Here is a 288358-nt window from a genome sequence, read left to right on the forward strand (position 1 = left end):
TTGGCCCGCTGGCAGGATTTGAGGACTGGCACTGGCCCTAAGGTAAATTGAATTTGAGACCCCTGATATAGACAATGACATTATTTCACCGAAGTTTAATCTAAATGTTAATATTTCTTTTTGGTCTCTGAATTAACAGAATCCAGCCCTGGACAGGAACTGTTTGGTTACATTGTTAATCTCTAACAAGCTATAGGTAAACATAGACTACTACAATCACTGTTTTCTTCCAATTCTTTAACAATACAAGTTTACATTTCAAAGTTCTAGCCTATTAAATATGGAATGGCCCTAGTTACCATTTACATACTTTTCTAACATGTCTCTAAATGTAGAATTTGGATCATTTACCGTGCTAGTTGCTTAACCCTTTCTGGCCCAGCGTCAGAATCATTCAGGAAAAGAGGGCAGGTGAGAGCTGCCTGGATTAGCCAGGAAAATGGGCAGGCTGTCTGTCGTCAGGAGACTGGAAGAAGTTCTTGAAGGAAGCTGTAAGAGGTTCCTGGGGGAAGGCTGAAGGCAGAAGAGCAGCAAGAGGGGTTTGCTAGCTGATCTTCCCAAGCCAGTGAGGCATGGCTAAAGACAAGATAGCAATAGAGCAGGGGTGGTAAATCTGAGCTTGAGAAGGAGCCAGAATTTACCAATGTACATTGCCAAAGAGCCACAGTAATATGTCAGCAGCCCTTCATCAGCTCCCCCAGCCCCACTCCCAGCGCCTCCCTCCCACCAGCAGACTTGCCAATCAGCACCTCCCTCCCCGCACCTCCCGATCAGCTGTTTCGTGGCGTGCAGGAGGCTTGGGATGGGGGGGAGGAGCAAGGGCATGGCAGGCTCAGGGGAGGGGACGGGAAGAGGTGGAGTAGAGGCAGGGCCTGTGGCAGAGCCAGGGTTGTGCACCCCCTGGCACAGTGGCACAGAGCAGTGAGTACCCCCTGGCACATTGGAAAGTTGACACCTGTAGCTCCAGCCCCGGAGTCGGTGCCTATACAAGGAGCTGCATATTAACTTCTGAAGAGCCACATGTAGCTCCAGAGCCACAGGTTGGCCACCCCTGCAATAGGGGATGGAGAGCTTACTTTTAAACCAGAGAGTTGAAATTGAGGGCTGGAGACGGCTGAGCTGGATGGTCTGCTGGGTGAAGATAGCCTCCCAGCAGAGAAGCTGTGGCAGTTTCTGCTGGGAAGAGCAGTGTTCCACTCTAGCTGGAAGGGCTGGGGTGGCTATCCCCTGGGGCATGCTTATTGGGGTTCGGGGCTTTGGTTCTGTCAAAACATCTATCTATTACCTTGTAATCCTCACCTTATCTTTAATAGGTGTCAGTGTGTCCCTGTATCATCATTGGGGAGTGTGTTACACCATAACTTAGTATCAGGGTGTCCTGGTACCACTCTTCTGGAATGTGTTTACATGAATAACCAATGCCTAGTATTTCTTAGGAGTGCTAGTGTTTTTGCAGCATCAGCCCTGTTCTTGCCAAGTTCATGTATTGGATAGTGAACCTGCGAGCAGGGATCTGCTTTGTAACAGGTCCTGACTTTTGCTCATAGTCTGACTCTTACTAATTTTGCCTTATATCAGCAGGGCCTGACTTTTGTTTGGATCTTAGGCCTTACACCAAGGCCCTTATACCAGGCCTCATGTCTCAGGCTCTCTGTTTCTGCTACATTACGAACTATATACAGGAGATGATAAATTTTGGGAATTTTGTTAAGGGCTGTTTTGCACTATGTTTTCTAACAAATGGGCCCCAAGGAGGGATATTAATTAGGCAAGAGAATTACTTGGAGTAGAATTACTGGGGACTCAGAAGGGAACACTATGCACCCACTATGCTGTTGGCTGCTACCGGAGGGCACTCAGACAGGGTCCCCTATGACAATGAGATTATAAATTTTGTTGCAAAAGGTAAGGGCTGTAGCCCATGAAAACTTATGCTCTAATAAATTTGCTAGTCTCTAAGGTGCCACAAGTACTCCTGTTCTTTTTGTGGATGCAGACTAACACAGCTGCTACTCTGAAACCTGTGAAGGTGTAATAGACTTTTGTAAGGCCTTTCACTTAGTACCACATGACATTCTGATTAAAAAATTAGCACTATACAATATCAATTCAAAGAGAACAAACTTTTTTAATGCAGTTACAGTTGACTGGTGATAAATTGTGCACTTCCAGAATGTTGAGTTCAACAGCACTCAGACATCTGAATACCAGAAAATGAAGAGTTAAGGTATACGTGCTCACTGTCATGATAACTGGGCCTACAAATTTACCCTAATTGTGAGCTCAACTGTAAGAAGTGAATGAATGTTCATAAAATGTCACAATAACCTAAACAACATATAGTGATGGGACAAGGTGCAAAAAGAAGGAAAGACTGAATTAGTCCAAACAAAAAGGACTAATGACATAACTCAAGGATTGTGTTAAGATCACGCCTGAAAAACAAGGAAAGTATGGAGTTGGAAATTAATGAACCAAACTTCATGTGCTGGAAATTAAGCCTAATCAATGAAAGGATAGGCTGGTGCACCCATAACTTCTTTCTGGGGTTCTGTACAAATTAATTAATATTAATATAGGGTACCACCAAACACTAACTTAACCATAAATTCCTTTATTAAATCCAAAGTCCGGATGATATTTATATCAATGCTCTAAACATGTCTGAAAGCCTAACTAATAACCAATTAATACATTCATTTAGTAACACAACATTTATAAGGCTTCAACTTGGTCAGGCAGGTATTAGCAATGGACCCTCTAAAAGTTCACCCTTTTATACCCTTTAACAAACAAAGGATGCTGCTGTCTGTTGCTAACAATTAAAAAACAGGATTTTCGCTGGATTGGTGGTCATTGCTGTTTCAATGCTCTATCTTATTAATTACCTTTTAGGTCCAGTTTTTCAGTTAAATCCCATTCTTTCAAGGTCTTCCCACAACTGATAACAGACCTGCACTTTACATGCCCTACAGAAATAAGGTCTCTGAGTTGCTGACAAGACTGTGTGCTTGTTTTTTTCCAGAAGTGGGTACAAGTGAGTCTCAACGTCAGAGACAGGAGCTGCATATTCTATCTCTTCTTTTCTTTTTTTTTCTTTTCTTTTCCCTTTGTGTGTTTGTCTTGTTTTGCCGTCTAGGAAATGGGATTGTCAGAAGCTGAGACTGGATCACTTGATAAATTGCCCTGTTCTGTTCATTCCCTTTAAAGCATTTGGCACCATCCACTGTTGGAAGACTTGGTACTGGGCAGATTCTTACGTTCTTATGGACTGGACTTTCACAGTAGCAGCAACAACAGATCCAGCCCATCTCAACTAACTTCTCTTTTCTCCAAAAAGCCATTTATTACCATCTTTTAAGACCATCTAAGAGTCTGTCAAATGGGGGTTTCTTTCTAAAAACTCTCTCCAGCTTAAGGGAAACGGAACAAAGGATGTTGTTAAAATGAAAGCCTTACTTAATACTTTACATCTCAAATGTTTTAACTCTTTTCTCTGTATCTTTAATAAAAGGTTAAAAGGATTTTTAATGGTATGTTTGTCATGGTACTAAGCATGCTGAGGTCTATTACAACTGTTTAATGGTGGACAGTTTCAGGGCCATATTAACATCTTTGACTCTTTGGGTCCATATATTCCACCTACATTAATACACCACTGTGGAACCTTAAGTTAAGCTCCATGCTGGAGCGGGTAATAGCCACTGGGAGCTATCTGCATGAATTCCAGTTGCATTCACTGTGTGTATTAAATGTTGAAGTAATCTGATGGAACAGCTTGGAAAAGTTGTGACTGAGATATAAGGTGATGTGGAGGGTGTAGTGAGGTCTTATTGGAATCCTGGAAGGTGGGCAGGCCCAAGCCCGTCCACATCTAAAGGCCCCTCCCCCAGCCTTGCGGGAGGGACCACTGGACTTGGGAACCAATTGAATACGGGAGGGGACTAATGAATAACAGGGTCAGGGGTGAAGGTCACAAGTTCAAAAACTAGGGATCCAGACGGAGACTCCAAGCAGACAACCCCGGACAGTGCCCACTGCTCCTCAAAGCTGTCTAGGGAGCCAGCGGATGTCGCCCAGAGGAACTCTGTCCGGATGCGTGAGACCGGGAAGGAGCGGAAATAGGTCCCACAGTCACAGAGCATCCCTTGTCTAGCATCCTCCTCCTGGTGTTGAAGATGACCACTTTGCCAGGGCCAGGAGGAGATTGATGAGAAGGTGTCACGACTTCGTGGTGCCATGGACAGAGTGTGCAAATGTGAACAGGTGTGGGGAAAAGTGCAGCCAGAACCTCAACAGCAAGTTCTGGAGGAGCCGGAATAGGGGTTTCAACCTGGCACATTCGAGATAAGTGTGCACCAGGTTCTCCCTCACACCATAAAAGGGGCAGGCGTTGGGAATGGGGGTGAACCATGCCAGGTACGCTCCAGTGCTCATGGCTCCATGGAGGAGCTGCCAACTGATATCCCTGGCGGGCCGTGAGACCAGGCTGTGGAACAAGGCTGTGGGACTGGGGTTCCTTACCCTCCACAGGTGGTAGATAGTCCTGCCATTTGTTATGAGGGTGGGACACAAGGATGAGGAAGTGAAACGTGTGTAGCATGAGTGTGTATAGTTATTTCCTTGGCACTCTTCGGAAGCGAACCAGCTGCAGGGCATGCAGCTGGCTCGTATTGTGGAAGGGAGGGGGCTGGGAGGGCTCATAGGACAGGGGGCTGATTAAAAGGTCCGGAAGTCCTGGGGTGAATGGGGAGTGCCCTATCGCAGTACCTGCTCAAGGAAAACCTGACAAGGCTGCCCCCATCTCCTGCAGCACAGGTTGGGGGGTCAGGAGGGTGGAGAGCCCCAGGCATTGACTGAGCGCTCAGGGATCCACCTAGTCCCCCCTGTCACAGTCCAGGAGGTCTCCGATTATGGTGGTTTCTGCCAGGACCAGCCTCTGGCGCACCGAGGGGGACTCCGCCACCTGCACACGAAGGTAGGGGTTGTGTAGCAGGGGCTCCAAGAGGAGGTCTGCCCTCTCGGTGGTCACAATGGACCTGGTCGCCAAGAACAGCTTCCAGGTCTGGAGGAGGTCCTGGTGGAAGACCAACAGCTCAGAGAGGTCTTGCAAAAGTACCAGTGCCCTCCCCTGCAACAAGAGGCCTCGGAGGAGCCCTGTCCATCTCTGCAGCCACTCACCCACCCTGGCCTCCAAATCCTGCCAGTTCTCTAGCGGAGAAGGATGCATGGCAGAAAGGAAAACGCTGAGATAGAGCAGTGGACCCACACTCCACAGAATGGCTTGAAGTGAGGGTGGGAGGGAGCTCGTCTGCCACCCTTCTCCAACCATCAGGCCAGAGTTCTTGACCCAGTTGACCTGGGCGGAGGAGGCCGCCAGGTAGATCACCTGACAGGCCTCCACCCACACCAGGTCACCTGGGTCCTGGACCACGTAATTGTCATATGCCAATAGGACCAGCCACAACTCCAGCTCATGGAGCACGCACTCTGTCAGCCTCCAATGGAGGAGACAGAGGAAGGGCTCGATCACCACAGCATACAGCTGGCCTGATGCACCCCCCATCCGAAGCTGACTGGCTCGGTCAGGGTCCAGTTGAGCCTGACCAAACACTCCACGGAGGCGTATAGCACCTGGAGAAAACCCACAATGCCAAACACCTGCAGAGTGCCCAGGAGATACCCGTGGTCAATCCTGTTGAATGCCTTCTCCTGGTCCAGGGACAGGAGGGTGAACGACAGACCATCCCTACACCTGAATTCCAGGAGATACCAGACCAAATATAAGTTATTAAAGATGGTGCAGCCTGGGACACTGTAGGTCTGGTCAGGATGGACCACATCCACCAGCATGGATCCAGCTGCAGCAAGATGGCCTTCTCTATGACTTTGTAGTCCATGCTGAGGAGCGAGATGGGACGCCAGTTCTGAAGGTCGCGGAGGTCCCCCTTCTTGGGTAGCAAGGCGAGCGCAGCTTGCCTGCATGACAGAGGGAGGACCCTGCTCTCCAAGGACTCGGCCCAGACGGTGACAAGGTCCAAACTGAGGATGTCCCAGAACATGCAGTAGAACTCCATGATCCGCCCATCCATGCCTGGAGATTTATTGGTAGGCATGAGACGGAGGGCTTCTGAGAACTAGGCCAGAGTGAGAGGCAGCTCCAGCTGGTCCCAGGTGCCCACGCTGACCATTGGGAGTTCATTCCAGAGCACCATGCAAGCATCAGAGTCGGTCAGATCCGAGGATAAGAGGCTGGCATAAGAGGCCCTGGCCCTTCCATGGATATCCTCCGAATCTGTGAGGGGGCGCCATCCTCTGCCTCTCAGTCCCCCACCCCTCCTTCAAAATGGCCCTCACAGCCTGGAAGACGAGATGGAAGTCCCCCGAACGCTGAAGAGCGAGCGGCACCTTACCCTTGAAGCTACTGGTTTCCAACAGGAAGCAGTGCAGCTCATCCTGTAGCGCAGCAGGGGATGAGGTCACGGACCTGCTGCTGTCCTCTGGCTGGGTCCCGGCAACAGTCCCACAGCTCATGGAGACGGGCAAACAAAGGTGGAACCCTGTAGCGGTGCCTGTAGCGGTGGCGCCGCACGACCCATCTCCATCTCTGGTGGGGGATGGGTCAGCGGAGGGAAGAGAGCAGCCCCTAGAGCAGTGGTCTCCAAACTTTTTTGATCGTGCACCCTTATCAGTAAAAAATTTTTGAGCATGCACCCCCAATATGTATATTTATTTATGTATAAATTACATACATATACTACCGTATATAATATATAATAATACGTACTAATATATTATGTACATTATAAACATACACAAAATAGAAATTAAAAAAGATGAGATAAAGATGAAATAAACAATATTTTTAAAATAATTTTTATTTATTTATTTATTAACGGTACAAAAATTTTTGCTCTGACTAAAATAATTATTAATAATAATATTTTTAGTGAGAGCAATGTGATTGATTATGCTTCATTATTTTTCAAAATCTTGGTTTAACACTTTGTGATACAGCGATTCGAAGGTCTGGTTCTAAGTTCAATTTATTTCACACCTTGGTTTTAATGGCTGTCATAGCTGAAAAAGATGCCTCACAAAGATACGTAGATCCAAATGGAAGAAGTGCATTGTTGGCTGCGCTTACTAAATCATGATACTCATCTTTCAGTCTCATCCACCAATTATGCAAAGGTTTTTGTTGAAATTCGGCTAGTAAATTTCCATCTTCCCTGATGTCAACCAGTTGTTCTTGCAAACTAATCGGAAGGTGTTGCATTTTTATATTTTTAACAAATGGGTTCAAAACCCACTGAAACTCTTTGTTTGGAAGATTTTTAAACAGGTTAGCAAATTCTGTTTCCAAGTTTTTTAAGTGTGCAGATATGAGAGTTTTTATAGGTGACACACTTACATCATTTTCGGCAACAAAATCACATAACGATGGAAACATTTCCAAACATCCGTTTTCAAAATGCTCTCACCATATCATGAGTTTCTTTCAAAAAGAAGGTTTCAGAGTAGCAGCCGTGTTAGTCTGTATTCGCAAAAAGAAAAGGAGTACCGGTGGCACCTTAGAGACTAACAAATTTATTAGAGCATAAGCTTTCGTGAGCTACAGCTCACTTCATCGGATGCATGATGAAGTGAGCTGTAGCTCACGAAAGCTTATGCTCTAATAAATTTGTTAGTCTCTAAGGTGCCACCGGTACTCCTTTTCTTTTTTCAAAAAGAAGTTACTTTCTCACTCATTGTTAAAACGTCACCTTTACCTTGAAGGGACAGATTAAGTGTGTTTATTTTTTCAAAAATATCTGCTAGGTAGCATACTACTGACAGCCACTTCTCATCACAGAAAAGGTTAGCAAATTTGGAACACTTGTCTTTTTGTAAAAGACAAATACGTAAATCATCTTTAAGTTCGACAACTCTTTTAAGTACTTTGCCACAAGATAACCAGCGAACCTCTGTGTGGTACAAAAGATTTTAATGGTCACTCCCCATCTCATTTCAAAGTATTGTAAAAATTTTACTATTTAAAGGTCTTGTTTTTATAAAATTAACCACATCGATGCCATCCTGTAGCACTTTGTGCACTTCTGGCTACAACTTCTTTGCTGTAATAGCTTGTCTATGAACTATGCAGTGAATCAATTTCACATGTGGTGCTATCTCTGTAACCTCACCCCGGAATCCTTTCTTTATTCCAGTCAAAGCAGCCACTCCATCCATGGTTACACTTACACAGTTTTTCCATAAAACATTGTTTTAAATAAGTCATTTACTGTTGAGAATATATCTTCTCTGGTACATCTTTCCTTTAGTGGCTCACAAAAAACATAGTTCTTCGTGTATTTCATTATTGAAACAGAATCTAGCAAATACCATAAGCTGAGACATGTTAAAAACATCTGTATTTTCATCCAACTGTATAGCAAACCTCCCACACTGAGTAATTTGTTCTAATACTTGTTTCTTCAAATCTTCAGCAATGTTTTCTTTGAGTCTTCCAACAGTATTTGCTGACAAAGGAATGCATTTTAGTTTGTCGCCATACTGTTTTCTGTGTATTATTTCATTCATTTTTACTGCGGCAGGAAGAACAAGTGTTTCCTCAATGGTATGTGGCTTTTTGTCTTTCACTATAAAGTAAGAAACCTCAAAAGAGGCTTCTAAACATTTATCATTTAGTTTAGTGAAATTTTGTAAAGCACTAGATTGAGTACCACATGACTTTGAACATCGCTGAAAAAATTGTAGAGGTTTGTCTTCATGTTCTGGATGCTTAGTTTTTAAATATCTTGCTAATCGTGATGGCTTCATACTATCATTAGCTAATATCTCAAGGCACAATATACACTTAGGGCGAGGTTCATCGTTAACGATAGTGGATGTAAATCCATATTTCAAATAGTCTTTTAGATAATTTGGAATTTTTTTGGCCAGCTTCTTGTCAGATCTGATAATATGGCTGACAAAGAGCTCGTACTAGGAGTAGGAGAACTGTCAGCTCTGCCATTTTCTTGTTGTTCGCTTGTGCTCGCATTATTAGTATTATCTTCAATCCGCGGTTTCTTTGCAAGATCTTTTTAAGCCACTTGACAATTTTGTGAGGGTTAGTTTAATTAAAACTAGATAATATAATCTGTAAATACACTTAACCAGGCACACGTAAACTGCAATATGTCGCAATACGCTGAAAGCGAACGAATGAGGGGGCCACTGTCAACCCCTCTGTGTTGTGGAACTCCCACTCTTCCTTCAGGATACCTCGCAGGGCCATCTCCAGGGTAGGAAGCACGTGCCTGGGGCGTCACACTGTAAGGGGTGGCACTGCCCCGTCACACTGTAAGGGGTGGCATTCTGGCCAATCTTAGGGCGGTTCTCCTCTGGCCGCCTCCCCCCCCCCTTTTTTTTTCATCCGGCGGCGCTCCTCCTGCCACATCGTCCTTTTGCTCTGGCGGTGCTCCTCCTGCCATGCCCCTCAATGGATCGTCTTGCGCACCCCCTGGGGTGTGCGCACCCCACTTTGGAGACCACTGTCCTAGAGGGTCAGGGATGGGAGACATGAAAACTGCCCCCTGAGGGTTGTTCGAGGACAAGGGAAACTAAAAAACATCGGGGGCGGCAGTGAAATGGGGGATGGAGGGGAAGGAGCAGGCAATGCGTCGCCGGGGGTAGGAGCGGGGCTGGTGTCAGGACCAGGAACAGAGGCAGGGGTAGGGAAAAAGCGGAAGCAGAATCCCCGGCGGCTATGTCATTGGGGTGCAGCACCTCTCGACCGGATTCAGGGGCCGAGGGAGCGGGGATGGGAAAGGGGCCCTCACCAACGCTGGGCTTGGGTGCTTCAATGAGCTCAGTGCCCTCAACCACAGTGTTGGCCATGGTGGCATCAGCGGCAAGGCCCCCAACCGGGAGGGGAGGCAGCTGCCTCGCCTCAAAAAGGGGTGCACCCAAGAGCTCGGGGCCTGGCTGCTTGGCACCGGCCATCGCCACCAGGGTCTCAGCGGCCAAGAGCAAGGTCCAGTCTGTGGCCAGACAGATGGACGAATGCAGGGGTGCCCCAAGGTCGAGAGCAGGGGCAGCCACCTGGGGCAAGGGGGAAAGAGGAGGAGGGGGTGGCGTGACTAAGCTGCCGCCTAGATTGAGGCCCATTGGCAAAGGGTCATCCACCCCCATGGTGATTGGGATCAGACTCAGGACCACGATCTCCTCAAAGATGGAGGTGAAGTCTCCCCACACCACCCCAGAGTCCTCCCTGCCATCAACCAAGGCAGCAATTGCTCAGCACTGACGGGGGACTTGGGTGACAAAAGGGCTGGGGGGGCTCCATCTGAGGTTCCCTTGGGGAGAGACTCTGAGAGGGGGGTAATCCTGTCCTCCCTCCGCTACCATGGCATTCCCGACTGACTCCACCTGCTGGACTCTATCAGGGGGTGCGGTGGAAGACTCGGCAGCGGCAATCCCCCTCATGGTCTTGCGGGGGGCCTCCCCCCCTCCGCATTGAGGGGGTGGTTCTGAGCTCGAGACTTCCTTTTGCTGCGCTTTCCCTGCACAAATACCCAGCCCTCCAAGGTGGAGGTGGAGGGCCAGCCAGCAGGGGTTGGGCCAGGGGGCAAGGGCGATAAACTTGGGGGTTCAGGAGGCAAGGAGGGGACAATGAGGGGAAGGGAAACCTCGCCCTGGGAAGCGCCCTCTCCCGTGCCCAGCAATGGCCCTGCTGCCCTCTCCTCCATGGGCCCCGCTGGACCACACACGATGGAGGTGGGGCCCACCCCCTCATCTGGGCACAGTGGGGGGCTATCCCTGGGACCCCAAGCCGGAGCGATGGAAGAAGGAAGAGGGGTGACTATGGGAGCTGGGCCACCAAGGTCACCGGCGATGGCAGGGCCTGTACCCTCCCGAATCTCGGGGGTCCAGGAGCCCCGCCATGCTGGGCCAGGGGGCAGTCCCTCCCAAAGCCTGGACTCCCCTGAGGAGTAGTGCACCCGGTAGTGGGCCTCCTGGTAGGGCACCAGAAAGGATCCCTCGAGTGCCACCCTGCCACGCACCGCTGGTGGCAGTTGGTTGGACCTGCTGGCGGAAGGACAGGACGTGATGGAGCACGGGGTCCTTGCAACCAAGTGGGAGAGGGCTGATAATGCAAAGGGGCTTCCCCAGTGTGGAGAGGAAGGGTAAAAGGCGCAGCGCATGGAGCCCCTGTGGCCACCTCTGCACCTAGGAGCCAGAGGGAGATGCTGGCTGCTTCCAGGAGCCATACAGAGTCGGGCAGGCAACCTGCCTGCCCCAATGTGGGCGGCCAAAAGGATTTTTAACGGCCCAATCAGCGGTGGTGGCCGGAGCCTCCAGGGTCCCTTTTTGACTGGATGTTCTGGTTGAAAACCAGATGCTGGCAAACCTAGTGAAGACTTTCTAAACAATTACTCTAGCTCAAATATGGGTTTGGGGCTTAATACTAGGCAATATTCTATAGCCTGTGTTATGCACCAGATCAGACTAGCTTATCCTAATACTCTTTTCTGGCCCTCCAATATTAGGGTTGCCAAACCTCCTGGATTGGCCGGGAGTGTCGCAGAATTAGCCTTGATCTCCCATTGGCTATTGAAAGCCATCTGGGAGATTTTAATAGGCCAAAAGTCCAGCGGGTGGTGCAGCAGGGCTAAGGTAGACTCCCTACCTGCCTTAGCTCCGCGTGGCTCCCAGAAGTTACCAGCATGTCCCTCTGGCTCCTAGGCACAGGGGCAGCCACGGGGTCTCTGTGTCCGGGAACAGCAGCCAATGGGTTGCACTGCAGAGCCGCCTGGCCACCCCTGAGCCTAGGAGCCAGACATGTCGGTTGCTTCTGGGAGCCACCTGAGGTAAGCGCCACTCAGCTGGAAACTGCATCCCCCTCCCACACTCCAACCCACTACCTCAGTCCTGAGCCCCCTCCTGCACCCAAACTCCCTCTCAAAGCCTGCACCCCACACCCCCTCCTGCACCTCAACCCCCTGCCCCAGTCCTGATCCCCCTCCCATATTCCAGAACCCTTGGCCCCAGTCTGGAGCCCCTTCCTGCACCCACACTCCCTCCCAGAGCCCACACCTAGGGCTGCCAACTTTCCATTGGCACAAACCTAACACCCTAGCCCCGCCCCTTCCCTGAGGGCCCGACCACTACATTCCCCCTCCCTCGCTGGTTTGCTCTCCCCCACCCTCGCTCATTTTCACTGGGCTGGAGCAGGGGGTTGAGATGCAGGAGAGGGTGAGGGCTCTAAATGGGCATGTGGCCAGAAATGAGGGGTTCAGGGTGTGGGAGGGGGCTGTGGGTTGAGGCAGTGGGTTGGGGTGTGGGAGGGGTGAGGGCTCTGGTTCTGGGGTGGGGCCATGAATGAGGAGTTTGGGGTGCACGAGGGGGTTCCAGGCTGGGGGGTGGGGCTGAGGGATTTGGAATGTGGGAGGGGGCTGTGGGTTGAGGCAGGGCTCTGGGCTGGGGGTGCAGGCTCTGGGCTGGGGCCAGGGATGAGGGGTTTGAGGTGAAAGGGGGGGGCTCAGGGTTGGGGTTGAGGGTTGGGGCATGGACTTACCTTGGGCAGCTCCCGGTCAGTGTTGCAGCAGGAGTGCTAAGGCAGGCTTCCTGCCTGTCCTGGGACACTGCGCTTGTGCCCCAGAAGTGGCCAGCAGGTCCGGCTCCTAGGCGTGGGGTGGGGTAGGAGGCTCCATGGTATGTACTGAGCTGTTGCTCACAAAAGCTTATGCTCAAATAAATTTGTTAGTCTCTAAGGTGCCACAAGTCCTCCTTTTCTTTTTTGCTCTCTCCCGGAGGCACTGCCCCCCCCCCAGCTTGACCAATGGCAGGGAGGAGCCGGTGCTCGGGGCAGGGGCAGCATGCACCATGAGCCTCCTGCTTTCCCCCCAACCCCTGACTAGGAGCCGGACCTGCTGGCTGCTTCCGATCATAGAATCATAGAATCATAGAAGGTTAGGGTTGGAAGGGACCTCAGGAGGTCATCTAGTCCAACCCCCTGCTCAAAGCAGGACCAATCCCCAATTTTTGCCCCAGATCCTAAATGGCCCCTTCAAGGATTGAACTCACAACCCTGGACAGGTAGGGACTAGCTTGACTTGGCATCGTAGCACCGCCGACCGGACTTTTAACAGCCTGGTCGGTGGTGCTGACCAGAGCCACCAGGGTCCCTTTTTGACTGGGTGTTCCGGCGAAAACCAGACACCTGTTCACCCTACCCACGCCCCCAACCCCTCAGCCCCATCCCGATGAAAGGAGGCGGGTGGAGTGAGGTTATGCCATTAGACAGTTGGTAATGGTGAGCTGCACTATGGAGTCACAGGCGTTCCCGGGGCGCCCCCTGAAGCCGAGAGACGCCTGCAGACAATGGGGCGCACTCATGGTAATATTTGTGGGTTTAACGTTTTGCAACAGCCGACTTGGCAAACGCTAGTTGTGTGGACGCTGCCCCGCGGCAGGGGGCGGGGGAGCCGAAGAGCGGCTCGCGAAGCAGCGAGAGGGCGCCCCTGGAGTTGGTTCGGTGACCCAAGAGCCCGCAGGACTTCCCACACTGGGGGAGGGAGACGTTTTGCGCATGCGCGCACGGCACCCCGCCCACTATTTCTATGGCAACAGAAATCAACAGGCCCACTTGCGCTTTGGGTCCCGGCCTGCACCTCGGCGGCGGGGTCTCCCGCCCATTCCCCACGTTCAGTCGTGTCGTCAGCGGGCTCAGTGAGGGGAGCTGGCTGGCGCGGGCCGCCGGGAGACTGAGGGCGCCTCAGGCGTCAGCCGCGTCTCCGCTCCGGACCCTCGGCTGTGAGCGACCCCGGGGCTTGAGAGGGTCCCCGCTGGCTAGGCCTGAGGCAACATGAGCGTGGCGGAGGTGGAGGAGCTCGTCTCCCAGAAATACGAGATCAAGAAGCGCCTGGGCAAGGGGGTGAGCGCGGCCGATGCCCCGCGGGGTAGGACCCCCGGCGCCTTCTGAGCGCGAGCGGCTGGCCCCCGCCCTAAGCCTCAGGGAGCCGGAGGGAGGGATTGAAGCCAGGCTGCCTCCTGGGGTGCGGCGTTCGCAGGCTGCCCCTCGCCGCGGTAACCGGGGGCTGTGGGGGCAGAAACGCCCCTTCCCCCCGCTGGTACCTGGGCTTCTGCTGCCCGGGAGACGGGCTGCGGCGTTGTTCGCGAGCTGCGCGCCGCGGCCGAAGCCCCACTGCTCTGGAAAAAGTCGGACAAGCTAATCCTGAGGCGGGGAGAAAGGGCAACACAAGCAAGTGGAGTGGGAAGCTTGGAGTGGCTCTGCCTTCAAATTTGTCAGTGATGTTTAATGTTAGAGCAGCCCAGTCACTCGGAAACAGTGACCATGTCAGTCCCTTTGCTGTCAGCCCTGCTCAGGCAATTCATTAACTAATTTATGTTCGTGCTGTGCTTTCTAAATGCTAACTCTTAATATTAGGCAAGCAAACACAGGAAAAAGTAGAAGAGAAAAGGAGGACTTGTGGCACCTTAGAGACTAACAAATTTATTTGAGCATAAGCTTGTGTCTGTGAGGGACAACCGGTTCTAAAAGGGCTTCTAAATTTAAGAACCGGGTAAAAGTGGCGCTTTAGGCGCCGACTCCGTGGGTGCTCCGGGGCTGGAGCACCCACAGGGAAAACTTGGTGGGTGCAGAGCACTTACCGGCAGCTCCGCACCCGGCTCCAGCTCACCTCTGCTCCGTCTCCTCCCCTGAACGCGCCGCTCCGCTTTGCTTCTCCACCCCCAGCTTCCCGTGAATCAGCTGTTTGCATGGGAAGCCTTGGAGGGCTGAGAAGCAAGCAGCAGCTTCGCGCTCAGGCCTAGGGAGGCGGAGGTGAGCTACGGCAGGGACGCAAGGTGGGCCGCCCGCACCGCAGCAGGTAACCCGGGGGTGCAGAGGAACTGCTCCTTGCCCCAGCTCGCCTCCACGGGCCTGAGGGCAAAGCCGCCACTTATAGATTCATAGATACTAAGGTCAGAAGGGACCATTCTGATTATCTAGTCCGACCTCCTGCACAGCGCAGGCCACAGAATCTCACCCACCCACTCCTATGAAAAACCTCACCTATGTCTGAGCTATTGAAGTCCTTAAATCATGGTTTAAAGACTTCAAGGAGCAGAGAAGCCTCCCTCAAGTCAACCATGCCCCATGCTACAGAGGAAGGCGAAAAACCTCCAGGGCCTCTCCAATCTGCCCTGGAGGAAAATTCCTTCCCGACCCCAAATACGGTGATCAGCTAAACCCTGAGCATATGGGCAAGATTCACCAGCCATATACTACAGAAAATTCTTTCCTGGGTAACTCAGATCCCATCCATCTAATATCCCATCTCAGGGGATTAGTCCTATTTACCCTGAATGTTTAAAGATCAATTACTTACCAAAATCCCATCATACCATCTCCTCCATAAACTTATCAAGTAGAATCTTAAAACCAGATAGATCTTTTGCCCCCACTGCTTTCCTTGGAAGGCTATTCCAAAACTTCACTCCTCTGATGGTTAAAAACCTTCGTCTGATTTCAAGTCTAAACTTCTTGGTGGCTAGTTTATACCCATTTGTTCTTGTGTCCACAGTGGTGCTGAGCTTAAATAATTCCTCTCCCTCTCCTGTATTTATCCCTCTGATATATTTATAGAGAGCAATCATATCTCCCCTCAACCTTCTTTTAGTTAGGCTAAACAATCCAAGCTCCTTAAGTCTTCTTTCATAAGACAAATTTTCCATTCCTCGGATCATCCTAGTAGCCCTTCTCTGTACCTGCATCCACTGTATTTCCTTTATCTAAAAAATCTGCTCCTTTTTCAAAAAAGGAGATTATGTTGGTTTGGCACGATCTACCTTTTGTAAAACCATGTTGTATTTTGTCCCATTTACCATTGACTTCAATGTCCTTAACTAATTTCTCCTTCAAAATTTTTTCCAGGACCTTGCATACTACGGATGTCAAACTAACTGGCCTGTAGTTACCCAGATCACTTTTTTTTTTCCTTTCTTAAAAATGGGAACTATATTAGCAATTCTCCAATCATTCGGTACTACTCCTGAGTTTACAGATTCATTAAAAATTCTTGCTAATGGGCTTGCAATTTCAGGTGCCAATTCCTTTAATATTCTTGGATGAAGATTATCTGGGCCCCCCGATTTAGTCCCATTAAGATGTTTCAGTTTCGCTTTTACCTCAGATATGGTAATATCTACCTCCATATCCTCATTCCCATTTGTCATGCTACCATTATCCCTAAGATCCTCTTTAGCCTTATTAAAGACTGAGGCAAAGTATTTGTTTAGATATTGGGCCATGCCTAGGTTATCTTTAACGTCCACTCCATCCTCAGTGTTAAGCGGCCCCACTTCTTCTTTCTTAGTTTTCTTCTTATTTATATGGCTATATAACCTTTTACTATTGGTTTTAATTCCCTTTGCAAGGTCCAACTCTACTCGACTTTTAGCCTGTCTCACTTTATCCCTACATGTTCTGACCTCAATTAGGTAGCTTTCCTTGCTGATCCCTCCCATCTTCCACTCCCTGTATGCTTTCTGCTTCTTCTTAATCACCTCTCTAAGATGCTTGCTCATCCAGCTTGGTCTACAACTCCTTCCTATGAATTTTTTCCCCTTTCTTGGGATACAGGCTTCTGATAGCTTCTGCAGCTTTGATTTAAAGTAATCCCAGGCCTCCTCTACCTTTTAGATCCATAAGTTCTTCAGTCCAGTCCACTTCCTTAACTAATTTCCTTAATTTTTGAAAGTCAGCCCTTTTGAAATCAAAAACTCTAGTTGCAGATTTATTTTTGTTAATCCTTCCATTTAGTTTGAACTGAATTAGCTCATGATCACTTGAGCCACGATTGTCCCTTACAACCATTTCTTCTATGAGGTCCTCGCTACTCACCAAAATTAAATCTAAAATGGCATCCCCTCTAGTCGGTTCAGCAACTACTTGATGAAGGAATCCATCAGCTATCGCATCTAGGAAAATCTGAGCCCTATTATTATTACTAGCACTGGTCCTCCAGTCTATATCTGGGAAGTTAGTCTCCCATGATCACACAGTTTCCATTAGTATTTACTTTATTAAAGACATTAAAAAGGGCTCTATCCATATCCAAATTAGATCCCGGAGGTCTATAGCACACCCCAAGCACTATCGTAGGAGAGGCTTTACTAGTTTTTCTTCCCCAATGTAATTTTTGCCCAGACGGACTCTGTCTTATCCATTGCATCGCATCTTATTTCTTTACATTCTACCTCATCATTGATATACAATGCTACTCCACCACCTTTACCTTTGTTTCTGTCTTTCCTAAACAGCACATACCCTTCAATACCTGTAGTCCAGTCATGACTACTATTCCACCAAGTTTCTGTTATCCCTATAATATCTTGTTTCACTTCCTGCACCAGTAGCTCTAGTTCCTCCATTTTGTTACCTAGGCTCCTCACATTGGTGTATAAGCATCTTAATTTTTGCTGTTTGGCCTCGCTCACATTTTGTACCCTATTAGGCACAGTCATTCTACGGCCAGTATAACTTATTAGACTAGTATTCACACCGCCCTCGTTCCTTGTATACGTTCTCCTACCCACGGCTGTATCCTTTCTTACTTCATCGTCTTCCCTCTCAGTGCTAAAATCTGGTGTGGAGATTTCCTGGACATCTCCCATCCATCTCCCCCCCTAATTCCTAGTTTAAAGCTCTTGCTTTAAAAGCACTTGCTTTTCAGCCCTCCCAGGCTTCCCGTGGGAACAGTTGATTCGCGGAGGGGGACGCGGAGAAGCAGAGCGGGGTGGCGCGTTCAGGGGAGGAGATGGAGCAGAGGTGAGCTGGGGCCGGAGGCGGGGCAGGGAGCTGTCGGTGGGGACTCTGCACCCACCAAATTTTCCCCATGGGTGGTCCAGCCCCGGAGCACCCACGGAGTTAGTGCCTAAGGCGCCACTTTTGATGTGATCAGTGGGGGGAGCAGCTGCTCCCCCTGGTTCCCCCCCAGCTATGCTACCCTGCCCCTAGGAGCCAGAGGGACCTGCTGGATGCTTCTTGGGAGCCGCCCCAAGTAAACAATGCCAGGACTTCCTACCTCGCCCCCCCGGCAGGTCCCTCTGGCTCTTAAGGGCAGGGTGGGCACCCACTACGGTGGTCCACGAGATCCTCCTTTCCGGTTCTGGGGGCAGACAGGGGAGGGGGATGGATGGGGCAGGGCCACGACCCCCTCGTGGGGTGAGGAGGGAACTGGTGGTTAAGATTTTGGCAGCTCATCGCTGCTTATAGGTGCCTGTTGGATTGGGTCCCATTCAGAATCGAAGAGGAGGAGCTGCTTCCAACCTTATAACTTGTAGCCCAGTGGTTAGCTTATTCACTTTGTATATGGGAGATCCAGATACAATTACCCCATTTGCCAGAGATGGGATTAAGATTTGTCCAGGGGTCTTCCACCTCTCAGATGGGTGTTCTAACCTCTGTGCTATGGGATATTCTGATTTGGAGCTCCCTCAATCTGTCCTGTTGAAGCTATTCCACTGTGGATAGACACTAAAATAGTCATTGGGTGAGAGAGAATGAGTGTGTGGGAATGACTCTGTAATGCAATGATTAGGATTTTGATGAGGTGGGAAAGCCCAGGTCCAGTCCTCCTGCTCAAACCATTCTTTCATTACTATCCCCCATGAGACAGCTTCAACAGGAGAGATTTAGGGAGATCCGCATCAGAATATCTCATAGCTCAGTGGTTTGTGAATGCTCTTGAGATGTGGGAGACCCCTGTTCAACTGCCCCCGGACAGCCGTGGGGAGTTGAACCTGAATTTTCCACATCCCAGGTAAGTGCTCTAACTAGTGGGCTACAAGTTATACCCTGCCATCTCCTCTGGTCATTTTGTGTGGCATGAGGCAGGCACCTAATTCATTCTCACAAGGAATTCCTTAGGCACCTAAGCCAGTTGGAAGGTGCTTGTTCATGAATTGCCTAGCAGAGCTAGGCACCTCTCTACAGCCCAGACTTTTAAGTCGCCTGTGTCCAAAAGAGGGACAGGGCTTAGCACACCCACCTCTTGTTGGCATTTCCCATTAGCTAGCTTAGACCGCTCCCTGCTTAGTGCCCTGGCTTTTGAGGATCTCAATCTAAGAGAGTGTCTATGCTGCAATAAAACACCCACCACTGGCCCATGTCAGCTGACTTGGATTCCTGGGGCTCAGCATGGATTTGTCAAGAACAAATCGTGTGAAACCAACCTGATTGTTACCCTCTCAAAGAAAACTATCTTTGTGGATGGGTGGGGGGTGGTAGATGTGGTATATCTTGACTTTAGTAAGGCTTTTAATACTGTCTCGCATGACCATCTCTTAAACAAACTAGGGAAATCCACTACTTTAGTAGGGAGCTACTATAAGGTGGGTGCATAACTAGTTGGAAAACCATTCCCAGAGAATAGTTATCAGTGGTTCACCGGGACGCTGGAAGGGCATAAAGAGTGGGATCCAGCAGGGATCAGTTCTGGGTCCAGTTCTGTTCCATATCTTCATCAGTGATTTAGATAATGGCATAGAGTGTATACTTATAAAGTTTGTGGATGATACCAAGCTGGGAGGGGTTGCCAGTGCTTTGGAGGATAACGTTATAATTCAAAATGATCTGGACAAACTGGAGAAATGGTCTGAAGTAAATAGGATGAAATTCAATAAGGACAAATGCAAAGTACTCCATTTAGGAAGGAACAATCAGTTGCACATGTACAAAATGGGAAATGACTGCCTAGGAAGGAGTACTGTGGAAAGGGATCTGGGGGTCATAGTGGACCACAACCTAAATATGAGTCAACTGTGTAACACTGTTGCAAAAAAAAGCAAATATCATTCTGGGAGGTATTAACAGGAATTTTGTAAGCAAGATGCAAGAAGAAAAGGAGTACCCGTGGCACCTTAGAGCGGCACTGCGATGGGTACCCTCATGGCCCCACAGTATGCCAACATTTTTATGGCTGACTTAGAACAACGCTTCCTCAGCTCTCGTCCCCTAATGCCCCTACTCTACTTGCGCTACATTGATGACATCTTCATCATCTGGACCCATGGAAAAGAAGCTCTTGAGGAATTCCACCATGATTTCAACAATTTCCATCCCACCATCAACCTCAGCCTGGACCAGTCCACACAAGAGATCCACTTCCTGGACACTACGGTACTAATAAGCGATGGTCACATAAACACCACCTATATCGGAAACCTACTGACCGCTATTCCTACCTACATGCCTCTAGCTTTCATCCAGATCATACCACTCGATCCATTGTCTACAGCCAAGCGCTACGATATAACCGCATTTGCTCCAACCCCTCAGACAGAGACAAACACCTACAAGATCTCTATCATGCATTCCTACAACTACAATACCCACCTGCTGAAGTGAAGAAACAGATTGACAGAGCCAGAAGAGTACCCAGAAGTCACCTACTACAGGACAGGCCCAACAAAGAAAATAACAGAACGCCATTAGCCATCACCTTCAGCCCCCAACTAAAACCTCTCCAACGCATCATCAAGGATCTACAACCTATCCTGAAGGACGACCCATCACTCTCACAGATCTTCGGAGACAGGCCAGTCCTTGCTTACAGACAGCCCCCCAATCTGAAGCAAATACTCTCCAGCAACCACACACTACACAACAGAACCACTAACCCAGGAACCTATCCTTGCAACAAAGCCCGTTGCCAACTCTGTCCACATATCTATTCAGGGGATACCATCATAGGGCCTAATCACATCAGCCACACTATCAGAGGCTCGTTCACCTGCGCATCTATCAATGTGATATATGCCATCATGTGCCAGCAATGCCCCCTGCCATGTACATTGGCCAAACTGGACAGTCTCTACGTAAAAGAATGAATGGACACAAATCAGACGTCAAGAATTATAACATTCAAAAACCAGTTGGAGAACACTTCAGTCTCTCTGGTCACTCGATCACAGACCTAAGTGTGGCTGTACTTCAACAAAAAAGCTTCAGAAACAGACTCCAACGAGAGACTGCTGAATTGGAATTAATTTGCAAACTGGATACAATTAACTTAGGCTTGAATAGAGACTGGGAATGGATGAGTCATTACACAAAGTAAAACTATTTCCCCATGGTATTTCTCCCTCCCACCCCACCCCCCACTGTTCCTCTGATATTCTTGTTAACTGCTGGAATTAGCCTACCTTGCTTGTCACCATGAAAGGTTTTCCTCCTTTCCCCCCCCTGCTGCTGGTGATGGCTTATCTTAAGTGATCACTCTCCTTACAGTGTGTATGATAAACCCATTGTTTCATGTTCTCTGTGTGTGTGTGTGTGTGTGTGTGTGTGTGTGTGTGTGTGTGTGTGTGTAAATCTCTCCTCTGCTTTTTCCATCAAATGCATCCGATGAAGTGAGCTGTAGCTCACGAAAGCTTATGCTCTAATATATTTGTTAGTCTCTAACGTGCCACGGGTACTCCTTTTTCTTTTTGCGAATACAGACTAACACGGCTGCTACTCTGAAAGGTGCAAGAAGTAATTCTTCTGCTCTACTCTGTACTGATTAGGCCTCAACTGAAGTATCGTGTCCAGTTCTGGGCGCCACATTTCAGGAAAGATGTGGACAAATTTGGAAAAAAAATCCAAAGAGCAACAAATATGATTAAAGGGCTAGAAAATATGACCTATGCGGGAAGATTGAAATAATTGAGTTTGTTTAGTCTGGAAAAGAGAAGACTGAGGGGGGACATAAGTTTTCAAGTACATAAAAGGTTGTTACAAGGAGGTGGGAGAAAAATTGTTGCTTTTAACCTCTGAGGATAGGACAAGAAGCAATGGGCTTAAATTGCAGCAAGGGAAATTTAGGTTGGATGTTAGGAAAAACTTCCTGTCAGGGTGTTTAAGCACTGGAATAAATTGGCTAGGGAGGTTGATGGAGATTCCATGTTGGAGATTTTTAAGAGCAGGTTAGACAAACACCTGTCAAGGATGGCCTAGATCAGGGGTGAGCAAACTTTTTGGCCTGAGGGCCACATCTGGGAACAGAAATTCTATGGCAGGCCATGAATGCTCAAAAAATTGGTGAGGGGGTGCTGGGGTGGGGCTAGGGATGAGTTTGGGGTGCAGGACGGTGCTCCAGGCTGGGATCGAGGGGTTTGAAGAGCAGGAGGGGGATCAGGGCTGGGGCAGGGGGTTGGGGGCGTGGGGAGAGGCCCAGGGTGTGCAGTCTCTGAGCGGCGCTTACCTCAAGTTGCTCCCAGAAGCAGTGGCATGTTCCTACTCTGGCTGCTACGTGGAGGCACAGCCAGGCGGCTTTGCACGCTGCCCCTTCCACAGGCACCGCCCCTGAAGCTTCCATTGGAGTGTGTAGGAGCAGGGCCATGCTGCAGCTTCCAGGAGCCGCGTGGTGCGTCCCCCAACCCTGCACCCCAGCCAGAGTGGGGCTGAGCCATGTGGTGTGGCTCGTGGGCTGGCTTAAAATGGCTTGTGGGCCAGATCCAGCCTGTAGGCCGGCCGTAGTTTGCCCACCCCTGGTCTAGATAATACTTAATCCTGCTATGAGTGCAGGGGGCTGGACTAGATGACCTCTTGAGGTCCCTTCCACTCCTATGATTCTATGACTGTATAGAAAGCCTAGGCACCTAACTCAGCGTTGTGGATCTCAATGTTGTTTTTGGATTTTCTAGGCAACTAAAAGTTAAGCACCTTGACGCTCAGCATTGCAATGCTTGAGTCCTTTTGTGCATTCCAGCTCTCATGCCTACTGCAGTTCAGTATTTTGCCCGTATCAGTACCCTTTATTTAATCTCTTAGCCAATTTCAATTTCAAATTATTTAATATTTCTGTGCTTCAGTTCATAATATGTAAAATGGGGATAATACTTCCTTTCTCCTACTGTTTGTCTTGTGTATGTATATATTGTAAGCTCTTTGAGACAGAGACTGTCTGATAGTATGTAAACACATAGACCCAGATCCACAGATATTTAGGCTTCTTAGGAGCCTAAATACTTCTGTGGATTTGGGCTATACATAGCATATAGTACAATTGCATCCCATTCTCAATTGGGGTCACTAGGTGCTAATGTAATAAAATAATAACTATATGGGTAATGAGACTGTCTAGAATTACATTGGATAGGATAACTTTTTTTTATAAGAGGTATAAAGTATAATGCTTCAGTGTCTAAGCTGATCTCTGACAAGGGTTAGGAAGAAACTTTTCTCTTATGGACAAGATTTTCCATAACTGTCTACTGTGGGGTTTCTTTCACCTTCTTAAGCATCTGATGCTGGCAGCTGTCAAACAGGATACTGTACTAGAAGGACCTCAGTAGTTTGATCCAGTGTGACAGTTCTTATGTGACAAAAATATTGCTATTTTTATTTATTTATTTATTTTATATTTTTAAAATCTAGCAAGATTTATTCTTTACAGCCCTCAATCCTAACAGTGCTTCTTATTGATCCTGGTCTCTTTACCCTTTAGATGTTTAGTGATATTTTATTTTTTTTTTTTCTGTTAATACCTTCTACTAAGAACATTTCCCCCCCAATCTGGTCCTAACTGAATCTAGGGACTGAAAGGAAATTTGGTGTGGGTGATATAACTGGTGGATCCATCTATCCTTTTCCTCTAGGCCTATGGAATTGTGTGGAAAGCAATTGATCGCAGGACAGGAGAAATAGTTGCTGTCAAGAAGATCTTTGATGCTTTTAGGAACAGAACAGATGCTCAGGTAAGGAACTGTTTTACCAATGTGTTCTGAAAGACCTGCATGGTAAGTTCAGGGGTACTTCGAAGAGTCGCACATTGACCTAGATGGGTAGAGCTCTGAAACTTGTTGCCACAAGATATTAAGGTTAAGAGTGTAGTAAGTGATTTGACATTTATATGGGCAATAAGAATATCACGCTCTACAGCTTACACTAGTTTGGCTACCTCTTACACACTTTTATCTTAACTTCATGTGTCATGATGTAACCACTGACTGGCTGATGTTGAGAAGAAACTTCCTCCAAAGACATGTAAATATTTTCATGTTACCAAGCAATTAGATTTTTCCTAGTCTGACCCCCACACATGGTACTCCACTCCTTAATAAATGGGGTTTAACCATTGCACCGGGCAGTCACTTCCTCTTCCATCTATTATCTTATTGCTATGACAGAAAATATTTTTGTTTCTTTCTAGAGAACGTTCCGGGAAATTATGCTCCTGCAGGTGAGTAACACCTGTCTTCTACCCTCTGATGTATCCTTTAGCTTTCCTTTGTATCTCTTCCAGCCAGCATCCACTTCTTTCCTTCTCATCCTTTAGTTATAGTGCAGTGACTACTGCCACTACCTCTTTTCTGTGTTGTCAGTCTCAGCAGTAGCAATCAGTCTTTCCATGCCTTTTATTTATTTATTTTATTTTTAAACTAATCTGGTGGTGTTCCTCCCAGAGTGTGTCCATCTGACTTGTCTGTGGCTTCACTACTCTTTTATCTTCTTAACTATGTTCCTGTCATTGTTTCTGATCTATAATCAGTCTCACTCCCCCTGCCTTCTTTTTTCTTTTTCTTTTCTGCACACAGCCAATATCCTGCACACAGCCAATCCTTGGTTTTAGCTCTTGTGCATTTTATTAGATGCTCTGGTAGGGAGGTCATGCTGTCAGGTTTGGAAGTCCTTGTCTGGGGAAGGAGGACATGTGGTGCTCAAGACCAGAGGCCATGGTTGGGTAGGGAAGAAGGTGAAAGATGTTCCTTACCTCACCTGTGAGGGAGAGAGCCTGATCACCTGAAATAACCAAAACTTGACAGAATCCTTTAAAATGTATTGTAAGGAGCAATTCTATACATAGATTCGAAGGTCAGAAGGGATCATTGTGATCATCTAGTCTCACCTCCTATATTATACGGGCCACAGAACCTCCCCAAAATAATTCCTAGAACATATTTTTAGTAAAACATTTCAACTTGATTTAAAAATTGTCAGTGATGAACCATCCACCACAACCTGTGGTAAATTGTTCTAATAGTCAGTTACCCTGACTGTCAAAAATTTAGGCCTTATTTCCCGTCTGAATTTGTCTACTTTCAACTTCCGGTCACTGGATCATGTTATATCTTTCTCTGCCATTGAAGAGCCCACTATTAAATATTTTGTTCCCCCTGGAGGGGCTTACACATTGTAATCAAGTCACTCCTTAGCCTTCTCTTTGTTAGACTCAGAGCTCAATTGATTTAGCTTACCCCACTATAGGGCAAGTTTTCTAATCCTTTCATCATTCTCGTGGCACACTAGCATAATAAATCATACAATAAATTTAAGTCTCAGCAGCATTAAAATCAATTCCACAGGAACTCAGCCAGCCAGCCAGCCACCTTGCTACTGCCTTCATCATTTATGAAGCATACCTTCTCCAGAGACACTATCAAACAGAACTGATACTATTAGGCAGATGAATTTATCTTTGTATATAGCATTGCTGCGACTGATACTGCAATACTATATCCAGTTCTGGTGTCCACATTTGAAAAAGGATATGTAAAAATTTGAGAGGGAGCAGAGAAGAGCCAAAAATTACTTAATGAGAGAGTTAGGAGGCTCAATCTGTTTAGTTTTTAAAAAGGCAACTTGATTACAGTGTACAAATACCTTCACTGGGAGAAAATACTAAGAATTAAGAGATTCCTTAATCTATCAGAGAAAGACATAACTTCCAGCCATTGGCTCTTGTTAAGCCAGACGAATCCAAATTAGAAATAAGGCACACACACTTAATAGTGAGGATGATTAACCATTGGAAGAAACTCCCAAGGGAAGTGGTGTATTCTCCATCTTGTAAAAAGAAAAGGAGTACTTGTGGCACCTCAGAGACTAACAAATTTATTTGAGCATAAGCTCAAAAATACAGTGGGGAGATTTATATACATAGAGAACATGAAACAATGGGTGTTACCATACACACTTTGCATAATGACAGGTTTCAGAGTAGCAGCTGTGTTAGTCTGAATTCGCAAAAAGAAAAGGAGTACTTGTGGCACCTTAGAGACTAACAAATTTATTTGATGCATCCGATGAAGTGAGCTGTAGCTTAGGGTTGATGGTATCCCCTGAATAGATATGTGGACAGAGTTGGCAACGGGCTTTGTTGCAAGGATAGGTTCCTGGGTTAGTGGTTCTATTGTGAAACCTCTCCATCTTGTGAAGTCCAAATCAATTCTAGATGCCTTTCTGGAAGATACACTTTAGTCAAACACAAGGCTTGGGACTCAATACAGGAGTAACTTGATGAGATTCTATGGCCTATGTTATACAGGCAGTCAGACTAGATAGTGTGATGATTCCTTCTGGCCTTAAAAATCTATGAATCTGAAAAACTAATTATAGATGATGCAAGTAGTGACCCCTATATTAAGCTTGCTTAATTCTTCCTTTGAAAACCCCTTATTTGCAGTTGTTTATTTCGTTGCTAAATTTAAACTATTTCGGTTGCAGTTTTCCATGCTTGGGCTCTGCCTCAGGTTGGATTTTTTTTTTTTTAAACTTTTAGTACAAATGATGCAGCCATTTTTAAGATTAAGGTGGTAGTCGGGGGGGTGGGGAGGATAGGAAGATTTTCCAGTATAAGCCACTTTCTCTGACCAGTTTTTGGAGAGCTCAGGCATTTCAAAACTTTAGAACAGGAAATTGAAATTTGGTCAGAGGGTGGTAGTTGGGTCAGAGGAGTGGTTTTTTTTTTTTGCTATTCCTGAAAAAATGTGTTTAGATCTTGCCATGTAATAAGAGAAATTGCTTTTCACACATGTACAGTAGAACTTGTTGAATGTTTTGTGCTTAATTTTCTGAACATTTTATCTGAACTGTGCATGCTCTACTGCATCATTGAGCTTCTGACCTCATTCTGAAGTGAACATACAGAGCTGACTCTGTGTCTGTTTCGCATCCAGAATGGTGGTGCTAATATTACAGAATTTGGAAGATGTATAATGAATGAGTCGGAGGACTGTTGGAAGAGAAAGGATGGTCCTGAAGTTAGGGCAGTTAGTTGATTGTGCCCCATGAAAACTGAATTCTGTCCTGATTCTGCCTTAGATGTCCTATGTGATGGTGGGCAAGTCACTTAAACCAAAACTTTCACTACTACTGCTATTCTAGGTGGTCAGTTTGAAACGCCTACAGCCTAATTTTCACAAGAGCAACACACTCACAAATGCAGTTAAAAGCAATGGGTACTGCAATGGCTTAGCACTTCTGAAAAATCGGGCCCTGGCTCTCTTCAGTAAGGCATCCAGTCATCGAGGAACCCAAAATTAGTGGTCACTTCTGAAAATTTTGGCCTTAACCTTGGTATGCCTCAGTTCAACATCAGTAAAACAGGAATAATAGTATCACTCACTTCATAGGGATGTTATGCAGATAAATTCACTGTTTGAGGCACTCAAACTATAATGTTGAGCACTATAGAAAAGGAAATTACCAATTCTATCTTTATTTCAGAGTTTGGGTTGTGAGCAGTAAATAAGGAATGGGGGCATTTATTGAATAATCAGAACAAAGAAGACTAATGCAAACCTTTAACATCTGTAGTGTCATAGCAAATTAACTTCACAAATTCATGGAAAGTATGACAATGAGCTATGCTGATGTGTTTATGTAGTTGATAAAAAAGCATAAGAAGTCACTGTTAAGGCTTTCCATTAGAGTGTGAGTTTAATGAAGTTGGAGTGAATTACTTTTGGGTATCTTTTTTTTCAGAGTCGCAGCCGTGTTAGTCTATATTCACAAAAAGAAAAGGAGTACTTGTGGCACCTTAGAGACTAACAAATTTATTAGAGCATAAGCTTTCGTGAGCTACAGCTCACTTCATCGGATGTTCTACCACACAACAGAACCACTAGCCCAGGAACCTATCCTTGCAACAAAGCCCGTTGCCAACTCTGTCCACATATCTATTCAGGGGACACCATCATAGGGCCTAATCACGTCAGCCACACTATCAGAGGCTCCTTCACCTGCGCATCTACCAATGTGATATATGCCATCATGTGCCAGCAATGCCCCTCTGCCATGTACCTTGGTCAAACTGGACAGTCTCTACGTAAAAGAAGGAATGGACACAAATCAGACGTCAAGAATTATAACATTCAAAAACCAGTTGGAGAACACTTCAATCTCTCTGGTCACTCGATAACAGACCTAAGAGTGGCTATCCTTCAACAAAAAAGCTTCAAAAACAGACTCCAACGAGAGACTACTGAATTGGAATTAATTTGCAAACTGGATACAATTAACTTAGGCTTGAATAGAGACTGGGAATGGATGAGTCATTACACAAAGTAAAACTATTTCCCCATGTTATTTCTTCCCCCCACCCCACCCCCCACTGTTCCTCAGATATTCTTGTTAACTGCTGGAAATAGCCTACCTTGCTTGTCACCATGAAAGGTTTTCCTCTCCCCCCCCCCCCCCCCGCTGCTGGTGATGGCTTATCTTAAGTGATCACTCTCCTTACAGTGTGTATGATAAACCCATTGTTTCATGTTCTCTGTGTGTGTATATATCAATCTCCCCTCTGTTTTTTCCACCAAATGCATCCGATGAAGTGAGCTGTAGCTCACGAAAACTTATGTTCTAATAAATTTGTTAGTCTCTAAGTTGCCACAAGTACTGCTTTCCTTTTTGGGTATCTGTTGACATGGAAGTGAAAGCCTTGTGGAGCATTGTATTGTATTATCAACAGTGTTGTAGACAGTATGAAGGTGGAAAGGAATGCACAAGTCATTTCACTTAACCTTAAATGCATGGAAATAAGTTTTTGGTGGATGGAGTGTATCCTGCTTCAACTTTAACTGTCACTAAACATAGGATTTTTGTAATAACAATAATGATGGTAATGCTTAACATTTATATATGTTCACCATTATTCACACTTCTATAATCAAATAGTTCTTTGCTTTAAATACTAAGTGTGTGGATTGATGTGGATATTCAGGTTTTGCAGTTATTTTGTGTATAATGCTTTTTGGTACTAACGTGTGAGGAGGAGTAACCTGAGAGCCAAGTGGGAGGGTTGTGTAGCTTAAGTGGCAGCTCATACTACAGAACAAGGTAGGCTTTTTATTTATTCCCTAAAAAAAAGTCTCTATTTTAGTAGAGGCACAATGAAGGGAATAATCTCCTGGTCTTTATTTTGGAGTGTAATCTTACGTATAATAGGTTCAGTCACTTGACTCTGACAAGTGGGTCTTATTTCCCTGCAGGAATTTGGAGAACATCCAAATATCATCAAACTGCTTAATGTCATCCGAGCTCAGAATGACAGGGATATTTACCTGGTTTTCGAATCTATGGGTGAGACCCACCACTGCTTCAGCTGTTTACATTCTTTCTCTCTAAAGAGTGAATTTCATTCACTGCCTTGAAAGTAGCAAAATAGAAAGTAATGAGATAAATGTGAATGTTGGTGTAGCTAGATGGAAAAGTGAACCAGCGAATGTGGTGAAGTTAGTGGGGAAGCAATTGCATAGGAATTGATTTGGAAGTGGGACAAAGGCAGGCAGATTGGGAGGGATAAAGTGAATGGGTGTCCAGATGCAATTTTGGGGTAATGAGGAGAGTGGGACAATAAAAACAATTTAAGAGAATAAATGAATGACTATAGATGGGTGAATGTAATGTAGGATGTGAGTGGAACAATAAGTCCCGCTGTAATTTTTCAGTTACTGTCTAGTCTTTGCTTTCAGTGAAGTATTTTTCCCTGCCCTAAATGAAGTTCAGGAAATAGGGCTGCAGTAGTTCAGGAAATAGGGCTATAGCAGGTACAACTTTTTCAACGGCTGTCTTGCTGAGCTTCTGTTTAAAAATGAGCTAGAGCTTAGGGTTCAGAGAATAGACTTGTCGCCCTAGCTTTGGGTTCCTTTCACTCCCAAACAATAATTCTCTAATGTTCTATGTTAGAGACAGATTTACATGCTGTGATCAAGAAGGGGAATTTGCTGAAAGACATCCACAAGTGTTACATCCTCTACCAACTCCTGAAGGCAACCAAATTCATCCACTCAGGGAATGTCATTCACAGAGACCAGAAGGTACATTTGCACTCACTAGTCCTTACCTAAATGGAAAGATTTGTCCTCCATTCAAGACTGGAGTTAAATGATATGTAGGGGGTGAAGGGAGTGAAGAGAAAAGAAAATGACCATAGTGTCACATGACCTTTAGTAGATCATATATACCTTTTGTTTCGGTTTCCTCCGAACACCCCTAAAAGCACTCTGTCCCTGGCAGGGGGAAATGCAGCCTGACATGGGTTTTTATTGCCTCCCTTTCTGCCCTATACAGAGAATAAAGAAATTTTTATAAATGTTTGTGTTCAACTACAGCCCTCAAATATCCTGCTGGATGCAGACTGCTTTGTTAAGCTTTGTGATTTTGGACTGGCTCGCTCCCTTTGTCAGATCCATGAGGACCAAGGCAGCCCTGCACTGACAGAGTATGTGGCAACACGCTGGTACAGAGCCCCTGAGATCCTGCTTTCCTCTCATAGGTAATTGAAAGACTGGGAAACAATCTGCCTGATGTCTCTGAGATGGGCTATTTTGAGATGGTTTGGGAACCCATTTTTGGTTTTATTATACACCCTTGAAACACTGTAAAGAAAACTTAACGGTTGAGGTAAAAATCTTATAGTCTACCCTTACCACAAACACCAACACATGCAGTCCCTTGTCCCCAGTTCTCTTCACACATACAACCATACACACCCGAACTCCCTTCTCTACACTGGTCTCTTGCGCACCAGACAGCCCTGCATTCATCTGCTCTCAGCCCCCACCATTCGCTTGACTTTCATCCAGTTCTTCCTCACATATACCAAATTCATCTTTTCTCTTCCTACCTTTACAAAATTTGGAAAATGCCTCAGCCTTTCTTTTCAAGTCTGGCCTTAAGTGTTCCCCAATGGCACTTATCCTTTCTCCTTATCTCCTGGCTGCTCCACTTGAAAAACTGCTTCCCTAGTCCCTGTGAAGGGGCTCTGGGGGCTTTGCTCTGTCAATTCTCTTGGTCAAGGAGAAACCACTGGAGCTGATAAGACTTTTTAAATCCCACCTAGGATGTCATCTGTTCCCTTCACTAGGCTTAGGAATAGGATTGCTAGAGCTGGATGAAAGCTTCTTTTCACCCCTAAGACACTGGCTGTATGGCAAGAGACTTTTGAGCCTAGCCTCAGCCAATTTTAAGTGAGGAGGAAACAAACCTAGCCCAAGGAGCAGGAGCCTAGAGGAGCTGCTGATCTTTACTCCCATTCAGGGGCCGTAACAATTTAACTAGGGCTGTTATAGTTACTCTTCCACTTGCTTTGCTGCTGAAGGAAGGCAGAATAATTAGAGTTCCTGTTCCATGATGTGATGCTTTTGCACACAGTCGAACATTTATAGCAGCCTTTCTTTGCAAACTCGTATCTAATACGCTGCTCAATTTAAGTATCACACCTCATGGTGATGGACTCAGTACAAAAACCTAGATAGATAAGATTTCACTCTTCAGTATCTCAATTAGCTATTTTTGCTTCCAGGGTTTCCACTAAGGTTCAGTGTGTTAGATTTTCTCACAATGTGTATTAGCTGCATTGGTCCATATTAAATCTCATTTTGCTATTTTATGCACATATTTCTTTCCACTGGTGTTTATTGCTCCTCCTAGTTTAGTATGCTCTGTACATTTTTAATAACCTGTTGTAAACACCCTCTTCCATGGGATTAATTCATAGTCATAGATTCCAATGCCAGAAGGGATGATGTGGTTCATCTAGTCTGACTTCCTGTGTAACACAGACAAAAGAACTTCCTTAAATAACTCCTGTTTGAGCTAGAGCATATCTTTATAAAAAAAAATCCAATCTTGATGTAAAAAACACTAGTGATGGAGAATTCACTACAACCTTTGGTAAATTTTTCCAATTGTTGATTATCCTCACTGTTAAAAATTGACACCTTATTTCCAGTCTCAATTCGTTTAACTTCAACTTCCTACCATTGGATCTTGTTACACCTTTATTCGCTAGATTCAGTAGTCCATTATCAAATATTTGTTTCCCATGTAGGTATTTACAGACTGATCAACTCACACCTTAACCTTCTCTTAGTTAAACTAAATTGAACTCCTTGACTCTATTGCTATAAGCCATGTTTTCCAACCCTTTAATCATTATTGTGGCTCTCCTCTGAACCTCTCCAAATTATTATCATCCTTCTTGAATTTTGGACACCAGAATTGGACCCAGTATTCCAGCAGTGGTTGTACCAGTGCCAAATACATAGGAGAAATAACCTTTCTATTCCTACTCAGGAGTTCCCTGTGTATGCATTCAAGGATTGTACAAGCCTTTTTAATCATACAGTCACATTGGGAGCTTATGTTCAGTTGATTATCCACCATGACCCCCAAGCCCTTTTCAGAGTCTGTTTCCCATGATAGTCCTCATCTTGTACATTCTTGTTCCTAGATGTATACATTTACACTTGGTCATGTTAAAATACAAATGGTTTGCTTGCGTTCCGCTTACAAAGCGATCTGGATCACTTGATGTCAGTGATCTGTGTATGTAATTCAAATTTGCAGTAGACTTGCCACCAACCCACGTGGGTCCCCAAAACTTGATATGCTTGTCATACATAATACCACTTCTGTTTAGGTCCTGCAAACCAACTTTTAATCTGTGTGGAGGCATGATATCCCTGCCAATTTGAATTAATTATTGCAGTTAGATTTCATGAGACATAGTTTTAGATTTTAATACAGTATTTGATACTATCACATCCACTGCATTCCCTTTATCAATTAATTTTTTTAATTATAGCTACCATCTAAAAAGGCTATTATATTTGACTGGAAAGATTTATTTAGCCACTCTTCAAGTGGTTCGTTTGTTTTTAATATTTGGTTTATTTTTTTATTAGTAGTTTAAATAATTAAACATATATATTGGGTTAAGGAGTATGAATGTTGACAAACTTCTATATCCTTCTCCGCATTGTTTCCCATTCACTCTGCTTAAGTAATTTTAACTGATTTTCTGGATATCTAAGATCAAGAGGTTTTGTCATTGACCACGCCACGTCAGTTCCCAGAAATCAGCTTGTGTCTTGATTTTTAGTCATACCAGTACCCCAGATTTTTATTATCCAATTACCATCTTCATCTTTTAATTGTGTAATGAACTTCCTCTGACTGCTTATTTCAAATAGGCCTTGACAAGAAATCCCTCAGGTGATTGCCACATCCATATTTTCTTTGGCTTCCCTTATAGCACCAACCCATCAACACATCTCCTGTGGGGCTATTAGACATGTTTGTTTTCCTTGCAGGATGGTCAGAAATAGAAGGGGGTCTCAGGGTTACAAGAGCATATTGGTGTGTCCTGATAAGTCTCTTCTTTCTTGTAGCTACACAAAGGGTGTGGACATGTGGAGTATTGGCTGTATTCTGGGGGAGATGTTGCTTGGAAAACCTCTTTTTCCTGGAACATCCACAGTGAATCAGATAGAGCAGATCTTGAGTGTCATTCCTGCCCCATCCCAGGAAGGTGAGTCTTTTCCATGAAGGGATGTATTAGCAGCCCAGTTGCTAAGCTAATGACTCGTAATTGACATTCTTGCTCTCTCCCAGGAACTCAGAAGACTGAGTGGTAGAATGTTGGGGACAGCATTGAAAATAAAACCTTAGGTGCTGTGATACAGCAGGGCCAGGGAGCAGTAGAAGAGAGGAGATATATAAGCCTTAGGCTAATTAAAGTGTGGTTCCCTGTAGACTAGGGAAGGCTGCTACAGGATAATTGGAGCACCTGTAGTCAATTAAGGCCCTGTCAGGAACCTAATAAAAAACCCCTGCTTCAGGCAGAGAGGGTGGTGTGAAGAAGGAGAGAGGACTGGAGTTTGGAGGTGTGTTGCTGAGAATTGAAAGACCAGAGGAAGGGAGACCTGCCCAAGCACGGCAGGGACACTCCCTCCCCTAGTGTCAAGGATTGAGGGTAAACCTACCCAAGGGGGAAGAAGGTAAGAAGCCTGCAGGAGTTGAGAAGGGCTGGGGCTCAGAGTGAGGAGCAAACCCAGACACTTCCCTCCTCTACCACCTTTCTGGGCCGCTAGCGGGGCCCTCGGTGCTTCAAGAGCAGGGGCAAAGAGTGGTGTCCTAGGTACCCCCCAAGAAAAGCACAGGACCCACCATACCAACATGGGCCATTTTGTCACCATGAACAGATGACCTAGATAACATGCTGCTTCTAGCATGCATGGAGGTGGTTGATGACAGTTACATATATTAAGGTGATTGATGTAATGTCAGTCAGGCTCCCTGACCTGAGGATGTCACATGAGCCACAGCTGTGTGCTGATCGGGCCGCGGGTTGAGAACCACTGATCTAAGCTGACTGTTTGCATAACACAGGTTATAGAATTTCACCCAAGAATTCTTGCATCAAGCCCATATGTTGTGGTTGAGCTAGAGCATGGTTTTCTAGAGAGAGAGCCAGTCTTGATTTAAAGATTTCAAAGTGATGGTGACTTGACCTCATCTTTTGGCAAATTGTTCCAGTGGTTAATTACACTCATTGGGGATTGTCTATATGAACATTTAGTAAATTTATAGCATAATAGTGTGCCATGCATTAACTGGCTGTGTGGATCCTGCTACAACACATTAAAAGTTCCATCGTGCACTTTGAACTACTCCCGTTTCTAAGTGAAATAAATCAAAGGGACTAGGGCACTTCTAGTGCAAAGCAGTTGGGTCCATACAGCGAGTTAGCACACTGGCCTGCCGGGCACTGTAGACTTGCACCCCAGCTAGCCATGCACTAACTGTTCATATAGACAAGCCCACTGTTAAAAAATCAGCACCTTATTTCTAGTCTGAATTAATCTAGCTTCAATTTGCAATCTTATTATCTCTTTAATCTATCAGACAAACAGTCCTCTACTATCAGAAATATTCTCCTCCATGCAGAAATTCCAGGATTATAAACACTGCTCTTCCACTTACTATCTCTAGAGCACCTGCTATGGTGTACAGGAATCTCTATCTCTCAACTGCCATCTGTTAAATGGGACTCTTGCTTATAATACCTCATAAGGTGCTGTGTTCATTAATGTATGTAAAGCAATTGAGGTTCTCTCTTGGAAAACATTAGAGATGAGCAAAATATTATTGAATCTTCTCTACCAAAATTAACTCCTTAGGTTCAAATTCAAGGTTTTGAGTCACAAACTGCATGGCTCTTGGAATCCTGCCCATAGCATTCACAAAATCTGTTTTCTGTTGCAGATATTTTAGCTATCCATTCGGACTACAGAGCCTCTGTTATTAACCGCATAAGTTCCAGGTAAACCTTTTACCTTGTGTCACTAGCAGAAACCAACAGATGTTGATATAATGTGGGAATAAGCTCAGCAACCAGCTTGCAGGGATCTCTGTCTACAAACTCACTTAGTCATCCTCAAGGCAGTGACATTAGATAGAAACAACTGAAACAAAAAACAGTGACCGCTCATCATTCAGGACTAATATTAAAGTTGACCTGACAGCTTTTTACTTGCCATGGCCCAAATTCCAGGCTTTTATGTTGTGATGTTGTCAAAAGTAGAACATTCCCTTGTATTCTTTGTGCTGGTTATACTTTTGAGATAATGAAGTTGAGGATAGCTGGTTCTCTCTAATATGTGTGTTTTTGTTTTTTTTTTCTTTAATTCAAATTTATGAAAGTTTCTTTATGTATTTTATTAGAATACCTGATTTTCTTAGAGAGAGCCCACATTAAAAATTCTATATAGCTTAAGATAGAAGATTCAGGACTCCACCCTTGTTGTAAGCAAAATTCCACTTTTATTACTACTTATTAAAAACAATCAATAAAAATGCAAGTCACATTACAACACCACAGTGCACTTCTTTAGCTCATACATTGCACTGTAAAACTAACCAAAGTGTACATTATGGGGAGTTTTACCTTGCATTCATTTTAGTTACAGGAACAGGTTTACCTTAGGCAAACATTATTTTATTATTATATTTGTTTTAAGAAAAATGTTAAAACTTTAAAGTTACTTATTAGAAATGGTTTTTCTTCAAACTGCAGGGGTTTTCAGATAACTTAGTCTACCTTAAATCTGGGTAAAAATCATGTAACGTATACAATCTTAGATGTTGTTCCATTTAGGCTTTTAATACTTGTGTGGAGTAATGCTTAATTTCTGTCTGGGTGTAGATACATCTCCAGATGGGTAAGATGAAATCTTACAATTCTTTAGTTTGCCTTGACACAGTTCTCCCATGGACTAGTTTTGGGTACTAGGTGCATGGCTAGTCTACTTTGGATTCAGTTCTCTGCAGGAGCTGGTGAACAGCTTTGTATGTCCTAAACAATCTTCTTTTAGGTAGAGATGTTCTTTGACCTGGGGGTAATTCTGCCTCGCGCTAAAATATTGAATTGTCAGTCCTCAGCTTCTGCTGACCAATGTCTCAGAAGAACTTAACTTCCATCCTGGTGCTTTCTTTGAATATTTTTTGTAATTACATATTGGCTAGTCCAGTATCTGGATTTAAACCTGTTAATCTTAACCTCACACTTACATTCCATTTTCCTTCTGTTTCTCCTTTTTTGAGAGAGGTGCAAATGGCTTCCTCTTATTTAAGAATATTTTGGTGGTTATACTTTTTATAGGATGAGTTGATACACTTTGTTTTTGTTATAATGTGACACTGTTTTAGTTTTATCTGACAAAGTGTAATTTTAGCTTTAACTTTTTGTTTCAACACTAGGTATTTGTACCAACAGCCTATCATATGTTGCTTAGTCTAAAACAAGTGACTACAAGTATCACCTCCTTGGACTTTAGGCTTTTCCCCTTCTGTTCACAGCCCTTTGCGACACCTTAATGGGAGGAAAAAAAACGAGGAGTACTTGTGACACCTTAGAGACTAACAAATTTATTTGGGCATAAGCTTTCATGGGCTAAAACCCACTTCATCGGATGCATGCACTGGAAAATACAGTAGGAAGATGTATATGGAAAAAATGGGTGTTGCCATACCAACTGTAACAAGACTAATCAATTAAGGTGGGCTATTATCAGCAGGAGGAAAAAAACGTTTGTAGTGATAATCGGGGTCGCCCATTTCAAACAGTTGACAAGAAGGTGTGAGTAACAGTAGGGGAAAAATTAGCATGGGGAAATAGCTTTTACTTTGTGTAATGACCCATCCACTCCCAGTCGTTATTCAAGCCTAATTTAATGGTGTCCAGTTTGCAAATTAATTCCAATTCTGCAGTTTCTCTTGGAGTCTGTTTTTTTAATTTTTGTTGTTGGAGAATTGCAGCTTTTTAGATCTGTCCTTGCCCTTCCTGACTGATTCTTTGCGTGGGGGTTGAAGCTTCAGAACCTCCTTAACACAAGTGCTGATGGTTAATAATGGGGTGTGAAGGGTTATCACCCATGGGGTGCAGTCTGGGAGTTGTGGGCACCGCGGGGCCTCTCTAACCACTCAATTGGGTTGGCCCTACTCACCCTGGCTGGGGACACAGCGAGCCTAACCCAGGCCCTGTTATCACCCAACATGACAGCAGGTGGCACTACACATGCAAACTGAGCTACCTGAGAGAGCAGCTTCATGGAAGCCACTCAAATACATGCAGCAGACAGCAGCCAATTTCCAGCTTTCCAGACTCATCTCCTTCTTCTCTCCCCCCCCTCCCCCATGCTGGAGTATAAACCCAAAATTATACTGTCTGGTGCTGCACAGGGAACTGTACAGCGTAAGCTCATAAAATTCACCCCTTACCCTAACGTGAAGAGGAATATGCCACAGCCTTTGCCCCTTGAACTAAGATTCCCATACACTTCACTCCAACTCACTGGTTTAGAGCGAGGTGGGCAAACTTTTTGGGCTGAGGGCCGCATCTGAGTGGGGAAATTGTATGCGGGGCAGGGGGTTGAGGTGTGGGAGGGGGTGCAGTGTGCAGGAATGGGCTCAGGGCCAGGGATTGGGGGAGAGGAGGGGTGCAGGGTGTATGAGGGGGCTTGGAAGGGGGTTGGGGTACAGGAGGCGTGTGGGGCATGGCAGGGGGTTGGGGTGTGGCGGGGGTTCAGGGCAGGGGGTTGGGGGGTGGGGTGCAGGAGGGGTTCAGGCTGCAGCCTAGCACCACTTACCTAAAGCAGCTCCAGGGTGACAGTGGCACGTACTGGGGCCAGGGCAGGCTCCCTGCCTGCCCTGGCCCCACACCGCTCTGGGAACCGGACGGAACCACATCTGTGTGTGGCCCCTGCGGGAGCAGAGACACAGGCTCCATGCGCTGCCCTTGCCACGCCTCCAGATACCTCCCCCAAAGCTCCCATTGGCCGCAGTTCCCCCTTCCCAGCCAATGGGAGCTGCAGGGGGCGGTGCCTGGAGGCAAGGGCAATGCCCAGAGCCCTCTGGCATGTCCCCCCTTCCATCCCCTAGCGATGTGGTGCCAGCCACTTCTGAGAGCGGCGCAGGGCCTGCAGCACCACGCGGGGCAATCCCACGGGCTGGATCTGGCCTGCAGGCCGTAGTTTGCCTACCCCAGATTTAGATAAACAAAACAAGTTTATTAACTACAGAAGATAGATTATAAATTATAGCAAACAGATCAAAGCAGATTACTTAGCAAATAAACACAAACTAAGCTTAATATACTAAATCGACTGGCTATGAATAGCAGATTCTCACCCTAAGAGATGATACAAGCAGGCTGCAGATTCTTAAGGGGCAAGCTGCACTTGCTTTACAGCTTGGAATCCCCAGGTGTCTCATTCACAGGCTAGAAATCCCTTTAGCCTGCGTCCAGCACTTCCCCCCAGTTCAGTCTTTGTTCCTCAGGTGTTTAAGAACATAAACATAAGAAAAGGAGTACTTGTGGCACCCTAGAGACTAACAAATTTATTTGAGCATAAGCTTTCGTGAGCTACAGCTCACTTCATCGGATGCATTTGGTGGAAAATACAGTGGGGAGATTTTTTTACACACACACACACTATGAAACAATAGGCTTTATCATCACTCTCCTTACAGTGTATATGATAAAACCTATTGTTTCATGTTCTGTGTGTGTGTGTGTGTGTGTGTGTGTGTGTGTATATATATAAAAAAAAATCTCCTCACTGTATTTTCCACCAAATGCATCCGATGAAGTGAGCTGTAGCTCACGAAAGCTTATGCTCAAATAAATTTGTTAGTCTCTAAGGTGCTACAAGTATTCCTTATCTTTTTGCGAATACAGACTAACACGGCTGCTACTCTAAAAGAAACATAAGAACGGCCATACTGGGTCAGACCAAAGGTCCATCCAGCCCAGTTTCCTGTCTATCAACTGTGGCCAATGCCAGGTGCCCTAGAGGGAGTGAACCTAACGGGTAATGATCTAGTGATCACTCTCCTGCCATCCATCTCCACCCTCTGACAAACGGAGGCTAGGGACACCATTCCTTACCCATCCTGGCTAATAGCCATTAATGGACTTCACCTCCATGAATTTATCCAGTTCTCTTTTAAACCCTGTTATAGTCCTAGCTGTCACAACCTCCTCAGGCAAGGAGTTCCACAGGTTGACTGTGCTCTGTGTGAAGAACTTCCTTTTATTTGTTTTAAACCTGCTACCCATGAATTTCACTTGGTGGCCCCTAGTTCTTATATTATGGGAACAAGTAAATAACTTTTCCCTTGTTTCAGAGTAGCAGCCATGTTAGTCTGTATTCGCAAAAAGAAAAGGAGTACTTGTGGCACCTTAGAGACTAACAGATTTATTAGAGCATAAGCTTTCGTGAGCTACAGCTCACTTCATCGGATACTTTTCCCTTATTCACTTTCTCCACACCACTCATGATTTTATATACCTCTATTATATCCCCCCTTAGTCTCTTCTTTTCCAAGCTGAAAAGTTCTAGCCTGTTTAATCTCTCCTCATATGGGATCCGTTTCAAACCCCTAATCATTTTAGTTGCCCTTCTCTGGACCTTTTCTAATGCCAGTATATCTTTTTTGAGATGAGGGGACTACATCTGTACACAGTATTCAAGATGTGGGCGTACCATGGATTTATATAAAGGCGATAAGATATTCTCCATCTTATTCTCTATCCCTTTTTTAATGATTCCTAACATCCCGTTTGCTTTTTTGACTGCCGCTGCAGTTCCTAATAAATCTAAACTTCTCCTCTCTACACCACCATCTCATCCACGCGTTGAGACTCCGAAGCTCTACCTGGCCCTGTACGTGGAACTGGTGGCATTTCTGAGAATGCCACCATAGAGGTCCTGGATTTCAGTCTCTTTCCTAGCAATCTAAATTTGGCCTCCAGTATGTCTCTCCTACCCTTCCCTATGTCATTGGTACCTACATATACCATGACCACCAGCTCTTCCCCCAGCACTACACATAAGTCTATCTATTTGCCTTGAGAGATCCGCAACCTTCACACCAGGCTGGCAAGTCACCATAAGGTACTTCTGGTCATCACAAACCCAGCTATCTATGTTTCTAATGATCGAATCTCCCCTTACTAAAACCTGCTACTAGTTTGCTACAACACAGACCCAGGTCTGCTCCATGCCCCTAAAGCTGCACATTTTAACCAAAAACTGCTCAGCAAGTCACCTATCTCCAGCACCCAGACACCCAGCAGGATCCAAACCCCAAATAAATCCTTTTTACTCTGTATAAAGCTTATACAGGGTAAACTCATTAATTGTCCGCCCTCTATAACACTGATAGAAAGAGAGATGTACAGCTGTTTGCTCCCCCAAGTATTAATCACTTTGGGTCAATTAATAAACAAAAGTGATTTTTATTAAGTATAAAAAGTAGGATTTAAGTTGTTTCAAGTAATAACAGACCGAACAAAGCAAGTTACCAAGCAAAACAAAACAAAACACGCAAGTCTAAGTCTAATGCATTAAGAAACTGATTACAGATGAAATCTCACTCCCAAAGATGTTCCAATAAGCTTCTTTCACAGACTGAACTCCTTCCTAGTCCGGGTCCAGCAATCACTCACACTCCCCGTAGTTACTGTCCTTTGTTCCAGTTTCTTTCAGGCATCTCTTGGGGGTGAAGAGGCCATCTCTTTAGCCAGCTGAAGACAAAATGGAGAGGCTTCCAGGGCCTTTTATATTTTCTCTCGTGTGGGCAGAAACCCCTTTGTTCTTCTGTGTGAAGTCACAGCAACAGGATGGAGTTTGTAGCCACCTGGGCAAGTCACATGTCCATGAACGATTCAGCTTTTTGCAGTCCAACGCCATCGTTTACATGTTAATTTGAATGTTCCCAGGAAAGCCCAGATGTGGATTGGCGTCTGCCAAAGTCCAGTGTCAGTTAAGTGTTTGGTTACTGTAACGATGCTGCCTTTGGTGGGACGCTTCTGAGAGTATCAATTCAGGACAAATTGCTTAGAGCAGGGCAGTTACAGCCTAAGGCTGGGGTTTCTCCACTTCTAAGGCACACCAAACCAGCCAGACAAGGAGGACTTTGATTTTACTTCACTGGCTAACCATAAGTCATACAAGCAATGCCCTTAGACAGTCCAGTTTCCTAGTATCACACTAGTGCCACTTGTTATGGGGACAAATGGTTATGAAAAGCAATACCCCAGTGAAAGGAAAAAAAAGATTCTCCTGATCCCAAAGGACCAAGCCCCAGACCCAAGTCAATATACAAGTTGTATCTTACCCACAAATCATGCTGTTGCCAGTCCTTTAGAATCTAAAATCTAAAGGTTTATTCATAAAAGAAAGAAATCTAGATGAGAGCTAAAAATTGGTTAAATGGAATCCGTTACATACAGTAATGGCAAAGTTCTTGGTTCAGGCTTGTAGCAGTAATGGAATAAACTGCAGGCTCAAATCAAGTCTCTGGAATACATCCACAGCTGGGATGGGTCATTCAGTCCTTTGTTTAGAGCTTCCATTTGTAGCAAGGTTCCTCCAGAAGTAAGAAGCAGGATTGAAGACAATATGGAGGAGATGCAGCAGCCTTTTATAGTCTCTTGGCATGTGGCCTCTGCTTTCTTTGTTTCAAAGACAAGCTCTCCAGCACGTGGCATGGGAAAAACTTAGAGTTCTGTCCATAGGCATGTCCCTGCCTGCCTTGCTGAGTCACAAGGTGTATATACCTTCTCTCAGTGGGTCAGTTGTATAGCTGATGGTGCTTAATGGGCTATCAAGCAGGCTAGGCAGTGCTGATACCAAATTGTCTGGGGGTATCACCCGGAAGCATAGCACAAGTTTGAAATACAGTCAGTATAGAGCCAATACTTGTAACTTTAAATGCATAAATGAAACATGCATACAGATAAGGTTATGGTTTTCTGGTTATAATTATGTTGTCTTAGACACCTTATTTGACCCCCCCCCTCCCTCCCCATACAAGATTTGGTGCCACTACAGGATCTTGGCTGCAACAATGATCTTTACGATCCCAGTTCATATTAATAACGTCACAGGCACTTACTGAGAATAGTTCTTTCTCAAGAAGCTGACCAAAGGCTTCATTGAGGCTACTTAGAATCAAACATGTTGAGATACAACTACATAGCCAATATTCATAACTTCAAATACAAAAATGATACACACAGACAGCATAATCATAACCAGCAAACTACAACCTTTCCATAGATACCCCACTTGACCTCCTCTGTACAAGACCTGATGCAACAATAGGACCCTGGTTGAAATAATGATCTTTATGGTCACAGTTCATGTCAATAATGTCACAGTATAGTCTTTTATAGCAGAAGATCTCTGCTTGAAAGTCTTAAATCATAGTAAAGATGGTATTAACTGTCCCTTTTGGGGGAGAGAAAGAGAGAGAGTTAAGATGGTCTTTGGTAGTTGTTGTTGAAGTCCAATCATCTTTTCTTTAAGACAAAGCCAGACAACTTGCTGAAAAAGGGAGAGAAAAGATCAGCAAAGATAGAAAATGCAGCTTCTGTCTCTAACACTTTATTTCCCTTGCAGTCCAGGTGCTGGGAAATGATAGGCCCAGCACATGGTCTTATCAGCCACTCTTAAGAGTTGGCAAACCAACTCTATACCAACTCAATACCAGCATTGGGCTATTTAGGACATTACTTTTAGCTGCTTGCCTGGTCACAGCACTATTACAAAAGGTGGAGTTTTCTTGGAGGCTAAATCAGACTCTTATCAGACAAAAAAAAGATAGGAAAAAGGGTGGGGAGGGAAAATGACACTTCCGGGACGGGGTGACAGCTGGAACCTAGAGTGTCAATTCTAGGTGGTGGTCAAGATTTAGTTGAAGCTGGTGGATGTGGTAATGTCCTGACCAGATCAAGCCAGAGATACCTTTCAAGATCAGGATGATAAAGTCTTAGTGGATCCCAGGACACTGGGAGACTGGTAGCAGCCATGATGGTGAAACTTCCTCCTAATTCACTGTCCTGTTGTCTGTCACAGTGGCCCCTATATAAATGATGTCCAAGGAGAGATGACAACCATATTCTGCTGAAATTAACCAGTTTAAACAAACAAGTTATTTCAACTATAAATATTTCCTCCCGTTTTTAAAATCTTTTATCTAATTGTCATGGCAATCCATGACACTTCCAGGAACTTGAGGACCTCTTGTTCCGCTTCTTTAACTTAAGCAATCCAGTGTGTCTCCAAATTTTGCTCGCTTTCATAAACAATTTTGTATAATGCACTGAATTGACTTCAGTTCCTCCTACTACTAATTGGATATTGCTAGCTAGTCACCTTGAGTGGGATTCATGCATACAAGGACTCAAAGACGAAGGAACAGTTACTTACCTTATAGTAATTTGGTTCGTAGAGATATTTTGTTCATGAGATCCCACGATCCACCCCCCATTCCTATTTCTGAGTCTTATCCTAATAGGGTTTCTGAATTAGGGAATTGAAGGGCAGGGGAGAGGCACAAAGATATGCAGGGTGCAGACATGCCCCGATAGACACTGCTGGTCAAAAATTCTGACCTCTCATTCGTGAGGTACATGTGTACCTTGGAAGGGATCCACACAGATAAATCGTCTCAAACCACAGTTATTGTAAGGTAAGTAGCTGTTCTTTTCCTTTGCAACTTTAATTCTGACTACTATATGTGTGTGTCAAAATCAAAGTATCACATTCATTATATAATATGAATCATTATGTTCAAAGAACACCATAACCACTAACCATCCCTTTCACACAACAAAAACAGATAAATACAAATAAGCAGAAGGACGTGTGACAAATGAAGAGATGATACAGTTCAGTATCCAGTCTAGAGGTGATGGATTCTTCCTAGAAGAAGGGGGCACAAGGCCCCGCCCCTGCCATGGCTCCGCTCTTGCCCCTCCTCTTTCCCACAAGGCCCTGCCCCCCAGCCAAGCTGGAGCTGGGTCAGGGAGCTTGGGCCCCTCCACCTTCCTGGGGTGGGGGCAGCTGAGAGTAGCCCCCTTCCCATGTCCCCACCCCTTGTACCCCCCACCCAGGGCGGGTGGAGGGTCTGCGGCTCCCCACGGGTGCCTGCGCAGCTCTTACCCCGGCCTAGCTCTAGCTTCCAGGCTGGCTTGGAGGAGGGGTCCCGGGGACTAAAGAGCAGCAGCTAGGCCATGGTAAGAGCTGCTCGGAGAGCTGTGGACACTCCACCTGCGCTGGGCAGTGGTGCCAGGGCGCAGGGACATGGATCGGGGGCTGCTCTTGGGAGCCCCCCTACCCTGGGCTGGTGGAGGGTCCACAGCTCCCCACAGCTGCCCGGGCTCCAGCTTCTGGCCCAGCCGGGGGGTGGGCCCATGGGAGGAAGAAGAGGGGCAGGGGGCTGGGCCAGGCCTGTGGCAAAACGTGGACTGGCCAGACCTGTCCACTTTCAAAAGTAGGAGGACCAACATGGGCTCTTCACCTCCCCTACTCTGGCACTCCCAATCCAGTCACCCAGAAGGTCATTACCATGACATTGCCACATAGCTAAAAATAGTGATTTTATTTTTGTAATGAAGGTTTTTTAATTTGAACTGACTTTTAAAAAATTTATATCAGTTTTTATGTATGTGTTCCTAGCAGTTTACTTCTATCATAAATTCCTAACAAAGATATTTTGCTCTTGTTTCTTTGCTTAGTTTTCTAACTGTTAGTAACACAGAAAAATGTTTCCATGTCATTCCCTAGCTAGGTTTGAGACCTCACAATAATCTAGTTATTTGAGCATGACCATGTATGGCTGGGTCATGACAAAAGCTAAGATTAGGTCGTAGAAATCACGGACTCTGTGACTTCCAGCGACCTCTGTGACATTGAGGACCCCGCAGCTGCCCAGCTCCCAGTTGGCAGTGGCCCCCTCAAGATCCTCAGACTCCGCTGCTGGCAGGGGCCTCCCTGCAGGTACTCTGCCTCCCCGGGCAGTGTGGGACACCCCTCCTGCAGCTCCCAGTCCTGCAGGGCAGCAGGGGGACTCCTCCCAGCCACTGGGCAATTGGGTCTCTGCAGCTCTCAGCCACTGTGGTGGGGAGGGGCAGGGTGTTGGACCCTCCTCCCTCCCTTTGTCAGGGATGTTTTTAGTAAAAGTCAGGGACAGGTCACGGCTTCTGTGATTTTTGTTTGTTTGTTTGTTTATTGCCAGTGACCTGTCCCTGACTTTTACTAAAAATATCCGTGACAAATCCGTAGTATTAGTCATGAACCACTCCTTTTGAGTGAAATCTGGGGTTAGGAGTTACCTCCATGAGATTCCCAGGATTGAGATACAGGGTTTTGCAGTGAAATTGGGCACTGGGAGCTACAACTTTGATTCTTGCCTTTCAGACGGCGAGTGACAATTGAGGAAATTTTGCCCTCCTCTATCCCCCCTCATGCCTTGGACCTTCTAAAGAGGCTCTTAGTATTTAACCCTGACAAACGGCTGACTGCAGAAGAGGCCCTGCAACATCCCTATGTGAAAAGGTGAGGGCAATGCCAGTGTGACATTTCCCAACCCCCCCCTCCAAGCCTCTTGTGTGGCTGCTACCTACACAAGTTTCCCTTCTGCCGTGTGAAATGGTGAAGGTAATGGTAGTTTTCAATCCGCTTTCTCCTCCTCATGTGAAAAGGTGAGGGTGCCTTTAACATGTGATATTTCTGATCTCTCTCTCTCTCTCTCTCTCTGTTTCAGCTCTCAGGGGTTTCTGATGTGTCACCCTTTCATGCATAATGGGAATATAATTAACACCAGTCAACCTGGATTTATGCAAAATAGATCTTGTCAAACTTGATCTAATTTTTTTGATGAGATTACAAGTTTGATTGATAAAGGTAATTGTGCAGATAGATGAAAGATACTTAGGCCTGTATGCACAAAAGGAATTAGGTGCCTAAGTTCTGGTTTCAGCAGCACTGTAACACACCCTTGCCTGCCACCAAACTCTGCAGGCGCCTAAATTCACTCAGCAGCTAAATTTTTTTAGTAAAAGTTCCCTTGGTGCATGTGTTTCTGCTTCTGTGCGTGTGTGCTGCTGCCTCCCTCCAGACATCTAGATGCATATTTCTTAGCTGAGTGCTCACCAGGGATGTGGGAGACCCCAGGTTCAAGTTCCCCCCTCCACCTATAGGGGAGAAGAGATTTGAACTAGGATCAATGATTTTCAATATTTTTATCAAAGATCAGGAAGTAAATATAAAATAATTGCTGATAAAATTTGCAGCTGATATAAAGATTGACAGTGTGATAAATAATGATGAGGACAGGATGTGACAGATTTCTGTTACCAATCTGCCGCCGTGTCAGGTGATCAGACTGACGCCACAGGATCGTTGGGGGGGGGAATGATGAAACACACCAAGTGTCTAAATTTTAAAGCTTTATTGATAAAATAATAAAATAACCTCTCAGGAGGGTTTTAAGCTCTGGGCTCTTTTGGGGGCGTTTCATTCCGAGACCTCTGTTCCTGATGCTCTCTGTGTCAGTCTAAACCGGCTTGCTGTGGCTTCCTCGACTTTCCCAAAACACACCAGCTAGACTCTGTTGTTTTCTTTGTTTTCCTTCGTGTTAGCCTTTGCTTGCCCCTCTTGTTATGGGCTGGCTATGCAGGTCTGTTTAGTTGATCTTTCTTTTTTAAGGCTTGCCGGTGGCCCCCTCTTTCTTGGCAGGCAGCCAAGAGTCTCGGCTGTGAGTAACGTCCTTGGGCTGGGGCCAGCATCTTATCTTTACACGGAGCTAGCTGAAGTGTTGAGTTAACCCATTCTCTGCTCTTCTTTTTTCTCTTCTCCATTCCCCCCCGCCCTTGCCTCTTGTATCTGCAAAAGAAACTTCCACTCCCCACTCATACACCTCTGACCCTCCCCAAAATCCTTTGCAATGCGAGAAACAGCGTTAGCAACTTACAAGCCTGATCTGCTTTCCCAAGGGACTTGAGGGAGGGAGCCATTGGGGTGTGACAAGGGCAGATAGAACTTTGAAATCTGGACCCATTCAAATAAAATGTTTTAATAAAGCCAAGTGCAAGCTGATATATCTAGAAACAAAGAATACAGGCCATAATTACAGAATGCAGGGCTGTATCCTGGACAGCAATGCTTCTGAAAAATATTTTAGGGGTCATAGTGAACAAGCAATTCAACATAAGCTTCCAGTGAAACACTGTGGCAAAAAGGGCTACTGCGATCCTTGGATGCATAGACGGGAGCAGGAGTGAGGAGCTGATTTTATCTTTGTATACAGTGTTGGTGAGATTGATACTGGAAAACTGTCCAGTTCTGGAGTCCTCTTTTAAAAAGGAATATCAAAAAATTGGAGAGGGTGCAGAGAGAAGATAAAAAATTATTTGAGGGGTGGAAAACTGTCTTTCAGTGAGAGATTTGGAGAGCTCGATCCATTTAATTTATCAAAAAGATTAAGAACCGACTTGATTATGGTGTATAAGTACTTCTTTGAGGAGAAAATATTGGGTTCTAAAGAGTTCTTTAATATGGCGAAGAAAGGCATAACACGAACCAATGACTGAAAGCTGAAGCCAGACAAATTCAAATTAAAAATTACGCACAGATTTTTAACAGTGAGGGTCATTAACTATTGGAGCAAATTCCCAAGGGAAGTGGTGGGTTCTCTCTCTCTTGAAGTCTTCAAATCAAGATTACATGCCTATCTGGAAGGTCAGACAATTTATTGGGCACAATAGAGGGGAGGGATAGCTCAGTGGTTTGAGCATTGGCTTGCTAAACCCAGGGTTGTGAGTTCAGTGCTTGAGGGGGCCATTTAGGGATCTGGGGGAAAAATTGGGGATTGGTCCTGCTTTGAGCAAGGGGTTGGACTAGATGGCTTCCTGAGGTCCCTTCCAACCCTGATATTCTATGAATATAGGGGTAACTGAGTGAAATTATATAGTCTGTATTATACAGGAGGTCAGACTAGATCTAATTTTTCATTGGAGCCTTAAAATCTATTAATATCTAGTGCCTCTTCTCTTGTGTTTTTTGTATGTGTGTGCGCATGCACATGCATTATTCACTCTCAGATTTTGTCACATATTTGATATCTTCTTGGTAGGTTCCACTGCCCCGCCAAGGAGCCCTCTCTGGACTACGATGTGATTCTTCCTTTAGATGACGATATCCAGTTGTCTGTGGCAGAATATCGTAATAAACTGTATGAGGTAGCTCCTCTTCTTCTGCTTCCCATAACACTACTTCTCCAGATTACCTGCCACCCTTTCTACAGACATTCAATCCTACCTATCTCCTCCTTCCATTCACCTTCCGCTCACCCCTAGTCCTGCCCTTATACCTGACCTTGCTCATCATACTGTCCCATGCTGCTATATCTTGGGGGGTGGGAGGGAGAATAACTTGAAATTCACATTCTCAGTTGGAGGGAGATGTATGTAGAGAAGGAATGTCTGAGAGAGACTGAGGTTTGGTGGTGGAAAGTAAATTAGACTTGAATTTGCAGTTCAATAGGATAGTAAAAATGCCAGTGAAATTCTTGGCTGCATACAAAGAAGCATGTCACAAAGCAATGAGATAAAACGGAAGGACGATCAGTGGAGGGATTCAGAGAGCGGATGATAAGATCAGAACAGTGTCCAAAGATGGTCTTAGCAGAATTATTTTGTATGGCCTAGAATGGGTTGATGTGGATGTTGGGAAGAGCAGAGAGAAGGATGACGACATAATCAAGACAAGAACATAAGAACGGCCATACTGGGTCAGACCAATGGTCCATCTAGCCCAGTATACTGTTTTGTGACAACGGCCAATAACAGGGGCTTCAGAGGGAATGAAAGAACAGGGCAATCATCAAGTGATCCATCCCATCACCCATTCCCAACTTCTGGCAAACAGAGGCTAGGGACACTTCAAAGCATGGTTTTGCTCCCTGCCCATCCTGGCTAATAGCCATTGATGGACCTATCCTCCACGAACTTATCTAGTTCTTTTCTAAGCCCTGCTATAGTCTTGGCCTTCACAACATCCTCTGACAAGGAGTTCCGCAGGTTGATTGTGTACTGTGTGAAGAAATACTTCCTTTTATTTGTTTTAAACCTGCTGCCTATTAATTTCATTGGTGATCCCTAGTTCTTGTGTTATGAGAAGGGCTAAATCAGTGGTTCTCAACCAGGGGTACATTTACCCCTGAGGGTATGCAGAGGTCTTCCAGGGGATACATCAACTTATCTAGATATTTGCCTAGTTTTACAACAGGTTACATTAAAAGCACTAGTGAGGTCAGTACAAACTAAAATTTAATACAGATAATGATTTTTTATACTGCTCTATATACTATACACTGAAATGTAAGTACAATAATTATATTCCAATTGATTTATTTTATAATGATATGGTAAAAATGAGAAAGTAAGCAATTTTTCAGTAATAGTGTGCTGTGACACTTTTGTATTTTTGTCTGATTTTTGTAAGCAAGTAGTTTTTAAATGAGGTGAAATTGCGGGTACGCAAGACAAATCAGACTCCGGAAAGGAGTACGGTAGTCTGGAAAGGGAAAGGTTGAGAACCACTGGGCTAAATAACACTTCCTCGTTTACTTTCTCCACACTGGTCATGATTTTATAGATCTCTATCATATCCCTCCTTAGTCGTCTCTTTTCCAAGTAGAAAAGTCCCAGTCTTATTAATCTGTCCTCCATATGGAAGCTGTTCCATACCCCTAATCATTTTTGTTGCTCTTTCTGTACCTTTTCTAATGCCAATATATCTTTTTTTGAGATGTGGCGACCAGATCTACACGCAGTATTCAAGATTAAATAACTATCTTGAGTAGTTTTGTATCCTCGGCAAAGTTTGCCATCTTACTGGTTACCCCTTTTTTCCAGATCATTTATGTATGAAGAAATTATGAGAGGCTGAATGAGACCTTTAGTTGCACAATTAAAAGAAAAAGATTGACTTTAGACACCGTTTGGATGATCAGGGTAAGGGAAGCATCTAAGAAAAACCTGCGTTACAACCTGGAGTGATAGGGAAAATAGTGGTTTTGTCAATGGTGATGGAGAATGGGAAAAATAAGGAATTTGACTTTGGCTGTGTTAAGTTTAAGTTCATAGTGAAACAGCCACGAATAGACATTCAAAACAGGCTGAGGCCCAGGATAGGGTGGAAGAAGACTAGTCAGGAGTGGAGAAAAAGATTTATGAGTAATCAGTGCAGAGATGATACTTGAAATAGTGTGAGTAAGTTAAATTATCCAAAAGCAGGGTCCATAGCATTAAAGAGGAGAGGGTCCTGAGAAACTTTCATGCGTAATGGGAGAAGAAGCAAACAAGAGACATTGAAGTAGTGGTTAGAGAAGTAGGAGGAGAACCAGGGTAGGAAGGTCAGTAAGGGTACAGGGTAAAAAAGGAGAGTATGTGTGATGGGTTTGATCACAGAAACCCCCTGGGGGTTGCCAACTGATGTGCCAAGACTACTTCTGCCCCTGCTTTCCCCGCGAGATTGAGACTCCAGCACCCTGTCGTGCAGAGCCAGACATGCCAGTCTGCTCCAACACATACCCAGGGTCTGAACCATGGGCCCCAAAGCTGCAGACTTAACTGAAAGCAATTTAAGAAGTGTTCCTGTCCTTGACACTCAGGTGCCCAACTCCCAATGGGGTCCAAACCTAAATAAATTTGTTTTACCCTGTATAAAGCTTATACAGGGTAAACTCATAAATTGTTCGCCCTCTATAACACAGATAGAGAGAGATGCACAGCTGTCCCCCCACCCAGGTATTAATACATACTCTGAGTTAATTAATAAGTGTAAAGTGATTTTATTAAATATAGAAAGTCGGATTTAAGTAAAAAGAAAAGGAGTACTTGTGGCACCTTAGAGACTAACAAATTTATTTGAGCATAAGCTTTCATGAGCTACAGCATAGAATCGTAGAATCGTAGAATATCAGGGTTGGAAGGGACCCCAGAAGGTCATCTAGTCCAACCCCCTGCTCAAAGCAGGACCAAGTCCCAGTTAAATCATCCCAGCTAGGGCTTTGTCAAGCCTGACCTTAAAAACCTCTAAGGAAGGAGATTCTACCACCTCCCTAGGTAACGCATTCCAGTGTTTCACCACCCTCTTAGTGAAAAAGTTTTTCCTAATATCCAATCTAAACCTCCCCCATTGCAACTTGAGACCATTACTCCTCGTTCTGTCATCTGCTACCATTGAGAACAGTCTAGAGCCATCCTCTTTGAAACCCCCTTTCAGGTAGTTGAAAGCAGCTATCAAATCCCCCCTCATTCTTCTCTTCTGCAGACTAAACGACGAAGCATCCGACGAAGTAAGCTGTAGCTCACGAAAGCTTATGCTCAAATAAATGTGTTAGTCTCCAAGGTGCCACAAGTACTTTTTTTCTTTTTGCGGATACAGACTAACACACGGCTCCTACTCTGAAACCTAGGATTTAAGTGGTTCCAAGTAGTAACACACAGAACAAAATGAATTGCCAAGCAAAATAAAATAAAACACGCAAATCTAAGCCTAATGCAGAAATAAAACTGAATATAGATTAAAATCTCACCCTCAGAGATGTTTCAATAAGTTTCTTTCACAGACTGGATGCCTTCCTAGTCTGGGCACAGTCCTTTTCCCCTGGTACAGCCCTTGTTCCAGCTCAGGTGGTAGCTAGGGGATTTCTCATGATGGCTGCCTCTTTGTTCTGTTCCACCCACTTGTATATCTTTTGCATAAGATGGGAATCCTTTGTGCCTCTCTGGGTTCCCATCCCCTCCTTCTCAATGGAAAAGCACCAGGTTAAAGATGGATTCCAGTTCAGGTGACATGATCACATGTCACTGTAAGACTTCATTACCCACTTGCCAGCACACACGTATACAGGAAGACTTACAAGTGAAACAGCCATCTACAGACCATTGTCCTGGTTAATGGGAGCCATCAAGATTCCAAACCATCATTAATGGCCCACACTTTGCATAATTACAATAGGCCCTCAGAGTTGTATTTTGTATTTCTAGTTTCAGATACAAGAGTGATATATTTATACAACTAGGATGACCACATTTAGTAGATTATAAGCTTTGTAATGATACCTCACAAGAGACCTTTTGCATGAAGCATATTCCAGTTACATTATATTCACACTTATTAGCATACTTTTATAAAATCGTATAGAGTGTGTCACCAGTATGATTATCAGCATCGAATACAGCAGAGAGGTCTAGGAGGATGAGTACGTGCATTGAGTCTTGGCTGGGAAGAGCTCATTAGAGATGTTAATGAGAGGAGTTTCAGTGGAGCAGAGAGGTCAGTAGCTGAATTGGAGGGGATCTGGGACGGGCAGGAGAAGATGAATATGAGGTAGCACTTGTAGGTGGGATATTCATTGAATTTAGAAGTGTGAGGGAGATGAGGGCAGTAGGTAGAGAGGCAAGGAGGAGGTGTTTTTTTTGTTATTTGTTAAGAATGGAGACGATAAATCTTAAATGATAAGGCAAAGGATTAGGCAGATGGTGAGAAGTAGTGGAGGAGAGTAGGCAGGGAGGGTACGGGCGATGGAGGTTTAGGGGATGGGTTCACAGGAATGGCTGGAGGGGTTAAAGGTGAACAGGCAAGTGACCTAAAAGGTGGTAACATGGGAGAAAGGGATCATGACAAAGTTTCCCTCTTCATCTCTCCCCTGCCCATTGGAAAGATTCTGCATGATCAAGAGGAGGAATGGAAGGAGGGTTGGGAATTAAGGAGAGAGTCAGATGTTGGAAGGAGTGGATTGTTACCCACACAATTTAGGGCTCTCACCCCCCACCCCACTCTCTCTTGGGCACTCAAAGTAAGGGACCCAACTTTACACCCCTTCCCGGTGGACTCAGGGCTCTATGTGTCTGTGGGACCTTTACCTAAGGAAAGATCCTTACACAGTAATATCCTTCATTTGTTAATTTAATAGTTTTCTCAAAATTGTTTTCCAGGCAGTTGCGAAGTATCAGTGGCAAAGTACAAGTACAAGCTGTTTCCCAACATAAATTTTAACCATTCTTCCTTTCCTTTTGGACATAATTCCCCACTCAAACAGGCTGACAGGTTGAGCTCTAAGTCCCAGTAACAGAATTTATCCATAAATTAACTTGCGAACTACAACACAGACTCTTGTAGAGAGCTACCCCACCACACCATCTTTTACCTCCTATTGCAATAGATAAACTGTTTGTACCATTCGTCTCCTTCCTCTCCATCAATCCTTGCTGGGGCCTCCAATTCTGTTACTGTGGTTCTAAAAACCCAAAGCTTTTGGTAACTATTACTCTTGGTGAGGCAGTGGCAGGAAATAAATCAAGGGAAACATGGCCCTCCGACCAATAGATGTCTGGCACAAACAGTACAATACAAGACTGCTTTCACTTAAAGCTGCACTTTATTTTAGTCTTAAGCGCTTAAACATGTCTGCAACAGGTTAATAAAACACCCCAAAAATCAGTAATTACCGAAGTCTGGAGCAGTCTTTGAGTGGTACAACGACAGCCGTCCAATGGCCCATCTTTCAGCTGCCATTGGGGATCCTAAGCTGTGTCCATGAAGTTTCCTTATTTATTTGGGTTAGTGTAACAATAACATGTCAAAAAAACTTGTTAAACAAACAATTTCAAAGGTTAAGCAACAAGTTTTCCTTAAACCATCTATTAGACAGATGTGGTTTTTTTCAGAGTCCGCATGTTTTGAGGACCCTAACAAACACATCCCAAAGGGCATATCTAGGTAAGCATCCTGTTTTTTCTAAAACACATACCTCAGCAGTTTCAACAGAGACCTTATCAGGAAGGACACAGGGTCAGATTCCCCCTCAACCCCTGCCCCCCCAGCTGCTTGCTTAATTATAGTAAGGCCATTGCAGAGGCTTGCTAAGGCCTACTGATTTAGCTGCTTTTGGCAATAAGCATGATAATCAATATTCTAATTATCAGTAGTGTTCCAGGCATTTTGTTGGTGTGCCAAGATCTCTCCATACAGAATGATTTGATAAAGTGGGGTGAAGATTGAGACCAGAGTGGTGTGGCTGAGAAATCATGGATGGTGATCAATTAGCGGTCACAGATGGCCCAGTCAGGGGACAAATGGGTGACATTGAATAAAATGACAGTTGACAGAGAGGAAACTCTGGTATTGAAGGAGCAATGGTTGGTAAAGATATGGTCAAATGAGGGGTCAATTTTGTGAGTGGGAGAGCTGGTCTCTTGTTGGAAATAAAATGAGAGTAGTTAGGCCTCTAAGGGATTGGATGGAACATCAGCATGGAAATTAGTCACCGTGTATGAGGGTAGGGAAGTTTTTGATGAAATAAAAGGGAGAGCCAGATATCAAAACCAGAGAAGGGAGGTGATTAGCAAAGAGTTGAGGTTGCAGATGACAATTGCATAGACTGGGAGAGGAGAGGAGTGTATGGAGTGCTGCTTGAAAGAATGGAGAGGGGCTGGAAGATGCATCACTTTGGCCAATTAAAATAGACTGGAAAAAATCCCTGGAGAATGACTAAGAAATAATTTTGTGGTAGCCTTTCAGAGGATGGAGAAGATAACTAACAGTTGAGCCCTGTGGATTTGCAAATGCAAAATAACACAGAGGAAAACAATCGTTAAAACAAACACACTCGGGAATCACAGCTCCTGTGGATCCTGTCCTGCAGGGTTGGGGCTGGCTCCCAAATCACGTCCAGATGCACGGGTTCACAGTTCTCCTCAGGTCTGGCCCAGCTTCCACTCCCCCACCATCATCAATGCTAGTCAGGTTTGCTCTGCAAACCCCCTAACTCCCCAAGGGCAGGACCTGACCTGATGGGGTAGGGAAATAAGAAATTCCTGAAAAATAAAATGCCACATTCTAAAAAAGAATAAGAATTTCAGAGGTTCTACTAATAGTTCTTTCCATCTCTAATTTCAGATTTACACAGCCTTCTCCTTTGTATGCTGAGTGAAACTGCCTAGTCTCTCCTGTTTGCCCAGAATCCCCTCTTCCTTATTTATTTGGTTGTTCTAGGGGCATGCACAGGAATTTTAAACTTGAAAGTTTTTGGAGGGAGGCATTAAGCACACAAAAAAGAAAGGTTCACATGCCACTGCCTCCCTCCCCGCCTCAGTTTCTTGGGATTCCTCTGGTGGGAACTCGCAATAGTGAGGAGGCAACAGCTCCCTCTGGCAGTTGCACACTCTGTGTCCTTGCACCCAGGGGAGGAAGAAAACAGCAGGGCAGCTGGCTGCGGCAGAGCTCCTCCTCCCCCCACCTTCCAGCTGCTGCTTCTACTTCCCTGCTGCTGAAGTCCCAGTGCTGTTGCCTGCTTTACAGACCGCCCACTGAGGTAAGTCGGGGTGGAGGCAGAGGCAACACGTGGGACTCCAGCAGCCAGCCACCTTGCTGCTTCCTCCCTCTCTAGTCTGCAGGGACACAAAGATTTTGCGGGGGGAACCTGCCCCTGCTTGCTCCCCGTTGTGCACGATCCTGGTTGTATCCAACTTATTAATAAACACCAAGAAAGAAGAAGAGCTATTTAAGCTCAACAACAATGTTGGCCCAAAATCAGAAGGGTGTAAACTGGCTGGCCATTAAAACATTTTTAAGCTGGAAACTAGAAGAAGGTTTCTAACCATCAGTGGAGTGAGGTTCTGGAACAGCCTTCCAATAGGAGTACTGGGGCAAATAACCTAATGAGTCGGAGTTTGATAAATTTTAGGGCTGTCTATTAATCACAGTTAACTCACATGATTAACTCAAAATAATTGTGATTAAAAAAACTTAATCGCAATTAATCGCAGGTTTAATCGCACTGTTAAACAATAGAATATCAATTGAAATTTATTAAATATTTTGGATGTTTTTCTCCATTTTCATATATACTTTATTCTGTGTTGTAATTGAAATCAATGTATATTTTTATTACAAATATTTGCACTGTAAAAATGATAAACAAAAGAAATAGTATTTTTCAATTCACCTCATACAAGTACTGTAGTGCAATCTCTTTGTTGTGAAAGTGCAACTTAGAAATGTAGATTTTTTGTTGTTGTTATATAACTGCACTCAAAAACAAAACAGTGTAAAACTTTAGAGCCTATAAGTCCACTCAGTCCTACTTGTTGTTCAGACAATCGCTAAGACAAACAAGTTTGTTTACATTTTCAGGAGATAATGCTGCCCTCTTCTTATTTACAATGTCACCAGAAAGCAAGAACCTGCATTTGCATGGCACTTTAGTAGCCGGCATTGCAAGGAATTTACGTGCCAGATAAGCTAAACATTCGTATGCCCCTTCATGCTTGAGTCACCATTTCAGAGGACATGTTTCCATGCTGATGATGCTCGTAAAAAAAATAATGAGTTAATTAAATTTGTGACTGAACTTGGGGGAGAATTGTATGTCCCCTGCTCTGTTTTACCCACATTCTGCCATATATTGATGTTATAGAAGTCTCGGATGATGACTCAGCACATGTTCATTTTAAGAACACTTTCACTGCAGATTTGACAAAACACAAAGAAGGTACCAATGTGAGATTCCTGAAGATAGCTACAGCACTTGACCCAAAGTTTAAGAATCTGAAGTTCCTTCCAAAATCTGAGTGGGACAAGGTGTGGAGCATGCTTTCAGAAATATTAAAAGAGCAACGCTCCGATGCAGAAACTACAGAAACCCAAACCACCAAAAAAGAAAATCAACCTGCCACTGGTGGCATCTGACTCAGATAATGAAAATGAACATGCATCGTTCTGCACGGCTTTGGATTGTCATCAAGCAGAACCTGTCATCAGCAAGGTCACATGTCCCCTGGAATGGTAGTTTGAAGCATGAAGGGACATATGAATCTTTAGCGCATCTGGCACATAAATATCTTGCGATGCCAGCTACAACTGTGCCATGAGAATGCCTGTTCTCACTTTCAGGTGATATTGTAAACAAGAAGCAGGCAGCATTATCTCCTAAAAATGTAAACAAACTTGTTTGTCTAAGTGGATTGGCTGAACAAGAAGTAGGACTGAGTGGACTTATAGGCTTTAAAATTTGACGTTTTATTTTTGAGTGCCATTTTTTATGTACAAAGAAACATAGAATATTAGGGTTGGAAGAGACCTCAGGAAGTCATCTAGTCCAATCCCCTGCTCAAAGCAGGATCAACAACAACTAAATCATCCCAGCCAGGGCTTTGTCAAGCCGGGCCTTAAAAACCTCTAAGTATGGGGATTCCACCACCTCCCTAGGTAGCCCATTCCAGTGCTTCACCACCCTCCTAGTGAAATAGTGTTTCCTAATATCCAACCTACACCTCCCCCACTGCAACTTGAGACCATTGTTTCTTGTTCTGTCCTCACCCACCACTGAGAACAGTTTAGCTCCATCCTCTTTGGAACCCCCCTTCAGGTAGTTGAAGGCTGCTATCAAATCCCCCCTCACTCTTCTCTTCTGCAGACTAAATAACCCCAGTTCCCTCATCCTCTCCTCGTAAGTCGTGCCCCAGCCCGCTAATCATTTTCGTTACCCTCCCCTGGACTCTCCAATTTGTCCACATCGCTTCTATAGTGGGGGGACCAAAACTGGACACAATACTCCACATGTGGCCTCACCAGTGCCAAATAGAGGGGAATAATCACTTCCCTTGATCTGCTGGCAATGCTCCTACTAATACAGCCCAATATGTCGCTGGCCTTCTTGGCAACAAGGGCACACTGTTGACTCATATCCGTCTTCTCATCCACTGTAATCCCCAAATCCTTTTCTGCAGAACTGCTGCTTAACCATATTTTCATGATAGAGATTGCACTACAGTACTTGCAGTAGGTGGATTGAAAAATACCATTTCTTTTGGGGGTTTTTGCAGTGCATAATATAAAGTAAGCACTGTACACTTTTTTGCAAAAAGAAAAGGAGTACTTGTGGCACCTTAGACTAACAAATTTATTAGAGCATAAGCTTTCGTGAGCTACAGCTCACTTCATCGGATGCATCTGATGAAGTGAGCTGTAGCTCACGAAAGCTTATGCTCTAATAAATTTGTTAGTCTCTAAGGTGCCACAAGTACTCCTTTTCTTTTTGCGAATACAGACTAACACGGCTGCTACTCTGAAAACTGTACACTTTGTATTTTGTGTTGTAATTGAAATCAATATATTTAAAAATATAGAATGCATCCAAAATTTTAAAATAAATGGTATCTATTATTGTTTAATAATGCAATTAATCACAATTAATTTTAATTGCTTGACAGCCCAAATAAATTTATGAATGGGATTCTATGACATGGTTGCCTGTAATAGCAGGGAACTCAACTCAGTTGCCCAGCAAGTCCTTTCCAGTACTGTGTTCTATGTTCCATTTATTAAGTTCTAACATTTCCCCATCTTAAAGTACTTTTTCATTTGAATTATTTCCTGTCCTTTAAAATTTGTATCAGCTGCAAGTATTTTTTTCTTGAGCTTTTATATATCTGCCTAGTTCCTCTGCTCTGTAGGATTGCTGCTTTACTCATGCTAAGTGACTACATGTGATCCTTGGGGTGAGTTTATTGTCTGTTAGTTAGTTTGTGTGTGTGCTTGCTTGCTGTATGCCTGCTTGATTGAAGTTTATAGTGTAGTATGTTTGGGGAGCTGTGTGCTGAGCCTAATAGCCTGCTATACAAGGCTGAGAGCTTTCTAACAGGAGTCTAGCATGCCATCCTTTGACTCCCTAATCCCTTTAGGATCTCTTGCCAAGAGGATGGAGCTAACTCGGGAGAACAGGGGTTTGAAAAGTGAGCTTGTATGCAACCAGAGGAGCTAGCAAACGGGAGCAGAAAACAGAAGAGTTTTGCAAGGGCTTTTAGAGAGGGAACGTGAAAGCCAGATACCCCTCCCCCCCAAAAAACCCACACATGAACGAAGAAACAAACAGAAAAGGAGTACTTGTGGCACCTTAGAGACTAACAAATTTATTTGAGCATAAGCTTTTGTGAGCTCCGATGAAGTGAGCTGTAGCTCACAAAAGCTTATGCTCAAATAAATGTGTTAGTCTCTAAGGTGCCACAAGTACTCCTTTTCTTTTTGCGAATACAGACTAACACGGCTGCTACGAAGAAACAAGCAAAACCCTTGCAAGAGTAAAAATAATGCAGGCAGAAGTCCAGCAGCAGAGTAAGGACTGTCCAGTTTATTGCACTGAATGTAGCATGTATGATTACTTGGCACATGGGCCGGTGCCATGTTTGTGCGTATTTGGGGCAAGCAGCACATGGCCCTTGCTGACTGAGCGTGGACTCTTGAGACCAGAGTGGGTGAACTAGAGGAGCTAAGGAAGAACGGAGAGGTACATAGATGGAACTTTCTGGGACCCAGTAGAGTGGTCCCATCCTCTGTGCTATTGAGGAGGATGAAAGTCTTAGGGAAGGAGAACATCAAGCTGGAGCAGAGGGAAACAATTCCATAGATGAGACACTCCTTCCACATGATGTCATGGTATCCTCTCGGACGGGTCCTCTCTCTCTCCATGGGAGGGGACCCTTGTTATTAGGAGGAGACGGATAATAGTAATGGGGGATTTGATCATTAGAAATATAGATAGTTGGGTTAGTGATGACTGGAAAAACAGCAAGGTGAATTGCCGACTGGGTGAGAAGGTTGTGGAACTCTCATGACATCTTGACAGACTTATGTACAGGGCGGAAGGAGCCAGTGGTCTTGGTACATGTAGGTACCAATATCATAGGGAAAGGTAGGAGAGAGGTCCTAGAAGCCAAATTTAGCCTGCTAGGTAAGAAATTAAAATCCATGACCTACATGGTAGCATCCTCTAAAATGCTTTCAGTTCCATGCACAGGGCCAGTTAAACAGGCAGAACTGCAGGGTCTCAATCCTAGTTGAGATGATGGTGTTTGGAGGAGAGATTTAGGTTTATTAGGAACTGTGGAACCTTTTGGGAAAGGAGGAGCCATTAAAAAGGTTGTATAGGAATTTTTAAACTAAGAGGTGGGGGAAGGCCGACAGGTATGGAGGAGCACATGGTTTGGTCAGACACATCCTTTAGGGGAGGATTTATTAAAATAGAGAACCTATAGCCTAGTAAAGAAGAGAGGATAGAAGTTGATAAAGTACAGGTACAAACTGAAGAGAAACAGACAAATGAAAAAGAGCCCCATTCAATTACATCATATGAAGGCAGACAACTAAATACTGAAAAATTTTACAAATGCTTGTATACAAATGCAAAAAGTCTGAATACTAAGATGACTGAACTTGAGTGCCTGGCATTAAATGAGGATATTGATATAATAGGCACCACAGAATACTAAGTGTACGGTGCTCATTTTATATTATTTTGTACTACAAATATTTGCACTTTAAAAAAAAAAAGGTAAACACAAGAAATATTTTTCAATTCACCTCATACAAGAGCAATCTCTATCATGAAAGTGCAATTTACAAATGTAGAATTTTTTTTATAAACTGCACTCAGAAACAAAACAATGTAAAACTTTAGAGCCTACAAGTCCGCTCAGTTATACTTCTTGTTCAGCCAATCGCTAAGACAAACAAGTTTGTTTACATTTATGGGAGATAATGCTGCCCACTACTTATTTACAATGTCACTTAAAAGTGACAGGTTTCAGAGTAGCAGCCGTGTTAGTCTGTATTCGCAAAAAGAAAAGGAGTACTTGTGGCACCTTAGAGACTAACAAATTTATTAGAGCATAAGCTTTCGTGAGCTACAGCTCACTTCATCGGATGCATTTGGTGGAAAAATGCATCCGATGAAGTGAGCTGTAGCTCACGAAAGCTTATGCTCTAATAAATTTGTTAGTCTCTAAGGTGCCACAAGTACTCCTTTTCTTTTTACTTAAAAGTGAGAACAGGCATTCACATGGCACTGTTGTAATCGGTGTTGCAAGGTATTTACATACTACATATGCTAAACATTCATGTTCAGGAACGACAGGCAGGGCAGAAAAGGTGGGGGAGTTGCATTGTATGTAAGAGAGCAGTATGACTGCTCAGAGCTCCAGTATGAAACTGCAGAAAAACCTGAGTCTCTGGATTAAGTTTAGAAGTGTGAGCAACAAGGGTGATGTCATGGTGGGAATCCGCTATAGACTGCCAGACAGGGGGATGAGGTGGACGAGGCGTTCTTCAGCCAACTAACAGAAGTTACTAGATTGCAGGCCCTGGTTCTCATGAGGGACTTCAGTTGCCCCATATCTGCTGGGAGAGCAGTATAGCAGGGCACAGACAATCTAGGAAGTTTTTGGAAAGTGTAGGGGACAATTTCGTGGTGCAAGTGCTGGAGGAACCTACTAGGGGCAGAGCTCTTCTTGACCTGCTGCTCACAAACAGGGAAGAATTAGTAAGGGAAGCAAAAGTGGATGGGAGGCAGTGACCATGAGATAGCTGAGTTCAGGATCCTGACAAAAGGAAGAAAGGAGAGCAGCAAAATAAGGACCCTACTTCAGAAAAGTAGATTTTGACTCTCTCAGGGAACTGTTGTGCAGAATAACATGAGGGGGAAAGGAGTCCAGGAGAGCTGGCTATATTTTAAATAATCCTTATTGAGGTTTCAGGAACAAACCATCCCGATGTGAAGAAAGAATAGTAAATATGGCAGGCGTCATCAACTTGACTTAACAGTGAAATCCTTGCTGATCTTAAACACAAAAAAGAGGCTTACAAGAAGTGGAAGATTGGACAAATGACCAGGGAGGAGTATAAAAATATTTCTCGGGCATGCAGGAGTGAAATCAGGAAGGCCAAATCACACTTGGAGTTGAAGCTAGCAAGGGATGTTAAGAGTAACAAGAAGAGTTTCTTCAGGTATGTTAACAACAAGAAGAAGAACAAGGAAAGTGTGGGCCCCTTACTGAATGGAGGAGGTAACCTAGTGACAGAGGATGTGGAAAAAGCTAATGTACACAATGCTTTTTTTGCCTCTGTCTTCACGAACAAGGTCAGCTCCCACACTACTGCACTGGGCAGCACAGTATGGGGAGAAGGTGACCAGCCCTCAGTGGAGAAAGAAGCGATTCAGGACTATTTAGAAAAGCTGAATGAGCACAAGTCCATGGGGCCGGATGCACTGCATCCAAGGGTGCTAAAGAAGTTGGCGGATGTGATTGCAGAGCCATTGGCCATTCTCTTTGAAAACTCATGGCGATTGGGGGAGCTCCTGGATGACTGGAAAATGGATAATGTAGTGCCCATCTTTAAAAAAGGGAAGGAATAGGATCCAGGGAACTACAGGCCAGTCAGCCTCCCCTCAGTCCCTGGAAAAATCATGGAGCAGCTCCTCAAGGAATCAATTTTGAAGCACTTAGAGGAGAGAAAAGTGATCAGGAACAATCAGCAGGGATTCACCAAGGGCAAGTCATGCCTGACTAACCTAATTGCCTTCTCTGATGAGATAATTGGCTCTGTGGATGAGGGGAAAGCAGTGGACATGTTATTCCTTCACTTTAGCAAAGCTTTTGACACTGTCTCCCACAGTATTCTTGCCAGCAGGTTAAAGAAGTATGGGCTGGATGAATGGACTATAAGGTGGATAGAAAGCTGGCTCAACGGGTAGTGATCAATGGCTCCATGTCTAGTTGGCAGCTGGTATCAAGCAGAATGCCCCAAGGGTCGGTCCTGGGGCTAGTTTTGTTCAATATCTTCAATAATGATCTGGAGGATGGTGTGGATTGCACCCTCAGCAAGTTTGCAGATGACACTAAACAGGGAGAAAAGGAGTACTTGTGGCACCTTAGAGACTAACAAATTTATTAGAGCATAAGCTTTCGTGAGCTACAGCTCACTTCATCGGATGCATTTGGTGGAAAAAACAGAGGAGAGATTTATATACACACACACAGAGAACATGAAACAATGGGTTTATCATACACACTGTAAGGAGAGTGATCACTTAAGATAAGCCATCACCAACAGCAGGGGGGGGGAAGGAGGAAAACCTTTCATGGTGACAAGCAGGTAGGCTAATTCCAGCAATTAAATTGAATCCAGCAATTGAAGCAAATACTCACCAGCAACCACACACCACACAACAGAACCACTAACCCAGGAACCTATCCTTGCAACAAAGCCCGTTGCCAACTCTGTCCACATATCTATTCAGGGGATACCATCATAGGGCCTAATCACATCAGCCACACTATCAGAGGCTCGTTCACCTGCGCATCTACCAATGTGATATATGCCATCATGTGCCAGCAATGCCCCTCTGCCATGTACATTGGCCAAACTGGACAGTCTCTACGTAAAAGAATGAATGGACACAAATCAGACGTCAAGAATTATAACATTCAAAAACCAGTTGGAGAACACTTCAATCTCTCTGGTCACTCGATCACAGACCTAAGAGTGGCTATACTTCAACAAAAAAGCTTCAAAAACAGACTCCAACGAGAGACTGCTGAATTGGAATTAATTTGCAAACTGGATACAATTAACTTAGGCTTGAATAGAGACTGGGAATGGATGAGTCATTACACAAAGTAAAACTATTTCCCCATGGTATTTCTCCCTCCCACCCCACCCCCCACTGTTCCTCTGATATTCTTGTTAACTGCTGGAATTAGCCTACCTGCTTGTCACCATGAAAGGTTTTCCTCCTTCCCCCTCCTGCTGTTGGTGATGGCTTATCTTAAGTGATCACTCTCCTTACAGTGTGTATGATAAACCCATTGTTTCATGTTCTCTGTGTGTGTGTATATAAATCTCTCCTCTGTTTTTTCCACCAAATGCATCCGATGAAGTGAGCTGTAGCTCACGAAAGCTTATGCTCTAATAAATTTGTTAGTCTCTAAGGTGCCACAAGTACTCCTTTTCTTTTTGCGAATACAGACTAACACGGCTGCTACTCTAAACAGGGAGAGGTAGATACGCTGGAGGGTAGGGATAGGATACAGAGGGCTCTAGACAAATGGGAGGATTGGGCCAAAAGAAATCTGATGAGGTTCAACAAGGACAAGTACAGAGTCCTGCACTTAGGATGGAAGAATCCCATGCACTGCTACAGATTAGGGACAGAGTGGCTAGGCAGCAGTTCTGCAGAAAAGGACCTAAGAGTTACAGTGGATGAGAAGCTGGATATGAGTCAACAGTGTGCCCTTTTTGCCAAGAAGGCTAATGGCATTTTGTACTGTATAAGCAGGAGTGATTGTTCCCCTCTATTTGACATTGGTGAGGCCTCAGCTGGAGTACTGTGTCCAGTTTTAGGCCCTACACTACAATAAGGATGTGGAAAAATTGGAAAGAGTCCAACAGAGGGCAACAGAAATGATTAGGGGGCTGGAGCACATGACTTATGAGGAGAGGCTGAAGGAATTGGGATTAGTCTGCAGAAGAGAAGAATGAGGGGGGATTTGATAGCTGCTTTCAACTACCTGAAAGGGGGTTCCAAAGAGGATGGATCTAGGCTGTTTTCAGTGGTAGCAGATGACAGAACAAAAAGCAATGGTCTCAAGTTGCAGTGGGGGAGGTTTAGGTTGGATATTAGGAAAAACTTTTTCAATAGGAGGTGGTGAAGCACTGGAATGGGTTACCTAGGGAGGTGGTGGAATCTCCTTCCTTAAAAGTTTTTAAGGTCAGGCTTGACACAGCCTGGCTGGGATGATTTAGTTGGGGATTGGTCCTGCTTTGAGCAGGGGGTTGGACTAGATGACCTCCTGAGATCCCTTCCAACCCTGATATTCTGTATGCCCTTTCATGCATCGACTTGTAAATTATTTATCTTTTTTCACAGTGCAAATATTTATAATAAAAAATATGTAGTGAGCATTTCACACTTTGTATTCTGTGTTGTAATTGAAATCAATATCTTTGAAAAATGTAGAAAAACATCAAAAATATTTATAATACATTTAAATGGGTATTCTGTTATTGTTTAACAGTGCCATTAAAACAACAATTAATCATGATTGATTTTTTTAATTGTGATTAATCTCAATTAATTTTTTTAATCGTTTGACCTCATTTAAAAATCTTAAATTAGTAAAACAGGTACCATAGAATCTCTATGGATAGAAATTTCATGCTTGAATAATAACAGTATAGCTGTAAGAATATACTACAGATCACCTGACCAGGATGGTGATTGTGAAATGCTTTAGGGAGATCAAGAGGCTACAAGAAAAGAAAATCCACTAATAATGGTAGATTTCAACTATCCCTATATTGACTGGGAACATGTCACCTCAGGATGTAATGCAGAGGTAAAATTTCTAGACACCTGTAATGACAACTTCTTGGACCAGCTAGTCCTGAAACTCAGAAGGGGAGAGGTAAATCTTGATTTAGTTCTAAGTGGCACATACGATCTGGTCCAAGCGGTGAGTACAGCTGAACTGCTAGATAATAGCAACCATAAAGTAATTAAATGTAAGATCCTTGGAGGAGGGAAAATACCTGCAAAATGCACCACAGTAATATTTAATTTAAAAAGGGGAGTTACACAAAAATGAAAAGGCCAGTTAAATGATGAAATGCCTGCAAGATGCATGGAAACTTTTAAAGTACATCATAATAAAAGCTCAAACTCAAGTACATCAGAAGCAGGAAGCCTACCAAGTCAGTGGGGCCACTAGGAGAATCGAAGTCGTAAAGAAAAACTCAAAGGAGACAAGGCCTGTGTGGAGAAGCTAAATTAATTCTTTGCATCGATCTTTGCTGCAGAGGGTGTGAGGGAGATTCCTACACCTCAATCATTCTTTTTAGGTGACAAATCTGAAGAACTGTTGTACAATGAGATGTCTGTAGAAGAGGTTTTGGAACATATTGATAAAATAAATAGTAATAAATCACTGGGACCAGATGGTATTCGCCCAAGAGTTCGGAGGAAACTCAAATATGAAACTGCAAAACTACTGGTATGTAACCTATGGCTTAAATCAGCCTCTATAGCAGATGACTGTGGATAATTAATGTAATGCCAATTTTTTTTTTAAAAGGCACCAGAGGCGATCTGGGCAACTATAGGTTGGTAAGCCTAACTTTTCTACCAGGAAAATTGGTTGAAACTGTAGTAAAGAACAGAATTATCAGACACATGGATGAACACAGTATGTTGGGGAAGAGTCAATACAGCTTTTGTAAAGAGAAATCATGCTATATCAATCTATAAGAATCCTTTGAGGGGGTCAACAAGCATGGACATGGGTGATCCAGTGGATATGGTGTATTTGGACTTTCAGAAAGCCTTTGACAAGGTTCCTCACCAAAGGCTCTTGAGCAAAGTAAGAAGTCATGGGGAAAGAGGGGAGGTCCTTTCATGGACAGTAAATGGTGAAAAGATAGGAATCAAAGAGTAGGAATAAGTGGTCAGTTTTCATGGTGGAGAGAGGTAAATAGTGGGATCCCTAAGGCTTTGCACTGGGATGGATGCTGTTCAACATATTTGTAAATGATCTGGAAAAAGGGGTAAACAGTGAGATGGCCAAGTTTGCAGATGATATAAAATTACTCTATAATTAAGTCCAAAGCTGATTGTGAAGAGTTACAAAGGGATTTCACAATACTGTGTGACTGGGCAACACAGTGAGAGATGAAATTCAGTGTTGATAAATGCAAAGTAATGCACATTGGAAAACATAATCCCAGCTATATATAAAAAATATAAATATAAAAAAATATATAAAAAATCTAAATTACCTGTTACCACTCAGGAAAGAGATCTTCGAATCATTATGGATGTTTCTCTGAAAATGTCTGCTCAATATGCAGAAGCAGTCAAAAAGGTCATGCACGTAGGGACTAACAACAAGAATTTTTCCTGTAAGCTGGGGATTTATCAGTTGGAAGTGACAGAGGAGAAGAAATACTGGGTATATTGGTTGATCACAAGATGGCTATGAGCTGCCAATGTGATGCAGCCATGAAAAAGGCTAATGCAGACCTAGAATGCATCAGGTGAGGTATTTTCAGTAGAGACAGGGAAGTGTTAGTACTGTTATACAGGGCACTGTTGAGACCTTATCTGGAATACAGTGTGCAATTCTCCCATGTTTAGGAAAGAAATTCAAACTGGAACAGGTGCAGAGAAGGGCTACTAAGTGTTTCAGACCCTCTTCCTACTACACTAAGATGATAAGAGGAATGGAAAAACCTGCCTTATGAGAGGAGACTCAAAGAACTTGGCTTGTTTAACCTAAACAAAAGAAGGCTGGGGGGAGATATGATTGCTCTCTTTAAATACTTCAGAAGGATAAAGGCCAGGGAGGGAGAGGAATTATTTAAGTTAAGCACCAACATGGGTACAAGAGTAAATGGATATAAAATGGCCATCAACAAGTTTAGGCTTGAAATTAGATAACAGTTTCTAGCTATTAGAGGAGTGAAGTTCTGGAACAGCCTTCCAAGGAGAGCAGTGAGGTCAAAAATCTAAGTGGCTTCAAGACATCTTGATAAGATTATGGAGGGAATGGTATGATGAGCCTACAATGGCATGTAGCTGATCTGTGACTGCTTGCAGCAAATATCTCCAACAGCTGGAGTCCCCTCCTGCACCAAACTCCCTCCCAGATTCCACACCCCTCACCCTCTCCTGCATCTCAATGCTCTGCCCCAGCCTGGAGCCCCCTGCTGCACCCAAACTCTCTCTCAGAGCTTGCACTCCTCGCTCCTGCCCCAGGCTCAGCCAATGCATACCCCACAGTTGAGAATGTTACACTGATTTGTGAGAATCCCTAAAGGATTTTGGATCTATAAACCAAAAGTGACATTAATAAAAATTAAAATTCATGAAATGTCCAATGGATTCTATGAGATTAGGTGCAGTGTGACCATATGACCCTCGCACTCAAACTCCCTCCCAGAGCTTGCACCCCTCACTCCTGCACCTCAACTCCCAGGCTCAGCCTGGAGCTCCCTCCCACACTCCAAACCCTTAAACCCCAGCCCAGAGACTGCACCCCTGCCCCAGCCCAGTGAAAGTGAGTGAGGGTGGGGGAGAGCGAGTGACGGAGAGAGGGGGGAATGGAGTGAGCAGGATGGGGCCTCAGGGAAAGGGCAGGGTAGACCCTGGGTTGATCATAGAATATCAGAGTTGGAAGGGACCTCAGGAGGTCATCTAGTCCAACCCCCTGCTCAAAGCAGGACCAATCCCCAATTTTTGTCCCAAATCCCTAAATGGCCCCCTCAAGGTTTGAGCTCACAACCCTGGGTTTAACAGGCCAATGCTCAAACCATTAAGCTATCCCTCCCCCCAATGATCTTTCATTAAAAAAGTGATCTTGTGTGTAAAAAGGTTGGAGACCGCTGTCATAACACAAGAACTAGGGGTCACCAAATGAAATTAATGGGCAGCAGGTTTTAAACAGACAAAAGGAAGTATTTCTTCACACAACATACACTCAACCTGTGGAACTCCTTGCCAGAGGATGTATTGAAGGCCAAGACTATAACAGGGTTAAAAAAAAAACTAGACACATTTATGGAGGATAGGTCCATCAATGGCTATTAGCCAGGATGGGCAGGGATGATGTCCCTAGCCTCTGTTTGCCAGAAGCTGGGAATGAGCAACAGGGAATGGATCACTTGATGATTACCTGTTTTGTTCATTCCCTCTTGGGCACCTGGCAATTGGCCACTGTCGGAAGACAGGATACTGGGCTAGAATGGCCATTCTTATGTTCTTATGACTGGGACTGTTCAGCTTAGAAAAGAGATAACTGGGAGGGGCGTTGGGGTTATAATAGAGGTCTATAAAATCATGAATGGCGTGGAGGAAGTGAAGAAGGAAGTATTGTTTACCCCCCTTCAAATGAAACACGAACCAGGAGTCACCAAATGAAATTAATAGGCAGCAGGTTTAAAACAAGCATAAAGAAATACTGCTTCATACAATGCACAGTCAACCTGTGGAATTCTGTGCCAGAGGATGTTGTGAAGGCCAAGACTATAACAGAGTTCAAAAAAGGACTAGGTTAATTCATAGAGGATAGGTCTATGAATGGCTATTAACCAAGATGATCAGGGGTGGAACCTCATGTTCTGGGTGTCCCTAAACCTCTGACTTCCAGAATCAGGAACTGAATGACGGGATGGATCAATCGATAAAGTGCTCTGTTCTGTTCAGTCCCTCTAAAGTATATGGCACCGGCCACTTGGGAAGATGGAATAGATGGACCATTGGTCTGATCCAATGTGGCCATCTTTATGTTCTTAGTCATGTTTATAGGTTTTAAATCTAACCAGCTTCTTGTTCCTGCAGATGATTCTGGAAAGGAAGGCAAATAACCGTCAACAGAAACAAATCCAGAGAGAGAACCTTCAACCAAGTCCATCTCAGTCCAAACCATCTCTTCCAAACACCAGCTTTGTGCCTTTATCTACCATCGGGGATCAGAGAGAGCCAAGACCCACTCTGATGAAAAGATCACATGTGCCTGCAGGGCCTACAGTGCTTTGTGAAGTTTCCAGCCAGAGAGAGGGTTTAGCAGGAACTTTCTGCCAGAGACCTAAAATCAACATGCTTTACAACCCCATAACGCACACCACTGTTCAGAGTATGTACCAACCTCCTGAATTAGAATGTGTTGCACATAATAGCTAAGGACAGGGAGAGCAAAGCAGGTAGGTGATAGAAACAAATGAAATTTACAGGGGCAATATGAGATGGTGAGTGTAAAAGGGGAAGGGAAGTTGCACCAGGAAGACAATGCATAGAGCATATCAAGACAAATGAATTTCCAATTGGTGGGCGGGGGGGGGAGGGGGAATTTTCCCTTCTTGGAATGATTTGTAATGATACTTTTGTGGAGAGGTGCTGGGTGTTGAAATTCCATACTCAAATATTTGGAACACCAAATACTCATTCAAGAATCACAAACTTACCAGTAAAGACTCAGATGATAATTCTTTTGGCTGATAAACAATATCTTTCCTTCCCAAAGTCCTTTCTTTCTACTATTTCCATTCTCAAATCACATACCAGTAGAATGTGCTACCAAACTGACCTGGGACCTACGTGAGAGACTTCCTCTCTCCCTGTGACATACTGCCACAATTGTAGTCAAAGCCCCATCAGTATAAGAGAAGGAACAGCTGGGAGGGCATTCGTTTTAGGGTTCCTGGATCTTTGGAACTCCTTCCTTTGGGCTGTAACAGCTCATATTTGTTAGCTTTCAGGGTATGATGCAAGGTCTGCCTTTTTGCCATTGCTCATGAGGAGCTGGGTGTTGGGTAGACCTGGGAGTAGTGATAGAGGACTCTGGTGAGGATTGTGAACAGACCAAATAATTTTTATTACTTATGTTATCACTCAGTTATTTGATTTGATCTGGGATAACTAATAGGTCTGTTAATATATTTTGTGAAGACTGTCAAATGCACCTGGAACATTAAATGGGCACTCTTATTATAAGGAGTACTTGTGGCACCTTAGAGATTAACAAATTTATTAGAGCATAAGCTTTCGTGAGCTACAGCTCACTTCATCGGATGCATTTGGTGGAAAAAACAGAGGAGAGATTTATATACACACACACAGAGAACATGAAACAATGGGTTTATCATACACACTGTAAGGAGAGTGATCACTTAAGATAAGCCATCACCAACAGCAGGGGGGGGAAGGAGGAAAACCTTTCATGGTGACAAGCAGGTAGGCTAATTCCAGCAGTTAACAAGAATATCAGAGGAACAGTGGGGGGTGGGGTGGGAGGGAGAAATACCATGGGGAAATAGTTTTACTTTGTGTAATGACTCATCCATTCCCAGTCTCTATTCAAGCCTAAGTTAATTGTATCCAGTTTGCAAATTAATTCCAATTCAGCAGTCTCTCGTTGGAGTCTGTTTCTGAAGCTTTTTTGTTGAAGTACAGCCACTCTTAGGTCTGTGATCGAGTGACCAGAGAGACTGAAGTGTTCTCCAACTGGTTTTTGAATGTTATAATTCTTGACGTCTGATTTGTGTCCATTCATTCTTTTACGTAGAGACTGTCCAGTTTGGCCAATGTACATGGCAGAGGGGCATTGCTGGCACATGATGGCATATATCACATTGGTAGATGCGCAGGTGAAGGAGCCTCTGATAGTGTGGCTGATGTGATTAGGCCCTATGATGGTATCCTTGCAACAAAGCCCGTTGCCAACTCTGTCCACATATCTATTCAGGGGATACCATCATAGGGCCTAATCACATCAGCCACACTATCAGAGGCTCCTTCACCTGCGCATCTATCAATGTGATATATGCCATCATGTGCCAGCAATGCCCCTCTGCCATGTACATTGGCCAAACTGGACAGTCTCTACGTAAAAGAATGAATGGACACAAATCAGACGTCAAGAATTATAACATTCAAAAACCAGTTGGAGAACACTTCAGTCTCTCTGGTCACTCGATCACAGACCTAAGAGTGGCTGTACTTCAACAAAAAAGCTTCAGAAACAGACTCCAACGAGAGACTGCTGAATTGGAATTAATTTGCAAACTGGATACAATTAACTTAGGCTTGAATAGAGACTGGGAATGGATGAGTCATTACACAAAGTAAAACTATTTCCCCATGGTATTTCTCCCTCCCACCCCACCCCCCACTGTTCCTCTGATATTCTTATTAGAGCATAAGCTTTCGTGAGCTACAGCTCACTTCATCGCTGTAGCTCACGAAAGCTTATGCTCTAATAAATTTGTTAGTCTCTAAGGTGCCACAAGTACTCCTTTTCTTTTTGCGAATACAGACTAACACGGCTGCTACTCTGAAACCTCTGATATTCTTGTTAACTGCTGGAATTAGCCTACCTGCTTGTCACCATGAAAGGTTTTCCTCCTTCCCCCCCCTGCTGTTGGTGATGGCTTATCTTAAGTGATCACTCTCCTTACAGTGTGTATGATAAACCCATTGTTTCATGTTCTCTGTGTGTGTGTGTATATAAATCTCTCCTCTGTTTTTTCCACCAAATGCATCTGATGAAGTGAGCTGTAGCTCACGAAAGCTTATGCTCTAATAAATTTGTTAGTCTCTAAGGTGCCACAAGTACTCCTTTTCTTTTTGCAAATACAGACTAACACGGCTGCTACTCTGAAATCTTTTATTATAGTTTAGTAAAAGGCTAGTTTCTGATTTTTTATTAAGGATATACAGAATTTTTCAGTACAAATTATCTTCTTACAGAGGAATTAAAAGAGAGAGTGACAAATACAAAATAAAAGGGAATACAGCAGAGTTAATTGAAGGCATTTCAAGCTAATGTTACATACATATGTAATGATCTAAGCCAGGGGTAGGCAAACTACGTCCCGGGGGCCACATCCGGCCCTTCAGGCGTTTTAATCTGGCCCTCCAGCTCATGCCAGGGAGAGGGGTCCAGGGCTTGCCCCTCTCTGCCTGTGCTATGGCTCTGCGCAGCTCCTGGAATCAGCAGCATGTCCCCCCTCTGGCTCCTATGCATAGGGTCAGCCAAGGGGCTCCACAACTCCCATTGACCGGGAGCCATGGCCAATGGGAGCTGTAGGGGTGGCACCTGTGGACGGGGCAGTGCGTCGAGCTGCCTGGCTGCAGCTCTGCATAGGAGCCAGAGGGGGACATGCCACTGCTTCCGGGAGCTGCTTGAGGTAAGCGCCGCCTGGAGCAGCACCCCTGACCCCCCCCCCCACACCCCAATCCTCTGCCCCAGCCATGATCTCCCTCCCGCCCTCCAAACCCCTTGGTCCCACTCCGGAGCTCCCTCCTGCACCCCCAAACCCTGCACCCCCAGCCAGAGCCATCACCCCCCCTTTGCACCCCTGCCCCAGCCTGGAGCCGTCTTCCACATCCTGAACTCCTCATTTCTGGTCTCATCCTAGAGCCTGCACCCCCAGCCAAAGCCTTCAGTCCCTCCCACAGCCCAACCCCCAATTTCATGAGCATTCATGGCCTGCCATACAATTTTCATACCCAGATGTAGCCCTTAGGTCAAAAAGTTTGCCCATTCCTGATCTAAGCTATCACTAAACTGAAGCACAATAATGAAAGCCAGTGATTCCTGTAAGAAGAAAAGCAGTACTTGTGGCACCTTAGAGACTAACAAATTTATTAGAGCATAAGCTTTCGTGAGCTACAGCTCACTTCATCGGATGCATTTGGTGGAAAAAACAGGAGAGATTTATATACACACACACAGAGAACATGAAACAATGGGTTTATCATACACACTGTAAGGAGAGGTTTCAGAGTAGCAGCCGTGAGTGATCACTTAAGATAAGCCATCACCAGCAGCGGGGGGGGGGGGGAGGAGGAAAACCTTTCCTGGTGACAAGCAAGGTAGGCTAATTCCAGCAGTTAACAAGAATATCAGAGGAACAGTGGGGGGTGGGGTGGGGGGGAGAAATACCATGGGGAAATAGTTTTACTTTGTGTAATGACTCATCCATTCCCAGTCTCTATTCTATTTTAGTTGGGGGCTGAAGGTGATGGCTAGTGGCGTTCTGTTATTTTCTTTGTTGGGCCTGTCCTGTAGTAGGTGACTTCTGGGTACAGAGCCAGAAGAGTACCTTCAGCTCCCAACTAAAACCTCTCCAACGCATCATCAAGATCTACAACCTATCCTGAAGGACGACCCATCACTCTCACAGATCTTGGGAGACAGGCCAGTCCTTGCTTACAGACAGCCCCGCAATCTGAAGCAAATACTCACCAGCAACCACACACCACACAACAGAACCACTAACCCAGGAACCTATCCTTGCAACAAAGCCCGTTGCCAACTCTGTCCGCATATCTATTCAGGGGATACCATCATAGGGCCTAATCACATCAGCCACACTATCAGAGGCTCCTTCACCTGCGCATCTACCAATGTGATATATGCCATCATGTGCCAGCAATGCCCCTCTGCCATGTACATTGGCCAAACTGGACAGTCTCTACATAAAAGAATGAATGGACACAAATCAGACGTCAAGAATTATAACATTCAAAAAACAGTTGGAGAACACTTCAATCTCTCTGGTCACTCGATTACAGACCTAAGAGTGGCTATCCTTCAACAAAAAAGCTTCAAAAACAGACTCCAACGAGAGACTGCTGAATTGGAATTAATTTGCAAACTGGATACAATTAATTTAGGCTTGAATAGAGACTGGGAATGGATGAGTCATTACACAAAGTAAAACTATTTCCCCATGGTATTTCTCCCCCCCACCCCACCCCCCACTGTTCCTCTGATATTCTTGTTAACTGCTGGAATTAGCCTACCTTGCTTGTCACCAGGAAAGGTTTTCCTCCTTCCCCCCCCTGCTGCTGGTGATGGCTTATCTTAAGTGATCACTCTCCTTACAGTGTGTATGATAAACCCATTGTTTCATGTTCTCTGTGTGTGTGTATATAAATCTCTCCTCTGTTTTTTTCCACCAAATGCATCCGATGAAGTGAGCTGTAGCTCACGAAAGCTTATGCTCTAATAAATTTGTTAGTCTCTAAGGTGCCACAAGTACTGCTTTTCTTTTTGCGAATACAGACTAACACGGCTGCTACTCTGAAACCAGTGATTCCTGTGAGGCTGATTTGTCTATTAGACTTACAGCGTTAGTGTAGACCAGCCCTATCTAAGTTATGCTAGTTCAGTTACATAAGTTACGTAACTGAAGTCGATGCAACTTAGGTTGCCTTACAGCAGTGTCTACATTGCACTGTGTTGACGGGAGACGCTCTCCTGTCAACATAGCTTTCGCTTGTTGGGGAGGTGGAGTACAGACAGACATTGACGGGAGAGTGCTCTGCCATCGACTTAGTGTATCTTCACCAGATCTGCTAAATCAACATTGATGCATTGATCGCAGCAGTGCTGGTTTAGCCAGTAGTGTAGACATGGCCTCAGACCCAACCTGCCAAAGTCTGTTACAGAAGAACAAACTATCTTCAGCCCAGCATGGAGACCATATCTTATTAAAATATTTAAAACAAAGACTCCCACTCTTTCTTCGAGGAGTGTAGCTGTGGGTGCTCCACTTTAGGTGAGTCTGTGCCCCAGCGCTTGTAGTTGGAGATTTTTAGTAGCAGTGCCTGGTTGGGTTGCACATGTGCTCTCCCCATCTTGCGCTACATCTGGTGGTTAATAGCACTGTGCAGCCAACACCCCCTCAGTTCTTTCTCTACTGCCCTCTGCTTGAGATGAAGCACTTAGCAATGCCTCTGTTTTTATCTTTCTCTAGTTTTAACTTTAGAATACTAGTTAGTTAACCAATAGTTAGTTAATAGTTTTGTTTACTTCCTCTTCCCTATTTAATTTTTTCTTATCTTAGGAATTTAAGTTTCAGTTATTAGAATACCCTCCCTCACAGGAGAAACTCTGCTTTGAGGGACATGACCAGCTCTCTGGGTTTTAAATGTTGCCTCGCTTGCCGCTCCTCAATCCCAGCGTCTGACAGGCACTTACAGTGTGTCTGCTGCCTCAGCGAGGCACATTCTTCAGAAGTGCTCCCACTGCCACAATTTGAAAGCCCATGCCAGGAAGGTGAGAGACATACAGATAAAACTTCTCATGATGGAGAAGTTGTTCTCCATGTCCTATATAGGATCACAGACCCCTCCTGGACAACTGTCTCCCATGACAGCATCTGACAGAGGTTTCCCTCCACCCTCTCAGGGGAAGGAGCCCTGTGCCAAAAAAGCAACAAAGAAGTGGGCTCTGACCTGGCCTCCTTGGGAATCCACCAAAAAGCAGTGTACCCCGACTTGTCAGACCCTATCAGTACCGACGGCACCAGGACCATCCAACTATGAGGTAACGGGACCATCAGGTAGCATGTGAGCCAAAGACCCTAAGTGAGCTGGCTCGGAAAGAGGCACTAAATGGAAACCTATAGTCCCTGCCTCAGTACCGCCGGAGCCACTCAAACATGCGGCATCAAGCAGCTCGGCAGTGCTATAGTCTATGGCACCACCTTCTGCCTCTACAGCACATAGCACGTGACCCTCTGCGCCAAAAACTGTGGTAAAGGCATCAGTACTGCTGACGCCACCTTCCTTGGTACCGATGTTCTTGGTACCACAGCAATTTCTCTACCACAAGGATCTTCTGATCTCCTCGGCACCGAAATCTCCACTCCTTAGTACTGACCTCACTCCAGCATGCTCGGTACTGAATTAACTTACTACACCAGCCAGATCAGCTTCTTCTTTATCCAGTGGCAAGGATGATGATAATGAAGGGGAAATCCACTCCTCCCATCACTCCTTGCCTGTCCACACAGCTACCAGAATCCACCAGAGCACTATGGGTACCACACAAGACTCAAGGCTGGTATAGACACCCATCCCTTTTCTACTCCAGTGGTCTTAGTGGAGCCTATGGACAGCATAGTGCCAACACTACGCTAAGGTTCCCAGTCCTCCTAGGGCAAGGGCAAGGCATTCTACTTCACCCTCTGTACCTGGATCCTCTGACCCTTCAGAAGAGGCAGTCAAGGAATTAGAGGACACTTAGGATCAGGAAGTTGCACCAACTGCCAATTTTTCATCCTCTTCCTCAGATGAAGCTATCATGCCCCCACCACCCTCATAGAGGATGATTTAAACAGTTCCACAAAATGTTTATGAGGATTGCAGATTCCCAGGAGATACCGATGGAAGAAGTGGTGGAGTCCAAACATAAGTTGCTGGACATCCTCCAGACTCCTCTAAGATTGTCCTCCATGTAAATTAGGCTGTCATGGAACCAGTCAAGACTGTCTGGCAAACCCCAGCAACAATTCAGTCCACCTGCAAAAGAGCGGATAAAAAATTATTATGTCCCTTCCAACAGGATGGAATTCCTATTTTCACATCCCACACCAAACTCTGTAGTGGTAGAGGCCGGGAACAAGCGGGACAGACAACACCATTTCAGATCCACCCTATATAACAGACTGGAAGAGGTTGGATATTTTTGGGTGCAAAGCGTACTCTTCAGCGATTCTACAGTTTAGGATCACAAACGATGAAGCGGTAATGGCCAAATGCAACCACTCAAATTACTCAAGGCTGTTTTGTGGCACCTTAGAGACACATTTATTTGAGCATAAGCTTTCGTGAGTTACAGCTCACTTCATCAGATGCATTCAGTGGAAAATACAGTGGGGAGATTTATATACACGGAGAACATGAAACAATGGGTGTTACCATACACACTGTAATGAGAGTGATCAGATAAGGTGAGCTATTACCAGCAGGAGAGCGGGAGGGGGAACCTTTTGTAGTGATAATCAAGGTGGGCCATTTCCAGCAGTTAACAAGAACGTCTGAGGAATGGAGGGACCGGGGGGGGAGAAATAGTTTTACTTTGTGTAATGACCCATCCACTCCCAGTCTTTATTCAAGCCTAAGTTAATTGTATCCAGTTTGCAAATTAATTCCAATTCAGCAGTTTCTCATTGGAGTCTGTTTTTGAAGTTTTTTGTTGAAGAATTGCCACTTTTAAGTCTGTAATCGAGTGGCCAAAGAGATTGAAGTGTTCTCTGACTGGTTTTTGAATGTTATAATTCTTGACATCTGATTTGTGTCCCTTCCAACCCTGATATTCTATGATTCTAAGCGTTCTTACAACTACAATACCCGCCTGCTGAAGTGAAGAAACAGATTGACAGAGCCAGAAGAGTACCCAGAAGTTACCTACTACAGGACAGGCCCAACAAAGAAAATAACAGAATGCCACTAGCCATCACCTTCAGCCCCCAACTAAAACCTCTCCAACGCATCATCTAGGATCTACAACCTATCCTGAAGGACGACCCATCTCTCTCACAGGTCTTGGGAGACAGGCCAGTCCTTGCTTACAGACAGCCCCCCAACCTGAAGCAAATACTCACCAGCAGCCACACACCACACAACAGAACCACTAACCCAGGAACCTATCCCTGCAACAAAGCCCGTTGCCAACTGGGTCCACACATCTATTCAGGGGACACCATCATAGGGCCTAATCACATCAGCCACACTATCAGAGGCTCGTTCACCTGCACATCTACCAATGTGATATATGCCATCATGTGCCAGCAGTGGCCCTCTGCCATGTACATTGGCCAAACTGGACAGTCTCTACGTGAAAGAATAAATGGACACAAATCAGACGTCAAGAATTATAACATTCAAAAACCAGTCAGAGAACTCTTCAATCTCTCTGGTCACTCGATTACAGACTTAAAAGTGGCAATTCTTCAACAAAAAACTTCAAAAACAGACTCCAACGAGAGACTGCTGAATTGGAATTAATTTGAAAACTGGATACAACTAACTTAGGCTTGAATAAAGACGGAGTGGATGGGTCATTACAACAATAAAGTAAAACTATTTCCCCATGTTTATTCCCCTCCCCCCCCCCTCAGCTGTTCCTCAGGCATTCTTGTTAACTACTGGAAATGGCCCACCTTGATTATCACTACAAAAGGTGTTTCCTGCCCTCCCCCGCTCTCCTGCTGGTAATAGCTCACCTTACCTGATCACTCTCATTACAATGTGTATGGTAACACCCATTGTTTCATGTTCTCTGTATATATAAATCTCCCCACTGTATTTTGCACTACATGCATCCGATGAAGTGAGCTGTAGCTCATGAGAGCTTATGCTCAAATAAATGTGTTAGTCTCTAAGGTGCCACAAGTACTCCTTTTCTTTTTGCGGATACAGACTAACACAGCTGCTACTCTGAAACCTGTCAAAGCTGTGGAACTTTATTGAACATATGCGTGAGGGCAAAAAAGAACAATGTAAAGCTTTTATATCTGAGGGTCAGCTCCTAGCTCGCACAGCTTTACAAGCTTCACTGGACTCTGCAAACTCGGTGGCACGTTTCATCACCATGGCCATAACGATGCAACAAGCTTCCTGGCTCCCCTTCTCTGGTTTTCCCAAAGAGGTACAATCAACTGTTGAGGATCTCCCATTCGAAAGCCCCAAACTGTTTGCAGTCAAAACAGGTGAGTCCCTTCATACTTTGAAAGACTGTAGAGTGACTCCTCCTTCCCCCCCCCAGCTGTTGGTGATGGCTTATCTTAAGTGATCACTCTCCTTACAGTGTGTATGATAAACCCATTGTTTCATGTTCTCTGTGTGTGTGTATATAAATCTCTCCTCTGTTTTTTCCACCAAATGCATCCGATGAAGTGAGCTGTAGCTCACGAAAGCTTATGCTCTAATAAATTTGTTAGTCTCTAAGGTGCCACAAGTACTCCTTTTCTTTTTGCGAATACAGACTAACACGGCTGCTACTCTGAAACCTGTAGAGTGACTGAGATCCTTGGGCATATGCACACCTACACACACAAGAAAAAGCAGGGAAAGTACTATTCAATGCAGAGATCTAGATCTGTGCCCTGTACATGTCAGAGGCAATATGATCTGCAAGAGGCCTGCAAGTCAGAGACCACTCACTTCCCAGCCTTCAGCATCCCAACAACCTCCCTCAAGGGCCCAAGATAACTCCCACATTTACAAGTGCTGGAAGCATCCACAATCATCCACCATCTGGAGACTGTCTGACCCCATTCCTCCCAGCATGGCAGACCATAACGTCAGACAAATGGGTATTAAAGAGCATCAAATTGGCTATTTCATCCTCCATCCCCCCTACTCACACTCACCCTCTCTCCCCCTCCCTTTTCAGGGACCCTTCTTGCAAATATCTTATACACTGAGGCACAGTAGAACCAATACCAACAGAAAACAGAGGGAAGGGTTTCTACTCCCACTATTTTTTAACCAAGAAAAAAAAGTGGAGGATGGAGGCTCATTCTTGACTTAAGAAGACTCAAAAAAATTTATGCTTATGCTCTAATAAATTTGTTAGTCTCTAAGGTGCCACAAGTACTCCTTTTCTTTTTGCGAATACAGACTAACACGGCTGCTACTCTGAAACCTGTCAAAAAATTTGTGAAGACCCAACAATGCAGGATGTTCACGTTAGCAACGATAATTTCAGCACTAGAAAGAGGAGAGTGGTTCTGAGCTCTCTATCTCCAGGATTCAGAGTAGCAGCCGTGTTAGTCTGTATTCGCAAAAAGAAAAGGAGTACTTGTGGCACCTTAGAGACTAACAAATTTATTAGAGCATAAGCTTTCGTGAGCTACATCCGATGCATCCGATGAAGTGAGCTGTAGCTCACGAAAGCTTATGCTCTAATAAATTTGTTAGTCTCTAAGGTGCCACAAGTACTCCTTTTCTATCTCCAGGATGCATATTTCCATATAATGATACATTCCTCACACAGGAGGTTTCTCGGGTTTGTTCTGGGAATAGCTCATTTCCAGTACATTGTACTCCCTTTCGGATTATCCGCTGCCCCATGGTTATTCTCAAAAGTTGTGGCAGTGGTCCACCTCCACAGACAAGGAATTATAATATTCCCCTATCGGGACGATTGCTTACTCAAAGCATCAACTCAAGAAGATGCACTTGAAGCTACCCAAAAGATAATAGTTCGCTTTACATATCTAGGTCTGCAAATAAACGAACAAAAATCAACACTCACACTTGTGTAGAGACTGGAGTTCACAGGGGCCTACCTCAAATCTTTGGAGGCTACAGCCTCACTGCCCTGACACAGGTTTACCACTCTACTCATTCTAATCACCACAAAGCAAGCCAGCCCACACATATTAGACAGGACTTGCTTCCAACTGTTAGGCCATATGTCAGCAATGACATTTGTCATCAAATATGTCAGACTACACATGCAATGCCTGCAAGGCTGGCTCAGGACAGTGTATATTCCACACAGACATAGCATAAACAAATGTCTTACAATGCCAGCCAAAGTAAAATACTCTCTACATTAGTGAGCTCAACAAAACAACGTTTGCACAGGAGTCCCCTTCGCATAGACCCTTCCATCAATGATACTTACAACAGATGCTTCTCTGTTTGGTTGTGGGGCACACCTGCACAACCACATGATCCAAGGCCACTGGTCCCCATCAGAATCAACACTACACATAAACCTACTAGAGCTGTAGGCAGTCTACAGTGCATGCTCACACTTCCTACCCACAATCAGGGACAAGGCCATAAAGGTTCTGACAGACATCATCACATGTATGTTTTATATAAACTGACAGAGAGGGGCACAGTCACACTTCCTCTGCACAGAAGCCAGGCTACTATGGAATTGGTGCATCAGCCATGACATCAACATCTCAGCCTTCTACCTACCAGGATGCCAAAACACCACTGCAGATGCACTGAACAGAAAATTCTCCTAGGACCAAGAGTGGGAAACGAACACCAAAGTATTACAAAGCATATTCAGACATTATAGACCTATTTGCGACAACCCAAAATGCCAAGTGCCCACACTTCTGCTTAAGAGCTGCTTTCCTCCTCAAATGGGATGCATCTCTACTACTTTTCCCTTGACCCCTCTTCTATCCAGAGTCATACACAAGATCAGGACTAATAACTCCAGAGTCATCTTGATAGCTCCCATGTGGCCCAGACAAACATTTTTCCTTACCACACAAGGATGGCTGCGTGCCCACCACACACTCTTCCCCTTCTACCACATCTCCTGTCTCAGGATGCAGGTTAGGTCAACCACCCAAACCTGGCAAGACTCCAACCTGGTGGCATGGCTACTCTATGGTTACGAGATAATGGAATGATCTTTTTTGAGGAGGTAAGGGACATTCTTTTAAACAGCAAAAGATCTACTACCCAACACACCTACTTGCACAAATGGAAGAAGTTCCATACATGGTGCCATAATAGACAAATTATGGCGACTTCCTCTTCTTTACCAATAGTACTGGATTATATACTGGAACTTAAGAAACTGGGACTCTCCATTAGCTCGACGAGAGTATCTCTCATGTCAATCACAGCATTCCACCACAAAGTGGATGAGTTCTCAATCTTCACTCACCTGACCACTTGATTACAGACCTAAAAATGGCAATTCTTCAACAAAAAAACTTCAAAAACAGACTCCAGTGAGAGACTGCTGAATTGGAATTAATTTGCAAACTGGATACAATTAACTTAGGCTTGAATAAAATTGGGAGTGGATGTATCATTACACAAAGTGAAACTATTTTCCCATGTTTATTTCCCCTCCCCCCCCCCACTGTTCCTCAGGCATTCTTGTAAACTGCTGGAAATGGCCCACCTTGATTATCACTACAAAAGGTTTTTCCCACCCTTCCCTGCTCTCCTGTTGGTAATAGCTCACCTTACCTGATCACTCTCGTTACAGTGTGTATGGTAACACCCATTGTTTCATGTTCTCTGTGTATATAAATCTCTCCACTGTATTTTCCACTGAATGCATCCGATGAAGTGAGCTGTAGCTCACGAAAGCTTATGCTCAAATAAATGCGTTAGTCTCTAAGGTGCCATAAGTACTCCTTTTCTTTGCGGATACAGACTAACATGGCTGCTACTCTGAAACCTGACCACTAAACACTTTCTCAAGGGTTTTTGTAACCTCTACCCCGAAATACGAGCCCCTACTCCATCATGGGACCTCAATCTGGTGCTGCAAGTCCTTACTGGGCCCCCTTTTGAACCATTAGCGATGTGTTCACTTCTCTCTCTCTTGATGAAGGTGGCCTCTCTCATCACTATCACATCTGCCTGACGAGTCAGAGAACTGGGGGCCCTCATGGCACACACACCCATACACAACATTTTTCAAAAATAAAGTTACCCTAAAACCACATACCAAATTCTTACCTAAAGTAGCTTCCTCATTCCACTTGAATCAGCCTATCCATTTCGCATCGTTCTTCTCAAAACTTCACGGGAATAAACGCGAAGCAATGCTCCACACCCTGGATGTCTGGAGAGCACTAGCATTTTACATTCAGAGGACAAAGACTTTCAGAAAATCATCAGTTATTTCTTTCTATTATGGATTGATCTAAGGGAAATGCCGTATCTAAACAGAAGCTGTCAAAATGGATCTCCAGCTGCATTGACTTTTGTTATTGTCATCAACAGCTACAATCTGCACACACTCCACGAGAGCACTCTCTACATCAATAGCCCTCCTCAACAAATGTGCCCATTATGGACATCTGCAAATCAGTAACCTGGGTGTCCGCCCATACGTTCACACAGCATTATGCCGTAGAGCAGCATTCATCAGCAGACATTCTATTCGGACTTGCGGTTTTATCATCCGCCATGACTGCAACTCTGAAGCCCCTCCCTTCCACCGAGGGGCACTGCTCTACAGTCACCTCAAGTAGAGTACCCATAGAGACATGCCTTGAAGGAGAAGAAAAGGTTTACTCACCCTGTGCTGTAACTGAGGTTCTTTGAGATGGTTATCATTGTGGGTGCTCCACTACCCTCCCTCCTTCACTCTACTTCGGAATTTTCTCTTTAGAGACTCTGCAGTAGAGAAGGAACTGAGGGAAAGTTGGTTGCAAAGTGGTATGTAGCCACCAGAAGTGGTGCGAGATGGGGACAGCACATGCAACCCAACTAAGCACTGATACTAAAAATCTCTGATTACAAGTGCAGGGGTGCAGACTCACCTAAAGTGGAGCACCCACAGGAACAACAATCTTGAAGAATTTCAGTTACTGAAGGTGAGTAACCTTCTCTTTCCTGTGCAACCCCTTTGATTCCTTGGTTTTTTTTCTCTGTAATCAACAGTCACTTTGTCTCTACCTGTTTGCTTCTTCAGTATTCTTGTTTTGGCTCTGTGTGTTCCTTTCTCGTCCCATCTCTTTGTTTCTTCCTTGTAGGAGAGAAGGTATGAGATGCACCTCTTCCACCTCCTTCCCCCACTTACTATCTTCTCTTCTGTTTCTCTATGAGGATCTTTTTCGTTGTCCATTTCATCCTTTCTAACCTGGCTCTAACTTTACCATTTGTGTTTCATCCTTCATTCTTCTCACTCTAATTCTCCCTCCTTTCTCTGTATCACGTTGTGACTGGGGTCCTAGTGCGGAGCTAGGTATGGTCACTCAGTCAGGGTGCACTGCAAAAAATAGAGCAGACAATCCCCAAAAATGATACATGACACAAAAAGCTGGTGGATATTCCAATACTTAGATTTACCAAGCCAGCATAAAACAGCTTCTTTATTACCTTACTGGATACTCAATTGGTTTAAAGAAAAGGAGTACCCGTGGCACCTTAGAGACTAACAAATTTATTAGAGCATAAGCTTTCGTGAGCTACAGCTCACTTCATCGGATGCATCCGATGAAGTGAGCTGTAGCTCACGAAAGCTTATGCTCTAATAAATTTGTTAGTCTCTAAGGTGCCACGGGTACTCCTTTTCTTTTTGCGAATACAGACTAACACGGCTGCTACTCTGAAACCTGTCAATTGGTTTACAATTCATTTAAATGATAGGATGTTCTTTTGACCTCTGAATTATCAGAATGCAGCATAGACAGGGACTGTTGATTACATTGTCAACCCTACTCATACATATGTAGATACACAAAAACACAAACATTATCTCCCTACGTGTCTTTTGAGGGTTATTTATTTTGCAGGATATTTAACCCTTTTAGCCATGCATTACACATGTGTTCTTTCTACCTGCAGATAGCCTGGGTTCTGTTGTAATGGCCAGGAACCATTCAGCACCGCTTCCTCAGCATCAGAGAACATCCTCCATCAATAGGAAACTTGGGAGACAGGTCACATGGGTGAATATGAGTGCTCAGCCACCTGCAACGAGCATACAGAATTCCTATAATGTGAGTAGCATCACACAAATCCAGTCTTACTGTTTGCAGGGATCCAAGTTGCTGTGGGGGGAAATGAGTTTTTACTTGCCTTCCACTCTGATGCCATTTCCAAGGGGAAGTCAAGTTGGTCTGTGATTTTCTCAGTTAGAAGGGCTGAAAGGCTTCTTGGTAAGTACTGCAATTGTTATCGTCATCAACAGCTACAATCTGTAAATACTGCAATTCCATTGGACATATGGAGAGTCTTTCATCTGAGAAACAGTTCCCACAGTCTGCACAGTGTGGGTAATAATCCCACTGTGCCCACACAGAAGATTGATGTTTCCTTTACCAGGGTCATTGAAGAGAAGGCTGAATATAGAGTTTTTGTTAGCATGAGTAAGAACTGGATGCCACACAAAGGATTTTTCATCCCTAAGATCCAATGTTTTTACATCAGATTTTGAAGCAGTGACTAATAGTGATGTCACAAGAATTAGATGTGAAGTAACAGCAGTTCTTCTAGTCTCCATGAGCGTATTTCTCTTGAGGAGTAGGAAAATAATCATTGTTGCACACCTTTAGAAGGCAGCTTTGTGATTTTCTGTCCTTTTGTGCATGTAGAGTCCTGTTGGTGACTAAAATGATCTGCCACAAGTTAGGCGGAGGTGATGTTTCTGCTGGTGAATTAGATATCAAGTGCTAGTTAACACGATGTGTGTTTGGAGCATGTATATGTCCAACACCTGTGCATGTGCTCATTGTCAAAGCTAGGAGAGAGTTTGAACAGAAGCAACATAGTTTCTGAAGGGTTAACCCCTGCATATTCCCTTGCACTGGTACCGAAAGGGTTATCCACCCTGAGAAAAATGTAAATGGAGATGATCACCCCAGATGTAAAACCCACAGATGTACTCTCTTAATAAATCCTGCCTGGCAAGAAATTCCACTTGTTCTGTGATGGTAGCAAGAGAAGAGCTTCTTTTTCAGAATACTGATCCTCCTCTCCCAGCCCCAGGGGCTGCCAGACACTGCTGCTCAGCCCTGTCACTGATATCTTTCTCCTTCAGGATCAACAAGTGCCAAAAGGTCCTGACTCTCAAGATCAGTCTGTATCCAACCTGAGATTGTTTTCACTGTCCAGTCAGGCACAGGAAGCTGCTATCCACAATCACCTGACCAGGAAGGACTCTCCCACGATGGTTGGGGTGACAGCAGCCAGTACCAGACTAGTAAGTACGGGCATTTTCCTTTCCCCATTTCAAGTGACTGATTGGAGCTGCACAAAGTACCTACAGCTATATGCCTTTCCCGTCAAACTCTTTTGTGGTGGGATCATAGTCTGTGTCTCTTCCTATCTTGTCTGATCCCCACTGTCTTCTCCCTCTTGGGGTGCAGGCTGAGCCCACATCTCCTTTACAACCTTCTCTCCTTCACCTTCTGGACAGTCCTGCCCTATGCCCCTTCTTCTTCACACTCTGGGATTTGCCCTACTCCTTCTCTGCATAGCCAGGATCTGTCCCACTTTCCAGACCATTCCATTTTCACACCCCTTGTTTCTGTATGAGGAGTAGATTTAGGGTGCCTGAGCTGTTTTGACTTTTCTTTCTCACACAGAATCCAAGGAACCCACAGTTTCCCAACAGGGATGCTCACCCTCTTCTGAAGTCCAGTAAAAAGATGTTTCAGGTCACAGCAAATATGGGTGCTGCTGGAGATCCCAAGGCATCGATGGGCAGTTACTCCCAGTCCTATGGGACCATCTGTAAATCTGCACTCCAGAATCTTCCAATATCAAATTCCTGCCAACAGGCACCAGCATTGAATATGCACCAGCACTGACCAAGTGAAGTACAGCCCAATCCACCCATTGACAGGCCCTGTAGGGAACAAACAGCTGGGGTACAACCCCACTCCCAGGCATTTGGCAGGACCCAAATGCTAGAGAAGTACTGCCTGCACTCACCATATGGGGCACAGTGCCACTTTCTTTGAGCAAGATAGCAAGAATGGTCTGGCATTCTGATCCATTTAAATTCTCAAACCTGTGCAAAGACACAAGGTAGGTAGGGGATGCAGCACCATTTGTTTCCATACAATGCTGTAGGCACAGTTTCTTTTTACATACTATTCCTCATATTCAGTATCACTGATAGCTACAGAAAGCTGCTTTATTCTGCTGCTGGCTTGTGTTGTTAGATATATCCAGGCTGATTTGTCCATTTCTATTGGCCTCAATCTGTTTGTGTTCACTGAATCCAAACTTTGGAGAGGAGCAGGTAACTAAGAATAGATCATTCTCTGAAGCCCAGGAAGACTAAATTTACCATGGATATCTTGAACTCCCTTCTCTTTATGTTCCCAGTAGTTCCCATATCCTTTTGGGGTACAAAATCAGTTATTAACGTTCTCTCACTCCAATAAAGTAGTTCCCTTTCTTTTATGTATTTTTCTCCAGTGTATTTAATACTATAACTACCATGTGTGGATATACTCTTGTATGTATTGTAATAATAAACTGCTTATATTTCACTGAGGGAAGTACCTTCTTTTCACAGCATGTTGTCCGCTGTGTAAGATAGTGAATGAGAGAGAATCACTAGGGAAGTGCTTCTTTGTCTAATGGCTTGACACTGATTATACATTCACTTGTCTCTCCCAGAATTCAGCACTCTATGAGATGCCTTTGCTGAGTCATCATAAAGTTGTTATGGAACAACAGTTGCCCTATCATAGTTAAGGCTAAAGCTAGCTTCCCACTTTTAACAGCGGTCTTTCCAATGCTTTCCCCTCTCAACTTTCCCTAAAAGAAGCCACTGTCTCTGAAGTTTCACAAACCACATCTCATTGCAGGGTAGTGTTTTTCAATTAGAAAAACAATATTCAAATTATTGTGTTTTAAATACATTCCTGTCACCAACTCTGAAAGTTTTCCAAGCTATTGTTAGCCCATCATATCTCCAGCTTTGTCTATAAATTCAATATATGGTTTATTTATCTGGCTTTTCTCAGAAGTGACTTATTGTTTCTGGGGAAATTACAGTGATACATAGTTTAAGGAGCTGGTGATGGGGTGTACATATCCCACACTAAGGTAGGAAAGGAATGGGTTAACTAAGGACTTAGGTTAGGGTTATAAAGAGAAGATAAAGGATGGCTGGGGAGGGCCTCAAGAGAGAAAGGAAATGCTGACTGATGCTCTGCCTGCAGCTCAAGGCGGGCTTTGCACTGTTACATGGAGGCTGCATCTTGCCAAAGCCCATGGCCTCCTGCAGCCCTCTAGCCACGCCTGGCTCACCAGGGGCGCCATTTCAGATTTTGGGGGCTAGGGGGAAACTTTAATCATGTTCCAGAGACTACTTAGGTGCCTGAAAACGGGATTTTTTTGTTTTTTTGTTTGTTTTGGGGGGGGCGGGGGGGTTTGCAGGTAACTTGAGAATTAACTGACAGGAGCATAGTATCCAATTCCTATATAAAGAAAGAAAAAATACACACAATTAAAGCCATATTTTAAACTTATATGTAAATTTAGAAAAATCAGGAGATAATACAGCAAGATATTCCCAATCCCAAACCTTGAGGTATCAGTTCTGAAACTTTAACAGAGATATCAGAAACACAAGTTTGATACTTTGTACACTATCTTCAGTAAAGATAAATAAAATCGGCTTACTTTCTCTAACAGATGCATTTTGTGTTACTGCCATTATCTACTCTATTTTAGTCGATTGTTTTTCACTCCACTAAAAATGCATTTACTTAATTTTAATACACGTGATTGGGGGAGTGTGAGAGACAGCATGCTGTCACTTTAAGCACAGCACTCACTAGTCTGAAGGCTTGTTCAGACAGCAGCAGCTGCTAGCAGCTCCCACTCCTGACCTAGAATCAGCAGCAACAGACTCCTGTTCCCCCACCCCAGTTCAGCAGAAACTGGGTACATAGGCAGAGGGGAGGGGGACACCCTGACAGCCCTCCTCTCCCGCACTGCACAGCAGACAGGAGGTTCTTGGGACCAGCTTGGCCAGAGGCAGCTCCGAAGCAGAGGGCAATGGCTGCAGACAGCAGCAGAGCAGAGCAGTGGGGAAAGAAGGAATACCCTGCTTCTGAGGCACCCCAACCTTTGAACAGCACCCCTGGGAAGTCACCCAGCCTGCCCACCCCTAAGCCTGGCCCTGTTTTCTTTCCCTTTAGATATTGGAATATTTTACTGGGAATAAATTCCCTGCTTTTGATAGTGCTTCCAGTAATGTTAAAATATGTTCAAATCTTTTTTTGGTGGAAAAGAAAAATAGGTTTAGTTCAAAGGCCCTTTGAAAGAAAGAGAGCTTCTATAGTCATTTGGACTTCTTTGGGTGTCCCTGAGGACTGTAACCAGGATGCCCTTCATATGGTAAGAGCCATGGCCCTGGAACGGGCTACTGTGTCAGAGGAGTCATGGATTGGTTGGAGTAAAGTTCTGGCTACCAATTGTTCCTCTGAAATGACAGATTTTAAGTCAACTCTTATTTCCTGGGGTGGCTTTTCATTGAAGGGTGATACTCTGACACAGGTCAGGTAGTCATATTTAGTGAGAAGATAAGAATGGCTATACTGGGTCAGACCAAAGGTCCATCTATCCCAGTATCCTGTCTTCCAACAGTGACCAATGCCAGGTGCCCCAGAGGGAATGAACAGAACAGGTAATCAGGTCATCCATCCCGTGTCACCCATTCCCAGCTTCTGGCAAACAGAGGCTAGGGACACCCCCCCTGTCCATCCTGGCTAATAGCTATCGATGGACCTATCCATGAACTTATTCTTTTTTGAACCCTGTTATAGTCTTGGCCTTCACAACATCCTCTGGCAAAGAGTTCCATAGGTTGACTGTGTGTTGTGTGAAAAAGTACTTCCTTTTGTTTGTTTTAAACCTGCTGCCTATTCATTTCATTTGGTGACCCCTAGTTCTTGTGTTATGAGAAGGAGTAAATTATACTTCCTTATTCGCATTTTCCACACCAGTCATGATTTTAATAGACCTCTATCATATCCCCCCTTAGTCATCTCTTTTCTAAGCTGAAAAGACTCAGTCTTACTAATCTTTCCCCATACGGCAACCATTCCATACCCCTAATCATTTTTGTTGCCCTTTTCTGAACCTTTTCCAATTCCAATATATCTTATTTGAGATGGGGCAACCACATCTGCACACAGTATTTGAGATGTGGGTGTACCATAGATTTATATAGAGACAATATGATATTTTCTGTCTTATCTATCCCTTTCTTAATGATTCCCAACATTCTGTTCACTTTTTTGATTGCCGCTGTACATTGAGTGGATGTTTTCAGAGAACTATCCACAATGACTCCAAGATCTTTCTTCAGTAGAAACAGCTGATTTAGATCCCATCATTTTATATGTATAGATGGGTGTAAGAGCCGGACTCACCCGGCAGCGCCTCCTGCTGGTTGTCCTTGGGAATTAGCTCATCGGCCTCTGGAGCGCCATCTTGTGATCCGCCTTACCGCCAGCCCCAGTCCCTCCCAGAACCTGGTGCCTCCTCCCACTGGAGTGCTGCCCCCTGGAAGTAAACCCCAACAATCCCTGAGGGTCTCCCCTCCCTGGGGAACCCCCACCTCCCCTCAGTCTTGGCTACTGCCAGTCATCGCTTAGCCCTGCTCCCTGGGGCAGACTGCAGTGTATCAGCCACTCATCACAGGCGAGGGGGTTTGGACCTGCTGCCTCTGTCTACCCATGGGCTGCCCCCCGGCAACCTCAGTACCTCATAGGTCCTAATCTAGGCCTCGCAGCCTGGGGGGTTCTAGGCCAGAGCCCCCCTGCTCCCAAGGCCTTTCCCCTCCTTTCCTCCCCCTGCCCCACTCTGGGTATTCCCTCAGGTCCTGCAGCCAGGCCTTTCCCTCTCTGAACACAGAGAGAGACTAGCTAAGCTTCGGCCTAGCAGCCCCTTTATAGGCCCAGCTGTGGCCTGACTGGGACATGGCCCAGCTGCGGCCATTTCCTCAATCAGCCTAGCTTCTCTTGCCCTCAGCCCTGGCTCTCTCCCAGGACTGGCTTTTAAGCCCCACAGGGCAGGAGCGGGTAACCACCCTGCTACATTGGGATTATGCTTTCCAATGTGCATTACTTTGCATTTATCAACACTGAATTTCATCTGCCATTTTGTTGCCCAGATACCCAGTTTTGAGAGATACTTTTGTAGCTCTTTGCAGTCTGCCTGGGACTTAACTATCTTGAGTAGTTTTGTATCATCTGCAAATGTTGCCACCTCACTGTTTACCCCCTTTTCAAGACCATTTATGAATATGTTGAATAGGACTGGTCCCAGAACAGATCTCTGGGGGACACCACTATTTACCTCTCTCCATTCTGAAAACTGACCATTTATTCCTACCCTTTGTTTCCTATCTTTTAACCAGATACCAATCCATGAGAGGACCTTCCCTCTTATGACAGCTTACTTTGCTTAAGAGCCTTTGGTGAGGGACCTTGTCAAAGGCTTTATGAAAATCTAAAAAAGAAAAAGAGTACTTGTGGCACCTTAGAGACTAACAAATTTATTAGAGCATAAGCTTTCGTGAGCTGCTGCTCACTTCATCGGATGAAATTATGCACTTAGGATGGAAGAATCCAATGCACCGCTACAGACTAGGGACCGAATGGCTCGGCAGCAGTTCTGCGGAAAAGGACCTAGGGGTGACAGTGGACGAGAAGCTGGATATGAGTCAGCAGTGTGCCCTTGTTGCCAAGAAGGCCAATGGCATTTTGGGATGTATAAGTAGGGGCATAGCGAGCAGATCGAGGGACGTGATCGTTCCCCTCTATTCGACACTGGTGAGGCCTCATCTGGAGTACTGTGTCCAGTTTTGGGCCCCACACTACAAGAAGGATGTGGATAAATTGGAAAGAGTACAGCGAAGGGCAACAAAAATGATTAGGGGTCTAGAGCACATGACTTATGAGGAGAGGCTGAGGGAGCTGGGATTGTTTAGTCTGCAGAAGAGAAGAATGAGGGGGGATTTGATAGCTGCTTTCAACTACCTGAAAGGGGGTTTCAAAGAGGATGGCTCTAGACTGTTCTCAATGGTAGCAGATGACAGAACGAGGAGTAATGGTCTCAAGTTGCAATGGGGGAGGTTTAGATTGGATATTAGGAAAAACTTTTTCACTAAGAGGGTGGTGAAACACTGGAATGCGTTACCTAGGGAGGTGGTAGAATCTCCTTCCTTAGAGGTTTTAAGGTCAGGCTTGACAAAGCCCTGGCTAGGATGATTTAACTGGGACTTGGTCCTGCTTTGAGCAGGGGGTTGGACTAGATGACCTTCTGGGGTCCCTTCCAACCCTGATATTCTATGATTCTATGATTCTATGATTCTATGTTTATCTATATGTCTGGCAATTTTGTTCTTTACTATAGTTTCAACCAGTTTGCCCGGTACTGAAGTCAGGCTTACTGATCTGTAATTGCCGGGATCACCTCTGGAGCCTTTTATAAAAATTGGCATCACATTAGCTATTCTCCACTCATCTGGTACCAAAGCTGATTTAAATGATAGGTTACAGACTACAGTTAGTAGTTCTGCAATTTCACATTTAAGTTCCTTCAGAACTCTTGGGTGAATACCATCTGGTCCTGGTAACTTATTACTGCTTAGTTTGTCAATTTGTTCCAAAACCTCCTCTAATGACACCTCATTCTGGGACAGTTCTTTAGATTTGTCACCTAAAAAGAATGGTTCAGTTTTGGGAATCTCGCTCATATCCTCAGCCATGAAGACTGATGCAAAGAATTCATTTAGTTTCTCTGCAATGGCCTTATCATCCTTGAGTGCTCCTTTAGCATCTCGATCGTCCAGTGGCCCAACTGGTTGTTAGCAGACTTCTCGCTTCTGATGTACTTAAAAGGAACTTTGCTATTACTTTTTGAGTCTTTAGCTAATGGTTCTTCAAATTCTTTTTTGGCCTTCCTAATTATATTTTTACACTTTATTTGCCAGCGTTTAGGCTCCTTTCTGTTTTCCTCACTAGAATTTAACTTCCACTTTCTAAAGGATGCCTTTTTGCCTCTCACTGCTTCTTTTACTTTGTTGTTGAGCCATGGTGGCACATTTTTGGTTCTCTTACTATGTTTTTTAATTTGGGGTATATATGTAAGTTGAGCCTTTATTATGGTGTCTTTAAACATTTTCTATGCAGCTTGCAGAGATTTCACTTTTTGCGCTGTACCTTTTAATTTCTATTTCACTAACTTCCTCCGTTTTTATGTAGTTCCCCTTTCTGAACTTAAATGCTATGGTATTGGGCTGCTGTGGTGTTTCCCCCCGCCACAAGGATGTTAAATTTAATTTTATTATGGTCACTATTACCAAGTGGTCCAGCTTATATTTACCTCTTGGACCAGATCCTGTGCTCCACTTGGGACTAAATCAAGAATTGCCTCTCCTCTTGTGGGTTCCAGGGCTAGCTACTCCAAGAAGCAGTCATTTAAGGTGTCAAGAAACTTTATCTCTGCATCCCGTCCTGTGGTGACATGTACCCAGTCAATATGGAGATAGTTGAAATCCCCCATTATTATTGAGTTTTTTATTTTAATAGCCTCTCTAATCTCCCGAAGCATTTCACAGGTGGTCGGTAATATATCCCTACTGCTATATTCTTATTATTAGAGCATGGAATTACCATCCATAGAGATTCTATGGTACAGTTTAGTTCGTTTAAGATTTTTACTTCATTTGATTAGGGGGCTGGAGCACATGACTTGTGAGGAGAGGCTGAGGGAACTGGGATTATTTAGTCTGCAGAAGAGAAGAATGAGAGGGGATTTGATAATTGCTTTCAACTACCTGAAAGGGGGTTCCAAAGAGGATGGATCTAGACTGTTTTCAGTGGTACCAGATGACAGAACAAGGAGTAATGGTCTCAAGTTGCAGTGGGGGAGGTTTAGGTTGGATATTAGGAAAAACTTTTTCACTGAGAGGGTGGTGAAGCACTGGAATGGGTTACCTAGGGAGGTGAGGAAATCTCCTTCCTTAGAGGTTTTTAAGAACAGGCTTGACAAAGCCCTGGCTGGGATGATTTAGTTGGGGATTGGTCCTGCTTTGAGCAGGGGGTTGGACTAGATGACCTCCTGAGGTCCCTTCCAACCCTGATACTCTATGATTCTATGCTTTCTTTCACATATAGTGTCACTCCCCCACGAGCATGACCTGTTCTGTCCTTCCGATACATTTTGTACCCTGGTATTACTCTTTCCCATTTATTATCCTCATTCCACCAAATTTCTGCGATGCCTATTATATCAATATCCTCATTTAATACAAGGCACTCTAGTTCACCCATCTTATTATTTAGACTTCTAGTATTGGCATATAAGCACTTTAAAAACTTGTCACTTTTTAGCTGTCTGCCATTATATGATATAATTGAACGGGACATTTTTTCATTTGACTGTTTTTCATCAGATCCTACCTGTATTTTATCTTCCATCCTCTCCTCCTTACTAGGACATAGAGAATCTCCATTAATAGATCCTCCCCTAAGGGATGTCTCTGTCCAAACCACGTGCTCCTCTGCACCTGTCAGCTTTCCCCCAGCCCTTAGTTTAAAAACTGTTCAACGTCCTTTTTAATTTTAAATGCCAGCAATCTGGTTCCATTTTGGTTTAGGTGGAGCCCATCCTTCCTGTATAGGCTCCTCCTTTCCCAAAAGTTTCCCCAGATCCTAATAAATCTAAACCCCCCCTCCCTACACCATTATCTTATCCAGGCATTGAGACCCTGCAGCTCCGCCTAACTGGCCCCGCGTGGAACTGGAAGCATCTCAGAGAATGCTACCATGGAGGTCCTGGACTTCAATCTCTTACCTAGCAGCCTAAATTTGGCCTCCAGGACCTCTCTCCTAATCCTTTCCTATGTCACTGGTACCTACATGTACCACGACCACCGGCTCCTCCCCAGCACTACACATAAGTCTATCTAGATGTCTCGAGAGATCCACAACCTTCACACCAGGCAAGCAAGTTACCATGCGGTTCTCCCAGTCATCACAAACCCAGCTATCTATGTTTCTAATGATCATATCACCCATTACTAATACCTGTCTCTTCCTAATAACTGGAGTTCCCTCCACTGGAGAGGTATTCTCAGTGTGAGAGGATACCATAACATCATCTAGAAGGAGGGTCCCAACTATGGGATCATTTCTCCCCATCCACCAGGCTTGTTACCCTGTCAAAGGACCCTCCTATGTACCTCTCTGCCTTCCTTAGCTCCTCCAGTTCAGCCACTCTGGTCTCTAAAGCCCGTACATGGTCTGTTGAGGGCCAGGAGCTCCTTGCACTGAATGCACACATATGCCCCCTGCCCATAGGGCAGGTAGTCAGACTTGCTGCATTGGGTGCAATAAGCTGGATAGACCCTACTCTGTTGCTGGACTTCTGCTTGCATTATCTTTTTACCCCTGAAGCTTGTACCTTTGTTTTGTTTTCATCAGGTTTTCTTAAGTTTAAAGAAGTTTAAGGAATGTTAAGTGTAGCCCCCCACACACACTCCCCCTGTAAACTCCCTCACCAAACTCCCCGTTAGCCTCTTCTGTTCACTCCCTTCCCACCAAACCTTTTGTGTGTGTTGTTAATTCGTATTTAATAAAAACATACTTTTTGAAAGATAACCAATCTTTATTTGTCTCCTACACATGTTGGTTGCTGCTGGAATTAATTCAAAGTGGCAATTTGATCATTTGCTGAGTACAAATCACGGTCAGTAATCATCAAAATTTTCATGCAAGGCAGCCAGTTAACAAAGCATGGCAGACTGCTGGATAGAAAGACACATTACTGGAGCTCATTGTCAAAATGGTGCTTCAAAGTCTCCCTGATTCAAAAAGCCCCCCATTGTGCCCCTCTAGTAGCCTGGGTATCTGGCTGCTCAAAATCAGCTGCCCCGCAATCCTCTTCCATGCTCTACCCCAGGGGAAAATTTTCACCCTTAGTGTTGCAAATGTTATGGAGTGCAGAGCAGGCTGCTATGACCATGGGAATATTTTCCTCATTTAGGTCTAACTTGCCATAAAGGTAGTGCCAATGTGCTTTTAATCTGCCAAAGGCACATTCTACAGTGATTCTGCACCTGCTCAGTCTGTTGTTGAAGTGCTTCTTGCTACTGTCCAGGTTTGTCATGTGAGGCTTCATGAGCCATGGGAATGAAATGTACACTGGGTCTCCAAGGATCATTGAGCATTTCAACATCCCCCACTGGAATCTTCTGATCTGGAAAGAAAGTCCCCGCTTGCAACTTTCTGTACAGGCTAATGTTCATGAAGATGCGTGCATTGTGCACCTTCCCGGATCACCCCGTGTTGATGTCAGTGAAACTGCCATGGTGCTCCACAAGCGCCTGCAATACCAAAAGAAATACCCCTTTCTATTGATGTACTCCATCGCAAGATAAATGATCTGGAGGATGGTGTGGATTGCACTCTCAGCAAATTTGCGGATGATACTAAACTGGGAGGAGTGGTAGATACGCTGGAGGGGAGGGATAGGATACAGAAGGACCTAGACAAATTGGAGGATTGGGCCAAAAGAAATCTAATGAGGTTCAATAAGGATAAGTGCAGGGTCCTGCACTTAGGATGGAAGAATCCAATGCACCGCTACAGACTAGGGACCGAATGGCTCGGCAGCAGTTCTGCGGAAAAGGACCTAGGGGTGACAGTGGACGAGAAGCTGGATATGAGTCAGCAGTGTGCCCTTGTTGCCAAGAAGGCCAATGGCATTTTGGGATGTATAAGTAGGGGCATAGCGAGCAGATCGAGGGACGTGATCGTTCCCCTCTATTCGACACTGGTGAGGCCTCATCTGGAGTACTGTGTCCAGTTTTGGGCCCCACACTACAAGAAGGATGTGGATAAATTGGAAAGAGTACAGCGAAGGGCAACAAAAATGATTAGGGGTCTAGAGCACATGACTTATGAGGAGAGGCTGAGGGAGCTGGGATTGTTTAGTCTGCAGAAGAGAAGAATGAGGGGGGATTTGATAGCTGCTTTCAACTACCTGAAAGGGGGTTTCAAAGAGGATGGCTCTAGACTGTTCTCAATGGTAGCAGATGACAGAACGAGGAGTAATGGTCTCAAGTTGCAATGGGGGAGGTTTAGATTGGATATTAGGAAAAACTTTTTCACTAAGAGGGTGGTGAAACACTGGAATGCGTTACCTAGGGAGGTGGTAGAATCTCCTTCCTTAGAGGTTTTTAAGGTCAGGCTTGACAAAGCCCTGGCTAGGATGATTTAACTGGGACTTGGTCCTGCTTTGAGCAGGGGGTTGGACTAGATGACCTTCTGGGGTCCCTTCCAACCCTGATATTCTATGATTCTATGATTCTAAGATGGTCCAGGGCCAAAATTGGGATATGTGTGCCATCTATCGCCCTGCCTCAGTTAGGGAATCCGATTGTCACAAAGCCATCCATTATTTCACGCACATTTCTAAAAGTCACAGTCCTTCATAGCAGGATATGATTAATGGCTCTGCACAGTTGCGTTAACACAGACTCAGCAGTGGACTTCCCAGCCCCAAACTGATTCACAACTGACCGGTAGCAGTTTGGAGTTGCTAGCTTCTACACAGTGATCGCCACACACTTCTCCACCGAGAGGGCAACTCATTTTGGTGTCCTTTTGTGCAGTGCTAGGATGAGTGCCACATACAGTTCCAGGAAGGTGGCTTTCCGCATCCAAAAGTTCTGCAGTCACCGCTCGTTATCCCAGACCTACATAACGATGCAATCCCAGCACTCAGTGCTTGTTTCCCAAGTCCAAAAGCAATGGTATACCATGTGCAACTGCTCTGTTAATGCCAAAAGTAATCTGGTGGTGTTTCTTTCCATGGCACACAGCAGGGCAGGCACCTCTGATTCCTTTTCAGATTGGATGCTCAAATACTGCACGACCAGTCGTAATGTGTTCATAACAGTGACCACAACCGTAGAAAGCAGTGCAGGATCCATCCTTTCAGACAGCGATGGTGAGCACACATAAACAAGAGTAGCTGAAAAATGCCGCAAAATGCAATTCGAAGCCTGTGGAATGATGGGACAGGAAAAATGCATCATGGGACATTGAGCCCACACCCATGATGCACTGTGATCCATTCCACCTTCCCACAACTTCTAGCTGCAGAAGGTGGCAAGTAGCACAGTAGGATAGCGACCCACAGTGAACTGCTCTTTCTGTCAATGCTAGAACACCAACTGTGGATGTGCTCTGCGACAGAAGGAGCCTTGTGTGAACATGCACACGTGACATAATTATACCAGTTTTTGATCATCGGTGTAACTTGCATCAACAAAACTCTGTAGTGTAGACAAGGCCTTAGAGTGTCACAGCTAAATACAAAGTGGAGTGGATTGTTTAGCATAAGGAATTACCATGTAAGAGACCATTCAAGGTGAAGTGGACAGTTAACACCTCTGCAGGCATAGGACAATGGAGGGTTAGTAGGTTATAGATTGTTGTAATGAACTATAAATTCAGTGTCTTTATTGAGTCCATGATTTTTAGTGTCTAACAAAGTTATGAATTTAAGCTCCCAGGTTTGTCTTTTTAAGTTGTTGCGCAGGTTTCCTTTGAGGACGCAGACTGAGAGGTCAGATATAGAGGGATCATTTTGTGACGTCTTCTTTCCAGGGTGATATGGTGTTTTTGTCTTTTATCGTTTGAGAGCATAGTAGCACATTAGCATACGGCACACCAACTATCCATGTGGACCCTGTTGCCACACCCTAAAAGTTCCCTGGTACACTTTGGATCTTCTCAACTTTGAAATGGGAGTAACTCAAAGTCCTCTAGGGAATTTTTGATGCATGGCAGCAGGGTCCACACAGATTGTGTGCGGTTTGCAAGTCCTCTCCAAATTTATACCTCAGGTTGCTGCACACTAACTGTTCATCCAGACCAGTGGTTCTTAACCTTTACTGCAGCCTGCACCCCTTTGGTTCTCAAAATATGTTCTCACACCCCTTATCAAAAATCAAAATACATTCTTGCACCCCTTATCAAAAATTGTTGAAGTAGGTCAGTTTTTTAAACCTAGATATATTTTTGTTTGTATATTACAGTAATTGTTAAATGTATAATGTTAATAAATACATAGGTTTGATGAAACAAAGTAGTTGTACTTACGTGCCTGTGCTTAATTGTGTTTTCGATGATTTACCTTCTAAAAAAATCTGGCATGTCTCGCACCCCCAGAAAGGGCATCTCGCAGCCCCAGGGAGTTCGTGCACCCCCAGGTTAAGAACCATTGATCTAGACAAGCCCCCAGAAATAATATATAAAATCAGTAGTATACCTCCAAAAATACATTTCAGTTGCAGAGCAAGGATGGTACAGTTATGGTTGGTAGTTGATGGAGTGATGAAGAGTAGTATGAACATGGCAGTGGAGAAGTGGCTGGGTCACTTTACTATTCATTTTTAGACTTTCAAATAATTTGGTTTAATTAATACTGTACTGCTGTTTGTAATAACAAATGAATTATCCAAATGCTTTTCTGTGTAGATAAAAATTCTGGGTTAGATCCTTAGATGGTGCAAGTCAGTGTGGTATTGTTGAAGTCAATGGAAGGACACAGATTTTAAACCACCCGAGGCTCTGGCCCTGCATATATTTGAGTGGATCTCTATTCCCTCACCTTCATAGTGCAGCTGACTGTGTTTTGTACAGCACCTTGAACAATATGGCCATGACTTGACTAGGGCTTCTGGGTGTTACTGATTTCATATATAAAGTTATTAGAGGTGTAGAACTTGGTGTAGAATGTGTCATGCTGTTTTTATTTTTTTCTCTTGATATTAGCCACACTTCACTGAGGCTCTTTTCTTTTTAACAATCTCTTTTTATTTGGGGAAAGAAAGTGCAGCTGGAAAATATTTACAGGTCAGGTAATCTGTGACCCTCCAGCTCACTGCTCGCCTGGCTTTGACATTCTTCCCTCCCTCATCTCACCTACAGCATTCAGCTCACCATCATATTGCTTCACTAAACAATTGTGTGTGTGAAATCTGACTCCAACACAGTGTTTTAGTAAAAATTAATTTGTTTATTTTATGCACCACAATATACAGAACGGCTTAGATAGCATCCTCTTAATATATAACAGTAGCAAGAAACTGAATAAGAAAAGAGATGAAGCTCCGTACAGGAACAAGACTGTTCTGTTCTACTGTATGAACTCTTGTGCCATCTTCCTCCTAGTATTATTTGCAACATGGAGTAAATTTAAAATGCCCTTTAGGCTCCTTATTGTGTTTTTGGCCAGCTCCTCCGTACTTCTCTGGTCATTTCTTTGTGCTAATATATTTACGTCTAATTGAACTGTTCATGTTAGAAAGGCGATATAATCTTGATCACTAGAGATTTCAGTCATCACTAGTGAGGCTTCCTGAATAGCCCATTCTTCAAATTGGGAAATCCAGCCACACAGGGCTTCATTTGACACTGCTTCCAGCAACCAATAAAGTAACCACCATTTTTCACTGAAAATTTAATTAATTTATGTAGTGCTGTTAGCATGACAGCTAGGCATCTTGAAACCTTTAATTCTTTAAGACATAAATAAAGCTACTGTCGACTGTCGGCACTCAATCGGCCCTTCCCCCACCTGTCATCCACATACCTGTAGCAGGGTTGCTGAGCTTGTAGCTCCAGCTCTGGTACTTGTTCATTAGGGCTGCAGCTTTATTTCAGCATTTTTTTAATCAAAAATTTTAAAAATGGGGTTTTTTTATTTAAAAAAAATAAAAAGGCACCAACCACCTGCAGCAGGACCCTCCATTCCAGCACTGCAACCCTAATCCTGGCTGAGTGCAGAGGGGAAGCTGGTGGGAGCTGCTGCGGAGAGAACCCACCCCACAATCACCCCACAACTGGCTTCTTTGTCCCATAGGACTGGCCATGGCACTCTGCACTCACCCTAGTGACAGCTCCTGTGGCCCACGGTTCTGGGCCCAGTGCCCTGCACTCATCCCAAAGTGGCAGTTCCTGTGGCTCCTGTGTCCCATGATGCTGGGCCCAGCACCTTGCTCCTGGCATTGCAACTGGGCACACTGGTTCACAGCACTGCTTAGGTTTGCCTGACTGCTCCGTCATGATAGAATGTCAGGCAGGCCAAACCTGAGCGGTTCTGTGGCCCAGTTCACCCGGGCACAATGCCATTCATTGAAGTTTTCTCCCTTGCCCTTCTCCCACCCAGTCATGATGGAGGGTCTGGCAGGTCAAACTTGAGCAGGTTTGCAACCCAGGGCATGCAGAACAGGGAGCCAAGCTCAAACCATGGGACAAGAATTGTATGAGCTGCCACTTCAGGATGAGTTGTGGACACAAAAAAAAAGTCATGGCCAAATGGGAAAACCACAATACGTGACTTTTTTTTCCTGCTATGACAAACCTGCAATCTTAGTAATCATGGAAGGGGCATCAGTTGTTTCTCAATCTCACTGGAGTTGGCAGGAAAACTCAGAAGGATAGTTCAAAGTAAGGGCACTTACTTCCTACCCACAACATATGCACCAGGTGAAACATGAGCGGGGCTGTGAAGTTGGAGAGATTCTTCAGATAGGGATGGAAAATATTCTTCAGTGTAGGACACAGGAGAGGAAGAGATAGTCTGCCCAGTCCTTTAGGATCATTTGATCACTGTCTTGTAGATAGAAAAGGAGTACTTGTGGCACCTTAGAGACTAACACATTTATTTGAGCATAAGCTTTCGTGAGTTACAGCTCACTTCATCGGATGCATGCAGTGGAAAATACAGTGGGGAGATTTTTTATACACAGAGAACATGAAACAATGGGTGTTACCATACACACTGTAATGAGAGTGATCAGGTAAGGTGAGCTATTACCAGCAGGAGAGAAAATGGAAATGGCCCACCTTGAATATCACTACAAAAGGTTTTTTTTCTCTCCTGCTGGTAATAGCTCACCTTACCTGATCACTCTCGTTACAGTGTGTATGGTAACACCCAGTGTTTCATGTTCTCTGTGTATAAAAAATCTCCCCACTGTATTTTCCACTGCATGCATCCGATGAAGTGAGCTGTAGCTCACGAAAGCTTATGCTCAAATAAATGTGTTAGTCTCTAAGGTACCACAAGTACTCCTTTTCTTTTTGCGGATACAGACTAACACGGCTGCTACTCTGAAACCTGTCTTGTAGATGTGGCTCTAATAGAGTTCTAAAACACAGTTCTCTGCTACATTCCTCTTTTGTTTTTGCTTGACTTTCCACCTTGCTTGTTGTTGCGGGAACTAAGGAGCACCTGATATGCATGAGTTAGGCCTCAGCCCTTATATAATTGGCCTCCCCTTGTGAGAAACACAGTCCAAAGGAATAAGGCAGCCACTTCCAATAAGAGGTATGGGCCTCTTTCCACAGGTACAGTTGTCACATAATGGCCTAGACTGCAGGTAAACTCCCAATCTCTGAGGCTAGGAGGGAACCACAATTGTAATGGGGAACTGAGCTTCTGGCAGTCATATGGAGTAAAGGAAGGTGGCCAGAACTGATTCTCAGAAGTCTTGTTGCCTATTTTCAAAGGAATTATTTCTCCCTTCCCACAGCCCAGGTACCATAAGATGTTCTTCTCGGCTGCCTTGCCAGCAGAGGACTTGAGCTTGCTGTGACTTTTTATGCATTTATTTTTTAATTTACCAAATGTGTTTATTTGTACCTGTAGGCACACAGATAAAAATATAAAGTCAGATTTAATTTCCAGCACTGAGACCCATTGCCACTGCTGCTGTGTTGCCTAAAAGAGAGAGTCCCAGGCTGAAGAACAACAGATACAAGGCAAAAAACCTTATGTACAATGTTCTTCTTTTTTTTTGACACCCACCCTCCGCCCACTGTCCTGCCAGACAATCCAATACCACAGTATGAACCAAACAGGCTGGTCTGGGCCAGGCCTGGTACCAAACACCTGAAAGAAATCTATGTAAGAAAAAAACATTGCTGAGCATTAAGAAAAGATAAGTTACAGTAAAGCTCAGTTATTTCTTCCTTTTGTCTGAACCCCTCCTCCCTCTCCTGTCATCACAATGGGGGAACCTGCTAACACTTGAAATGGCTTATCCTCTGCTACAAATCCCTCCCTGAGAGAAAACACCTCTTCTTGGTGGTACACCCTCAAGGAAGATTCTGCTTGACGAAGGCTGCATTGTACAGGCTTGATTCAGTGCCCTACTAGCTTGGCTAATTTAAACTAGAGACACCTCTTTATCCCAGCATGGCATGTAAATTCCCTCTGCTGCTGCCTTCCAGCTGCCTGCTAATGCCTCCCCCTCTAAAGCAATAATATTTTCAACTATATTTAAAAACACCCATAAGGTTATACAATGCTACGTATAAAAGCTGGACATGTGCCGATGGACAGGGTCATAACTACAGGTAAGGGCAAAGAATTTACTGCAAGATCTTGCTCCTGGAAATTGTCAAAGATCCTCCTGGTACCACATATGTGGAAAAAATGGACCACAACCTGAGAAATATCCAAAAATCAGTATTGTTCTTGTAAATGAGAAGTATGGACTTCCCTGACTCAGGGCAGAGCTTTGCATTATAGTTTCACCCCTCCCCAAATAATAGCAAGCTTGTTCTGTCTGCTGAGGAGCTTCCCTCTGCAGATGATAAATAGACTCCACTTTATTTTTGTTTTAAACAATCTGTTGATTTAATTTTTTTATAATTTGGATCCTATTGCAGTAAAATTGCCTTTCACCATGTAACTGTATGAGGAAATCATGCTGTAGGAGGCCAGTGTTGCACAACTGCGCACTCAACAACATGAAGGAGTATTCAGTATGTTACTAGTGTCCATCACTGAAGCATAACCTCCCCTTTCTCCATTGACAGACAGTAATTACAGCCCCTGGAGTTGGGATTTAGGCAGCATTTCTAAGGTCACTTTTTGGTTTTGAAGGTCCCCAGGAGTTTGGGCATGAATTTTCCCATTTTCTTGTCTTTGGCATCTGTGTCATATTCCCCATCACTCTGAATTGGTTGTTCATCCTTCTTGCAGAAGACCTCAAACCTACTATAGACCCGTTTCTCCTTTCGCATATTCTCCATCTTTTTCAGAAGGGTATCTCTGTCCTCTGATGGTTGCTTCTGAAGATTCCTCTTATGGCTCCCAAAACTTTCTGACCTGCTAATGTTGCAGCTTTTCTCCTTCTCGCCTTTATATTCCAAGCTGCTGGTAGACTTGGTAAGATCAGGATTACTTGTGGAAGGTAGTTGCTTGGCCAACTCAGCTCTGTTCTTCTGACTGTTGGCAGAAATTTGCTCCAGAATCACCTTTGTGTCATCACGGAGGTTGCTGCTGTATAGAATGTTTGCCGTGGAAGAAGCAAACCTGGTCTGAGACGGCTGGTTGCTTTTGAGAGCAGGTGCTGTTGTGATCCTTTGGGATTTCTCTTCCTCCCTCACTTCCTGAAATTCCCCCTTTGAAGATCGTTTAAGGCTCATGGTCTGCTTGTCAAACTTTCCACTCTCAAGAATGGTTTCTTCCTCTGATTTCTTTTCAGCTTTTGGGTTCAGCAACTGTTTCAACCTTAGCGACCCTTTCCTAAAAAATTCCAATGGACTCTGTTCCTGTTTGGCACCCTCTTCCTCGGATTTATCGAGAGAGCTGTCAGACCCTTGATTCTTGGATAAACTTTCAGGAATTGATGTGGTGCTTATCCTAGCCTGTGGTTTCTTGAATTCTGTGTCAGCTAGTTCTTGTGTGTCTCTTCTGAATGTCAGTTTCTCCCTCTTCTCTGGCAGAGCAAGCTTCTGAGTGTCTTCTACAAACATCAGGTTCTCCTTTGTTGGAAGAGCAGGTTTGCTGTCTATAGGATAGAACCGAGAAGATAATTTTTCCATTTTGCTGCTAATATTTGTTACAGGATCTTTACTTAGTGTGTCAAGGAGCTGGGTGGCTGAGGGAGACATACCAAGCTGTTTCTCAGACTCAATGTGCATCTTGTAACTACTGAAGGATTCTTTTGAGTCTAGCACCCTACTCTCCAGGATCTTATATTGAACAGCTTTGGTACATTTTTTCTGAGATTCTTCCTGTAGAAAACTGGAAACAGCTTTGGTGTGACTAACTGTAGCACTCTCTATGTCTTTGCCCACAGTTTTATACTTCTCTAAAAGCTCTGCCACTTTAGAAGAGGTGGCTGCCTTTATAGTTTCATTGTCTTTTATAATCTCACTGGACATTTGCTCCTTTTGCATCATCTGAACCTTCTCCATTGTCATATTCTGCTGATCTAAATTGGCAGCATTAAAAATCAAAGAAGATCTGAGCCTTGAGCTCCTCTGGATCAAAGGATTTATCCTGGATCTAAAGGAATCCTGTTTCACAAGGGAGGTCTCCTCGCCTGCTCTCTCAGTACCTGCCGACTCTTTGGCGCTTTCAATTCCCAATGATTTATTATTAAATGACATAGGAGACTTGAAAGATGGGATCAGGTCACTGGGGTACTTTGTGAGGGGCTCTCCAAGGCTCGAAACATCATTATATGACTCTGATTCCATGGGCATTGGGATGCCTTCGTCTCCTGGTTCTGACTGATATGCACTCAGGTATGAAGAAATCCTCCAGTTACGCAAACCTGTTCTATTTTCCTGGGTCTTCTTGTCCTGATCTGGGTCCTGGTTTTGTAAAAACAGTCGTTGTTCCAGGCTCTGCTTCTGTGTGGGGGATGTCTGGCACATGAATTTCTGTCCTATGTTTTGCCTCCTTAGTGACATCAGCCCTAATGGGCCATTCCCTGCAGGGTTTACCTGGTCAGAACCATGCCTCACTTCCCTGGAAGAATTTGAATGCTCATAATCTAGCCTTAAGGGGAAACCCTCTTGTGGGAAGTGGGATTCAAGTTCAGGGTATCTGGGGTCCTGTGCATAGTCCTCCATTTCATTGAATCCCGGCCTACCCCCTCGGATTCGCTCAAAGAACCCCTGAGGCCTGCTGGAACCATAGGGATGTTCAAATTGATACTGGTAGAACTGGTCCTTTTGAAAGTGACTGGACTGCGTTTTAAAGTCATCCAGATTGTTCATGAACATCTGCCTAGAACACTGCTTTGAAGAAGAAAAGTTTTCAAAGGTTCCTTCAGCAAAGCTGTGCCTCTTAAAGGAATCCAGCTCTAACTGCCTGGAGCGAAATAAACCTCTGACAGGATCAATCTGAGAATTCTCCATTTCTGCCTTCTTAGAATACATGCGCATTGCTGACCCCTCCATAGTATGGCGCATCAGTTCATCCCGTCTAAAGGCTGACAAGAAGCATCTATCTGGATCGACTCTGTCCATGAAGGGCGGAAAGACATTGTCATCCCTCTGGAACAGCAGGTGTGGTTTCTTTGGAAAGAAGGGCATATTGTTGCCAAAGGAGGCCATGGTAAATGGGTTCTCTGCCTTCACCAAGACATTGGCTGGAGGAATGAGAGGGTCTGACTGAGCAAAGAGAATTCGGAATTCTTCATCAAAACTAGACACCAGCTCCCCTTGGAAGATGTGAGCGATGCTTCGATGAATCTTCTCAAAGGACCACATAAAACTGTACCAAGATACAGAAAAGATGAGATGTGGTTAGCATCTGATGTGTCAAACCAGTGGCACCACTTCACATCCACCATGCACTAAGTCTAGCCTTCTACTAGCACCAAGTACTACTCTGGCAGCTTTCTACAGCCCACAAGAGTTCCCCCGATTAACACTTATTGATTATTGGGCATCAGTCAGTCCCAAGACTAATAGGCTCATGTTCTAAACTGAGAGATCTAACATATCAAGTGGTAACCACAGAGAAGAGGAGATGGGGGAAAGGAGAATGAGGGTTATGGTAAAATATGCTAATATGATTGTCCTGTGCTGAATTTTTTTTAATTAAATATTTTAAAGTTATTTTAATACATTCTTTTTATTTGTAAATAAAGTACCCACCTGTACAGCGCTGAGACAAGAAATCTGCAAGGAAGAGCATCCCATTCCTCACAAGTACTATCTCAGTCTCTCACCAAGATCCATACAGCATGCTCCCTGCCTCAATGAGGTAATAATTTTTTTTATCTGGGTTTTTAATGTGGGGCCACTCACTTTAGTACCAAAAGTACTTAGTATGCTGTTTTCATCAGATTGACCTATCTAAACTCAGAAGTATAACACAGTCATTGACATAGTAACTTCTATATATTAATATTATGCAATAGTCACTCCCATACTTGTAACTAGATGCTGATTTTAACAACCCACCCATCTTTTTAGCAACTTTAATTATTGTATGATAACACTTAGGTTTGATGCTGGGCTGAAATTAAAAAATATTTCAAAAACCTGACTATGTTTTCTCCGGACACAATCACTGATATGACTCAGTCCGGGCTGATTATGTTGTGGCTTCAGCCAGGTGGTATTTGGACTTAGTGTCCCTAGCAATGCTGGTGTCTGCAGTGATTTTGAGTGTTTAAATTAGTTGTAACAATTACTAACTTTTCTATAGATATTTTATGTCCTGGATATGAAACAAGCTTGGCTTTAGATTTCTGTAGTTTCCTTAGCTACAGAATTATATATTATCCCTTGGAATAATCGTGCATTGTGCGCCAATGTTGAGTTTAAGGGATACAACCTTGCCACTGACATTTAATTGTAACTGTCATAGTTAGAGCGCAATCTTCCACCAGCATCTCTTCCTAATGAAGACAGGGCCATGTCATTCTGCAGACCCTCCCTACACCCCCTCACCTGTAGTTGCCACTTAGCACCACCATGCAGTCCACCAACAGGAACTTCTCTTTCACATGCCCTTTGAAGGACATCCCCGTGCGGCAGTAATAGGTGGGGCCAGAAACTGTCCGGACCCTCAGGAACTGCAAACCAGCAGAGAGATGAGGCAGTGACTTCCAAAGGCAGCAGCTGCTCTTGCCCTCCCCGTCCCTCATTAGCTCATTTCTTCATACCCATCTCTCCCATAATATCTAGCTTCTCTATTTGCCTTTCTGTCCAGCTACAGTGTCTCATCATAACATTACCCAGGCTTCCTCCCGCCTTTATCTCCCCCTCATTACTGAGATAACTCCTTTCTCTCCTGGCCCCTTACACCCATCCACCTCGTAAACCCCTCCCTCCTCCCTCCCTCCAGCTCCTCAGGACCAGACCATTGGGTCCCAGCGATGAACCCGCCCAGATCACCTCCATATAGTTGAGGTTGACTTTGCACTTAGCAGCTGTGTCTAGGAAGAGCTGGGAGTTCATTTTGTCCAGGAGGATATACACAGGGACCCTGCGGGCAGCAGCATCCAGCACCTCACTCAGTAGATCCACATCTGTGAAAATGTCCATCACTATAGCTACTACCTGTGGGAGAGAGAGTGAGATAAGGACAGTCCAGTTTTAGGCCTGCCTTCGTCATCCCTATATATGAGCATTCACTTGCAGCTGCTTACAGCACAGTCCCTCCCTCCCCAGCATCTGCCTCTGTTGTACTTGCTGCATTCCTTCCCCCTACCCTGACACCACATGGACTTGTTCTGTGCCCTACTCTGGCACCTGCCCCTTCTGGACTCACTTCATGTCCCTGGAGTAAGAATTCTTACACTTTAAGGCTGGAATGAATCATGAGATCATCTAGGTCTGATTTACACCTAAAACTTAGGTTGACTTAGCTACATCACTCAGGGCTATGAAAAAATTCATGCCCTGCATGACACCTAGGTTGACCTAACCCCACTGTAGATGCAGCTAGGTCAATGGAAGAATTCGTCCATTGCCCTAGCTACTGCCTGCTGAGGGGGTGAGTGGGTTTACTACTGCGATGGAAAACCCCCCCACATCACTGTAGTAAGTGTCTATGCTACAGTGGCATAGCCTGTAGTACTTGTGGCATAGACATATCCCTAGTCTGATTTCCTGCCTAACACAGGCCTGAGAATTTCACCATTACCCCCTATTGTCCATGATAATTTCGGTTTGAATAAGCATATCTTCCAACAAAGCATCCTGTCTTGATCTGAAATCATCAAGATATGAAGAACCCAACTCTTCTCTTGGTAACTTGTTCCAATGGCTAACCACCATCACTATTAAAAATATGTGCTTTATTTCTAATTTTAATTTATCTTCAGCTTGTAACCTATCTGCTAAATTAAAGGTTTCAGAGTAGCAGCGGTGTTAGTCTGTATCCGCAAAAAGAAAAGGAGTACTTGTGGCACCTTAGAGACTAACACATTTATTTGAGGATAAGCTTTCGTGAGCTACAGCTCACTTCACGGATGCATGCAGTGGAAAATACAGTGGGGAGATTTATATACACAGAGAACATGAAACAATGAGTGTTACCATACAGACTGTAACAAGAGTGATCAGATAAGGTGAGCAGGAAAAAACCTTTTGTAGTGATAATCAAGGTGGGCCATTTCCAGCAGTTCACAAGAACATGTGAGGAACGGGGGAGCAGGAGGGGGGAATAAACATAGGGAAATAGTTTTACTTTGTGTAATGACACATCCACTCCCAGTCTTTATTCAAGCCTAAGTTAATTGTATCCAGTTTGCAAATTAATTCCAATTCAGCAGTCTCTCATTGGAGTCTGTTTCTGAAGATTTTTGGTGAAGAATTGCCACTTCTAGGTCTGTAATCGAGTGGCCAATGAGATTGAAGTGTTCTCTGACTGGTTTTTGAATGTTATAATTCTTGACATCTGATTTGTGTCCATTTATTCTTTTACATAGAGACTGTCCAGTTTGGCCAATGTACATGGCAGAGGGGCATTGCTGACACACGATGGCATATATCACATTGGTAGATATGCAGGTGAACGAGCCTCTGATAGAGTGGCTGATGTGATTAGGCCCTATGATGGTGTCCCCGAATAGATATGTATGTATAGATATGTATAGATAGAATAGACTTAGAGGAGAGGAAAGTGATCAGGAACAGTCAGCATGGATTCACCAAGGGAAGGTCATGCCTGACTAATCTAATCGCCTTTTATGATGAGATTACTGGTTCTGTGGATGAAGGGAAAGCAGTGGATGTATTGTTTCTTGACTTTAGCAAAGCTTTTGACACGGTCTCCCACAGCATTCTTGTCAGCAAGTTAAGGAAGTATGGGCTGGATGAATGCACTATAAGGTGGGTAGAAAGCTGGCTAGATTGTCGGGCTCAACGGGTAGTGATCAATGGCTCCATGTCTAGTTGGCAGCCGGTGTCAAGTGGAGTGCCCCAGGGGTCGGTCCTGGGGCCCGTTTTGTTCAATATCTTCATAAATGATCTGGAGGATGGTGTGGATTGCACTCTCAGCAAATTTGCGGATGATACTAAACTGGGAGGAGTGGTAGATACGCTGGAGGGGAGGGATAGGATACAGAAGGACCTAGACAAATTGGAAGATTGGGCCAAAAGAAATCTAATGAGGTTCAATAAGGATAAATGCAGGGTCCTGCACTTAGGATGGAAGAATCCAATGCACCGCTACAGACTAGGGACCGAATGGCTCGGCAGCAGTTCTGCGGAAAAGGACCTAGGGGTGACAGTGGACGAGAAGCTGGATATGAGTCAGCAGTGTGCCCTTGTTGCCAAGAAGGCCAATGGCATTTTGGGTTGTATAAGTAGGGGCATAGCGAGCAGATCGAGGGACGTGATCGTTCCCCTCTATTCGACACTGGTGAGGCCTCATCTGGAGTACTGTGTCCAGTTTTGGGCCCCACACTACAGGAAGGATGTGGATAAATTGGAAAGAGTACAACGAAGGGCAACAAAAATGATTAGGGGTCTAGAGCACATGACTTATGAGGAGAGGCTGAGGGAGCTGGGATTGTTTAGTCTGCAGAAGAGAAGAATGAGGGGGGATTTGATAGCTGCTTTCAACTACCTGAAAGGGGGTTTCAAAGAGGATGGCTCTAGACTGTTCTCAATGGTAGCAGATGACAGAACGAGGAGTAATGGTCTCAAGTTGCAATGGGGGAGGTTTAGATTGGATATTAGGAAAAACTTTTTCACTAAGAGGGTGGTGAATCACTGGAATGCGTTACCTAGGGAGGTGGTAGAATCTCCTTCCTTAGAGGTTTTTAAGGTCAGGCTTGACAAAGCCCTGGCTGGGATGATTTAACTGGGACTTGGTCCTGCTTTGAGCAGGGGGTTGGACTAGATGACCTTCTGGGGTCCCTTCCAACCCTGATATTCTATGATTCTATGATTCTATGATTCTATGTGGACAGAGTTGGCAACGGGCTTTGTTGCAAGGATAGGTTCCTGGGTTAGTGGTTCTGTTGTGTGGTGTGTGGTTGCTGGTGAATATTTGCTTCCAGTTTGGGGGCTGCCTGTAAGCAAGGACTGGCCTGTCCCCCAAGATCTGTGAGAGTGATTGGTTCATCCTTCAGGATAGGTTATAGATCCTTGATGATGCGCAGGAGAGGTTTTAGTTGGGGGCTGAAGGTGATGGCTAGTGGCATTCTGTTATTTTCTTTGTTGGGCCTGTCCTGTAGTAGGTAACTTCTGGGTACTCTTCTGGCTCTGTCAATCTGTTTCTTCACTTCAGCAGGTGGGTACTGTAGTTGTAAGAACACTTGATAAAGATCTTGTAGGTGTTTGTCTCTGTCTGAGGGGTTGGAGCAAATGCAGTTCTATCATAGAGCTTGGCTGTAGACAATGGATAGTGTGGTGTGGTCTGGATGAAAGCTGGAGGCATGTAGGTAGGCATAGCGGTCAGTAGGTTTCCGGTTTAGGGTGGTGTTTATGTGACCATCGCTTATTAGCACCGAAGTGTCCAGGAAGTGGATCTCTTGTGTGGACTGGTCCAGGCTGAGGTTGATGGTGGGATGGAAATTGAAAATTGAAATTGAAATCCTGGTGGAATTCCTCAAGGGCTTCTTTTCCATGGGTCCAGATGATGAAGATGTCATCAACGTAGTACAAGTAGAGTAGAGGCATTAGGGGACGAGAGCTGAGGAAGCGTTGTTCTAAGTCAGTCATAAAAATGTTGGCATACTGTGGGCCATGTGGGTACCCATAGCAGTGCCGTTGATTTGAAGGTCCCCAAATGTGAAATAGTTACGGGTAAGGACAAAATCACAAAATTCAGCCACCAAGTTTGCTGTGCCATTATCAGGGATACTATTCCTGATGGCTTGTAGTCCATCTTTGTGTGGAGTGTTGGTGTAGAGGGCTTCTACATCCATAGTGGCCAGGATGGTGTTTTTAGGAAGATCACCGATGGATTGTAGTTTCCTCAGGAAGTCAGTGGTGTCTCGAAGATAGCTGGGAGTGCTGGTAGCGTAGGACCTGAGGAGGGAGTCTACATAGCCAGACAATCCTGCTGTCAGGGTGCCAATGAACTTAGGCTTGAATAAAGACTGGAAGTGGATGTGTCATTACACAAAGTAAAACTATTTCCCATTCTCCGTTCCTCATACATTCTTGTCAACTGCTGGAAATGGCCCACCTTGATTATCACTACATAAGGTTTTTTTCCTCCACCCCGCTCTCCTGTTGGTAATAGCTCACCTTACCTGATCACTCTCGTTACAGTGTGTATGGTAACACCCATTGTTTCATGTTCTCTGTGTATATAAATCTCCCCACTGTATTTTCCACTGAATGCATCCGATGAAATGAGCTGTAGCTCACAAAAGCTTATGCTCAAATAAATTTGTTAGTCTCTAAGGTGCCACAAGTACTCCTATTCTTTTAGCTAAATTAAAGAGACCTTTAATAGCTGTTTTTTTCTCCCCATTAAGATACTTCTACATCATAATCAAGTCACCTCTTAAACATCTTTTTGATATGCTGAACAGACTGAGTCCTTTGTCTCACTATAAAGCATTTTTTTTCCAGCCTAGGAATAATTTTTGTGGTTCTTCTTTATATCTTCTACACTTTTTCAACACCCCTTTTAAAATGTAGACACTAAACTTGGACGCAGTATTCCAGTACCGGACTCACCAATGTAAAAATCACTTCCCTACACCCATTCACTCTCTCTGTTTTATACATCTGCAGTGTCTCAGTGGGAGCTCATGTTCAGTAGCCTGTCCACTGTGACCCCCTAAATCCTTTTCAGGATTTATAGCTTTCCAAGATACAATTCCCCCATTCTGTAGGTATTGCCTATATTCTTTAAAGTTGGCAGTGGGGGAGGTGTCCTTAAGCCATCTTTGGGCTCCTCGTGTTCTGAGACCATGCAGAGTCCTGTGTAACCTCTAGTGCAGCATAGCCTCAGGGCTGCTCTAACTTATGCAGTTTCCTATGGCCTCTTGGCAGCAGAGAATAACTGTAGTACAGTGAATGCTGGCCGTGCATCCAACACCTTCCCTTTCCCTCCCCATGCCAGGGACTGAGAGGAATGCCAATGCAGAGCCTTTACATTGCTCTACACAAACTAGGGAGGCCCCTGTATGAGGGAAGTCTCAGGAAGCTGTTTCCAGTCCTGTAAAACCCCTTTCAATTGTCAGAGTGGCCTAAGGGGTCCTGAGTGTAATTTTGCACAGGGAAGAGAAGAGGGAATCAGTGCAGAGCTGCCGCATCCTGCCCCATCCCCTTCAGTTCTGTTGGTTCCTGGCCTTTGTTCAATCTCACCTGCTGTGCAGCTCGGATCATCCTACGGGCTTCTTCCTTGATGCTGGGATTGTCTGGAGGTGGTGGCTGCACCAGAGTTGTTACCTCAGTACCCTTGAATCCAAAGACCATTGGCCACCCCAGATCAAGCTCAGGGACAGCAAGGTCAGAATTCATAGGCCAATAAGTCCCAGAAGATCCGTCCATGTCATTGTCATGCATGGCATCCATGCAGCTGCCCTCCTGATTGGCATACTGGGGCTTCTGGAGATGTTGAGTGATGTGATCTACCTCTGTGCTGCAGAGAAAGTCAGGGGCTCCTTCTTCATCCAGAAAATGATGATAACTCTCTTGCCCCTCCTCAGCTAGCACATCCAGAGCCAGCCGGTAATACTCCTTGTAATGGGGTGGCAGGTAGTTAGGGTCCAGGGGGTTGTCCCCCTGTGAGGAGCTCTGGGACCGACGAGCCATGAGGGGCAGGGGAGCTGCAGGAAAGGAATAAAGAGCAAGGAGCTAATAGCCAACATTAACCATCACCCTCATTCCCTTGACACCTTCCTCCTCCCAAATGGCTATTTGTAGGGATCATGCATGGTAACATAGTGGGAGACAGTGAACAGATGTCAAGTGCACTGGGTAGTAATTACCATATATACAGCTTTTTTTGCAGTATCTGAGGCATTATATATCAGTGTTATAGTGGCTTGGAAATTGATCTCTTGGCAAGGAAATGGGATTGTACGGTCACCTACTAATGTGTTACTTTGACATATTAGCATATATTTGTTCAAAGTTATGGTTGGGAGGATGGTGTAAATTGGGAAGGTGTGATAGTGAATGATAAGGGATTATAAAGCAGGATTCCTTAGCTGTTCATTTTCAGGCTTTCTAAAGTTAGATTTTTTTATTTTTTTGTGACAGTCTAGACTTTTTGTTAAAGCAAGTATAATTTGTCTGGATATTAGCTGGACGTCAGTGAAACAAACTATCAGTCTCTCTTTTAAATTAATTATTTTGTGAAACTATTAATTTGTGAAATTATTTTGTGGATGAAGGGGTACACTCATACATCCCTGTGTACCTGTTCAAGCCCTTGGATCCTTTAAAACTGGGAACTATAGCCACCAGGGCATACGATTAGGAGCCCACGGGAAGCTAGAAACAAGGCATCCTGCGTCTGTGGGTAGGTGTAGCTGGCAAGAAGAACTTGGGTATATCCTAGTAGCTAGGAAGGGCTACTAAAGAGAAAGGTGTGGTCTCTTTTCTCCCATCTGATGGGAGCTGGGAAAGTTTAGGTTAGTACCCAGCCTTCACACTTTATTTACTCTTGTTCTGAAACTCTTATTTGAGAATAAAGACAGACCTGAGGGCAGGTCTTGGATTATGGTTGTTGGAAACTTTTTTTCCTACCTTCCTGACTGGTTAGTTGCCCATTAGCTTAGGTTCTCTTTAGGAATTTTCCCTGTTGTGTTTTTTTTTTCTCCTGAAATTGCTCCTGAAATTGAAATCAGGTTTCTGTTTTTTGCAGGCCTGCTTTGCCTTCTCAGCTCTAGCCTAGCTGCAGGGAGGTGGTGGTTTGTTGATGTTGTGAGTTACATTAGGACTTTACTTGATGTTGGAGTCTGTGTAATTTGCATACACTTGTGTCTGTCTGGGTCACAATTTCTGCTGATGGATTAGAAGATCCTAAATTTAAGTCCCTTGTTTATCTTGATGGTATCCTAATCATAGTATAGACTAGTTTGGTGTGTAGTGGTGTGTGTGTGCATTGTCTCTGTCTCTTGGTATGTGGGTGTATGGAATGTTGTCTTGCTGTCTGCCTTGTATATTTGAGTCTGCGTGGTGGTGGTGTGTGTGTGTGTGTGTGCACGCATTTTGGGTTGGACAAAAGCTTGCAAATGTACCTGAAAGGCAACTAAACTAGTGACATGCCAACATGTTCTGCAGAGCATCTGGAACCTGACTCTGAGAGGGTGGAACTATCCCATGATTCTCACTGGAGCATTAACTCCCAGCCCCACGGTTCCAGGAGCCCTGTCAATGACCAGCAGAGAACTCTCTGTAATAAGAGAAGAGTAAAGAGGTCCTGGGCCACCCACCCAATCAGAGACACCCTGTAGCTGAGGTAAGTACTGAGGGAGTTTTGGCTGTCCTTCCTTTCTCCTAAGGGAGAGGGATCCCATGCTGCTTAAAAAGGGTAGGGTAGGGTGGGGTGGGGGGTTTCAGATCTGCTGCTCCTGGAGGGAGAGGAGATCGGGGACCCAGAGTATAACCCTTGCCAATCTGGGAAAGGTGAGGGGACCCTTATGACTGTGAGAGTGGGGCTAAAGTGCTACAGGGATGAAGCCACAGGGAACTCTGTTGTGGTGTTTCTAGGCCTCACGATTGCCTAATCCAGTGCTGGGTGCAGAGTGACTCTCTTGTGTTTTGTGTATGCTGGGGGATGTCCTCTTACTGTCAGGTGTGCAGATGTCAATGGCTGAATGAATGTGGCTCAGAATGTTATATGTCCTAGACAGACTTTTTTTTTTGCGTGGGGGGGAAGTGGAAGGGGGACAGAAAAGACTATTCTGATCATCTAGGCTGAACTTCAGTTTAATACAGGCCAGAGAACCTCACCCAGGGATTCCTGCTTCAAGCCAAATAACTCCTGACAGAGGTAGAGCAGCTCTTCTAGAAAGATCCAGACTTGATTTACAGACTCCAGGTGATGGAGAATTCCCCACAGCCTTTGGTAAATTGTTCTGATGGTTAATTACCTTCACTGTTGTTACCTATCAGCTCTGTGTTCTTGGGGAACCTGAGTGCAATACCCAGCCTGTCTGACTCACAAAAGGCGCCCCCCCCACCCCCCAGCCTTTGCTTGAACCAAATCTGCATCAGAAGAAAGACTTACAAAAAGCAATGAAAAGGCAGTGGGAAACACACCTAAACCCCTGGGACAAAAGTGACAGGATTGAGGAAACTCCCCTAGGCTCAGTTGCATAGAAGATGGGACAGGGAGGCATCTCCATTAGCATACAGAATGGCGAACAGAGATTCCAAGGCAAGAACCACATGGAACTCTGGAACTAGAAAAGCAGGGAAGCACTGCATGATGGGGGATCTCTGCTCCAGATGTTAATGAACCCACGTCTGCACATACCCAGCTCTGTAGTTATCAGATCAATTCTAGTAATAAATCCTTTATTGGTATCCAAAATAGTGAAGCTTCCTAATTGTACTGTGAGCTCCCTCCAAGGAACACCACACAAAGCCAGGAATGATCAGTTCCTATTGTCTAGCCTGAACAAAACAACTTTGGGATACTCCCTTGAGCCATCAGTTTACCCATAAACAAAAGTAGTGTTCTCCCTTGAACGATTGTTCTTTCCCTACAAAAACCCCTACCCATGCTCAAGTAAATGTTCTGATGCCTGAATTTAAAATCTGTATCAGTTCCATTGGGACTTCATCTTCTCCTGACTGATCGTGCTGTGGGTTCTGCCTGTCTCCAGCACTCCAGACCCTCAGCTACTACCACCACTCTCTCTCTCATTCTCTCTCTCTCTAACCTTCTGACCCTGACTTGTGTGATCAGTTATAGTTTTCTAAACCTGACTTTTATAATCAAATTTAAGTTAGATTTAATATTATAATTCTTTTGTTATTTGGCTGCCCTATGGTTATTACCGGGCAATAAATAACTTTCATGGTTAAGCTGGTTGCTTCTCTCTCTCTCCTCTTCCTCCCCACTCCCCGTGGATGTTTTTTGGCTTCCTCATTCGCTCTGCAGCAATGTTCCTCGTACCTAAGCTAAAGATCCCTGCAGCGCCCAAAAATCCTGTGGGGTTTGCTCATCAAGTGGATTACTACCAGAACAATTGTAATGTGAAAGTGGGGATAGTTATGCGCTGAACCTGGGACATATGAGGGTGGCACCTTGAAAGTGCTGCTCAACCCAGCCTGCTCAGGTATGCTCTATTCCGGTGCGGTTCCCAAGGCGTATGAGGGTGACATCTTGGAAATGCTGCTCGACCCAGCCTACTGAGTCCAGGGACATATAAGGGGTCAGCTTGGGAGTGCTGATTAACCTGGTCCTCTTAGAAGCACTCTCTTAATGTGCATGTGTGTTCGTCTGATTCTGGGGCTGGAAGAACCCAGCCCTGGGGAACTAGGTCTCTCAGGATAGCTCCATTGGGAGGGAACTTGCAGCAGGGAGAAGTAGAGCGCCGTATGAGAACACAAGTGACAGAAGTAGTACATTGATAGAATTACAGAACACCCTCCCCCAAAGTGTAACCCTAATAAATGAGCATACCCCAAAATAATGGTCAAATGTGGTAACACTGTTATAAATCTGCACCTTATATCGTCTTAAATTGTCTGGCTTTAGAATAATAGAATCATAGAAAATCAGGGTTGGAAGGGACCTCAGGAGGTCATCTAGTCCAACCTCCTGATCAAAGCAGGACCAATCCCCAACTAAATCATCCCAGCCAGGGCTTTGTCAAGCCTGACCTTAAAAACCTCTAAGGAAGGAGATTCTACCACCTCCCTAGGTAACCCATTCCAGCGCTTCACCACCCTTCTAGAGAAAAAGTTTTTCCTAATATCCAACCTAAACCTCCCCCACTGCAACTTGAGACCATTACTCCTTGTTCTGTCATCTGCTACCACTAAGAACAGTCTAGATCCATCCTCTTTGGAATCCCCCTTCAGGTAGTTGAAAGCAGCTAACAAATCCCCCCTCATTCTTCTCTTCTGCAGACTAAATAATCCCAGATCCCTCAACCTCTCCTCATAAATTATATGCTCCAGCCCCCTAATCATTTTTGATGCCCTCTACTGGATCCTTTCCAATTTTTCCACATCCTTCTTGTAGTGTGGGGCCCAAAACTGGACACAGTACTCCAAATGAGGCCTCACCAATGCCAAATAGAGGGGAATGATCACGCCCCTCAATCTGCTGGCAATGCTCCTACTTATACAGCCCAAAATGCTGTAAGCCTTCTTGGCAACAAGGCCACACTGTTGACTCATATCCAGCTTCTTGTCCACTGTAGCCCCCAGGTCCTTTACTGCAGAACTGCTGCCTAGCCACTCAGTGCTTTGACCTCAGTCCTTTGGGAGTGAGGGGTCTGTCTCTCTTTTGCACTTTGGCAACTCTCATGTAGCACGTCATGCTAATATAGTCCTAGAACAGAACTAGATGATCAGCCTCAGTGACAGTGGTGGTGATCTATGGTGTGCCAGATATCAGAGATCAGTTGACTACTTCACTTCCCAGGGAACTGAGTTAAGGTGAGCTGCTGGTGGTGCATCAGATGCCAAGTTATGGAAAATGTTCTCAACAACCCTTTGTGCTAGACTGCTGCTGTGTTCTAGGAACGGACAATGCTAGAGAAGCCTAGAGTAGTGCAAAGCGGGGGTACAAATGGGAGGCTGACATTATACTCTCCCTCCATTTACTTGCTCCAAGCAACCCATGTCCTAATGCAGTGCTGGGATCTGGCAGCATGGTAAGGGAATTGGAGATACTGCTTCATGGGTCACAAATTAAAAACTTCCAGACCCATGAGATTTAGCTGCTAAACTGGTTCCTAGAGGTGAGGGAGGGACCCAGGCTCTGCTTCCTCTTGAGAGAGTGGAGATCCTCTAGCTGTTGGAGGCATCTCATTGATGGAGGGAGGTTTTATATAGACACAATATGTATTTTAAGAGCTATAGCAATTGCAGTTTTGCTCATTTGATGACTGTGTCCTACTGTCTCTGCTGCTGGGAAGAAGGAGGAAAGAGGTGATGCTACAGAGCCCATTAAGTTCTCCTCTGTCTGCAGTTGCTGGATTAGGCAGCTCTGTGCGCTGCCCCATCTGCAAATGCTGCCCCTGCAGCTTCCATTGGCCACGGTTCCCAGCCAACTGTAGCTGCGGGGGTCAGCGCTTGGCACGGGAGCAGCATACGGAGCTCCCTAGCTGCCCCTACACATAGGAGCCGGAGGGATGACATGCTGCTGCTTCCAAGAGCCGTGCGGAGCCACGGCATGCACAGAGTGGGGCAAGCCCCCAAGCTCACTCCCCAGCTGGAGCGCCGGAGTGGGGCAAGCCCCCAATGCTGCTCCCTGGTGGGAGCTCAAGGGCCAGATTAAAAGGTCTGATGGGCCGGATGCGGCCTGTGGGCCGTAGTTTGCCCACGCCTGCTCTAGATCACTGATATTGAATAGCACTGGGCCCGGAACAGATTCCTGCGAGACCCCCCTCTAGAAACAAATCCTCATTGGATAATAATTCCCCATTTACAATTTTTTTTCAATTTATCAATTTACTCATTTTTAATCCAGTTGTGTTATCCAGCTGTCACTCTCATGTCATGGGAGCATCATCTTCACTTTGTCACAAATGGCTCAGGTATGCATATAGTCTAGTTGTTGTGTGAAGTGTTTTACTGTCAGGTTTGTGTGTGAGAGGAGGGTATCTTCTTGCTCTGCGTTTCTTCCAGCCTGATTCAGAGCAGCAAGTAGTGTGGCAGGTTGGCTGGGGCCTCTTGTCAGTGATGGGGCATTGGTTTGCGAGGGGAGATAGAACTAACTCTCTACTTGTGACATGTATAAGTGTTGCCTGGCTATTACTTTTGGTCTATTTCTGTTATCTTGTCTCTAGGACAGGGGATGGTCTTTACTCTGGGCCGCACACAGTATACCAGGGCCTTGACTGGGACTTCTGGAGTACAAATAATCTGTAGAATGGCACTGTCCCTCACTGTATGTCTATGCAATAGGAGTGTGTCCTCTTGCTGCAAGTACACTGGATACTCTGTCTTCTGTACTGCTGGCTTTAGCTGTGATTAATGCAGGATGACTGTTCTATCCTGTGGGGTTGGTGGAGGCTGAATGCAGGGTGTGATGCTGGAGATCCTGGGGGAAGCTGCAAGCAGAAATGTGTCCCTGAGACTGACAGAAAGTGGGTGTGTCAGCAAGAGAGTCAGCACTGGGACAGGTTGGTGCTGCAGTGACTTGGGAATGGCAGAAGGAGCCTGATTTCCAGGTGTAACACACACACCTCCTGGGTGTGGTGTTCTGTCCCATCTAGTAGCACCAAGACCACTTAGAGAGAAAATGAGTCTGATCCACAGCCATAGCTTACAGTCAGTTGGCTTTTCACTCATGCGGTAGAGGCTCATGCTCTAAGCTCCAGAGGTCCCAGGTTCGACCCTGCCCACTGAAGACTAGGATCTGTTGGTGTTACACCTGGACAGGTTTTTTTAATCAGAATGACATGTACAAAATCTGGACTTTGTTCCATTGCACTTTTGTCAAATGCTCTAGAGAATGTGTCTGCAACCATCAAATTTCTCCCAGGTTTGAATTCAATTTACAAATCATACATTTGTAATTGAAAAAATAATCTGTGTATTCTGGGGCAGAGGTAGGGGTTGCCTGACCCCTTTTGGCACTGGTAATAAGTAGTCTATGGTTTGTTTCACATAAAACAGACCTCCCATAAATAAATATGTTAAACTTTTACGCCCATGTAATAAGGCCTCCTTCTCTATTTGAGCATATTAACACTCAGTTTTTGTTAATCCCCATGGTGCATAAGCCACTGGTCTCCAATTCTGACCATACTGTCATGTGCCAATACCTTCCTTGGCAACATCTGGGGACAACTTAGTTTTGTGCTTACTGTCACGGAACCTCAGAACTGGGTCCTCTAATTCAGGGGTGAGCAAGCTACGGCCCACAGGCCACGTCCAGCCCATTGGACCTTTTAATCCGGCCCTTGAGCTCCTGCTCACTCACTCCGTGCATGCCATGGCTCCTTGCAGCTCCCAGAAGCAGTGGCATGTCCCCCCTCCAGCTCCTATGCATAGGCGTAGCTATGGGGCTCCGCACGCTGCCCCCTCCCCAAGTGCCACCCCCTGCAGCTCCCATTGACTGGGAACCGCAGACACCACCAGAGAGCCTGCAGACTGGACACCACGCAGAGCCACCTGGCCGCACCTCCACATAGGAGCTGGAGAGGGGACGTGCTGCTGCTTCCATGAGCTGCTCGAGGTAAGCGCTGCCCAGAGCCTGTATCCTGACCTCCTCCCATTCCCCAACCCCGTGCCCCAGCCCTGATCCCCCTCCCACCCTCTGAACCCCTTGGTCCCAACATGGAGCACCTTCCTGCACCACAAACCCCTCATCCCCAGTCCACCCCAGAGCCCACATCCCCAGCCAGAGCCTTCACCCGCCCTCCCTGCACCCCAACCTCCTGCCCCAGCCTGGAGCCCCCTCCTGCACCCTGAACTCCTCGTTTCTGGCCCCACCCCTTACCCCCTCCCGCACCCAAACCTCCAATTTTGTAAGCATTCATGGCCTGCCATACAATTTCCATATCCAGATGTGGCCCTCAGGCCAAAAGTTTGCCCACCCCTGCTCTAATTCCTTCAGTTTCTCTTTATTAACATTTGCATCCCATGTTCACTGGACAGCTTTGCATAATACAGCTCAGGTTGCTGGTTCGGGCAGCTAAAGTGGGCACAAATTTCCCTACATAGTTCATGATTCCGAGGAATCTCTGTATTTCTTCCTTGTCTACTGGGGCAGGCATGTTGTTGATGGCCTCAACCTTGCTGTGTTCTCTCCCAGGTTTGTTATTTCTGTTGTACAGAATTTACATTTTTGTTCAGCCCATCAGCTCTAGACAAAGATGTGTGGAGCCTCTGGTCATGCTCTTCTAGTGTTTTGGATTCCCTACTCCACCCCCCTCCCTGATGAAAATGTCATCTATGTAAACCTTAGTACTCTCCATAGGATCAAAAAAAATTTGTATTTTCTGGTGAAACATGCTGGGTGTTGAGCAGAACCCAAATGGCAATCTGCAGAAACAGTGTCTCCCAAAGGGGGTACTGAATGTGCACAAACATGCTTTGTTTTTCCAATAGGCCTTGCCAGAAGACTGCTGATGCATACCTTAAGAGTTTAACAACAAAAAATATTTAGCATCAGCCATCTCCTACAAAATTTCTCCCCTTGCAGGTAGTGGAAAATGTTCCCTTTTTAACATGTTAGGGGTGTTAATTGTGGGGTGGTTGGTCTCTTCCCCTCTCTGCCCTTTTTTTTTTTGTACTTTGAGATCTTCCCTATTTCCTGAGAAACATTTTCACTCTTCCTCAATTGTTTTGGTTTCCTGATCCTCCCTGAATGCATCTTCTTGATGAGACCAATGGCTTGACATACTTTTAATCCAATAATAGGTACACTTTTCCCTGGTACTATTACAAATTGGAAAAGAGAGACAAGGAGGGTGAGGTAATATCTTTTATTGGACCAACTTCTGTTGGTGGGAGACAAGTCCAATAAAAAATATTACCACACTAACCTTATCTCTCTAACATCCTGGGACTGACATGGCTACAACTATACTACATACAAATTTGGAAGATACAGTTTGTTATTTTCCTATACATTTAGTTCATGTACACATGTAGTGGGAATGAGCGCACCCCTGTAAGCTCTGCTACCTGTAGCTTTATCTTCCAGTTACTAACAGTGTTTCTGGCAAGACATTGGCTTGTGTATCAGTGTCCAACTTAAAAGTAATAAATGTCCCATTTGCTTCCAGGTTGACAGTCCAATCGTCTGCTGCAGTGGTCTCCATTGCTCCTATGAAGAATCCTCTGAGCTAATGGTGCTGTTCTTTGCTCATGCTGTGTGCTCTCTGCTAGTGCTTGCAAACTCTTGCAAAGTGATGTAAACCATTCACTTTTTGCCTTTGTTCCCACATTCCAGGAACAGTCTTAACTTGTACTTATTGCCACAGGGTATGCAGCTCCATGTGCTGTTTTTGCTGGATTTAGACTTTGAGTTCTGTGTGCTTTTATTCCTCCTCTCTCTCTTCCCCCAACTCCACTCCCAACATGGTATTTTGGATTCTTAATCATAGCTGCCATGTGAGAGCACTGTGTGGTGTTTAGATGTTGCTTGTAATTATTAGAATTGGGAGCACTGGCTGTTGGGAGTCTAAAAGGACAGGAAACAGGAAGGAGGGGGGACAAGTTGAAGAGGCTGAGGGAGAGCTACTGAGGGTGCAGCAGCTTGGAAAAGAGGTTTCCACTTTAAAAAATAAAGTCCTGGTGAAGTTTGTTAGTACTTTGCCTGGCTACTACAACATTTTGGCAATGAGGATGGATCTTCTGCCTCTGAACCCATCTGCTCCCTTTCTACAAAGCCCAGGTGAGCCTCCAATTGCTTTTACTGCCTGGATCCATATGTTTGAGACTTATCTGCTTGCAATCAGTGCTACAGAGATTTCTGAAGTAAGAAAGTGTGTTCTGCTAATCCACTGTCTTGGAGCAGAAGGGCAGCATATATTTTACACTTTTCCCCTTGCAGACGATAAATATGAGACTGCACTCACTGCATTAAAGAACTTTTTTGTACCAAAAGTTAATGTAGTAGCTAATCGCTACAGATTTTGCCAGCGTGAGCAGAAACCAGGGGAGACTATAATGCAGTATATTGCTTCCGTGAGGAGTTTGATTGTAACTTTTGACTTTGAGAATACGGCAGATGAGATGATTAGAGACCAGCTCATTGAGAAAACAACCATGTTTCATATAAGAGAATGCTTACTTCTAGAACCACAACTTACACTAGAAAAAGCAATAGCCATTGCTACCCAGATTGAGTCAGCTATAGCTGAAGCCAAAATAATGAGCATGCATACAAGAGGCACAGTCCAGGCTGTGACTCCTTTGCAGAAAAGTTCACTATCACTGCAGACAAACAATTACAAAAGGAAAACTAATGAAAAACCACCATATCAGCAAATTCAAAATACAGTAAAAGCATGCCCACAACACCTTGCAAGCTACACAGGATGTCTGGCAAAAGTAGCTCAGTGCAATCATTGCAAAAATATTGGGCATTTTGCTAAAGTATGTCGCAGCAGCCAGTTCAATCATCAGGTGCATGCATTTACAATACCAGATGTTACTGTGCTCAGCATGGACAAAATCACTACTGCACATATTCCAGAACAAATAAAGTGCTCGGTAAACGTTTCCGCCATACCCTCAGGCAAATCACACTCTATTCAGCTAATGTTGGACACTGGCTCAGCAGTATCTATACTACCTGATTCCATCTATTTGCATTACTTTAAAGATGTGCGTCTTACTGAATCCAAGCTTCACTTGGTGTGCTATTTGAAAAAACATATTCCAGTACGTGGCTGCTTGCCAGCAATAGTTACTTTTGGTGATTGCTGTGTAACTGCAGAGTTCTACATTGTCCACAAAGGCGATCTTCCTTAGCAAAGCACTCTTGCGGTACACATACCAGTTTCAGCTGGGACCCAACACCAGGTTGAGGAGAAACTCGGCTCTGCTTATGGGTTTCTGCATAAAGTTAAAATGCGGAATAATGTGATGCCTGTATGACAGAAATTACAGCACTTACCATTTTCAGTCAGGGAAGCTGTTTCAGAGGAACTTAGAAAACTTGTTCAAGAGGACATTATTGAAGAGATTAACTCCTTGGAATGGGTTTCACTTATAGTAGTGACGCAGAAGAAGGGTGGAGGCATTCACCTTTGTGTAGTGTTAAGGGAGCCAAATACAGCTATTATGATTGACAACCATACTCTTCCTCACATAGAAGTAGTATTTGCAGAACTCTGTGGAGCAAAGATGTTTTCTACTCTTGATTTGCAGAGCGCATACCACCAGGTTATGTTGCACGAAGATAGCAGAGACCTCACAGCATTTATTACACCTGAGGGACTATTCCATTTTTAAACATGTTCCATACAGTCTCACATCAGCCTCAAGTGCCTTCCAAAAAATGATGTCATTGATTTTGAAGAATCAACATGGAGTTCAGTGCTATTTGGATTATATTATCGTGTTTGGAAATACTTCGGAGGAGCATGACAATAACCTGCAGTCTGTACTAAACTGCATCAGCAAAGCAGGCCTCAAGCTCAATAAGTCCAAATGCAAATTTAGACAAACTAGATCTCCTTTCTGGAGCATACAATTTCACAGGCTGGACTAAAACCTGATCCGGCTCATATCTTGGCAATTTCAAATGCTCCTCCTCCAACAGATTTGCAAACCTTACGTTTCTTCTTGAGTCTTACCTCCTGGTATTCAAAATTCATTCCCAATTATGCTTCTGTCATTGAACTGTAATGAGAATTACTATGGGGAAGTTCAACCTTAGTGTGAACAATGGATGCACAAGTTAGTTTCAAAATGTTGAAAGACTTGATTGTACATAGTCCAGTACTTGCCCTATTCAGTCCTGCATTGCCCACAATTGTAACTACTGATGCTTCTGATTGTGGACTTGGGGCTGTCCTCACACAACTTCATGAAGACAACACAGAGAGGACTGTTGCATTTGCTTCAAAGACACTAAGTAATGCTGAGAGAAAATATTCTACAGTCGAAAAGGAAGCACTTGATTGTGTCTGAGCTAGTGAAAAATGGAGAACTTACCTGTGGGGCCGCACGGTCAAGTTGCCCACAGACCACAGCCCTTTGACAATGTTGCTTACCATGAAAGGACTGAAAAGAGCAGGATATCGTATTGCTAGATGGTCTGCAAGACTACTCTCTTTCAATTATGAACTGGAATATAAACCTGGAAACCAAAATGTGGTAGCTGATTGCCTTTCTCGCCTGCCTTTGCCTCACCAGATGGTCCACCGGAGGATGAGGATGTAGTAGTTGCACTTATTACAAGCACTCTTACTGCAGTTACAAGAGAACAATTTCAAGCTGCTTGTTCAGTATGTCCAATTCAACAAAAACTACAGGAATTTCTGACAAAGAGATAGCCCAGTAACCCTAAAAACCTTGACTCAGTTTTGCTGCCTTATTTTAGAGTTTGGGATGAACTTTCTTTGCTTGATGGCTGTGTGCTACAAGGTACACACCGGCTCCTTGTGCCAGAAGTATTACAGTCAAAACTCATACACCTGGCACACGATACTCATCAAGGAATTGTTCAAACCAAACGACAACTACGGGATCTGTATTGGTGGCCAGGGATGGACTCTCAAACTGAAGCACTCATAAAATCCTGTGTCACTTGCCAAATGCATGATAAGACAGCAGTGACATGTACCTCTCCATTACAGCCTGTTCCTCTTCCTGAATCTGCATGGGAAAAAGTGGTGATTGACATTGTAGGACCCTTTGATACTGCTCCAATTGACTGCCGTTATGGCATCACCTTAATAGACTATTTCAGTAAATGGCCTGAGGTACCATTTATATCGCAAATCTCTTCTGCTACAGTAATTAAGTTCCTTTCTTCAGTTTTTAGCAGGGAAGGTAATCCCAAAGAACTGGTTTCAGATAATGGTAGTCAATTTACTTCCCTGGAGTTTGAAACTTTTCTAGCAAAGAGGAACATTTTACACAGAAGGTCATCCCTATTCTACCCTCAAGCCAATGGGGAAATTGAACAGTTTAACAGAAGTTTGAAAGAGAGCTTGCAAACGATTAAACTGGAAGGGTGATTGTGGATAACCTTCACTTCCGATTTCTTGCAAGCATACTGGGCTATACGACATGCCACAACGCAAAGATCACCCACACAGTTACTGCATGGAAAACAGATGAATACTAAACTGAACATTGTTGGATTGTTAAAGGCATGACCTGAGGGCCCAACCGAGGATGATGTGAGAAAAAAAAGTTGAACAGAACCAAGCAAAGTATAAGGCTTTCACAGACAAGCAGCAGGGTGTTAAGGAACCAAAGTTTGAATGTGGTTCCTTCATTAAAATACGAAAACCTGGAATTTTACACAAAGGGGACCATACATTCACAGCTCCTCTTAAAATCATAGAGAAGAAGGGACCTTACACCTGTCAACTTTCTGATGGGCGGGTATGGAATGCTTCTTCTCTTGCACCTGCCTATGCACCAAGAGGAGATTATGCCAACACCCAGTCTGCATTGGATGACTTCACCATAGTATCAACACAACAAGACTCTGCACTGGAACCGGAGCTTGAGAGACAGCCTGTCAGACCCAGACAACCACCTGTCTGGACTAGAGACTATGATATGTAGTATCTATAGTGTTCTTAGTGTAATAATTATGTCAACAGTATAGTGCTTTGTTTTCTATTTGTTCCTCTAGTTAGAACAACAATTGTTATTGTAATTGGGAGAGTTTCTTAAGAGAGGAGGGAATGTGGTGTTTAGATGTTGCTTGTAATTATTTGAATTGGGAGCACTGGCTGTTGGGAGTCTAAAAGGACAGGAAACAGGAAGGAGGGGGGAGGAGTTGAAGAGGCTGAGGGAGAGCTACTGAGCATGCAGCAGCAGCTTGGAAAAGAGGTTTCCACTTTAAATAATAAAGTCCTGGTGAAGTTTGTTAGTACTTTGCCTGGCTACTACAACACACTGTCCACCCTCCATAAGTATCATTCTGGACTGGGCAACTTCTGTAGGTTGGCAAATTCTAAATGCCCTGTCAAGGGTCTTCTACTAGTACCTGAGGTTATATCTACACTGTACTAAAAAAAAACCCAGCAGCACTGAGTCTCAGAGCCCAGATCAGCTGACTTGGGCTCAGTCTCAGGCTGCAGGGCTATAAAACTGCAGTGTAGACATTTGGGTTTGGGTTGGCACCTGGACTCTGCGACCCCTTCCCCTCATTGGAGCCTGTGTGCCAGCCCAACCTTTAATGCCTATGCTGCAGTTTTATTGTCCTGCAGCCCAAGCCCTGGGAGCCCGAGTCAGCCTGTGTGGCTGTGCCATGAGTCTCTTATCACACTGTAGATGTACCTTGAGTATTTGTGTGTGGAAGAGGTTGTTTTGGATTTTTAGTTCCAGCATCAATCATAATCTGCTCTCTTATCAGGGACTCAGCCCCCCAAAATTGCAAGATTATCTCATCTGAAGACGAAGAGCCAAATTCTTCTATAGTTTTACCTTCCTTTGGACCCTGTGATTAAAAACATATATTTCAAATGTCTGTTACATGGAGTGCAGTACTTAAAATTCTGTACTACAGTTTCATACTTAGACTCCTCTGCCTGAGTTAACAGAAAACTAATAAATACATCAAGTGCTTCAGAACCAGCCAGTGTCAATAATAAGGCTACCTTCTGACTGTCTTCCTCTTTGTTGGAACCCGTTGCTTGCAGACACAGAGTGAAGCACTGCCTGAACTTCCTCCAGTTTTCTTTCACATTTTCAGAGTTTCAGCTCTGGTGGAACTTCTAACAGGCCCATTTTTCCCTCAGGGTATTTTCTTGATTTCTTTTTAGTCCTGGTACCACGTGATGTTCAGTGATCACTCAGTGCTTAAGATGCTTGCAAGAGATCTCATTTATTCTGTCTGGTTCCAACTGACTGTGCTCTGTTGGAACTTCACATATATAACTTCATGGTGCTTAGCCCTTAGAAGCACGGAGCAAGAGTCTATGCATCACACTTGTCCAAGATGGGAACCTGATGTTTTGCTGCCATGGAATCTGGGAAATCAGATGGAATTACAGGGGCTATAAACACCTTCAGGAGCATACTGTTGTGCTCCTGCAATGATACTATCCTAGCCCTTGAATCCAATCAAAAACTCATGCTTGGGGATGTCAAAGTTGAAGGGACAAATGTTTCTAGGTCTTTGTAGGCAAAGCTCCCAAAAAATCAGATCAACATGCTCGGAGCTTCTGTTAAACCAAAGGATGCCAGATTTGTCAGGCCAAAGGAGGTCCTGTACCGCTGGGGATGTGTTTTTGGAAGGTGAGGGTTGTCATGTATCTACAAAATCTTTGTACAGGTACCTAGACATGGAAGAGATATCTGACAGTGGGGTGCTTTTTAGACTTGCTGACAAAGCCATAACAAGAGTCAATGGGTGGAAGTTGAGGTTAGAAAAATTCAATCTTGAAATGACACAATTTCCTAGCTGTGTCATTAAACATTAGATCTACTTGTTGAGAAGGTGGTCAACTCACCATCACTTGGAGTCTTTAAACAAAATTAGTTATCTTTCTAAAAGATAAGCTTTAATCCAGCTTCTTGGAGAAATTCTATGGCTGGGGAAGTGGGAGGAAGGTCAGGCTTGATGGTTGCGTTGGTTCTTTCAAGGGCTGTGCGAAGAATTGGAAACTCTGCATTTCCTCAACCTGCTCGTAACTCTTGTAACGCTGCATTAAGACAATGACTAATAAAATCTCCATCTTCTATGCTTTTTCTGGTCCACAGGAGTCAGGAGGGAAATCCCTCCCCCCATGATGTACAACTGGCCAAGTGTATTTTGGGTTTTTTCACCCTCCTCTGAAGCATTAGATTGGCCACAGCTGGAGCCAGGATGCTGGACGAGGTGGACCAGTCCTCTAAGGTGGTACAGAGAAACCTCTTTTTAGATGCCTGGCTGGTGTGTCTTGCTTACGTGCTCAGGGTCAGTTTTACTGCCAGATATGGGGTTGGGGAAGATTCCCCCCTGATGTCAGATTGGCATGGACCATTTAGCATTTTTTTTTTCTGCTTCCTCTGCAGCAGGGGGACTCTTGAGGACTAAAATATTTTGGTATAACTGAAGTAACTGGGTTCAACACAGGGGTACTTGGATGAAATCTAATGGCCTGTGATACATAGGAGGTCAGTCTAGATGAGCTAATAGCCTTAAATGCCATGAGAAACTATCATCATCCTTTTCACATCATCAGGTACATAAGGTAGATGTCAAAGAACACCAGTTGTCCCTATCCTGGGCTAATTTTTTCAGGTCTTCTATATTCAGATGTAGTAATGCCACTTCAACCATTATTATGCTACAGAGTGTGGCTGTAGGTCAGTCTCTCATCAGTTGCCCTAGGATGCCGAAGAAATGCTTTTTTAGTAGCCTATTAACAGACATTCCTAAAAGTTGTCTCAAATATGTCCATATCTTCTTCTTCTGTACTACTTGTATTGTTATAGGTAGTTGGACCTCTTGGTTAATTATTCTATCTATACATTTTATGTTGAATATTCTATGGATGGACTCATTCATTTTTCCAGGACATTGCTCCATATAAGAGGACATTTAGGACTCTTCAGCTACAAAGTTTTTGTGTTTTCTAATCACATTGGACTTCCATACAGTATGAAATTTTTGAAATACAACACTTGCTTTGCATATTCTGGACTCTACAGCAAATGTGCAATCACCAGTATTGTGACTGATGCTACTCACAAGTAAATGTATTAATAGGTCTTCAAGGCATCACCTTCTTCCAAGTAGATAAAAGCATTGGTAGATAAACTCATTTTATAATTTCTTTCTTTGATTTATTGATATGACCTATTTGCAAGATCATTTATCTGACTGCATTACCATCAACTGACTTATCTATAAGACAGATGTCATCTGAAAAATTTTAGTCTCCAAGCTTGTGATCTATCCATGCAATGCCAGTTTCCATAATGACATCAGTTCCTTGACAAAGTTAATAGCTGGAAACTATGGCATATAATGAAATACACCTCTATTCTGTATAGCATCTTTCCTTGAAGCTGCCCATCCCCAGGTACTTTAGAGAGTTGTAGCTATTACTATTTACCAAGTCAGCAAGAAAATTGCTAAGGGAGATTAGAGAGACTATCAAAATAAAGAACTCAATAATAGTGGGGCATTTCAATTATCTCCATATTGACTGGGTAAATGTCACCTCAAGACAGAATGCAGAGACAAAATTTCTCGATACTTTAAATGACTGCTTCTTGGAGCAGCTGGTACAGGAACCCACAAGGGGAGAGGCATCTCTCGATCTAGTCCTGAGTGGAGCGCAGGATCCAGTCCAAGAGGTAACTATAACAGGACCAGTTGGAAATAGTGACCATAATATAACAACAACATTTAACATTCCTGTGGTGGGAAGAACACCTTAACAGCCCAACACTGTGGCACTTCATTTCAGAAAGAGGAACTATGCAAAAATGAGGAGGTTAGTTAAACAGAAATTAAAAGATATGGTGACTAGAGTGAAATCCCTGCAAGCTGCATGGACACTTTTCAAAGACACCATAATAGAGGCTCAACTTAAATGTATACCCCAAATTAAAAAACACAGTAAAAGAACTAAAAAAGAGCCACCATGGCTTAACAACCATGTAAAAGAAGCAGTGACAGATAAAAGGCATCTTTTAAAAAGTCAACATGGTTTCTGTAAAGGGAGATCATGTCTTACTAATCTATTAGAGTTCTTTGAGGGGGTCAACAGCCATGTGGACAAGGGGGATCCAGTGGACATAGTGTATTTAGATTTCCAGAAAGCCTTTGACGAGGTCTCTCACCAAAGGCTCTTACATAAATTAAGCTGTCATGGGATAAGAGGGAAGATCCTTTCATGGATTGAGAACTGGCTAAAAGACAGGGAACAAATGGTAGGAATAAATGGTAAATTTTCAAAATGGAGAGGGGTAACTAGTGGTCAGTCCTAGGACCAATCCTATTCAACCTATTCATAAATGATCTGGAGAAAGGGGTAAACAGTGAGGTGACAAAGTTTGCAGATGATATTAAACTGCTCAAGATAGTTAAGACCAAAGCAGACGTGAAGAACTTCAAAAAGATTTCACAAAACGAAGTGATTGGGCAACAAAATGGCAAATGAAATGTAATGTGGATAAATGTAAAGTAATGCACATTGGAAAAAATAACCCCAATTATACATACAATATAATGGGGGCTAATTTAGCTACAACTAATCAGGAGAAAGATCTTGGAGTCATCGTGGATAGTTCTCTGAAGATGTCCAAGCAGTGTGCAGCAGCAGTTAAAAAAGCAAACGCGATGTTAGAAATCATTTAAAAAGGGATAGAGAATAAGACAGAGAATATCTTATTGCTCTTATATAAATCCATGGTACGCCCACATCTTGAATACTGCATACAGATGTGGTCCCCTCATCTCAAAAAAGATATATTGGCATTAGAAAAGGTTCAGAAAAGGGCAACTAAAATGATTAGGGGTTTGGAATGGGTCCCATATGAAAAGAGATTAAAGAGGCTAGGACTTTTCAGCTTGGAAAAGAGGAGACTAATGGGGGGATATGATAGAGGTATGTAAAATCATGAGTGGAGAAAGTGAATAAGGAAAAGTTATATAAGAACTAGGGGCCACCAAGTGAAATTAATGGGTAGCAGGTTTAAAACAAAAGGAAGTTGTTCTTCACTGAGCACACAGCCAACCTGTGGAACTCCTTGCCTGAGGAGGTTGTGAAGGCTAGGACTATAACAGGGTTTAAAAGAGAACTGGATAAATTCATGGAGGTTCAGTCCATTAATGGCTATTAGTCAGGATGGATAAGGAATGGTGCCCCTAGCCTCTGTTTGTCAGAGGGTGGAGATGGATGGCAGAAGAGAGATCACTAGATCATTACCTGTTAGGGTCACTCCCTCGGGCACCTGGCATTGGCCACTGTCGGTAGACAGGATACTGGGCTGGATGGATCTTTGGTCTGACCCAATATGGCCGTTCTTATGTTCTTAAACTTACATAACAAAGGGGGTAGTGGAAGTCTCTTTTTGTCTGTAGCTCTGTCTGCTACGGAATTGGTTGGCAGCTTCCTTCACTTACCTGAGCTGAAGCCAGAACCAGAGCAATCCCTTAATGAGAAATTCTTAGGCATTGTGAGATTGAGAAGGCTGCTGTGTCTCTGCTTGCATCTATGTTCTGCTCTGAATGGGATTTGGTCACTTAATTCCTTTAGGCACCTTTTGGAAATCCTAGCCATAGTTCCTAAAAACCAGTGGGATCCCTATATGTTAACATCCAGAGCAGCCTTCCCACCCACCTAACACACTTAGCTTTCTCACCTCCAGTTTTTGGTATCTTGTGTACTGCCATCTGCATTGCATGCATTCCATTCTTTACTTCACACTGATGCACAAGATGAACTATGATCTCAGGGGGACAATGCTATTTAATTGATGGACACACTTTCATCAGGCTATATCACTAGGGCGATTTAGGCAAGTCTACACTACGGCACTACATCGGCGCAGCTGCGCTGCTGTAGTACATCTGATGAGGACATGCTATCCTGACGGGAGAGTGTCTCCTGCCGACATAACGCTGGTGTGGACAGCACTTAAGCCAATGTAACTTGCATCACTCAAGGGGGTGTCTTGTGATGCAGTTTACATCAATCAACTTAAGCGATACTGTAGACCAGCCCTTAGAGAAGGACCTAGGAAGGCTGCATGCAACAGAAATAACTAATGGATCTTAGCTTTTCAATTACGTTATCTCTAACTGAGGAAATAATCTAATTATGAAATTTCAAATGTGGCTTGTGTCAGACTCTGTGCAGTTTGAGGCCTGTCTGTTAGCTAAAGGAACCCAAACCAAAATAGAGTAAAATTAAAAAAACAGCAGCAGCATTTTAAAAAGTTTGTACAAAATTAGTTACATTTTAACTCAAAAAGATAACTGGCAAATCCAGTTTTCACGTGGTCAGTTAGTGACTATACTGTGGAGACTAAATTAATCACTAAAGTACAAAGTGGAACAATTTTAGTCTTCTGAGCAGAAATGACACCAGCTTAGCTCTAAAGAAAAGGAGGACTTGTGGCACCTTAGAGACTAACAAATTTATTTGAGCATAAGCTTTCGTGAGCTACAGCTCACTTCATTGGATGCATTCAGTGGACATGCAGTCACCTTAGTCTGGAGTTGCTACCAACACCTCCATCATATTTTAAAAATAATCATATGAAGCCTGGACTTTCAGTTTATATACGCGTGCAGGTGAATTGTTCTGTCTGGTTAGATTCTAAGAACTTTGGAATAGGGCATCTTTTGCTGTCTACCTTCTGTATGGTTTTAAGGTTTCAAAGTAGCAGCCGTGTTAGTCTGTATTCGCAAAAAGAAAAGGAGTACTTGTGGCACCTTAGAGACTAACAAATTTATTAGAGCATAAGCTTTCGTGAGCTACAGCTCACTTCATCGGATGTGAGCTGTAGCTCACGAAAGCGTATGCTCTAATAAATTTGTTAGTCTCTAAGGTGCCACAAGTACTCCTTTTCTTTATGGTTTTAAGACACTCAATTTAAGATCATAGGTGTAGGATCAACAGCTGTTCCAGAGAGTGAGGGGTTAACATTTGCTATTTTAGTGCACATAAGCCCAGAGGACTGGCCTGGCACATATTTATCAACATGTTTCTATTATGCCTCTGGCGTTTAGGGCAGTGACGAAGTTCCTCCACTCCTGTCTGTTTCTGGCAAGTCTTTCAATAGTTCCCCAGCTGCGCCCCAGGTTTTTCAGCTTGGCTTCCACAGCTCTTCGCCATGTTGTTTTTGGGTGGCCTCATATTCGCTTGCCTTCAGGTGTCCATCTTATTGCTACTTTGGTGATGGAATCAGTTTCCATCCGAAGCACACGACCAATCCATCTCCAACGCCTCTTGGCAATCATGGTGCTCAGATCTTCTTGGCTGCACTGTGTCAATAGATCTTGGTTTGAGATTGTTCTGGGCTAAAAAATACAGAGGATTTTTCTGAGGCACATTGTATGGAATGAAGACAGTTTTGACATGTCATACTTTCTGATTTCCCAGCATTCTGCACTATAACGTAGTGTTGAAAGTACACAGCTCTGATAAATCTTGAGTTTGGTTTTGGTGCTGTATTTTGACGATTTCCAGACTGAATTTAAGCTCTTGAAGGTGTCCTTGGATTTATTGATTTTGTTCTGGATGTCCTGGCTGTTCCACCATCCTGGCTGATGGTGCTGCCAAATTATGACATTGGTGAGAACATAATCCTCTATCCGTACTGGTGACGGTGAGGCAATATTAAAGATCATGATATCTGTCTTATTGCAGTTGATTTTCAGTCCAATTTGCTGGCTGAATGTATTGAGTTGAATTGTTTTTTCTTGTATATGGTGTTGGGTATGTGATGGGAGCTCATCATCATTTGCGAAGTCCAGGTCTTCAAAGGATGAGAAGAGTATCCATTTAATGCCTCTTGGCATGTCTTCTGTTGTACACCGCATTACCCAGTCAATGGCAATGCTGAAGAGGATTGCAGACATTACACACCCCAACGTGCTCCTGTCTTGACTTCAAAACTGAGTTCACTGTGATAACACTGCATGTACCATTGAAATAGAAGCTTTTGATGACGTTGATTATACAGAAAGGAATTCCATGTGCCCGCAGAATGCGCCATAGGCAGGTCCTGTGAATGCTATTAGAAGCCTTCTCAAAGTCTATGAAATTTATGTAGTATTGCTGTTGCCATTCTAAGCACATATTCAAATACATACAATTAGGAGCCTTTACCTCAAAGTTTCATCAGGAAAACAAGCAAGGCTGGGAAATATAGTCAGGGTTTTGTTTTTGCAGAGGTACTGAGAAGCCTTAAGTGGTCTCTGAGCCCTGTCTGCACTCAAGCTTTAATCTTTTTAAAGGAGTTTTGAACAAGACAGACAGTGCTCCCCTTATCAGCAAAGCAAGGCTAGGTGACAGAGGTTAGCTAGAGTTTAGCATATTAGTAACCCCTCTCCTCCAATGGGACCATGAGCTTTAAGAAATGGTCCAACTCATTCAAGATGTTGGAAGGAATTTGAGGCAAGGGGGAGGGAGAAGCATCAGTTACTGATAGACAGCCCCAAGTCTGACAGAGACAGCAAGATTCTGATCCCACTTACATTGCTTGTATGCTAGTGTAGCCATTGATATCCTGCCTCTCTCTGGTGACAGAGCAAAACCAGTCCCAGCGAGTCAAAAGCCACATTGCCAATGGTGGCTTCAAAAAGAGAAGCCTCAACAATTAGGCCTAAGTTTAAGAAGCTGTAAGTTTAGGCCCTGTGAGCTAAGAGAGCAAATGAACACATGCTTTACAGAGGCCCAGGATCTGAGTTGTTATTGCTCTAAGGCCCTTTATGCCATGTAAGTAACCAATCCCTCTTACCCCTACTAGAATGTTCCTAGTAAGAGGGTGCTCAGGGACCAGGTCTACACCAAACCCTCATGACCCCAGGCTGCCCCAGTAAGGCCTAGAATACTGAGACATGGCTTTAGGCCATCTTTGCCCACCCCTTGTGCCTGCACTAAGTGCACCTAAAATGGAATGACATATTGGGCTGCTCAGATTGGTGCACCAAGAGCTGTGAGAGGCTGACCAGCAATGGCAAGAAATCATCATCTTGTATAGAGAAAGGCATCTCCTATGAAGTCTTGTGCCACCAGGAAAGGTTTAAAACTATTTTTAGAGAAAGGTGGAGTCTGCTCATTGCTTCCTGAAGAGCCAGAGACCTAATTTACCTGACTTGAAGACCAGAAATCCTGGGGAAGAGAAACAAGTTCTTGGCTGCATTTCATATCTGAGACACCAGCTGGATTTAAGGAGCTAAGTACCTAGGGCCCAATTTGTCCTAGGCAAATTGAATTAACGGAAGCCAGAAAGTTACACCACAGTGAACTTGGCACCGGGTGCAGACCAGTACCTGACCCTGAGGTATGCAGGAGTGGTCCCCAAATGCCACTCCCATCCACTCCCACTTGGATCAATGCAGCTTGGTAGGAAAACAGAAATTCCAGGAAGGAGCTGGCTTGGGGTGGGGGGAGGGGAGGGCAAAGAAACTCTCAAATCAGCAGGAGCAGAGAAGCCATCTCAGCAGGTATTACAGCCTGAGGGAAAGAGGAAAGATGGATCCAGCCATAGCCACCATTACCCACTAGCAGCCCCTGGACTCAGAGGGACCAGGATGATCCCTGCACAATTCTAGAGGTACTAAGACCCAAGTGATACCTCAGCATCCTCCCCCAACATGCAGTATGTGGGCTTGGAGAAGAAAACGTCCAGGAGGAACTAGGTCGCTCTGTAACTGACCTGTCCCAAACAATATGCACCACTCCACAAATCTGTGCATCATCTGCAAACTTATCAGCAATGCTTTTCTATTTTCTCTAGATCATTGATAAAAATATTGAATACCAGTTGGGTGAGAACAGTTCCCTGCAGGACTGTACTAGAAACCACCTCATTGGATGATGATTCTCCTTTTACATATACTTTGAGAACTATTAGTTAACCAGTTTTTAATCCATTTAATATGTGCTGCATTGATATTTGTACAGTGCTAATTTTTTAGTCAGACTATCATCTGGGCCTAAGTTAAATCAAGGTCAAGGTCAGTCAAGGAACTGCCACAAAGTTGAGGTAGGGTAGGCTAGGTATTAAAGATTGTTCTTATAAATGTTATCAACACTTTTTTATCATTTTTTCCCATTTGACCCATCTTTCCTCATTGTTAATCTAACATAGGCAGGCAATTGTTCCATTTCTCTAATTATTTTATTCTAACACATTTATTTAGTGGTAAGATACATTTACTGGTTGCAGTCACAAGAATTCTAAACAGGTGTATCTCTAGTAGAAAATTGTGACTAAATACCTTTTGCACACCAGTCATACAAAATAAATTCAAAGACTTTTGGTTTGCTTTTAGAAAACTGATGCCAGATCTATTTCAAGGATATATCCCACAAATTTCTGTTTATTATAAAGGCATGTTTTACCCATTTTTATCCATACATTCAAATGTGGGCAACCAAAAGCTGAAGTTGCTTTGATAAATTATTACAGGTTTCAGAGGGGTAGCCGTGTTAGTCTGTGGGTTATAACCCTTGAAGGCTTATGCCCAAATAAATTTGTTAGTCTCTAAGATGCCACAAGGACTCCTTGTTGTTTTTGATAAATTAGACCCTCATCATCTTAGGATAGGTCTACACTATAGTTAGGTCAACATGAGACAGCTTACGTCAAACCTAACTATGTCAGTGTCTACATTACAGCATTGCTCCCATCGATGTAAGTGCCCTACTACACTGACATAACTCCATTTCCATGAGAGGCAGAGGGCTTATGTCGATTTAGTTAGGGTGATGAAATGTCTTTGTAGACACTGCGTTCCTCCACCGACTGTTGTCTGTCTTGTCAATTTCATGGCTCTGCTGGAGCTATGAAATTGACAAGAAAGCCAACTCCTGGCTCCCCAGCCAGGCTGCTACCAGTCTCTACTCCAAGCCGGGCTGTCATGTTCAATCTGGGCTGCCACCTCCGGGATCCCAGCTCCCTATTCCCCACCAGGAGCATGACAGCTGACCGGACTCTGGGCACAGATCTCCCAATTGGAGGTGAGAAGCCCCAGGCTGCTTTCCCTCACTCCCAGCTGGGAGTGGGGAGGGGAGAAGACTGGGGGACAGCTAGGCACCTGGTGGGGAGCTGCATGGAGCTGAGAGCCTTGGCTCTTGGCCCCCCACATTGCCCCTCTTCAGTTGGTGGAAGCACTCCTGGTGAGGACGCGCACCACCGACAGAAGAAGGTAGTGTGACATCAGTCACCGCAATAAGTCGACCTAACATAGGTCGACTTAAGATTGTAGTGTAGACATGCCCTTAGAGGTGAAAGATAACATAGTGATAGATGCACAGGACTGAGTCACGAGATCTGAACTGTGTTCCTGGTTCTTTCACTTTCTTGTGTGATCTTGGGTACACGAACACTGCAGTGAAAGACCTGTTGCTGTTCTGAAAGGAGGCGGCTGACTCAGGCTCATAGGGCTTGTGCTGCAGAGCTGTAAAATTGCAGTGCAGACATTTGGGTTCAGGCTGTAGCCCAGGCTCTGAGATCCAGTAAGTGGGGAAGGTCCCAGAGCTGGGGTCCAGACCAGCCCAAATGTCTACACTGCAATTTTATAGCCCAAGCTCCATGAGCCCGAGTCAGCAGACTTGGACCAGCCAATGCTGTGCTGCTGTTTTTTTAATCGCAGTGTAGACATACCTCAGGGTAGACCAGCACTGCAAAAAACACCCCTTGGCAGTGAGCTTCAGAGCCAAGATCAACTGACTCAGGCTTGTGGGTCTTGCACTCTGGGGCTAAAAATAGAAATGTAGCTATTCAGACTTGAGCTGGAACCTGGGCTCCAAAACCCATGAGGGAGTGTCTTTTGAATATTGGAATAATATTAGTACTCTTGGGTGCAAGTTATCCGGGCCTGCAAATTTAAAAATGTGTATCTGTAGTAGATGCTATTTAACACACATATTAATGGACTGGAATATACTTCATTATCCGTATGTGATAAGAATACATCCTCCTGCTTCTTTCCAAATTCAGGTCACAACTATGTATTGATCACTTTTGCCACTTCTACACCATCACTATCAATCTTATCATATCAATTTAGTAATGGACCTATATAATTTTGAGGATTTCTTTTGTTCCTTATATACTTATTTTTATTATCCTTTGCTCTGCAGGCCATAGATATTTTTCTCTGATGTCTTTAGTATCCCTTATCCATTTTCTACACTTCATAATGTCAAATTTATATTGATTGTTGTCTCCTTCCTCTTTTTTTTTTTCCATTTGTGGAAAGTGATTTATATTTGGGAAGAAGCAGGATGATTTACTTTATCATATGTGGATGATGAATACCACACCCACTTCTGATGTCAATATTTTAAAAAAGATGTTGAAAAATTCAAGTGGGTACAGAAAAGAACCACAGCAATAACAGGTAATAAAAGACTGTTAAATCTAGCAGAGAAAAGCAGAGCAAGAACAAATTGCTGGAAGCTGAAGCCAGACAAATTTAAATTTTAAATAAGGCACACATTTTTAAACAGTGAGGTTGATTAACCATGGAACAAGCTGCCAAGGAAAGTGAACAAAAGAACAGCCATACTGGGTCAGACCAAAGGTCCATCTAGCCAAGTATCCTGTCTTCCAACAAAGGCCAATGCCAGGTGCCCCAGAGGGAAGTGGTGGATTCTCCATCTTGTGATGCCTTAAAAATCAAGATCCTGCCTTTCCTGAAGACATACTTTAGACAAACAAGTTATTGGTCTCAATACAGGAGTAACTGGGTGAAATTCTATGGCCTGTATTTCTCAAGGAGACAATATTAAAGGCACAACAGCAAACTATCCCAGTGCAAAGGAAAGACAGTAGGAGACCAATATGGTGCTGTCAGGAGCTCTTTACCTGAAAATCAAAAAGGAATCCGTCAAAAAGTGGTAACATGGACAAATTGCTAAGGAAGAGTACAAGAGATTAGTACAAGCACGTAGGGACAAAATCAGGAAGGTGTAAATCATTTTCTGCCTTAGCCTAACAAGGGACAAAAAAGAGAAGGAGAGCTAATAACTGATGAAATCAAGAGGGCTGAAGTGTTTAATACCTGTTTTGCTTCAGTCTTCACTAATGTCATATGTAAGACACAGGAGGTAACTGTCCTGCTCTACTCAGCACTGATGAGGCCTCAGTTGGAGTACGGTGTCCAATTTTGGGTACCACGCTTTAGGAAAGATGTGGATAACTTGGAGAGAGAGCCCAGAGAAAAGCAATAAAACTGATAAAAGGTTTAGAAAACCTGACCTATGAGGAAAGGTTAAAAAATAGCTGGACCAATCTCCAAACTGTTAGCAATTATATCTGAGAACTCATACAGGACGAGTGAGGCCCCTGAGTTCTAGAGAAGAGCAAACATAGTACCTATCTTTAAAAAGGGGAACAAATAGATCTGGGGAATTATAGACCAGTCAGCCTAACTTCAGTACCCGGAAAGATACTGGAACAAATTATTAAACAATCAATTTGTAAGCACCTAGAGAATAAGAAGATTATAAAGACTAGCCAGCATGGATTTGTCATGAACAAATCTTGCCAAACCAACCAATTTCCTTCTTAGACAATTACTAGCCTAGTGGATGGGAGAAACAGATGATGTGATATATTTTGATTTTAGTAAAGATTTTAACATAGTGCCACATGACATTCTCAAAAGAAAATTAGGGATTTGTCCCCTTAATGATATTATTGTAAGGTGGGGTGCACAACTGGTGGAAAGACCATACTCCAAGAGAAATTAACACTGGTTCACAGTAAAACTGGAAGGGCAGATCTAGTGGGGTCCCACAGGGCTCAATACTGGGTCTAGTACTAGTACTATTTAATATTTTCATTAAAGACTTGCACAATGAAGTGGAGAAGCTGCTCATAAAATTTACATAAGATAAGGATAGCAATATTGGGTCAGACCAATAGACCAATAGCTTCCATCCCCTGTCATCCAGTAATTCTAGCGCTCAGAGATTTATGGACACCTAGCGCATGGAGTTGCATCCTTGACCATCTGGGATAACAGCCATTGATAGACTAATCTTCATGAATTTATCTAATTCTTGTCTGAACCCAACTACGCTTTTGGTCTTCACAACATCCCGTGGCAATGAGTTCCTCAGGTTGACTGCATTGTGTGAAGAAGTAATTCCTTATGTTTTTTTAAACCTGCTGCCTCTTAATTTCATTGGGTGACCCCTAGTTCTTGTGTTATGTGAAGGGGTAAGTAACACTTCCTCTCACTTTGTCCACACCATTCACGATTTGAAAATCTCTGTGGTGACAGGTTTCAGAGTGGTAACCGTGTTAGTCTGTATCAGCAAAAACAACAAGGAGCCCTTGTGGCACTTTAGAGACTAACAAACTTATTTGGGCATAAGCTTTCGTGGGCTAAAACCCACTTCATCAGATGCATGGAGTGAAAAAAACAATAAGCAGAATATATATTATAGCACATGAAATGATGGGAGTTGCTTTACCAAGTGGGTGGTCAGTGCTAATGAGCCAATTCAATTAAGGTGGAAGGTGGTAAGGCAACTCCCATCTTTTCATGTGCTATAATATATATTCTGCTTACTGTTTTTTTTCACTCCATGCATCTGATGAAGTGGGTTTTAGCCCACGAAAGCTTATGCCCAAATAAGTTTGTTAGTCTCTAAGGTGCCACAAGGACTCCTCGTTGTTTCTGATAAATCTCTATGATATCCCCCCTTAGTTGTTTCATTTCTAACCTGAACAGTCCCAGTCTTTTTAATCTCTCCTCATATGGAAGCTGTTCCATCCCCCGAATCATTTTTGTGGACCTTCTCTGTACCTTTTCCAATTGCAATAGATCTCTTTTGAGATGGGACGACCGGAACTGCACACAGTATTCAAAATGTGGCTGTACCATTGATTTATTTAATGGCATGATGATATTCCATGTCTTATTATTTATCCCTTTTCCAATGGTTCCTAACATTCTTTTTGCTTTTTTAACTGCATCTGCACATTTAGTGGATTTTTTCAGGGAACTATCCACAATGACTCCAAGATCTTTCTGGAGTGGTAACAGCTAATTTAGACCCCATCATTTTGTATGTATTGGTGACATTGTTTTCCACTATGCATTATTTTACATTTATAAACACTGAATTTCATCTGGCATTTTGTTGCCCAGTCACCCAGTTTAGTGAGATCCTTTTTAACTCTTCACAGTCATTTTAGTTAAATCCAATCTTGAGTAATTTCATATAATCTGCAAGCTTTGACACCTCACTATTTACCCCTTTTTCCAGATCATTTATGAACATGTGAAACAGTATTGGCCCCAATACAGTAATTTGCAGATGACATCAAGATGGGAGGGGCTGCAAGGACTTTGAAGGACAGGATTAAAATTCAAAATGAACTTTGCAAATTATTGAATTTCATTGTGTTGATTTCAGATCAGTTTTCTAAAGACAAGTGCAAAGTACTACACTTTGAAAGGAAAAATCAAATGGACAGCAACAATGGGGGAAAACTGGCTAGGTGGTAGTACTGCTGAAAAGGATCTGGGGACTACAGGGATCACAAACCCAATGAGTCAACAATGTGATACAGTTGGGAAAAAGGCTAATATCATTCTGGGGTATATTTAACAGGAGTGTTGCATGTACGACACAAGAGGTAATTATCACATTCTACTTGGCACTGGTCAGGCCTCAGCTGGAGTACTGTGTCCACTTCTGGGTACCACACTTTAGGAAAGATGTGGATAAATTGGAGAGGCCAGAGAACAACAAAAATGGTAAAAGGTTTAGAAAACCTGAACTATGAGGAAAGGTTAAAAAAAAAACTTTTAGTTACGTGCTCTTTAAAATCCATCTCAGTGCTCCTAATTTCTTTCTTACATATTGCCTATTGCCTTCATTAGGGTTAACCTTCCACATTCTGGAGGACTTCTCTTTGTCTTGAATAATCTCTTGAACCTGGTATTTAGCCTTACCAGTTAACTTCTCGCCTTCCTAGTTCTTCTAAAGCCCTCATCTTTTCAATCTCTTTGTGGACAGATGTCTCGCCGAGCTTCTAATCATTCTCCTCAACTGCCTCTGAACCCTCTCTTGCTGTACCCTTTCTGAAATAGGGTGCCCAGAACGGAACACAGTATCCCAGATAAGAATATCCTGCTGATTTATATAAAAGGCATAACACTTGCAGCATACTATTCCGAACATTTTGTTTACTGATTTGAGCCCTAATGCCCACTGACACGGTCATTTTCCTGACTTCTAATTTAACTATGGGAAGCAAGCAATGTTTCTATTTGTTTATGGTTTGTACTACTATAACAGCTGGAGAATCTAATCAAGGATCCAGGATCTCATTGTGTTAGGTGCTGTACAAGCAATTAATGTCAGTTCCTGCCTGATAGATCTCATGATCTAGGTCCCACAAGACACAATGGATGGATGAAAGAGAGAAATAGGCTATGGCCACGTTAACAGGAAGATGAGCAAGGTTAGCATAGTAGGAGTAGCCCCAGCTCTTGTAGGACAAGTATTTTTCAGACGCAGCAGTAGAAATAAGTTCTAAGAAGGGATTTGAAGGAGGACAAGGAGTTTTCTCCATGTGTAAGGGCAGCATGGGAAAAAATGCAAAGGTGCAGGTTGGACAAGTGGACTAGCAAGTTCATGACTAGCACTGTTGGCATAGCAGAGTTGGGGGGCAGGGTCAATGGCAAGATAATAGAAATATTAAGTAGGATGGGACTTAATTATGAAGGGCCTTAAGAGTCAAGATGAGGCACTTGTGAAGCAATGTGTACGAGGGGTCCAAAATCCCTCTTCCACTGTGAATTTCACCTGCCATTACTTCCCAAGTCAGCTAGCTTGGCTAGATCTTTATAGAGTTTCTCGGTCTTGATACAAGTGCTGGAGTTGTACTTGTGGGACCTAATTCACACACACACTAGAGTGATGCTCTGGTTTACAGTCACTTTTGCATTGCTATAAATGGCCATGTAAGGCACAGGACATAAAAATAATAAATGGTCAGTTTTCAGAATGAAGAGAGTTAAATAGTGGTGTCCCCCAAGGGTCTGTACTGAGACCAGTGCTGTTCAACATATTCATAAATGATCTGAAAAATGGGTTAAATAACGAGGTGACAAAATTTGCATACGATATAAAATTACTCAAGATAAGTCAAAAGCTGACTGTGAAGAGTTACAAAGGGTTCTCACTAAACTGGGTGACTGGGCAACAAAATGGCAGATGAAATTCAGCGTAGATAAACGCAAAGTAATGCACATTGGAAAACATAAGCCCAACTATACATACAAAATGATGGGGTCTAAATTAGCTGTTATCATTCAAGAAAGAGATCTTGGAGTCATTTTGGATAATTCTCTGAAAACATCTGCTCAATGTGCCGAGGCAGTCAAAAATAGCTAACAATGTTAGAAACTATTAGGAAAGGGATATATAACAAGACAGAAAGTATCAGAATGCCACTATATAAATCCATAGTACGCCCACATCTTGAATACTGTGTGCAAATTTGGACTCCCCATCTCAAAAAAGATATATTGCAATTGGAAAAGGTACAGAGAAGGGCCACAAAAATTATATGGGGTATGAAAAGCTTCCATATGAAGAGAGATTAATAAGACTAGGTCTTTTCAGCTTGGAAAAGAGATGACTAAGGGGGGATATGACAGAGATCTGTAAAATCTTGACTGGTATAAAGAAAGTGAATAAGGAAATGTTATTTACTCCTTCACATAACAAAAGAACTAGGGGTCACCAAATGAAATTAATAGGGAGCAGGTTTTAAACAAACAAAAGGAAGTACCTTTTCACACAACACATAGTCAATCTGTGGAACTCTTTGCCAGACCATATTGTGAAGGCCAACACTATAACAGAGTTCAAAAAAGAATTAGATAAGTTCATGGAGGATAAGTCCATCAATGGCTCTTAGCCAGGATGGGCAGGGATGCAAAACCATATGTTCCAGAAGCTGGGAGTAGATGACAGGGGATGGATCACTTTTTGATTACCTGTTCTGTTCATTCCCTCTGGGACAGCTGGCATTAGCCACTGTCGGAAGACAGGATATTGGGCTGGATGGACCATTGGTTTGACCTAGTATAGCCATTCTTATGTAGAGCAACAGAATCAGGTCCACAGGTCTTGCATCCTTCTCCAATTAGCTCTAGAGGCCTATCTTCCCCACCCTTCAGCGTGGCCTTGTCCAAAGAAGCTGGACTGGTCGCTGCTTCTGGGGACCTCTGTACAGGAAGCAGTGTCCTTTCCACTTCTGTACGTACCCAGAGGAGGCTAGCAGGGGAAGAGGAGAAGATCAAGCATGAGCCCTCTGTTACCATCTGGTCGCTGAGGGAAGCAGTGAAGACCTTTGAACCCACTCCTTTGAAGGAGTACAGTTCATAGGTGTCCCTTAGTACCTTGGGAGGCCTTTCAGTCTAAGAGCCTTATGGGAAGTTTCCCTCTGGGCTGGGCTGGGCTGGGCCCCAGTTCTACTCCCACACATCCTCATGTAACTGGGAGTGACTCAATTAAGCCCAACGCTTTTCTCACTCATTCAGCCCATTGTGAACCACAAGATTCATTAGTCTGGAAAGCCTGCCTTAGACAGCTTCTTTTCCAAACTGAGCAACCAAAGGCAGAACTCTCTATGACAGAAAGCCGAAACTAGATACATTCAGATGAGAAATAAGGTGCATTTTTTAAATAGGGAGGGTAATGAACCATTGGAACAACTTCTAGGGACATGATATGTTCTATGTCACTTGAAGTCTTACTGGATGCCTTTCTAAAATAAATGTTCTAGTTCAACCAGGAATAATAGGCTCAATATAGGAATCACTAAGTGAAACGCTCTGGCCTGTGTTTACAGAAGGTCAGATTAGATAAATAATAATGGGCCCATCAGGCCTTAAGTCTATGAATCAGTAGCAAATACACAGGACTCAATTTTTCTCTTACCCTCATCTGACCCAGGAGTGAGGCCCCTGGAATCACTGAAGATTATATGCCAATGTAAATCTGCTCTAAGTAAAAGGAGAAGTGGGTCAGAGTCATTCCTTTCTCACTTACATTCTACTGCCTGATGTCAGCTCCCGCTGAAGTCTCAGTGCTCCAGGCTCACTCTGTTATTTTCCTGCCTAGTGCTGTGTCTCTGGTGCTTGTTGTTACGTGTTTCACTTGCACAGCTAATTCCCAGCCTGCCTCTCTCTCAGCTGAGCCCCTCCCTGACTAGACCTGCTTGTCTGCCTCAGACACTCCCAAACATTGAGGTCTTCCTGGTGCTACATGCACCAGCAGAAAGAACAGCTGTGAGGCAGCAGTGCATGGGATAATCCCCCTGGAAAAGGGGTGGTTCCATGTGATCTCTGCCTGTTTCTAGCATCAGCCCTGCATGCACAGACATACACACACAATGTTTTGGGATCAGACACCTTGCCTTTCTCAGAGCCCCAACCTTTCAGCACATGAGAGACAAGTAACATGTGGAGAGGAACCGACTTCACAAAAAACTCCTTGACTTGTTGGATCTTTGAGGTACCAATGAAATGCCCAGATCCTACTCAATAAGGAGGAGCTTCCAAATCCCAATGAGGACAGAGATATAATTCAAAAGGACCTACAGGGGTTAGAAATCTGGGCAGGGAAGCAGAGGGAGGTACAGCCTGGACACATGCAGTTAACAAATACTTAGACCTGAGTTCGCAATGGGCTGTGGCAACAAACAGACCAATGTGAGTCTGAAGCTGCATATCCAGAGGCTTCATGTGAACAGTCTCTTGCTAGGGCACTGGTGTTTTTGCACCTGAAATATCATGTTTAGTTCTGGGCACAATGACAGGCAGATACTGACAAATTGAAGGGAGTTCAGAAGAGCCACAGAAACAAGCAGGGGCCAGAAGACCTGAGTTATGGGGGCAGGTTTAAATAATTAAACCTGCCTGGTTTGACTAAGGGGGTATCTCATTGCTGTGGAAATTTAAAATGAGACCAAAGGACACTAGAAAATGTTCTGTAGTGGATACTCATGCTCTGCCTTCCCCCCAACCCCAAAGATGGGCATGATAGACTGGTAGGACTTTTCCAACTCAGGGGCTGCTAGTGCTTTCTAGTCCTCTGCTACAGAAAGAATGGATTCACTGTCCCTGTGTCAACCCATAGAGCTGGGATCTATGCTCAGCCCTCCCAGGGCCTGGTTTTAGATGCAACGACTTCTTTTACTAAAGATTTATGTCCCACCAACAAAGGCTCATCCAACCCAGGCCTCACTCTTTATGACTTCTTCTTGAAGGGGAAAGTTGTCTCAGCCACCACCTTTAGTTCCCAAACATTTCCTAGAATTCTTTGATTTGGCCATAGTGCTGCTTCCAAGGAAGCTTTGCAACAGTCCTTGTAAAGGATTCTGGAGCACATCAGAGACCCAAGATGCCTGCCTCTACACAAATGAGAAGAAATAGGACCTGTTTTCCAGGACATGGGGATGGACACCATCATAAGAAGGAACAGTTTGGGACTGGCTTGTTGCTCAGGGACACTGGTCTGGGGACACACTTGGACCTTCACAGCCCCATCAGTTGTCTCCACCATGCCCTCACAGCAATTCTTTCCTTTAATGTTTTTTCTTGTGCTTTCTGCTGACCTCTCTCTGTTTCTGCCTGCCTGCAAAATGGAGTCTGAGCTGAGGGTTAACAACTTTGCCTGGGCTACAGTGGAGGCTCTTCCAGGGGACTGGACTAGATGACCTCTCAAGGTCCCTTCCAGTCCTATGATTCTATTGAGGTATGTGCCCTCTTGTGACAGTGTTATGTTATTCACTCTTGCCTCCTCTCTGGGCATCTGACCAGCCTGTATTTGCCACTCTAAGTTAGTGCATTTGACTGGAATACAGTCCCATTCCTACCACAAAATGGTTTCACATGAGCCAGTCACCATCTGTGCTGCATGATGCAGTGAAAAAAAATGAGCAATACCTGCCTGCATCGGTCTAGAAGGAATTTCACTCTTGTTGAGGTCATGATTAGTGGGTGAGGAACTCACTTTCATGTATTAATTCACCTAATCTCTCAATTTCATTCAGTTCCCTGTATCATACCTAGTGTGCATATACACACTTCAGTCCATGAACTAGGCTAACAAGCTCTAACATCCACATTAGTAATGTATTGAGTACAGTTGGACACAAGATAGACCCCAGGAAGACAGTGATTGGGGATCCTTCTCAATGCCTGATTGACCCTACTGGACCCCTTTTCAATGCTACCTTCCCATTCTGTTCAGGAGGGACTCATGGCATATTCCCTCCTTGGGGGTGGAAGGCGAGCCAGACGGCTGGAACATCTAGGTAATTCTGAGACCAGTGTAAGGCAAGGAGAAAAGTAGCAAAGTCGTCACATGTTCTAAGCTTCCCTTTGAAGTAGTTACTGAGACAATGAGTCATCCCTGCCTATCTCAAAGTAAAAAATCTGCTGCGAGGGTGAGGGATAGATAAATCCATCCTGCACAAAGTCACTTGGACAAAGCCTGATGTTTAGAACTGGTTATTTTCTGCACATGAAAACAGAGTGGAAACTAAGGTAGATAGAGTGTGGAAGAGTCTGTGCAGAAAGTTATACATGGAGCAGGCAGCGCCAAGCAAAGGGGTTGAAGTGACAAAGTCAGACCCTCACACTGGATTTGTACATAGCAGGGAGCCACAGGAGGGATGTCTCGTAACAGAGAGGGTGGGAAAGCAACAAGAGAAGGTGTAATTTGGGGAGGGGAGATTATGGCAAATCAGCAAACCTGATTACAAGGTCCCCTCTGTGGGTTGTCCTGGGCCTCTGTTTTCATTACAAGCTGGGTTGGGTCATATGAGTTTACTAATAAAACTCCCCATCCTTAATGGGACTGTGCAAAACTTGCCAAATGGAACTTTACTAAAAGTTCAAAATATCTATTTGGGCTAGAAACGTGCCAGGGACAGCTGCAGGATATTTTTGGTTTAGAATGTTTTGAGCACATGAAAATAGGAGCTCAGAATGCAGGTGTCTCCTGAGCCAGGACTCTCCCCTGGTGCAGTCATACCAGACTATGGAGCATGATACTATCACCTGCCTACTTTGACAAGTTATCCTCCTTCAGCCACAAAATGAGGTTAATGTTGCCTTCTTATAATACCATCACAGTATTCCACCTCTGACAGGGCATGACAGTCCCTCCAGAGCCCAAGACAGAAGATGATACGCTATCTTGGGCCCATGGCTGGATGGGTAAAGGTGTGTTTAACACCCCCCCCCCATAGCCCCGGTTAAAGTGTGATACAGCTTTTCTGCCCAGTGGGTTCTTTGCTTCTTACCACACTCTATGCATACATAGAATCATAGAACCATAAGGTTAGAAGGGAGTGCAAGGGGGCATCCAGTCTAACCCCCTGCCAAGATGCAGGATGTGTTGGGTCTAAACCATCCAAGACAGTTGGCTATCCAGCCTCCTTTTGAAAATCTCCAGTGAAGGAGCTTCCACAACCTCCTGAGACGTCTGTTCCATTGTCCTACTGTCTGTATTCCATCTGAAACTGAGTGCAACCTTTATAAACAAGGTGTCTCCAACCAAATGAGGGGGAAAGGAGTCCAGGAGAGCTGGCTGTATTGTAAAGTATCCTTATTGAGGTTACAGGAACAAACCATCCCGATGTGTAGAAAGAATAGTAAATATGACAGGCGACCAGCTTGCCTTAACAGTGAAATCCTTACTGATCTTAAACACAAAAGAGAAGCTTACAAGCAGTGGAAGATTGGACAAATGCCCAGGGAAGAGTATAAAAATATTGCTCAGGCATGCAGGAGTGAAATCAGGAAGGCCACATCACACTTGGAGTTGCAGCTAGCAAGAGATGTTAAGAGTAACAAGAAGGGTTTCTTCAGGTATGTTAGCAACAAGAAGAAAGTCAAGGAAAGTGAGGGCCCCTTACTGAATGAGGGCGGCAACCTAGTGATAGAGGATATGGAAAAAGCTGATGTACTCAATGCTTTTTTTGCCTCTGTCTTCACAAACAAGGTCAGCTCCCAGACTGCTGCACTGGGCAGCACAGCCTGGGGAGGAGGTGACCAGCCCTCTGTGGAGGAAGAAGTGGTTCGGGACTATTTAGAAAAGCTGGACGAGCACATGTCCACGGGGCCGGATGCACTGCAACTGAGAGTGCTAAAGGAGTTGGCGGATGTGATTGCAGAGCCATTGCCCATTATCTTTGAAAACTCATTGCGATCAAGGGAGGTCCCGGATGACTAGAGACTAGGGACCGAATGGCTCGGCAGCAGTTCTGCGGAAAAGGACCTAGGGGTGACAGTGGACGAGAAGCTGGATATGAGTCAGCAGTGTGCCCTTGTTGCCAAGAAGGCCAATGGCATTTTGGGATGTATAAGTAGGGGCATAGCGAGCAGATCGAGGGACGTGATCGTTCCCCTCTATTCGACACTGGTGAGGCCTCATCTGGAGTACTGTGTCCAGTTTTGGGCCCCACACTACAGGAAGGATGTGGATAAATTGGAAAGAGTACAACGAAGGGCAACGAAAATGATTAGGGGTCTAGAGCACATGACTTATGAGGAGAGGCTGGGGGAGCTGGGATTGTTTAGTCTGCAGAAGAGAAGAATGAGGGGGGATTTGATAGCTGCTTTCAACTACCTGAAAGGGGGTTTCAAAGAGGATGGCTCTAGACTGTTCTCAATGGTAGCAGATGACAGAACGAGGAGTAATGGTCTCAAGTTGCAATGGGGGAGGTTTAGATTGGATATTAGGAAAAACTTTTTCACTAAGAGGGTGGTGAAACACTGGAATGCGTTACCTAGGGAGGTGGTAGAATCTCCTTCCTTAGAGGTTTTTAAGGTCAGGCTTGACAAAGCCCTGGCTGGGATGATTTAACTGGGACTTGGTCCTGCTTTGAGCAGGGGGTTGGACTAGATGACCTTCTGGGGTCCCTTCCAACCCTGATATTCTATGATTCTATGATTCTATGACTGGAAAAAGGTTAATGTAGTGCCCATCTTTAAAAAAGGGAAGGAGGAGGATCCAGGGAACTACAGGCCAGTCACCCTCCCGTCAGTCCCTGGAAAAATCATGGAGCATTTCCTCAAGGAATCAATTTTGAAGCACTTAGAGGAGAGGAAAATGATCAGGAACAGTCAGCAGGGATTCACCAAAGGCAAGTCATGCCTGACTAACCTAATTTCTGTCTATGATGAGATAATGGACCAGTTTTGTTCAATATCTTCATTAATGATCTGGAGGATGGCATGGATTGCACCCTCAGCAAATTTGCAGATGACACTAAACTGGGAGGAGAGGTAGATATGCTGGAGGGTAGGGATAGGATACAGAGGGACCTAGACAAATGAGAGGATTGGGCCAAAAGAAATCTGATCAGGTTCAACAAGGACAAGTGCAGAGTCCTGCATTTAGGACGGAAGAATCCCATGCACTGCTACAGACTAGGGACCGAAGGGCTAGGCAGCAGTTCTGCAGAAAAGGACCTGGGAATTACAGTGGACGAGAAGCTGGATGTGAGTCAACAGTGTGCCCTTGTTGCCAAGAAGGCCAATGGCATTTTGGGATGTATAAGTAGGGGCATTGCCAGCAGATCGAGGGACGTGATTGTTCCCCTCTATTCGACATTGGTGAGGACTCATCTGGAGTATTGTGTCCAGTTTTGGGCCCCTCACGACAAGAAGGATGTGAAAAAATTGGAAAACGTCCAGTGGAGGGCAACAAAAATGATTAGAGGACTGGAACACATGACTTATGAGGAGAGGCTGAGGGAACTGGGATTGTTTAGTCTGCAGAAGAGAAGAATGAGGGGGGATTTGATAGCTGCTTTCAACTACCTGAAAGGGGGTTCCAAAGAGGATGGATCTAGACTGTTCTCAGTGGTGGCAGATGACGGAACAAGGAGCAATGGTCTCAAATTGCAGTGGGGGAGGTCTAGGTTGGATATTAGGAAACACTATTTCACTAGGAGGGTGGTGAAGCACTGGACTTGGTTACCTAGGGAGGTTGTGGAATCTCCATCCTTAGGGGTTTTTAAGGCCTGGCTTGACAAAGCCCTGGTTGGGATGATTTAGTTGGGGATTGGTCCTGCTTTGGGCAGGGGATTGGACTAGATGACCTCCTGAGGTCCCTTCCAACCCTGATATTCTATGATTCTATGAAATCAAGTCACCATAGACCAGGGGTGGGCAAGCTTTTTGGCCTAAGAGCCACATCTGGGTATGAAAATTGTTTGGCAGGCCATGAGTGCTCACAGGATTGGGGGTTGGGGTGCGGAGGGGGTGAGGGCTACAAATGGGGGGCGTGGGCTCTCGGATGGGGCCAGAAATTAGGAGTTCAGGGTGAAGGAGGGGGCTCTGGGATGGGGCAGGGGGTGTGTTGGGGGGAGCAGGCTCTGGCTGGGGGTGCGGGCTCTGGGGTGGGGCTGGGGATAAGGTGTTGGGTTTGCAGGAGGGTGCTCCAGGCTGGGACCGAGCAGTTCAGAGGGTGGGAGGGGGATCAGAGCAGGGGGTTGGGGTGTAGGAGGGGGTCAGTGGTGCAGGCTCCAGATGGCGCTTACCTCAAGCAGCTCCCGGAAGCACCAGCATGTCCCCTCTGACTCCTATGCAGATGCACAGCAAGGCAGCTCTGCGTGCTCCCCCATCTGCAGGCACTGCCCCTGCAGTTCCCATTGGTTATGGTTCCTGGCCAATGGGAGCTGCAGAGGCAGCGCTTGGGGCAGGGGCAGCATGAAGCCCCTAGCTGCCCCTACATGTAGGAGCTGGAGGGAGGACATGCTGCTGCTTCCAGAAGCTGCGCAGAGTCATGGCACGTGCAGAGCGGGGCAAGCCCCCAACCCCACTCCTTGGCTGGAACTCGAGGGCTGGATTAAAATGACTGAAGGGCCGGATGTGGCCCCTGGGCCATAGTTTGCCCACCCCTGCCAAAGAGACCATTCTTCCTTCAAGTCCCCATTTCCAGGATTGCCCCAGCAATACAGAGAATCCCAGTCTGAAGCCAGCCCAGTGCTGAATTGCATTTCATTCACCAGAACCATTTCTGAGTGCCTGGGAGATGAGGCCTTCCCAGTGCTTGACTCGTGCCAGGGCTGAGCCCCAGCACCTCTAAACTTGGCAGTTCATAGCCCTGGCACCTCTGGGCTTGCTGCATCAGTTATGAATGTAAAAAAATTGCTTGAGCCCAGGCCACTCTTTCATTACAAATTAAGCACTGGGTCTTCCCCTTTCTCTGCACAGGTTTCAGAGTAGCAGCAGGGTTAGTCTGTATCTGCAAAAGGAACAGGAGTACTTGTGGCACCTTAGAGACTAACAAATTTATTAGAGCATAAGCTTTTGTGGGCTACAGCTCACTTCATCAGATGCATAGAATGGAACATATAGTAAGATTGTATACACACACACACACACACACACACACACAATAGAACTTGTATAGTAACTTCCACCTTCTCTCTGTGTGTGTGTGTGTATATATATATATATATATATATATATATACACACATACATATCTTATTATATGTTCCATTCAGTGCATCCGATGAAGTGGGCTGTAGCCCACAAAAGCTTATCCTCTAATAAATTCGTTAGTCTCTAAGGTGCCACAAGTACTCCTGTTCTCTCTACACACATAGTCAAGTTCTGTCATAGGAAAGATAAGGGTTTCCATCTGCAGAGGAAAGCAAGGGAAAGTGCATGTACGTGTTTCTCTGCATGTGTGTGTATGTGTGCATATGGAGGGAGGCCAGGGCAGGCAAAGAAGCAGAGGGTAGCAGCAACTGTTTCTTTGTCCCTGCCCACCTTACCTCCTCCCCTTTCCAGTCGTGTAACCCAGTTAGTCTTTTTCATCTTAATGTTCTGAGCAGAACCTCCCCGTGCAGCATTTCCCGTCAAATTACACAGATATTCTGCAGGTGCCCCTCTGAGGGGCGAGTCACATGCATGCAGCTTCCATTGGGTTGTGGATCCCCTCCCAGGTGCAATCAGAAAAGTTACTTTCCTTGGGGCATTCAGAAGACTGGACAGAGACCTGAAAAAAGCTGCAAGGAAGAATCCTACCCCAGGGGTTGGGGAGCAGATGAGAACAGCTTCCCTCCGCAACGCCCTCCCCGCCATCTAGTCTTTAGAGGGACCCTCTTTCCCCCAACAATCATTTTTGATTAGTCTCTGTTGCGATCCCCTTTTCTTCCCAGCCAGTCTGCTAGGATCTTCCCCTGCTGAGATTGCCTCCGCTCCTGGGCTCCCCCGTCCCCACCGATTAGTACTTCATAAACTGTGGGAGAATGGCTGTTAGCCGCCGCCTGAGGCAACGCACCCCACTGCGAACTGGGAGAGTCCCTGGTTCCCAAGCTCCCCCTCACCTGCAGCCTTTGGCTTGCTCACTCCAGGGCCAGAGCGCCAGTGAGTCCCCTGAGACCCTCAGACTAAGCAATTTAGGAAGCCTAAACTTTTCCTACCTTCCCAGGTGAGCCAGTGCAGGTGGTGGGTCTCGCTCTGGCCTCTGCCTCTCCCCCTGACGTGCCTGAAGCCTGATTCACCTCAGACAGGCCAGAGTGAAGCTCCACCCAGGGCAGAGGGTGAGTAAGCGAGCGAGCAAGGCACAAACTCTGGAGAGTTATTCCCCGGGATTGCAGGAGAGTGAGAGATAAGGGCAGCGCATTCCTGAGCTACAGGCTCTCTGCCTCTCCCTTCCTGTCTTCCCTGCAGCCTGTCGCTCAGGTCTCCTCCTGCAGGAAGGGAGAAAACAACTCCCAGGGATTCTGAAATTCAACACTTCACAGAGTGAAAAAGTGATTTAGATATGCCCTGACTGAGCCTTGCACAGCTCCATTCGGGAGTGTTCACAGTCCTTTCCCTCAGCAGATGACCAACGGTGAGGTCTGACCAGGCCCAGTGTCCCCCACAGTGTGACAGGGTAGCTTGTATTTAGCAGCAGCTGGCCACTCATTCGAGTTACAGAGTAGCAGCCGTGTTAGTCTGTATTCGCAAAAAGAAAAGGAGTACTTGTGGCACCTTAGAGACTAACAAATTTGTTAGTCTCTAAGGTGCCACAAGTACTCCTTTTCTTCATTCGAGTTAGTTTCAAAGATGATTTCTAGCTTTTTGGTCTTCACTAGCATAGGCTCATGTTGGCAAAGTTGCAACAAAAACGTTCAAGCCCTGAGGGGCCTATACTCACTTTGACACCTCTTAAACCCACAGACCTCCAAGTGATGGGTGAGTAGACTAGGATACAATAACTGTGACATCAAGCCCACACAGTAAGGGCCATAAATACCCACCTAGATTCCACTTAGAGAGCTAAAATGCTGCCATTATCTGCACCCAGCACAGCTGCCAGGACCCAGTGCAGCTGTCATTGTGGGCTGGCAAACCCCTTTGCAATGGAGAGACCTGGAAATTTGCCACACTGAGAAACTGCATCTACCTGGAGGTTATTGGTTTACAAATTGGCACTCAGAATGTGAGCTGTTTGGGGGATGAACCTATGTCTCACTACCTACCTGAGCAGTGCACAACACAATTCAAGTGGTGGGAGCCTTCAGCATGACAGTAGTGCTACTAATAATCATTCCCACAGGGGTTACCCCACACCCAAACTGTGTGCATACCCCCAACCTCCCCAATCAGAGCCAGGGAATGACAAAAAGGCTGAGAAGAAAAATGCAGCATGCTCCAGAGTAGAGGGTTTAAGGTGAGGGAGCTGGCTTCTGCCTAAGTAAAAGGAAGTGGCTGGGCAAAAGATTCCAGTCCAGATCACAAAGGGTTAACAAAGTGAAATTTTCCTCTGTTGAGGGTGGGGCAGCTGCCTGTTATTTTGTCTTTCATGTTCTACCTTATTAAGCTTGGCAACAGCTGTGACTGGTTGTGCAAAGGGTGGTGCCCAGGACTGCAGCAGAGGGAGTGGCTCAGGAGGCAGCTCCAATAAGGGAAGCTGTGAGCTGACTCACCTTGGTAACCCAATTCCTGACAAACACAGGGAAGTCTCTCTGATGCGGGGGAGGCTTGCAGTGTTTTCTCTGACAAATGGACACAAGGGACTATAGTCCACACATCGTACCCCACACACACCCCTCGCCTTGACAGAGACCTGTCATGTGAATAAAATCTCATTGAACTGGACTAAAAATTGCATAGAGACAGATAGGACAGGACAAGACCCTAGCTATAGTAAGTGGGAGAAAAAATCTAGGACAGTGCTTAGGGTAAGATTCACAAGGGGACTTGGCTCCCTGCCATCCAGTGGAATTTCCAACTCTGAGTTAGGTGCCTTATACAATGCTTGGGGAAAGTTAGGAGCCTATTATTGTAGTGCCTAGGAGCCCCAGTCATGGACCAGGACCCCATTGTGCTAGGTGCTGTACAAACACAGAACAAAAAGACAGTCCATGCCTCAGAGAGTTTGCAATGTAAGTAAAAGACAAGGGGAAACAGATGGATGTGGGAGAACAAGGAGACAATATCAGTCAGCATGAGAGGTGGTGGCCTAAGAATAGGATTCCCAAAAGCCAGCATGCTGAGTAGGGAACTGTCTAAGCTAGCCAGTAGGAAATGCCAAGGAGAATGGTGTGACCTAAGGCAGTGGTTTTCAAACTGCGAGTTGCAACCTGGTACTGGGTCACGACAGCTCTTGTCAGCACAGCCAACTGGGCCATTAAAAGTCCCATTGGCGGTGCTGCCCGGGTAAGGCAGGCTAGTCCATACCTGTTCTGAAGCTGTGGCCAGCAGCAAGTCCAGCTCCTAGGTGGGAGGGAGACACGGGGCTCTGTGCGCTACCCCCACCCCAAGCACTGGTTCTGCACTACTATTGGCCGGTTCCCAGCCAATGGGAGCTGTGGGGGCTGCGCCTGTGGACGAGAGCCACGCAGAGCTGCTTGAGTGCCTCCGCCTAGGAGCCAGACCTGCTGCTGGCCACTTCCAGGGCACAGCGCAGTCCGCGGTGCCAGGACAGGCAGAAAGCCTGCCTCAGCACCCCTGCTGCGCCGTTGACCGGGAGCCGCCTGAGGTAAGCCTGTCCCCCAACCCCGTGCCCCAACCCCCTGCCTCAGCCCTGAGCCCCCCCAACCTGGAGCCCCTTCCTGCACCCCAAATCCCTCATCCGTGGCCCCACTCCACAGCCTGCACCCCAGCCCAGAACCCTCACCCCCTCATGCACTCCAACCCTCTGCACCATCCCTGAGGCCCCCCCACACCATGAACCCCTCATTCCTGGCCCCACCCCGCAGCCCTCACTCCCACACCCCAACCCTCTGTCCCAGCCCTGAGCCCCTCCCACACCCCTAAACCCCTCATCCCCAGCTCCCTTGAGTCACGGGCATCAACAATCTTTTAAAAAGGAAGAAGGAGAACCCGGGGAACTACAGACCGGTCAGCCTCACCTCAGTCCCTGGTAAAATCATGGAGCGGATCCTCAGGGTAACCATTTTGAAGCACTTGGAGGACAGGAAGGTGATAAGGAACAGTAAACATGGATTCATCAAGGGCAAGTCATGCCTGACCAACCTGATTGCCTTCTATGATGAGATAACTGGCACTGTGGCTATGGGGAAAGTGGTGGATGTGATCTACCTTGATTTTAGCAAAGCTTTTGATACAGTCTCCCACAATATTCTTGCCAGCAAGTTTAAAAAGTATGGATTGGATGAATGGACTATGCTGGCTAGATTGTCGGGCTCAACGGGTAGTGATCAACTGCTCGATGTCTAGTTGGCACCAAGCCGAGTGCCTGAGGGGTCGATGCTGGGGCCAGTTTTGTTCAACATCTTCATTAATGATCTGGATGATGGGATAGATTGCACCCTCAGCAAGTTCACAGATGACACTAAACTGGGGGGAAAGGTAGATAAGCTGGAGGGTAGGAATAGGGTCCAGAGTGATCTAGACAAATTGGAGGATTGGGGCAAAAGAAATCTGATGAGGTTCAACAAGGACAAGTGTAGAGTCCTGCACTTAGGACGGAAGAATTGCATGCACTGCTACAGAATAGGGACCGACTGGCTAAGCAGCAGTTCTGCAGAAAAGGACCTGGGAATTACAGTGGACGAGAAGCTGGATATGAGTCAGCAGTGTGCCCTTGTTGCCAAGAAGGCTAACAGCATATTGGGCTGCATTAGTAGGAGCATTGTCAGCAGATTGAGGGAAGTGATTATTCCCCTCTATTCAGCATTGGTGAGGCCACATCTGGAGTATTGGATCCAGTTTTGGGCCTCCCCACTACAGAAAGGATGTGGACAAATTGGAGAGAATCCAGTGGAGGGCAATGAAAATGATTAGGGGTTGGGGCACACGACTTATGAGGAGAGGCTGAGGGAACTGGGCTTGTTTATCTGCAGAAGAGAAGAGTGAAGGAGAATTTGATAGCAGCCTTCAACTACCTGAAAGGGGGTTCCAAAGAGGATGGAGCTCAACTGTTCTCAGTGGTGGCAGATGACAGAACAAGGAGCAATGGTTTCAAATTGCAGTGGGGGAGGTCTTGGTTGGATATTAGGAAACACTATTTCACTAGGAGGGTGGTGAAGCACTGGACTGGGTTACCTAGGGAGGTTGTGGAATCTCCATCCTCAGAGGTTTTTAAGGCCTCGCTTGACAAAGCCCTGGCTGGGATGATTTAGTTGGCTGGTGAATCTTGCCCATATGCTCAGGGTTTAGCTGATTGCCATATTTGGGGTCGGGAAGGAATTTTCCTCCAGGGCAGATTGGAGAGGCCTTGGAGGTTTTTCACCTTCCTCTGTAGCATGGGGCATGGTTGACTTGAGGGAGGCTTCTCTGCTCCTTGAAGTCTTTAAACCATGATTTAAGGACTTCAATAGCTCAGACATAGGTGAAGTTTTTCATAGGAGTAGGTGGGTGAGATTCTGTGGCCTGCATTGTGCAGGAGGTCGGACTAGATGATCAGAATGGTCCCTTCTGACCTTAGTATCTATGAATCTATCTATGAATCTATTAATCTAGTTGGGGATTGGTCCTGCTTTGAGCAGGGGGTTGGACTAGATGACCTCCTGAGGTCTCTTCCAACCCTAATCTTCTATGATTCTATGAATTTTCTTCAATTGGGTCGCAAGAAAAAAAGTTTGAAAACCAGTGACCTAAGGGGCTTAGGTACCTAAAGTCAGGCCAAAGGGAAGTGCCTCCCTTAACTTGGAATTGTTAACCCTCTCCTGAAGCTAGGTTCCTAAACCAGATTAGTGTGCTTTTGTGAAAGATAGAGGTGTCCTTCCCCAACCCCCATAACTTTTAATCCACTTATCAGAGCACTCATCCAGGTTGTAGGAGACCTCAGGTTCAAACCCACCCCCTCTGCCTCATGTGAAGCAGGGACTTGAGTTTCCCACCTCTCAGGAAAGTGTCCTAATCACAGGGTTAGTGAGTACTCTGGAGCAGAAATCTCTTCTGTTGAAGCTTCTCCACTGTGTATAAATAATTATTACTTGGTATATGGGGACTGGAACCTGGGTCTCCTGCTTCCTACATAAGTGCCCTAACCACTGGGCTATATAGTGATTCTTGCCCTATAGCCCCAAAAATATGTAATATTTATTTAAGTTGCTGTGCCCAAAAAATGAGGAACATACAATTAGTAGCCACTTGTGAAAAGTTTGGTTTAAATGACTTGTCCACCATCACACAGGAATGTATGTAAGTGACAGGGACAGAATCCAGTTTTCCAGGTGTCATTCAGTTGCATTAGTCATACAACCCTCTTCTTTTCCTGCAAACTCCTGCCTTGTTCACTACACATCTTCCAGCTTCTGCAACAAATGAGGCAAGGGTCCAGCAGACAACAGCCTCCTTCACTACACAACTCCAATTCACTCCCAGAGCACCATCTATCCTATGCACGGATTGAGACAGGGCTCTTATGGGAAAATAGGTTTCAGAGTGGTAGCTGTGTTAGTTTGTATTAGTAAAAACAACGCACCTTAGAGACTAACAAATTTATCTGGGCATAAGCTTTTGTGGGCTAGAAACCACTTCATCAGATGCATGGAGTGCAAAATACAGTAGCAGATATAAATACACAGCACATGAAAAGATGGGAGTTGCCTTACCAAGTGGGAGGTCAGTTTAACTATACAATTCAATTAACAGTAGGATAACAAGTGAGGAAAAATCACTTTTGTAGTGGTAATGAGAGTGGCCCATTTCAGATAATATGTGATCAGATCATTAAAGACTTTATCAGAATGCATATGTATATAGGGGGTGAATTAAGGTTGTGGGAAGAACAGGTTAAACCAGTCTAGAGAGGATCCGGGGGGGGGGGGAGAAGGAAATACAGCCTCCTGACCAGGAATCCTGTCCCCATCCCTCTTACTTTCACAAGGTTTTGGCAGTCGAACCCTTGGCTCCATGAGGTCCTCTCTGCTAACGGTGATCCCCCCTCCCCACCGCCCAATTGGAACAGGATAAGTACAGTCCTGCTTCCCTGCATTCCCACAATAATTACAACATTGATAACACCATTTCACTATCCCTGCATTCAGTACTAACGTGATTTGTGACCCAATACCAGCCAAGTTGATTACAATGAGCAAAATACAGCTCCATCTGCTGAACATCTAAGCAAAGCAGAAGCAAACTGTATTTACATAGCCACACCCAGAGTCTTTCACTCTCATGCTGTGAGGGAAGCATTCATTCAGACCCTGCTTACATCTATTGGGAACAAAAATAAAGGTATTGGTCCATTACTAGATGGAAATGGTAGAATTATCAATGCAGAAAAGGCAAACGTGTTCAATAAATATTTCTGTTCTGTTTTGGGGGAAGAAACAGATTAGACAGTCTCACCATATGATGATGGTAACACTTTTCCATTCCAGTATATCTGGAGGATGTTAAACTAAAGCTATTAAAGTCAGACATTTTAAAATCAGCAGGTCCAGATAACTTGAATCCAAGAGATTTAATAAAGTTTGGTGGGGAGCTCACTGGACCCTAATAATGATTTTCAATAAGTTGTGGAGCACTGGGGAAGTTCCAGAAGACTGGAAGAAAGACGGGTAGAATTAGTGGGGGAAGCAAAAGTGGATGGGAATCTGGGAGGCAGTGACCATGAGTTGGTTGAGTTCAGGATCCTGACGCAGGGAAGAAAGGTAAGCAGCAGGATACGGACCCTGGACTTCAGGAAAGCAGACTTTGACTCCCTCAGGGAACAGATGGCCAGGATCCCCTGGGGGACTAACATGAAAGGGAAGGGAGTCCAGGAGAGCTGGCTGTATTTCAAGGAATCCCTGTTGAGGTTACAGGGACAAACCATCCCGATGAGTCGAAAGAATAGTAAATATGGCAGGTGACCAGCTTGGCTTAATGGTGAAATCCTAGCGGATCTTAAACATAAAAAAGAAGCTTACAAGAAGTGGAAGGTTGGACATATGACCAGGGAAGAGTATAAAAATATTGCTCGGGCATGTAGGAAAGATATCAGGAGGGCCAAATCGCACCTGGAGCTGCAGCTAGCAAGAGATGTCAAGAGTAACAAGAAGGGTTTCTTCAGGTATGTTGGCAACAAGAAGAAAGCCAAGGAAAGTGTGGGCCCCTTACTGAATGAGGGAGGCAAGCTAGTGACAGAGGATGTGGAAAAAGCTAATGTACTCAATGCTTTTTTTGCCTCTGTTTTCACTAACAAGGTCAGCTCCCAGACTGCTGTGCTGGGCATCACAAAATGGGGAAGAGATGGCCAGCCCTCTGTAGAGATAGAGGTGGTTAGGGACTATTTAGAAAAGCTGGACGTGCACAAGTCCATGGGGCCAGACGAATTGCATCCGAGAGTGCTGAAGGAATTGGCGGCTGTGATTGCAGAGCCCTTGGCCATTATCTTTGAAAACTCGTGGCGAACGGGGGAAGTCCCGGATGACTGGAAAAAGGCTAATGTAGTGCCCATCTTTAAAAAAGGGAAGAAGGAGGATCCTGGGAACTACAGGCCAGTCAGCCTCACCTCAGTCCCTGGAAAAATCATGGAGCAGGTCCTCAAAGAATCAATCCTGAAGCACTTAGAGGAGAGGAAAGTGATCAGGAACAGTCAGCATGGATTCACCAAGGGAAGGTCATGCCTGACTAATCTAATCGCCTTTTATGATGAGATTACTGGTTCTGTGGATGAAGGGAAAGCAGTGGATGTATTGTTTCTTGACTTTAGCAAAGCTTTTGACACGGTCTCCCACAGCATTCTTGTCAGCAAGTTAAGGAAGTATGGGCCGGATGAATGCACTATAAGGTGGGTAGAAAGCTGGCTAGATTGTCGGGCTCAACGGGTAGTGATCAATGGCTCCATGTCTAGTTGGCAGCCGGTGTCAAGTGGAGTGCCCCAGGGGTCGGTCCTGGGGCCCGTTTTGTTCAATATCTTCATAAATGATCTGGAGGATGGTGTGGATTGCACTCTCAGCAAATTTGCGGATGATACTAAACTGGGAGGAGTGGTAGATACGCTGGAGGGGAGGGATAGGATACAGAAGGACCTAGACAAATTGGAGGATTGGGCCAAAAGAAATCTAATGAGGTTCAATAAGGATAAGTGCAGGGTCCTGCACTTAGGATGGAAGAATCCAATGCACCGCTACAGACTAGGGACCGAATGGCTCGGCAGCAGTTCTGCGGAAAAGGACCTAGGGGTGACAGTGGACGAGAAGCTGGATATGAGTCAGCAGTGTGCCCTTGTTGCCAAGAAGGCCAATGGCATTTTGGGATGTATAAGTAGGGGCATAGCGAGCAGATCGAGGGACGTGATCGTTCCCCTCTATTCGACACTGGTGAGGCCTCATCTGGAGTACTGTGTCCAGTTTTGGGCCCCACACTACAAGAAGGATGTGGATAAATTGGAAAGAGTACAGCGAAGGGCAACAAAAATGATTAGGGGTCTAGAGCACATGACTTATGAGGAGAGGCTGAGGGAGCTGGGATTGTTTAGTCTGCAGAAGAGAAGAATGAGGGGGGATTTGATAGCTGCTTTCAACTACCTGAAAGGGGGTTTCAAAGAGGATGGCTCTAGACTGTTCTCAATGGTAGCAGATGACAGAACGAGGAGTAATGGTCTCAAGTTGCAATGGGGGAGGTTTAGATTGGATATTAGGAAAAACTTTTTCACTAAGAGGGTGGTGAAACACTGGAATGCGTTACCTAGGGAGGTGGTAGAATCTCCTTCCTTAGAGGTTTTTAAGGTCAGGCTTGACAAAGCCCTGGCTAGGATGATTTAACTGGGACTTGGTCCTGCTTTGAGCAGGGGGTTGGACTAGATGACCTTCTGGGGTCCCTTCCAACCCTGATATTCTATGATTCTATGATTCTATGAAAGCTAGTGAGCCATTTAAAAAAAAAAGCAAACGGAATGACCGGATTAATTAAAGACCTTGATCCATGGCAAGAAAACGAAGCAGCTGATACATGGGTTTATGGAAAATGGACCATCAAACTAACTTGATATCTTTTTTTGATCAGATTACAAGTTTGGTTGATAAAAGTAATGTTGATGTAATATACTTAGACTTTGGTAAGGTAATTGACTTGATACTGCACCCTATTTTGATTAGAAAACTAGAATTATATAAAATTAACATGGCACACATTACATGTATGTCAGGGTTCCCTCCCCACTCTGAACTCTGGGGTACAGATGTGGAGACCCGCACGAAAGACCCCCTAAGCTTATTTCTACCAGCTTAGGTTAAAATCTTCCCCAAGGCACAAATCCTTTCCTTGTCTTTGGACAGTATTGCTGCCACCACCAAGTGATTTAGATGAAAATTCAGGAAAAGGGTCACTTGGAGTTCCTGTTGCCCCAAAATATTCCCCCAAACCCCTTCACCCCATTTCCTGGGGAGGCTTGAGAATAATATACTAACCAATTGGTTACAATGAGAGCACAGACCAAACCCCTTGGTTTTTAGGACACTGAAAATCAATCAGGTTATTAAAAGAAGCATTTTATTTATAAAAAAGGAAGAGAATCACACCTGCAAAATCAGGATGGAAGGTAACTTTACAGGGTAAATAAAAAGATTTAAAACACAGAGGATTCCCCTCTGACTCTGCTTCCCAGTTACAAAACAGGAATGAAATTACTTCTTAGCATAGGGAAAATTCACAAGCTAAAACAAAAGAGAATCTAATGCATTTCCTTGCCCTTACTTACAATTTTTGTAATCTTAGATAGATCATTTCAGGTATGCTTTCCAAGAGATGTTTTACCTGCCTGGTCTCTCTCTCCATCCAGAGAAGGAACAAACAAAGAGAGCACAAACAAAACCTCCTCCCCATCCCCCATCCCCCCGATTTGAAAGTATCTTCTTTCCTTATTGGTCCTTTTGGTCAGGTGCCAACCAGGTTATTTGAGCTTCTTAACCCCTTACAGGTAAAGATACAGTACAGCTGCTCAGGAGGGATTTTATGCTACCCTTAGCTATATGTTTATGACATGCCCTCCAAATCACAGACGGTGCTAGACAGTCTGTTCCACATTGGCTGAAGCTCTAGGAGAAAACAGAGTTAATAAGACACATGCACCTCTAGGTATTCTACTGATTATATAAAAACTAACAATATTTCCCACATTTCAAGGATGATTTTAACCACTTGATTCTGGGAAACTTTCATGGGAGAAAGAAAAGAAGTACTTGTGGCACCTTAGAGACTAACAAATTTATTTGAGCATAAGCTTTCGTGAGCTACAGCTCACTTCATTGGATCCATTCAGTCTGAATTTGTTAGTCTCTAAGGTGCCACAAGTACTCCTTTTCTTTTTGCGAATACAGACTAACACAGCTGCTACTCTGAAACCTTTCATGGGAGAGTGCATCAGCCGCTTTGTTAGAAGCTCCTGAAATGTGTTGTATTCCTTAGGTGTATGTTTATGACAATGTATTAAAAACAAGCTAACTGATAGGTCTCAAAATTTAATTGTAATCAGGAAATTGTCATTGAATGGGTATATTTCCAGCATGGTCTGCAGGAATCGGTTCTTGGCCATAGGCTGTTAAACATTTTTATCAATGACCTGGTAGAAAACAAAAAATCATTATTGATAACGTTTGCAGATGACATCAAAAATAGGGGAAGTGGTAAATTATGGAGAGGACAGGTGGCTGATTCAGAGCAATCTGAATTCTTGGTAAACTGGGCACAAACAATAAGCATTTGAATATGGTTAAATGTAAACATACACATCTAGTAACAAATAACGCAGGCCATACTATCAGGATGGGGGACTCTATCCTGGGAAGCAGTGACTCTGAAAAAGATTGAATGGGGGAGAATGGTGGATAATCAGCTGAACATGAGCCCCAGTGTGACACTGTGGCCAAAGAACTAATGTGATCCTGGGATGCATAAACAGGGAAATCTCTGTCGGAGCAGAGAGGTTATTTTACCTCTGTATTTGGCACTGGTACAATTGCTGCTGGAACACTGTGTCCAGTTCTTGTGCCCACATTCAAGAAGGACGTTGATAAATTGGAGAGGGTTCAGAGAAAAGCCATTAGAATGATTAAAGGCTTAGAAAATATGCCTTATAACGATAGACTCAAAGAGCTAAATTTATTTAGTTTAACACAGAGAAAATGTTAAGGGTGACTTGATTAGTCTATAAATATCTATACGGGGAACAAGTATTTAATAATGGGCTCTTCAATCTAGCAGAAAAAAGTATAGGACAATCCAGTAGCTGGAAGTTGAAGCTAGACAAATTCAGACAGGAAGTAAAGTGTACATTTTAAATAGTGAGTGTAATTAACCATTGGAACAATTTACCAAGGGACATGGTGGATTCTCCATCCTGACAATTTTGAAATCAAGATTGGATGGTTTTGGGGAAGTTCTGTGGCCTGTGTTATATAGGAAGTCAGACTAGATTGTCCCTTCTGGCCTTTGAATCCATGAATCTCTTTGCCTATAATTAATGTAAGCAGTTTATGATCTGGCCCCTGATCTGGGTTCACCTTCCCCAGATGTATTAGCTGCATATATCCATGGTGAGTCTTACTGTGCCATCCCTGCCCAGGTCTCCAACTCTTCAGGGATGCATTTGGATCATTTCTGTGTCCTGACTTGGATTTGTGGCGCCTCTCAATTTATTATCACGCGAGAATCTCATTAACCTGTTTAATCCCTCATCCTGGTCATTAATGGGGTGGTTATACCACACTGTTTCTAACCTCGACCTGTGTAACCCCACAGGATGCCTTTCAGGCCCCTACCCTCTGCCACTCTATATGTTGCCCTTTATTGTTACTCTTTGCTTATGGTCCTCAGAAAGTAATCAATCCACATGCTGAGTGATAACCAGACATATTGGAAAGCTAAACTTTCATGAGTCACCCTGTCTAATATGTTAATAAAATCCACCTGCATTGAGCCCCTTGGATGCTAGTCTGATTCTACGGAGTTGGTTCAGCAAGACCTCTTATCCATAAAATCACTCCTGCTCTTTAGTGTTCATAGTTTTGTTTCCCCCGCAGTGGTCAGTGATTTTTGTTTCGACTTCATATTTGTTCAATTATTTTACCAAGTAGGGAAGGCTAGTCATTTGGGTTGGTGCATTCCTCCTTTCCTTTTTTGAAAATGGATGCTACAACTAGTTTTCTCTGGTAACTCGCCTAGTGTCCATGGCTTTTCAAAAATAACTAGTAGTCAGTAAATTTAATTCTGTTAATAGTTTATGATGAATATCATCTGAACCAGCTGATCTGTTTGTACAAATTTTCCATGTACACAGGAATTACCATATTGGATTAGCCCAGGAATGCATCTAGTTAATTATTATTTATGAATAGTGTCATGATTAGGACCCCATTGTGCTAGGCACTGTTCAAACATATGATGTCATTGTTATTATTTACTATTTGTATTATCAAAATGCCTAGGAGCGCCAGTTATGGGACAGGACCCCATTGTACTAAGTGCTGTACAAACACAGAAAAAGACAGTCATGGTTCCAAAGAGTATAATCTAAGCATAACGCTGACTTTTATTTTTCCTGGTGGATGCACAATCCTGGCTCTGCCCTAAGGCTCCGCCCCTTCCCCTGAGGCCCCACTCTTTCTCTGTCTCTTCCTGCCCCATCTCCCCCAAGGTCCCCCTGCCCTTCGCTCACTTCTCTCATCCCCCTCCCCTGAGGCCCTTCCTGTTTCCACCACTGGCTCCTCTCCATCCTCCCCTGAGTACCTCCCACCAGCCATCAAACAGCTGATCAGCAGCCCCTGCCCAATAGATGATCGGTTGCCAGCTCTGAGGCCTCACCGAACAGCTGATTGATGTCCAGCCCCAGGGTCCTGCCGAACAGTGTGGCTGGTGAGTGCTGAGCACCCCCTACTTATTTTTCCGTTGGTGCTTGGGCCCTGGAGCACGGGCCCTGGGCCATGGAGTCAGCGCCTATGAATCTAAGAATAAGACAATGAAGGATACTAACAAATGGGAGAGTACAAGGAAACAGTGAGACTTAGCCCACCAGTAGCCTAACTGTTGTTAAATTTTTTGTAGGCGAAGTAGAGTTTTAAGGAGGGATTTGAAGGACAATGAATTGGCTTTGTGAATGTTTATAGGGAGTGTTTCACATCAGAGAAAGCACAAAGATGCTTACTTGAAACTTTAACAAGCAGGTGACAGAGCTGGCATCTTGGGCTGATCAGAGGCATGACTCAACCTTTTGATATGAATTGAAGGATGATAGGGAGTGTGAGGATAGGCCAGGCAGAGCCTTGCAACTGAAGACAAGTAGATGATATCTGATACAATAGAGATGGGGGAGCCAGTGGAGGGGGCTGCAAAGAGAGGGGTGACATGCTCAGAGCAACAGGCTAGAAAAATGATTTTTGCAGCAACGTTCTGAATGGATATGAGCGGGGTGAGATGGCCTTTATCAAGGCCAGAGGAAAAAGATGATGAGAGCCAGGATGAAAGGTTTAGCTATGTTGTAGATGGATTTGTAAATTATAAGGCCAGAAGGAACCATGGTGATCATCCAGTCTGACTTCATATATAACATAGACCATAGGACTTCCCTGAATTAATTCCTGTTGGAACTAGAGCACATCTTTTAGAAAAATGTTTAATCTTGTTTTAAAATTGCCAGCGATGGAGAATCCATCACAACTCTTGGGGCTTGTCTACTCAGAGACTTAGCACACAGCAAGCTTGTATGTGAATGTACAATGCAATAATCTGGCACTCACTGTGATGGTATGTCTACACTACGAAATTAGGTCGATATTATAGAAGTTGATTTTTAGAAATCGATTTTGTACAGTCGATTGCTGTCAAGATTCCTTGCCCACTCTGAAATCTAGGGTACAGATGAGGGGACCTGCATGAAAGACCCCCTAAGCTTATTCTTACCAGCTTAGGTTAAACGCTGCCACCACCAAAGTGTTACACAAAGAACAGAAAGGAAGTGCCCACTTGGAAATGTCTCCCCCAAAAAATATCCCCCCAAGCACTACACCCCCTTTCCTGGGGAAGGCTTGATAAAAATCCTCACCAATTTGCATAGGTGAACACAGACCCAAACCCTTGGATCTTAAGAACAATGAAAAAGCAATCAGGTTCTTAAAAGAGAATTTTAATTAAAGAAAAAGTAAAAGAATCACCTCTGTAAAATCAGGATGGTAAATACCTTACAGGGTAATCAGATTCAAAACATAGAGAATCCCTCTAGGCAAAACCTTAAGTTACAAAAGGACACAAAAAAAGGAATATACATTCCATTCAGCACAACTTATTTTATCAGCCCTTTAAACAAAACAGAATCTAACGCATATCTAACTAGATTGCTTACTGACTCTTTACAGGAATTCTGACCTGCATTCCTGCTCTGGTCCCAGCAAAAGCATCACACAGACAGAGAGAACCCTTTGTTTCCCCCCACTTCAGCTTTGAAAGTATCTTATCTCCTCATTGGCCATTTTGGTCAGGTGCCAGCGAGGTTATCTTAGCTTCTTAACCCTTTACAGGTGAAAGGGTTTTTCCTCTGGCCAGGAGGGATTTAAAGGTGTTTACCCTTCCCTTTATATTTATGACAATTGCATATGTCCACACAAAGTGCATTAAGGCAGAGTGCATCCTCACTACTGTGGCTAGCATCGACTTATGGAGTTGTGCATTGTGGGTAGCTATCCCACAGTTCCCGCAATCTCCGCTGCCCATTAGAATTCTGGGTTCAGCTCCCAATGCCTGATGGGACAAAAACATTGTCACGGGTGGTTTGGGGTACATGTCGTCAGTCACTCCTCCCTCCATGAAAGCAACGGCAGACAATCGTTTTGCGCCTTTTTTCCGTGTGGACGCCATACTGCTTTCAGCAGATGGTGCAGTAGGACTCTAACCATCATCACGCACCACTTCCTCTGCAACTCTGCTCTGCTATTATTGTTTCAATAGCGAATTTCTCCATGTTGTCTGTCATGGGCTCCGGGTACATGTGTTCTTCCTTGGGAAATGTGCGCAGTGTTAACCGTCATCCTCCACTGCTTCCACTGCAACTCTGCTCTCATGAATCCACCTCGCAGGTCCTCTCGTCGTTCTCTATAAATATCTATTCTCGTGGCATCTGTCGTCAGCCACCACTTCCGCTGCAATTCTGCTCTCCTGCAGACATCATACCACAGCAAGCATGGAGTCCACTCAGATCACTGCGGCGGTTATGAGCATTGTAAACACCTCACGCATTATCCTGCAGTATGTGCAGAACCAGAACCTGCAAAAGTTGGCAAGGAGGAGATGGCAGCGCGGTGACGAGAGTGATGAGGACATGGATACAGACTTCTCTCAAAGTACGGGCCCTGACAATTTGGACATCCTGGTGGCAATGGGGCAGACTCATGCCATGGAATGCCAATTCTGGGCCTGGGAAACAAGCACAGACTGGTGGGACCGCATAGTGTTGCAGGTCTGGGATGATTTCCAGTGGCTGAGAAACTTTCACATGCGTAAGTGTACTTTCATGGAACTTTGTGACTTGCTTTCCCCTGCCCTGAAGTGCAAGAATACCAAGATGAGAGCAGCCCTCACAGTTCACAAGCAAGTGGCGATAGCCCTTTGGAAGATTGCAACGCCAGACAGCTACCCATCAGTCAGGAATCAATTTAGAGTGGACAAATCTACTGTGAGGGCTGCTGTGATCCAAGTAAGCAATGCAATCACTGAGCTGCTGCTATCAAGGGTAGTGACTCTGGGAAATGTGCAGGTCATAGTGGTTGGCTTTGCTGCAATGGGATTCCCTAACTGTGTTGGGGCCATAGACAGAACCCATATCCCTATCTTGGGACCGGACCACCTTGGCAGCCAGTATATAAACTGAAAGGGGTACTTTTCAATGGTGCTGCAAGCACTGGTGGATCACAAGGGAAGTTTCACCCACATCAACGTGGGATGGCTGGGAAAGGTACATGATCCTCGCATCTTCAGGAACTCTGGTCTGTTTGAACAGCTGCAGGAAGGGACTTACTTCCCAGACCAGAAAATAACTATTGGGGATGTTGAAATGCCTACAGTTATCCTTGGGGACCCAGTCTACCCCTTAATGCCTTGGGTCATGAAGCCATACACAGGCACCCTTGACAGTAATCAGGAGCTGTTCAACTATAGGCTGAGCAAGTGCAGAATGGTGGTAGAATGTGCATTTGGACATTTAAAAGTGTGCTGGCACAGTTTACTGACTTGGTTAAACCTCAGCGAAACCAATATTTCCATTGTTATTGCTGCTTGAAGTGTGCTCCACAATATCTGTGAGAGTAAGGGGGAAGACATTTATGGCAGGGTGGGAGGTTGAAGCAAATTGCCTGGCCCCTGATTATGCACAGCCAGACACCAGGGCGATTAGAAGAGCACAGCAGGGCATGCTGCGCATCAGAGAAGCTTTGAAAACCAGTTTCATGACTGGCCAGGCTACGGTGTGACAGTTCTGTTTGTTTCTCCTTGATGAAAACCCACCGCCTTGGTTCACTCTACTTCCCTGTAAGCCAACTGCCCTCCCCCCTTCGATCACTGCTTGCAGAGGCAATAAAGTCATTGTTGTTTCAAAATCATGCATTCTTTATTAATTCATTACACAAATAGGGGAATAACTGCCAAGGTAGCCTGGGAGGGGTGGGGAAGGAGGGAAGCATTGGATGGGATGGTGGAGAAGGGAAAGACAAGGCCACACTGCACTTCAAAACTTATTGAATGCCAGCCTTCTGTTGCTTGGGCAGTCATCTGGGGTGGAGTGGCTGGGTTCCTGGAGCCCCCTCCCCTGCAGTCTTGGGTGTTTGGGTGAGGAGGCTATGGAACTAGGGGAGGAGGGTGGGTGGTTACACAAGGGCTGCAGCAGCGATCTGTGCTCCTGTTGCCTTTCCTGCAGCTCCACCAGATGCTGGAGCATATCAGTTTGATCCCCCAGTAGCCTCAGCATTGCATCCTGCCTCCTCTCATCACGTTGCCACCACCTCTCCTCTTGCTCCTGCAACCTCTCATCTTGCTTGTCCCTCCTGTCCTTGCGTTCATTTTCTGCTTTCCTGGACTCTGCCATTGTTTGCCTCCACACATTCTGCTGAGCTCTTTCAGTGCAGGAGGATTGCATGAGCTCAGAACATTTAATCACAAGTGCATTTTTTTGTCTTCTTATCTGCACTAGCCTCTGGGATGGAGATGATAGTGGGAGCATTGAAACATTTGCAGCTGCGGGAGGAAAAAAAGGGAAAGTAGTATTTAAAAAGACACATTTTAGAGAACAATGGGTAGACTCTTTCACAGTGAACCAAGCTGTTAACATTACATAGTACATGTGTTTTCTGTACAAGCTTTTGCCTCTTATATTGAAAGCCTGCCGGTTTGGTGTGAGAGATCACACACACAGGGCTGGGCAACAGAATTTGGCTTGCAGGCAGCCATGGTAAGCCATAGTCTTTCGGCTTCTTCAGTCTTCATAACGTGGGAATGGTTTCAAACAGCAGCGCCCTCCTTTCCCATACCAAGCACCCGTTGGATTGGCCATTTAAAAGGAAGGGCTGCGGTTTTCAGGTTAATGTTCAGCACAAACCCAACTAACCCCCCGACCCAATTCTCTGGGATGATCGCTTCACTCCTCCTCCCATCGTGTGACTAGTATCAGGGAAGATCCCTGCCAGCCAAATGCGAACAGCTCAGTGTGAAAGGTCGCCCCCCTCCCCACCGCGTGGCTAAAAGTGTGGATGATTTATTTTCAGCAAGAGGCAAACAGCCCAGCAGGAATGGTCATCTCTGAATGTCCCCTTAATAATGTCCCTGGAGGATTTCCACTCCATCCCCAGACACGTTAAGACTTTTCCAGTAGCTGTACTGACCGCGAACGCATCCCAACTCTTCAGGGCAAATTAATCATTAAACATGCTTGCTTTTAAATCATGTATTATATTTACAAAGGTACACTCACTAAAGGTGCCTCCTCTGGCTTCATGGTCCTGGAGCCCACCTTGGGAGGGTTGGGAGGGTATTGGCTCCAGGGTGATAAACAGTTCCTGGCTGTTGGGGAGAACAGTTTCTCCACTTGCCTGTTGTCCGCTATCCTCCTCCTCCTCATCATCTTTCTCGTCCCCAAAATCTTCATCCCTGTTGCATGAGACTCCCCACTTGCAGGTGTCCACAGACAGGGCTGGGGTAGTGGTAGGGGCACCCCCTAGAATTGCATGCAGCTCATCATAGAAGTGGCATGTCTGGGGGGGGGGGCTCTGACCCGGAATGGCCATTTGCCTTTTTGTTTTTTTGGTAGGTTGCCTGAGCTCCTTAATTTTCACGCGGCACTGCTGCAGGTCCCTGTTATAGCCTCTGTACATCATGCCCTTGGAGATTTTTTCAAATATATTGGCATTTTATCTTTTGGAACGGAGTTCTGATAGCACAGATTCGTCTCCCCATACAGCGATAAGATCCAATACCTCCCGTTCGGTCCGTGCTGGAGCTCTTTTGCGATTCTGGGACTGTATGGTCACCTGTGCTGATGAGCTCACCACTCTGGCCAAACAGGAAATGAAATGCAAAAGTTCCCGGTGCTTTTCCTATGTACCTGGCTAGTGCATCTGAGTTGCAAGTGCTGTCCAGAGTGGTCACAATGGAGCACTCTGGGATAGCTCCCGGAGGCCAATACCGTTGAATTGCGTCCACCCTACCCCAAATTCGACCCGGTGATGTCCATTTCAGTGCTAATCCCCTCGTCAGGGAGGAGTACAGAAATTGATTTTAAGAGCCCTTTAAGTTGACAAAAATGGCTTCGTCATGTAGATGGGTGCCCGGTTAAATCAATCTAATGCTGCTAAATTCGACCTAAACTCGTAATGTAGACCAGGGCTAAGTGAGACGATCAAAGTGGCCCCTTCTGGCTTCAGAATCTATAAAAGGATAGAGTACTGGTTCTGAGATTTGGCTAAGAAGAGATCATTAGAGACTTTGGTGAGAGTGGTTTTGGGATGCATCAGGAGAGGCATTTCCAGTAGGGATAAGGAGGTTTTAGTACCGTTATACAAGGCACTGGTGAGACCTCACCTAGAATACTGTGTGCAGTTTTGGTCTCCCATGTTTAAAAAGGATGAATTCAAGCTGGAGCAGGTACAGAGAAGGGCTACTAGGATGATCCGAGGAATGGAAAACTTGGCTTATGAAAGGAGACTTAAGGAGCTTGGCTTGTTTAGTCTAACTAAAAGAAGGTTGAGGGGAGATATGATTGCTCTCTATAAATATATCAGAGGGATAAATACAGGAGAGGGAGAGGAATTATTTCAGCTCAGCACCAATGTGGACACAAGAACAAATGGGTATAAACTGGCCATCAGGAAGTTTAGACTTGAAATCAGACGAAGGTTTTTAACCATCAGAGGAGTGAAGTTTTGGAATAGCCTTCCAAGGGAAGCAGTGGGGGCAAAAGATCTATCTGGTTTTAAGATTCTACTCAATAAGTTTATGGAGGAGATGGTATGATGGGATAATGGATTTTAGTAAGTAATTGATCTTTAAATATTCAGGGTAAATAGGCCAAATCCCCTGAGATGGGATATTAGATGGATGGGATCTAAGTTACCCAGGAAAGAATTTTCGGTAGTATCTGTCTGGTGAATCTTGCCCATATGCTCAGGGTTTAGCTGATTGCCATATTTTGGGTCGGGAAGGAATTTTCCTCCAGGGCAGATTGGAGAGGCCCTGGAGGTTTTTCGCCTTCCTCTGTAGCATGGGGCATGGTTGACTTGAGGGAGGCTTCTCTGCTCCTTGAAGTCTTTAAACCATGATTTGAGGACTTCAATAGCTCAGACATGGGTGAGGTTTTTCATAGGAGTGGGTGGGTGAGATTCTGTGGCCTGCACTGTGCAGGAGGTCAGACTAGATGATCAGAATGGTCCCTTCTGACCTTAGTATCTATGAATCTATGAATCTAGTTGAGTGCAAGAGGCAAAACTGGATTGGAGAGGCTCTAGGATGGAACTGGAGGAAAAGAACTCCAGAAAGGGACAGTAAACACCACATTCAATATGTTGAGAGATGAAAAAGAGAAGGGAGATGGTGTAGTAGTCTAAGAGGCACAGTCTGTAGCTAGATCGCTCTCAATCTAGATTAATGACAGGATGCAACAGGGGATGAAAGAAAGAAAGAGGTAAACAAGAAGAAATGAGCTAGACTGCAGTTAGTAGGAGCAGCTGCAGAAGCAGCCAAACCAGGGACTGGGGGGGTGGGGAAAGAGGATAAAACGGGACTTAGCTGTAGCTTCCCCTCTTCCTAATGTCCTCCGGAATCAAAGCTATGTAGGGGAGACTCCTCACACACGCTCAGGGCACAACCTTCACCGATATAGCTTTGCTAGTATACATTTGAAGCATGCCTCACAAGTGGTGACTCAAATATTTCTCAGGGATTGCTATGCTTCAGGTGGTGTCAAGGGATGAAATTGTGTGAGGGATGGTGGGGAGGGTAACACTGTTGGTCTGGATTAGAGTTTTCTACCTACTCTGGTTCTTGTATTTGATTGATCTTTTCTGTAAAATACAACAAGAAATTTTCTCTTCTCCTTCCTCAGCTGCACAAAGGGAAAGACCTTTCCCCTGGGACTGGAAAAACCAGCTGTCAAGGCTGAATCCCTACTGTGTCACTTTGAGTCCAGGAAATGGGGGCCTGCAAGGATTTTAAAAATTAATACTTGCCACTCCACGCTTGTATTACACTCCAAAGGTTACAGCTTTTCTCTGACCTTGGCTTGGTAAATGCTGCCACCACGCAAATGCAAAAAAACCCCTTTGAACCCAGGAAGGAGCACTTGGGAATTCCTCCCTGGGGGGTACCCTCAAGCCCTTTCACCCCTGCTCTGGGGAAGAGCTGAGAAAGAAAACAAAGGAAATTAGCTGTGGCTACCAGCTAATCAAACAACATGCACAAACCTCTTAGAACACCAAAAATCCAATCCTGTTCTTAAAAAAGGTAAATTTTATTTAAAAACAAGAAGGAAAAAATTACATCTGGAATATAGGCTTTTTGCTAGATCTTAAAAGAAACAATTACAAAAATTAAGCATCCAAAATAGCTTTCTTGAGGGTTCATTTTAAAGGTTACAAGCAAACAAAAGCATCTGGGGTTAGCACAGAGGAGATCCATAATCCAAATAAAGATAAACCTGATCGCATCTAGCTAAACATTCCCTAACCAAATAATTTCATCTAGGTATGGAAGATACTTTTTCATACTTGGTTCAAACCTTACACAGCATTTCTGCTTATAGCATTGCTGCTCCTTGTCATAGAATCATAGAATCATAGAATATCAGGGTTGGAAGGGACCCCAGAAGGTCATCTAGTCCAACCCCCTGCTCAAAGCAGGACCAAGTCCCAGTTAAATCATCCTAGCCAGGGCTTTGTCAAGCCTGACCTTAAAAACCTCTAAGGAAGGAGATTCTACCACCTCCCTAGGTAACGCATTCCAGTGTTTCACCACCCTCTTAGTGAAAAAGTTTTTCCTAATATCCAATCTAAACCTCCCCCATTGCAACTTGAGACCATTACTCCTCGTTCTGTCATCTGCTACCATTGAGAACAGTCTAGAGCCATCCTCTTTGAAACCCCCTTTCAGGTAGTTGAAAGCAGCTATCAAATCCCCCCTCATTCTTCTCTTCTGCAGACTAAACAATCCCAGCTCCCTCAGCCTCTCCTCATAAGTCATGTGCTCTAGACCCCTAATCATTTTTGTTGCCCTTCGCTGTACTCTTTCCAATTTATCCACATCCTTCTTGTAGTGTGGGGCCCAAAACTGGACACAGTACTCCAGATGAGGCCTCACCAGTGTCGAATAGAGGGGAACGATCACGTCCCTCGATCTGCTCGCTATGCCCCTACTTATACATCCCAAAATGCCATTGGCCTTCTTGGCAACAAGGGCACACTGCTGACTCATATCCAGCTTCTCGTCCACTGTCACCCCTAGGTCCTTTTCCGCAGAACTGCTGCCGAGCCATTCGGTCCCTAGTCTGTAGCGGTGCATTGGATTCTTCCATCCTAAGTGCAGGACCCTGCACTTATCCTTATTGAACCTCATTAGATTTCTTTTGGCCCAATCTTCCAATTTGTCTAGGTCCTTCTGTATCCTATCCCTCCCCTCCAGCGTATCTACCACTCCTCCCAGTTTAGTATCATCCGCAAATTTGCTGAGAGTGCAATCCACACCATCCTCCAGATCATTTATGAAGATATTGAACAAAACGGGCCCCAGGACCGACCCCTGGGGCACTCCACTTGACACCGGCTGCCAACTAGACATGGAGCCATTGATCACTACCCGTTGAGCCCGACAATCTAGCCAGCTTTCTACCCACCTTATAGTGCATTCATCCAGCCCATACTTCCTTAACTTGCTGACAAGAATGCTGTGGGAGACCGTGTCAAAAGCTTTGCTAAAGTCAAGAAACAATACATCCACTGCTTTCCCTTCATCCACAGAACCAGTAATCTCATCATAAAAGGCGATTAGATTAGTCAGGCATGACCTTCCCTTGGTGAATCCATGCTGACTGTTCCTGATCACTTTCCTCTCCTCTAAGTGCTTCAGGATTGATTCTTTGAGGACCTGCTCCATGATTTTTCCAGGGACTGAGGTGAGGCTGACCGGCCTGTAGTTCCCAGGATCCTCCTTCTTCCCTTTTTTAAAGATTGTCCCTGCAGCCCAGAGAACAATAGATAAAAGGAAAGTTTCTTTCCCAATTTTAAAAAGTTCTACCTTTCCATTGGCTCTTTTGGTCAGGTGCCCACTACTTTTCTTTTACCTGGGGGCTTGTTAACCCTTTACAAGTAAAGGAAGCAGAGAACAGACCAAGAGGGATTTTACAGCTAACTGGCTGGCTGGGTGTCCATCAAAGGGAGCTACTCCCCCCCTCACCACCACCACCACTTCATGTATCACACCAGCTATGGCAGGCAGAGGAGAACTTAACAGACTCTGTAGCATCATCTCTTTCCTCCTTCTTCCCAGCAGCAGAGACAGTAGGACACAGTCCTCAAATGAGTGAAACTGCAATTGCTATAGCTCTTAAAATACATATTGTGTCTATATAAAACCTTCCTCCATCAATGAGATACCTCCAACAGCTAGAGGATGTCCACCCTCTCAAGAGGAGCAGAACCTGGGTCCCTTCCTCACCTCTAAGAACCAGTTTAGCAGCTAAATCTCATGGGTCTGGAAGTTTTTAAGTTGTGACCCATGAAGCAGTACCTTGGTCTCGCCAATTCCCTTGCACTGCTGCCAGGTCCCAGCACTGCATCAGGACATGGGTTGCTTGGAGCAAGTATATGGAGGGGAGTATTATGTCAGCCTCCCATTTGTATCCCCGCTTTGCACTACTCTAGGCTTCTCTAGCGTTCTCCATTCCCAGAACACAGCAGCAGTCTAGCACACAGGGTTGCTGAGAACATTTTCTATACCTTGTCATCTGACGCATCACCAGCAGCTGAGGAGTGAAGCAGTCTAGCTGCTCTCTGAGTACCTGGCACACCCTAGCTCACCACCACTGTCACTGAGGCTGACCATCCGGTTCTGATCCAGGACTTTATTCGCATGACGTGCTACATGAGAGTTGCCAAAGTGCAAAAGAGAGAGAGACCCTCATACCCAAAGCACTGAGGTCATCCCTTCCCTCTACAAGTCATAATAGGAAGAAATAGACAAAGGAAACACCAGCCAATTCCTGGAAAGACCATTGGTCAGTTAAACCCAATTAATAAACATCTGCCTTGCACAGGCACAACACAGCTCTACAGCAGGATCTCAGCCTCACAATGTTACCAAAAGAAACTACAGCATTTGCTCAAGAAACTCCCTGAAAAAGCACAAGAACAAATCCGCACAGACACACCCCTAGAACCCCGACCTGGGGTATTCTATCTGCTACCCAAGATCCATAAACCTGGAAATCCTGGACGCCCCATCATCTCAGGCATTGGCACCCTGACAGCAGGATTGTCTGGCTATGTAGACTTCCTCCCCAGGCCCTTGGTTACCAGCACTCCCAGCTATCTTCGAGACACCACTGACTTCCTGAGGAAACTACAGTCCATTGGTGATCTTCCTAAAAACACCATCCTAGCCACTATGGATGTAGAAGCCTCTACACCAACATTCCACACAAAGATGGACTACAAGCCGTCAGGAACAGTATCCCCAATACTGTCAAGGCTAACCTGGTGGCTGAACTTTGTGACTTTGTCCTCACCCATAACTATTTCACATTTGGTGACAATGTATACCTTCAAATCAGGGGCACTGCGATGGGTACCCGCATGGCCCCACAGTATGCCAACATTTTTATGGCTGACTTAGAACAACGCTTCCTCAGCTCTCGTCCCCTAATGCCCCTACTCTACTTGCGCTACATTGATGACATCTTCATCATCTGGACCCATGGAAAAGAAGCCCTTGAGGAATTCCACCATGATTTCAACAATTTCCATCCCACCATCAACCTCAGCCTGGACCAGTCCACACAAGAGATCCACTTCCTGGACACTACGGTGCTAATAAGCGATGGTCACATAAACACCACCCTATATCGGAAACCTACTGACCGCTATTCCAAACACCTACAAGATCTCTATCATGCATTCCTACAACTACAATACCCACCTGCTGAAGTGAAGAAACAGATTGACAGAGCCAGAAGAGTACCCAGAAGTCACCTACTACAGGACAGGCCCAACAAAGAAAATAACAGAACGCCACTAGCCATCACCTTCAGCCCCCAACTAAAACCTCTCCAACGCATCATCAAGGATCTACAACCTATCCTGAAGGACGACCCATCACTCTCACAGATCTTGGGAGACAGGCCAGTCCTTGCTTACAGATAGCCCCCCAATCTGAAGCAAATACTCACCAGCAACCACACACCACACAACAGAACCACTAACCCAGGAACCTATCCTTGCAACAAAGCCCGTTGCCAACTCTGTCCACATATCTATTCAGGGGACACCATCATAGGGCCTAATCACATCAGCCACACTATCAGAGGCTCCTTCACCTGCGCATCTACCAATGTGATGTATGCCATCATGTGCCAGCAATGCCCCTTTGCCATGTACGTTGGCCAAACTGGACAGTCTCTACGTAAAAGAATGAATGGACACAAATCAGACGTCAAGAATTATAACATTCAAAAACCAGTTGGAGAACACTTCAATCTCTCTGGTCACTCGATTACAGACCTAAGAGTGGCTATCCTTCAACAAAAAAGCTTCAAAAACAGACTCCAACGAGAGACTGCTGAATTGGAATTAATTTGCAAACTGGATACAATTAACCTAGGCTTGAATAGAGAGTGGGAATGGATGAGTCATTACACAAAGTAAAACTATTTCCCCATGGTATTTCTCCCCCCCACCCCACCCCCCACTGTTCCTCTGATATTCTTGTTAACTGCTGGAATTAGCCTACCTTGCTTGTCACCAGGAAAGGTTTTCCTCCTCCCCCCCCCCCCGCCCTCCCCCCCCCCGCTGCTGGTGATGGCTTATCTTAAGTGATCACTCTCCTTACAGTGTGTATGATAAACCCATTGTTTCATGTTTGCTGTGTGTGTGTATATAAATCTCTCCTCTGTTTTTTCCACCAAATGCATCCGATGAAGTGAGCTGTAGCTCACGAAAGCTTATGCTCTAATAAATTTGTTAGTCTCTAAGGTGCCACAAGTACTCCTTTTCTTTTAGCCTCACAATGGTCTATGTAAGATCTGTGGATAAGCCCTTCACCGAGCTTGTCACAAATAATTTGCTCAGCCTGGCCAGCATCACAGAAGCTCATCATGATGAGAGTTTATCTGTCTCCTGTCTTCTCCCCCACCCATGGGAGCTGGTCTCACCTCCTCACTTTCATGGGCACAGCATGAGCTTTTCTGAGATATTCTATTGTTTCTGTTCTTTATTTGTCTTGATGAAAAGAAGTTAAGTCATTAACAAACCAAACAGGAAGTAGAGACTGAAACTGTAAACCCTCTTAACTCCATTGGCAGCATCTTACTATTTATGCTTCTCATCTTTTTCACCTTAAATGACTCTGCTCTTTTGTGAGGGGTGTAAAATACCCTATCTCTAGGTCACCAGCAAAAAAATTAGCCCATTCTCTTTAGAAAGGATCATTGCGGTTGGCCTTTACTGCAGGTATGTACAGGGCAGTGGGGCATGACCAGCTGTGGGCAATTAATACATTTCCCGAAAGGCTGGGGGGCGGAGGGGGGGGGGAGAAAGAGGCTGGAAGGAAAGTAGGATATAAGAACATAAGAACGCCATACTGGGTCAGACCAAAGGTCCATCTAGCCCAGTATCATGTCTTCCAACAGTGACTAATGCCAGGTGCCCCAGAGGGGACGAACAGAATAGGTAATCATCAAGTGACCCATCCTGTCGCCAATTCCCAGCTTATGGCAAACAGAGGCTAGGGACACCATCCCTGTCCATCCTGGCTAATAGCCATTGATGGAACTGTCCTCCATGAATTTATCTTGTTCTTTTTTGAACCCTGTTACAGTCTTAGCCTTCACAACATCCTCTAACAAAGAGTTCCACAGGTTGACTGTGCATTGTGTGAAGAAATATTTCCTTTTGTTTTAAACCTGCTGCCTGTTTAATTTGGTGATTCTTAGTTTTTGTGTTATGAGGAGTAAATAACACTTCCTTATTTACTTTCTCCACACCAGTCATGATTTTATAGACCTCTATCTTAACCCCCTTAGTAGCCTCTTTTCCAAGCTGAAAAGTCCAAATCTTATTAATCTCTCCTCACATGGAAGCTGTTCCATACCCCTAATCATTTTTGTTTCCCTTTTCTGAATCATTTCAAATTCCAATATATCTTTTTAAGATGGGGCAATCACATCTGCATGCAGTATTCAAGATGTGGGTACTATGGATTTATATATAGGCAATAGGATATTTTCTGTCTTCTTATCTGTCCCTTTCCCAACATTCTGTTCACTTTTTTGACTGCTGCTGCACATTGAGTGGATGTTTTCAGAGAACTATCCATAATGACTCCAAGATCTCTCTTGGGTGGTAACAGCTAATTTAGACCCCATCATTTTATATGTATAGTAGGGATCATAGGCGCCGACTCCGTGCATGCTCCAGAGCTGGAGCACCCATGGTGAAAAAATGACAGCCCCCCTATCAGCTCCCCCTCCCAGCCCTCAGCCCTTCCTGCCCACTGGCGGGCCTCACAGATCAGTGCCTCCCACTCCTTCCCTGCACCTCCCATCCATCTATATCTATCTATCTCAGTGGCCCCTACAGTTTAGTATCTGAGCCTCACAACCACCTAATTTTATAGAGCAATTGGGACCTAGGGACCTAAATGAAATAAAGTGGAATAATTCTCAGACTGGAATGTCACTTTCACTGTACAGTAGAGAGACAGGAATAGAGGGAGCTAGACATATGAAAAATTTCTTACTTGTTAAAGGCCAACCATGTACAAGAAACAAATAAAAAGAGATTATCTACCACCAAAGAACTTATAACTGAAGACAGATGGAACGCCCTAGAGACCCAGGGGGTGGAGTTGCCTGCCAAGAGCCCTAGAGACCCAGTGGGCAAAGTCACTTGTAGTTTTTCTTCCTTGTTTCCTGTGCTCCTTGTGTTTGTGCACCGACTCTTCCTGGTGTTTTAAATTTTCTGGTCTGTATTAGGGCAGGAGATCAGAGTAGATGATCATAATGATCCCTTTGACCTTAAAGTCTATTAATAATTCTCATTCCTCTTGTTTCTGATCAGTTCCAGTCGCTTTCTTATTTTGCACATATGCAGTATAGCATATACAAGATTATCTGGGGTAAGTGCAAGCTCCCCTTCCTCCTCTCTTCCTACTTACTCTGAAGCTGCCTAACAAGCCTTGCCAGTTTTTATCCTGAGTCAGTAGCAGTATTTCTCATGTCAGTATCCAGGAGGTATCTCCTGTTTAAATACAGATTCTAATCCTGACTGATTCTTAACATAGAAGCTATTAATTGTTCAGCAAATTCAAACCCATATCTATACTATCTACAGCCCTGGTGACTCCATTGTTTGGTCTCCAGTCTGTCTTCTCATTTCTGCCCTGGTGTTTGATACCAAGAGACTCTCTAGAGAAAAGAGTCACAGTCTACTGAGCTATTCTCATCATAAGCCAGTGAGGAAGGTGAGGAGAAGTTATCGTTCCTTGCTCAGTCTCTGTTGTCTCCCAGTCTCAGTGATTAATCAGGGGGCAAAGTGGGGGGGGGGGGAGCCCAGGCCCACCCTCTACTCCGGGCTCCAGCCCAGGGACCCTAATAGTATCAGCTATGGTAGCTGACCTTTTAGAAACATGACATGTACAATTCCGTGGGCTACTTCCCCCACAGCAGCCTTCACTTCCTCAAGCTCCACTTCACCCTTACCTCAGGGCTTTCTTCCTTGTGCCTGATATGGTGTGTACTACTCAGTCTCTCCAACAGCGCAACTTCCTCCCACAGCTCCTGACATGCACACCCACCTGACTAACTGGGAGGCTTTTAACTAGTTTCAGGCAGCACCTGTTTGGCTTCAGGTGTCCCAATCAACCTAGCCTTCTCCCTGCCTTCTGAAAAGTTCTTAATTGGCCCCAGGTGTCTTAACTGACCTGGAGCAGCTGCCATTTCACTTATCCAGGTACCAGAGATTTGTTTAGCCTGGAGCTAATATATCTATCTCCCACTACTTTTCTATAGCCATCTGGCCTTGCCCCTTCACATATCCCCCCACCTCTGCTCAACACCATAGAGTTGGGCAACTTGGGACGCCAGGCAATATGCTTGTGACAGACCATCAGCGTTGCCATGGTGGCATCCAGCCCTGTGCCGTATGTGGAACTGGAATGGTTGTAGGGATAAGAACCACCTGGTGACCCTTGCATTCTTTTCCTTATTCCGTTGCACCCACAGGAGGGGTGCATGGTCCGTCAAAAGAGTAAATCGTCGGCCTAAGAGGTAATAACACAGTGTCTCCATAGCCCATTTGATAGCAAAGCATTCTCTCTCAACTACTGCATATTTCTGTTCTCTTGGGAGAAGCTTTCTGCTTAGGTAGAGGATCGGGTGTTCCTCTTCTCCCACCATTTGTGACAGAACGGCCTCCAACCCCACCTCGGAAGCGTCTGTTTGTAAAATAAATTCCCTGTTAAAGTCAGGGGCTATGAGTATGGGGTCATTATAGAGGGCTATCCAAAGGTCTGTAAATGCCCCCTCTGCTGCATCGGTCCACTTTACCATGTCTGGACCTCGGGCCTTCACCAGGTCCGTTAAGGGACTTGCCCTAGTGGCGAAGTGGGGAACAAAACGTCGGTAGTAGCCTACCATGCCTAGGAAAGCACGGACCTGCTTCTTTCGGGTCGGCTGGGGCCAGTTTTGAATTGCGTCTAGCTTATTCATTTTGGGCTTCCCTATGCCCCTTCCTACAATATATCCCAGGTAAAAACCTCTGCTAGCCCTATGGCGCATTTAGCGGGATTAGCAATTAGGCCAGCAGGCCTTAAGGTGCGCAGTATGCCTCAACTTTCTCCAAGTGGGTTCCCCAGTCTGGCGTATGGATAATGACATCATCTAGGTATGCAGCTGCATAACTAGTATGGGGGGGCAGCAGCTTATCCATGAGGCGCTGGAATGTGGCTGCGGCCCCATGTAGCCCAAAAGGGAGGACGGTGTACTGGAATAGCCCATCGGGGTGGAGAATGCTGTCTTTTTTTTAGCTTCTTTGGTCAGAGGAATCTGCCAGTACCCTTTTGTAAGATCCAGTGTAGTCAAGAATTGGGCACTACCCAGTCGGTCAACCAGTTCGTCGATGCGTGGTATGGGGTATGCATCAAACTGGAATATTTCATTCAGTCGGCGAAAGTCATTACAGAATCTCATGATACTGTCAGGTTTAGGCACTAGAACAATGGGACTGGACCACTGACTGTAAGATTCTTCAATAACCCCTAATTCTAACATTTTCTTTACTTTGGCCTTGATTTCTTCGCTTTTGGCTGCTGGGATTCGGTAGGGTCTCAATGTTATCTTGGCTCCGGGGATCGTGCGGATATGGTGCTAGGTCTCAGTCATCCACCCTGGTTTTGTAGAGAACACATCTTGGTTGCAATTAATCATGTCGGCTGCCTCGATCTTTTGGATCGGCATCAAGTCGGATGATATCCTCACTTGCTCATGTAAGTTATCCTCCTGGGGAAGGGTCTCCTGCATGACTAAGCATGCCTCTCAATCATGCCAAGGTTTTAGAAGATTGATGTGGTAAATTTGCTCCAATTTCCAGCGGCCTGGCTGCCGCACCTTATAGTTCACCACTCCCACGGCTTCGATTATTTCATAGGGTCCCTGCCACTGGGCCAACAATTTACTTTCTGCTGTGGGCACCAGTACCATCACCCGATCCCCTGGCTGGAACCGTCGAAGCTTCACTTGGTGGTTATAATGGGTTCGTTGGGTCTCCTGTGCTCTCTCCAAGTGTTCCCGTACAATGGGCATAACTCGGGCTATCCAATCTCTCATCTGCAGTACATGCTCAACTATGTTCCTTCTGGGATTTGGCTCCTCTTCCCAGGCTTCTCTGGCTATATCCAATATGCCCGAGGGTGGAGCCCATATAGCAGTTTGAATGGAGAGAAACCTGTGGAGGCTTGTGGAACCTCCCGGATGGCGAACATGAGATAAGGCAATAGGGTATCCCAGTCTTTCCCATCCCGGCTCAACACTTTCCTGATCATGGCCTTGAGGGTCCTATCGAACCTTTGAGCCATCTGTTTGCGGGTGGTATACAGAGGTCAATAGGGTTTGTACATGGAGCAATGAACAGAGATCTTTCACCAACTTGGACATGAAAGGTGTCCCTTGATCAGTCAATATCTCCTTGGGAAGAAGGATAAAGGAGTTGGAGGCGCAAGTGGTGTTCTCGTCCATTCTCCCCGTGGAAGGAAAAGGCCTGGGTAGGGACCGTCGAATCGTGGAGGTCAACGAATGGCTACGCAGGTGGTGTCGGAGAGAAGGCTTTGGATTCTTTGACCATGGGATGGTGTTCCATGAAGGAGGAGTGCTGGGCAGAGACGGGCTCCATCTTACGAAGAGAGGGAAGAACATCTTTGCCAGCAGGCTGGCTAACCTAGTGAGGAGGGCTTTAAACTAGGTTCACCGGGGGAAGGAGACCAAAGCCCTGAGGTAAGTGGGAAAGCGGGATACCGGGAGGAAGCACAGGCAGGAATGTCTGTGAGGGGAGGGCTCCTGCCTCATACTGGGAATGAGGGGCGATCAACAGGTTATCTCAAGTGCTTATATACAAATGCACAAAGCCTTGGAAACAAGCAGGGAGAACTGGAGGTCCTGGTGATGTCAAGGAATTATGACGTGATTGGAATAACAGAGACTTGGTGGGATAACTCACATGACTGGAGTACAGTCATGGATGGTTATAAACTGTTCAGGAAGGACAGGCAGGGCAGAAAAGGTGGGGGAGTAGCACTGTATGTAAGGGAGCAGTATGACTGCTCAGAGCTCCGGTACGAAACTGTGGAAAAACCTGAGTGTCTCTGGATTAAGTTTAGAAGTGTGTGCAACAAGAGTGATGTCATGGTGGGAGTCTGCTATAGACCACCGGACCAGGGGGATGAGGTGGATGAGGCTTTCTTCCGGCAACTCACGGAAGCTACTAGATCGCATGCCCTGATTCTCATGGGTGACTTTAATTTTCCTGATATCTGCTGGGAGAGCAATACAGCGGTGCATAGACAATCCAGGAAGTTTTTGGAAAGCGTAGGGGACAATTTCCTGGTGCAAGTGCTAGGGGAGCCAACTAGGGGGAGCGCTTTTCTTGACCTGCTGCTCACAAACCGGGTAGAATTAGTGGGGGAAGCAAAAGTGGATGGGAATCTGGGAGGCAGTGACCATGAGTTGGTTGAGTTCAGGATCCTGACGCAGGGAAGAAAGGTAAGCAGCAGGATACGGACCCTGGACTTCAGGAAAGCAGACTTTGACTCCCTCAGGGAACAGATGGCCAGGATCCCCTGGGGGACTAACATGAAAGGGAAGGGAGTCCAGGAGAGCTGGCTGTATTTCAAGGAATCCCTGTTGAGGTTACAGGGACAAACCATCCCGATGAGTCGAAAGAATAGTAAATATGGCAGGCGACCAGCTTGGCTTAATGGTGAAATCCTAGCGGATCTTAAACATAAAAAAGAAGCTTACAAGAAGTGGAAGGTTGGACATATGACCAGGGAAGAGTATAAAAATATTGCTCGGGCATGTAGGAAAGATATCAGGAGGGCCAAATCGCACCTGGAGCTGCAGCTAGCAAGAGATGTCAAGAGTAACAAGAAGGGTTTCTTCAGGTATGTTGGCAACAAGAAGAAAGCCAAGGAAAGTGTGGGCCCCTTACTGAATGAGGGAGGCAAGCTAGTGACAGAGGATGTGGAAAAAGCTAATGTACTCAATGCTTTTTTTGCCTCTGTTTTCACTAACAAGGTCAGCTCCCAGACTGCTGTGCTGGGCATCACAAAATGGGGAAGAGATGGCCAGCCCTCTGTAGAGATAGAGGTGGTTAGGGACTATTTAGAAAAGCTGGACGTGCACAAGTCCATGGGGCCGGACGAATTGCATCCGAGAGTGCTGAGGGAATAGGCGGCTGTGATTGCAGAGCCCTTGGCCATTATCTTTGAAAACTCGTGGCGAACGGGGGAAGTCCCGGATGACTGGAAAAAGGCTAATGTAGTGCCCATCTTTAAAAAAGGGAAGAAGGAGGATCCTGGGAACTACAGGCCGGTCAGCCTCACCTCAGTCCCTGGAAAAATCATGGAGCAGGTCCTCAAAGAATCAATCCTGAAGCACTTAGAGGAGAGGAAAGTGATCAGGAACAGTCAGCATGGATTCACCAAGGGAAGGTCATGCCTGACTAATCTAATCGCCTTTTATGATGAGATTACTGGTTCTGTGGATGAAGGGAAAGCAGTGGATGTATTGTTTCTTGACTTTAGCAAAGCTTTTGACATGGTCTCCCACAGCATTCTTGTCAGCAAGTTAAGGAAGTATGGGCTGGATGAATGCACTATAAGGTGGGTAGAAAGCTGGCTAGATTGTCGGGCTCAACGGGTAGTGATCAATGGCTCCATGTCTAGTTGGCAGCCGGTGTCAAGTGGAGTGCCCCAGGGGTCGGTCCTGGGGCCCGTTTTGTTCAATATCTTCATAAATGATCTGGAGGATGGTGTGGATTGCACTCTCAGCAAATTTGCGGATGATACTAAACTGGGAGGAGTGGTAGATACGCTGGAGGGGAGGGATAGGATACAGAAGGACCTAGACAAATTGGAAGATTGGGCCAAAAGAAATCTAATGAGGTTCAATAAGGATAAGTGCAGGGTCCTGCACTTAGGATGGAAGAATCCAATGCACCGCTACAGACTAGGGACCGAATGGCTCGGCAGCAGTTCTGCGGAAAAGGACCTAGGGGTGACAGTGGACGAGAAGCTGGATATGAGTCAGCAGTGTGCCCTTGTTGCCAAGAAGGCCAATGGCATTTTGGGATGTATAAGTAGGGGCATAGCGAGCAGATCGAGGGACGTGATCGTTCCCCTCTATTCGACACTGGTGAGGCCTCATCTGGAGTACTGTGTCCAGTTTTGGGCCCCACACTACAAGAAGGATGTGGATAAATTGGAAAGAGTACAGCGAAGGGCAACAAAAATGATTAGGGGTCTAGAGCACATGACTTATGAGGAGAGGCTGAGGGAGCTGGGATTGTTTAGTCTGCAGAAGAGAAGAATGAGGGGGGATTTGATAGCTGCTTTCAACTACCTGAAAGGGGGTTTCAAAGAGGATGGCTCTAGACTGTTCTCAATGGTAGCAGATGACAGAACGAGGAGTAATGGTCTCAAGTTGCAATGGGGGAGGTTTAGATTGGATATTAGGAAAAACTTTTTCACTAAGAGGGTGGTGAAACACTGGAATGCGTTACCTAGGGAGGTGGTAGAATCTCCTTCCTTAGAGGTTTTTAAGGTCAGGCTTGACAAAGCCCTGGCTAGGATGATTTAACTGGGACTTGGTCCTGCTTTGAGCAGGGGGTTGGACTAGATGACCTTCTGGGGTCCCTTCCAACCCTGATATTCTATGATTCTATGATTCTATGATTCTAACCCGGGCAAAGATCTGTACTAGCTCCTTAGCTATTGTCTTGGAAGCTGTGTTGCGCAGGGGAACAGCTTCTGGGTACCGGGTTGCATAGTCCAGTACAACAAGCACATGTTGATGGCCCCGAGCTGTCTTCTCTAGGGGCCCTACCAGATCCATGGCTTTCTGTTCGAAAGGAACCTTTATTATTAGAAGAAGTATCAAAGGAGCCCGCAAGTGCGGGCGAGGGCTGTGTAACTGACACTCCAGACAAAAGGTGCAGTATCACCAGACATCTTCATGTACTCCTGGTCAGAAGAACCTCTGCAGGATCCATGCCTGGGTTTTCTCTACCCCTAGGTGTCCTCCAAACAGGTGACTGTGGGCGAGACTCCATATGGCTTTTTGATGTTTTCGTGGCACCAGAAGTTGTTGTTTCTCTTGCTCCTGCATTTGCACCACGTGGTACAGGAGATCTTTCTTCACTATAAAGTAAGGTCCGGGACCCCGGACCTTCCCATCCACGGGTATCCCATTGATCTCGGCCACCTCTTTCTTGGTGTTATCATATCTGGGGTCCTCCTCCTGGTCCCTCCCAAAAGTCTCTCTCCCGGGACTAATCTGCCCAAGGTCCCAGGGGCCGGCTTCTGCTTCTTCCAACGAGCTCGCCGCCATCATGGCTGGGGGCAGCTTCTGGCTCACCTTCTGTGGTGGAAGTTTCTCTGTTGCCTGCTCATGTCCATCTGCCTACTAGGGAGGTCTTCTGGCCCTGGGTCAGGATTCGGGTTCCCAAGGCCTTCGTGGCCTTCCTCTCTTTGTTTGTCTTCCGGGTCTTTCGGGGGACTGAGAACAGATCCTGAGAAATCTCAGCAAACATCAGGGGTTGACATTCCCCCGGTGATGAGTCGCTGTCCTCAGGTTCCCCACCTCCCTCCAGCCTCTCCGGGGGGAGTAAATTATCAAACCCTGGATAGTCCCTCCCAATGACTACAGGATATGGGAGTTTAGGAACTACGCCCACGGTCACCTCAATGGGGTTTCCCTGAACCTCTATCTCCACTGGGATGGTGGGGTAATGGCTCATGGCCCCATGCATGCATGTCACTGCTACGCGTTTGGCTTGTAGCAGCTGACTACTTTTTACTTATGAGGGTGACAGCACTCCCAGAGTCCACAAGCACTGTAGTCCCCGCTCCATTTATCCTCACTGGCCTGGTGTAATTATGCAGGGCTAATGCGATCCCTGCGAGGTGGATAAGGGAGCATGGGACCTCCCCATCCCCCAAGTTACATTGCATAGGCTCCTCGGTGCTGGGACACTGTGCTGCTATGTGTTCCCACTCCCCACATGCATAACGTCTATAATTGCTTTTAATCACTCCCCTATCCCGGGGGCTAGGGGGTTTAGTCCCGGGGTTCCCCCCATTCAGGCCAATCCCTTCCTTCTGGGGTCCCCGCTGGTTCTCGGCCCCCCCCTTCCACCTAGGACTCCCCAGGGGTTTGGCTGCCCAACCTTCCAGGGTTGGGGTCGGGTGCTTGCTTTGAAAGGGGCCTTCCTTGAGTAGTCGGGTCAGTTCCCTGGATGTCATCCATCTTTCTACCACTGTGATCATCTCATCGTATGTGGACGGATTGTTTTGGCGTACCCATTTGCGGAGATCTAGTGGCAGTCCCTGCATGTATGACCAGGGTCTCCAAAATCTCCTCCGGTGTGCATACCTCGCGCTGTAACCACTTCCGCGTGAGGTGTATGAGGTCAAATAGCTGGGACCTCGGGGGTTTGTTCTCCTGGTATTTCAACTCATGGAACCTCTGGGCCCCTACCACTGCTGTTACCCTTGATCGTGCTAGGATCTCTGCATTCAGACAGGTATAGTCAGTGGCATCCGTGGCAGGCAAGTCAAAGTAGGCCTTCTGGGCCTCTCCACACAAAAAAGGGGCGAGAATGCTGGCCCACTGGTCCTGGGGCCACGCCTCACGCTGAGCAGTCCTTTCGAATGAGAGGAAATATGCCTCTACGTCATCTCCTGACGTCATCTCTGTCAGACAACCAATGGCCCTCAGAACTTGTGTCCCGTTGGACCCCCGGGCTTGGGTGGTGTGGATCTTCAGCTGGTCCACCACCTCTCTTAAGAGGGCACGATCTTGGGGTGTCTGGCTCATCAATAATTAATTGGTTTCCTTCTGTAGCCGTATAGACTCCTGTTGTGCCATTGCCTGAACCCAGGTGGCCTCCTGCTGGGCTGCTGTGGCTTGTACCAAAGCTCATACCACCTCCTCCATTGTGGTACAAAACAAACAAACAAACCAAAACAAAACAAAAAATCCAAAACCCCAGTGCACTTTTTTTTTAAAACCTCTTTCTTCCCCCATGCTGTGTATGAAGTCCCACTCCTGACACCAGAAGTGACAAATTTGTGACAAATCTCTGTCCTTGCCTCTGTGGGTCCCGCGTTTCCTGGTGGATTTCGCTAGCCTCAAAGGCTCACCGTGACCCTGCACATAACCCTTCACTCTTTAGAGAAAAGGGTTACAGTCTACTGAGCCATTTTCATCATAAGCCAGCGAGGGAGGTGAGGAGAAGTTATCCTTCCTTGCACAATATCTGTTGTTTCCCAGTCTCAGTGATTAATCAGGGGGCAAAGGTCGGGGGGGAGCCCAGGCCCACCCTCTACTCTGGGCTCCAGCCCAGGGACCCTAATAGTATCAGCTATGGTAGCTGACCTTTTAGAAACATGACATGTACAATTCCGTGGGCTACTTCCTCCACAGCAGCCCTCACTTCCTCGAGCTCCACTTCACCCTTACCTCACGGCCACCTTCCTTGTGCCTGATATGGTGTGTACTATTCAGCCTCTCCAACAGCGCAACTTCCTCCCACAGCTCCTAACATGCACCCACCTGACTAACTGGGAGGCTTTTAACTAGTTTCAGCCAGCCCCTGTTTGGCTTCAGGTGTCCCAATCAACCTAGCCTTCTCCCTGCCTTCTGAAAAGTTCTTAATTGGCCCCAGGTGTTTTAATTGACCTGGAGCAGCTGCCATTTCACTGATCCAGGTACCAGGGATTTGTTTAGCCTGGAGCGAATCTCTCTCTCTCTCCCTCCCACCGCTCTCCCATAGACTTCTAGCTTGGAGGGAGGTGGGAAGCTGCTACTAGGCCCTAAGCTCTCCCTGCTGCTCCAGCTGCTCCCCTGGCTGGGCCAGACACCCCCATTCTCTGCTACTTGGCTGCTGGACCCCCCACTCTTGGGTGCTGCTACTGCTCCAACTGCAGCCCTGGGGTGGGGAGGGGGCTGCTAGCCCACTCCCCAGAGAGGGGGAGTGAGGGACCCCAGCAACTGCTGTTGTGGATACCACCACCACCACCACCTGAGAGAGGTCCATTCTGCCTGCCTGGACAACCAACTGGAGTTCCTGGAGCTGCTGCTGCTCCAGAGGCCGCTGCCTGGAGCTGCTGAAGCCCGAGGAGGAGAAGAAGAGGATCATCTGCCAGTGGGGCAGCACCTAGAGACTTTGCAGACCACCGTGGAGGGGGCCCTAAGACTGAGTAATTTTCAAACTGTGCTCTTGTGGTGGGGGTATTGACTGTGTTTGTAGGGACACCGGGGGTGTGGTGTGGAACTGCCCCCCGATCCATCTGTGTGTCCCCCCCAACCCCCACCACTATTACTACCACCGCTGCCCCCTCCACCACCCCCACTGGCTGTATACCATCTGCCTCAGCTCCTGCCTCTGGACTCAGCTGCTTGCTTGGCTTGCCACGCCCTATTTCCACCCTTTGGGCCAGAAGCAGCAGCCAGCTTAAAAAGACTTGTGCAAGTGCACATGGGCACATGTGCCCCCCCCCCCGGACTGCCTACCCCCCAGCTTTGCCCTTTACTACCTGCCCCATTTGCCACTTACTTTGCCTCCTCTTTTGCTCCAGCCCCCCTTACTAGCTTCAGTTTGTTTGCCTGCCCCGCCCATTTTCTTCTGCAGCCTTTGTTTGTTTGCCCCGCCCCAGCCTCTGAAGCTAGCCCCTTGGTTTCTCTGTTCTACCCCCAGACTGCTTAGCCCCTCGCTCTGTGTGCCCATGCCCCCTCCCATGCGCTTGTGCAACTCCCCATTTCAGTTGCAACCCTCTTCACTGCACCTTCAATGTTGTTGAATCCTGCCCCCCATAGTGCACCAAGAGGAGCCGGAATTTCCACCTTGTGTCGGTGACTGACCCCTAACCCCTGATTGCCCCCCGTCCAGCCCACCCCTTTTGGCGCCCTCCTCCCCTGCCTGCAGCCTAGAGGGGAGGAGTGGTCGACCTGCTTCCCCTCTCCCCTCCTCCTTTTGATGTCCTCCCTTTCCTCCTTGCTCATGATGGCGGGAGATGAGACGGGTGAGACCCCTCCAGCAGCCCGAGCTCTCCCTCCCCCGCCTACCCCTCTGTCACCCCCCCAAGCTTCTACGTCCACTGCCAAACCATCTGCCATCGCCCCCGCTGGGGCACCAGCAGCGACGGGCACCGGGGTGACCTCCACTGCTGCCACGTCTATCACCCCCTCAGATTTGCGGGGAGTCCTCCCAGCCGGCGGGAAGGGCCAGGGGAAGAAGAAGGGGAAGGGCCCCGCTAAAAAGACCAGGCCCTCCATGGCAGGGGCTGCCCCCGATGCCCCGGCCCCATCTCCAGCTGGGGCGCCCCTCCCCGCTGTTCCCTCCACCAGCTCTGCAGGTGTCCCTCCCCCGGCCCCTAGAGTATACGCCCAGGTGGCGGCAGCCCCCCCGCCTGCCGCTACATCATTTCTCCAGCCCACCGCCTCCGCTACCATCTATAGCGACCGGGGCCCCTTTCCCAGCATGACCAGGAAGCACGGCGTCCGTTGCCTCCTGGTGCCTGCCTCACCCCACGTGGAGACCTATGTGCGGGCATTGGCGAGGATGGTGGGGCCCACGGCCATTGTGGCGGCCTCCAAAATGTATGGCAAGGTCGTCTTCTTCCTAGCATCGGAGGCCACCGCCCAGGAGGCGGTGGAGAAGGGCCTGGCGGTGGGGGGCGTGTTCATCCCCTTAGAGCCACTAGAGGACCTGGGCGTCCGCCTGGTTCTGACCTCCGTCCCTCCCTTTCTGCCCAATGCCGCCCTGTTACCCGCCCTTTCTACCTTGGGGAAACCCATCTCTGTCATCAGCCCTCTCCCGTTGGGCTGCAAAGACCCCACCCTCCGTCATGTCCTCTCCTTCCGCCGGCAAGTGCAGCTTCAACTGCCGCCGGCGGCGCGCGACGGAGAGGCACTGGAGGGGTCCTTCCTAGTCCCCTACCAGGGGACCCCTTACAGGGTGCATTATTCCACGGGGGAGGCCCGGTGCTACCTCTGCCGGGCGATGGGGCACGTCCGGAGGGACTGCCCCCTGGCCCGGGAAGAAGGGGCATCCAGGACACCCGAGCCCCGGAAGGACATCGGCCCCGTCATCGCCGACGCCCCTGGCTGCCCGGCACCCAAAACCGCCCCTCCTCCTTCCCAGTCCACCATTGCTCCCGCTCGGGCCCAAGGGGTACCTCCCCCACTATGCCCAAACAAGCGGGAGAACCCCGCCCCCGCTGTTTGCAATCTGGCGGAGCCTGTGGAGGAGGGTGCGACAGGGACACCGCCAAGTATGGGAGAGGGCCCGCCCCAAGGGGAATCTTCCCTCCCTTGTGCTGCCCCACCGTTACCCCCTCGAGTCCCTGAGCCATCGCCTTTGCCCCCTGACACAACCCCTGCTAGCCAGCCCCCGGATGATGCCATGGAGGGCTGGGTCCTAGTCCAGGGGAAGCGGGGCAAGCGGAAGGCTCGAGCTCCGCTCCTCCCATCTGATGTGGAGGCCCCCCGGAAGACCAGGAAGGGGGGCACCGATGCCGAGCCTTCCGCTCTACCCACGGGTGTGTTCCATCCACCAGAGCCGGCTGGGGAAGACGTGGCAGCACTGGAAGGCGGTATCTCCCCTCCACGGGAGTCCCTCCCCTCCAAGACCCCCGAGGCACCATCTGAAACCCCAGTGTGCCCCAAAGTAACCATCGCGTCAGGTGCCGGCGGGGAGAATCCTGGGGTAGCGGAAAATAATTTCCCCTCTATATATGAGGAGATCGAGGCCCTGGGTCTGACCCCGGTCACCCAGGGGGAGGACGATCCTATGCCAGCGGGCCTCGATCTGGGCGACTTCTTTCCAGCCCCCCTTTCCCCATACTCCTTCCCCCTAACCGTTGCTTCTGCTCCCACCTCCGAGGAGCCCCTGGACTCCTCCATCAACCCGGCTGCAGAAGGCACCCTGCTGAGAGCCACCGAGCCAGTTGAGGCGACGGCCAGTGCCACGCGGCTGGAACCTGAGTCACCAGGGGCATCCCTCGCTGGTGAGGAACATTCGACCTCCTTTCCGGGAGAGGACCCTACAGAAGAAAGTCCACCTCCTGATGCCGTGGCTGCCAAATCCACCAGACAGCTTGCGCCCGGCATCGGTGAGAGCCCTCTCTCGACCCAGACTCTCACCTCTACCCCTGCCCCTGCCCTTCTCCCGCCCACCTCCCGAGATATTATTGCCACCCCTGGGACAGTCTCCTTCCCCTTTCCAACAGATGACTCCCAGGGAATGGCCTTTGTGTTTGCCCGTCCCGACCCACCAGGGGCTGCTATCCTCCCTCCGCCGCCCCCTATCGCCCCAGCATTCAGGTCAACCCATCAAGAGCCCCGTCGGGGGTCCGCACCCTGTCTGCCCGTCCCGCTGGGCCAGGGGGCTGTACCAAGGGCCCCATCGGGAAGCAACCAGACCATAACCCCAGCCCCCCATGCGCTGCGAGAGGAGTTGCGGGAGTTCCTAGAAGACGTCCGTGGCTCCCGCAACAAAGTCCAGCTTGCCCTCCAGCGATGGGGGGACTTTAATCAAATCCTCCGGGCCGCAAGGGCCCTCATGGGGGAGGGGAAAAGGACCGGGAGACAGGGCGCCGCGGCCTACCAGCGGGTCCGCCACTTCCGTGACTCCTTACTCACCTACGGGGTGGGTCACGGACTGCTACGCGGCCCGCCGGGAGCCACGAGCATCCCTGCCGGCGAGGATCCCCCCCAGCCCTCCTCATGGCACCCTTTACCATCGCAACATTGAACACCCGTGGCTGTAAGATGGGTCTCCGCAGGTCCCAGGTGCTCTCCTTCCTTCGAGAGGGGAGGTACTCTGTGGTTTTCCTGCAGGAGACCCATACGGATCCGACCGCCGAAGACAGCTGGCGGCTGGATTGGGGGGACAGGGTCTACTTTAGCCACCTCACAGTTCATACGGGTGGAGTGGCGACCCTGTTCTCCCCCGACCTACGGCCCGAGGTGCTGGGGGTCGCCGAGGCTGTGCCGGGTCGCCTGCTGCACCTCCGGGTCCAAATGGAGGGGCTCGTAGTCAACCTCGTCAACATCTATGCCCCAGCAGCGAGCCCGGAGCGGCTGCAATTCTATCAGCAGGCATCCGCCTTCCTCGGCACCTTGGATCCTCAGGAGTGCCTGGTCCTGGGAGGGGACTTTAACATCACCCTTGAGGAACGGGACCGCTCGGGAACCGAGAAGAGCCAGGCCGCCGTGGCCGTCCTCCAGGAGATAGTCGAACACCACTCCCTGGTGGACGTCTGGCGCGACCACCACCCGGATGACGCTTCCACATTCACCTTTGTCCGGGTGGAGGCCTATCGGTCGCGCCACTCCCGGTTGGACCGCATTTATTTATCACGCTTTCATCTTACACGAGCCCACTCCTCCAGCATCCGGCCGGCCCCATTTTCTGACCATCACATAGCCACCGTGACAGCCTCCCTCTGCGCAGAGAGGCCGGGGCCGGCCTATTGGCATTTTAACAACAGCTTGCTGGAGGATGCGGGCTTCGTGGCGTCCTTCCGGGAGTTCTGGCTGGCCTGGCGAGGGCAGCGGCGTGCCTTTCCCTCGGCACGGCGGTGGTGGGACGTAGGGAAGGTGCGCGCCCGGCTCTTCTGCCGTGACTACACCCGGGGCACCAGCCGACGGAGGGATGCAGCGATAGAGCAGTTGGAACGGGAGGTCTTAGAGCTGGAGAGGCGTCTGGCCGCCAGCCCCGAGGATCCACCCCTCTGCGGAGCGTGCCGGGAGAAGCGGGAGGAGCTCCGGAGCCTCGAGGACCATCGGGCCCGGGGTGCCTTTGTTCGATCCCGCATCCGTCTCCTTCGGGAGATGGATTGCGGCTCCCGCTTCTTCTATGCCCTGGAAAAAAAGAGGGGGGCTAAGAAACATATCATCTGCCTACTGACTGAGGATGGCACCCCCCTCACGGATCCGGTGGAGATGTGCGAGAGGGCGAGAGCCTTCTACGCAAGCCTTTTCTCCCCGGAGCCGACCGATCCTAACGCTTGCAGAGTGCTGTGGGAGGAGCTCCCGACGGTCAGCGTGGGCGACCGAGACCGGCTAGAGCTGCCTCTCACTCTGGCCGAGTTCTCGGAAGCCCTCCGTCGCATGCCCACCAATAAATCTCCGGGCATGGACAGGCTGACCGTGGAGTTCTACCGCGTGTTCTGGGACGTCCTGGGCCCAGACCTAGTCACCGTCTGGGCCGAGTCTTTGCAGAGCGGGGTCCTCCCTCTTTCGTGCAGGCGAGCCGTGCTGGCCTTATTGCCGAAGAAGGGGGACCTCCGCGATTTACGAAATTGGCGTCCCGTCTCGCTCCTCAGCACGGACTACAAAATCGTGGCAAAAGCCATCTCCCTGAGGCTAGGGTCCGTGCTGGCGGACGTGGTCCACCCAGACCAGACCTACACCGTCCCGGGCCGCAGTATCTTCGACAACCTATATCTGGTCCGGGACCTATTGGAACTTGGGTGTAGGGATGGTCTGTCGTTCGCCCTCCTGTCCTTAGATCAAGAGAAGGCGTTCGACAGGATGGATCACGGGTATCTCCTGAGCACTCTGCAGGCATTTGGCTTCGGACCCAGGTTTGTGAACTTTCTCCGGGTGCTGTACGCTTCCGCAGAGTGTCTGGTAAGACTCAACTGGACCCTGACCGAACCGGTCAACTTCGGGCGAGGAGTACGGCAGGGGTGCCCCCTCTCAGGCCAGCTCTACGCTCTGGCGATCGAGCCCTTCCTCTGTCTCCTCCGAAGGAGGTTGACAGGGTTGGTGCTGAGGGAGCCGGAGCTGCGGCTGGTCCTGTCGGCGTACGCTGATGACGTGCTCCTCGTGGTCCAGGACCCGGGCGACTTGGTGCGGGTGGAGGCTTGCCAGGCCATCTATTCAGCAGCCTCCTCTGCGCGGGTCAATTGGGTCAAGAGCTCTGGCTTGGTGGTAGGGGACTGGTGGCAGGCGAGCCCCCGCCCACCCGCGCTTCAGGCCATCCGGTGGAGCACGGGTCCGCTGCTCTATCTGGGCGTTTACCTTTCTGCCACGCATCCCTCTCCGCCGGAGAACTGGCAGAATTTAGAGGGCGGGGTGATAGAGCAGCTCCGGAAATGGACAGGACTACTCCGGTGCCTCTCCCTTCGAGGGAGAGCGTTAGTGCTTAATCAACTAGTCCTGTCCATGCTCTGGTACCGGCTCAACACCCTGGTCCCGGCCCCGGCTTTCCTGACCAACCTGCGGACATCGATTCTGGAGTTCTTTTGGTCAGGACTGCACTGGGTCCCTGCAGGGGTTCTCCATCTACCTGTGGAGGAGGGAGGGCAGGGCCTCAAATGTCTGCTTACTCAGGTCCATGTCTTCCGCCTGCAGACCCTGCAGAGGCTCCTTTATGGTGCAGGTAGTCCGGCGTGGAGCATACTGGCGCACGCCTTCCTGCACCGCTTCCGAGGGCTCCGATACGACCGGCAGCTCCTTTATCTCCATCCGAGAGGTCTTCCGCGAGACCTCTCCGGGCTGCCGGTCTTCTACCAGGACCTCCTCCGGACCTGGAAACTCTTTACAACGAGCAGGTCCGTGGCGGCCACCGAGGGGGCAGATCTCCTCGCGGAGCCCCTGCTACACAACCCCCAGCTCCGTTTGCAGGTGGCGGAGTCCCGCTCGGTGCGCCAGAGTTTGGTCCTGGCAGAGGTCACAAGAGTCGGAGACCTCCTAGACTATGACCGGGGAGACTGGCTGGATCCCCTAACCTTCGCTCAGCGCATGGGGCTTTCCAGACCTTGTACTCCCCGACGCATACTTCAGGAGGTGAAGGCCGCTTTGCCGCCCGCTGCTCGGGTTAATCTCGACCGGGTCCTGCACGAGGGCACGCCCCACCCACCCACTACCCCAGGCCCGCCGGACCTTTTAATTGGACCCCTGCCCCGTGGACCCAACCGATCCCTTCACCCCTTCACTAGAAGCCGGCTGCACGAGATGCAGCCGGTCTGTTTTCAAACCGCGCCAAGAAAACATCTCTACGCGCTCGTGCTCCACACCCTTCATGCCCGCACCCTCGTGTTCCGCCCCGATACAAAATGGTGGGACCTCCTGCCACCTTTGGAGGGTGAGGAGCCCTGGTGGCACAGCCTATATTCCACCTTTAGTCCCGAAGCCCGCCAGGGATGTCAGTTGGCGGCTCCTTCACGGAGCCGTGAGCACGGGCGTGTACTTGGTGGAGTTCACTTCAATCCCAGACACCTGCCCCTTTTGCGGCGTGAGGGATACCCTGGCACATGTCTACCTGGAGTGTGCCAGGCTGCAGCCCCTATTCCGGCTCCTCACCAATATTTTATTACGTTTTTGGTTGCACTTCTCCCCTCACCTTCTCATTTATGCACTCCCTATCCATGGCCCCACAAAGTCACGGGATCTCCTGGTCAGCCTCCTCCTGGCCCTAGCTAAAATGGCCATCTACAAAACCAGAGTGAGGAGGTTGGCCGATGGAGTCTCCTGTGACTGTGGGGCCTATTTCCGATCCTCGGTCCCTTCACGTATCCGGGCAGAGTTCCTCTGGGCGGCGTCCTCTGACTCCCTTGACGCCTTTGAGGAGCAGTGGGCGCTGTCCGGGGTTCTCTGCTCAGTGTCCCCATCCGGTTCCCTTCGTTTGACCCTTTGACCGCACTCCTATCCCTGTTATTTTATTAGTTGTCCCCTGGAATTTTTTGGGCATCTAGGTCCTGTGGATCCCCCTTTTAGGCTGCAGGGGATCCTTTAGCAGTGGATGGGCTTCGCCCGCCCACTTCCCGGATCCCAGTAAGACTACTTTTCTATAGCCATCTGGCCTTGCCCCATCACACTGGATAAAAACACGTTTTGTTTGAATATGACTGCGCTGTCCTTATCATTATTTACCGTACTGCCAGTCTTTTGTCACCTTCAAATTTTACCGGCAGTGATTTTATACTTTCTGCCAAATCATTAATAATGTTGAATCGTCTCAGACCTAGAACCAATCCCCGCAGAGCCCCACTGGAAACATTCCCCATTCACTAATGATGCCCTGACCAGTCAGCCAATTCTTAATCCATTTAACATGTGCTTTATCGATATTTATAGTGCTACTTTTTAAATCAGAATGTCCTGGCGTAATAAGTAAAATGCCTTACAGAAACTCTAAGTATATTATATGTAAAGAGACAAGGTGGGTGAAATAATATCTTTTATTGGACCAGCTTCTGTTGGTGAAAGAGAGATTTCAAACGACACAGAGTCTTCAGGTCTGGGTAACCTCGAAAGTGTCTCTCTCTCTCACCAACAAAATTTGTTCAAATAAAAGATATTACCTCATCCACTTTGTCTCTCTAATATCTGGGACCAACTCTAGGGTTGCCAACTTTCTGACTGCAGAAAACCAAACATCCTTGCTCTGTCCCCTTCCCCAAGGCCCCGCCCCTTCTTCAAGACCTCTCCCCCACTCACTCCATTCCCCCTCCCTCCATTGCTTGCTCTCCCCCACCCTCACTTTCATCAGGCTGTGGCAGAGGGTTGGGTGAGGGCTCTGGCTGTGGGTGCATGCTCTGGGGTGGGCCAGGGATGAGAGCTTTGTGGTGCAGGAGGAGGTTCCAGGCTAGGGGATGGAGCCGAGAGGGTTCAGAATGTGGGAGGGGGCTCCGGGCTGGGGCAGGGGGTTGGAGTGTGGGAGCGGGTACAGGCTCTGGGCTGGGGGTGAGGGTTCTGGCTGGGGGTGCAGGCTCTGGGGTGGGGATGGGGTCAAGGGTTTTGGGGTGCAGGAGGGGGCTCTGGGCTGGGGGAATCAAGGGGTTTGGAGTGTGACAGGGTGCTCCAGGCTGAGGCAGAAGGTTGGGGTGTGGGAGGGGATGAGGTTGAGGTTGAGGGCTCCGGCTGGTGGTGTGGGCTCTGGAGTGAGGCCAGAAATTATGGGGCCAGGGTGCGTGAGGGCTCTGGGCTGGGGAAGAGGGTTGGGGTATGTGGTGGGGTGAGGGTTCTGCGGTGGGCCAGGGAGTTGTCATGGAGTGTAGGGGAGTCCAGGGCCTGCACCCCTCTTCCTGGTATTCATTGTGACTCTCAGCCAGTCAGTAAAAGGGAAGGTTTATTGGACAATAGGAACACAGACTAAAACAGAGCTTGTGGGTACAACCAGGACCCCTCATTCAAGTCCTTCTGTGGGGCAGAGAGCTTAGACCCCAGCCCTGGGGTTCCCTGCGTTCCACCACTCAGCACCAAACTGAAAACAAAACTCCCCAGCAGGCTCTCTCCTGCAGCCTTTGTCCAGTTTCCCGGGCAGAGGTGTTACCTCCCCCTCCCCCTCCTGGCTCAGGTTACAGGCTCTCCCATCCCCAGTGAAACTCCCCCACCACATTCCCAGGTCAACAGTCCCCACTCCCTGCTGCATCACATCTCTCCTCCCTTCAAGACTGAACTGAGCAGGGTCACTCTGACCCGTGACCTGGGGAAGTTCAGGGCCCCCTCTCCGGGACAACACATCCGCTATCATTTGGCACTTCCCTTCACATGGTCCACGTCCATGTCATAATCCTGCAGGACCAGGCTCCACCTCAGGAGTTTGGTGTTGGCTCCTTTCATCTGGTGCAGCCAGGTCAGAGGAGAGTGGTCAGTGTACATGGTGAAGTGTTGCCTGAAGAGATCAGGCTCTAGTTTCTGGAGGGCCCACACCATGGCCAGGCATTTCTTCTCGATGGCCGCGTAATGTTGCTCCCGGGGTAGCAACTTCTTGCTCAGGTACATGATGGGGTGTGTCTCCCCCTTTTCATCCTCCTGCATTAACACCACCCACAGTCCCGTGTCTGAGGCGTCAGTGAACACCATAAAGGGCTTGTCAAAGTCAGGGTTTGCCAGAACTGGGCCACTGACCAGAATCTCCTTCAGCGCCCGGAAAGCCTCCTCTCGGTCCAGACCACCTTGTCTGGCTTCCCCTTCTCGCATAGCTCAGTGATGGGGATGGCTATGGTGATAAAGTAGGGCACAAACCTTCGATAGTATCCTGCCAACCCAATAAAGGCTTGGACCTGCTTTTTGGTATGGGGAGCGGGCCAGTCTCTGATCACCTCCACCTTAACTGGTTCCAGCTTTAGGGGGCTGCTCCCCACCCAATGGCCCAGGTAAGATTCTTCAGCCATCTCCAACTTGCACTTCTCTGCTTTTACAGTCAGCCCAGCCTCCTGGAGTCGGTCCAGCACTTGTCTAACCTGGGACACATGGTCCTCCCAGGTCTGGCTAAAGACACAGATGTCATCAATATACGCCACGGCAAAACTCTCCATCCCTCTCAGTAGCTGATCCACCAGGCGTTGGAAGGTGACCGGTGCTCCCTTGAGGCCGAAAGGCAGGGTCAGGAACTCATAGAGCCCCAGAGGGGCGATAAAGGCCGATTTCAGCTGGGCATCTGCATCCAGCGGCACTTGCCAGTAGCCCTTTGTAAGGTCCATGGTGGTATCAAGCTCCTCCCAATTTCTCTAAGAGCTCATCAGGCCTGGGCATGGGGTAGGCATCAGATACAGTGATGGCATTCAGCTTCTGATAGTCCACACAGAACCGGATCGACCCGTCCTTTTTGGAGACCAGCGCCACCGGTGAGGCCCAAGGCTGGCAGATGGCTGGATCACCCCCAAAGCTAGCATGTCCCTGACCTCTCTTTCCAGGTCCTGAGCAGTTTTCCCTGTGACTCGGAAAGGGAAGCATCTTATCGGTGGGTGCGATCCTGTCTGCACCCGGTGAACAGTCAGATTAGTGCGTCCAGGCTGGTTGGAAAACAGCTGTCGGTACGGATGCAGCACCCCCCTGATGTCAGCTTGCTGGGCAGGGTTTAGCTAATCCAAGAGGCGAATTGTTTCCAGGGATGAACCAGCTCTGGTCCCAGGGAATAGATCTACTAAAGGGTCATCTCCCTGCTCCTCCCAATGTCCACACACGGCCAACACCACATTCCCCCTGGCATAATATGGCTTCACCATATTCACATGGTACATCCGGTGGTGGTGGGCCCGGTTCGACAGCTCCACCACACAGTTTACCTCATTTCGCTGCTTGACGACCTTGAAAGGGCCCTCCCAGGCGGCCTGTGGTTTGTTCTTTCTCACGGGGATGAGAACCATCACCGGATCCCCGGTGGCGTAGGCGCGGGCCCGCGCCGTGCGGTCATACCAGACCTTCTGCTTCCTCTGGGCTCTGGCCAGATCCTCCCTGGCCAGGCCCATGAGTTCAGCAAGTCTCTCTCGGAAGATCAGGACAACTCCACCACTGACTCTCCATCGGGAGTGGCCTTCCCCTCCCATTCGTCTCTCATCAGGTCCAGGGGGCCCCTTACCCTCCTGCCATATAACAGTTCGAAAGGCAAAAATCCGGTAGACTCCTGGGGTACCTCCCTGTATGCGAACAGCAGGTGAGGTAAGTACTTGTCCCAGTCCTGCGCGTGCTGGTTCATAAAGGTTTTCAGCATCATCTTTAGCGTCCCATTGAACCTCTCCACCAGCTCATTGGACTGGGGGTGATAAGCTGAGGCCAGTTGTGCCGGACCCCACATTTCTCCCACAAGCACCAGAGAAGGGGCCGACATGAAGTTGGACCCTTGGTCTGTCAAGACGTCCTTGGGGAACCTCACTCAGCTGAAAATGGTCAGCAGCGCATCTGCCACGGTGTCTGCTTCAATGGAAGCTCAGGGCTCTGCCTCGGGGTAGCGGCAGGTGAAATCTACCACCACCAGAATGTATATCTTCCCCGACCGGGTCGTCTCGCTGAGAGGCCCCACTATGTCCATGGCCACCTTCTGGAAAGGTTCCTCTATGATGGGCAAAGGTCTCAAAGCCGCTTTCCCCTTGTCCCGGGCCTTCCCCACCCTCTGGCAGGGGTCGCAGGTTCGGCAATACTGCCGGACAGTGGTAAAGACCCCAGGCCAGTAAAAGTTCTATAGCAGCCTCGGCCGGGTGCGCCGGATTCCCTGGTGCCCTGAGAGGGGGATGTCATGGGCCAGGTACAGGAGCTTGCGGCGATACTTCTGGGGTACCACCAGCTGCCTCCTGACCCGACAGGACTCCACTTCCCCTAGGGGAGCCCATTCTCGGTACAGGAACCCCTCCTCCCACAGGAACCTCTCCTGGCAACCTCTCCCCATGGTCCATACCACACTGAGGTTGGCCAGGTCCCTGAACTTCCGCAAGGAGGGATCTTTCTGCAACTCGGCCTGGAACTCAGTGGCTGGGGAAAGGATGGGGAACCGGTTCCCTCCCATTGGCCAGGTCTGAGGCCACAGCCTCTCTGAGCTGTGCCCCTCGGTGCTCCCTCCCCTCCAGGGTAGGGTCCTGTGCCTCGGGCAAGGTACCTTCCCCAAGATCAGGGCTCTGGCTACGGGTCACAACCAGGGCGGTCTGGGGGTTGCTTGGCCAGTCCTCTAAGTCCCCCCCATCAAAACCTCACTGGGCAAATGGTGATACACCCCCACGTCCTTGGGGCCCTCCTTCGCCCCCCATTTCAGGTGTACCCTTGCCACGGGCACCTTGAATAGGGTCCCACCCACCCCCCTCAGGATCAGGTAGGTGTTGGGCACCACCCGATCTGGGGCCACCACCTTGGGCCGGGCCAGCATCACCTCCGCGCCCGAATTCCAGTATCCATTGACCTTCCTCCCATCCACCTCCAGGGGAACAAGGCACTTGCTCCACAGGGACAGCCCCGCACCCACCCTGTAAACCGAGAACCCTGAGTCCAGAGCATCCAGCCCTCTGGAGGAGCTGGCCTGGGATACTCTTCCCTCCTGGGCAGGTGGTAAGCTGGTAGCCCTCCTTGCCTGGGCCGTCTGCCCCTCATCCAGCTGGGTCCTACCCAGTTAACCCTGGGTAGGTTAGGTCTGCTCAGTCTGTCCCTAAGCCTGGGGCACTGGGTCTGTATGTGGCCTCTCTGGCCACAGTGATAGCAGCTCATGTCATGTTGGTCCCCTTGAGTGGGCCAGATGGTCCTGACACCAGGCGTTCCCTTTGAATCATAGAATCATAGAATCATAGAATATCAGGGTTGGAAGGGACCCCAGAAGGTCATCTAGTCCAACCCCCTGCTCAAAGCAGGACCAAGTCCCAGTTAAATCATCCCAGCTAGGGCTTTGTCAAGCCTGACCTTAAAAACCTCTAAGGAAGGAGATTCTACCACCTCCCTAGGTAACGCATTCCAGTGTTTCACCACCCTCTTAGTGAAAAAGTTTTTCCTAATATCCAATCTAAACCTCCCCCATTGCAACTTGAGACCATTACTCCTCGTTCTGTCATCTGCTACCATTGAGAACAGTCTAGAGCCATCCTCTTTGAAACCCCCTTTCAGGTAGTTGAAAGCAGCTATCAAATCCCCCCTCATTCTTCTCTTCTGCAGACTAAACAATCCCAGCTCCCTCAGCCTCTCCTCATAAGTCATGTGCTCTAGACCCCTAATCATTTTCGTTGCCCTTCGTTGTACTCTTTCCAATTTATCCACATCCTTCCTGTAGTGTGGGGCCCAAAACTGGACACAGTACTCCAGATGAGGCCTCACCAGTGTCGAATAGAGGGGAACGATCACGTCCCTCGATCTGCTCGCTATGCCCCTACTTATACATCCCAAAATGCCATTGGCCTACTTGGCAACAAGGGCACACTGCTGACTCATATCCAGCTTCTCGTCCACTGTCACCCCTAGGTCCTTTTCCGCAGAACTGCTGCCGAGCCATTCGGTCCCTAGTCTGTAGCGGTGCATTGGATTCTTCCATCCTAAGTGCAGGACCCTGCATTTATCCTTATTGAACCTCATTAGATTTCTTTTGGCCCAATCCTCCAATTTGTCTAGGTCCTTCTGTATCCTATCCCTCCCCTCCAGCGTATCTACCACTCCTCCCAGTTTAGTATCATCCGCAAATTTGCTGAGAGTGCAATCCACACCATCCTCCAGATCATTTATGAAGATATTGAACAAAACGGGCCCCAGGACCGACCCCTGGGGCACTCCACTTGACACCGGCTGCCAACTAGACATGGAGCCATTGATCACTACCCGTTGAGCCCGACAATCTAGCCAGCTTTCTACCCACCTTATAGTGCATTCATCCAGCCCATACTTCCTTAACTTGCTGACAAGAATGCTGTGGGAGACCGTGTCAAAAGCTTTGCTAAAGTCAAGAAACAATACATCCACTGCTTTCCCTTCATCCACAGAACCAGTAATCTCATCATAAAAGGCGATTAGATTAGTCAGGCATGACCTTCCCTTGGTGAATCCATGCTGACTGTTCCTGATCACTTTCCTCTCCTCTAAGTGCTTCAGGATTGATTCTTTGAGGACCTGCTCCATGATTTTTCCAGGGACTGAGGTGAGGCTGACCGGCCTGTAGTTCCCAGGATCCTCCTTCTTCCCTTTTTTAAAGATGGGCACTACATTAGCCTTTTTCCAGTCATCCGGGACTTCCCCCGTTCGCCACGAGTTTTCAAAGATAATGGCCAAGGGCTCTGCAATCACAGCCGCCAATTCCTTCAGCACTCTCGGATGCAATTCGTCCGGCCCCATGGACTTGTGCACGTCCAGCTTTTCTAAATAGTCCCTAACCACCTCTATCTCTACAGAGGGCTGGCCATCTCTTCCCCATTTTGTGTTGCCCAGCACAGCAGTCTGGGAGCTGACCTTGTTAGTGAAAACAGAGGCAAAAAAAGCATTGAGTACATTAGCTTTTTCCACATCCTCTGTCACTAGCTTGCCTCCCTCATTCAGTAAGGGGCCCACACTTTCCTTGGCTTTCTTCTTGTTGCCAACATACCTGAAGAAACCCTTCTTGTTACTCTTGACATCTCTTGCTAGCTGCAGCTCCAGGTGCGATTTGGCCCTCCTGATATCTTTCCTACATGCCCGAGCAATATTTTTATACTCTTCCCTGGTCATATGTCCAAGCTTCCACTTCTTGTAAGCTTCTTTTTTATGTTTAAGATCCGCTAGGATTTCACCATTAAGCCAAGCTGGTCGCCTGCCATATTTACTATTCTTTCGACTCATCGGGATGGTTTGTCCCTGTAACCTCAACAGGGATTCCTTGAAATACAGCCAGCTCTCCTGGACTCCCTTCCCTTTCATGTTAGTCCCCCAGGGGATCCTGGCCATCTGTTCCCTGAGGGAGTCAAAGTCTGCTTTCCTGAAGTCCAGGGTCCGTATCCTGCTGCTTACCTTTCTTCCCTGCGTCAGGATCCTGAACTCAACCAACTCATGGTCACTGCCTCCCAGATTCCCATCCACTTTTGCTTCCCCCACTAATTCTACCCGGTTTGTGAGCAGCAGGTCAAGAAAAGCGCTCCCCCTAGTTGGCTCCCCTAGCACTTGCACCAGGAAATTGTCCCCTACGCTTTCCAAAAACTTCCTGGATTGTCTATGCACCGCTGTATTGCTCTCCCAGCAGATATCAGGAAAATTAAAGTCACCCATGAGAATCAGGGCATGCGATCTAGTAGCTTCCGTGAGTTGCCGGAAGAAAGCCTCATCCACCTCATCCCCCTGGTCCGGTGGTCTATAGCAGACTCCCACCATGACATCACTCTTGTTGCACACACTTCTAAACTTAATCCAGAGACACTCAGGTTTTTCCACAGTTTCGTACCGGAGCTCTGAGCAGTCATACTGCTCCCTTACATACAGTGCTACTCCCCCACCTTTTCTGCCCTGCCTGTCCTTCCTGAACAGTTTATAACCATCCATGACTGTACTCCAGTCATGTGAGTTATCCCACCAAGTCTCTGTTATTCCAATCACGTCATAATTCCTTGACATCACCAGGACCTCCAGTTCTCCCTGCTTGTTTCCAAGGCTTTGTGCATTTGTATATAAGCACTTGAGATAACCTGTTGATCGCCCCTCATTCGCAGTATGAGGCAGGAGCCCTCCCCTCACAGACCTTCCTGCCTGTGCTTCCTCCCGGTATCCCGCTTTCCCACTTACCTCAGGGCTTTGGTCTCCTTCCCCCGGTGAACCTAGTTTAAAGCCCTCCTCACTAGGTTAGCCAGCCTGCTGGCAAAGATGTTCTTCCCTCTCTTCGTAAGATGGAGCCCGTCTCTGCCCAGCACTCCTCCTTCATGGAACACCATCCCATGGTCAAAGAATCCAAAGCCTTCTCTCCGACACCACCTGCGTAGCCATTCGTTGACCTCCACGATTCGACGGTCCCTACCCAGGCCTTTTCCTTCCACGGGGAGGATGGACGAGAACACCACTTGCGCCTCCAACTCCTTTATCCTTCTTCCCAGAGCCACATAGTCCGCAGTGATCCGCTCAAGGTCATTCTTGGCAGTATCATTGGTGCCCACGTGGAGAAGCAGGAAGGGGTAGCGATCCGAGGGCTTGATGAGTCTCGGCAGTCTCTCCGTCACATCACGAATCTTAGCCCCTGGCAAGCAGCAGACTTCTCGGTTTTCCCGGTCAGGGCGGCAGATAGATGACTCAGTCCCCCGGAGGAGAGAGTCCCCGACCACCACCACCCGCCTTCTCCTCTTGGGAGTGGTGGTCGTGGAACCTCCAACCTCAGGACATCGCATCTCATGCCTCCCAACCAGCGGAGTCTCCTTCCGCTTTCTCCCCTCAGACATATCATCTGGTCCACTCTCCGCATTGGTACCTGTGGAGAGAACATGAAAGCGGTTAGTTACCTGTGTCTGTGTTACTGGAACCCGGACATTCCGCTTACCTCTTCTGGAGGTCACATGTTGCCAAGCTTCTTCACTGGCCTCTTGGCTCCTCTGTGCAACCTGCTCTACATCTTTAGAGCTTTGTGCCCCTAGAAGGCTATCCTGAGTTTGGTCCAGAAAATCCTCAGTCTCTCGTATACAACGCAGGGTCGTTACCTGTTGCTCCAGACCTTCAATCTTCTCTTCCAATATGGAGACCAGCTTGCACTTTGTACAGACAAAGTCGCTTCTGTCCTGTGGAAGAAAGACAAACATGGCACATCCAGTGCAGGTCACAACAGCTGAATTCCCCCCTTCCATATCACCTACCTACTACGGAGCTTCCTCAGAGACGTTGGCAAGATGTAAGCCTCACTGGGCTCGCTCCAGGCGAACTCCCAGGCAAACTCCTGCTGTGAGCTGCTCTGCTGTCCCCGCTGCTCAGCTGCCGCTCAGCTGGTACGCGAGGCTCCGGCTATTTTTAAACAGCCAGGCTTCCCTGACGCAAACACACAGACACCCTAATGCCCGCCCCCTGCAGGCTAGCAGCCAATCAGACACTCACTCAGGCTCCCTCCCAGCAAACACACGCTCGGATACTTCCTCAGCAAGCAAACACACACACTCGGATACTTACCAGTCCCAGGCAAACTCCTGCTGTGAGCTGCTCTGCTGTCCCCGCTGCTCCGCTGCCGCTCAGCTGGTTCGCGAGGCTCCGGCTATTTTTAAACAGCCAGGCTTCCCTGACGCAAACACACAGACACCCTAATGCCCGCCCCCTGCAGGCTAGCAGCCAATCAGACACTCACTCAGGTTCCCTCCCAGCAAACACACGCTCGGATACTTCCTCAGCAAGCAAACACACACACTCGGATACTTACCAGTCCCAGGCAAACTCCTGCTGTGAGCTGCTCTGCTGTCCCCGCTGCTCCGCTGGTTCGCTGCCGCTCTGAGAGGGGGTTCGCCATATTTTCCCGCTGGGAGGTCCCATGATGCCTCTCTCTCTGCATTGTGGGGGGCCTGTTCTTTTGGGACTCCTCCCTGCTACCCCCTGACCGACTGTTCACAAACTTGTCGGCCAGCTGCCCTGCATGCTGTGGGTTCTCTAGCTTTTTGTCCACCAACCATAGCCTCAGGTCAGAAGGGCACTGTTCATACAGTTGCTCCAGTATAATTAGGTCATGCAGGTCCTCTTTAGCTTGGGCCCCAGCTGTCCACTTGCGGGCATATCCCTGCATTCGGTTGACCAGTTGTAGGTATGTGACCTCAGGCATTTTAGGCTGACTCCGGAACCTTTTCCAGTACATCTTGGGGGTCAGCACAAACTCATGGAGCAGGGCCCTTTTCAACAGTTCATAGTCCCCTGCCTCTGCCCCTTTCATTCGGCTGTACACCTCCACGGCTTTGGGGTCCAGTAAGGGGGTGAGAAACTGAAGCCTGTCTGCAAGGTCAACCCGGTGCATCTCACAGGCATTCTCAAAGGCCATCAGGAAACTATCTATGTCCTCCCCCTCCTTACGCTGGGCCAGGAAGCACTTATCAAAGCTCCATGTTGTCTTGGGTCTCCCCTCACTCACCACAGCCAGGGCCCCACTGATCCTCAGCCTGGCCAGCTTCAGCTCATGCTGCCTCTGTTTCTCTTTCTCCTCCTACTCATGCTGACGTTGCCTCTCCTCATGCTGACGCTACTTTTTATGATCCTCCAGCTCCCTCATTTTCATCTCCCTCTCCCATTCCAGCCGCCTCCGCTCCAGGGATGGGGAGCTCTGCTGGGAGGACCCCCTGCTAGCAGCCGGGGTTAGGGTGCCCTCGGTATTTGCTGGGCTTCCCCCAACCCCTCCCCTAGGCATAGATAGGAAGGGTCTCAGGATGTCCTCAGCAGCAGTCTGATCTCTCCCAGCCCAGTCAGGCCCCAGGGCCCACACTGCGTCCACCGGGCGGCTTCCCTCAGGGACAGGGATCGGGTCATCCAAGCGATCCTTCTCCTCCAACTGGTCAATTAGCTGTTCCTTGGTGGACCTCCCAACATACAGCCCCTTCTGCCTGCACAGCTCCACCAGGTCACTCTTAAGGCATTTAGCATACATCTCCCTGCTGGCTACTCACAGGCCTGTGCAGCTTTCCACGGTTTCCAGGAAGAACCCCAAGGGTGCCAGTCCTTCTTGAGGTCACCACCTCTTTGCCAGGGTTGAGCTGCAGACTCCTCTGCCCCTGGGATCGTTCGCTGCAATCCCCCGGGCGGACCCTGTTACTGCAAAAGTCCTTCTCTCTGGTCACACACTCGCAGGGGTTAACCCCCCCCCCGAAACTGTCTCTCTCTGAATCTTCAGCACGCCTGGTCCCCGTCAATCCCCCCTTCGTTTTACAGTTCCTCAGCCACTTACTGCAGGAAGTGCCGTTCACGGGGTGCAGTACATCCCACCGCTGCCACCCGTTGTCACGGAGTGTGGGGGAGTCTGGGGCCTGCACCCCTCTTCCTGGGATTCACTGTGACTCTCAGCCAGTCAGTAAAAGGGAAGGTTTATTGGACAATAGGAACACAGTCTAAAACAGAGCTTGTGGGTACAACCAGGACCCCTCATTCAAGTCCTTCTGGGGGGGCAGGGAGCTTAGACCCCAGCCCTGGGGTTCCCTGCATTCCACCACCCAGCATAAAACTGAAACCAAACCCCCCCCCCCCCCGCAGGCTCTCTCCTGCAGCCTTTGTCCAGTTTCCTGGGCAGAGGTGTTACCTCCCCCTCCCCCTCCTGGCTCAGGTTACAGGCTCTCAGGTATCCCATCCCCAATGAAACTCCTCTGCCACATTCCCAGGTCAACACTTCTCCCTCCCTGCTGTGTCACAGGGTATGTGGTGGGGTGAGGGTTCTGGGGTGGGCCAGGGATGAGGGGTTTGATGTTCCAGGCTGGGGCCAAGGGGTTCGGAGTGCGGGAGGGGGTGCGGGCTTTGGAAGGGAGTTTGGATGCAGGATAGGGATCAGGATGGGGCAGGCAGTTGGCGTGTGGGAGGGAGTGCAGGCTCTAGAAGGGAGTTGGGCTGCGGGGGTTTCAGGGATGGGGGGAGTTCGGTACAGGCTCGAGATGGAGCTTCTTTGAGGTGGTTCCCGGAAGCAGCGACATGTCCCTGGCTCCTAGGTGCAATGCTGGCCAGTGATGCTCCGCATGTTTCTCTTGCCTGCAGGCACTGCCCCCGCAGTTCCCATTGGCTGTGGTCCCAGGCAGGAAGCTTCCTCCAAGGAGCTGTGGAGCCAGCGCTCAGGGCGGGGGCAATGCGCAGAGCCTCCCTGGCAGCCTCTGTGGCTAGGGGCCACAGAGACATGCTGGCTGCTTCTGGGAGCCGTCTGGAGCCAGGGCAGGCAGGGAACTTGCCTTCGCCTCGCCGCGCCACTGACTGGACTTTTAATGCCCTGGTCAGCACTGCCAGGGTCTCTTTTCGACTGGGTGTTCCATTGAAAAACCAGATGCTTGGCAACCCTAAAATCCGCTACAACATTGCATATATTATATCTACATAGTTACCATTAGCAACCAAACTTGTAATGTCATCAAAGAATGAAATCAGGTTTGTTTGCCATGACCTTTTTTTCTTTAAAATCATGTTGATGTGGGATGGGGGTTGGGTTTAGTATTTGGAGAGGTGATGTGTGTGTGGGGAGCTGGTACCAGATGGGTGATGAATGGTGTGGGGGTTAGTACCAGAGAGGTGATGCGGGAGATGGTTATACACAGATGGGCGATGGGGCTGGGGGCTTGGTACCTGGATGGGGGATGTTGGGGATAATTGGGGTGGAGGAGTGGTACCTGGATGAGGGATGGTGGGTTGGTACCTGGATGGAGGGTGAGCGGGATGGTTCTACTTGCACGGATGATGACAGGGATAGGGGAAGTCGATACTTGCATGGGTGTTGCAGATGAGGGGGGAAGGGAATGGGGACTAGATCTCGGCATGGGCATGGGGGGATGGGTAGTTGGCACCTGCACTGGTGTTGGCACCTGAGGGTGGGGGAGGAAGCGGGGTAGGTGGTACCAGAGCGCCCATTGGTGGAGCTGGGGAAGCCTGGCCAGGGAGAGGGGTGGTGGTACCGGAGCGGGGATTGGTGGAGCCGGGCCGAGGGGAGGGGAGGGGAAGGATGGTGGTACCGGAGCGGGGATTGGTGGAGCTGGGGAAGCCAGGTCGGTGGTACCGGAGCGGGGATTGGTGGAGCCGGGCCGAGGGGAGGGGAGGGGAGGGGAAGGATGGTGGTACCGGAGCGGGGATTGGTGGAGCCGGGCCGAGGGGAGGGGAGGGGAGGGGAGGGGAAGGATGGTGGTACCGGAGCGGGGATTGGTGGAGCCGGGCCGAGGGGAGGGGAGGGGAAGGATGGTGGTACCGGAGCGGGGATTGGTGAAGCTGGGGAAGCCGGGTTGGTGGTACCGGAGCAGGGATTGGTGGAGCCGGGCCGAGGGGAGGGGAGGGGAAGGATGGTGGTACCAGAGCGGGGATTGGTGGAGCCGGGGAAGCCGGGCCAGGAGGTAGCGTTACACTGCAGGAAGTGGGCGGGGCTCTGATCTGGGGCGGTCACTTCACCCACTGGAGCGTGACGTCTAGGGGTCAGACCCGCCCTTTCAGTTCCGGTTGGGAACGGGTGCGCTTCCGGCGTCGCCGTTGCCTGGTGACGGGTGGGGCGGCTGCCGTGACAGGCGAAGGCCCCAGGAGCTGGAGCGGCGCAGGCGGAGCGCTCGTTCTGGCGGGTGCAACTTTCCCACGGCGACCCTGGAAGAGCAGGTCGGGGCCCGCGGCACTGCCCACGTAGTTCAGAGGTGGGGAGCGGGAGCGGAGGCAAAGGCGGGGGCACGAGAGGCCGGTAGGGAGTCAGTGCGGGGACACGTCGGTATTTGTGTCCTGAGGACTGGAGGAAAGTCCGTGGACACCACTACTTTACTTGTAAGGACGTCTAGTGGAGGTGTCAATGATGTCAGAAGTTGTTTAAGGTGGATGGATAAGGTTGTATCTGATTTTTTTGCAGTTTTTCTAAGGACATCATTCTGGGATCTTGCCTGGGAGCTATGGGTACGACTGTCATAAAAAGCTGGGTAAAGTTAAGATAGTTTGGGTGCATTAATTACATTTCTGTATTGTCAGATGTTTATGTTGAGCCTTAATTCTGAATTTTCTGGGTTTTTTTTTTAGAAGTATAGCATTCTTGTAATTTTTTAAACCTCTACATTACGGATATGTACTCTTATTCTTCACTACACATCTGGCATTTGTTCAGATGAAAATTCCCTTAGGTTCTAAACCACTTTGAAAATGTTTTTGACAAGCATTAGGGGAAGGGACCAAGATATCCCACAAAGATGCTGAGGTTTCTTAGCACCAGCATTAACTTCTCCTTCCCCTCTCCCCCCCATCCATGCCATAAGTGGGCCTGATACTGCAGACAGACTCAGGTAATCCCATTGAATTTACTGTGGCTACTCACATGCATTCGTGTTTGCAGGACCAAAGGAGTTGCTGTCTCTTGGCTCATGCAAAGCTGAGCTCATTAGTGCTTTAAAGTTAATAAGAAACCTGCTGGCCTCTATTCTGTTTCAGGGAAATGAGTGACAGGAAAACAGCTGGAAAAGGTGCAGCTCAGAAAGATTCCAAACCAGCTTCACTGGTGAAGAAATCAGGAACAGCATCTAGAAGACCAGGTAGAATTGTGGTGGGAGAATCTTGGTTCTCTCTGTTGCTGTTGTCTTTCAGCCTTCTGCATCATCATTAGTTTGGGAGTTACAGGTAGGGAGTGCGGTTTCTTTCTGTTTAGGTATGGTGCTACCCCATGCAGCAGATATGGTCAACAATGGAACAGACATAATGACCTGTGGTGGATGTGCTTTGTTTTCCTACATGCTGGAAAACAGCAGAGATTTCTTGTATAGGAATTTTAAGTTGGTGGCCATGCTGGCAAAGAAGATATATGATCTGGAATCACCAGTATCAGTGCTGCGTACCAACTGAGATGGCAAAGACTTATTGAACAACAAGATTTGGGAATTGTTGCCGCCAATTCTACTGGGGAAGGATTGGTGAAGAAGGAACATAAGAGTGTAGAAACTAAAGAAGATGACTGGCAATTTGTGAACAACAGAGGAAAGAGAAACAGAAGGCATTCAATTCTTCTAGAAGTATTGAATTGCAGTATTCAGTGAGGCAACTACAGAAAATGTGTCTGAACATACATTTGGAGGAATGGAACAAAGTTACCGGGGGTAGCTGCTTGTTTCTTACTGGCAAGGATGTCCAAGAAGCTTTTAACTGTTCTAAAATGACAAGCAACTATCAAGTGATTCCATATTAAGAAGAATGGACAGAGAATTCAGCAGGATGATGTGTAGCTTTCCTGGAACAAAGACATGAACTATAACTATAAGATTGGATGGGGATCTGAAGTTGGTTGGCAAATCTCCTGGTGATGATACACATTAGAAAGCATGATGGACAGCATCACATGGAAGTACAAAGATTATTGAAAACTTCAGGGATGTTAGCCTTAGGTACTTTTATGGCCCCCATTACTGTTGTATCTGAGCACCTCACAGTCATTAATGTATTTATCCTTCAAACACCCCTGGGAGGTAAAGAAATGCTTTTATCCCCATTTCACAGATGGGGAGCTGAGTGGTTAAGTGATATGCCCAAGGTCACACAGGATATCGTTGGTGGACCAGGGATTTGAACACGCATTTCCTAAATCCTAAGCTAATGCTATAACTGCTGGACCAAAGACTCATCTCTCTTGGAAGTGTTGTGAAGAAGAAAAATTCCAAGTCATCTCTCAGAGATCCTTCCATTCCCATAAATGAGGGATGGCAGAAGGCAGAAATTAGTGGAGGTGTACCATTATCTATGTGGGTGATATGAAACTCAAGGTTTTGATTTTGTGGAACATTGGGTCACATTCCAGTGGGAGAAAGACCTGAACAAATAGGACCTCCAGCAACACAGAAGTAGGTGGGCTAATCTCGGTTGAAGACCAGTTGGAGCAGGTAGGAGTATCTTAAACTAGCAATTCCAGGAGAAGATGCTAAGAAGGCAGTTGTGCTACAAATGCTTAAAGATATCAAGCTCAAGGTACTGTGAATATATTGAGATGAGGTGGGAAAGAATGTGAAGGGGGTAAAAATTCAGTTGCTTTTATACAAATGCTAGGAGTCTGGGTAATAAGAAAGAAAAGCTGTAATTTAAAACTGTGTCATAGATTTTTAAGGCCAGAAAGGACCATCGTGATCATCTTGTCTGACCTCCTATATAACACAGGCCATAGGACTTCATTGAAATACTTCCTGTTTGAACAAGAGGAATTATTTAAGCTCAGCACCAATGTGGACACAAGAACAAATGGGTATAAACTGGCCACCAGGAAGTTTAGACTTGAAATCAGACGAAGGTTTTTAACCATCAGAGGAGTGAAGTTTTGGAATAACCTTCCAAGGGAAGCAGTGGGGGCAAAAGATCTATCTGGTTTTAAGATTCTACTCGATAAGTTTATGGAGGAGATGATATGATGGGATAATGGGATTTTGGTAAGTAATTGATCTTTAAATATTCAGGGTAAATAGGCCAAATCCCCTGAGATGGGATATTAGATGGATGGGATCTGATTTACTATAGAAAACTCTTTCCTGGGTATCTGGCTGGTGAATCTTGCCCATGTGCTCAGGGTTTGGCTGATTGCCATGTTTGGGGTCGGGAGGGAGTTTTCCTCCAGGGCAGATTGGAGAGGCCCTGGAGGTTTTTTTGCCTTCCTTTGTAGCATGGGGCATGGTTGACTGGAGGGAGGCTTCTCTGCTCCCTCGAAGTTTTGAACCATGATTTGAGGACTTCAATAGCTCAGACATGGGTGAGGTTTTTCATAGGAGTGGGTGGGTGACATTCTGTGGCCTGCGCTGTGCAGGAGGTCGGACTAGATGATCAGCGTGGTCCCTTCTGACCTTAGTATCTATGAATCTAAGAGTATATCTTTATAGAAAAATAGTCAATGTTGATTTAAAAATTGTGATCAATGGAGAATCTACCATAACCCTTGGTAAGATGTTCCAATGGTTAATTACCTTCACTGTTTTTTAATAAAAAAAAGTATGCCTTATTTCTAGTCTTAATTTGTCTACGTTCAACTTCTAGTCATGGAATCTTGCTATACCTTTGTCTATTAGACAGATGAGCCCATTATCAAATTTTTGTTCCCCATGTAGGTACTTACTGATTGTGATCATGTCGCTCCTTAACCTTCTCTTTTGAGAAATAAATAAATTGAGCTCCTGGTACATATCACTATACAATATGTTTTCTAAACCTTTTATCAATCTCCGGGCTCTTCTTTGAACCCTCTTCAATTTATCAACTTATTGCAACAATTATGGATACCGGAACTAGACACAATATTCCAGTTGTGATTGAACCAGTCCCAAATACAATGGTAATATAGACTCCCTACTCCTACTCAAGATTTCCCTGGGAATCCAAGGATTGCAGTAGTCCTTTTGGCCACAGCTTTACACTGGAAGTTCATCCTCGCCCCGAAATCCTTTTTAGAGTCACTGATTCCCAGGATAGAGTCTCCCATTCTGTAAGTCCCTCTGAAGCACCTGGCACTGGCCAGTGTCGGAAGACAGGATACTGGGCTAGATGGATATTTGGTGTGATCTAGTATGTCTGTTCTTATGACTGCTGTCCTAAACCTGGATCTTTAGGTATTCTTCTAGGTATCCTTGGGTCAAACCATTGAAGGTAAGTACTGAGACCTTAAACTTCATTTATTGTTCTATGGGAAGCCCGCGTACTAAGCGGAAGACAGGTCTGATGTGCTCATGATAGCCTGTGTTGCTGTGCTAGGCAGCTTCATTCTGTACTAGTCAAAGTTTCCTGAGGACTTACATCTTCATTTTCAGGTGGATCACATTGCTGTAGGCCAGCTGCAAAATGACTGAAGTTTGTACAACTGAGCATAGATCATCATCTTCTAGGATGGGACATGTCATAAATATAAAGGGAAGGGTAAACACCTTTAAAATCCTTCCTGGCCAGAGGAAAAACCCTTTCACCTGTAAAGGGTTAAGAAGCTAGGATAACCTCGCTGGCACCTGACCAAAATGACCAATGAGGAGGCAAGATACTTTCAAAAGCTGGGGGGAGGGAGAAATAAAGCCTCTTTCTCTCGGTCTGTGTGATGCTTTTGCCAGGGACAAAACGGGAATGGAGTCTTAGAACTTAGTAAGTAATCTAGCTAGATATGCGTTAGGTTCTGATTCCTTTCAATGGCTGAGAAAAGAAGCTGTGCTGAATGGAATGTAGATTCCTGTTTTTGTGTCTTTTTGTAACTTAAGGTTTTGCCTAGAGGGATTTTCTGTGTTTTGAATCTGATTACCCTATAAGGTATTTACCATCCTGATTTTACAGAGGTGATTTTTTTTACTTTTTTTCTATTAAAATTCTTTTTAAGAATCTGAATGTTTTTTTTCATTGTTCTTAAGATCCAAGGATTTGGGTCTGTGTTCACCTATGCAAATTGGTGAACACAGGAAAGGGGGTGTAAGATTTGGGAGGATTTGGGGGGGAAAGACGTTTCCAGACGGGCTCTTTCCCAGTTATATCCCTGTTAGGCGTTTGGTGGTGGCAGCGAAAGTCCCAGGGGAAAAGGTAAAATAGTTTGTACCTTGGGGAAGTTTTAACCTAAGCTGGTAAAAGTAAGCTTAGGAGGTTTTCATGCAGGTCCCCACATCTGTACCCTAGAGTTCAGAGTGGGGAAGGAACCTTGACATGGTGGCAGAGCGGTGGGATTTACTTGAAATAATTTTGAAATCAATTTGAGATTCTTGAACCAGAAGCACAAATTTTAAAAGGGAATTTTTTTTCCTTTGGGCTGCTGGAAAGCAGTTTCCAACTGAAAGTAGTTAGAGTTTTCTTTTTCTCTGCATTGGGGCCAGAGCAGAGACAAAAGGGAATTGTCTTTTGTGAGCTGGAGTTTTCTCTGCCTAAAGGCAGGGTAGTTAACCTCCTGCAGGGAAATTCACAAGTCTTCACAGACCTGAAGAAGGTGTTTTTTTTTTTCCCCCTAAGAGCAACTAGAGGGGTTTTCTGCCTGTTTGCCTGGAGACAAAGGTGTTAGGGGTTTTTTTTAAGGATTTCTCTGTAGGCTGACAATCACTACAAGAGAACATAGGTGTCCGGACAGCACAGCAAAATTTTACAAGCCAGGTTTTTGTTTTGTTTTGTTTTCTTTCTAACTTTCGGGTATAAAGTTGGTTAAAAACAGAGAGGTTAGGATGACAGACTCCACTGTTCAACAAAAGCTGGAATTAGCCAGATTTGAGGCTGAGGAAAAACAAAAGGAACATGAAAGACAGATAGAACTCATACGGATGGAGATGGATGCACACGTGGCCAGGGAAAAAGAAATGGAGGCTGCCTACAGGAGGGAAATGGAGGCAAGGGCCAAAGAAATGGAGGAGAAGGAAAAAAAAGAGGAAGCATGCACTGGAGATGGAGAAGGCAAAGGCTCAGCAGACTATACCAACAAACCCTAGCAATCCTTCTCCAGGTACCACTTCCCATCCCAGAAAGTTCCCCACCTACAAGGCAGGAGATGATACTGAGGCCTTTTTAGAAAACTTCAAAAGGACCTGTCTTGGGTACAGTATCTCTACAGACCAATACATGGTAGAGCTTAGGCCGCAGCTCAGTGAACCCTTAGCTGAGGTGGCGGCTGAAATGCCTAAGGAACACATGAACCAGTATGACAGGTTTCAGAGTAGCAGCCATGTTAGTCTGTATTCGCAAAAAGAAAAGGAGTACTTGTGGCACCTTAGAGACTAACAAATTTATTTGAGCATAAGCTTTCGTGAGCTACAGCTCACTTCATTGGATGCATCCGATGAAGTGAGCTGTAGCTCACGAAAGCTTATGCTCAAATAAATTTGTTAGTCTCTAAGGTGCCACAAGTACTCCTTTTCTTTTTATGAACCAGTATGAACTGTTTAAAACCAAGGCAACAGTCAGAATGGGGCTAACGCCCAAGCATTCCCGTCGGCAGTTCAGGGCCCTAAGGTGGAAACCAGACGTGTCATTTCCCCGACATGCCTACCACATTGTGAAACATTGGGATGCCTGCATATCAGGAGCAAGTGTTAAATCTCCAGAAGATTTGCCCTTCCTAATGCAAATGAAGCAGTTCTTAGAGGGTGTTCCTGAGGAAATAGAAAGATACATCCATGATGGGAAGCCCAAAACTGTAATCGAGGCGAGGGAGATTGGAGCCAAATGGGTGGAGGTGGCAGAAAAGAAAAAAACTGGTCATACTTGGAGTGGATACCAGAAGGGACAACGTCAGACCACCCCCTACTACCGGGGGCAGCCCAAGGCCCCAACTACCCCCCAAGGAACCCTCCAGACACCTTATCGTCCCGCCACACCGTTCTCCAGCAACCCACCTTGCCCCAGTGACCGTCAGCTGGACGATGTTTTAAATGTAACAAGCTGGGGCACGTAAAGGCCAACTGCCCCAAGAAACCCAACAGATTACAGTTCATTGCACCAGAATCACACCAGAGGTCCTCAGGCTCAGATACCTCCCAGATACCCTTGAAGTGGAGGGAAACTGTGAGTGTGGGTGGGAAGAAGGTCACAGCGTGGAGGGACACCAGAGCACAAGTGTCGGCTATCCATGCTTCCTTAGTGGACCCCAATTTAATCAACCCAGAGATCCAAGTGACAATTCGGTCCTTCAAGTCCAACTCTTTTAATTTGCCTACAGCCAGGTTGCCAGTCCAGTACAAGGGCTGGTCAGGAACGTGGACTTTTGCAGTCTATGATGATTATCCCATCCCCATGCTGTTGGGGAAAGACTTGGCCAATCGTGTGAAGCCAGCCAAGAGGGTGGGAATAGTCATCCGCAGCCAGGCTAAACCAGCCATCACGCCTAGCTCTGTTCTGGAAACTTCTACCATGACCCGGTCAGAAGGCAATGTCTGCAACAGCAGTAGTGGATCCAGTCCCAGAGACCCAGACAGAGTCAGTCCCAGAACTGGAACCGTCGGAACAACTAGCACCAGACCCATTGCCAGCACTGAACCCAGTACTTGCAACCCCAACACCAGAAGGCCCCATCGAACCTGAACCGGCAGCAGCCGATAACCATACACAAGAGGCTCAGCCAGAGCCTGAACCCCAACATAGTGCTCCAGCAGAGAGCGGTTCACAGTCAACGGAAACAGCCCCATCCCCAACATCGCTTCCAGAGGGACCAAGTATAGGTCCACAATCCAATGAGGAACTGATGTCTCCAGCATCAAGGGAACAGTTCCAGACTGAACAGGAAGCAGATGAAAGCCTCCAGAGAGCTTGGACGGCGGCATGGAGCAACCCACCACCTCTCAGCTCTTCTAATCGATCTAGGTTTGTTGTAGAAAGAGGACTTTTATACAAGGAAACTCTTTCTGGTGGACACCAGGAGGACTGGTATCCTCAGAGACAGTTGGTAGTTCCAACTAAGTACCGGGCCAAGCTCTTGAGCTTAGCCCACAATCATCCTAGTGGCCATGCTGGGCTGAACAGGACCAAAGACTGGTTGGGGAGGTCATTCCACGAGGAGAGAATTGGCAAGGATGTTTCTACTTATGTCCGGTCTTGTGAGGTATGCCAAAGAGTGGGAAAACCCCAAGACCAGGTCAAAGCCCCTCTCCTTCCACTCCCCATTATTGAAGTTCCATTTCAGCAAGTAGCTGTGGATATTCTGGGTCCTTTTCCAAAAAAGACACCGAGAGGAAAGCAGTACATACTGACTTTCATGGAATTTGCCACCCAATGGCTGGAGGCAGTAGCTCTAAGCAACATCAGGGCTAAAAGTGTGTGCTAGGCACTAGGAGACGTTTTTGCCAGGGTAGATTGGCCCTCCGACATCCTCACAGATGCAGGAACTATTTCCTGGCAGGAACTATGGAAAGCCTTTGGGAAGCTCATGGGGTAAATCACTTGGTTGCCACTCCTTACCACCATTAGACAAATGGCATGGTGGAGAAGTTTAATGGAACTTTGGGGGCCACGATACGTAAATTCGTAAATGAGCACTCCAATGATTGGGACCTAGTGTTGCAGCAGTTGCTCTTTGCCTACAGAGCTGTACCACATCCCAGTTTAGGGTTTTCACCATTTGAACTTGTATATGGCCACGAGGTTAAAGGGCCATTACAGTTGGTGAAGCAGCAATAGGAGGGATTTACACCTTCTCCAGGAACTAACATTCTGGACTTTGTAACCAACCTACAAAACACCCTCCAAACCTCTCTAGCCCTTGCTAAAGAAAACCTACAGGATGCTCAAAAGGAGCAAAAAGCCTGGTATGGTAAACATGCCAGAGAGCGTTCCTTCAAAGTAGGTGACCAAGTCATGGTCTTAAAGGCGCTCCAGGCCCATAAAATGGAAGCGTCGTGGGAAGGGCCATTCACAGTCCAGGAGCGCCTGGGAGCTGTTAATTACCTCATAGCATTCCCCACCTCCAACCAAAAGCCTAAGATATACCATATTAATTCTCTAAAGCCCTTTTATTTCAGAGAATTAAAAGTTTGTCAGTTTACAGCCCAGGGAGGAGATGACGCTGAGTGGCCTGAAGGTGTCTACTACGAAGGGAAAAGTGCTGTGGCGTGGAAGAGGTGAACCTCTCCATGACCCTTGGGCGTATGCAGCGACAGCAGATCCAGGAGCTGTGCACTAGCTACGCCCCGATGTTCTCAGCCACCCCAGGACTGAATGAACGGGCATACCACTCCATTGACACAGGTAATGCTCACCCAATTAAAGTCCAACCTTACCGGGTGTCTCCTCAAGCTAAAACTGCTATAGAACGGGAAATCCAGGATATGTTGCAGATGGGTGTAATCCGCCCCTCTGGCAGTGCATGGGCATCTCCAGTGGTTCTAGTTCCCAAACCAGATGGGGAGATATGTTTTTGTGTGGACTACCGTAAGCTAAATGCTGTAACTCGCCCCGACAACTATCCAATGCCACGCATAGATGAACTATTAGAGAAACTGGGATGAGCCCAGTTCGTCTCTACCTTGGATTTAACCAAGGGGTACTGGCAGGTACCGCTAGATGAATCCGCCAAGGAAAGGTCAGCCTTCACCACCCATGTTGGGTTGTATGAATGTAGTGTACTCCCTTTCGGGCTGCGGAATGCACCCGCCACATTCCAAAGACTTGTAGATGGTCTCCTAGCGGGATTAGGAGAATATGCAGTCGCTTACCTTGACGATGTGGCCATATTTTCGGATTCCTGGGCAGAACACCTGGAACATCTACAAAAAGTCTTTGAGCGCATAAGGGAGGCAGGACTAACTGTTAAGGCTAAGAAGTGTCAAACAGGCCTAAACAGAGTGACTTACCTTGGACACCAGGTGGATCAAGGAACTATCAACCCCTTACAGGCCAAAGTGGATGCTATCCAAAAGTGGCCTGTCCCAAAGTCAAAGAAACAGGTTCAATCCTTTTTAGGCTTGGCCAGTTATTACAGACGATTTGTACCACAATACAGCCAAATCGCCACCCCACTGACAGACCTAACCAAAAAGAAACAGCCAAATGCCGTTCAGTGGACCGAAGAGTGTCAGAAGGCCTTTAACCAGCTTAAAACGACACTTATGTCTGACCCTGAGCTAAGGGCCCCAGTCTTTGACAAACCGTTTCTAGTAACCACCGATGCGTCTGAGTGTGGTGTGGGAGCAGTTTTAATGCAGGAAGGACCGGATCAAGAATTCCACCCTGTAGTGTTTCTCAGCAAGAAGCTGTCTGAGAGGGAAAGCAACTGGTCAGTCAGTGAAAAAGAATGTTACGCCATTGTCTACGCTCTGGAAAAGCTACGCCCATATGTTTGGGGATGGCGTTTCCACTTGCAAACTGACCATGCTGCACTGCGGTGGCTTCATACTGCCACAGGAAATAACAAAAAACTTATTCGGTGGAGTTTAGCTCTCCAAGATTTTGATTTCGACATCCAACACACCTCAGGAGCTTCTAACAAAGTGGCTGATGCACTCTCCCGTGAAAGTTTCCCTGAATCAACTGGTTAAAATCGTCCTTGAGATGTGGAAAATATTGTTAGTCTTCTTATGTACTTGGTAGTATATTTAGAGGTGCATGTGTCTTATTAACTCTGTTTTTTCCTAGAGCTCCAGGAAGAAATCCCAGCCAGTGTTTCACCCTATCTGTGATTTGGGAGGCGTGTCATAAATATAAAGGGAAGAGTAAACACCTTTAAAATCCCTCCTGCCAGAGGAAAAACCCTTTCACCTGTAAAGGGTTAAGAAGCTAGGATAACCTCGCTGGCACCTGACCAAAATGACCAACGAGGAGACAAGATACTTTCAAAAGCTGGGGGGAGGGAGAAACAAAACCTCTCTCGCTCTGTGTGATGCTTTTGCCGGGGACAAAACAGGAATGGAGTCTTAGAACTTAGTAAGTAATCTAGCTAAATATGCATTAGGTTCTGATTCCTTTAAATGGCTGAGAAAAGAAGCTGTGCTGAATGGAATGTAGATTCCTATTTTTGTGTCTTTTTGTAACTTAAGGTTTTGCCTAGAGGGATTCTCTATGTTTTGAATCTGATTACCCTATAAGGTATTTACCATCCTGATTTTACAGAGGTGATTTTTTTTACTTTTTTTCTATTAAAATTCTTTTTAAGAATCTGAATGTTTTTTTTCATTGTTCTTAAGATCAAAGGGTTTGGGTCTGTGTTCACCTATGCAAATTGGTGAGGAGTTTTATCAAACCTTCCCCAGGAAAGGGGGTGTAAGATTTGGGAGGATTTTGGGGGGAAAGACGTTTCCAGATGGGCTCTTTCCCAGTTATATCCCTGTTAGGCGTTTGGTGGTGGCAGCGAAAGTCCCAGGGGAAAAGGTAAAATAGTTTGTACCTTGGGGAAGTTTTAACCTAAGCTGGTAAAAGTAAGTTTAGGAGGTTTTCATGCAGGTCCCCACATCTGTACCCTAGAGTTCAGAGTGGGGACGGAACCTTGACAGGACACTATTTTCTGGTCAGATGTAGATGATAGAACATGTTACCTTCTAAATGTTAGTGATAGCAGGAGGACCCAGAGGCAGACTGAGTAAACAGGCTTCTTGATTGCGGTACTTGTTCCCCTCGACCCAATTGTTAAGTAAGCACTGAATTAGTTACAGCACACTCTTTTTATCTAAGTTAATATGTAAATATCTACATTTACTACAACACCCCCAAAACCCTTACTGAGTAATATAAATGCCCATACAATGAATATGAATAGCTATATACTAAATATAATTATTCCCACACCTGATTACTGTTTACAGCATTAGCATATTCTACAGATAACATTTCTTCACAATAATTGCAGCTACAAATTTCCTTAATCAGCAGTTTGCAGAGGAGAGAGGAAGGTGCCATGACCCCAAGCTCGTTTGTGTATCTAGAAGAGGAAGGGGGGAACATAACGCTGCTTTACCCAAAAGGTATTCTTTTAGATCCCCACATTCCTTATGCAGCTGCAAGCTTATCAATTCTTAACAAGCAGAAGGGAACTTTATGGCAGGATGACAATTTATCTATCAAGCGAAGAAATTGTGCATGCCTGTGCCTACTCCCTAATACCATGCCGGCACACCAGCTGATTCCCAGGTCTCTACTTAACCCTTACATATTCCAACACTCCCCCACTCTCTTCAAAGAAGGGCCCAGGCGCCCCTCCTTCCCGCACACTGGACGGTGGGGCACTCGGGCTGGAGGCCCTGGCTCTGGTTAGCCCAATACCTTGATACACTGATCATGCTATGGGGAGAGAGAGAAGGCAGGTCATTAAAAGGGTAAGCTGCTGAGTTTACAAGTATGGCTTTCGGAGAGAGCCTAGGGCAGCACATAATTTTAAGCACCTCATGAATACAGTTAATATGAATAACACCCCTACAACATGAGCAATATGACCAAATAGTGAATGAGTGTCCATTAGACCTGTCTGAAGGGCACAGGCTACATCAGTCCAAGTACATATTGTGGGCACTTGAGTTAATGTCATCTCACCAGTTCTCCCAGTAACAGTATGCAGATGTTGAATAGGACCCAAGAGAGAATTGATAATTTTGGGACTTCACAAGTGAGGGATCTGAGATAATGTTCCCTCTAATTTTTTCCATCCATGTGCGGAATGAATTTTGTTATGTGCAGCACCAATAGTGAGGTGATGTGAGCCACCAGTACACAAAAAACCCCTAGATACAATATATATTTTTTAAAAGTTCAGAGGTATGGAAGAAAAAGAGAGAATATTAAAACAGGTGCACTGCTTAAGATGTTTATTTAATGTGAAATCAAATGAAAAAAAATTAACACTGCCCTTGGAGTACATGTATTTTATAATCCTTTCTAACAACTCAAGCTAGTAAACACACCAAAATGTGGCATATTGAAAACAGCTATATAAATAAAACAAAGTCATGGTCATTAAATGAAAGCATAAAAAATATGCACCAGAGGGCCAATTTAGTAACCTAATCGTACCATAGACTAATAAATCTTCAGGGAAAGCTGGTCTCGAAAAATGAAGCATCTGTCAAAACACTAGCATGCCATGGACTTTTGCAGTTCACAAAACTATCCCTCTTGCATGCATATTATCTGCACAGATAGCTCAGCTTTAAGATGCTAAACAAATCTATGAGTCAACTGGAAATATTTATGCTCTTATCGCAAATATTAATACAATATTTTCTGATATTGGAAAGGAGAGTAAAACGCATTCACTCAGGCTCATACAATTTCTATGGTATGTCAACTCTTAAGTTGATTAATACTTCACACACACAGAACAGTAAAAATAACTAATAAAGCAACACAGACAGCAAACAAAACCACAAACAAACAAGGGAACAAACAGACAGAACAAGAAGTAATGGTCTCAAGTTGCGGAGGGGGAGGTTTAGGTTGGATATTAGGAAAAACTTTTTCACTAGGAGAGTGGTGAAGCACTGGAATGCGTTACCTAGGAAGGTGGTGGAATCTCCTTCCTTTGAGGTTTTTTAAGGTCAGGCTTGATAAAGCCCTGGCTTTAGGGATGATTTAGTTGGGGATTGGTCCTGCTTTGAGCAGGGGGTTGGACTAGATGACCTCCTGAGGTCCCTTCCAACCCTGATAATCTATGAAGTGACAAGACTGAAAATACAAAGGGAAGTAAAACATCAAGTGGTTGGTTATGGGTATATTAAATGAGTGTTTAGACCCATGCTGTGCAAGTGCAACAGAGCCCTATAGAAACAAGCAAAGTTAAAGTTCTCTGGTTTTATATTGTGTGTGTCACCAACTAAAAAACTTAAGAGTAGGTTCATTAAGTTTTTACAAGTCCCTTAAGTAAATAGAGCACATTAAAACATGGCTTCAGAGCTTGCTAATAAGGTCTTCATCCTACAAAACACCTAGCACCAAACCTAGTGCTTGCTACTTATGAGTCAATGGGAGTCCTCTGAAGAGCCAGAACTATACCAGATAGCAAAGATCTGACTTAATGGTTTCCAATACCTCTCCCCAAACAAATTCTAAAACTTAATGGAAATCACTTGTCTGCAGTCCAGAGAAGTGATTTCCATTACTTTTTAGAATTTGTTTGGGGAGAGGGCCAGACAAGAGTTTGGCCCTAACTCATGCACAATAAAGTGCTGGAAGCCGTTGGAAACATTGAAAGCTGTGTTGTTCACTGGTAAACACCCCTGGACACTGGTGAAGACCAGTGAAAATCAAGTACTCCCATTAGCTCTGGGACACACCCACCATCCCCTAAATGACCAGGTAGTATCAGTGGCTGGAAGGGATCCCCCTAACCTTAAAGTGGTCTGTGGCAAAAAAACAAAAAACCGGAATCACACAAATACAACACCACTTTCTTCCACCATCAGCTGCTAAAATCCTCTCCCGCTTCTTCCTTGAAGATCTAGCCTCAATAATTCATGTGTATGTCACCTTCAGACTTGATTACTGTCACTGTACTTGGGGCTAAACATTCAAGCAAGAGAGACACCAGCTTGTTTAGAATACAACTGCCAGCCACTGTGAGCTTAACTACTTTGTTCTCTGTTGGCTCCCAGAGGCATCTTCCCAGCCAGGGCAGCCCACCTGGGGCTGGGAGAGAGGTGGTATGTTTCTCCCCAGCTGAGGGAGGGGAGTGGCTGAGCTCACTGGCTGCTGCAGCCCTTCATGCCCCAAGCTCCCTCCAACCCCTCAGCCCACTGCCCCCCACTATCCCTATTCCCCCCCACACCACCAGCTTACATGTGCGTCCTCTCCAGGGTCCAGGCACATAATTAGTGGAGCCACACCTGTGTGGCTCCACTAATTAGGTGCATGGCCCTTGCTGCCCTCTTGTGCAGCTGCCCAAGTGCACACCTTAGAGGGAATGCAGGTCTGAGAGTATAGGTGCAGTTTCTCACTACTGTCCTTTGGGTGCATCCTGCCAGGGAGGATTCAAACTATTTTAGCATATTTCCCTGGATTGCTACCATCTCCCTCAGGCAGAATAGCAGTAGCTCATGACTGACAGTGTTTGCTGAAGAGAGGCCCAGGAGTATGAGAATGAATGTCTGCCCTCCGTCAACTTCAAGAGATCATTCATCAGCATCACAAATGATGTTCTATATCCTGGCCTGACCAAAAACTTTAATGGGATTTGTGGGCGCCCAGCGCTTTTGGAAGTTTTACAGATTTAGGAGCTTGTCTTTAGGCATCAGGTAGCCTCTGGTAAATAAAATAGCTAAATTGTTTTTTTTCTCCCCCCCTTTCCCAGCGTTAGGCCAGCAAGCTGAGAGGAAAGGCACAGCTAAGCAAGAAAGCAGCTCCAAGCTCCCAAGGAAATCCAGCAATAAGCAGAATGAGCCAGCCCTAATAAACAGCCCGCATATAGGTAGGTGCAATATAGAGTTGTACTGGGAGTGCTTGATCATAAGGGGTAACAGGCCTTGTCTATATGTAAAGGTGCACTGGTTTAACTAAAGGTGTGATTTTTAAACTGATTTAGTTAACCCAGTGTAAAACCCTGTGGAGATACTCAATACACTTGTGATCACTTACACCTTGACAATCACTAATTTTTAATTCAGTGATCAATTAATCTTGATTGGTTAGAAAGAAGTATAATATAGAATTACCTTGAGTCGATAATAGATCAACAGTAGTGATGTTATGGTGGGGGTCTATTTTAGACTACCAAATTAGGAAGAGGAAGTGGATGAGTCATTCTACAAGCAGGTAACAAACTTAGCCAATACACATGAGCTAGTGTTAATGGGAGATTTTAACTTCCCTGATATCTGTTCGAAGACTATTACAACAAAACACATGTCCTGCAAATTCTTAGCATGTGTAGGGGACAAAAGTTGAGGAAACAACTAGAGGGTCATCCATTTTGGATCTGGTTTAGACCAACAAGAATGAATTAGTTGAGAATGTGAAGGTAGTCAGGAACTTGGGAGGAAGTGACCATGATCTGATAAAATTCAAGATCCTATGGAAAGGAGAACACGAGAACAGCAAAACTAGGACACCAGACTTCAGAAAAGCGGATTTCAACCGAGTCAGAGAAATAGTAGGCAAGGTCCCATGGAAAGACCAGTTAGGAAGAAAATGAGTTGAAGGGGGCTGGCACTTCCTAAAAGATGTAATCCTGAAGGCTCAACATCAAACTATTCTGATGCAGAGGAAAGATAAGAAGAGCCATAGAAGGTCAGTGTGGCTGCACAACGAGATTTTTAGCTATATAAAAAGTAAGGCTGTCAAGTGATTAAAAAAATAATCGTGCGATTAACCGCACTGTTAATAATATAATACAATTTATTTAAATACTTTTGGCTGTTTTCTACATTTTCAAATATATTGATTTTAATTACAACAGAGAATACAAAGTGTACAGTGCTCACTTTATATTTATTTTTAGTTACAAGTATTTGCACTGTAAAAAAAACAAAAGAAACAGTATTTTTCAATTCACCTAATACCAGTACTGTGGTTTAATCTCTTTATCGTGAAAGTTGAACTTACAAATGTAGAATTATGTGCAAAGAAACATGCAGTCAAAAATAAAACAATGTAAAATTTTAGAGCCTGCAAGTGCACTCAGTCCTACTTCTTGTTCAGTCAACTGCTCAGACAAACAAATTTGTTTACATTTGTCGGAGATAATGCTGCCCACTTCTTGTTTACAATGTCACCTGAAAGTGAGAACAGGTGTTCTCATGGCATTGTTTTAGCCGGCTTCACAAGATATGTGCCAAATGCGCTAAAAATTCATATGTCCTTTCATGCTTCAGCCACCATTCCCGGGGACGTGCATCCATGCTGATGACAGATTCTGCTCAATAACAATCCAAAGCAGCGTGGACCGATGCACATTCATTTTCATTATCTGGGTCAGATGGCACCAGCAAAAGGTTGATTTTCTTTTTTGGTAGTTCGGGTTCTGTAGTTTCCGCATCAGAATGTTGCCCTTTTAAGACTTCCGAAAGCATGCTCCACACCTCGTCCCTCTCAGATTTTGGAAGGCACTTCAGATACTTAAATCTTGGATGGAGTGCTGTAGCTATCTTTAGAAGCCTCACATTGGTACCTTCTTTGCATTTTGTCAAATCTGTAGTGAAAGTGTTCTTAAAACTAACAACATGTGCTGGGTCATCATCCAAGACTGCTAAATCATGAAATATATGGCAGAATGCAGGTAAAACAGAGCTGGGGACATACAATTCTCCCCCAAGGAGTTCAAATTTACAGTTACAAATTTAATTAATGCATTATTTTTTTAATGAGCGTCATCAGCATGGAAGCGTGTCCACTGGAATAGTGGCCGAAGCATGAAGGGACATTCGATTGTTTAGCATATTTGGCATGTAAATACCTTGCAATGCCAGGTACAAAAGTGCCATGGAAATGCCCGTTCTCACTTTCTGGTGACATTGTAAATAAGAAGAGAGCAGCATTATCTCCTATAAATGTAAATAAACTTGTTTGTCTTAGTGATTGGCTGAACAAGAAGTAGGACTGAGAGGACTTGTAAGCTCTAAAGTTTTACATTGTTTTGTTTTTGAGTGCAGTTATGTAAGAAAAAAAAATCTACATTTGTAAGTCACACTTTCACGACAAAGAGATTGCACTACAATACTTGTATGAGGTGAATTGAAAAATGCTATTTCTTTTCCTTGCATAATGATAGGTTTCATAGTAGCAGCCATGTTAGTCTGTATTCGCATACTCCTTTTCTTTTTGCTATTTCTTTTGTTTATCATTTTTAAAGTGTAAATATTTGTAATAAAAAATAACATACAATTTGATTTCAATTACAACACAGAATACAATATATATGAAAATGTAGAAGAACATCCAAAATATATAATACATTTCAATTGGTATTATATTGTTTAATAGTGCAATTAAAACTGTGATTAATTTTTTTGAGTTAATCACGTGAGTTAACTGCAATTAATTGACAGCCCTAATAAAAACCAAAAGGGATACATCCAGGAAATGGAAGGAGGGGCATGTCACCAAGGAGGTAAACATAGGAACAGCACGAGGATTTAGGGACAAAGTCGGGAAAGCCAAGGAAAGAATGAGTTAGAGGAATGTTAGAGGACAACAAGGAACGTTAGAGACAACAAAAAGAGGTTCTTCAGATATGTCAGACAAAAAGAAAGATCAGGGATTCTGTGGGTCTGCTGCTCAATGGAGAAGATGAACTGGTAATGGAAGATGATAGGAAGGCAGAGCTGCTCAATGGCTACTTTGCTTCAGTTTTCTCACAAAAAATAACATTTGACCAGATCACTAGCAAAATTACCATAGACAATAAAGGGGGAAGGATGCATATCGGGATAAAAGAAAAGGAGTACTTGTGGCACCTTAGAGACTAACAAATTTATTTGAGCATAAGCTTTCATGAGCTACAGCTCACTTCATCGGATGAATTCGGTGGAAAATACAGTGGGGAGATTTATATATATACACACACAGAGAACATGAAACAATGGGTTTTATCATACACACTGTAAGGAGAGTAGGAGTACTTGTGGCACCTTAGAGACTAACAAATTTATTAGAGCATAAGCTTTCGTGAGCTACAGCTCACTTCATCGGATGCATCCGATGAAGTGAGCTGTAGCTCACGAAAGCTTATGCTCTAATAAATTTGTTAGTCTCTAAGGTGCCACAAGTACTCCTTTTCTTTTTGCGAATACAGACTAACATGGCTGCTACTCTGAAACCTGTAAGGAGAGTGATCACTTAAGATGAGCCATCACCAGCGGGGGGGGGGGGGAAGGAGGAAAACCTTTCATGGTGATAAGCAAGGTGGGCCATTTCCAGCAGTTAACAAGACCATCTGAGGAACAGTGGGGGGTGGGGTGGGGGGAGAAATAACATGGGGAAATAGTTTTACTTTGTGTAATGACTCATCCACTCCTAGTCTCTATTCAAGCCTAAATTAATTGTATCCAGTTTGCAAATTAATTCCAATTCAGCAGTCTCTCGCTGGAGTCTGTTTTTGAAGTTTTTTTGTTGAAGGATAGCCACTCTCAGGTCTGTAATTGAGTGACCGGAGCGATTGAAGTTGTCTCCGACTGGTTTTTGAATGTTATGATTCTTGATGTCTGATTTGTGTCCATTTATTCTTTTATGTAGAGACTGTCCAGTTTAATAAAACCCATTGTATGATAAAACCCATTGTTTCATGTTCTCTGTGTGTGTGTTTATATAAATCTCCCCACTGTATTTTCCACTGATTGCATCCGATGAAGTGAGCTGTAGCTCACGAAAGTTTATGCTCAAATAAATGTGTTAGTCTCTAAGGTGCCACAAGTACTCCTTTTCTTTTTGCGAATACAGACTAACACAGCTGCTACTCTGAAACATATCGGGATAAGTAAATAATACATCAGAGATCCCACCAGTTTGAATTAATTCAAATCAGCAGGGCCAGATGCTATTCATCCGAGGGTACAGAAGGAATTAGCTAAAGAAATCTTGGAGGCACTGGCAATAATATATATAAACTCATGGATAACAGGAGAGAGCCGCTCTCCAGTCTTCCAGGACAATGTAGTGCTCATCTTTAAAAAGAAGGAGCTGGGAATTATAGACCAGTGAGCCTGACTTTCATACCTGGGAAGCTACGAGAGCAATGAATAATATACCTGGACTTCAGCAAGGTTTTTGACACAGTCCCACATGTCATTCTGATAGATAAGCTGGAGAAATGCGGGTTTGACACAACTACCATGAAGTGGATACATAATTGGTTAAGCAACTGTAAACAGAGGATACTGATGGAATGCTGTCAGATTGAAGGGAGGTCTCAAGTGGGGTTCCACAGGGATCTGTTTTGGGTCCAGTGTTGTTTAACATCTTTATTAATGACCTGGATGTAGGACTAGAGAGCATACTGATCCAGTCTGCAGATGACACAAAACTGGGGGAGGGGTTGCCAACACTTCTAGAAGAGAGAGCTAAAATTCAGAGGGGTCTTGATAATAGGAGAACTGGGCTTTAGACAACAAAGACAAATGTACGGTACTACACTTAGGAAAGAAAAACCAAATGCACAAATTCAGAATGGGGGATAACTGTCTTGGCAGGAGCACTGCTGAGAAGTATCTGGGAGTTCTGGTGGACCACAACCTCAAAATGAGTCAGCAATGTGATGCTATTGCAAAAAGGGAAATACAATTTTAGGTTGTGTTAACAGAGGCATAGCATGCAAGTCATGGGAGGTGATAGTACTGCTCTACTTGGCTCTGGTTAAACCTCAGCTGGAGTACTGTGGCCAGTTTTTGTCACCAATGTATAGAAAGGATGTCAAGAAATTGGAAAAGATCCAGAGGTGAGCGACAAAGATGATCGAAGGGATGGAATGCAAACCATATGAGCAAAGGTTGAAGAACCTGGTTATGTTTAGTTTAGAAAAGAGGAGATTAAGAGGGGAACACAATAGCAGTCTTCAATAAAAGATGGAGAAAAGTTGTTCTCTCTGGCCACAGAGGGGCGGACAAGAGGCAATGGGTTCTAACTACAGCACAGCAGAGTTAGATTAAATCTCAGGAAAAACTTCCAATGAAGTTGCATCCGATGAAGTGAGCTGTAGCTCACAAAAGCTTATGCTCTAATAAATTTGTTAGTCTTTAAGGTGCCACAAGTACTCCTTTTCTTTTTACGGATACAGACTAACACAGCAGCTACTCTGAAACCAGGAAAAACTTCCTAACTGTAAGAACAGTGGGACAACAGAATGGAGTGCCTGGAGGTTTTCAAAAAGAGGCTGGACAGCCAACTGTCTTGGATGATTTAGATGCTACAAATCCTGCATCTTGGCGGGGCTTAGACTAGATGACCCTTGCGGTCTTGTTAACCCTGATTCTGTGAGTCTGTGATTCATGAAGACGTTAATCAGAGCAGAGCTAACGGCATTCCCTTCAGTCCCACCTAGATGTCTCACCACCTTTCAACTGATCATTATATTTGGACATGTTTGAAACTAAAGTAGACAAAGCATTAGAAAAACATGAGTGAGAAATACTGCATTGGACTGTGAAAGGATGGACGAAATGTCACCTATGAAAAGGCTTTTCCATCTCTAACTTCTGCAGTTCTCTTAGAATTTGCCTTTGTCATGATGTTTTAGCTTCTGGGTGTGTGAGAACTCCCAACTGCTCAAATCAGCCTCTCCTAGAAGAACGTGCTGTAGGAAGTGGGGTAGGAACACAGGAGGGAGGGGGAAGCTCCTAGCCACTCCTGTCCCAGCAGAAGATGCTGTAAGGGTGTGTGTGGTCTTTGACTATACCTTGGTGGAAAGGTTTTGTGGCTGTGATTCCCTGTGTGATCTTGTGCAGGTCCTATTAATCTTCTTATGCTTCCGTTTCTCCCTCTGTAAAGTTAAACTAATGCTACTTCCCGACCTCATGGGGCTAGGGTGTGTGAGGATGAATTCCTTAATGTTTGTGAGTTGCCCAAATTGGGACAATAAAGATAAAAAAGAAAGTGGTTTGGTTGTAATCTGAACTTGGATTGGTTAGTGTTTAGCTGAGAAAGGGCCTCCAGAATTTCCTAAAAATTTTGGGTGCATGTTAATTTGGTCCTGCAGATTTAAAGATGTTTAACTTTAGTAGATACTGATTTTTTTTCTCTGGGAAGTTGCTTGAGGCATGTTTGCCTGCCTCTGCCTGCTTGGGCTGAGAGCTTCAAAATTGTTATGTGAGAGAGGAATGCGAGCTTGTGCCAGCCTATGCTCATTTTTGCTGGCCTTGTACAAATTCCTAGGAACAGAGGCTGTGAAAACCACCACTGCTGCATCAATGAATAAGCAGTTCTCAGCTCATGGAGAGCAAGAATTGCTCAGAACACAAACTGAGGAATAGAATGGCCAAGAGGACTCAGTTCCACTGCTCAGGGACTTCCACCAAGGAAGAGTTTGGATTCCAGAGGACAAAGTTCAGGTCCACTGTTATGCTGGGGATTGCTCAGAGCAATGTCAGACAAAACAAATCTGAGGAACTGTCCCAGACTGAGGTGTCATTAGAGGAAGTTTTGGAACAAATTGATACATTTAACAGTAATAAGTCACCAGGACCAGATGGCATTATCCCAAGATTGATATATGCCATCATGTTCCAGCAATGCCCCTCTGCCATGTACATTGGCCAAACCTGACAGTCTCTATGTAAAAGGATAAATGGACACAAATCAGACATCAGGAATGGTAACATACAAAAGCCAGTAGGAGGGGTTGGACCAACCCCTGTTCCTGTGGAGGGCTGGGGCAGGGCCCCACATAGCCTCCATGTGGAGGCCTGGGGCTGGGACCCTCCCCATTCCTCCTCTGAGGAGGCCTGAGGCAGGACCCCACACAGCCCCCCCACGGAGGCGTGGGGCTAGCCCCCACTGCTCCCCCCTGCGGAGGCCTGGGGCCCCACACAGCCTCCCCACAGGGCGGGGGGCTGCGTAGGGCACCAGAATAACTTGGGAGGCCCTGTGTGGAATCCTGCTCTCCCGGGCACTAGGAACACAGCAGCCAGTAGGCAGAGTGGGCTGCTGCTGTGGGGATGGGGGAGCTTTGTAATTCTATAACTCTTCCCCTACTAGCAATTACTAAGCGATGGCCCACTTGTTGTTTATAGCTCACCATGCTGCCACTGGAGGCCTGTTTGAAACATGCTCTTTTATCCATGGTAAATTTTTCAGGTGTTGCAACATGATTACTATCAATATAAAAAAGGGAAATAATACCTAAACGTAGTATTGTCACTCAAGCTGTTTTGGTAAATAGTATGGACAGTGGTGCAAGTAGAGCAGTATGGTATGGTACACCTTACCGGTAAGATATTTATAACCAGTACGCCATACCAGAAAGACACAGGAGGAGCAAAACATGGGGCCGTTGGGCGACCCCACTGTACAGCAGCCCTGCAGGAGGACAGGGTTGGGGGCAGTACAGCCATGCCGGAGGAGCTGCCGGTGCGCGGCCACTGGGTGGCCCCACTTTCTGCTCCTTTTGCTGCTGTGGTTCCCAGGAGAGCCCTGAATCTCCCTTAGCATTTCATCGTCACTATTACTGTCCTGGTCAGGTGGTCGATAATAGATTCCTACTGTTATATTCTTATTAGAGCATGGAATTACTATCCATAGAGACTCTATAGAACATGTGGATTCATTTAAGATTTTTACTTCATTTGATTCTACGTTTTCTTTCACGTATAATGCCACTCCCCTCCCCCCCGCAGGACCTGTTCTATCCTTCCAATATATTTTGTCCCATTGATTGTCCTCACTCCACCAGATTTCTGTGATGCCTATTATATCAATATCCTCCTTTACCACGAGGCACTCTAGTTCACCCATCTTATTATTTAGACTTCTAGCATTTGTGTACAAGCACTTCAAAAACTTGTTGCTGTTTATTTGTCCTTTTCTGATGTGTCAGATTATTTTTTATGTGAATGTTTCTCATCTGATCTGGCCCATACTTCATTCTCTTCCATACCCTCCTCCTGACTAAAACCTAAAGAATCTCTATCAATAGACTCTCCTCTAAGAGAAGTCTCGGTCTGATCCACATGCTCCTCTGCAGCAATCAGCTTTCCCCATCTCTTAATTTAAAAACTGCTCTGCAACCTTTTTAATGTGAAGTGCCAGCAGTCTGGATCCACTTTGGTTTAGGTGGAGCCCATCCTTCCTGTATAGGTTCCCCCTATCCCCAAAGTTTCTCTAGTTTCTAATAAATCTAAACCCTCCTCTCTACACCATCATCTCATCCACTCATTGAGACTCTGAAGTTCCGCCTGCCTACCTGGCCCTGCACGTGAAACTGGAAGTATTTGTGAGAATGCCACCATAGAGGTCCTGGATTTTAGTCTCTTTCCTAACAGCCTAAATTTGGCCTCCAAGACATCTCTCCTACCCTTCCCTATGTCATTGGTACCTATATGTACCATGATCACCGGCTCCTCCCCAGCACTACACATAAGTCTATATAGATGCCTGCCCTATAGTGACTCTTTGCTGTTATCCTGGCATTCATTTTTATTTAAAAAGTATTTTTAAATCAGTTTTGAGATAAGCTATGCACCATAACCTTCCAGTATGTAAAGATGCTCCTAGGATTATGAGAGAGAAGATTCTAGAGAACGGATTCTAAATACCTTTTCTCTGCTGTCTTAAATATATATATATTTTTTCTTTTTTTCTAACCTTGTCTCTCTATTTTAAAGGTTCCCTGTACTATCCGGGATCATCCTCTTCCCCCTAACGCCTATCTCTGTCTGAAGTTTCCTGCCCTTTCCACAAGAATTTGTAGCCTATCACTTTCTACTGTAAAAACTAAATTTTAAATATTGGAAGGCTCTGTTAAATATGATTGGCGGGACCATCAATGGTGAAACTGGAAAATAATAAATGGTGACAACCTCCCATGCTCTGCCTACATTCAATCATAGAATCATAGAATCATAGAATCATAGAATATCAGGGTTGGAAGGGACCCCAGAAGGTCATCTAGTCCAACCCCCTGCTCAAAGCAGGACCAAGTCCCAGTTAAATCATCCCAGCTAGGGCTTTGTCAAGCCTGACCTTAAAAACCTCTAAGGAAGGAGATTCTACCACCTCCCTAGGTAACGCATTCCAGTGTTTCACCACCCTCTTAGTGAAAAAGTTTTTCCAAATATCCAATCTAAACCTCCCCCATTGCAACTTGAGACCATTACTCCTCGTTCTGTCATCTGCTACCATTGAGAACAGTCTAGAGCCATCCTCTTTGAAACCCCCTTTCAGGTAGTTGAAAGCAGCTATCAAATCCCCCCTCATTCTTCTCTTCTGCAGACTAAACAATCCCAGCTCCCTCAGCCTCTCCTCATAAGTCATGTGCTCTAGACCCCTAATCATTTTCGTTGCCCTTCGTTGTACTCTTTCCAATTTATCCACATCCTTCCTGTAGTGTGGGGCCCAAAACTGGACACAGTACTCCAGATGAGGCCTCACCAGTGTCGAATAGAGGGGAACGATCACGTCCCTCGATCTGCTCGCTATGCCCCTACTTATACAACCCAAAATGCCATTGGCCTTCTTGGCAACAAGGGCACACTGCTGACTCATATCCAGCTTCTCGTCCACTGTCACCCCTAGGTCCTTTTCCGCAGAACTGCTGCCGAGCCATTCGGTCCCTAGTCTGTAGCGGTGCATTGGATTCTTCCATCCTAAGTGCAGGACCCTGCATTTATCCTTATTGAACCTCATTAGATTTCTTTTGGCCCAATCCTCCAATTTGTCTAGGTCCTTCTGTATCCTATCCCTCCCCTCCAGCGTATCTACCACTCCTCCCAGTTTGGTATCATCCGCAAATTTGCTGAGAGTGCAATCCACACCATCCTCCAGATCATTTATGAAGATATTGAACAAAACGGGCCCCAGGACCGACCCCTGGGGCACTCCACTTGACACCGGCTGCCAACTAGACATGGAGCCATTGATCACTACCCGTTGAGCCCGACAATCTAGCCAGCTTTCTGGCTCTGTCTATTCTATGCTCTGTCCACATGTGATGCCAAAATGAACTGCTACTCAGAGTATATTGTGCAGATCTTCAATAATATGATTGTGCCTCTTCTTTCCTGCATGATTTAATCAGCATTGAACTAATTAATGTTAATACTTAAATTGTCATCATTAGGCTTCATTTTTAATGCCACGTGGAGATGAATGGACTAGCTCACATCTCTCAGAACTATTGTTGTTCTTCGAGTGCTTGTTTATGTCGATTCTAAGTAGGTGTGTGTGTGCCAACTGTTCACAGTTGCCAGAAGGTTTTTCCCCTACTGGTATCTGTAGGGGTCGGCTCTGGAGCGCCCTGGAGTCACACCTTCATGGTGCTGTATAGGACCCTGCCAACCCCTTGCCTCTTCAGTTCCTTCTTAGTGTCTATGACGGTTGTTGAAACAGTGGTTCTCTCTTGCTTTGGCAAGTGATTCTCTAGTGGACTCTTTTCTTTCTTCTTGTAAATAGTTAATAGTGTTAGTGTTTTATAGTAAGTTAGGTCCCCACTTATCAGGGTCAATCCTACCCCTTTTTCCCTGAGATCGGTGCATGCCTCAGTCTCAAGGTTTAAACTGTGTGGGGCTTGCCAAAAGCCTATGCCTAGGGGCGATCCCCACATGTCATGTTTGAAGTGTATGGGAGAATCCCATCAAAAAGATCATTGCAAGATTTGCAGGGGATTTCGTCCCAGAATGAACAAGGAGAGGGAATAGAGACTGAAACTCCTCTTGATGGAGCCAGCTCTCCACTCACATTCAAGAGCTGAGCCGGTCTGAACCGATACCCAGCACGTCTGCATCGGTGTGGAGTGCACTGGCTTCAATGAGGGAGCCCCCAGCACCGAGGAAAGACTCTTGGACTAAGTGTCCTCTGCACCGTCAAGACTCTCTGGCACCGAAGAGCTCCTCACATGGGGAGGTGCAGCACTGCTCCCAATAGCCAGAGCTGCGAAAGAAGCAAAGAATGATGGATAGGGGACGCTCACCCACACTGAAAACAGCTGAGTGTGAGGGCTCGAGCAGAGTGTGACCAGCGCCGGGCCACTCCAGCTCCAGGCTGTCTAGTGCGATACCAAGGACTCTGGCTCTGCTGAGGGGTCTGTCAAGTCCGGTGTCTCTGGACTCCCCTCAGAGGAAGTACCACAGAGAGATACTAGAGTTTCACTCCACACCGGAGAGTTTTGAGGCAGCTTGGGACCTTATAGCCTTTATGGCACTGCTGTCTCTCACCAGGTGTGAGAGGGCACCGGATGCCAGACCACTGGCACCACAAAGGCATTCGGTGCCATCTAGAGGCAAGCCAACCATGTCGTGGCACCAGTCCCCTTCTCTTCAGCACTGCTGTCCAACGCCATCCAGCATCGACCCGCCTGGTCACCACGGAGAGAGTCTTCACCATCGGAGGCAGAGTCTAATGCCTCAAAGATAAGCCAGCACCACTCACAGCATCAGCACCTAAGGCCCGATGTGGGGCAGTCTCTCCCCCCTATGCCCTGGCCGGCGCAGTGGCAAGTGCCTGCACAATGGCCCTTTTGGACCCCATGGGCATTTCATCCAGCCCAGAGTTCGTATTCAAGGGGGTCGCTATCAGTTGCCTCCTCTTCCTTCCTTTCTTCCTCCTCTGCTGCCTCCTTTGACCCACGAGCATTCCCGCAGTACCAAGACTGGCACCGGACCCAGCGCCGAGGTCGACAACGAGCCTGAGGAACCAGCACTGTGTGATCTTTGAAAGCCACAGGGCAAGAACAGTGTCCCCTAGTGGCCGGAGCATCTTACTCTTCGTCTCGCAATGAAGTGGTAGTGGGGACCTCTGCGGCATCTGCCCATGATAGCAGGGCTCACCAGGCGCTCCTGAGGAGGGTGGCTCAAAACCTGGGGCTCCAGGTAGAGGAGGCGTCAGAGTCCTCAGACCTTGTGGTAGACATCTTGACCCCAGCTGGCCCGTCATGGCTTGTCCTGCCATTAATAAAGGGAATCCAGGACATGACCAAAACATTGTGGCAGACTCCAGCATCTTGGCCCTCCACAGCAAAAAGAATGGAGAAGAAGTACTTCCTGCCTTCAAAAGGGTGCGAATATCTCTACACCCACCCTCCACCGGGATCGCTGGTAATAATGGCCACAAATGAATGTGAGAGGCTGGGGCAACAGGGGCTCACGCCAAAGGCAAAGAACATAAGAATGGCCCTACTGGGTCAGACCAAAAGTCCATCTAGCCCAGTATCCTGTCTTCTGACAGTGGCCAGTGCCAGGTGCCCCAGAGGGAATGAACAGAACAGGTAATCATCAAGTAATCCATCCCGTTTCTCATTCCGAGCTTATGGCAAACAGAGGCTAGAGACACCATTCCTGCCCATCCTGGCTAATAGCCATTGATGGACCTATCTTCCATGAATTTATTTAATTCTTTTTGAACCCTGTTACGGTTTTGGCCTTCACAATATCCTCTGGCAAGGAGTTCCACAGCTTGACTGTGCGTTGTGTTAAAATATATTTGCTTTTATTTGTTTTAAACCTGCTGTCTATTCATTTCATTTGGTGACCCCTAGTTCTTGTGTTATGAGAGGGAATAAATAACACTTCCTTATCTACTTTCCCTACACCAGTCATGATTTTATAGACCTCTATCACATCTCCCCTTAGCCGTCTCTTTTCCAAGCTGGAAAGTCTCAGTCTTCATAATCTCCCCTCAAACAGAAGCCGATCTATACTCCTAATAAGAAAAGGAGTACTTGTGGCACCTTAGAGACTAACAAATTTATTTGAGCATAAGCTTTTGATGAAATGAGCTGTAGCTCACGAAAGCTTATGCTCAAATAAATTTGTTAGTCTCTAAGGTGCCACAAGTACTCCTTTTCTTTTTGCAAATACAGACTAACACGGCTGCTACTCTGAAACCCATACCCCTAATAATTTTTGTGCTCTTTTCTGAACCTTTTCCAATTCCAATATATCTTTTTTTGAGATGGGGAGACCACATCTACACACAGTATTCAAGATGTGGGCGTACCATGGATTTATATAGCGGCAACATGATATTTTCTGTCCTATCCCTTTCTTGATTATTCCCAGCATTCTGTTTGCTTTTTTGACTGCCACTGCACATTGAGTGGATGTTTTCAGAGAACTATCCACAATGACTCCAAGATCTCTTTCTTGAGTGGTAACAGCTAATTTAGATCCCATCATTTTATATGTATAGTTTGGAAAGCATAATCCCACGTGCATTACTTTGCATTTATCAACATTAAATTTCATCTGCCACTTTGTTGCCCAGTCACCCAGTTTTGAAAGACCCTATTGTAGCTCTTTGCAGTCTGCCTGGGTCTTAACTATCTTTAGTAATTTTGTATCATCTGCAAATTTTGCCACCTCACTGTTTACCCCTTTTTCCAGATCATTTATGAATATGTTAAATAGGACTGGTCCCAGAACAGATCCCTTGGGGACACCACTATTTACCTCTCTCCATTCTGAAAACTGACCATTTATACCTACCCTTTGTTTCCTATCTTTTAACTAGTTACCAATCCATGAGAGCACATTCCCTCTTATTCTGTGGCAGCTTACTTTGCCTAAGAGCCTTTGGTGAGGGACCTTGTCAAAGGCTTTCTGAAAATCTAAGTATATTATAATCACTGGATCCCCTTGGTAGACACTTTTTTGAACACTTCAAAGAATTCTAGTAGATTGGTGAGGCATGATTTCCCTTTACTAAAATCATGTTGACTCTTCCTCAACAAATTATGTTAATCTATATATCTGACAATATTGTTCTTTATTATAGTTTCAACGGTTTGCCCGGTACTTTAGTCAGGCTCACAAACCTGTAATTGCCGGGATCACCTCTGGAGCCCTTTTTAAAAATTGGCGTCACATTGGCTATCCTTCAGTCATCTGGTATAGAAGCTGATTTAAATGATAGGTTACAGACTACAGTTAATAGTTCTGCAATTTCACATTTGAGTTTCTTCAGGACTCAGGTGAATACCATCTGGTCCTGGTGACTTATTGCTGTTTCATTTATCAATATGTTCCAAAACCTCCTCTAATGATACCTCAATCTGGGACAGTTCCTCAGATCTGTCACCTAAAAAGAATGGCTCAGGTTTGGGAATCTCCTTCACATCCTCAGCTGTGAGGACCGATGCAAAGAATTCATTTAGTTTCTCCGAAATGGCCTTTCAGAGTAGCAGCCGTGTTAGTCTGTATTTGCAAAAAGAAAAGGAGTACTTGTGGCACCTTAGAGACTAACAAATTTATTAGAGCATAAGCTTTCGTGAGCTACAGCTCACTTCATCGGATGCATTTGGTGGAAAAAACAGAGGAGAGATTTATATACACACACAGAGAACATGAAACAATGGGTTTATCATACACACTGTAAGGAGAGTGATCACTTAAGATAAGCCATCACCAGCAGCGGGGGGGGAAAGGAGGAAAACCTTTCATGGTGACAAGCAAGGTAGGCTAATTCCAGCAGTTAACAAGAATATCAGAGGAACAGTGGGGGGTGGGGTGGGGGGGGAGAAATACCATGGGGAAATAGTTTTACTTTGTGTAATGACTCATCCATTCCCAGTCTCTAGTCAAGCCTAAGTTAATTGTATCCAGTTTGCAAATTAATTCCAATTCAGCAGTCTTTCATTGGAGTCTGTTTTTGAAGTTTTTTTGTTGAAGGATAGCCACCCTGAGGTCTGTAATCGAGTGACCGGAGAGATTGAAGTGTTCTCCAACTGGTTTTTGAATGTTATAATTCTTGACGTCTGATTTGTGTCCATTCATTCTTTTACGTAGAGACTGTCCAGTTTGGCCAATGTACATGGCAGGGGGCATTGCTGGCACATGATGGCATATATCACATTGGTAGATGCGCAGGTGAAGGAGCCTCTGATAGTGTGGCTGATGTGATTAGGCCCTATGATGGTATCCCCTGAATAGATATGTGGACAGAGTTGGCAACGGACTTTGTTGCAAGGATAGGTTCCTGGGTAGGAACCAAGCAGTCCAGCTATATTCTTGGACCAGATCCTGTGCTCCACTGAGGACTAAATCAAGAATTGCCTCTCCTCTTGTGGGTTCCAGGACTGGCTGCTCCAAGAAGCAGTCATTTAAGGTCTCAATAAACTTTATCTCAGCATCTGTTCCTGAGGTGATATGTACCCAGTCAATATGGGGATAGTTGAAACCCCCCATTATTATTACTGAATTTTTTATTTTAATAGCCTCTATAATCTCCCCGAGCATTTCACAGTCACTCTCACTATCCTCAAAAAGAAAAGGAGTACTTGTGGCACCTCAGAGACTAACAAATTTATTTGAGCATAAGCTTTCGTGAGCTACAGCTCACTTCATAGGATGTATGAATGGTAATGCATCCGATGAAGTGAGCTGTAGCTCACGAAAGCTTATGCTCAAATAAATTTGTTAGTCTCTAAGGTGCCACAAGTACACCTTTTCTTTTTGCGAATACAAACTAACACGGCTGCTACTCTGAAACCTCTCACTATCCTGGTATGGTGGTCGGTAATATATCCCTACTGCTATATTCTTATTATTAGAGCATGGAATTTCTATCCATAGAGGTTCTATGGTACAGTTTGATTCATTTACTATTTTTACTTCATTTGATTCTACGCTTTCTTTCACATATAGTGCCACTCCCCCACCAGCACGACCTATTCTGTCCTTCTGATATATTTTGTACCCTTATTACTGTATCCCATTGATTATCCTCATTCCACCAGTTTCTGTGATGCCTATTGTATCAATATCCTCATTTAATACGAGGCACTCTACTTCATCCATTTTATTATTTAGACTTCTAGCATTGTTATATAAGCATTTTATAACTTGTCTCCTTTTAGCTATCTGCCATTACACCATATAATTGAATGGGACTCTTTTTTATCTGACTGTTTCTGATCAGACCCTGCCTGTATTTTATCATTTTCCATAGAGATTCTCTATTAATAGATCCTCCCCTAAGGGAAGTCCTAACCATGTGCTCCTCTGCACCTGTTGGCTTTCCCCCAGCCCTTAGTTTAAAAACTTTTCTACAACCTTCTAAATGTTAAGTGCCAGCAATCTTGTTCCATTTTGGTTTTGGTGGAGCCCATCCTTCCTGTATAGGCTCCCCCTTTCCCAAAAGTTTCCCCAGTTCCTAATAAATCTAAACCTCTTCTCCCTACACCATTGTCTCATCCAGGCATTGAGACTCTGCAGTTCTGCCTGTTTAACTGGCCCTGCCTGTGGAACTGGGAGCATCTCAGAGGATGCAAAGAAGCTGGACCTCTTCTGTAGGAAAATGTACTCTATCAGGGGGCTCCAGCTTTGCACTGCAAATTAGCAGGCGGTCCTCAGTAGGTACAGCTTCAACTCCTGGCAGGCCATGTCAAAGTTCAAGAAGCTGATACCTTCAGACTTCAGGGTAGAATTTTCAGCCCTAGTGGAAGAGGGGAAAATGGTGGCAAAGGCCTAATTGCAAGCCTCTCTGGATGTGGTGAATTCAGCGACCTGCTCCATGTCATCAGCAATGGCCGTGAGGCGGAGTTCTTCGCTGCAAACTATGGCCCACGGGCTCCATGCATGCTGCAGCTCTGCTTGGCTCCTGGAAGCAGCAGCATATCCCCCCTCCAGCTCCTACACATAGAGGCAGATAGGGGGCTCCACACACTGCCCCCGCCCCAAGCACCACCCACCACAGCTCCCATTGGCCGGGAACCAGCCAATGGGAGCTGCAGGGGCAGCACATGCGGACAGGGTAACATGCAGAACCGCTTGGCCATGCCTCCACATAGGAGCCGGAGGGAGGACTTGCCGCTGCTTCTGGGAGCTGCTTGAGGTAAGTGCTGCCCAGAGCCTGCACTCCTGACTTCCTTCCATGCCTCAACCCCCTTCCCCAGCCCTGATCCCCCTGGTCCCAGACTGTAGCACCCTCCTACACTCCAAACCCCTCATCCCCAGCCCAACCCTAGAGCCTGCACCTTCAACCAGAGCCCTCACCCACCCACCCCTGCATCCCAACCCCCTACCCCCACCCAGAGCCCCCTCCTGCACCCTGAACTCCTCATTTCTGGCCCCACCACAGAGCTTGCACCCCCAGCTGAAGCCCTCACTCATTCCTGCACCCCAACCCCCAATTTTGTGAGCATTCATGGCCCGCCATACGATTTCCACATCCAGATGTGGCCCTCAGGCCAAAAAGTTTTCCCACCCCTGGGCTAAGCCTATTGGTAAATGCCCAAAAGTTGACTTTCACTCCCACTCGGAGGATAGAGTTCATATGGGCCATGCTGGATTCAAAGCAAGCCAGATCATTGCTCCCAGAGTCTTGTTTCCAGGCTATTTTCTCGATCATAGAGGACCTCAGGCACTACTACCCTACTATCATGGGATGGAACTGCCTGAAACTTCTGCGGCACATGGCGGCATATACATATGTGGTTCAGCATGCAAGACTGTGGTGCGGGGCCTCCTCAGTCTTGGCTGATATCAGCATATCGCCCAAGACAAGATCACTTGGAGAAGGTGGTTGCGCTCCCCTCCTGTGGTGGCTCAATACATGAACAGTCTGCACAAAGGCTCTCTTCTCAAGACCTCATCAGCACTATCTCTAGTTACAGACGCATTAGTGGTGGGGTGGGGAGCTCACCTCGGGAAGCTGTGGACTCAAGGCCTCTGATCCCAAGAGGAGGTCTTGCTCCACATAAACGTCAGAGAGCTAAGAGCAGTACGCCTGGCCTGCTAGACCTTTCAAGCTCAACTGGAGGGATAATCTGTGTCGGTCATGATGGACAATACAACAGCGATGTTCTATATAAATAGACAGGGTGGAGCACGTTTCTCTCCCCTGTGTCAGGAAGCCCTCAATCTTGTGAGTTCTACATAGCCCACTTGATACACCTCGAGGCTTCTTACTTTCCGGGATCCCGGAACGAGTTGATGGACCATCTCAACCGGTCCTTCTGCAACCACGAGTGGTCTGTTTGCCCAGACATTGTGAACAACATCTTCCCCACATAGACTTGTTCTCAACAAGACACAACAGGAAGTGCCTGCAGTTCTGCTCCCTCCTGAATCACAGCCGGGGCTCAATCGTGAACACGTTCCTCCTTCACCGGAAGGACCATCTTTTTTACGCATTTCCACTCATCCCACTCATTCACAAGGCTCTGCTGAAGGTCAGGAAGGAGTGGTCATCTTTGATACTGATAGCTCCAGCCTGGCCACGTCAGCACTGGTATACTACACTCCTAGACCTGTCGGTGGAGACACCAATCAGCCTGCCCCTAGTTCCAGGCTTGATCACAGAGGACCACGGCCATCTTCACCATCCCAGCCTCAAGTCTCTCCACCTCACAGCATGAAAACTCCATGGCTAAACCCCTTGGAGTTGGCATGCTAAGGACCCGTTGGAGAGGTCCTCGGCAGCGGGAAACCATCCACTAAGGCCACATACCTGGCTAAGTGGAAAAGGTTTTCCATTTGGTCAATGCAGAAGGGGACTTTGCCTTTGCAGTCATAAATATCCTCCATTTTGGACTATTTGTTGTACCTAAAACAGCAAGGGCTGTCAGGGTCCTCCATAAAGGTTCCCTTGGATGCGATTTTGGCGTTCCACCCCTGGGTGGCTGGCTGATCAGTCTTTGCTAACCCCATTGTTGGCTGTTTTTCTCAAGGGGCTGGACAGGTTATACCCCCAAATGTGACAACCAATCCCTGCATGGGATCTCAATCTCATACAATCAAGATTAATGGAGCCCGTTTGAGCCCCTAGCAACTTGTTCACTGCTCTACCTATCCTGGAAGCTAGCTTTCCTGGTGGTTATCACTTCAGCGAGGAGGGTTTTTGAACTCAAGGCCTCACGTCTGAGCCCTCGTACATGACGTTCTATAAGGACAAGGTTTGACTACAGCCTCACCCAGCCTTCCTTCTGAAGGTAGTCTAACAATTCCACACAAACCAAGACACTTTCCTCGGTTTTCTACCTAAAGCTGCATGCCAACAGCTGAGAGCTAAAGCTCCATTCCCTGGACATTAGGTGGGCACTGTCCTTTTATATTGAAAGGACAAAACTGTTTCGGAAGACAACTCAGCTTTTTGTAGCAATAGCTAACAGAATGAAGGGCTGCCCGGTGTCATCCCAGAGAATCTCATCGTGGATCACGTCTTGTGTTTGTGCGTGCTATGACTTGGCAGAGATACCTGCACCCGAACTGACAGCATTCTCCATTAGGGCTCAGGTGTTTTCAGCAGCTTTTCTGGCACAGGTCCCAATCCAGAACATCTATAGAGCTGCGACATGGTCGTCTATGCACACCTTTACTTCGCATTATGCTATTGTACAGCAAGCCAGAGATGATGCCACATTTGGCAGGGCAGTACTTCAGTCCACGAATCCGTGATGCAAGCTGCGTGACCTCCAACCCCTCCTCCTAGGGACTGCTTGGGAGTCACCTAATTGGAATCTATATGAGCAAGCACTCAAAGAAGAAGAAACGGTTATCTACCTTTTCGTAACTGTTGTTCTTCCATATGTGTTGCTACGTCCATTCTAGGACCCACCCATTTACCCCTTTGTCAGAGTCAGCTGGTGAGAAGGAACTGAAGAGGCGGGGGGTGGGGGGTTGCACGACCCTATATACAGCACCATGAAGGCGTGACTCTGGGGGGCTCCAGAGCTGATCCTACAGATACCTCTAGGGGAAAAACCTTCCAGCGACTGTGCATGTAGTGCTAACACATCTACTTGGAATTGACATGAGCAACACATCTTGAAAAACAACAGTTACCAAGAGGTAGGTAACCGCTTTTTTCAGTCTGCCTGCAGGCTCAGACAGACTTCATGGAATTGGTTAAAGTTGGGGCGTATTTTGAAGATTGTCTTCATAACCATAAGGCTAGATATTACATTTTTAAAATGAAAGTTGAGTCCCTGGAGCATAAGAGAGCAGCCTTCCTAGAAAAGCTTGAGCTCTCTCAACTGGCAAAGTCCAACCCCTGAAGGCTTTAACAGCTGCAGAAATAATAATCGCATTGAGAAAGGTGGGGCTTAGGGCCTCTTTCCTGGAGTTTGGGGAACATGAAAGAGGTAACATGGTGGGGGCAAACTAAGGCCCATGGGCCGCATCTGGCCCATCAGGCCTTTTAATCCAGCCCTTGATCTCCCTCTGGGGAGCAAGGTCAGGGTCTTGTCCTGCTCTGGCACTCCAGCTAGGGAGTGGGGTTGGGGGCTTGCCGCACAGCTTCCAGAAGCAGTGGCAAGTCCCCCCTCCAGCTCCTATGCATAGGGGCAGCTAGAGGGCTCTCTGCACGCTGCCCCTGCCCCAAGCGCTGCCCCTGCAGCTCCCATTGTCTTGGATCTGCGGCCAACGGGAGCTGCATGGGCGGCACCTGTGGATGGGGCAGCGCACAGAGCCGCATGGCTGGCTCTGTGCCTCCACATAGGAGCCAGAGGGGGAACATGCCACTTCTTCCGGGATCTGCTTGAGGTAAGCGCCACCCGCAGCCTGTTCTCCTGAGAACCCCACACCCCAACCCCCTGCCCCAGCCTTGATCCTCCTCCTGCCCTCTGAACCCCTCAGTCCCAGCCCTGAGCACCCTCCTGCACCCCAAACCCCTCATCCCCAGCCCCACCCCAGAGCCTGCACTCCCAACCGGAGCCCTCAATCTCCCCTGCCTCAGCCCTGATCCCTCTCTCACCCTCCAAACCCCTTGGTCCCAGCCTGGCGCACCCTCCTGCACCCCAAATCCTCAACCCCAGCCCCACCCCAAAGCCCACACCCCCAGCCCGAGCCCTCCCACACGCACCCCTGCACCCCAGACCGCAGCCCGGAGCTCCCTCCTACACCCTGAACTCCTCATTTCTGACCCCACCCCAGAGCCCTTACCCTCATTCAGAGCCCTCACCCTCTCCCACACCTAAACCCCCAATTTCGTGAGCATTCGTGGCCCGCTGTCCAATTTTTGTACCCAGATGTGACCCTCAGGCCAAAAAGTTTGCGTGCCCCTGAAGTAGCATCACAGTATTTCATAAATTAGATGGAAAAAAGGGACCATAATAATCATCTGATTCTAGACTGATCTCCTGCACAAACAAGAGATAGAATTGCACTTCATGATTCGTACACTGATCCCAGTAACTTGTGTACGTCTTCATACAACGCACAGTTAACCTGTCGAACTCATTGCCAGGGGACATTGTGAAGCCAAAACTACAACAGGATTAAAAAAAAAACTAGTTATGTTCATGAAGGATAGGTCCATCAATGGCTATTAGTCAAGATAGTCAGGGATGCAACCCCATGCTCTGGATGTCTATAGACTCTGATTGCCAGAAGCTGGGAGTGGACAGCAGGGGATAGATCACTCAGTGATTGCCTGTTCTGTTCATTCCCTCTGAAGCACCTGGCACCAGCTGCTGTCAGAAGACAGGATGCTGGGTTAGATGGACCATTGGTCTGACCCAGCAAGGCCATTCTTAGGTTCTTAAGTAACTTGTGGTTGAACTGAAGCATCTTTTAGAAAGACACCCAATCTAGATTTAAAGATTTCAAGTGACAGAGAATCCATCACATCCCTGGGTAATCTGTTCCAGTGCTTAATTATCCTATTAAAAATGTGTGCCTTATTTTCCATTTAAATTTGTCTAGTTTCAACTTCTGGACATTGGATTTTATGTCTTTATCTGCTTAGTTCAAGCTCTCTCTAACATCAGAATTTTTCTCCCTGTATCATGCTGTCCTGTGAAAACTGTAATTGTCTCAGTGTTACTTTGTGCATCCCTCTCTGTTGTATCATTCAGGTGTCTCTTACTGTACACTTAGACTGTAAGCTCTTAGAGGCAGGCACCGTCTCTTTGTTATGTTATGATTGTATACATAGTGTAGCACAACATGGCACTGCTGCTGCATTATAAATAATCATAGAATCAGAACTGGAGGGACCTCAAGAGGTCATCTAGTCCAGTTCCCTGCACTCGTTGCAGGACTAAGTATTATCTAGACCATTCCTGACAGGTGTTTGTCTAACCTGCTCTTAAAAATCTCCAATAATGGAGCCTCCACAACCTCCCTAGGCAATTTATTCCAGTGCTTAACCACCCTGACAGTTGGAAAGTTTTTCCTAATGTCCAACCTAAACCTCCCTTGCTGCAATTTAAGCCCATTGCTTCTTGTCCTATCCTCAGAGGACAAGAAAAACAATTTTTCTCCCTTCTCCTTGTAACAGTCTTTTACATACTTGAAGACTGTTATCATGTCCCCTCTCAGTCTCTCTTTTCCAGACTAAACAAACCCAAGTTTTTCAATCTTCCCTCATAGGTCATGTTTTCTAGACCTTTAATCATTTTTGTTGCTCTTCTCTGGACTCTCTCCAGTTTGTCCACATCCTTCCTGAAATGTGGCACCCAGAACTAGGCATAATACTCCAATAGAGGCATAGGTGCCAACTCCGTGGGTGCTTCGGGGTTGGTGCACCCACGGGGAAAAATTGATGGATGCTCTGCATCTACCAGCAGCTCTCTGCTCCCCCACTCCAGCTCACCTCCACCTCCACACTGCCTCCACCTCCTTCCCTGAGCATGCTGCTGCGTCCTGCTTCTCCCCCCGGCTCCCAGTCCTTGCGCCGCAAAACAGCTGTTTCGCAGTGGCAAGTCCTGGGAGGGGGGGGGAAGAGAGGGAACATGGCACGCTCAGGGGAGGAGGCGGGGCCAGGGTGGGGATTTGGGGAGGGGTTCAATAGGGCCATGGAGGGGGTGGAGTTGGGGCAGGACTTTGGGGAACGGGTTGGAATGGGAGCAAGGCAGGGAAGGAGTCGGGCCGGGGCCTGGGGTGGGGGGGCATGAGCACCCACCGGTGCCGAGAAAAGTTGGCGCCTGTTAGTTGAGGCCTAATAAGCGCAGAGTAGAGAAGAAGAATTACTTCTTGTGTCTTGCTTACAACACTCCTGCTAGTACATCCCATAATGATGTTCAGTTTTTTTTCCAACAATGTTACACTGTTGACTCCTATTTAGTTTGTGGTCCACTATGAACCCCAGATCCCTTTCTGCAGTACTTCTTCCTAGGCAGTCGTTTCACATTTTGTATGTGTGCAACTGATTGTTGCTTCCTAAATGGAGTACTTTGCATTTGTTCTTATTGAATTTCATCCTATTTACTTCAGACCATTTTTCCAGTTTGTCCAGATCGTTTTGAATTTTAATCCTATCCTCCAAAGCACTTGTAACCCCTCCCAGTTTGGTATTGTCTGCAAACTTTATAAGTATACTGTGTATGTCATTATCTAAATCATTGATGAAGATATTGAACTGAACCAGACCCAGAACTGATCCCTGCGGGATCCCACTCGTTATACCCTATCAGCATGACTGTGAACCACTGTTAACTACTCTCTGGGAACAGTATTCCAATCTTATAGTAGCTCCATCTAGGTTGCATTTACCTAGTTCGTTTATGAGAAGGTCATGTGAGGCAGTATCAAAAGCTTTACTGAAGTCAAGATATACCACATCTACCACTTCCCCCCCATCCACAAGGCTTGTTACCCTGTCAAAGAAAGCTATCAGGTTGGTTTGACACAATTTGTTCTTGACAAATCCATGCTGACTTGTTACTTATTACCTTATTATCTTCTAGATGTTTGCAAATTGATTGCTTAATTATTTGCTCCATTATCTTTCTGGGTACAGAAGTTAAGCTGACTGGTCTGTAATTCCCTGGGTTGTCTTTATTTCCCTTTTTATAGATTGGCACTATAATTGCACTTTCCAGTCTTCTGGAATCTCTCCCGTCTTCCATGACTTTTCAAAGATAATTGCAAATGGCTCAGATATCTCCTCAGTCAGCTCCTTGAAGATTCTAGGATGCATTTCATCAGGCCCTGGTGACTTGAAGACATCTAATTTGTCCAAGTAATGTTTAACTTGTTCTCTCCCTATTTTAGCCTCTTCCGATGCTACCTAATTTTCACTGGCATTCACTACGTTAGATGTCCAATCACCACCAACCTTGGTGAAAACTGAAACAAAGAAGTCATTAAACACCTCTGCCATTTCCACATTTTCTGTTATTCTTATAATAATTATTATATTATAATAATAATGTATTTAATAAGTTATAATAATAATAACTTAATTATTATAATTATAATAACAGTGGAGAAACCATCTTCAGCCTCAGATTGCCAACTGTTTAATCGCACAAACCCAACACCCCTGCCAAGTCACTTCTCCGAGGTCCAGTCCCCCGCTCACTCCACCCCCTGTCCCTCCGTCACTTGCTGTCCCCCACCCTCACTCATTTTCACCAGACTGGGGCAGGAGGTTGGGTGCAGAGGGGGTGCAGGCTCTGGGCTGGGGAGTGTGGCTGAGGGGTTCAGAGTGTGGGAGGGGGCTCCAGGCTGAGCCTGGGGCAGACGACTGGGGTGCACGAGGAGGTGCAGGGTTCAGGGACTGGGCAGAGTTTGGGTGTGGGAGGGCGTGCAGGCTCTGGGAGGGAGTTTGGGTGTGGAAGGGGGCTCAGGGCTGGGATAGGGGTGCAGGAGGGAGTAAGGAGTGCAGGCTCCAGCCAGGCGGAGCTTACCTTGTGCAGCTCCCAGAAGTGGACAGCATATCTGGCTTCTAGGCTCAGGGGCGGCCAGGTGGTTCTGCGCACCGTCCCCTGCCTGCAGGCACCACCCCCACAGCTCCCATTGTCTGCAGTTCCTGGCCAATGGGCTTTGCGGAGTCAACGCTCAGGGTGGGGGCAAACGCACAGAGACCCCCCTGGCCACCCTTGCGCCTAGGAGCTGAACATGTCAGCTGCTTCCGGGAGCTACGTGGAGCCAGAGCAGGTAGGGAGTCTGCCTTAGCCCCACTGCACTGCCGACCAGACTTTGGCCTATTAAAATCTCCTGGATTGCCTTTAATAGTCACTGGGAGATTGAAGCTAATTCTGGGAGACTCCTGGCCAATCTGAGAGGGTTAGCAACCCTACTTCAGCCCACTTTTCTTTCCACGTGGGTGCTTGGATCCTCTGTCTTCTGGTGCACATGGCTGAGAGTCCCTTTGAGTTTTGAGTTGTAATGACTGGTTTTATTGCAGGCCTTCATTGAGATGGTGAAGAAGGAGCAGGCAGAAGCTGAACGGGAGAGACAGAAAGAGGAAGAAAAAAGGAAGAAGGAGCGAGAAATACAGCAAAGGAAGAAACGAATGCTGGAAGCGGCATTTAATGGGGATGTATAAGAGATGAAGGCTGTGCTAAAGGAAGTTAGTACTTGGCAGGGGAGAGGTTCCATAGGAACTGGAATACACATAAGAGAGGGAGGGACCTCATGTCCTTTTCTGGGAGCTCTGTTCATTTCCAAATTTATTGATTTGGATCATAGTCCATTGTTGAAGGCTGTAGAAATGGTTCATTCTGAAACATGCTTTATGCAAGAGGCCCCAAGCCTCCTGGTTCCTCCCCTCAGAGACTTGTTCATTAGGTAAAACATAAATGAAGTAGGGAGCTAGTAAGGTGTTTGCCATCCATCTGGGTTGCATCATCCTGTGTTTGTCTCTTCCTGCCTCTAATCTTTTTCTGCCTGCGCTTTGATTGCCTGCTTTTATCGTGAGCGCTTTGATGCAGGGAGTATGCTTTGTGTGTGTCTGGAAAACACCTGAAACTTCACAATGTAAATAAACTGTATGCAAAAATCTCTTCACTAATCTCTCTTCACTAATCCTTCAGATAATACACAATTCCCAGGGCTACCCAGAGCAGAAGGCATTCTGTTCCCATTCTCCATGTTTATCTTCTCCATTTGTCTGTCTCTCTCCACATGTCAGATTTGGATACTAAGAATGGTGTGGATACCAGTGAAAAAGGGAAGGCCACGTGTCTCTGTAATCACATCAACATGGTGGAGTGCACTGACGCCAATGGAAACGCCCCTTTCAGAGCCATCAAGAGATGGCCACCCAATGCGATCAAGCTGCTGATAGAAAATGGAGCCAATCCCAACTGCAAGGTATGAAATTGTGGTGGTGGAAGGAAATAGGCCACAACTGAAATGGGAACTGCCTGAGATTCAATAGAACAAGACTCACTGCAACCTGTATAAACAGTGTTATGAAAGATAGCTTGGCCAGACTGTGGGGTCTGCTAATGTGTTATGTGTCTAATCACACTTCAGTACTCAACTCATACTGCCGTACTTGCTGTAGTGGGGATAAGAGGGCAAGGTTCAATCCTTGGTAGGTAATTAACCCCTAAGACAGTCCATTGGGGGTCCAGAATTGATATCCATGTGGGAGAGATCTCCAAGGTGGTAAATAGTTAGGAGGGGCTGTGTTAAGTCCTCCACTAGCAGAATCCCCAGCACAGTAATCAAGTGTTTCTTCATGTGTTTGTCCACATGGATTGTAGTCTTTGTGCACATGTGTACCATGCATATGAGACTGGATTCTTTTGGCCAACAGAGTCCATTGGGGCCATGCTTGTGCTCTGGATGTCCTTGCCTCCACACAACCCAAGGCCATCAAGTGTGGAGGTGCCCTACTGTCCCTCAGTTCCTTCCTACCGCTAATGGTAGTGAGACAGAATCCCTACAGTGTCCACCTGCTTCTCTGCCAGCATTAGTGTTAAAGTTCTTAGGACTTGGCCACGCAGTGAGATAATGCATGGCAAGCTAGTGCACTGTAGATTCACACCCTGGGTTCCCATATGTTAACTTGCCATGTAGACAAGTTCTTAGTATTATTAATTAGTTATTTGTTAGTCTGTAAACATCTTAGTCATCTCAGGCTTAACAGTCAAAGAACAGCCAATAGCCTGACAAAAGTCCCTCTGCTGCTTCAGTGCTAACAGTTAAACATGTACCAGTGATACCCACTAAACATGTGGACTGCCCTTCTTCCAGTGCCAATCTCAATATACTAATCGCTTCAGTAACTTGTTCATTGGTACCCAGTGCATAGGTACAGTCCTTGTCAGTACCTAGAGCATATATGGTACCAAGAGATTTAGCTATAGGCCAGGTACTGGAGTCGACATTGCTAGATAGGTTGAAGGTGAGGCTGGCTAGACCACTACTCACCAAGACCCCTGTACTGCAGATGATAAGTGTCAGCAGTACCAACTCGATCAGTACCAGAGTGAAGGGGACATTGTACACTTGAAAGTTTAGCCTCACCTTCAGAGCAGGGATACTCCTTTTCATTCTCACAGTCAATGCACAGTAGGGGCTCATCTCCCACTTGCTCGTCCTCCCTCCCTTCTATGGGGATTACAGAGGGAGTCTGGGAGGGACTCTAGGTTCTGGTCTCATGATAGGAAATGGCATCAATCTAATAGGCCCCCTGGTGTGTCTTCCAGTGTAGTATCCGTTTGCCTATTGACCTTGGACTTACTGGACACCATGGGGCATGTGATCCCATACCTGCAAGCCAGTGTCTACTGCCTCCCACCCCCCACTCCAGGACTAGATCCCTTTCTCCCCAGAGACAGAATAGACCTTCCCAGACTGGTCAATTACTGTAGCCTCAGATGCTAGAGACAGGAGGAGGAGAGCAATTAATCCCATCTGAAATTTCCTCATCCTCTACATCTTCTTCAGACAACTATTTTAAGGGACTCTAACATCTTATGAAATGCACGGCAGAGGCTCTTGACTTTCAACTGGAGGTGTTAAAAAAGAAATCATAGAAACTGCTGGACATAGCAGCATGGTATGGTAAATAGCAGAGTCCCCCAAGCATTTCTACTGGGACCAGTGCTATTCAACGTATTCATAAATGATCTGGGAAAGGGGGTGTGACAGGATGGATCACAGAAACTCCCTTGGGAACTGCCAACTGATGTGCTGAGACTACTTCTGCCCCTGCTTTCCCTGCCAGCTTGGGACTCCAGCACCCTGTCTTGTTGAGCCAGACACGGCAGTTTGCTCCAGCACAGACCCAGGGTCTGAACCACGTGCCCGAAAGCTGCAGCAACTGAAAGCAACTTAAGAAGTGTTCCTGTCTTTAACACTCAGATGCTCAACTCCCAGTGGGGTCCAAACCCCAAATAAATCCATTTTACCCTGTGTAAAGCTTATACAGGGTAAAGACATAAATTGTTCGCCCTCTATAACACTGATAGAGAGATATGCATGGCTGTTTGCCTTCCCCCCCCCCCCCCCGGTATTAATACATTCTCTGGGTTAATTAATAAGTACAAAGTGATTTTATTAAATACAGAAAGTAGGATTTAAGTGGTTCCAAGTAGTAACAGACAGAACAAAGTGAAAAACCAAGCAAAATCAAATAAAACACGCAAGTCTAAGCCTAGTATGGTAATAAAACTGAATAGAGATAAAATCTCACCCTCAGAGATGTTTCAATAAGTTTCTTTCACAGACTGGACACCTTCCTAGTCTGGGCAAAATCCTTTCCCCTGGTTCAGCCCTTATTCCAGCTCAGGTGTAGGGGATTTCTCATGATGGCTGCCCCTTTTGTTCTGTTCCACCCACTTACATATCTTTTGCATAAGGCAGGAATTCTTTGTCCCTCTGGGTTCCCACCCCTCCTTCTCAATGGAAAAGCACCAGGTTAAAGATGGATTCCAGTTCAGGTGACATGATCACATGTCACTGTAAGACTTGATTACCCACTTGCCAGCACACATATATACAGGAAGACTTACAAGTAAAACAGAGAAAAAAAGAAAAGGAGTACTTGTGGCACCTTAGAGACTAACAAATTTATTAGAGCATAAGCTTTTCGTGACATCGGATGAAGTGAGCTGTAGCTCACGAAAGCTTATGCTCTAATAAATTTGTTAGTCTCTAAGGTGCCACAAGTACTCCTTTTCTTTTTGCGAATACAGACTAACACGGCTGCTATTCTGAAACCTGTCAAGTAAAACAGAGCCATCTGCAGTCAATTGTCCTGGTTAATGGGAGGCATCAAGATTCCAAACCACCATTAATGGCCCACACTTCGCATAATTACAATAGGCCCTCAGAGTTATATTTTAAATTTCTAGTTTCAGATACAAGAATGATACATTCATACAAATAGGATGAACATATTCAGTAGATTATAAGCTTTGTAATGATACTTTACAAGAGACCTTTTGCATGAAGCATACCCCAGTTACATTATATTCACACTCATTAGCATATTTTTATAAAATCATATAGAGTGCAACGTCACAGGGGGTAAACAGTGAGGGGGGCAAAGTTTACAGATGATACAAAATGACTCAAGATAGTTAAGTCCAAAGCTTATTTACTTGTTCCCATAATATAAGAACTAGAGGCCACCAAATGAAATTAATGGGTAGCAGGTTTAAAACAAATAAAAGGAAGTTCTTCTTCACTCAGTGCACAGTCAACCTGTGGAACTCCTTGCCTGAGGAGGTTGTGAAGGCTAGGACTATAACAGGGTTTAAAAGAGAACTGGATAAATTCATGAAGATTAAGTCCATTAATGGCTATTAGCCAGAATGGGTAAGGATTGGTGTCCCTAGCCTCTGTTCCACAGAGGGTGGAGATGGATGGCAGGAGAGAAATCACTAGATCATTACCTGTTAGGTTCACTCCCTGTAGGGCACCTGGCATTGGCCACTGTCAGTAAACAGGATACTGGGCTGGATGGACCCTTGGTCTGACCCAGTCTGGCCTTTCTTATGTTCTTACTGGGCAACCAAATGGCAGATGAAATTCAAAACTGTTGATATATGCAAAATAATGCATATTGGACAACATAATCCCAACTATATATATACAAAATGATGGGGTCTAAATTAACTGTTACCTCTCAAGGAAGAGATCTTGGAGTCATTGTGGATAGTTCTCTGAAAACATCCACTCAATGTGCAGCGGCAGTCAAAAGAGTGAATGTTAGGAACCATTAGGAAAGGAATAGAACATAAGACAGAAAATATCATAATGCCACTATATAAATCCATGGTACGCCCACACCTTGAATACTGCATGCAGTTCTGGTTGCCCTATCTCAAAAAAGATATATTAGAATTTGAATAAAAACAGAGTAGGGCAACAAAAACGATTAGCAGTGAGGAACAGCTTCCATATGAAAAGAGATTAAAAAGACTAGGACTGTTCATCTTATAAAATAGATGATTACAAGGGGATATGATAGAGGTGTAAAAAGTCATGAATAGTGTGGAGAAAGTGAATAAAGAAATGATATTTACTCCTTCACATAACAAACCAGGGGTCATCTGATTAATTTAATAGGCAGCAGGTTTAAAACAAACATAAGAAAGTACTGCTTCACACAACTCAGTCAATCTGTGGAACACACTGGCAGGGGATATTGTGAAGCCCGAAATTATAACTGGGTTGATAAAAGTTTCCTGGAGGATAGGTCCATCAATGGCTATTAGCCAAGATAGTCAGGGATGCAATCTCATGCTCTAGGTGTCCCTAAACCTCTGACTGCCAGAAGCTGAGATGAGACAACAGGGGACGGATCACTCTATAATTCCCTTTTTCCATTCATTCCCTCTGAGGTATCTGGCACCAGAATCATAGAATCATAGAATCATAGAATATCAGGGTTGGAAGGGACCCCAGAAGGTCATCTAGTCCAACCCCCTGCTCAAAGCAGGACCAAGTCCCAGTTAAATCATCCAGTCACAGTTGGAAGACAGGATACTGTGCTGGATGGACCATTGGTCTGACCCAGTGTGAACTTTTTTATGTTGTAATGTTCTTATGATGTTCTGCACCGTTCCATGCATGGTAGCCTTGCTCTGCCTAAAACAGGGGTTGTTAGATTCTACAAAAGACCTGTGGCAGACTCCAGCATTGATTCTAGATACATTCAAATGTGTAAACAAAAGGTTCTAAGTCAGGGGTGGGCAAACGTTTTGGCCTGAGGGACACATCTGGGTATGGAAATTGTATGGCAGCCATGAATGCTCACAAAATTGTGGTTTAGGGTGCGGGAGGGGGAGAGGGCTCCAGCTGGGGGTGCATGCTCTGGGATGAACCAGAAATGAGGAGTTCAGCGTGCGGGAGGGGGCTCTGGGCTGGGGCAAGGGGTTGGGGTGCAGGGGCGGGATGAGGTCTCTGGCTGAGGGTGCAGGCTCTGGGATGAGGCTGGGTTTGGGGTGCAGGAGTGAACTCTGGGCTGGGACTGAGGGGTTCGGAGGGAAGGAGGGGGATCAGGGCTGGGGCAGGGGGTTGGGGCATGGGAGGAAGTCAGGGGTGCAGGCTCTGGGTAGTGCTTATCTCAAGCAGCTCACAAAAGCAGCAACATGTCCCCCTTCCAGCTCCTACGCTGAGGCGTGGCCAGGCAGCTCTGCATGCTGCCCCGTCTGCAGGCGCTGCCCCTACAGCTCCCACTGGCTGTGGTTCCCAGCCAATGGGAGCTGTGGTGGGTGGTGGTTGGGGCGGGGGCAGCATGCGGAGCCTCCTAGCTGCCCCTATACATAGGAGCCAGAGGGGGTACATGCCACTGCTTCTGGGAGCCACACGGACCATGGCATGCGAGGAGCGGGGCAAGTCCCTGACCCTGTTCCCTGGTGGGAACTTAAGGGATGTATTAAAAGGTCTGATGGGCTGGAGGCGGCCTGTGGGCCATAATTTGCCCACCCCTGCCCTAGCCTCTGTTTGCCAGAAGCTGGGAATGGGTGATGGGATGGATCACTTGATAATTACCTGTTCTGTTCATTCCCTCTGAAGCACCTGGCTTTGGCCACTGTCGGAAGACAGGATACTGGGCTAGATGGATCTTTGGTCTGACCCAGTATGGCTGTTCTTATGTAATGCAACTAAACTGTTTGTGTCCTTTGCTGTTAGTGTTAATGATCAGGCAATATCCTTTTGGGTTATCAAACTGGATCTCTCGCTATGTAAAAACATGTTGCAAACTAGCCAAGTTAGAGCTGCCTAGCCACATTAGAGCTTCTTCCACTTAAGTTCAGACAGCCCTCAGAGACCGTATATGTTATGCAGACAAAACCACACAGGATCGTTTCAGGGGACAAGACAAGATGTCACATTTATTATAACACAATTTGATTTATGACCAATAACTTATATCTAATATCTATGTACACACACACACATACACACACACACACACTCCCCCAAATGTTCTGCAGCTGTTGTATAGTTACCACTCCTGAATGTAGCTTGAGTTCATGGCTTGAGTTTGTAGCTTGTGGTGGTTAGCTGGCCAGGAAAGCTGGGCACAGGGAAGAGCTGGGTCTCTGTTGGGCATGCATCGATACTCTTCCATGTTGGCAGCAGAATGTTACCCTCCAAAATCTTCCATCTCATCCATCCTTTTTTGTAGGCTTTAGTTTGAATCCAGACTCTATAGGTCTTGCTGTGTCATGCTGCCTCTGGGTTCAGTGTGATTGATCACCCATCAATTGCAGATGTGACTTTCAGCCTAGGACCTTTGTTAGTCTCTAAGGTGCCACAAGTACTCCTTTTCTTTTTGCGAATACAGACTAACACGGCTGCTACTCTGAAACCAGCCTAGGACCTGGCTTTGATGTTCCTTCAATTGTACTTTTGTTCTTTTCTTTTGAGAGTGGACTCTTTTTGCTTTGTCAGGACTGTTGTCTGCATCTTCAGCCATTGGGGGTTACACTTCGTTTCATCAGGACAGGCTGGGGCTGGAGGTTGATTCCATTATCCATACATACCTCATTCACACATCTAATCTACACTAATAAGATTACAGCAGGGTTTTGCAAAATGGAGTGAGCATTTTAAAATGGAGTTTTAGTTACAATATGGACAAGTTTAAGGAATGGCAAACAGTGAGCAGAAGTTACAATGTTGAAACAGTGCAAGTTTCAGCTATTTAAGCAGCAATTGGATTGAAAGTGAAACCTGAACAGCTGTGGCTCTTAACAAGCAGCGTAATTGTCAATTAGCCAGTTATCAGGGTATCTGGTTTTATGAATGAATGTAGTTTCATTCATAAAACTTTACTTATGAAGTTAAATTAATGAAGTGAACAATTAAAAACAATTTCATTTATCAGTTCCACATTGTCCCCCTTTTGACCCTTCAGTCCAGGGGTACTGAATGGGTCACACTTTATGTAATTGTTTCAAAGCTATATACTGTGAAACAATGTGAGCCTGCGGTTTCAGCTTAAAATACATCTGTTTTATCCAGCAGCACATGCAGAGCATTAGAACCAACATAACAGCCAGGATTACTAATAGAACAATGATGGGATGAAGAATTATATCTAGAACTGCTGACCAGGTGGGCTGCTCCTACAACACTCTGCCCCTTGACCTATGATCATTACAGTAGTTGTTGTCTTTGTAGGGCACAGGTGATCTGTTGCAAACAAACCAAACGATCATAACCAGGAGAATATAACTAAAACCATTACAACTGTCTAAACACCAGATATAACATAAACACTAATGCAAACAATCATAATCATAATAATTGGGAATACAATAAAACCATCACCACTACCATAATTGGGTACACTGACAAACAAAAAGAGGCTCAAGTCTGATGCTGCAATAGCCATCAAACAATAAAAGTCACTGAGGTCAGGACCTCCTTAAGCACACACAACAAATAAGATTTTGTAGGAGTACACAGTTGTCACGCAAGGTAAAACTGATTTGGACTTAAACTAACATTTAGTTGCTAAAATGTTGCAGAATCCCCTATTACTAACAGTTGTTCTCAAGAGGTCTCTGGAGACCTGAAAGACGGGGCTCTAAAATCACGGGCCAAGGTCTTACAGGTTATGGGGGTCCATGAACTACCCTTCAGGGCTTGGGGAAGTAGAACCAGAGTGCATAGAGGAAAGGGTGGAATTAACAATACAAGCAAATGTAACTAACAATACAAATGTATCAATATCAAAAATCAACAACAAAATGATTATTAGAGTACCTAACAAAAAATAAACCTAATGCATTGGGGATCAAAGTCTTTTGGACAGAGGTGGATGTGATTGATAATTTGGTTGGAGATGGGGGAAGTAGACAGAGAAAAAGGCATTTACCCTGTCTAGTTTAGTATCCCCTCTTTCTCTGGACCCAGTGCTAGCACAGGACACCCACCAGAGACAGATACAGAACATGCAACACAGAAACTGAACACAGACTTTGTCGCGACACTATAACCATGGTATTTTTATAACTTTTCAGCTGGTACCAGCTCTCCAGATGTTCCGGTTCGGAAGCTGAAAGATAGATGCTTAGAAACAAATTAGCACTGTGCTCCCACCGTGGCAGACCCTGCTTGTTTGAGTTGTCTGCAGTGTACCCATTTTCCCTCCAAGGTTTTATCTATGCCACCAGGGTTTTTGCTAACTCTATTGCTTGCGCGAGAGTCAAATCAGTCTCTGCCACAGAGTGTCCAGTACTTGAGGCTGCTCAAATGCTTACTAAGTGGTGTATTTCTTGTGAATTTAAATCCTTCCTTTCTACCAGTAAAAGGGCATTAACATGTACAGGCTTTGGAGGCCAGGGGGTGGAATTGGAGGAGCTAAGGGAGACAGAGAGGTATGTTGATGAGGCTTTCTGGGATACTGTAGATTTGTCCCACCTCCGGTCAGACAGCCCCTGTGTTGTTAAGGAGGATGAAAGGCCCAGAGGAGAGCAGGCAACAGGAACAGAGGGAAACCTTCCCATAGTTGAGACCCTCCTTCCAGATGATGTTGGGGTATCCTCTTGCACTGAGGTTACCTCTCTGGGGGAGGGAATTCCACTCATTAGGAAAAGGCAGGTGTTAGTAATAGGAAATTCTATCATTAGAAACATAGATAGCTGGGTTTGTGATGACCGGGAGAACCGTTTGGTGACTTGCCTGCCTGGTGCGAAGGTTGCGGATCTCTTGAGGAATCTAGATAGACTTATGTGTAGTGCTGGGGAGGAACCGGTGGTCGTGATACATGTAGGTACAAATGACATAGGGAAGGGTAGGAGAGATGTCTTGGAGGCCAAATTTAGGCTGCTGATAACTATTTCACATTTGGTGACAATGTATACCTTCAAATCAGCGGCACTGCGATGGGTACCCGCATGGCCCCACAGTATGCCAACATTTTTATGGCTGACTTAGAACAAAGCTTCCTCAGCTCTCGTCCCTTAATGCCCCTACTCTACTTGCGCTACATTGATGACATCTTCATCATCTGGACCCATGGAAAAGAAGCTCTTGAGGAATTCCACCATGATTTCAACAATTTCCATCCCACCATCAACCTCAGCCTGGACCAGTCCACACAAGAGATCCACTTCCTGGACACTACGGTGCTAATAAGCGATGGTCACATAAACACCACCCTATATCGGAAACCTACTGACCGCTATTCCTACCTACATGCCTCTAGCTTTCATCCAGATCATACCACTCGATCCATTGTCTACAGCCAAGCGCTACGATATAACCGCATTTGCTCCAACCCCTCAGACAGAGACAAACACCTACAAGATCTCTATCATGCATTCCTACAACTACAATACCCACCTGATGAAGTGAAGAAACAGATTGACAGAGCCAGAAGAGTACCCAGAAGTCACCTGCTACAGGACAGGCCCAAGAAAGAAAACAACAGAACGCCACTAACCATCACCTTCAGCCCCCAACTAAAACCTCTCCAACGCATCATCAAGGATCTACAACCTATCCTGAAGGACGACCCATCACTCTCACAGATCTTGGGAGACAGACCAGTCCTTGCTTACAGACAGCCCCCCAATCTGAAGCAAATACTCACCAGCAACCACACACCACACAACAGAACCACTAACCCAGGAACCTATCCTTGCAACAAAGCCCATTGCCAACTCTGTCCACATATCTATTCAGGGGATACCATCATAGGGCCTAATCACATCAGCCACACTATCAGAGGCTCGTTCACCTGCGCATCTACCAATGTGATATATGCCATCATGTGCCAGCAATGCCCCTCTGCCATGTACATTGGCCAAACTGGACAGTCTCTACGTAAAAGAATGAATGGACACAAATCAGACGTCAAGAATTATAACATTCAAAAACCAGTTGGAGAACACTTCAATCTCTCTGGTCACTCGATCACAGACCTAAGAGTAGCTATACTTCAACAAAAAAGCTTCAAAAACAGACTCCAACGAGAGACTGCTGAATTGGAATTAATTTGCAAACTGGATACAATTAACTTAGGCTTGAATAGAGACTGGGAATGGATGAGTCATTACACAAAGTAAAACTATTTCCCCATGTTTCAGAGTAGCAGCCGTGTTAGTCTGTATTCGCAAAAAGAAAAGGAGTACTTGTGGCACCTTAGAGACTAACAAATTTATTAGAGCATAAGCTTTCGTGAGCTACAGCTCACTTCATCGGATGCATTGCAATGCATCCGATGAAGTGAGCTGTAGCTCACGAAAGCTTATGCTCTAATAAATTTGTTAGTCTCTATGGTGCCACAAGTACTCCTTTTCTTATTTCCCCATGGTATTTCTCCCTCCCACCCCACCCCCCACTGTTCCTCTGATATTCTTGTTAACTGCTGGAATTAGCCTACCTTGCTTGTCACCATGAAAGGTTTTCCTCCTTCCCCCCCCCCCCCCCCCCGCTGCTGGTGATGGCTTATCTTAAGTGATCACTCTCCTTCACAGTGTGTATGATAAACCCATTGTTTCATGTTCTCTGTGTGTGTGTATATAAATCTCTCCTCTGCTTTTTCCACCAAATGCATCCGATGAAGTGAGCTGTAGCTCACGAAAGCTTATGCTCTAATAAATTTGTTAGTCTCTAAGGTGCCACGGGTACTCCTTTTCTTTTTGCGAATACAGACTAACACGGCTGCTACTCTGAAACCTGGAAAGAGACTGAAATCCAGGACCATTATTGTGGCATTCTCAGAAATGTTACCAGTTCCATGTACAGGGCCAGGTAGGCAGGCAGAGCTTCAGAGTCTCAATGCGTGGATGAGACGACGGTGTAGAGAGGAGGGGTTTAGATGTATTAGGAACTGAGGAAACTTTTGGGATGGGGGAACCTATAACCTATAAGGAAGGATGGGCTCCACCTAAACCAAAGTGGATCCAGACTGCTGGCACTTCACATTAAAAAGGTTGCAGAGCAGTTTTTAAACTAAGAGATGGGGAAAGCTGATTGCTGCAAAGGAACATGTGGATCAGACCGAGGCTTTTCTTAGAGGAGAGTCTATTGATAGAGATTCTCTAGGTTTTAGGCAGGAGGAGGGGGATGAAAGAGGACAAAGTATGGGTCAGATCAGACAAGAAACATTCACATAAAGAAACTGACACATCAGAAAAGGGCAGACAAACAGTGACAAGTTTTTTAAAGTGCTTGTACACAAATGCTAGAAGTCTAAATAATAAGATGGGTTAACACGAGGCACTCTAGTTCAAATCAATGGGACAAAATATATCGGAAGGACAGAACAGGTCCAGTGGGGGGGAGGGGAGTGGCACTATATGTGAAAGAAAATGTAGAATCAAATGAAGTAAAAATCTTAAATGAATCCACATGTTCTATAGAATCTCTATGGATAGTAATTCCATGCTCTAATAAGAATATAACAGTAGGGATCTATTATCGACCACCTGACCAGGACAGTAATAGTGATGATGAAATGCTAAGGGAGATTAGAGGGGCTATCAAAATAAAGAACTCAATAATAGTGGGGGATTTCAATTATCCCCATACTGACTGGGTACATGCCACCTCAGGACGAAAGGCAGAGACAAAATTTCTCGATACTTTAAATGATTGCTTCTTGGAGCAGCTGGTACAGGAACCCACAAGGGGAGAGGCATCTCTCGATCTAGACCTGACAGGAGTGCAGGATCCAGTCCAAGAGGTAACTATAACAGGACTGCTTGGAAATAGTGACCATAATATAATAACAGCGTTTAACATTCCTGTGGTGGGAAGAACACCTTAACAGCCCAACACTGTGGCATTTCATTTCAGAAAGAGGAACTATGCAAAAATGAGGAGGTTAGTTAAACAGAAATTAAAAGGTACAGTGACTAGAGTGAAATCCCTGCAAGCTGCATGGACACTTTTCAAAGACACCAAAATAGAGGCCCAACTTAAATGTATACCCCAAATTAAAAAATACAATAAACGAACTAAAAGCCACCGTGGCTTAACAACCATGTAAAAGAAGCAGTGAGAGATAAAAAGGCATCTTTTAAAAAGTGGAAGTCAAATCATAGTGAAGTAACTAGAAAGGAGCATAAACATTGCCAAATTAAGTGTAAAAATATAATAAGAAAAGCCAAAAAGAAGTTTGAAGAACAGCTAGCCAAAAACTCAAAAGGTAATAACAAAATGTTTTTTAAGTACATCAGAAGCTGGAAGCCTGCTAAACAACCAGTGGGGCCCCTGGATGATTGAGATACAAAAGGAGCACTTAAACACGATAAAAGAAAAGTTTACTTGTGGCACCTTAGAGACTAACAAATTTATTAGAGCATAAGCTTTCGTGAGCTACGGCTCACTTCATCGGATGCATACAGTGGAAAATATAGTGGGGAGATTTTATATACACAGAGAACATGAGACAATGGGTGTTACCATACAGACTGTAACAAGAGTGATCAGGAAAGGTAAGCTATTACCAGCAGGAGAGCGGGGGAGGTGGGAGGGGAGCCTTTTGTAGTGATAATCAAGGTGGGCCATTTCCAGCAGTTGGCAAGAACAGTGCGGGGGGGGGGGAGAATAAACAAGGGGAAATAGTTTTACTTTGGGTAATGACCCATCCACTCCCAGTCTCTATTCAAGCCTAAGTTAATTGTATCCAGTTTGCAAATTAATTCCAATTCAGCAGTCTCTCATTGGAGTCTGTTTTTGAAGTTTTTTTGTTGAAGAATTTCCACTTTTAAGTCTGTAATCGAGTGACCAGAGAGATTGAAGTGTTCTCCGACTGGTTTTTGAATGTTATAATTCTTGAAGTCTGGTTTATGTCCATTTATTCTTTTACGTAACGACTGTCCAGTTTGACCAATGTACTTGGCAGAGGGGCATTGCTGGCACATTGCTGTCACATGATGGCACATATCACATTGGTAGATGCACAGGTGAACGAGCCTCTGATAGTGTGGCTGATGTGATTAGGCCCTATGATGGTGTCCCTTGAATAGATATGTGGACAGAGTTGGCAACGGGCTTTGTTGCAAGGATAGTTTCCTGGGTTAGTGGTTCTGTTGTGTGGTGTGTGGTTTCTGGTGAGTATTTGCTTCAGGTTGGGGGGCTGTCTGTAAGCAAGGACTGGCCTGTCTCCCAAGATCTGTGAGAGTGATGGGTCGTCCTTCAGGATAGGTTGTAGATCCTTGACGATGCGTTGGAGAGGTTTTAGTTGCGGGCTGAAGGTGATGGCTAGTGGCGTTCTGTTATTTTCTTTGTTGGGCCTGTCCTGTAGTAGGTAACTTCTGGGTATTCTTCTGACTCTGTCAATCTGTTTCTTCACTTCAGCAGGTGGGTATTGTAGTTGTAAGAACACTTGATAGAGATCTTGTAGGTGTTTGTCTCTGTCTGAGGGGTTGGAGCAAATGCGGCTATATCGTAGAGCTTGGCTGTAGACAATGGATCGTGTGGTGTGGTCTGGATGAAAGCTAGAGGCATGTAGGTAAGTAAAACAGTCAATAGGTTTCCGATATAGGGTGGTGTTTATGTGATCATCACTTATTAGCAACGTAGTGTCCAGGAAGTGGATCTCTTGTGTAGACTGGTCCAGGCTGAGGTTGATGGTGGGATGGAAATTGTTGAAATTATGGTGGAATTCCTCAAGGGCTTTTCCATGGGTCCAGATGATGAAGATGTCATCAATGTAGTGCAAGTAGAGTAGGGGCATTAGAGGATGAGAGCTGAGGAAGCGTTGTTCTAAGTCAGCCATAAAAATGTTGGCATACTGTGGGGCCATGCGGTTACCCATCGCAGTGCCGCTGATTTGAAGGTATACGTTGTGCCCAAATGTGAAATACCTGTCATTAAACACGATAAAGTCATTGTGAAGAAACTAAATGAATTCTTTGCTTCAGTCTTCACGACTCAGGATGTTAGGGAGATTCCCAAACCTGAGCCATCCTTTGTAGGTGACAGATCTGAGGAATTGTCACAGATTGAAGTGTCATTAGAGGAGGTTTTGGAATTAATTGATAATCTTAACAGTAACAAGTCACCGGGACCAGATGGCATTCACCCAAGAGTTCTGAAAGAACTCAAATGGGAAATTGCGGAACTATTAACTATGGTTTGTAACCTGTCCTTTAAATCAGCTACTGTACCCAATGACTGGAAGATAGCAATATAACACCGATATTTAAGAAGGGCTCTAGAGGTGATCCTGGCAATTACAGACCGGTAAGTCTAACGTCAGTTCTGGGCAAATTAGTTGAAACAATAGTAAAGAATAAAATGGTCGGACACATAGAAAAACATGAATTGTTGCGCAAAAGTCAACATCACTTCTGTAAAGGCAGATCATGTCTTAGTAACCTATTAGAGTTCTTTGAGGAGGCCAACAAACATGTGGACAAGGGGGATCCTGTGGACATAGTGTACTTAGATTTCCAAAAAGCCTTTGACAAGGTCCCTCACCAAAGGCTCTTACATAAATTACGTTGTCATGGAATAAGAGCGAAGATCCTTTCATGGACTGAGAACTGGTTAAAAGACAGGAACAAAGGATAGGAATAAATGGTAAATTTTCAGAATGTAGAGGGGTAACTAGTGGTGTTCCCCAAGGGTCAGTCCTAGAGCCAATCCTATTCAACCTATTCATAAAAGATCTGGAGAAAGGGGTAAACAGTGAGGTGGCAAAGTTTGCAGAGGATACTAAACTGCTCAAGATAGTTAAGACCAAAGCAGACGTGAAGATCTTCAAAAAGATTTCACAAAACGAAGTGATTGGGCAACAAAATGGCAAATGAAATTTAATGTGGAAAATAGTAAAGTAATGCACATTGGAAAAAAATAACCCCAATTATACATACAATATGATGGGGGCTAATTTAGCTACAACTAATCAGGAGAAAGATCTTGGAGTCATCATGGATAGTGTCACTATCTTGGAGTCATCGTGGATAGTGTGCAGCAGCAGTCAAAAAAGCAAATGGGATGTTAGGAATCATTAGAAATGGGATAGAGAATGAGACAGAGAATATCTTATTGCCCTTATATAAATCCATGGTACACCCACATCTTGAATACTGTGTACAGATGTGGTCTCCTCATCTCAAAAAAGATACACTGGCATTAGATAAGATCCAGAGAAGGGCAACTAAAATGATTAGGGGTTTGGAACGGGTCCCATATGAGGAGAGATTAAAGAGACTAGGACTTTTCAGCTTGGAAAAGAGGAGACTAAGGGGGATGTGATAGAGGTACATAAAATCATGAGTGGTATGGAGAAAGTGAATAAGGAAAAGTTATTTATTTGTTCCCATAATATAAGAACTAGGAGCCACCAAATGAAATTAATGGGTAGCAGGTTTAAAACAAATAAAAGGAAGTTCTTCTTCACACAGAGCACAGTCAACCTGTGGAACTCCTTGCCTGAGGAGGTTGTGACGGCTAGGACTATAACAGGGTTTAAAAGAGAACTAGATAAATTCATGGAGGTTAAGTCCATTAATGGCTATTAGCCAGGATGGGTAAGGAATGGTGTCCCTAGCCTCTGTTTGTCAGAGGGTGGAGATGGATGGCAGGAGAGAGATCACTAGATCATTACCTGTTAGGTTCACTCCCTCTGGGGCACCTAGCATTGGCCACTGTTGGTAGACAGGATACTGAGCTGGATGGACCTTTGGTCTGACCCAGTATGGCCGTTCTTATGTTCTTATGTTTTTGGTTGTGTCCCCCCACAGCCCAGACCGGCTGGGTGGCCTCCTGAGTGAGTCAGGGAGTGGAGGTAGCACTCCTTCCCTGGACCCTGCTGTGCGGACCTGGCTTGAGCCCCGCCAGCCTTTGCCTCCCACACAAATAGAAGTAAAACTATGCCTATGCCCAAAGGTCCCCCCAGGTCTGGAGCCCCGTGCTCCTTTCCCCCCCATCGCCCGCCAGGCCCTGGCGTTTTATAGCAAATTGAGGGGGGCCTCAGGAAGAAAAAGGTTGAGAACCCCTGAGCTGGGGTACAGGCACTGCTAGCTTTAATAATCCAATCTTGCATGCCAAGAGTGGAATCCATGTGGACAACATGTCTCAAAGAACCACAGTTATTCTAAGTTTCAGAGTAGCAGCCGTGTTAGTCTGTATTCGCAAGAAGAAAAGGAGTACTTGTGGCACCTTAGAGACTAACAAATTTATTTGAGCATAAGCTTTCGTGAGCTACAGCTCACTTCATCGGATGCATTTGGTGGAAAAAACAGAGGAGAGATTTATATACACACACACAGAGAACATGAAACAATGGGTTTATCATACACACTGTAAGGAGAGTGATCACTTAAGATAAGCCATCACCAGCAGCAGGGGGGGGAAAGGAGGAAAACCTTTCATGGTGACAAGCAAGGTAGGCTAATTCCAGCAGTTAACAAGAATATCAGAGGAACAGTGGGGGGTGGGGGTGGGAGGGAGAAATACCATGGGGAAATAGTTTTACTTTGTGTAATGACTCATCCATTCCCAGTCTCTATTCAAGCCTAAGTTAATTGTATCCAGTTTGCAAATTAATTCCAATTCAGCAGTCTCTCGTTGGAGTCTGTTTTTGAAGCTTTTTTGTTGAAGTATAGCCACTCTTAGGTCTGTGATCGAGTGACCAGAGAGATTGAAGTGTTCTCCAACTGGTTTTTGAATGTTATAATTCTTGACGTCTGATTTGTGTCCATTCATTCTTTTACGTAGAGACTGTCCAGTTTGGCCAATGTACATGGCAGAAGGGCATTGCTGGCACATGATGGCATATATCACATTGGTAGATGCACAGGTGAACGAGCCTCTGATAGTGTGGCTGATGTGATTAGGCCCTATGATGGTATCCCCTGAATAGATATGTGGACAGAGTTGGCAACGGGCTTTGTTGCAAGGATAGGTTCCTGGGTTAGTGGTTCTGTTGTGTGGTGTGTGGTTGCTGGTGAGTATTTGCTTCAGATTGGGGGGCTGTCTGTAAGCAAGGACTGGTCTGTCTCCCAAGATCTGTGAGAGTGATGGGTCGTCCTTCAGGATAGGTTGTAGATCCTTGATGATGCGTTGGAGAGGTTTTAGTTGGGGGCTGAAGGTGATGGTTAGTGGCGTTCTGTTGTTTTCTTTCTTGGGCCTGTCCTGTAGCAGGTGACTTCTGGGTACTCTTCTGGCTCTGTCAATCTTTTTCTTCACTTCAGCAGGTGGGTATTGTAGTTTTAGGAATGCATGATAGAGATCTTGTAGGTGTTTGTCTCTGTCTGAGGGGTTGGAGCAAATGCGGTTATATCGTAGCGCTTGTCTGTAGACAATGGATCGAGTGGTATGATCTGGATGAAAGCTAGAGGCATGTAGGTAGGAATAGCGGTCAGTAGGTTTCCGATATAGGGTGGTGTTTATGTGACCATCTTTTATTAGCACCGTAGTGTCCAGGAAGTGGATCTCTTGTGTGGACTGGTCCAGGCTGAGGTTGATGGTGGGATGGAAATTGTTGAAATCATGGTGGAATTCCTCAAGAGCTTCTTTTCCATGGGGCCAGGTGATGAAGATGTCATCAATGTAGCGCAAGTAGAGTAGGGGCATTAGGGGACGAGAGCTGAGGAAGCGTTGTTCTAAGTCAGCCATAAAAATGTTGGCGTACTGTGGGGCCATGCGGGTGCCCATCGCAGTGCCGCTGATTTGAAGGTATACATTGTCACCAAATGTGAAATAGTTATGGGTGAGGACAAAGTCACAAAGTTCAGCCACCAGGTTAGCCGTGACAGTATCGGGGATACTGTTCCTGACGGCTTGTAGTCCATCTTTGTGTGGAGTGTTGGTGTAGAGGCTTCTACATCCATAGTGGCCAGGATGGTGTTTTTAGGAAGATCACCAATGGACTGTAGTTTCCTCAGGAAGTCAGTGGTGTCTCGAAGATAGCTGGGAGTGCTGGTAACGTAGGGCTGAGGAGGGAGTCTACATAGCCAGACAATCCTGCTGTTAGGGTGCCAATGCCTGAGATGATGGGGCGTCCAGGATTTCCAGGTTTATGGATCTTGGGTAGCAGATAGAATACCCCAGGTCAGGGTTCCGGGGGTGTGTCTGTGCGGATTTGTTCTTGTGCTTTTTCAGGGAGTTTTTTGAGCAAATGCTTTAGTTTCTTTTGGTAACTCTCAGTGGGATCAGAGGGTAATGGCTTGTAGAAAGTGGTGTTGGAGAGCTGCCTAGTAGCCTCTTGTTCATACTCAGACCTATTCACAGTTATTCTAAGGTAAATAACTTCTGTGATAGGGTCCCCGGTGTGCAGACTGGAGCATGGGACTGCTGTGTCTCCTTAACTCTCTCCAGCCTGGGCTGTCTCTCACAATGCTTTGCTAGTGACAAGCAGCAAACCCCTCCAGGTGCTGTTATCACTCAGCACAACTGCATGTGGAGCCCCACACCCAGCTAGATTGCCTGAATGCTCCCAGAGCCATTCATGAATCACACAAGGAAAGGCACCAGAGCGAAATCCCCCTAGCTTTGTACCTCAGGAATATGCCATGTTGCACTGCTCAGGAATATACCATCTTGCTCTGGACTGGGGTGCAGGCTCTGGGATGGGGCCAGGGATGAGGAGTTTGGGGTGCAGGAAGGGGTTCTGTGTTTGGGGGGGCTCAGGGCTGGGGCAGGGGATTGGGGCGCAGGGTTGGGGCTCAAATTTGACGGCTCCCGGTCAGTGGTGCAGCCAGGGTGCAGAGGCAGGCTTCCCGCCTGTCCTGGCACCACGGACCGCACTGTGCCTGAAGCGGCCAGCTGCAGGTCCAGCTCCGAGATGAAGGCACGCAGCTCTCGCCCGCAGGCACCGCCATCCCCCTAGCTCCAACTGGCCGGTTCCTGGCCAATGCTCGGGGCAGGGGTAGTGTGCTGTGTTCCGTGGCCCCCCCTGCCTAGAAACCAGACCTGCTGTTGGCCGCTTCCAGGGCGCAGTGGGGTGTTGGAGCAGGTAGGCACTAGCCAGCTTTATCTGGGCAGCACCGCCAATGGGACTTTTAATGTCCCAGTCAGCGGTGCTGACCAGAGTGACCCAGTGCCTGACATGTCGTGACCCAAACTTTGAAAAACGCTGATCGAGATTAAGTGTTTTTTCTCACCCCACTGGTTATTGCAGTCCTTAATATACAGGTTTGTCTCTTAAACCTGGGCCAGTCTCCTCTGTTGGAGTCTTCAATCTTTTGAGTCTCCTGGTAGCTTGCAGCATAGGTGGGGGCAGGAGAAAGGGCAAGCATGGGGCCCCTGTGTTCTGTTGTATACCCTTAGTCCATGTGCTTGGAAAACACAAGTCCAGGCATGTCTGGTGGGCATTGCTGAGTCCCCAGGCACAAATTTGAGCAATTCTCCTGGTGTGACCTACAGGTGAGTCATTGAATTGTAGCTCTCTTGCGGGACAATGGCTGTTGATGATTGCTTGTCTCTGAGGAGCTAATATCTGGCTGATTCCCCAACTTAAAGCATGTTTTAGTGACAACCATACAACACAATCTCATAACTTCATATGCACTAAAGATACACATATTTAGATAGAACAGTGGGTTTCAGCAGTTCATAACCTTTCCCCTGATGCCTCGCATGGCCTGCTGTATGTGCAGTATCACTATTATATATAAATGAGGCATATGGAGTTACAGGATACTCCCCCAAGGTATAGAATGTCACACTTCCCCCCTTAGTTTATTGCAAAAGGGTTAGTCAGTGACTAACTCAAAGACACTTTGTGTTATAATTCTCTTATCATCCAGCCATTGAGGCCATGAGGCTGTGTGCCTCAGTTTCCCCCTTCACACAGCGAACCAGGTTTATTATCCCAAAACTTAACATCATACCAAAATTTTTATCACAGATGGCTGTTTACAAGTATCTTTATGATACCACGCCCTCTGTTTAGGTACTCTGAGGTTGATTTGTTCATTACCCAGGGTGTCATTTGACTCCCTCCCATGTAATCAGTCACTGGTTTTTCTTTCCCTCCAGTGTTCCCTCCTGTGTGGGCTCTTAATTTAATCATGTTTCTGGGATTTTGTTACCTCAGGCTCTTGTAAGATAGGGGTTCAGGGGGATCCTGCATATTGACTGGCCCTTTGGGGAGCTGTCTCCCAACCCCAGGACTGTACATATGCAAAAAATCCAGCTCTCTTTTGGGGGGGTTACCCTGTGTCTCCCCCCCCCCCAGTACTGAGTCCTTCCCTACCCCCTTTTCCTCTAGGGTAATGATTTGTGCTCTCTGGGCTAAGTGTGTCTACCCTTTGATCAGATGCACCTTTTCCCATCAGTTTTCCCATAACAGCTCTCTGTGTCTCACAGCCTGTGGAAAAACACCTCCCTCTCTGTCAGTTGGGTCATTTGCATTCTGAGACCACCTGACAATTTCCTAGTCTCAACTCCTCTGTTATCGCAGGCACTGGAGCTGCATCTTGATTTAAAGAGGCAGAGTTACTTTCCAAAAACTTATCAGAAATAGCATCCTGAAAAACTGGGACCTGGATTGGGGTACCCTCTGCCATCCCCTTCTCTGTTCCTGAGAAGTCAGCTGTGTGACTGCTCCCCTCCAGGAGGTCGGTCACACAGTTCCCTCTCAAAATCTGAGTCACAGGCTGTTTGCTTGGGTGTACAGATGTTGATTTACCCATTTGGTCCTGGGCATCCTCTCCCAAGTGACCAGTGAGGAGACATTCCTGTACTCCCACTATTCCTTCCCCAGTTTCCTTCTCTGGGCCCCCTTCTAAGACACATTTCTCTGTTCTCCCTAGGAAGGGGTCTGTCCCTTTTCACCTGCAAAAACCTGTCAGCTAACAACTGGGACAGTTTCCTGAGTCACTGACAACACCTCTCCTGCCCCTGATCCTGAGGGCATGTTGCCTTCTGTTGGAAAGGAGCTAGTCTCAGCTTGCCCCCCCCCCCCATACTTGTAAGCACCCTGCTTCCCTGTGTTACAGAGTCACAGGAATCCTCACCCACCTCAGTGGTTTCTGAGATTCCATACTCCTTGCCAGAGGGTGTTGTGAAGGCCAATACTATAACAGGGTTCAGAAGGAAGCTAGATTGATTCATGGAAGATAGGTCCAGCAATGACTATTAGCCAGGATGGGCAGGAATGATGTCCCTGGCCTCTGTTTGCCAGAAGCTGGGATTGGGTGACGGGATGGATCACTTGATGATAACCTGTCCATTCCCTTTGGGGCACCAACAAAGATATCTTTCCTACCAGTACTCTCAGTACTGCTTTTCTTGGTACCAGCCTTCCCAGCATCAACTACTTTTTCTTCGAGGAATGTCCCTGTGGGTGCTTCACTTCACGTGAATGCGCGCCCCTATTCCTTCGATTGGAGAGTTTCAGCAGCAGTGCTCATCTGGGTCACGCATGCATTATCCCTATCACACCATTGTTGGGGCCTGTCTAGCAAATGTGACCCAACCCCCCTCAGTTTATTCTGAACTGTCCTCAGCCTGAGACGGAGCTCCCTGCAGAGTGAAAACAGTTTCTTAGTGCTTAAAATAGCTTCTTCTTAGAATAGTTTTAGTAGATTAGTTATGGTTACTTACCCTTTCTTTCCCCATTTATTTTCTGTTTTAAAAAAAAAATATACCTTTATTTCTAGCTGTTAGAACAGTTACTGTTCATCTGTAGGGATGAACCACCATAGTTGCAGTATGCCAGGCTCACTGGGCTTCAAGTGTTGCTTTTACTTCCGGAAGGCGATCACAGTGTCAGACAGATACTCTCAGAGTGCCCACTGCCTAGGTGAGACAAATACCTCAGAAGTGCTCTCACTACAGCAACCTAAAGACTTGAGCCAGAAAGGACAAAGACTTGCGTCTCAAGCTAATGCTCATGGAGAAGTCTCTGTGCCTGGCATCTGATCCCGGCCAGCAGAACCCCTCTGGAAAAGATCTCCAGAGACTTCATCTTCTCCACACAAGAAGGCTCATTCCTCCAAAAAGGCTCAGAGGAAAAGAGCATCAACTTCTCCCCTGAAAGACGCAGCAAAAAAGAAGCAGTCTTCGGATCCTTCCCTACCCTAGGTACCAACGGCACTGTAGCTGAGTACATATGAGGCACTGGGATCCTCTGGTACATGACAACCACTGACCCAAAGTGGGCAGACTCAGAGTTGAGAGGCAAACAAATACTCTCTTCCTCTTATACAGCATCGATGGAGCTGGACACAGCACTGAGGCGCTCCCCACAGCCTATGGTGCCACCACCTGTTCCAGTAGTGCAGAGTGCTCAGAGGTAGGCACCAACACCCGCACCTGTAGCAGCATCACCGGCACCAACCACTTTGGTGCCAAAACCACTGGTACACCATACCATTTCTTACAACACAAGAATCTACTTGTCTCTTCAATGCTGCAATCTCCACTATTCAGCACCGATTTCTCTCTAGTATGCACAGTATCATGCCAACCCGCTTCCCCATTGGCTCCTCCACCTAGTGAGGAGGAAGATAATGAGAAGGAGGGTGCCTTTTTCTCAAACTACTCTTCTCCCATCCAAACTACTACACCCTTAAGTCCACGCATGCAGACTAAATCCTTCCACAAGATGGGCACCCAGTCCTGGTATGATCACCTATGGCTACCACCACCTATGCCTTTTCCCATACAGTGGCCTTATTGGGACCCCTGGGCAGCATATAGGGGACAATACCCCAGACCCCTGAGTTTCTACAGGGAAAAGTTTAGGACTTCCCCACCAGCCTCAGTTTGGCACCTTTAGAGCTCCCAGAGAAGAGCTTTGAGGAACAGGAGGAAGCCTTGGAACAGGAGATGATGCCTCCAACCAAAATTTCCTCTTCCTCCCCAAACAAGGCCCTAATGCCTCCACCACCCACAGCTGCTGCTGATTTCAAACACTTCGAGGAGCTGTTCAAAAGAATCTCATATTCCCTAGAGATCCTTCTATAAGATGTCCCACAGTAAAAACTTAAACTACTGGATATTCTACACACCTCATCTGCATCAAAAATAGCGCTTCCTATAAACGATGCGCTGATGGAACCAGCCAAAGACATATGGCGCACCCCAGCAACTATACCACCCACGTGTAAGAGAGCGGATAAAAAGGGGATGGACTTTTTATTTTCTCACCCAGAACCAAACTCTCTAGTTGTTGACACAGTCTATCAGTGCGATAAACAACATAATTTCAGATCTGTGCCATATAACAAAGAATGGAAGCGACCAGACCTTTTTGGCTGCAAGGCCTACTCATCGGCCACTCTGCATTTTCGGATTGCCAGTTATGCCACATGGATGGCTAAATGCAACCAATCAATTTATTCTAAATTAATGAACTTTATTGATTGTATCCTAGAAGACAAAAGGGAGTAATTCAAAACCATCATATCCTTTGATGAAGCAGACATGGCAGCATGCTCCTCAGCCACTGCTATAGTCATGTGCTAAGCATCATGGCTCCACCTATCTGGCTTCCCCACGGAGATGCAATGCATGGTGGAGGACCTTCCCTTTGATGGCCAAAAGCTGTTTGCCACAAAGACAGACGAGACCCTCCGCACCCTGAAGGATTCTCAGGCAACCCTTTGTACTGTAGGTGTACATACACTTGCAACGTGGAAAAAAACAGGGTAGATACTGTCCTTCCCAGTGCACAAGATCTGCCCCATACACACAAAAACTGAGGCAAAATGATTCATGACAGCAAAGGCAGAGACCTCCAAGGATACTGTTTGACCCCTTTCTATTCACCGTGGAAACTCACCACCATGGACAAATGAGTCCGAGAAATAATCCATACAGGCTATACAATACTGTTCATTTCCACACCCCCTACCCACCCTCCTTCCCCATCACTCTTCAGGGATGCTGCTCATGAACAGCTTCTATGGCAATAAGTAAACCACTTCTTGCATCTGGGTGCTGTAGAACTGGTACCAGCTCAATGCAGGGGGAACGGCTTTTATTCCCATTACTTCTTAACCCAGAAAAAGAATGGGGGATAGTGGCCTATTCTAGACCTCAGAAAATTCAATAGATTCATAAGGCTCCAACAGTTCAGGATGGTCACACTAGCAACAATAATACCAGCACTGAAACGGGGGATTGGGGCCCTCAATCTCCAAGACACGTATTTCCACGTAACCGTTCATCCCGCACAGAGGAGGTTCCTCAGGTTCACTCTTCAAACAGAACACTTCCAATACAAAGTTCTACCCTTTGGTCTCTCAACAGCACAGCAAGTGTTCTCCAAAATTCTTACGGTGGTAGCGGTGCATCTATGCAAGCAGGCAGGTAATAATATTCTCCTACCTGAACAATTGTCTACTAAAAGCCGCCACACGGGCAGATGTCCTCACCATTACTCGCTGAACAATCACCCTTTTTTTGTGGTTAGGCTTACAACTAAATATGCAAAAAATTGACCCTGATACCCATCTAGAAACTGGACTTCATCTGGGCCCATTTAGATTCTCTGGAGGCCACAGTGTCATTACTTTTGTGACTCCATGGGATTGTCTCTACATCAAAGCCAGTGTCACACTTCCCTCTCTCAGTGTGACACTGACAGTAATCCTTAAAAGACCTCTATCATTACTGGAATCAAAACTAAAAATTTTGCTCCACCATGCTCCATTGGAGTCCTCCTCTCCAACTTGTAAAGCATCTATCAACATCTGAGAGATCGGCTCCACCATATGAGAAAATGTATTCCTACACTTCTTCCTCATCAGACCCTAGCAAGTAACTTGCTTCTGGATTTGTCTCCCAATTACTAGCGTCGATCCCTGAATGCAAGTTGAAAGGGAGTCAAGAGGACACTCTTCTAGTCAGAACTGTAAAAGGCACAGATCAGCCAAGATCCAAATTCCTTGGGTACCTCCACCTTGGCCTTATGTCATACTCTTATGTCATGTGAACCTGGCCTTACCAGTCACCTGGGAGCCTCAACTTGCTAGACCTCAATCTTGGAAATCTCCTTTGTCATGTCGGAGAGCTTCTTCTCTTTTGGGGTCTCCTAAAGCACTACAGGCACATCAGGCAGAGAGCCCCATATTGTGGAACGTGAAGGACAAAGTAAGGAGGATCAAAAAGAAAAGTATTGACATTTTGCATCCCATGATGCCAAGCAGATTAGCCATGCCCATTTAATGAGGGTATTCTAGAAGCAAACAAGGGATTTATGCAAACATTGTCCTCCATCTTTGCCATTTCTAAAAGAGTTGGCCATTGTTACTAGGACCCTCTTAAAGGATTTGAATATTTTTACACTCATCATGCTTTTGATTTGCTGGTGATCGCTGTAGTGTGGGAGAAAATGAAACCACCTCCTAAAATGACTCATAAGAAGGATTTTTAAAAAAACTTTTCAGGAGGAAAGTGTATTCATTGGCCAGCCTTCAGGTTCATGTAGACAATTACCAAGTGTTTCTAAAAAAATGCATTTCCTTGTAATGTGATAAGATTTCCCAGTTTGCAGAAAAAGTACCTCAGGATTCAAGAAGAAGTGAGGTCTATTCTTGCTGGGGGCCAGTTGATTTGCCAAGACATTGTTAAAGGCAGGCATAGATGATTCAGACACATCCACTACACTTATGGTTAACCCTGTTACCATGCACAGATCTTTATGATTGCAGTCATCGGGTATACCAAAAAAGGTACAAGGCACCATTGAGGATCTGCCATTTGAAGGTCCTAACTTATTTAATTCAAAGATGGATGAAGTGTTATATTGACACATTCTAGAGTTACTCTTCAATCCCTGAATCCCTGGGCCTTTATCCTCTGGCTCAGAGGAGGAGGAAACAAGATACCTCAAAACTCATTCCAGCAAAGATCTTCTTCATCCTATTACTGCCTGTGTAAATCTGTTGAGCCTTCCAGAAAGAGGTGAAGAAATTTAGCCTACTCTTCAACTGCCACTCTTGCAGTGCATGGATCCAGGCAGCAAGTTTGACAGCTGCTTGCCTTTCTCTTTGGATGTCTAGATGGTGTTACTACAGACCAGTGGGTCCTAGAAGTCATCAACACGGAGCTCTTTGCAGGGCTGGCTCAAGCTTTTTTGCCACCCCAAGCAAAAAAAAAAAGCCGCCCGGACTGCCGAAGCAAAAAAAAAAAAAAAGGTGGCCGAAACGTCGCCCCAAGAATGGCCGAAATGCTGCCCCTTCACAGGGGCCGCCCCAGGCACATTCTTCCTTAGCTGGTGCCTGGAGCAGACCCTGGCTCTTTGATTCCACTTCCAACTTTGCCAACCCCCCACCGTCCTTGTACCTCTTCAGGGACCCCTCTCACTAGATATTGTTGAGACAAGTAATGGATTCCCTTCTACAACTTGGAGAAGTGGAGGAGGTGCCTCCCGAGTTAAAGAACAAAAGGTTTTATTTCCATCAATTTTTATCCCCAAAAAGAAAGGAGGATGTGTTAATTTAGATGAAATGTATGGGCCCAAAAATTCAAATTGTTAATGTAATCCAGTCTTTGTTCAAAATTAAACAGTATTAAACAAGGTTTGGAGTTTGGTATATAGAGACATCAGCCTGCTTAGTACCCTGGCAAAAACACAATTAAAAATTCATTAAATCTTTTATTAAAGATACAGAAAAAAGAGTTAAAGCATTTGAAATGTAAAGTATTAAGTAAGGTTTTCATTTTAACATTCCTTGTCCCCTTTTCCTTTAGCTGTAGAGAGTTTTTAAAAGTAAAACTCCCTTATCTGACAATCTTTTTGATGATATTAAAGATCGGAATAACTCCTCTTTTTGGTGAGAAGAGAAGTTAGTTCAGATGAGCTGTAACAGAGGTTGTTGTTAAAGTCCACTCCTGTTTCCTAGAAGACAAAACAAGACAAATGCACTCACCAGGAAAAAGACGAGGACAACCAAAGATCAAAAATGCAGCTTCTGCCTCTGATGTTAACTCTCACTTACAGCTGCACTTCTGGAAAAACACAGGCACAGCAAATGGTTTTATCAGCTACTCTGAGACCAGGCAAACTTGTATCAGCACTGGACTGTTTATCGCATTGCTTTTAGCTACATGTCCTGGTCACAAGATCACAGCAATGTTGCAAAATATGCGGTCTTGGCCATCTAAACCAGATTATTATTACACAGAAGGAAAAAGGAGAAAGAGATAGGAAAGAGAAGAAATGAGATGGGGATATTTGGGATTTACATGGAGCCACTGAAGGTGGCAGTGCCCTCTGACTCCCTCTCTCTGGCCCAGTCTGGTCAGGACATTTTTCATGATTGGGATGAAGTAGGTCCTGGTCCCAGGAAACAGTGGAGGTGGCAGCCATGGTGGGGAAGCTCAGAGCAGTAGCCAATTTTTCTCCCCAAAGTCTTTTTCTTTAAGGACCCAAAAATGGAGTGATGGGCAGGGGTGAAAGTAAGGGGGTATGGGCCGGTACCGTGTAAAAGGAGCTGCCAGTACCGGCCCGTACAACTGACTTTAAAGCACTGCCATGGCTGCTGCAGCAGCACTTTAACGTTTCTGCCCCTTTTGCGCCCCTGATCGGTGGCCCTGCCAGGTCCCTCCCAATCGGTGGCCCTGCCAGGTCCCTACTAGCAGGACCGCCGATGGGGTAGGGGACTCAAAAAGGGCAGCGCTGCCCCTCCCCCCCGGCTGCTGACGGGGGGGACAAAAGAAGTAGCTGCCCCAGGTCCACGATTTAAAGGACCCAGGGCTCCGGCTACTGCACAGCACCAGCCAGAGCCCTGGCCCCTTTAAATTGCCGCTGGAGCCCTGGGCGGTGCGGGCCAGGGAGCGCAGGTGGACTGGCTGGCGGATGCTGACCCTCCCAGCCCCGTCCCCTTCTGCCCAAGGCCATGCCCCTTCCGGGGCAGGGGGAAGCAGAGTGGTAAGATCTGCATTTTACTTTCACCCCTGGTGATGGGTGAAATAGCCCGTTCCCTCATTATTTTGTCCACCAATTAGACCTCATTTTCTATGCCAGTTTTGGTTTACTGATTTCCGGTTCCACACTTTTCTTGTATGTCAAGCATGATCTTAATTGGCCCTTTTTGTGTGGACTAATTCAGTCTTGTCTTACTTTTGCATCTTTTCCCATAAGCACTGGTTATAGGTTATTGTGACATCTTATGAACTTACACTCACTTTTTACAGTTGAGTTCACAATTAGGGTAAATTTGTAGGCCCAGTTATCAGAACAGATGGTATGCCATTCTAGACCTCAGATGACTCAACAAGTTCATCTGTCACTTCGAGTTCAGGATGGTCACTCTAGCTTTCATAATCCCTACACTAGCATCTCAAGGTTGCTTCAGGGCACTCATTCTCTAGGAGGCATAGTCGCATATGTACATCCATCCAGCCCACTGGAAGTACCTTTGTTTCCTAAAAGGAAACTCACACTATCAGTACAGTGTGCTATTGTGTGGATTTTCTATGGCACTGAGAGCATTTACCAAGTGCCTGGTTGTCATGGCAGCTCATCTAGGAGCCAAAGGCTCACATTTATCCATGCTTTGATAACTGGCTGATCTGAAATATTTCCCCCTCCCCGCCCCAAGACATGTTTTCAAGACCTTGAATCTTTCTCGTAGCTCTTTTCTGAACTCAGTCTCTAATTTTTAAACACCCTTGTTAAAAGGACACCAAAACTGAATGCACATTCCAGTAATAGTATCATCACGGCTGAATTAACAGATAATTCATAGTGTCATAGATTTAAAGGCCACAAAAGACCATTAGATCATCTAGTCTGACCTTCTACATAAAACAGGCCCGATTATTTAACCAAGTTATCCCTGTAGTGAGCAAAAAATGTCAGTGCTGGCATCATAGGGTGAAATTCTATGAGCCAGTGTCAGGCAGGTTAGCTTCACGATCATAAATGTCAATTCTGGCCAAAAATTCTATGTCTGTTTTTGTTTTTCTCTCTTGTATTTTTAATCTTTACTTTTTAAAACTTTTGTTATATGGAATTTATTTCCCACCCCTTGCCTAATTTCTCGTTTAAATTTAATATCTAACATTTTAGTGTTCTCTTTCCTAATTCCTAGTCTAATTAACTTTTACCTATTAGTAGGGCTCTGTATCTGTCATGGAGGTCACTAAGGTCATGGATTCTGTGACTTTCCATGACCTCCATGACTTCTGCAGCAGCCGGTGTGGCTGACCCCAGGGGCTAGCTGCTCAGGTGGCCCCAGGGACAGCCACACCGGCCACTGCTGGAGCGGCCCCGCAGCCAGCCACTTGGGTGTTCCCGGGGCCAGCTGCACTGGCTGCTGCTCAGGTAGCCCTGGGCAGCTGGCCCCTGGGACTGCCTGAGCAGCGGCTGGTGCAGCTGGCCCCGGGGACCACCTGAGCAGCAGTCCTGGAGGTGGCAGTAGCAGCCGCAGCTCAGCAGCCCCTGGCAGCAGTCCCAGGGCAGCCCGCGGCAGCTGGTGCCACTAGCCTTGGACCCCCCTGAGCAGTGGTCTTCCTGAACCCCTCCCAGCAGCAGTCCTGGGATGGCCCCTGGTAGCTGGTGCCGCGGGCCTCGGACCCTCCCACAAACAGCAGCCCTCCCAGACCCCTCCCAGCAGTGGTCCTGGGGCAGCTGGAGCAGCCACTGCTTGGTGGCTCCCGGCAGCTGGTGCCTCTGGCCCCAGACCCCCCCCGAGCAGTGGTCCTCCTGGACCCCTCCTAGCAGCAGTCTTGGGATGGCCCCCAGTAGTTGATGCCGCTGGCCTCAGACCTTCCCCCAAACAGTGGCCCTCCCAGACCCCTCCTGGCAGCAGTCCTGGGATGGCTGGAGCAGCCACTACACAGTAGCCCCTGGCAGCTGGTGCCACTGGTCCCGGGGCACCCCCCCAGCAGTGGCCCCCTAGAGCGCCCCGCCAGCAGCAGCCCCCGACCCCTCCCCCAGCAGCAGGTATTTATAGTATAAGTCATGGACAGATGACTGGCTATGAATTTTTGTTTATTGTCAACACGGACAAGTTCAGAGTCCTGCACTTAGGATGGAAGAATCCCATGCACTGCTTCTCTTTCTTCTTTCATATGGCTGGTTTAGAGCAGCAACTAGAATTTTACCTGACATTGATTGAGCCAAATGGCTACCTCAGGAATAGCAGAATTTATTGCAGTAATGCCTCCTTCATATTAATAAATTGGGTAATGATATGTTCTATGGTCTGTCATGGGGAATCACACTCACACACTGCGGAGTCCTTGATTTTACATTTGTGCATTAGATATCCGCATCTACCATGGTTGATTCGCATTCGGTTCAGAGTTGACCAAGATGACCATGGAAGGTCAAACCCAGGAACCTTCTATGTGTGATCTGGCACAAGGTGCTTATTTTTTAAGTCTTGTTTAGCGCAGTCTGCTTTCCAAGCCTCCTCCTGATTGTAGCCTGATTGCATGAGGCTAAACAAATGTTCCCAGAAAGGCTTGCGGGACTTAAGACGTTATGGGGGGGCATTGTCAAGGTCTTGGTGAATAGGAAGACATTTGGTTTCCTGAATTCACTGAGCTTCGCCAAACGTTGCAGCAGCTCGGCATATCGACAGGGGAGCAATGTTAGACAGGACAGGTAGCCATGGTGTTGGAGTCGTCTTCAGGGTTCCTGTGATGCACCACATCACTGTACTCAGCTGGGTGTCCACAAGTCATGTGTGGCTGCATCTGCTCCTTACCGGTGCACAATATTCAAATACTGAATATACAAGTCGTCAGGATTCCCTCCCCACTCTGAACTCAAGGGTACAGATGTGGGGACCCACATGAAAAACCCCCTAAGCTTATTTTTACCAGCTTAGGTTAAAAAACTTTTCCAAGGCACAAATTTCACCTTGTCTTTGAACAGTATGCTGCCAGCACCAAGTGATTTAGACAGAGAACAGGGAAAGGACCACCTGGAGTCCTATTCCCCCAAAATATTCCCCCAAGCCCTACACCCCCTTTCCTGGGGAGGCTTGAGAATAAACAAGATGAGCACAAACCAGCCTTGGATTTTTAAGTCCCAAAAAACCCAATCAGATTCTTAAAAAAACAGAACTTTATTAGAAGAACAAAAAAAGATAAGAGAATAACTCTGTAAGATCAGAAAGGAAGATAATCTTACAGGCAGTCAGAGTCAAAACATAGAGAATCCCTCTAGGCAAAACCTTAAGTAACAAAAAGACACAAGAACAGGAATACACATTTCCTCCAGCACAGCGAATTTCACAAGCCAAAACAAAGAAAACCTAATGCATTTTCTAGCAAGGTTACTTACTAACTTTACAGGAGTTGGAGGGCTTGCATCCTTGATCTGTTCCCAGCAAAGGTATCACACAGACAGACAAAAGCCTTTCCCCCCCTCCAGATTTAAAAGTATCTTGTCCCCTCATTGGTCATTTTGGGTCAGGTGCCAGCCAGGTTACCTGAGCTTCTTAACCCTTTACAGGTAAAAGGACTTTGCCTCTGGCCAGGAGGTATTTTATAGCACTATATACAGAAAGGTGGTTACCCTTCCCTTTATATTTATGACACAAGTGCTATTACAGATGTTCGCAGCACTGATGTTGGTGCACCCCAGGTTGCAACTGGACTATGTTGGCTCTCATTTCGATCTTTGCAGCTACCTTCTCAAGATGATCATGGAAGGAGAGGGTGCAGTCAAGTTTTACTCCAAGATATGTTGGAGTGTAATTGTGTTGCACATTTTTACCACAGAAAGCTATTTTCAGTGCGCTTTTAGCATTCCTATTATCAAGATGAAATGCCCTTACTATTGTTTTTCCAGGGTTTGGTTTTGTCATGGAGTGTGAAGGAATCAAAGCCCTGCACCCCCCCACATCCTGCAATTCACCATGACTCTCAGCCAGCCAATAAAACAGAAGGTTTATTAGATGACAGGAATACACTCTAAACAGAGCTTGTAGAAAACAGGACCCCTCAGTCACATAGGGGGTGACTTCCATACTTTCCCCTGGACACTCGACCCCTCCCCCCCGCCCCTGCCCTGCCCCCAGCCCTGCCCCCACTCCACCCCTTCCATGCGGCTCTGCCCCAGCGTCGCCTCTTCCCACCCCTGCCCCGCCCCCATTCCAACTCTTTCCCCAAAGTCCCTGCCGCAACTCCGCCCCCTCCCTGCCCCTATTTCAACTCCTTCCCCAAATCCCCACCTTATCCCCTCCTCTTCCCCGCCTCCTCCCCAAGTGCACCATGTTCCCACTCCTCCCCCTCCCTCCCAGCACGCCGCCAAACAGCTGTTTGGTGGTGGCCAGGGGGAAGCGCTGGGAGGTAGGCGGAGGAGCGGGGACACGGTGCTCTTAGGCGGGGAAAAGGAGGAGGAGGTGGGGCAGGGAGTGAGGGGAGCAGAGTAACCCCTAATTTTTCCCCGTGGGTGCTCCAGCCCCAGAGCACCCCCAGAGTCGGCGCCTGTGCTCAGCCAGGTCCCTCTTGTGGGGTGGGGAGCCCAGACCCTGGTTCTGGACATCTTGCCGTCTCCCCAGCCAGCTCCAAACTGAAACCCCTTCCTGCAGCCTCACCCAGCCATACCCCCAGCCTCTCTTCCAGCCTTTGCCCAGTTTCCTGGGCAGAAGGTGTCATCTGGTCCCAGTCCCCTCCTGGGCTCAGGTTATGAAGGGCAGTCACCATCATTTACGTGCTGGCCGTCAAGTATCATCCCTCAGTGAAGCCACCCCCTTACTTCCCATCACCATCCAGTACTGGTGCAGTACCCCAGGAAAATGGAGGCACGCCCCATGTTAGCAGAAGTCAGTAAACAAGTAAAACTCCCACGCAACATTACCAGGTTAATACTCCCTACTTTGTCACAGGTTTGAGCCTCCATTTCCGGAAATATTGTTCCATATTTTGGAGGTCCTCATTTAATACACTGCTACAGACTAGGGACCAACTGGCTAAGAGGCAGTTCTTCAGAAAAGGACCTGGG

General features: G+C 46.1%; 3 protein-coding genes and 1 long non-coding RNA gene across 10 annotated transcripts in view; 3 read left to right on the plus strand and 1 right to left on the minus strand.

The window, feature by feature from the left end:
* The first annotated feature begins 13438 nt into the window (after nucleotides 1-13438).
* LOC119851400 (mitogen-activated protein kinase 15-like) lies at nucleotides 13439-87540 on the plus strand. 7 transcript variants are annotated; one of them, XM_038391171.2, is made up of 14 exons: nucleotides 13439-13924; nucleotides 23635-23733; nucleotides 24189-24218; nucleotides 29248-29338; nucleotides 29951-30075; nucleotides 30370-30533; nucleotides 33433-33572; nucleotides 35309-35366; nucleotides 45814-45951; nucleotides 48530-48635; nucleotides 69635-69929; nucleotides 84884-85038; nucleotides 86079-86240; nucleotides 86626-87540. In XM_038391171.2, exons 1-14 carry the CDS (start codon nucleotides 13856-13858, stop codon nucleotides 86848-86850), a joined length of 1857 nt encoding a protein of 618 aa, XP_038247099.1. In that variant the 5' UTR covers nucleotides 13439-13855; the 3' UTR covers nucleotides 86851-87540. The 7 variants fall into 7 exon arrangements, with proteins under 7 accessions (XP_038247099.1, XP_043363097.1, XP_043363096.1 ...); XM_038391170.2 differs by having other exon boundaries at nucleotides 13603-13924; nucleotides 29945-30075; XM_043507159.1 differs by having other exon boundaries at nucleotides 13923-13949; nucleotides 29945-30075.
* Nucleotides 87541-99721: 12181 nt separating this feature from the next.
* On the minus strand, nucleotides 99722-155469 carry FAM83H (family with sequence similarity 83 member H). The gene is made up of 5 exons (XM_038391166.2): nucleotides 155211-155469; nucleotides 113629-114092; nucleotides 108247-108411; nucleotides 107800-107924; nucleotides 99722-106612 (listed from the first exon to the last, which is right to left on the minus strand). The coding sequence occupies exons 2-5, from the start codon at nucleotides 114076-114078 to the stop codon at nucleotides 103966-103968; spliced, it is 3387 nt and encodes a 1128-aa protein (XP_038247094.1). The 5' UTR covers nucleotides 114079-114092; nucleotides 155211-155469; the 3' UTR covers nucleotides 99722-103965.
* On the plus strand, nucleotides 146651-157542 carry LOC122458562. Its single transcript, XR_006278607.1, has 3 exons — nucleotides 146651-146662; nucleotides 146776-146777; nucleotides 157333-157542. It is a non-coding gene; the product is annotated as an uncharacterized LOC122458562 (long non-coding RNA).
* Nucleotides 157543-213954: 56412 nt separating this feature from the next.
* Nucleotides 213955-288358, plus strand: part of IQANK1 (IQ motif and ankyrin repeat containing 1) — a 108113-nt gene continuing 33709 nt past the window's right edge. The window contains 7 exon segments of the mRNA XM_043509848.1: nucleotides 213955-214111; nucleotides 214922-215022; nucleotides 229164-229280; nucleotides 247462-247619; nucleotides 254224-254271; nucleotides 254522-254708; nucleotides 255248-255429. Of these exon segments, the coding sequence (XP_043365783.1) occupies nucleotides 214926-215022; nucleotides 229164-229280; nucleotides 247462-247619; nucleotides 254224-254271; nucleotides 254522-254708; nucleotides 255248-255429 (789 nt within the window). The 5' untranslated portion in view covers nucleotides 213955-214111; nucleotides 214922-214925.

The sequence above is a fragment of the Dermochelys coriacea genome, chromosome 2 (assembly GCF_009764565.3).
Source record: "Dermochelys coriacea isolate rDerCor1 chromosome 2, rDerCor1.pri.v4, whole genome shotgun sequence".
Lineage (NCBI taxonomy): Eukaryota > Metazoa > Chordata > Testudines > Dermochelyidae > Dermochelys > Dermochelys coriacea.

Excerpts from the sequence above, each read along its gene's own strand:
- LOC119851400 (XM_038391170.2), top strand. The coding sequence starts at position 13,856 with ATGAGCGTGGCGGAGGTGGAGGAGCTCGTCTCCCAGAAATACGAGATC. Across the intron at positions 13,925-23,634 it reads AGAAGCGCCTGGGCAAGGGG|GCCTATGGAATTGTGTGGAA; the intron begins GTGAGCGCGGCC and ends CTTTTCCTCTAG. Across the intron at positions 86,241-86,625 it reads CAGCAGCCAGTACCAGACTA|AATCCAAGGAACCCACAGTT; the intron begins GTAAGTACGGGC and ends TTTCTCACACAG.
- FAM83H (XM_038391166.2), bottom strand. The coding sequence starts at position 114,078 with ATGGCTCGTCGGTCCCAGAGCTCCTCACAGGGGGACAACCCCCTGGAC. Across the intron at positions 108,412-113,628 it reads TGATCCGAGCTGCACAGCAG|GTAGTAGCTATAGTGATGGA; the intron begins GTGAGATTGAAC and ends TCTCTCCCACAG. Across the intron at positions 106,613-107,799 it reads GTGCTAAGTGGCAACTACAG|TTTTATGTGGTCCTTTGAGA; the intron begins GTGAGGGGGTGT and ends ATCTTGGTACAG.